This window comes from Opisthocomus hoazin, chromosome 3 (assembly GCF_030867145.1).
Source record: "Opisthocomus hoazin isolate bOpiHoa1 chromosome 3, bOpiHoa1.hap1, whole genome shotgun sequence".
In the NCBI taxonomy this organism is placed as follows: domain Eukaryota; kingdom Metazoa; phylum Chordata; class Aves; order Opisthocomiformes; family Opisthocomidae; genus Opisthocomus; species Opisthocomus hoazin.
Genome location: NC_134416.1, coordinates 88,346,140 through 88,634,497, shown reverse-complemented (window position 1 = coordinate 88,634,497; position 288,358 = coordinate 88,346,140). Strand labels below are relative to the sequence as shown.

Below are 288,358 nucleotides of genomic sequence, written 5' to 3'. Positions count from 1 at the left end.
GAGGTAAAACAATCACAAAAGGGGATTCTGTTAGGAAAAACGCCACTCCAGTTTCCAGCAGCCAGCTCTCCAGACCAGGCAGACAGTTTGACCTTGATTCCGATCCTATGGAGGGGACCTCCAAGTCATTTTTACAGCAAGTGAGTAACAAATTCTCTGACCAGGATTAGAGGGGCCCTGCCTCCAGCCAGGTGGAGGAAAGGGACAACCGGGTTTATTGGACCGTGTGGATTCGGTGGCCTGGCACGTCAGATCCACAAAAGTATAAAGCTCTAGTGGACACTGGTGCACAGTGTACCTTAATGCCATCAGATTTCCAAGGGTCAGAGTCCATTTGCATTTCGGGAGTGACAGGGGGGTCCCAAGAGCTGAGTGTACTGGAGGCTGAAGTGAGCATCACTGGGCAGGAGTGGCAGAAGCAACCCATTGTAACTGGCCCCGAGGCTCCGTGCATCCTTGGTATAGGCTATCTTAGGAGAGGGTATTTCAAGGACCCAAGGGGGTATCGGTGGGCTTTTGGCATAGCTGCTGTGGAGACGGAAGAAATTAAACAGCTGTCCATTTTGCCTGGTCTCTCGGAGGATCCTTCCGTTGTGATGTTGCTGAAGGATGAAGAACAACAGGTACCCATCACAACCGCAACGGTGCACTGGCGACAGTATCGTACCAACCGAGACTCCCTTCTCCCCATTCATCAGCTGGTCCACCAGCTGGAGAGTCAAGGAGTGATTAGCAAAACTCGCTCACCCTTTAGTAGTCCCATATGGCCAGTGAGAAAATCTACTGGAGAGTGGAGACTGACAGTAGACTACCGTGGCCTGAATGAAGTCACACCACCGCTGAGTGCTGCCGTGCCAGACATGCTAGAACTTCAATATCAGCTGGAGTCAAAGGCAGCCAAGTGGTATGCGACAATTGACATTGCTAATGCATTCTTCTGCATCCCTTTGGCAGCAGAGTGCAGGCCACAGTTTGCTTTCACCTGGAGGGGCATCCAGTACACCTGGAATCGACTGCCCCAGGGGTGGAAACACAGTCCCGTCATTTGCCATGGACTAATCCAGACTGCACTGGAAAAGGGTGAAGCTCCATAAGATCTGCAGTACATCGATGACATCATTGTATGGGGTGACACCGCGGAGGAAGTTTTTGAGAAAGGGGAGAAAATAGTTCTGATCCTTCTGAAAGCCAGTTTCGCCATTAAGCGAAATAAAGTCAAGGGACCTGCGCAAGAGATCCAGTTTTTGGGGATAAAATGGCAGGATGGGCGCCGTCAAATCCCAATGGATATCATCAACAAAATAGCAGCTATGTCTCCACCAACCAGCAAAAAGGAAGCACAGGCCTTCTTAGGTGTTGTGGGTTTTTGGAGGATGCACATCCCAAATTACAGCCAGATTGTAAGTCCTCTGTATCATGTGACCTGGAAGAAGAATGATTTTGAATGGGGCCCTGAGCAACGACAGGCATTTGAACAGATTAAATGGGAGATAGTTCATGCCGTAGCCCTTGGTCCAGTCTGGTAAGGGCAAGATGTTAAAAACGTGCTCTACACCGCAGCCGGGGAGAACGGCCCAACTTGGAGTCTCTGACAGAAACCACCAGGGGAGACTCGAGGTCGACCCCTGGGGTTTTGGAGCTGGGGATACAAAGGATCCGAGGCCCGCTATACTCCCACTGAAAAAGAGATTCTGGCAGCATATGAAGGCGTTCGAGCTGCTTCAGAAGTGGTCGGCACTGAAGCACAGCTCCTCCTAGCACCACGATTGCCCGTCCTGTGCTGGATGTTCAAAGAGAGGGTCCCCTCTACGCATCGTGCCACCGATGCTACGTGGAGTAAGTGGGTCGCGCTGATCACACATTGCGCCCAAATGGGAAATCCCAGTCACCCAGGAATTCTGGAGGTAATCATGGACTGGCCAGAAGGCAAAGATTTTGGAGCATCGCCAGAGGAGGAGGTGACACGTGCTGAAGAGGCCCCACTGTATAACCAGCTGCCAGAAGATAAGAAACAGTATGCCCTGTTCACGGATGGGTCCTGTCGCATTGTGGGGAAGCAGCAGAGGTGGAAGGCTGCTGTATGGAGCCCTACACGACAAGTCGCAGAAACTGCTGAGGGAGAAGGTGAGTCCAGCCAGTTTGCAGAGGTGAAAGCCATCCAGCTGGCTTTAGACATTGCCAGTCAAGAGAAGTGGCCAGTGCTCTATCTTTACACCGACTCTTGGATGGTGGCCAATGCCTTGTGGGGGTGGCTGCAGCAATGGAAGAAGAACAACTGGCAGCGCAGAGGCAAACCCATCTGGGCTGCCCCATTGTGGCAAGATATTGCTGCCCGGCTGGAGCAGTTGGTTGTAAAAGTGCGTCACGTGGACGCCCACATCCCTAAGAGTTGAGCCACTGAGGTACATCAAAACAACCACCAGGTGGATCAGGCTGCTAAGATTGAAATTGCTCAGGTGGATCTGGACTGGCAACATAAGGGTGAACTGTTTATAGCTTGGTGGGCCCATGACACCTTGGGCCACCAAGGAAGAGATGCGACATACAGATGGGCTCGTGACTGAGGGGTGGACTTGACCATGGATATAATCACACAGGTCATCCATGAATGTGAAACATGCACTGCAATCAAGCAAGCCAAGCGGGTAAAGCCTCAGTGGTATGGAGGACGATGGCTAAAGTATAAATATGGGGAGGCTTGGCAGATTGACTACATCACACTGCCACAAACCCGCCAAGGCAAGTGCTATATGCTCACAATGGTGGAGGCCACCACTGGATGGCTGGAAACCTACCCTGTGCCCCATGCCCGGAATACCATCCTGGGCCTTGAAAAACAAGTCCTGTGGTGACATGGCACTCCCGAAAGAATTGAGTCGGACAACAGGACTCATTTTCTTAACAGCCTCATAGACACCTGGGCCAAAGAACATGGTATCAAGTCGGTGTATCACATCCCCTACCATGCACCAGCCTTTGGAAAGATGGAACGGTACAGTGGGCTGCTAAAAACCACTCTGAGAGCAATGGGGGATGGGACTTTCAAAAACTGGGATACTCATTTAGCAAAGGCCACCTGGTTGGTTAACACCAGAGGATCCACCAACCGGGCTGGTCCTGCCCAATCAAAACCTCAGCGCCCTGTAGAAGGGGATAAAGTCCCCTTGGTGCACATGCGGAACATGTTAGGGAAGACAGTTTGGTTAGTCCTGCCTCAGGCAAAGGCAAGCCCGTCCGCGGGATTGCTTTTGCTCAAGGACCTGGGTGTACCTAGTGGGTAATGCGAAAGGATGGGGAAGTCCGATGTGTACCTCATGGGAATTTGATTTTGGGTGAGAATAGTCCATGAATAAACTATATAAAGTTAATTGTTAAATAACCTTATCATTGTCTGTTATCACTGTTATAATTGTTATATGTTATATCAGTAGTAGCATAGTAAGAATCGTCCAGATTAAAAAAGGATGGACTTTTTGATGAAACCTAGCAGAGCACAGAGATGTTGGGACTGGACCTAGTTTTCAACAACTGGCACCCAGCAGCTTCATCCAGATCAACATTTCCTGCAGACTGTGGGCACGGGCCACACCAGATACATCAGCCGTGAGCTCCGGATGCAGCAAGTGACCGCCCATCACCACACATCACCTTTCCTGCCACGGAAGACCATTACGACAGATGGAGCCTGAAGTCATGGATTAAATGAACTCAACGGACACTTTAGAGTGATGATCCATAGAGTAAAGGGATGATATCTGGAGACAGGAGAAGTGGTGGTGATCAGCTGGACAATGGGGGACCTGGGCATGACATAGATGGTATGGAATAAGGGATGGATAGTGTCCTGGGTTTGGCCAGGACAGGGTTAATTTTCACCGGAATCCAGGAAGGGACACAGCCAGGCGGGCTGACCCCACCTGGCCAAACAGAGCAGGGTATTCCATACCATGTGCTGTCATGCTGGGTTCCGGTAGGGAGGAACTGGGCAGCGGGAACTCACTCGCGGCTCGGGAGCGTGTGGCGGCGGGAGCGGCTCTCTGGGTTGTACGGTTTGTGTTGTGTTTTCCCCTTCTCTGTATTGCTGTTGTTACTGTTCCATTTGTTTGCTGTTCTGTTAAACTGCCCTTATCCCGACCCACCAGTTTCTGCCTGTTTCTTTCCATTCTCCTCCACACCCTGGCGGGGGGAGGGGCGGCCGCGTGGCTCTTTTGTTGCCAGCCACAGCCAAACCATAACACACATCGTACTTGCTTCCATGTGTTAATACAATTATCTGTCAACTCTTTCTGCTTATGAATTTTTGGTTTGTAATACAAAAAAGTTTGTATTGGTTTTATTTTTTTGTTCTCTTCTTATTTTGCAGAATTGCTTTGCTTTCTATGAGACTGATTCAGTTGTTTCTTTAAAAAAGAAACAAGCTTTTATGGAGAGAGGGGATAATGGTAACAGAACCACACTAATCCTACAGTGTAGTAGTACAGATGTGCTTAAGGAATCTCAACACTCTAAACATCCTTTGCTGGTTGCATTATCATGTTATAGTTATAAAGCCGTAGTTCACCCCTTAGAGTGTCATTTTCCACCCTCAAACCTGAAATGTGGCAACTTTTGTGCCACCTAGTGGCCCCTCCTCTCTAAAGAAGAATGGAATTCCCTTGTCTAGAATTCTGTGTGCCTCTGGTCTTTAAGCATGTAGGAAGCCTTCAGTAATAGTAAATTGTGAACTAAAGAGTCAGAAACCTCTACTTTAACTATGAAGAGTCTCCTTTGCTGTCTTTTCTTGCAGTTTTTATTTGGCCGTTTACCCCTTATGTCTCAAGGCACTTGTCCCATGCTTGGCCTCTGCTGTGCAGAGAGGATTATCATAAACATTAACGTTTTTATTACTGCAGTTTATTTCTGTGGTGAGATCTTGTAATTTCTAGTCACTTTTCACTTAGGTATTTTGATGCTCTCAACAGGTGAGTCCCTTATTCTGTTGTAGAAAATGGAACAAATTGCCACCAGTCCGTCACTCAGTAGAGATAAGTCAGTATATAGTAGGAAAGCTGATGAACCTTTCCAAATAATTATACTGTTAGCTGTACTAGCCATTTTGACCCTTGCTGTCTGAAATCAGTCACCTCCATCTATATGTGGGCACCAGAACAGCAGCAGAGTTAAGAAGTTCCCAGAGGCTGCAAAGATGGACAGACCCCATTAGCTTCAGAAGGAATTTGAGATGATGAAAATCCCAACCCATCCCACATCTGTTCTCAAGATGACTGTTGTGATGGTCCTAGAAACATGTGGTGTCTCTGTGGTCCCACTCATGCACTTCAGACACCAAACCCCAGTATTCAGTCTAGCCAGGCTGGCTCCTAATCGGGCACACTCTTTAGGTGAGGGACATCAAACATAAGCCTAAGGCTAAGTGCAGAGTTTTTTCATAAACAGCAATGGATAATGAACAGGGGCTGCCAAGCAGTGAGAAAATCTGTCTTGAGCTGTGTGTAGAAGGTTGTGCACTTCAGTTATACCATCCCAAAATGACACTGAGTTTCACAGACCTACTGAGGACCAACATATATGAGGCAACTACTGCCGGTCATGGGCAATTTGACACATACCTACTTGCATCACTAGCCACATTTTCTCCTGCAGTCTGTATCGCAGTGCCATCTGGACACCACTCAAAAAGTCAACATCTAAACACTGCTTTAGTTGGGAAGAGCTGGGTCATGGGGTTTTTTTGGTAGCTGTCCTTCTGGCATTCACCTGACAGAGTCCAATGGGTACTCCCACCAGAGTGTGACTGCAATGTTTACTTGAATTAGAAGATCCAACCCCTTCTTCCTCAAGTCTCCACTGTACCCTAGGATACTCTATTTGAAAAGTGACTTTATTACCATGATATTGATTTACAAAGACCACTGATTTGAGAAACGGCCCAAATAATAAGTGCTGTCAGAATAATTACAAGACTAGGAGGCTGGCAGTAGTGATGTTTGCTCTGCTAATTGTACTTAATTTACTGTGAAGTTTTTCAGTGGCTCCTGTAGCTTTGAGTGCACTGAGTTGTGGTGTTGCTGTATATACGAGGGGTAGAAGATTATCAGTTATGTAGCCCAGCAAGAACTGTTACTGAAATGATCCTACATGGCAGGCTTTCCAGTGCCTTTTAGACACAGCCGACGGTGTGGGTGGCTGTGCTGCTTCAGGCTGGCACATCAAGTAGGGTCTCTGTCTGGAGCTCTTGGGAATACAGCTGCTACTCGTAAGGTGCAATGGGGAAGCCAGCAAGCTCCAAACTGCTATGGAGTGCAAGTGTGAAGACTTTGTTCTGTTTCCTTCCTTGAGTAAGGCCTTAAACTGGCCTTTCTGATTATGGTAATTTACATATGTGTTTGCCAGGGTCAGAACTGAATGTCTGTTTGCAATGCATGTTGACAGACAACAATGCTAGGACAGTCACTTATCTATAGCCCACCATGAGGCCATGAATACATCCTCCGTTTGTAACTGGGTCATATGTTCACCTGTTACATGGCTGTCCTGGGTTCAGCTAGGATAGGGTTAATTTTCAGAAGAAGCCAGGAGGGGACACAGCCTCAACAGCTGACCCAAACTGGCCAAACAACAGGGGTATTCGATACCATGTGTTGTTACGCTCGGTGCTGAGTGGGGGAGCTCGCTGGGGTGAGGTTAATCACAGCTCAGGAGCGCGCTGGGCATCAGACAGTGAGAGTTGCTCTGTGTATTCCTTTGTTTCTTTGTGTATTCTTCCTATCAGTATTATTGTTGTTACTGTTCGCTTCCTTTGCTGCTCTGTTAAACTGTCCTTATCCTGACCCACGAGCTTGGCCTTTTTCATCCCATTCTCCTCCCCAACCCAGCAGGGCAGGGGTGATAGAGCAGCCACGTGGTCCTTTGTTGCCGGCTGGGGCAAAATCATGACAATGGGAAATTCTCTCAGGGGAGCTCATGGGAGTTCTTCAAAAGGGAAGTACCCATCATGAGGGAAAGAAAAGAAAATTATTGGGGGGAGGGGGGAAGAAAAGGAGAGTGATGAAAGAAAACTTAGAAAGAAACAATAAGAAAAAATGGGCAACACATGGAACCACAAGCCCAGCTGCCACTGACTGATTTTCAGGTTGCTTCCTAAGAAATAATCTCATGGAATCATTTTCTATCTTTTTGTGTGCATGTGTGTATATCTCTCCCTCCTTGGTAAATTTTGAGTCTATTGACCAATATCAGCAGAATTTCATGGAACAGTAGAGATCTCTGAGAGATTAAGCACCTTTTATGAGGGAAGGCTGGAGGAGAAAGATCCTACTGATATTCCAGTCCAGGAAAATACTTAAATCAGAGCTTACACCTTCTCAGATAGCAAAGCTAAAAGATACAAATCTGTAAACAGTCAATTGTACTGCTCATGGCTTTATTAAAAATTTTTAATTTGGGAGGTATCCTTTTGTCCTTTGAAAGCAGGGTAGGACCATGGTGAGTGTGGCCAGACTCCACTCCCTGAAATCACCATCACTATTCTGATTTAGATCAGCAGAACTGACAGTAGCTGAACTGTGTTTACCTTCCCCCTTCTCCTTCAGGTATTACGATGGACCCAAGATATCCAGGAGGTCAGCAATGCTAAAAGCTTCTAATGGATGGACTCATGACCATCAAGCTCATCCAACATCCAGTGTTGTGACATGTGCCAGATTGAAGGCAGTTGTTAAAGAAGCTCCTCTCAAATCGCAAGCCAGATGACAGGAGCTGTTGCACTGGTTAAACGCTCTCCTCTTTGTCTCTTCTGCCTGTTACCTGTTTTGCGTTAGTGAGGCTGACAAGACCCATAATAAGACCACCTGCCTGCTTTTCTTCCCCTTCCTCTCCCCACTAGATAGACATCAGTGCAGGCAAGGGGAAGAAAGAGGATTGATTTAGATGGACCTAAGAAAGGCGTTCTCATCTGAAACCAGGTGTTCCTAATGCCTGCCATAAGATTTATTACAGTCTGCATCAGGCAGCCCAGGCTACGCATTCCTGAGTAATTGGCATTCAGCATCCTACTGTCGGATGGGCACTGACCTCTTCTTCCAAGCTCTCTTAAGTGTCTGAGCCTCTTTATTCCAGCTTCCTTCCCCCAACCTACCTCTTCTGTCATTTCCCAGCAGATACTTTATGACATGTTGCGATGCCAGGAAGCCGGCATGAACAATATTACACTGCACCCAGCCTAGGGCTACAGTGAGAAATGGTCAAGTATCTGAAGTTTAAACTAAATAATATGGTCTTAATGAGATCATGCAGGCTACAGATCAAAAGCATAACCAAAAGGTAAAAAGTTCAATCATCTTTGTCTGTGTGCAGTAAGAGTGACCACAGCAACTTTCCACAGTCCTTCTCCAAGGTTATGAGAGAAAAAGTGGCTGAAAGGGACTGGGCGGAAGAAAATATTTCACTTGAGCAGTTTCAGCCTCAAATTAATGCAGGGAAAGTATTATCCACTGCTATATGAAGTGAACCCAATGCGGTGCAAGTACCGACCATGCTTTTGACTAGACCAGGAGTCAAACATTTCTATACTCACTGTGTTTTTCATCAGAAAATTTACTGTTATTTTAGGAACTTTTTTGGCTCTTTTATGCACTTGTTGATTTTGCTAAGCTGCTGGTTCAAATGAAACTAAGACCCTCTGTGTGTCCAAAATACTGATTACTGGCTTTCGACACTGTCTCCCATAATATCCTCCTAGGGAAGCTCAGGAAGTGTAGGCTAGATGAATGGACAGTGAGGTGGATTGAGAACTGGCTGAATGGCCAAACTCAGAGGGCTGTTATCAGAGGCACTGAGTCTAGTTGGAGGCTGGTAACTAGTGGTGTCCCTCAGGGGTCAGTACTGGGCCCAGTCTTGTTTAACTTCTTCATCAATGACCTGGATGAAGAGTTTAAAATGTACCCTCAGCAAGTTTGCTGATGACACAAAACTGGAAGGAGTGGTAGATACACCAGAAGGCTGTGCTGCCATTCAGCATGACCTGGATAGGCTGTAAAGTTGGGCAGAGAGGAACCTGATGAGGTTCAACAGGGGCAAGTGCAGGGTCCTGCACCTGGGGAGGACCATGCATCAGTACAGGCTTGGGGTGGACCTGCTGGAGAGCAGCTCTGTGGAGAGGGACCTGGGCGTCCTGGTGGACCACAGGTTAACCATGAGCCAGCAGTGTGCACCTGGGATCCTGGGGTGCATTAGGCATAGTGTGGCCAGTAGATTGAGGGAGGTTCTCCTCCCCCTCTACACTGCCCTACTGGGGACCCATCTGGAGTACTGTGTCCAGTTCTGGACTCTCCACTTCAAGAAAGACGAGGAGCTACTGGAGAGAGTCAAGCAGAGGGCTACAAGGATGATGAGGGGACTGGAGCATCTGTCCTATGAGGAAAGGCTGAGCGAGCTGGGCTTGTTCAGCCTGAAGAAGAGAAGGCTGAGAGGGGACCTAATATATACTTACACATATCTGAAGGGTGGGTGTCAGGAGGATGGGGCCAAGCTCTTTTCAGTGGTGCCCTGTGACAGGACAAGGGGCAACGGGCACAAACTGAAGCATAGGAAGTTCTGTCTGAACATGAGGAAGGACTTCTTCCCTCTGAGCGTGACGGAGCCCTAGAACAGGCTGCCCAGACAGGTTGTGGAGTCTCCTTCTCTGGAGATATTCAAGACCCACCTGGACAAGGTCCTGTGCAGCCTGCTGTAGGTGACCCTGCTTCGGCAGGAGGGTTGGACTAGATGATCCACAGAGGTCTCTTCCAACCCCGAACATTCTGTGATTCTGTGTGATTCTGTGATTCTGTGATTGTGATGATAATAGCATAATTCGGTTCAACTGGTGCTCTGGTAGAGTCCTACTGATCACTGGCTCTTACTGCTTATCTTTTCAAGAATTTCTGTTCCGGTCCTGCAGGTCTAGGACCATTCCAGTAGATACCAGTTATTCCTTGCATTCTAGAAATCAAGGCAAGGCAGAGTGGCTAGGACTTCTCCAACTTCAGCTCACCAGTTTTCCAAACTGTTTAGAAAATCCAGAATCAGTTCACAAGGTATCTGTATACACCTGTCTTTTCCTGACAGACTTGAAGAGTAAAAGAATTTGCACAGAGATGTAAAGCAGTTAGCTTTAGTACTGCTGTCTTTCAGTTTTCATAATGCTCTATTCCTCATAATAAAGTCATTTAGTTAGGCTAAACAAGGCTAAAAAGTCAGAATTTAAAATTTTGGTATTTAACATGATATGGAAAAGCATTACAGTTTTTGTTCTATTGCAAACAGCTTTCGTTTAAGTAATCAGTGAATACTGGAGAAAATCAGGTTTGAACAATAGAGTTTGTGCAGTATTTTCCTTTTTGCTATGTTTTTTAACTGTTGGAGAAATGATGCACTGCTTTTTTGTACTTTAGTAGTTTAGTATCCATTAAATGCCAAAGTTCATCTAAAATGTGCCTGGTCAAATATTATCCACCTAAAGACTAATGTATACAGAAGTCAAAGAATGCTGAAATTTGTGAGCTATTTTCCTTTTTCTTCCCACCATGCCTTTTGTTAAACTAGAAATCACAGAAGAATAATAGTAAGTGCAATGACAAAACCTGCATGATCAAATTCCACAGTTAAAAGCTTTGCAATCAATTGTTAGTGAATCTTAGGTACATTCAATAATTTTTCTGTTGTTTAATTGCATATTATTTTTCAAATGCTAATGTAGCCTAAGGGCAGATATTTTATTACTGCAACTTTACAAACATGTTTGCAGAATCTCCCTGTGCTCTGCACTATGCTGTATTTGCCCATGAAAACCATTTCCACAGCAGCCCTGAGAAACAGAACATATGAAAAAATGAAAGCATAAAAAGGATGAAAAAATATTGGCTTAATTAAATGTTTAGAATTAATACCGAAATTTAGTTCTTCCAGTGAACAGAAGTCTATCAGAATATTGCAGAATCTGGGAATAACCCCTAGCGTAATGATCAAAATCAAGGACTGATTTAAGAGAAATAGATTCTTTTAAGGGTTTTCTGTGGGATTTTTTGATACAGGTGATATGCAGTGGGTATGATGCAATTGCCCCTTCTGAATGGGGAAAAAAAAGGCACCTTTCCCTCTTTGTAAAGTCACGTGAGTTTCTAACATGTTGTCCTGGGTTTGGCCAGGACAGGGTTAATTTTCACCAGAATCCAGGAAGGGGCACAGCTGGGGGGGCTGACCCCACCTGGCCAAACAGAGCCGGGTATTCCATACCATGTGCCGTCATGCTGGGTTCCGGTGGGGGGGGCTGGGTGGTGGGAACTCACTCTCGAGGCTCGGGAGCACGCGGCGCCGGTCCTGTCAAGGAGAGCGGGTCTGTGGGGTCGTGCGGTTCGTGTCGTCTTTGCTCCTTATCTGTATTGTTGTTGTTCCTGTTCCCTCTGTTTGCTGTTCTGTTAAACTGCCCTTATCCCGACCCACCAGCTTTCTGCCTGTTTCTTTCCATTCTCCTCCGCACCGTGGCGGGGGGAGGGGCGGCCACGTGGCGCTTTTGTTACTGGCTGCAGCCAAAACCAGAACACATGTCACTAGTAACAATATTCTGCTGCTGTGTATCAGTACCCAGTCTGGGAAAACATTTTATCCTCCTTCTTCAGGATAAGAAGGGAGTAAAATGTAGCACTCCTCTGAGAGATCACCTGAAAACTACTTTTGTAATGATCAGTCAGCATCTGTGAACACATAAAATTGGTTTAACTCACTAGGAAAAGTGAAGATATATCTAAGGATACTTGCCTGTGATACTTCCCAACTTCTCAGGTTTGAACTTCACCATCATGGTAAACTGACATCTGCAGAGCCAAATAATCTGCAGAATCTTGTAGGAATTTATCACTGAGACTAAAAAGGAAGTATACCACTCTAGAAGCTACTGGAACTGAAATCTGGGCTTAACATAGCAAGAGTTCATGGCATCATTGATCACCATTTAAAGACACAACTGTATGTTTAGACATATATATGCCATAGGTTTCCACTGGTCTTTCTCTGTCCAAGCTGGAAATGTACTTGGGCTTTGTATTAGAAGTCACATTTTGCTAATACTAATCTACCTACACAAGTAAAAGAATGGTTTTGCTGACATGTTTTACACAGGACATCTAGATGAAAGAAGCAGCAGGAAAGCTATGCTTGTTGTAAAACTACATTTACACTAACACTTCTACACACTTAGCTGTGCCACTTTCATACTGTTAACATTGAAAGTCACAATTTCACAAAACCTTTTAAGTGTAAGCCAATTTTGGATTCATTGAAAGTATTTGGCCATCTTTGGTATGAATGAATGCCAAAAGCAGTTAACTTTGAGGGCTAATAGATATTTAATACCCCATCTTGGTGTAGCGACAGAGCCTGACATGTTGATTTACCTGTTACAACTGGTTAACATTTTGATGTACAGGAAGATATCAGAAGGCTAAACTCAATTAGCCAAAAGGAATTCCATTAAGGCTGATCTTTAGTTCACGGCAAACATCCTGCTGATCTTATTTAAAATCAACAATAAGATCGAACAACTGTGCAAATCCCTAAGTTCTCTGCATACGGCCATTAAATGTTATCAAACAAAAGGTATCCCTAGACACAGTGTGTGCAGACATTTAAATTTTTATACAAGTGGAGCTGGTTCCGGGACACTATTAGTAATGTCTATGACATTGATTATCACAGTTTCTAAATGGATTTTCTGGGTTAAATGTATTTTCAGCAAGTGTGCAGATGATGCAAAACTGTGAGTGGCTGATACATGAGATACATGTGTTGCCATCTAGAAGGTACAGGACAGGACCAGCAGGAACTTTATGAAGTTCAACAAAGAGAAGTGAAAAGTCCTGCACCTGGGAAGGAATAATCCCAGGCACCAGTACACAGTGGAGGCTAACCAGCTGGAAAGCATCTTTGCAGAAAAGGACCTATCGATCCTGGCGGACACTGAGTTGACCATGAGTCAGCAGTGTACTCTTGTGGCAAAGAAGACAAAAAGCCTTGGGGGCTGCATTAAGCAGAGCATTGCCAGAAGGTTGAGGAACATGATTCTTCCCCTCTTCTCAGCGCTGGTTGCACACGTTTGGAGTTTTAGGTGCAGTTCTGGGCTTCTCAGTACAAGAAACACTGGAGCAAGTCTAGCATTGGGCCACCAGGATGATTCAGGGATTAGAGAATCTGTCACATGTGGACAGACTTGAGAGAGCTGGGACTGTTCAACCTCAAAAATAGCAGATGCAAGGGAATCTTATCCAGGGGGGCTTGGACTGGACGATCTCCAGAAGCCGTTTCCAACCTCAATGATTCTATTATGCTGTGAAGAGCTTCAATACAAATACTTCTGTTGCCAAGTAGTATCAGTGAAAGAAGATTAAAACACACTAGGGAAGGTCTAGAGAACTATTTAAAGTAACACTATAAATAAAAAAACCCCAAAAACTCTTCTTATTATGCCCCACATTTAACATTAAATTTAACCATAACTGATTTTTGTGAGAGGAGAATACTGACTTTTGTTTTACATTAATTATTTTTTGTTCACTGAGAACCATGCGGGTATTTACATTAGCACAGATAAAATAGGAGCCTCCCAACTTACATTGAAGCTAGGAAAGGCACTAATTCATGAGACCATTTATCATTTTTGTTGATGATTATTTGGGAATAAAACACAGATTTCCTGGCTCCAGCACTAGGATTCCTCTCCAGTAGTCAACATTTGGCTACTCTCATGTACAAGGATTCTGATACCTGACAGAGAAGCCCACTCTTGTTCCATGGCCTTTATTTAAGTTTAAAAGAAGTGTTGACTTTTTCCTGTATTTCATGCTGAGGATGGAAGAAACAAACTTCTCTCTGAGCTGACCTTTAGGAGATGTTGTGTTGCCTCAAGCTCTGTCATTAAACATAGCAGTGAGCACTAATATTTATGATAGAATCTTAAAAAAAGATCTAGACAACAGGAGCCCCTCTTTATTTGTCTGCTGCACCCTGCTGTCCTAAAAATATATAAATGTTTTCGAGGGTCACTTAGTATTTTGCATGTATGTATAGATTTTATGCATATATAAGAATCACGTGAATTATTTGAAAACATTTATGGATGTTCTCAAAATCTGAAGCATCTCATCAGTACAGGTATCAAGAAGAACATGTCCCTGTGGTTTCAGTACTGATTTGCTGGTCTGTTTAGATCGGTAAAACTTCAGACCCTGGTTTCCCTTTTACCCTCTATGCATTATGATCGACAACATGGGGTAGAAAAGGAGAGAAAAAAATACTTTCTTCTGCCAAATATCTGCTGCCTTCGTAAGATCACATCTTCTGATTTTTTCTTAACTATTTTTTTTTGGTGCATTTAAGGCCTGAAAGCAGTGACCCTGTTGCTAAGCAACTGAGATGCTTAGGCCTCAGCCCTTGTGGCTGAGATGAAAAAAGGTCAATTAATGTGGCAGGCCTGTCCTTATCAATATGCTACTGTGGCACCAACTTTTATTTCTTTACAGTAATAAATCATAATAAGTTTTGTAGGTCTTTATACTGTGGTTCTCCTTTTGAATAAAAGCATAACTAAGACTTGAGGGTATGTCTGATATAACAGAAAATGTAACCATAAAAAAACGAAACCCAGAATAGAAATCATCTGACTGCTGACTATCCTGCTGTGCTGCCTGAGGCAGTTACACATTTCCATTGAGTTATTTTATGATCAGGCCAGTATGTTATTGAAATATTATCTCTTTAGCCTTTCTCATTCTGATAAGAAATGACAGGCTCTCAGAACAGTAATGCACATGGAGAACAAAATATGGAGCTGTGGAGAAAATTCAGTTGGGGTAAGGAACAGCAGCTTGAGCATATTCCTATTAAAACTTCCTCACCACTCTTGTGTTGGATTTCAAATAACTGTCCTTTTTTTATTCCGAAATGGGTATCAGAAACCTTTACTGCTAGTGCTTCTGCTACTACTATCATTACTACTGCTGCTGCTACTACTACTATAAAATTTTGTCAAATAATTTGGCAGTATGAACTACTTGCTGTACGGAAAGTCTCCGTCATTTGGAAACACTGTTCTTTTAAAAGGCAGTCAACTGGATTTTTAAAGCATTTGGAGATGTAACCAAAAATCCATGGACGGTTCCTACTGTCCTCATCTGCCTGTTGATCAGGCTCCTGGCCACCCCTCAGGAAATTATCAAAGGTAAACAGCTGCACAGGCTTCTAAGGAAGAGTTTGCTGGCAGTGACTCTGGTCATTTTGGGATCAATGAGTGATAAAGCCAAGCCACCTGCCCCTCTTCCAGGGTGCATGGTGTCTGGGCTAGTGTCAGCAGGGGTCTCCTTCTTTCCCACACACTTAGGATGGGATTGAAGAAGCATGCTGGCTACCCCTGGAACAGGTGGTCTATAATTTGGCAGCACCCTCTGCATGATGAAGGCACTGCCAGCAGGGTAAAGTGTGTGGGATCATGCTGCCAGTTGTTAGCTGGTGCTGGGACGATCAGCGTTCAGATGAACTGCTGTGAGGAGAAACCAATTTTTACATGGCAATTTGAAAACACAGAGTGCTTTGCCTGCGTTAATGATCATTCTTCTTTTCCAAGTGCTATTGAGGTCACAAGAAGGCTTAATCTTCCTTCTTTCTGACAGTCTTGTCTACCCAAACACTGTGCTATCCAGAGTGATGCTCAGTGCAGATGTTGATAGACTGGGAGTGCCATTTCTTGCCTGCTCTTTGCCCTTCCTTCAAGCTTATTCTGTGCCCATGGTGGGAAAAAAAGGTTTCAGCAAGGCCCAAATACTTAATTATGTATTCATTCCAGCAGTAAACAAGAATTGCATCCAGTTCATGATGGTGGTTTCCAAGAGTGGTCCTTATGAGTGAGATAGTGGTGGAGAGCCTTGGTGAGGTTCTTTCTAACAGCTGTTAGCATCCCTTCAGGCTATGCTGTTCTGCAGAAAATAGGAGTTAAAAGCGAGAAAAGGCACCCTGCTCCTAATCATGTAACTACTCCAGAGAGACAGCCTCTAGAAGACCATTTTGTTGCTGTCAGATGAAAGAAATTCAAACTGCAGCCTTTTATATCTTATTTGCAGTCACTTCATGCTTTCAGGTACATAAATGTTACCTTGTTAATTACTGTTTATAGGTAAGAATAAAACTAAAGGTCTCACTCCCTCTTTTGAAAGCATGACTATCCCTTCTCTTCCTACACCTCCTACCCAAGTTAAATAATTTGCTTTCATGAAATTCCTCCTGACTTTACATCAATGTGAGACTACACTCAAGGTGTGCAGTTGTCATGCTGCTTCAGGGAGTGGGATTTTGTATTCCCTCTGTTCTTACACCCTGTGTACATAATGGCATAAACTGACCTCCAACTAATATGGAGCGAGGACTCTCAGCTGTTCAGCCCAGTTCCCCTGCAGTTACGATGCTCATGTGTGTTTTACTTCCTTGTTTTATAGCATTAATGGAGAAGCAGATGTTGCCTTCCTCCCTGCAAATGCTATACAGTGAATCATCTCAGCTTCTCTGTAAAATTTTCACTTAATGGAGTCCTGGCATTTGTGATGAGCTGAGGAACTTAATTTTATAGAACAACCTATTGAACAAGCTGTTCTTGGACATTCCCATCTCAACTAAATGTTAAAAGTATTAAAATTCACATTAGCACAAGAGGAAATTTTGCATGGGTAATCCTTTAATACAGTGTTTTATGGCTCTATTAGCTGCACAGCAGCTGGTGACATGATGAATTTAATCCATTAAAAAATTCAGTAAGAGGTTTAAAAGTCAGCTTTTTAAAACATAATTTTGCTGCAAGGAAAGAGAACTTCTCCTCAGGGCCAGAGACATGGTGAGTTCAGAGTGTGGCAGGTATACGAAATATACCTGCATGACAAGATTTCATATGCTTATGGTTTCACACCTAGCAGAGGGCTTATGCTGATGAAAAAGAATTCAGAAGCACATGAGAGTTCTTAAGGCGTGTGTTTAAGTAACACATCTGTCCAGCTTTCTTCCCATCTCTGTCTTTTTTCTGTTAAAGGTCGCCTTTCTGCTTCTTCTATATGTATTCCATACAAAGACTGCAGCACAGGAATTATTTACTTATTTCTTGAAGATTTACTACCTGCCAAAGCCTGGTAGATCTAGAAAATTCCTGTGTTTGCTACACAAAGAAAAAATACAGATTTCTGAAAGCCTTTTCTTTTTGTTGCTTTCGGTACAAAGACAGAAGTTAACATGTTTTTATGTCACGTATGTTTTATAAATGTGTATGAGTACACAGTCTTGTCAAGTTGTTACCATGATATTTAATAGCCTGCTTGAGCAAGCTCCTGCAACCACACAGATCTAGTAAAAATCTGAGCTTCCATTCAATAGCTTTTCTTAAAAGTTTCTTTGCAGCTGCAAAAAACCCCCTGAAAACACGACTTAAATTTCTACAGGCTTGTAACCTAAGAAGCTATTAAAAATTATCTAAAAACTAATTATTATCATTTTAAGCTGCATGACTTTTGGTACATTTTAGTTATTTTAGTTGCGCTCTTCCAACACTGTTGGCGGTGTTATTATTATATATCCTTGCTCCCTGCCAGTTCTCTGGAATTAGCCCTTTATGAAATTAGAGTGCTTAAAATAAATTTACCTTGACTGTGCAGTTGTTTCAATCATGTTTTCCCCATAGAAATATTTCACCAATATCTACACTCTCCTGGATGACTTATTTTGCCAGGTGCAAATACATTCTAGCTTCCCTTCCCAAACATTCACCTTTGGTAGGTTTCCCTGGGGAAACAATAAATGTGCTTTAAATCAGGGTAAGCACGTTTCTTTGTGTAACCTCACTGGTAAATTTTATTTATTGTACATCTGATTATGATCTATGATGTACTGTTGCAGATCATAAAACAATAAAGGACGCTTTAAGTAAATAATTAATCTGGTCTTTCGCTAATCCAACTATGTTAAGAAAGACCCCACAGAAGTTCAATAACGTTGCCCCTTAAATTCTTTATCAAGTTTAAGAAAAAGTCCAATGACATAAATAACTTGTCTTCTATATATCCTGCTCCCTCTTCCCTCTGCCTTCAGAAATGGTTGAGTTGTAAGGAAGAAAGAGCTGTACAGAGACAACGTACTCAGATTGAATCAAAGCAAAACTGAGGGAAACATTTGTTGTTTGTTGTATTTGATATTATGTGACACAATTTTATTTGATTTTTCTCTAATTGACTTTGTGCTTCTTATATTTCATCTGGGTGCATATAAAGGTAAGCTTCATTACAAAATGAAGTTGATAGAAGGAAACTCCTGAAGAACTAGCATTCACTAAAAAATCCCAACAGGAATATGTGTTGTAATTTGAGCTAAATAAAGGCATATCTACATATTGAAGCGCCTGCTGTTGTGTGTTAGCTATGCCCATACTCAGAACAAATTCATGACTTACAGTCTAGGAACATCCAGAGATAAAATGTAACTGTTATGTGTAGATATGCACTACCTAAAGGATACAGAGATTCATCCATGGAAAGCAAGTGCAGTATTCCACCTCCTTTTACCTAGTTTCTGGGGGATCTTTCATCATGTACTTTCTGATCACTTGGAGACTGTATTTCACTAAATAAAGCTCATGTAGATATTCTGTTTTGCAACTGCTGCGCATGTCCACTGTACTAGGACAGGTACTATGACAGTGTCTTTCTAGTGTTTTGGGAGAACCTTTCTATATGAAGGTATGTATAATGCTGCATTACAGCACCCTACTTCCCTTCTGCTTCACGAAGTCTGAATCAGGGGGTGTGTGTGCATGGTGGGGTTATGTGTGCGTTAGACTCCATCCTGGCTACACACTTGTTTGGCATATGTATTTATGGCTATGCTTGACATTATTTCTCCATTGCTATTGGCTGTCTTTTACTTACTTTGTCACATCTTTTGACAAGCTGCCTGCAGTGCAGTGAATTGGGAGGGCCAGCATGGAGGAGAATCTCTTGTATTAAACTGACTGTTGTCTTGATGTATAGATCTAACCTCCAGAGTGTACTATCAGGGTGGTATATTTAATAATCACAAACCACCTACTTGGCTGTCCTTAACAAAATCCTGACATTTTGCAAAGGACAGACATAATCTAAAAAAAAGAGAGAGATCAAAATAGAAAGCAAAAACTGTTTAGAAGCACACATGCTCTTCAAGATCTCTGCTATGCTTTTCCTTAAAACCTATTTCCAGATAAATTAGTGTGAAGGTTACAACACTAGCTGAAAGAACGCATTGTCCTCTGTCCCCTCAAGTGCTCTGGCTTTTTTGAATGTATCGATATGCATGGATTTTTGGTTTGTTGATTACAGTCTTGTGCAAAGCAATTAACATCTCCAAAAGCCCAGAGTGCCCTTCTTTGAGGTGAATGTAATTACCACAGAAGTCAAAATCCAAATTCAGACTATACTAAACCACCACATATAGTGCAATTAGTAAAGTGAGAAATATCTTATTTCCCCTTTTAGAGTCACGAAACTTGTTATGACACACCCTTAGCCATACCTTATATTTAAAATTGGATTTGTCAGAGTAGCACTTACTGGCAAACTTGATTCCTTTTTCCTTGTTGCAGTGTGTAGCAGAGATGGATGATTTACAGATATTCAAATAATTGACTGTATTATTTCACACTTTCAGTAACAATGATTTTTAAAATAAGATTTTCATGCAGTGGAGCAAAGATTGAAGAAAGATTTAGAACAGCCAGAATAATACACTCACACAATGCTTTGAGTATATATGTGTGTGTGTATATACAAACAGACATATGCATACATACATACATACATAAATGCTTTGCATTTAAGAACAGTGAAAATTTGATAAAACGTCAATTAATAAATGCCCACATCAGTTCTCTGAAGTAGGCGTTGTTATGACACTCAACATACGTAAATAACAGGGAAGAGCTTATCAAATGTAAATAGGAGGTTCTTCATGTTTTTATTCGTGAGACACACAGTTGAAAGTGTTTACAGCATAAAAGCATATGCCTATAGGCAATTGCTGAAAGCATGCATTTTATTTATTACAATAATAAAATACTACAACCTTTATTTTATTACTGGAAACTGTCTGATATGGAGAAGAGCATTTTAAAGACGTCTTATACTTCTTCTTTCCTAATGTCATTTAACATTCTTTTAAGTTTAGGTTGTACATTTTCTGCATTTTTCATTTGAACCATGTTCTAATTCAGTGTGACAGTTTTCCCTGTTTGGCAACTCCATTTTGTGGAAGAAAACAGTAAGAATATTGTGATATAAGTTAATGCTACAATTTCAGATATCTCATTTGCCATTTAGCCAGTCATTGAAAAACCTTCCTAACTTTAAGAACACAAATTATCCTTATAAACTTCATGTAAAATCAAAGTAATGGATTTGATTTGACAAAAGTTGTTAACTGAATCATCTCTGTGGAGTGCATTAAATGAACTCTAAAAGGCAAGACAAACATGACTATTCACACTGCTTTGTGCTAGCAACTTCCCAAGTGGACCAGAAACAAAAAAATTACTACATTTGTAAGAAAAATCCTAAACTTTCTAAAAAAGACAATTTTATTAGTATATGTTCCAACATAGTCTAGTCTTATATAGGAAGACACCTCACCAATGGGATGTCTTTATTAGGTGTAATTAATTATGCTAGTGATTGTAGACGTAACATGTGGTTTTAAAAAAGCCTCAAAATTAATCAAAATAGATGTATTTTTATAAAAGCTACTTAGATTAGATCAGAGCATCTTGGTATTTTCAAAGTATACATTTATTGTAAGTATCTGCTTCTCATTTATGATGCCATTTTGACACCAAATTAAGGTAAGTTACCTTCACAAAGGTAAAGTAGTGCAAAAAGCCACATGAAAGGACAAACAAGGCTTAAGAGTTATCTAAATTACTATGATTCTTTCTTAATTTCAACACTTCCGGTAAGTAGCTAAGCATGTGCAGCCATCCAATGCAGTTTGAACAGTACCTGCCCATTGTCGCGGCTCATAATAAACTCCTTGCTGCAAGTGTCCAAACATGCGAGTAACAGGGTCAGGAATATTTTTTTTTCTTTCAGCCTTCAGGACCACTTGCCTGGGAACAGTTATTCCTTTTAAGTTAGTCCTTTAGGTTGTTTTCCCTAAAAAAAGACCACTGAGCAGCTACCAGGGGCACAGTCAGAGGCTCCCTGCCTTTATGAAGGACAGACTGACAAGAATATGTTTCTATAGCCTCTGCTTCCTGCTGTCTCACTTCCAGATGAGAGGCAGTGATCAATGATTTGCATAGCCTTCTTTTCAATGCCCCATCACAAATAACCCTACTGCAGTCAAAGAGCCTAAGCTAAAGCATGTGGGAGGTAGGTGCTAGTTTTGCCATCTGTAAAATTAGGATGTTAATATATAGCAATAACACAATTTTATAATGATGAACAAACAGTACTTGGAATGATTTTAGAAGAGATTAAGAGGCTATAAAAGTATTCACTGCTGTTACTAAACAAGCATTCCGAGGTGAGCAACTTCCATATGCATTATGTCAAAACCGTTTAGCAACAACTTAACTACAATAGCTGCAAGAGTATCATTTGTAAAGAAGGCACAGCAATAGTTTACTATGGATAGCTAATGAAGCCTCTAAAAAGCTGGGGGTTTTTTGTGAAGAACCGCAGACTGTCAGTGACAAAAAGGATCTTGTAAGTTGTCAAGAAAGACCAGAAAGGTATCACGGGAAAATAAGAAGCACCTTGGAAATGGCTCAAAAAACAGGATGTGGAATTTCTCACCTATTAAGGGGCAAAAAAAGCAAGCAGTGAAAAAATGAGAGCTGACATGTGTGTCATATGTCAAGAAGACAGAGTGGATAACAAGAACTAACATGGAGGAAGATGCCTTTCTCAAATTGCCGGAAGTTCCAGAGCTAGGGACACCCTGCTGAAGGCAGATGAGGTTGGGAAGGATGGATGCACCATCCCACCTTTCAAAGGTCAAGCCTATGCAATGGCATCTGTGAAACACTGCCACAACTGCTGCACAATCTAGGTAGAGAAAGAAAACTTTCATTCCTCCCTGCAACACAAAAAATTGAAGGGAAATCTAATAATTAGCCTATTACAGGATAGTCAATCATTTAACTACTGAAAATCAGGGGAGACATATTCTAATCATATTTCACTTGAGAAATCCAGTTGCCTTTATTGGCAGAATTTGTGCCACTGATGGGAAATCTCTCATTCTGACTTCAAGAGCAGTTGTTCTCTTGCGGCCTGATTCATTAAGTTAATGGGACACTTTCTCTTGAGTCCTCTGAGAATAAGATTTGTGCACTGATAAATCTCAGTAGTTTCAGAAGTTCATCTAATCAAAGGTGATCTGAATGTCTTCCATCCAATTACTGCACCAAAGACAATCAGTTTCGTAATACTTCTAGATACTGCTTTTTCAGCTGGGCCCATCAAGCCAGGAAAAACAGTTCCTTGCACTTAATTTTACATCTGTATCCTTGCCTATAGCTCCTGCCAACCCAGAAAGAAAAAGGGCAGGCTGGGAAAAAGGAGAAGAGTAGAACATTATGTTTTATGCCGGCACAAAGAAGTGGATTTAGAGTTTAGGAAAGATTCAGGGTTTGATGTAATTTTGTCTAAATCACTACAACCTTTCCTGGATTTTGAACCCCAATGTGCAAAATCCCTTTCTGTGAAAACTCAGTGTTTTCTGCTTTTCCCTGGTATGTTCATCCCAGATATTGGTCTAGTATTTTCTTGCCACTCTTCCCTCACAGTGTTCACCTTTCTACCCTTCACACCCCGCTGTTTCTCCTAAATAACTAATACATGTGGCAGTTTCTTCTATTTGTTAATTTGTTTCCATTACCTGGGATGCTGTCTTCTGTACACTTACACTACCCATGACTGCCAGATTTAGATAGCTACACATATATGAGGCAACCTCTCTTGACTGGAAAAAGGTCAAAGTGATCTTTGCTTGTGATACACAATAATACATTGTCCTTACATTCCAAACTATGACCAAGACTCTACGTATTTTATGATGTTTAATGTACCCACGTGATATTCAGGAAAGGTCTTGCAATAAAAGCAGTAATCCCCATTTTACCAATGGAATTTAAATCAGGAAAACCCACCTGCTTTATACTTTCCTAGCATCGGTGCTTAGATTATATTATGTACACAGCAGTGTAGGGAAAAATAGGCTAGCTGAAAATGATATATAAGCAGTCGCACTGCTTGTAGGAACTCAATGCAGACTTCACGGTTCTTTGTCATGCTGTCTCGGATTGCTTGTCTTTATCTGCAGCACTGGGCATCTCTGATTTTCTTGCAAAGCCCTGGAAACTAGGCATTGCACACAAACAAAGGGAGGGTGTCTTGCTTGTTGAATTTGTCTGTTCTGATGCAAAGTGTTGGCGGGGGCAAAGAGTGTCGTAAATAAGGTAATATATAAAACCATCATACAGCGTTGGTCTCCTTCCGCACTGACTGCTAATCTTTCACATTTCAGTGCACGTAGTGGAGATGAGAGATGGAACAGCTAAGCTAGTCTCAATTACAATAGGTAACCTCACTGGGGTCATGTGTTTGGTCTGAGTAATTGCCAATGTGTTAACAAGGCCCTCATTTAAAGGAACAGAGAACAAAAAGGGGTAAAAGCCAAAATTTACCTGCCTGTACTATCTATTCTTACTAGGGACCAACTAAAACAAATGTTCCTATTTCCATCAAGGGCATTTCTTCCATTTAATGAGCACATAGGAGAGAGAGATATTGTTCAAGTACAAGGGTTCAGTTTGCAGCAAGCCACGAATCACATTTCATTTATCAGGCCTACAGATGACAGGATATCATCAAATCCCTGGAGAGTCATATTCATTAAAAAGAAATCTTAAGTAATTACAACAATTAATTGACTTGAAACAGTTTCGGGTGGAGGAGGTTTACATAATTCATTTGCCAGACAAAACAAGCCTTATGAAGTAAGGGCAACATATTATTTAGAAGAATCCTCCCCTTCCTGTCATCTTGAAACGCACAGAATAACACAAAACACCTGGAGACAACCAACATGGGCAAAAAAACAAAAGACAAAAAAGCATCTCAACTTTTGTAACTTTATAAAATGGATAATGCTTTCCTGACCTGCTTGTATTATTACTTAAAAACCTGAGAATAAAACATTATCCCATCTCTCCTTCTGTTTATTCTAAATAGGCAGAGGATTTCTAAGGGTTAATTGTATAGTAGCAAGTTTGGGAAAAAAAGGCAAACTAAAACCCTTCACACAGCCTCTGTACAATGCAAACAACATGTACACCTAGTTGCAAATTCAGCCTGAAGTTTCCTCCAGGTTGCAAAGGGTGGAGATGTATTTTGCTGCTTCCTATTGACTGATCCTGGATTTACAGATATCAGAATGCCATTCTCACATCCGTACCAGCAGTGAACAGAAAGTTTCCTCAGATGACTCCCATTATGCTATCCAATATTTCCTTGTGATCTCTAATCTGTCCATTTCTCCATTTTACTTCTTGCTTTGTACTCATTTTACAAATTGAGGCAGAGGTTTTTTTGTTGTGTGTGTGTTTGGTTTCTAATACAGTATGGTATTAATCCATGAGTAGGACTTCTAGGTATTATTAGGAAACAGGTACAGTACTGAGATTTCTGCAGGAATTCCAAGGTTTTCAGTTGAGAGAGTTCTCTAAGTGCTACGACTTTTTTAATGTTATAGTTTCCATTGGTAGCCCCAGTTGAACTTCCACTTCTCTGCACATACAAATCAGTATCTTTGGGGAAGTGAAGGAAGAGAGTAGTCATGCTTCACAAAATGTATTTGCCAGAATATCAGCCACAGAAAAGTAAGTGCTAGAAATGCTCTGGGATGCTTATAAAAGCGTTTAAATTCGATGTGTAGGTATGTAATTCATTTATCATATAGTTTCCCTTGAAGAACAAGACAAATATTATTGTGTGACTTAAAATATTTTCCTACATCATTAACTAAGACAAATCTGCAACTCTGTCCAATTTACATGATTAACGATACACAGTGTTAGTTAACAGGCTGACAAGAATCACTGCCCATATTTGACAAGGAACAATGCTATTTTTTTTAACTTGACTGGTAAAGACCATCTCAGTTCATGAGTTTCTGGCCTCTACTATCTGCCTGCTATGGCCTGTCACTGACAGAGATCCTTGCCTCGTTTCAAAGCTCTTCCCATGATGTCTGTAGAAAAAGAAAAATCTTATTTCTGGTAGTGGCACACACTTGAGAGGATGAATCAAGAATTTCTCAGGTTTTCTGGCTATCCACAATTTCAGAAGACGAATTTCAGATATTTTCTGTCTAATTTCCAGATATTCTGAATACCATTGCCTTCCTTTGAAGTAGGCAGTTTGAGCTGCCTGTCACTTTGGAAAAGCCCACATATTCATGAGTTTTAATATGGCATATTTTCCATATGTACAAATTCATATTTTTAAAAAACTTGGCTTATGTGAGTTCCAGCCCTCTGATAAAATGCAAGTAGTGCAAGTAATTTTGTTTTTCTTAGCTGGTTAACCAGTTGGTCTCTATCCATCAAAATAAGGTAAAATAGACGAGTCACATTTCCCTTCAATTTTTATATCCTTTGTAGGTTTAATCTACAATTCACGCAGATAGAGTGCAACTTTCCTGCTGTGTACTGGTAGGACAAAGGGAGTGTTTCAAATACAAGCATTGTGTTTCCCTCTGATTCTGACCATAGTAGGCAGTGTAAAAGAAGAACAGAATATATAAAAGCACTATACATGTTATTTCTGAACATTTCATACAAGACTGATGCAACAAACCCCCCACAAATAAGACATCATGACCGCAGCAAAGATTAATGAGATGCTAAGTGCAAGTAGAAAATCTTATTTTCTGCCAAAGCATACAATCACAATATCTGCAAATTTTTTTCACTATTGCCCACAGTTCACATGTTCCGGAGCCTACACAGCAGATGAGATGCATTTAAGTAGCATAGATAATCCACGTTCTAAGTTTCAGACCATTACAAATGCAGAAACCAAGAAAGAAAACCTACTAAACCTTTGATTAGGCGAGCAAACAAAGTAAAAATCTTACCAACACGAGAAAACTGGAGTGAGATGGGTGATTGCAGATCACAGCCCCCCGGGAGACACCTCTCCCCTCAGGCACCTGCAGGGAGCAGGGGTGCTGCTCAGGGAGATGTGGCTACACTCAGCGTATTTCTTCTTACAGGTTTATTTTCCCCAAGGCATCCTCAGTGCCTGCATCTCTACTCTGCAGGCCACAGTTAGCCCCAAGCACCGATCATGTTGTGCCTCCACATCTCTAAGGGGGCTGTTGTGGAGATAGAGCCCTGCTAGCACTAGTACCAAAAGCAGGCTACTGCACCACTGCGCAACCCTCCTGCCATAATAGTTATTGCCTTTGTAGTTAGGAAACTATTTAAGCAGGGTGGGCTTCAAGCCCCAAGCCTCCAGCTACTGCCATCTCGGGCCCTTTCCTCACTCCCCTGAGCTGCCCTCTCACTGCTGCTACTTCCTCTGCAGGCCTCTCCCACCAGCGGGTGTTAGCTAGATTCATGGCAGCAGCCACTGAGGCTGGCTCAGGAGGTGGGACAGGGCTCTTCCTCCCAGCTGCCACCATGCCTTCCCCCTCACAAAGTGCTGCGGGAGGCCGAGGGGCCTGGGCAGGCTGCGGCCCTCTGATGGCGGGAGCAGCTTGCGCTGCAGGGCAGTAGGAGACTTGTCGCTAAATGGGCAATGCTGAAGCTCAAGGTCTTACCGTCCCTTTGCTACATTCTGCCTTTATTCACATTTCCGCTTTTTTCTCTCGTATTTCTCTGCAATACCCATGAGGTAGAAGGGACATTATTATTTTTAAAGAGCGGCATCTTTTTAAAAAGATATTTGGCTTTGTGTTACAAACTAAGGACAAAGTGTCCTAACCAGTGTGATCCAGTCTCTGCAGTCACACAGGTGCAAACCGAAATGAAATCCAGAGCAGCAGAGGCCTTTGCTTTGTCTAATTAGGTATCACTGGGCGATGCTGGTGAGAAGTGTTTCTCTACTGTCTGTGAAACAGACAAAATCCATTTTGTGTCTGAATAACTGCGATTATCACGTACGGTTTGACCTCAGCAGGCACTGCCTCACTAGCCTTCTCTACTACTTTTTCTTCTCAGTCACATTTAGAATTTTCCTGCTTTCTGCACAACAAGAAAAACTGGAGTAACGGGACTGAGGAGGTTATATGGAAGGTAAAATACCCATGGCAAGTGAAACCTTTCCTTTGCTCTTTATGCTAGTTTCTTACAAATGTTTATGTCTTGCAACACAAAAAGGAATGTAAAATAACAAGGTTTTAATAAAAAATATTAATTTAGGTATTCAGAGTTAGAAATGCAGAAATATAAAAATGGCATTGTCATGACATCTGCATGCCTAACACTTGTGTGCTGAGCAGGTATCAGCACTAGGAGACGAGTTAGATGTGGGCTATGCATGTTGTGGACTAGATCCTCAGCTGCAATAAATCAGTTAACCGTGCCAAGGTCAATGGACCTGTGCTGATTTCCACTGTCTAAGAATCTAGCAATGTATAGGTGCATGCATATGGCAGAGAAAATGCTGGTAATTCTCAGCTTCGAAATGTAACCAAACCCATTCACATATGCACACCTGGTAAGACTACAGATTGTGCCTTGTAGATAAACTACATCAACACTTTTAGTGGGTTTTTTGTAGAAAGGAAAATTCTCAGTTTGAGCTGTTAAGACATTCACAGATTAGAATGAAGGAAACCAGAACAGAACTTTTCGTTGGAGGCTTCAGCTTTAAAGCAAAACAAAATAGAACAAAGGCCTGGACCAGAAAGGATCTCTTTGTAGAGAAAACCCTATGCCAGGAGCCATTTCAGAAGGCTTATGGGAAAACACAGCAACACAAATTCTAGACTGCAGGTTCAGAAATATTTTAACTCCCATTGAAAGCATGTGGGACATACTCTTCGCTCCATCAGATTTCACCTCTACCCTTGTTAAGGGAACAAAGAGGTTTTAGAAATGTATGTGTGCCATATAACACAGCAAGTCAAAGTAATACAGAAAGAGAAGAAGAACTCCTTGGCGTGTATCACCTTTGCTAAGCGTATAACCCTGATAGAAGGGGTACCTTTTCAGGTAGTGTAAATCCTTGTAACTCTGTTGACTTCAGCAAAGTGGCACTATCGGGGGATATGACCCTCTTCGTATTTCTTCCCAAGGCACAGAAATAGTGACTAAAAATGTAGAAAATTACCTAGAGATCTTCACATTTTTGAGATTGTGCTGCATTAATCCAAAATCCATTGAACTCAATAGGAGATTTTAATTGAATCTATAGTTTTTGGATTGCCATGTTCAAGCTAAGCATGAATCTACAGCCATGTTACAAACCCTAAAAAAAATGGTGTCTATAGTGGAATTGCTGACAGATCCTTAACTGTAGTGGTGCTAGCGGGAGTCACTATAATATTGTAAATAAGGTGAATAGGCTCTTCTTATCTCATTTCACAGCTGAGCAGTGTATTGCCAGATAAATCAAATCAGAGTAAACGGCTTCATCTAATAAACTGGGTCAACATATAATGTATTTGTTCAGGTTTGCACTTTCATTGATTCTCATTTGATTTAAGAAGAGATATTTCAGTTTGTGTTTACAGCATTTTTAAATATCTCTCCTCCCCCTTCTCTAGGGAGCAAGCAAGCAAGAGAGAGCGTATGTAAGCTGGTAGCTTCACAAAAATGTCAGATCTTCTGTTGTCTGTAAGTTCTTCTGCTTTCCATTTTTATGCATCTGGGAGAGAGTGGGGGTGGGGAATGAGGGAGTTACTATCTCTTATCTGCATTTTCTCAATAATGTTTTAGTGATGTTTGCTAATGTATCATTCATTAACCATCAGCCACTATAAAAAACATAATCTATCTCACAAAGTGGACATTATTATCGCATTAAATCATTTCACAATATACCTGAACGGTTCCACATGAGGGGCCTGGCCTGACTGAGCTCAAATGCCTTGGGGGCAAACTCTTCAGTAGTAATGAGATATGAGGTCTGTCTGTGATGAATACGATATTACTTGTGTCAGTGGCTGTGGACTGCACCCAGAATATTTCTTCTTACAGGTTTTTTTTTTTTTTCCTGTTGCAAAGGAACTCAGGCAAAGCACTATTAACCCAGTAAATGAAGCTCTAAAGATCACAGAGTGTGCCCATTAGTTGACAAGATTGTGACTAATCCAATTTTTCTTGCAGGGAGCAATTCTAATGCATCTGTAACTTCTGGGGATAGCAGGGCCTGCATTACTGATGAACTTGGGTATTTTTTCTTCTATATTTTTCTTTATTGAATAACAATTATTACACTCACTTATTTCACTGCTTCTCCTCCCTCCCCCACATTTTGCCTCTGCCTCCTTCTGCCATGGTGACCTCTTTGAAGATGCTTAAAATAATATCCCAGGCTGACAGAAGAAGCAGAAAGGGTGAGAATGGTGAAGGAGGCTAAGAAAGAAATCGATTGTGTTTGCAGGAGTGTGGACAGAAAACGTGCTTGTTCACTGCAGGAAAAGGAATAGGTTGTCCCCAAGCAAGCATGAAAAGGGCCTAGAACCTATTATTATCAGTCACCATTAAAGGCATGCTGTATTAAATTGTCTCAGGAATGGAAGAGAATGTCATCTTGCTTCTACGTACTCTGGTAAAAGCATTATGTCTTATTCTTTGTCTGGCAGTGTTACAAATAAGGAACAGTAAAATCCTGCTTTTCTGATTTATTTATTGTCAATTACGGAATTTCAGTCTAATATAAACTGCCACTTAGGACAGGCTTGGGCGATTTCATTTAAATGGAACCTCAAAAATATTTTGCAATAGTAAAAAGTCTAGCAAATGCTGATGGCTAACATATGTAGATATGACAGGTAGATTTTTCTGTGTTCAGAAGCAAATCTTACCTTCACCTGTTCAAATATGCAAAAGATGCTAAATATCGATAGAGTTCTGTTCTTACGGATAGGGAAGAATGCAATAAGGAAGAGGAAGAATGGATTAAGTTCAGTTTACTGTAATTTCATTTGCAATATGGGAAGAAGCTTAGGGATAGAAAATAAGTCAGGGAATTCTGCATATAGTTGCTTAAATAGTTGCATAAAGGAAGTTATTGTTTTTCTCATAAATCAGCTGCAAGCCTATGAATTTTAGTAGTGGTTATATTGGATATTCATGTTTAATCTTTCTTGTATATCTCTCATGCAACACTACTTTATTGGGTTCCACACTAAGAATTAAAGTTTCTGCAACATTCAGAATGTCTGATCTAGAACTCTACCTCCCTCAACAGCTGTTATTTCATTTTTATTATTTTATTACAGCTCTTGCAGTGTGGCAGTATCTCTGCAACAAATAGTGGCTGTTTAACATATCCCAGGTAGTCTGGCTTCTGGAAGCACAAACACCTTTTTCACAACATATTTGCATTTCTGTTTCTAACTGAAACCGCAAAACACAGTTGTACATAAACAAGAAATCAAGCAATATGGTTTTAGACTAGAACTTTTCTTTTCTTTCCTGGAGTCTGAGAATATGATGAGGATTCTGTTAGCTGTCAGTAACAATTCTGCAGTGGCCCATGAGTTTGTTATGAAATAAATCTGGAGAATGTCACTAGCTGACTTCAGCAAGAGTCCTTGAAGAGCTGGTGCTATTCAATATGAGGCAGAGTGATAAAAGAAGTAATAGACTGAGACCAACATTTGCTAATGATTGTAACAGTGTAAATGTAGCAAGTAGGAAGGAAAAAGGTAACAGATTAGAAGGTATTTTAACCACCTAGCTGCCTGGGCCATTAAATAGAAACACATGTTAATTTAGAGAAATAGAATAAAGTCAGAGGTGCTGTGAACCAGACATGGGACTATTTAATGCGTAGAACAGTCATGTGAGGTAGTGACAAAAGAAAGGATCAAGGGAAGAAATATCTTTGATGCTATCAGTCTAGCTGAAATACTGAAACCTGGCAATCCAGACAGTGGCTTTCATCAGCAGGAAATGGAGAGAAAAGCAACACAAAGAGGAAATGCCATTACTGTCTTATGGAAGCTGTAGTTTAGTTTCTCAGAGAACAATCATGTTTAATTTGAGGCACTATTTATCATTCAACAAGAAAGCAAACGATGAACTATAAAGTGGTTTGTCATGCAGTTAAGAAAGAATGTAGCAAAAATACGCATTTTGGTACAAATCCTTCTGTCAGAGCTTAGCCTAAGTAAATTAGATATATCTTGAACTCTTCTTTAATTACCCATGTAGACTAGAAAATCTCTGTTTCTCTGGTTTGAGAGGTTTAAGCTAGTTACTACTAAGATGCATATATTATGTATAACAAATGCTAATAGTTGGAGTTTTTGAATGAAATCCTGTCCACTCCAATTCTGCAACAAAACCACTACTGGACCCACTGAGCCAAGATTTTATACACAGATTCATTCCAGCATTTGTAAATATGTTCACCTAATTCTGTTGCTCTCTGGATTTTCACCAAAGTAACTAAATGAAAATTCAGCTGGTGATGCCAGGCAATGATATGTAGTGTCAGAATATTGCCATGCCACTCTCCAGACCAGATTAGCTAGGAACTTGGCCAAATATGTCTTATATGCCTTTCCTGACAGCAATATGCACATGGTATTGAAAACGATTCTGCAAGACACAAAACACTTATGCTTGTGACTGAAGTGATTAAGTATGCAGGTGTTTGTTGGATTAGGCCTTTAAAGCGGATCTTGCCTAACGGCCATAACAATTGTGGATGTAAGTCATGAATCAAATGGAATTAGTTGATGTATGATAATGTTGCAGTGCTGGGTAAATAGAGGTACTTATTTTTGCCTTCCAATCAATAACAAACACCATAAATTTTAATGTCAAATTTTGCTATTATTGTCTCAGCAATTTAGTTTTATTTAAATTGTTTCTTCTTTCTTGTTATTTGTCAGGAGCCACCTTTGACTTTCTTTCAAATAGCGGAAATTGGTAAGCTGTCAGCTGGCCCATGTGAAACTGCAGCAAAACTGCTGTTGACTTCGATGGTATCAGGTTTTCACTCACAGTTTCCAGCATGGCTTGAACTGACATGCAAATCCAAATTCAGCTGTAAGATGACAGCGAAAGGATTTTTTCAGCCTACAGGTTGCTAAGCTGACTGAAGGGTCCTGCTTTCTTACATACAACACGTCTGTGGAGATGTTTGAGGACACTTGCACTTCATTGTGCTTGGGTAACACCACCTGTGACAGAATGTGAGAATAGTCCTTGCACAAAGTGTTTGTTATGATATTTATAACTGCAAAGCACAGCCTTGAATGGTATTTTTGTAGTGGACTGTGAAAAATGGTACAACTCAGTAACTGAAATGAATTTTTTCCTGTTATGTTTGTTGTCATATTTGATCATTGATACCTGATACATTTTTGTATCAAAAACAATTGAGTTTTCTCTCTTAAATTCCAAAAGAACTGTTGCAACTCACCTTAATAGTGACTCCAAGGTCTAATTTTACATTTTACATGTCGAAGTCTTGAGTTATTTTTCTGATAGTTAACTTAACAGTGAAATCCAGCCACTGCAGGGTCCTGAACAGAACCTAAGGAATCGCTGAACTACCAATTCAGTTTAGATACTGAACTAGTAGACACTGAACCCTACTTGTAGTCAATTTATTACTGAAGAAAGTTATTTTACTGCTTCTGAAAACGCCTCAGATATTTGGGCATAAACTGTGTCCTAGCTATTTAGATACAAGAGTATTCCTAAAGACAGTTGTTAGGCAAACTTGGTAGCACGTAGCTGGGAATAAAAGCTGGGCAGCACTAAGGCTGCCTAGCTCCATCTGCCACCTTATATCTCATCTCCCTTTTCAGTTATGCTAACATTTGTCAGGTGACTTTGTTAGGGTGTCCATCTTGAAAATAGAGTGCTGCATGGGCAATCTGCATTTTTTAGTCTATTTTGAATTGGCCTGATAACAGTGTAGCTACAGTTATTGCTACAGGTAAGTGGATGTGCAAAATTTCTGTACTTTAGCCTCAGCAGCATTAAGCGATTCATTTCAGAAGACACGCTGGAGCAAAGCACTGAACTTGTGTATTTCCCACTTGAATCTAATAGGGCTTTTTTTTCCTGAAAGAAAGACACACTCTATTTTGATGCCTTATATTAAAAAAGGCACTTCACTTTTGTTAGAGGCATTGAAAGTTGGAATAGAAGTCACAGGACAACAGGCAGAAGGGAACATTTATGAAGGGTGTTATCCTGATTTACAGGCAAGTGGATTTTCAGGTGTTATATCCATCAGAGTAAAGCAACAACCCATTTGAAAATGATCATAAAGGAAGAGACGACAGGTATGTAAGAGGAAAGCAGTCTAACGTATGGGGTGCAGTTGTGCTAAACTAAAGGGACCTTCATCCTTTTGTTCAGGAGTAACTACAGTTCTCTCACTGTCATCTCAGAAGATGATTGAATGAAGTTTGTGCCTGATTCTGACAGGACTAATGGGAAAAGAGGCGAGCAACATATTTTTAAATGACAGTATAGTAAGCGGAAGTGGACCTGCTCATGTAGTAATGCTCTATTAATTAAGATCATCAGAAGGCATTAGGAAGGAGAAGTGGAAGAGCCGGAAATGTTTAAAAAAATTAATCAAGATATTATTTATGAGCTCTATTTCTAGGACTGCAGCCAGTCTGGTACCTCTCTCAAAAATAAATGATGGTGACTGATGCTGCATAATGGGACAATTTACAAATAGAAATGAAAGAAATGTTTATAATTTTGACCTTAGTGACTCCAGTAAGATGATCCTTTACTGGTTTAATATTGTTTCACAGTTTGTGCTGTTAAATCAAAAGGTTATCTATAATACATCTGGCACTATTAATGCAAAGGATCAGGGGTATTCAACAGACATTTATTCATTATTAATATAGATAATAAAGGATCATTTATGAGGCTACAGATGAGATTTTTATCATCAAAAGCTTAAAAAGGGAAATTTATTTTTGCTTCAGGACAGAGATGGAAAGAGTCAGTAATGGGAAATCTAAGAGTCAACACAAAACTGTCAAATTCATTCTTTTCCTGAAGACAGCTAACATTTGATAGCAACAGATTAAAAACAAAATAAAATTAAATGTTTTTACTGAAAAACCTCTTTATTGACAGGGAGGGGTTTTCAGTGCTAGAGTGGTTTGCTCTGGTTTTGTTCTTTAGCAAGACAGTTGTCAATGATTTTTGCTCATGCAGCTGTGCTTTCCAATGCCTTATAAGAAGACCTAGAGTGGAAGAATGTATCATTGTCTTAAAACAAGTACCAATTTCTGGGACTTGTCTGAAATTGAACTTGACAAGAGTGAAAGTCAGCTCTAGGGACTCTTCAGTGTTGGATGCAGGCATCACACTCGTATGTTTAGTGTTTTAGGAATGTAACTCTGTGCTGTATAATGGTATAACTGCAAATAGTAGTAGAAGGATGTGGACAAGTGAAACAGAAGTAACAACAAGACTAAAATAGTGAATTTTTTTCTGTCTCATAATTGCAGGTATTTACAGCAGGAGAACAAACCCCTAGTGCTACTGAGGATGCTTATAAAGTGGCAGACCTTGATTCATTGAAGCCGGTGGAGATTTGTTAATATTACAGGACCCATAACATTTTCTGAGACTAACCCCTGCATTCCCAAGACTGCAGCCACCTTGTAAAGTATCGCCTGTATGAATGGTGAACGCCAGGATATGCAGAGTTAAGGCTAAAACTCTCTCCTTGTTTCACCTACCAGTCTTATCTAGGGCAGTTGCTTGAATCAGCTTCTAGGGTTCTCAGAACATTAAATTATCTTATTTCCCATATGATCTGCAATACCCAAGGGTGGATTTGGAATCTGATGAAGTTGTTTCTGATCTGAGGGTATGGACTGACCAGTCTGCTTGAGATGACCTCAAATCCTCACTAGGAACAGCAGTAGTAGTAAAATAGAAATAGATACGTTGGAAAATTAATTTCATTACTTAGATACTGTCCTTGCATTGTCTAGAGTTTGGGTACAATTCTGAAAGTCCTGATTTATAGTCCCCTTTTCCCTTATTTTCTTTGGCTTTTTTCGTGTCAGAAAAAGAGTCCAGATTCCCCTCGCTATTTGTGGGATCTTAAAGAAATGGTGTAGCTTTTTCTCAATCAAGCAGATGAAACCTGTCAGGCAATATAGAAATAAGCCAAGAGCAAATCTGAGTTGTATGATCTCAAAGGCTTTTTCTGAAAAATTTCAGCCTTTTTGGCCATAATCCTGTTAAAAAAAAAAATATTCTAAGGACCTGGAAAAAGAAGCCCTTTCTGAAACTTGATCCAATAGAGAAAAACTGCCAGGGTCATACCTGGATGTGAAAAATTCAATCCCTTTTCCCTTCCCTCCAAACAGAATAGGGTTTGAATGTTTTGGATTTGCAACTGTGAATAACACTTGAATATAAAATAAATATTTTATAAGCAAACAAATTAATTTTCCCTGAAGGTGGAGAATGGGGAATGGTCCCTGCGTGGGCTTGAGAACTCAGATTCTTCATCACATATCAGAATTTGTTCTAAAACGATGAATCACAGGGGGTCAATGAGAAACAGAGCAGAGCACAATGAGAATTCATGTCTCAAACTTTCTTTCTTTTAGTTGCCATTCCAGCTTCTAACTTAATCGTGACGACAGGTAAGCCCTCACTAATCTAGCTGAGCCTAAAAAGTTACCTTCCCAGCTGTCCATTTCAACCTTCTACAGATATTACTGTTATCACAAAAAGCAGGATTTAATGTGCATGCACCTCACTCATCTGCTTACCTGCAAAGTCCGCTGAACTAAACTATTGGTCTTTGTGGGAAAGCACCTGTAGGGTGATCATTCTTCTGGCTGAGCTGTGGGACCAGTCAACTCTGGTGTAATAAACAGCTGGGAGTAGCAGCATCTTAAATCCCCCTAGCTCTCTGCTAAGCGAAGTTATGTAAAATCCCATCGAGTAAATCCCAGGTAACATTAGCCTATGTGCCATCACTCAGGTAGACCACAACACCTGCACAGATGTCTCTTGAAATCAGTGGGAAGACCAGTCTACATAGAACCACATATGGGTTTTGGATCATAGTAATAAAAGTAAAAAAAAAACTACAACCAAGTGACATTGCAGAGACTAGGTTTGCTCATTACATGAATTTTTCACAGAATCACAGAATCACAGAACAGTAGGGGTTGGAAGGGACCTCTGTGGGTCATCTAGTCCAACCCCCCTGGCAAAGCAGGGTCACCTACAGTAGGCTGCACAGGATCTTGTCCAGGCGGGTCTTGAGTATCTCCAGAGAAGGAGACTCCACAGCCTCCCTGGGCAGCCTGTTCCAGTGCTCCGTCACCCTCAGAGGGAAGAAGTTCTTCCTCATGTTCAGACGGAACTTCCTGTGCCTCAGTTTGTGCGCAAATTTTTGATCCTTACATAACTTCCTTGTAAAACCTTGTTAGTCTGAACTTCCTTCAACATATGACACAGGATAAAAAGACTGTGAATAAACTTTTGGCTGCAGGACAGCTCCTGTACTGCAGATGAGTTTTAACTTTTGATTATCCATCAGAGTTTATATTGAAAAGGGAGCATTTTGAATAAAAAGTTAATTTAGACAATTTGTCAAATTTTATAAGTCCCTTCTCCTTTCCTTGTGTCTCTAACAGGAATAGGTTAATGCATTACATAAAGTCATTGTTAGTCCCAGGTGCAGAATATTCTGCCAATGAACAGCTACATATCTAACCAAAGAAATCACCTTAACAACATCTGTAGTCACTCCTGGATGCTGATGGAGACCCGTGAACATGCACTGATGACATTCAAGCTGCAGAAGACTTGAGAGGGCATCAGAAAGACAAGGAACCAAGGCAGCTGGTAAGTCTGAAAACAACAGGGGCTATTTTTTCAGCGGGTCAATGCTCTTTATTTCAGTCACAAAAGATTAAATCCTATGTGACATGCAATACATAAGCCAAAGTTTTCTCTGTCAGAGAAGCTTCTTAAAATTCATGAGAAGCAATCAGAAAGACTTCAAATATTTAGACAGTGAGGAGAAAGTGATACATTAGACAAATACGTACTTGCCCAAGTCATTAACATGAGGGAGGGAGGAAGGGTACCATGGTTAATGCACAGAGAAAACTCAGTATATAGAAATACCTCTGAAAGCATTCAGCTAATTAAAGGTCTGAAACAGGAAAGTATTACTCACATGAGTAGTCAAAATGGTAATCAAACCACCACTGTAAGGACAACTCATGAGTAAAGGATTGCTATCAAGGCCTGAATGAAGTAAGTGCGTGAAAAGCCTGCACTGATGATTAAATCCTGTGCTTGTTGAAATGTAATAACTCCAGTGACAGGGAAGAGACAGGAAGGGATTATTATGGAGGAGTGATTTATGGTATAGAGTGGCACAAAATTTTCAGATCTTTTTGTAAGTATTCAAACAGAATCCAAGGGTATCTTTTCACAGAGTATGGCCATGTGCAATTAAAAGCATTAATTAATTTTACTGAAGTGGATAGGTACTTGTACTGGTGTTATTAAAAAAACCCACTTTTTTCACTTGTAAATATTTGGTTGGTGGTTTGGTGGTGTTTCTTTAACATGTTAAACAAAGAGCGAAAAAGCTTTGCTCTTGAATAACGGAGAGATTCCATACAGACAGGTGTCGTAAGATCTGTGTTTGATTTATTCCTTGTGCTGCGGATTGTAAAGAATAATAGTACCTGTTAACTGAGTGTACATTTCATGAAATACCAAATATAGTCTACTGAAATCACTGGGAGTCTTCCTGGTGGTGGACTTTAGACTAAGCCAACAGAGCTGTTAGCTCTTCACAGAATACTTTTCTTCTAGATTTAAAAGCAAATTAATAAGAATTTACTCTGTTCTGAGATGACTGAGAATAAGCAACAGAGCTAGACTACAAGCCTTCTGTGACTGCCTATATGGTGTTCTTGTGGTTTGTGCAGCAAGGCATCTTCTCAGCTAATATAAATTTGTATACTTCCATAGCCTTGAATGCAGCTGTGATGAGGATCTAGGTCCAATGTGTCCCTGAAAACTAGCGTCCACTGTTGCTTCTACCAATGAGCCACTCACTTTTGCCCAGTGCTCTTATTCGATGCCCGTTTGCTAACAACAAGCACAAAACCTTTGCCTAAGGGTCTAGGGGTCTCGCGACACTACGTTGAAGTATAAATAATGAACAAGCCCCAGGTAATTATGCATGAAACTGCATCTTAAGCACTGTGTCCCACTACATGGGAGACATTGACATACTGACACAAGTCCAATGGAGGGCTAACAAGATGGTCAGAGGTAGAAACACATGATGTATGAGTGGCTGAGGAAAGTGGGTCACTTCACTTGGAAGAGGAGGTTTGGGGGGAGATGTTATTGCTGTGTTCTACCATCCAAGAGACCACAAAGATGGTAGGAGCCAGCTTCTTTTCAAAGGTTCATAGTGAAGGACGATGGGCAATGGGCCCAAGCTGCAATAAAAAAAAATATGATTAGGTATTAGGAAACAAATTTTCACAATGAGAGCAGTCAAATATTGGAACACTTTGCCAGAGAGGCTGCGTACTCTCCATCCTTGGAGATATTCCAAACTTGCCAGGTCAAGGCTCTGAGCAACTAGTTGGACATGCTTTGAGCTGGGGTTGATCCGTCTTACCTCAGAGGTCCCTTCCAATCTAAATTATTCTGCAGTTCTGTGTAAGTACTTTTCATCTCAAAAGCAGAGATTTGCTACAACTGAAATTTTCACACCACTTCCATATATTATTATGCACTGAAATAACAACAGATTTTCATCTGGTGGGTTTTCACTAGATTCAAGTTCTGCTTAACTATTTTTTACCGTATTTTCTTCTCAACAGTAGCTGGTGTTGTAATTAAGTGTTTCTATTCATTTTGTACTCTGCCATAAGCAATAAAGTTTTCAAAGAATAAATTACTGAGAGTATAAGATGTGCATTGCTAGCTGATGTGTATTTTTCTTATGCAGAACAAAAGTGATTGAAACAAAGCATGTAGTGTACAAACAAGGCTGAGCTATGTATTGTGCAAAGCAAAGCAATTTTAGAAGTTAAGACTGTGGAATGAAGTGCTCTAGAGTTAAAAATGTTAGAATCAATATGGCTTGTGTAGAATGAAAATTAAGACCATAGTCAGGTTCATGTGAAAGGGAGATGAAATTCAGTACGTGTCACTGGCACATGGGGAGAAGAAATGATCCCAGATTTCGGGGGTTGGACTAGAAGACCCACAGAGGTCCCTTCCAACCTCTAACATTCTGTGATTCTGTGATTCTGTGATTTGTATATAAAATGATGTGCTCTAGGCTGCTCAATACCTCTCAAGAACCAGATATTATGACAACAAAATCGGTATTTACATAAAAACACCTAAAAAGTTCCCAAATGGTCAAGGAAAGAAATCAAATATTATTAGAACAAAAGCAGTCATGAACCCAGAAAATGTCAATAGATTTCTGCAGGTTTGTATCTTGAATATTGTGTCCAAATCTGGTCTCTACCGTCTTCACTTTCTAAACTTTCCAACAGAGCTGGAGGGTTTCCAGAGAAGGACAACAAGGATGATCAGTTATGGGATAGAAAGGCCATACAAAGAACATTAAAGGCCTCATTCATTTGCCTGCACATAAGAATCCAGGAGTGGATGAGGTATCTTTGAAAATCCAACATATTCACAAATTGCTGTTAGATACAATAAGGAACTTGATGTGTATGCTCTTTTGATCTGGTACCTAGGGTATGTATACCAGGATGTCTCAGGTTCCATTAGAAGCCAATGTGAGGGTAACTGAGTCAAGCCCAAGATAATTGGTCCAGGAGCTCCATTTAAGCTCAGAACAGTCCGCTCATGAAGTACATCATAGATGTACCTCTCTCCAGTCCTGTCTTTGGGCTTTTCTTCTGCATAAACCTTGGACCTGCATTCATAGCATTATCTCCAGTCCCACATCTGGCCCCATATGCTACTTCTGACTGGAATCCCCTAGCAGGACCCTTGGCTGGACCCTGGACCTGATTCATTCCCTTGGGCTTGTCTGTGACTGTCAATGGAATGTGTCATTGCCACCCTGGTCTACACATCCCACTCTCCAGCCCTGTGGGACTGCAACCCTGGTTGTTGAGAGCATTGTCTGGGCTGTGGTCACCCTCACCTCCCAGCTCATTCCTTGTTGTGAAGCAGCCCTGTTCTTGCTTCTTCCTGACAAATTTTTTTTTCCCACAAGGATAGCCAAGGAGTAGAGCAGGTTGCTCAGAGAGCTTGTGCAGTCTTCTTCCTCAAAGCTTTTCCAGAACAGACAGAATGAATCCGACCAGCCTGCCCTAACCCTGCTTTCAGAAAGAGGCTGGTCTAGATGGCATCCTGAGGATACCTCAGATCTGAATTCTCCTTTTAATACAGATTGGATAGAGGTTGATTGTTCACTTCATCTTCCAGTACAAGAATTACTTGGGTATCAAAGGAATTGGAACAAGTTTAAAACAAAGGAAAGAAAGTTTTTCATAGAACTTCGTGCCATGGGATAGCATGGAAGCTTGAGGATTACATAGAGTTAAGGACTGGACCAGCTCATGGAGGAGAAATCCGGTGAAGGATTTCATAAACAGAAACCACCTCTGCCTCTGGAAGTCCAAGTGTTCCAAATTTTCAGAAATTTGAAGGATATACAAGGCTATTATTTTTTTATACTTGCTTTATTCTTATAATTCTCCTTAAGCATCTACTATTTGTTGGCAACAGAAACAAGCAATTAGGGTAGATGAACTTTTGATCTGACTTAATAAAACTGTTCTTTTGTTTTTTTTTCCTTTTATGGTATGTTGAGAGAATTTTTTTCTTGTCCCTCGAAGCTCTTGGCTAGAGAATGCCCAGCCTTCTGGGAGTGCTGCTCGTGCACCTTGGTCAGTGCGTAGAGCTGCTTAATGCAGTCAGGCTCTTCAGAGACTTCAGCTGTCAAAATCTTTCCAATTTATGACAGCAGACTTTGCAGAGGGTTTATAGAGATTTGAGATTTGAACAAATTTGTGCTAAAGGCATATATCTAGAATCTCCTTCCCACTTTCAAAACTTTGCACTAGACCATGAAATGTGGGGCATATTATCAAGGAATACCTGAAAGATTCTTTTATTAGAACCAGGAAAACACATTACCTCTAAAAAATGTCTAGTCCTTTTTGCTTTAAAACAACCAGTGAGACACAGATGCTTGCCCTGAAAAATTATTTCACTCCAATTAGTTAATTAATTAATTTAAAAGGTGAAGAGCAAATAGAAAAAAAGGTCTCATACAGGAAGGTGTTGGACAGGTTTGATGTTAGGTGAAACTTATACACACCACCACTCTGAGCTCTGATGGCTTCTAAACCAGGCAAGATAGTGTGGACTTCCAGGGCTCACAGACTGTAAAACAATGCAGTTTCAATGACATTCAGGGATCTGTATCCCCCCAAGATACAAAAATTCATCAAGGCACTGGAGTGAACAAGCTATGGAGGAAGGAAGAAGAAAAATAACGAACACAAGCTTGTAAGCTCGTGCTGCTGGTGACTTTCCAATATCTTGAATCATGGTCAGTTTCAGGTATGCCTGGCAGAGGTGCACACAGAGATACACTCATGTTAGTTCTACGTAAGAACTGCCTGGGAGCTGGCATTGAGGAGGAAAAGAGACTTCATGAACCCTCTGAAGCCATTTTCGGGGACTTGCTGTTGAGAGGCTGCACACTTTGTAGGCTAGCCCAAAGCCAGCAAATGCTAACCAATGTGCCACTCAGCATACCTGAAGGGGGCCTGCAAAAGAGCTGGAAATGGACCTTTTACAAGGGCATGTAGTCATAACACAAGGGGTAATGGCTTCAAACTGAAAGAGGGTAGGTTTAGACTAGATATAAGGAAGAAATTCTTCACTATGAGGGTGGTGAGGCACTGAACAGGTTGCCCGGAGAAGTTGTGGATGCCCCCTCCCTGGCAGCATTCAAGGCCAGGCTGGATGGGGCTCTGAGCAACCTGGTCTAGTGGAAGATGTCCCTGCGCACTAGATGATCTGTAGGGTTCCTTCTGACCCAAAACATTCTATGATTCTATGACTCCACACTTGGGCTGACCAGCCAGTCCTCACTCCACAGGTTCACACTCTCTGCAGAAAAATCGGTTATTTTCTGGCCTACCAGCCAAGGAATGGGAGGTGGTGAAACAGGCAAGGGCCACAGTTCTTGCGGCCACATGACGTGACACAGCATCATAGGAAGCCAGGCTTCGTTACAGCTGTAAATTGTGAAACTGCTTGCTGCTGGTACACCTCAGTGGTGTCCTGGATTCTAGGGTTAAATCTCCAGCTGTTAGAGAGAGTTCCTGCACTTCTATAATGAAAGAATGATAATAGTGAATTTCTTAGTCCTTCTCTTTGTATTGCCAACTTAGCTTTTGGTGGGAACTGTTTCTCAATGGATATTGATGTAGTGTATATCACATTAGGATTATGATTTGACATAAGGCCTTTATATAAAACAAGTAAACTTGCAACTCTGTGATGCAGGTAATATGTTTTAAGTAGGTAAGAAAGCAGTGAATAGAATGTTCAGATCTGGTATTATTTATTCTAACATTTTCTGCTGGGAGACATCTCTTGATGTGCAGTCACTGTTGCCTAACCTAGCCTGTTCCCTGTGAAATGCTGTTAAAACTAATGTCGGTCCAATCAAGTTCATGTAGGCAAACAGGTTGCGGAACCCATACCAGTTATAAACTAACTGTTTAGAACACAGGAGAAAATCAGCCTTGCTGGGAAACAAATATTCTCTTACTTCTATTTCGGTTTTTGATTCTGATAACACGAGAACTGATTTTTTAAACTGCAGTAGTGCCCTACCTCAGTATATATAAGATTAACAAGAAAAATGGTCATTCTGTTAGTTCAGTTCTCTTTTCTCTCTACCTCTGGATCCCAGTTTCTGTTTTCAAAGAAGGAACCTCCTTTTGGTCCACAAACCAAAAAGAAACTGGACAAATCACACAATGTTGGAATAAATGTTTGTCACAAAGAGGTGTTCAAAGCATAATGAAGTGACAAATACACTAAAGTGGTAAATCCAACATGTCCTTGTGCATTCCTGAGATACATATCTACATATTTTTTATTATTAATACTAATAAAGGCAGGGCATGGGTGCAGCAGGCCTTAGTTTCTGTCTTTGGGGACTCTCATCTTTAATATAGTCTCTTAAAAATACATGCATTTCTACATTTTTCATTACCCTTAATTTTTTCATCAATCACGTTAATTTATACAGGGGGCACTTAATAATAGCTAATTAACACTTATGACTTTTTAAATTAAAAGACCTTTGGAGAGATTACTGCTGATTGCGAAAAGTTTTTTGTTCCTCCCATTAAAAAGAGAAAGAAAGAGAGTCTGAAGATCTGGCTCAGGCAGATGAGGAGAACTTCTCTCTTGCTTCACCAATCACACAACAAATGAAAACAGCAAAGGCCTGCACAAAGGCAATACTGCTATTAGCCTACACTCCTGAAAGGTGCCATTATTTTAACTGATTATTAAGCAGCATATATATTATTCAGAGTGACCTTTAAATAGCTGAAAATTAAATTATAATTTACTGGGGAGATATCTAAAGCCATGTAGCTATTATTACCAAAAAAAGGACGATGAGCTCATACAATCTCCTGAAAATTTATTTTTATTATTACCAAATACAGTGAAGAGAAAAAAAGCATTGAGTTCTGACAGTGTGAGGTCTTTCATTGATATAAATAATATTTTTTTAATAAAGTCCCCGTCCTTACAGTGAGAACTTGCCCTTGTTTAATTTTTTACTGTGTTTACTTTTGGATGTATCAGGGAGCTGACAGGATTCACACCACTTTCTCTAGTAATGACAGTATGATTCCTTCCTTTAAAAAAGATGCATTTCTCATTAAGTGTATGTGCTAAACACTTCCAGTGTTCTCTAATCCACATAACTCTGTTGTAAAGCAGTGGTGAGGTTTTTTCCTTGTTTTCGTGGCTGTCACTATCAGTATTATAACAATTATTACTCTAATAAAAAATATTTTAATAAGAACTATGTTGTTGTTCTTGTTGTTCTTATCACCATCATCATCATCATCATATCCTACCAGCAGATGTCTCCATTTCCTGACAGACCCTACAGAAACACTCAGCATCCGTAACACCTGTAAGGTCTTGCATCAGTCTGGTGAGAAGAGGGAATCCTGTCTAGAAGGACAATATTCCACACCTGAAGTAACCTCTAGCTGCCTCCTTTGCAAGTGGCCTCCCTTCAGCTGCTCAAGAATTTGAGGGAAGGCTGTCTAACGTGTCCAGTGGTTCATCCCACATTCACCCAAGGCCAAGATTCTTCTGCTCTTTAGCAATGAGAATGTATGGCTGCCAGTAGCAAATGCTGTTCATGGATATCTTTTTTAGCTGATATGAAGGCAGGCTCATGCAGTGTAAAAAGACTAACATAATTCCTGCTTATTTGCTGCTCACTTTAAGCCCTGTGTTTCACAGTTTGCCTATCATTAATTTAAATCATACGGGGTAGCTTTCTGCTACACATCAGACTCAATAAAAATCAAATCCACAAACATACTCATAGGAAGGATTGAAAAATCCAAATGCGTTAAAGAAGTTGACTGGACATAAAAGTCTTCACTTCATAATCTTCTACGAATTGTTTTTGGGCTTGTGGGTACCACTTCAGTAGGTAAATACAGCTGCACTAAACCATATACTATCAGAGATATCAAAGTCCATGTGCAGAGTCAGTCTACAGCATTGATAATCATAAATTAGCAGGAACAATTCAGAAAATAAAAAATGCAGCCATCCTGATGTACATGTCCTGCTCAACAAAATTAGTAAAATTGTGATCTTTTTAACTGGAAATGTGAGAACAACTGTATTTCAAACTGAAATTGCTTTTTCACTCAGGATATGTCTACTTTTACTTTCAAATGAGGCCATTGTTTCCACATAAGAGACTTGTCTTCTGAAAAAGCACAGTGGAATTGATAAAAATCAGAATCTCCTCTGTTTAAAAAGTTCTTAGAAAATAGTTTAAGTATTTAATATTGAATCTTAGAGTAATTTCCACTGCATTCTATTAAATTATCTAGCAAATTCTGTAACAAAAATCTGAAAAACACATGGGATAACAGAGTTGTTTCTTTTTCTTTATCAGAACAATCTTCATCATAATCTTCCAATCCACAGGCATCTTATCATTAAACATGGAAATGATCTCACTGATTCTGTTTGTGGTTTTAAACTAAAAGTACAACCAGGGCTAATCTTATCTCTAATTCTTGAAGAACACATCGCCTTTAAAAGTCAAGTTGTCTCATAAAAAAAAAGGGCTGAAACAAGCAGTGATGTATTTTATTGATTAAATACAATTTATAATTACAGTATAAATGTGAGATATACATGCACATTCTGAGAGAATGAGTAGATACAACATTTAAAATAAATTAGGTTTTTAATCAGTTATTTACCCATTTAGAACAGAAAGGTTGACTTTAAAAGCACAATGAACAGGATTCACCTCAAGAGACACATTCAAACAGTATTAGAAAAAAGGCTTTAGACTGACTAGTATTGCTGTATGGTTTCCCCTTTTTCTGAAGCTCACAGAACTCCGCTTGCGCATGGTGATCACTTTCCTGCCACAAGATTAATGGCTCTTCCCAATGCCTGTGATGTTGCTCAAGGAAGCAAAGTGATATGAAAAAGATGTTAATCTTTGTAATCATCTGAATAGTCAAAATGAAACAGCATGTCACATTGCATGAGAATCATACAGATGAAGCTGAGTAGGTTTACAGTGACTGAACAATGAAGAACTTGGTAGGTTTTTGTTCTACCATTGTTTTCCTGTTGGCTCCAGAGAACTTTGGATGAGATCCTACGCACTGACCACCCTGGCTAATCATGCCAGGTGTGATAATCACTGCTTACCTGGAACAACAAACAATTGTACTTTCAAACCCTTTGTGAGGACTCTTTTCTGTGGCTCTCAATTTTTTGCTATTTGAGGTGACTTCTCAGTGCTGACAGCTCCAAACTGGAGAACGAAGCCAGCCCACAGGGGTGCCAGTCCTTCTGAACATTGCATGCCTGTTCTGCCCTTCCAATTAAGATTTTCTGCAGTCAAGAAATACTGAGCCACCAGACCACATACGGGAAAATTGTTCTCAGATGTCAAGAGAGTCTTAGAGCTGGGGAAGCAGGAGTTAGCAGCAGTGTTATCAGAGGCAAAGTTTGCCAGCACGGCAGTCTGGTGGGACTTGAAATGTAGTGAGGGCATTTGCTCACCTCTCATCAGAGGAAGCAGGCCAGCTCACGCCAGGAATCAAAGCAGTGTAATAGAAGAAACTCCTTCAGGTGGATAGCAAGGCAGTGCAGTATGGCTTTGAAATCGCTTAACATCCTGACGAACTGGAGCAGGATTTACATATAAATGATGTCACTCAAGCATATTCTCCATAATGCTTTGCCAGTAACCACCTCCATGTTACTTATTTTGATATCGTCCCACACTGTGAAAACATGCATGAACCAAGAGAGTTTTACTGTGTTCTACAGGGTAGAACAAAAATAAAAAGCAAATACTTATTATTATATATTGGCAATTTACTTGATAATGGCCCACACAGTCAAAGCCAACATCCCTCATGTTAGAATTTCATGTTACAAGCACCTTCACAGTTTAAAATAAAACTGCTGTAGTATACTTGGTATACTGTGTTGAATCACCAAATATCTGAATAATAATAATGAAAAGGGATTTGAAAAAGCTAAGCTTTTCATTTACAATGATTTAAAAATATCTCTTACTCTGTAATCCACATTTCGAGAAAGTTCCTGATTTCTTTCTCTCCCAACCAGCAGACAAACTTTTTTGCATCATTATCAGTAACAGCACCAGTGACTAATACTTACTTTACTCTCTCAGAAGACCTTAAATGCTCTGCAGATTGTAGTGCATGAAATCCTGATCCTGCAAATAACAACAGGCAGTGGAAACATGATCCCTAAAGATCAAGAAAAGGGACAAATTATTAATCCTTTGATTTTCGACTATGAGAAAGGTAATAGCAATACCTCACATAACTCAAGACAACAAAAATGCACGGGAAGTTGGAATTTGTGGGAAGAGGTAGCGTGCTCTCAGAGAAGGGATTTTTTCCCCATAGTATTTTTATAAGTAAACAGCAGAATCACTTTACCAGCTAATTCATCTCCCTACATTCAACAAATTTAAATATCATCCATCGTTTTTCATATGACAGCAAAAGAAATGGCGAAACCAGAGGCAGATTTCATTAAGTCTTTGGCAAGTCTTCCCTTTCTGGGCTTAAATATCTTCTTTTGTTCTCTTTGGGAAGCGGGTGGAGAGTTAAGGTTCAAAGTGAGTAGACAGTTAAGGTTCAGGGGGTTAAACTGCATGTATGACCCAAACTGGAGTTTCTCGGAAGGCTTGACTCTTTTAACATGTTTGATCTCTTTTGGAAGACTGCCCCACTGTGAGATCCCCTTAACTGCAGATGTCTCCAGCATTTATATGCTACTTCTGGGACTTTGTGAACTGCCTTGTCCCCAGGGAGCACTACTACCATGGCAGTGCATAAATCGGAACTGGAACTTTGGTGTAAATGGGGCTGAATCCATTAATTGTTTTAAAAGTCTTTGTGATTTGCATTGTCCCAGAGGACACGCAGTTATAGTGGTTCAAAGATCACACCATGCTTTGATGTTGCCAGGGCTGGATTCATTATTGCTTGAAATTGCAAGAACAAAGCTTTACATGGACACTGGGAAATAGCTGGAAGCCAGCTCAGGGATGTGATCCATGATGTTTCTTTCTCCAAGCTTAATGAGCCTCAGAAGACTCCAGCACTTCCATGGTATACAGGAGTTTGGTTTTGGCAGGTGGAGACACAACGCTTTGGCCAGTTCTATGAGTGTTGCTTGAGCTCAGCTGCAGCCAGCTGCTTCATCCTGGAGCTAGCTCCTTGGAGATGTTTGGACATTTTATAAATGCTGGGCTTGGGTATTGCTAGCAGTTTGTCTCTGGAAAAATGGCATGTGACTCGTCTACCAGAGTGTGTGGCTGCTGTTGCGGTCAAATGGGCTCCCAAACTTAACAGGCACTGCTAGATATTGCAAATTATAGAGGTTTATATTATACTGTCAAACACTATGTCCCACAGTAAAATGTATGGGGCATAGGTCTTGCACTGTTTTGGTTATGATTATCTGTTGCTTTTCTGGATCGTTTTCAGCCTGGTTTGCATTGTATCAGGATAACAGCCACTGCGTGAGTCTGACTTACTGCACACATGGGGTAGCCTCTGTGCACATCCATCTGTCTGGAACTGTCAAAGTCTCCATTCAGCTCTGCGATTAGGGTCTCCAAAATCTTTTAAGATATATTTGGTCATGGACAGATTCTTGCAACTTCAGAGCTCAAGCTCCATTGTTCAGAAATTGTACTCAGAGCCTGAAGCTGTAGCTTATGTGCAAATTTTAGTCTAGCTCTGTGGATGAGGAAAAGAAGTCTATTACTTTTCTAGGATGAAGTCCATTCATTTTACTGCTAACAGAGCTCACCTACATATAAAGAAGAAATCAGATTCATTTTGTAGCCTGCACAGAAATAATTTTAAAATACACACATAGGATGGATAATTGGGCAACATAATAACAGTAATGAAACCAATAATAATAATAATAATAATAGTAATTAACAATTCCTTTCTGTTTTCCAGACCAAGCAAGGAAGAGTTAAAGCAGTTTGTACCAATTATTGACTACAAGATCTGCAAATGAATGCGTAAAATTTCCAAAATATGCCTGCAAGCTTCTATTATTGATGTTGTGCTCTGGGACATGCACATATGGATTTAATTGTCTAAAGTGTTTTATTAATTAAATTGCTATGATTTACCTCTCCCATGTTAGCATTTACAGTTTATGAAACAGCTCATAATTAGGAAATTACTATACTGATGTTGCTTATTTACTTTGCAAGCAATACATAATAGTGCCACATTCCTCTTTTAAGCCCACCCTCCCACGCTACCTTTTTTCTAGCCTGATTAATAGGCAACTGCTGCTGGTGCGTTAAATTGCTTTTTGGATATGTGTAGGGGGGAAGACAACTGCTATGGTTTCTGCTGCTGTTGAAGTGCAGAGCAGCATCCTTCTTCCTAGACTGGAAGCTTCATCCAGAACTCACTGAAGTTAATGGACATCTTACTCACATTGGTGTGTTTTGCATCTGTCCCAACAAGCCAAAACGAGGATTTTTTTTTTTTTCCCTAAATACAGTATCATGTTGATTATGGAACCCCCAAAATACTCTAGCCATGCGAATACTACTTTATTCTCATAGACAAGTGTTTTGGTTTCGGCTGCCGCCGGCAACAAGAGCGCCACGCGGCCGCCCCTCCCCCCGCCACGGTGTGGAGGAGAATGGAAAGAAACGGACAGAAAACTGGTGGGTCGGGATAAGGGTAGTTTAACAGAACAGCAAACAGAGGGAACAGTAACAACAACGATACAGAAAAGGAGGATTACACAGAACAAACCGCACGACCCCACAGAGCCGCTCTCCCGGACAGGACCTGCGCCGCACGCTCCCGAGCCGCGAGAGCGTTCCCGCCGCACCGCCCCCCACACCGGAACCCAGCGTGACGTCACATGGTATGGAATACTGGGCTCTGTTTGGCCAGGTGGGGTCAGCCCCCACCCCCCGCTGTGCCCCTTCCTGGAGTCCGGTGAAAATTAACCCTGTCCTGGCCAAACCCAGGACAACAAGAGTTTGAGTTTTCTTTACTGACTCTCAGAAAGATTTTCTAGAATACTTACAAGTAAATGTCCTGAAGCTGTGCTTCACTGGAACTGGATTTGTTCAAAGGAAAGAAAGTGTGTAAGTTTTATGCAGAAGAATATTCGCTAATGAGTAGATAGATATTACTGCATCAAAAGGTTACTTAGTCAATCTAAATCATAATTCATCTCTGTCTGATAGTATTATTAAACCTATAATTAAATTCTATACCCTCAGATTTTGTATGTTTTTTTGCTTATTTGGGGAATTCAGACAGCATGTAAGTGAACCATATGTACACATGGAGGAAGAGAGAGAAGAAATAAGTGTTATTCTAGCAGGCAGTTGGACTACATGATAGTTGTAGGTCCCTTCTAAATGAAATTATCCTACTCTATTCTATTCTATGATATATTTTAAGACCAGAATGGAAGAGAATGATATCTTGAGCAAAATAGGACACAAAATGTCACTCAGTTATTCCTATAAATATTCTTCCTTTGCTTCCGTTCTGCTGCTTTTCACAATGGGATAAGATCTTATATAGGCATGGCCTCTTGCACTCCCGTAAATTCCAAAGAGCTTTACAATCTTCGCTGATGCCCATCAGCTCCATACTCTGCTCTCCCCAGCTTCTTACTGAGTTCTGTGAGAGCAGGGATGGGCACAATGCAGTTGGTGGCATTGACTCACTCAACTACCATATGTGCTGGCTTCTCTGTGATGCAAGCTAAAACCTACCCACATCCTTGGTTGAAAGCTGCATTTTCAAAAACCCAAGGCACCATAATTTTGCAAAGGAAAGAAGATGATATGTGGGATGAGAACCAGGACTTAAGATGTTTACATGGTAACCGGCATTTTCTTCTGAAAGACTGAATTTACTTCTTCCAATGAAACAAAAATCTTGCCCAGCTTAAGACTTCATTTTGTTAGTCTAGCAATGTAAGATATGTCTGGATAGTGCCACATGACACTGTGGCTGCCCCTGCCAATGTAACGCTTAACAGAGGTCTTTCACTAGACGACAGAGGCTAAAGAGATCTTTGGGATAGCTACTATAATTGGTCTTAGCAGTCCTGGACTTTTTTAGTGGGCTTGGTAAAACATAAAGTTTTCTTACAAATGATTCCTGCCCCTGTGGCTTATTGAGCATTTGGTGTGTAGTGAATTATATTTCAAAGAGGTAAATTAATAATGGATCTCTCTACATGTAAAAGTTCTTTGGGGAGAGATCATTAAATGGGATTTACTGACACTGTTGCATTGACTTTGATTCTATTTGATGAATGAGTGAGGTCATGCCCATCTTCAGTCTGGTTGATACGTTGGTTTCTTCCTCCTTTGCTCTCTGTGTAATGGGAATGGAAAATCGCTGCAATGAAGCAGTGTACTATAAGACAGCTAAAATCAGATCAGTAGAGAGCTTTATTTAATGTTTTTGAACAAATCTCTAGTTTTCCAAAATGTTCATTAGCAGTTCTGCTTAGCCCTATGAAACCTGCTAGGCAGGCAGCATCTTTGAAAACCAGATCCTTGCTGTATGTGCAAAAAAATTGAGAATGCTGACCAAAATACCACTGCTCCCTCAGAGGCAGACTCTCATGTGACACAGATGTTCCTTATTCCAGGCCAAACTTTTAAAATGTTAATATCTTAGGCTGATGCTGTTTTACTATTGTAAATACACTAGTACTCTTACTAGTACATTCACAGTTATGGAAATATAGAGTAATTTCATAGGAGTCAGGATAGTTCCTAGTGCATAAAACCAGTGAAAGTGATAAAAAAATAAATCTATACTTTTTCTGCCTGTTTCAAAGTTGTTGTGGTCTAAGAATATGGACATACTCTAGACTTGTCTATCCTTAGGAAATGTAACATGGCGGCTACTATCATTCCAATACTCTTTCAGGAGTACCCAAGCCACACTGATTAACTGTTATCTATTGAGACCTTTCTTCCTCTTTGGTTGATGGAGAGTGACAAGAAGGTGATTTGGAGAAGCCCAATCTGGGTATTGGTCTTTGCTGTGGAGCCCAGGAAAGCTCCCCTGAATCCTGAGCTGGGCACAGGCCATGCTCCATGCCAGCTCTTCGCTTTATTATGGGTGAAAATCAGCTGTGCACCTCTACTTGGTGCTCTGGTTTTCCAAGGGGGAAAGACATGAATGAAGGTCAGAGAGTCCTGTCACATCTCACAGAGGTCCTCACGCATAGCCACCACTGCCCCTCGGAGGAATCCCTCTCTCCCCATCGGCTGCAGCAGGAGCCTGGAAAGATATATTGGAAAGCTCAGATTCCCACTCCTGGAGTGGCAAAATTCACTTCCCCGCAGCTGAGAAGCTTTGAGTGGACGCTGTCTAAACCAGGCTGTACTCTTTCTGAATGCTAATGCACAAAGTCACCTTCTTTGCCATCATGTGCATGCTTCAGGCATCCCCCACCTTCGCAAGGTGATTTCATTAGGATTCCGATTAAAAGCCTGTGAAGAAATATCTCTGTTGTTCTTTTTCTTGTAAATATTGTAACTTGGGTTTGCTACTGGAATTTTGAAGCTGGCATCTGTGCAATTAAAATACCAGTTATACTGCTTTTCAGTTTCATTTTGTCATTCATTTCTCTATAAAATCCTTCACTATACCTAATAAAAAAAAGAACTAAAAAAAAAAACTAATCAGAAAAAAAAAAGAAAGGCATGAATTACTCAAAGATACAATCTGACCTTTATAGGGCTCAGAAAACCACTTAGTACCAGCACTTGGTAAAATGTTTAGCTCCATGAGGGCAGCAGCAGTATATCTACTATCATAATGGTTTTGCCTCTTCAAAACATTAATTGATTGAAATTAAATTGGCAACATCAGTGTCAGCATGCCATCTTCAAATCCCTGCCACGATTTTCCGTGTGTGTACAGAGCATTTCTGGCTGGAGCAGCAGGTGGACAGCCTCTGGCTGGCACAGAGCTCTGCTTGATCGCTGCACTTGGCTGCTGTAAGCCCTGAAGTATTTTCGCCTCACGGAACAACTCACCTTTGCTCCTGCGTGTATCACAGACCAGGCAACAAGCAGCCAGTACTGAATACAGGTAATACCGCTGTGCACTCCTGTGCCTTGTTGCAGCTGTTGGCTTCTAAACTAAAAATGACAGAGGAAAATTAATGAAGTATGTATAAAAAGAAGACTGTTTTTAAAGGCATGCACACAAATCTTGCCACCAAACAATGTTCTCCAAGAATAAAATGGCATTTCTTAACTGAGGGAAGGCCCCAGAGAATCAAATATAATGGTTTCTGTTGACTTCTTCAGGCTACGGATAAAGTTCTTTGAGCAAAATTATCTTCTGTCATCTACAACACATGTAAGTGGCCTGTAGAATCCCTGATTAGAAAAATGTTCCTTAAACTGTGCTTTGCAAGAAATAAGGAGCACAAGACTTTCATGTGCCTTTTCACATCTAAAATACACCCAAAGCTGCGAAGCGCTGCATGGTGCAGTGGCCGTAAGTGTAAACAGAGCTCATCTGTTTATACACAGGACCACATTTTCAGAAATGCTCATCTTGCACAGAAGGACGAAACTGAGTAGCTGGAGCCGTGAGATGAATCCTCAGACGACATCGATTGCAGCAGTCTTCTGGTGGCATTAGGACAGGTTATGGTGGTTGTGAGTCCCTCCCCAGGCTTCTAGTGGCCATCACCACATTCACCCGAATTAACTTTGGGCTCTTTTCTGAGTCATAACAAAAGCTAGTCATCTGAGGTACCCAGAAACAAAAGCTGAGCCTTCACTTGAAAATTTGGCCCCATAGATGCCTCTGCCAAGTAGCTGTGAATGAATGCTACATTAATAGAGAGACTGCAGTACATGTGGAAGACACACTTGGCACCCATGAAAAGATAAATTTATGTCATTTTCCTCTTCCATTTTATCTCTTGCGACAGTATTAATCAGCCCCAAGTGACATATTTTATGATGGCCGTTTTTTATTAAGCGCTAAGCAAAACCTGTATTTCTCCAGAGCACTCAGGAGCCACTAGTGTGAATTGGTTATTAACATGCTAAAGAGTTCTGCTCCAAGAATAGTGTGACCTGTTCGTTTGTATGTTAATAGAGCTCGTGTCTAGAAAGATTGGAAAGCAGTCTTCTACCAGGCAGAGGCTGCTCCCATGAACAATGCGAAGGGCTCCTGCGAAATAATAATGATGCTGATAATAATAATAATAATAATAATAAAATACCTTTCCACTTCTGTAGCACCTTTCATTCTAACAACTCAAAGCACCCTACAAATAAATTAGGCCTCACAGCAACTCTGGGAAGGAGTATCACCTACCGATCTGTTGTAGGAACTGAGAGGGTGTAGATGAGGAAAGCGCGAGATTTGCCCTAGACTTCATGTGAAGTCAATGGGAGAGCTCTGGGTAGAAGCTGGAGCCCGACTCACACTCCCGTGCAGCTGGACTATAAAGCAACATTGCTCTATACAGTGCAAAGAAGCACAGTGGGTTTAGAAGATCAAGAAAGAAATTTTTCAGTAATAAAATATCAGTATCAGTTACTATTTTTCAGTCTGCATTCCTGAAATCAGCTTCTGTATAAACACAGAAATAAGTGTCCTGCTTTTCAGTGACACTGAGCACACACAGCTAAATCTCAACTTAAATCTAGACATCTCAGTAAGAATTTAGATGTCTGACTGAAAGCATCTGGGTTTCCAGCTGCTGGCAATTCAGCATCACAGGTAATGGAAGCTGTGTACCTGGCCATTACTTAGTGTACAGTTGAACTGTTTGTGAGATATTTGTGTTATGGTTCAGGTGTAACCTATCTATGGTAGAATAACCTCATAGGACCATGTTACGCTGCAAAGACATACTGCTGACAGAGAGACAGACTGTCAAGAGGACCTCCTAATCCCGTGCGGCTGGAGAACATGGAAGTGCTGGGATGTTTTCCTCACACCGACCCAGGACCCCGAGTCCATCTGTAAGCACAAGCTTAGGAACATCTCTCTTATCTAGCTTAGCTGCTACAGGATTTAAATGGATATTTATGTTCACTCCTATCAGTGCTATTAAATACTGTTGAAATAAATTAAAAAGGCTCAGTGGAGAGAATGGAAAACATTGTGTCCGCATCTTACCCTCCATGTCCTTACCATCTAGGTAGACTTACAGGGAAGGAAGCAAAAAAAAAAATGCTTTTTCTCACTAGGTCCAGATTTAAAACACACCTGCCCAGGAAAGCTGTGAATTGCATGTTCCCGGCTCAGTACTTGTTCTAGGCAGCTTGTCATGTCATGCAAACAATGTAAATGGGATGAATTAAATTTAGTAGGACAGCGCAGCGTAGCAAAGTTCAGCTTGTAGTTTTGCTCTGTCCCCAGATTTGCAGGTTTTGCAGATCTAGCTATCTTTAATTCCCCTTGTCAGTTATTCATATGAACCGATAAATAGAGCAAAGCAGTTGCACGTGCAGAGTAGGAACAGTTACACCTGTACCTGGAGGGAGAGTATGTGGCTCAGCTCTGTACCTGTGTGTATCTGTGCACTTGCTGTTGTGCTCACAGTGGGTGTAGAGCAGACCACGAAACCAACAGTATCTTTGCCCTGAAGAGCATAAAGTCTGAGGGGCAAGAAGAAACAACAAACCATATTTATAATTACTTTGCCATAGGAATAAGACAGTTTCATCCGGCCAATTAGAAGGATACAAATTTAAAGAAAGAATTAGGGGAAAAAAGTAATTGCTTTACTGAAATAAAGGCAGGTACCTGGGAAGAGATGCATAAAAAGACTAAAAATGATTCATTAGGCAGGAATCAGAAGAGACTTTGAACACACAGCAAGGATCCTCTCACTGCATTCAGACGAACCCAGAAGTTAGCACTTTATAGTTACAAGATGGGGTTTTTTAAAATTCAGATGAAACGAAGGTAATTGTCTAAAACTGTTGCACACTCCTCATCTCTGGCTCTCATCCAAGCCACGGTTTAGCCTTGCTGTGTAGAAATTCTCCCTGTTTTTCTTCAAGGATTCCCTATTTTATGCTGAGGATTAATGTTGTCTGCCACTCAACAATACATCGAACGACATAATTTATCCAGCAAGGTAAATGTCAGACAATGCACAGAACATCACCTGATAAATTATCAGTGAGTCAAATAACAGGGGGTTTTATCCTAAAAAAATAAAAAAGGAGAAGAATAGAAGGAACACTGGGCCATTTCCACTTGGTTCCTTTTGTGGTTCAAGGAATGGGTTGGAGTTTACTTGAATTCAAGGGGGTAAAATTAACCAAGTCATACTCTGTGTAGACTGGAAGCCATGATGCCTAGCAACAGGGGGAAAGTGTTGAAAACCCAAGAAATGTGAAAGAGAAAAGAGGCATAACATTTAGAAAAAAAAAGCCGAAACGAGGAGACCCCACAAAAAGAAAACCAGGAAAGAACACAACATTTTGGAGAGGGTTTTGTATAAATGAATGGCTTTTCTTGGCATCTTCTGTAGATATTCACTTGATATAGACTTCATTCAGACCAAGAACCACAGCTCATGCACCCACTGTTGCACCCCAGCTGTAGATAATTGCAGCCCAGAATATTTTTAAAGGTCATTTTACTAATTACAATAGTCAGAGTTTCCCATCAGCCGCACAAGACTATGCCAATTTAGGCCATTTGATGTATCTTAGCCTAGTGGTAAAACTAGAAATAAAATTTACTTAACTGATAGAGTCATGTCAAAATCAGCAATACACTGCTAATTTCAATAACCCAATTTAGAAGTGACAGTTCAGCTAAAGAAAAGTTAGTATTAGCTCACAAAAGCACTTATGACCTGCTTCCAAAAGGCACAGACAGAGTATTTTGGTAAAAGAATTAATATGAGCTAGATTACGGTTACAAGTTGCTCTGGGAGTTACCTGTCAGCTAGAAGTAAAAGGCATGATGTCTATCTCACTGAAGTCCAGAGATGTAAATTTTGTTGCAGGTTGCGTGAAACTGTTTCCCTAGACTTTTTTTCCTGAAAAACAAATACTTTTTTACATTATTTAAATAGCACATAATTAGGTAGCCAGGTTCTCATCTTGTTTAAAAGGGCGAAAAACCCTCCAAAAACTTCTGCCTGTCACATGCTCCAGGCTCGGAGGGTGACACAGGAGCACAGTAAGTGGGAAAAAAACAAGGGAGAAACAGAGAATGTTTAACATTCAGAATTTGTCCTCAGCCGATAATTTATTGGAACTCATCTGTAACAAGGCCTGGCACTGATTTATAAGTTGATTTGAAAAATAAATAAAAGTAATAGAAACCTGTATTTGGTTTTAACGATAGACTGTTGCAGCGTGAAAAGTAAGGGTATGAAACATTGCAAGGAAATTAGATATTATGCCCTGAAGACAACTGCAGCTACCAGCCCATTAATTGTTAGATATTTATTATTAAAAATTTCTTTTCATGAGTGACTGCAGAATATTTGTGCTCTTAAAGTTGTTGAGTTCTGACACGAATGAAGCGTATGAAGCTCATTTTTTTCTTCCCTCTGTGTGTGCGTGTGTATGTGTTTGTGGAGCTGACAAGGTGGCCGACCCAAAAGTATGATGAATCTTTCCTGCACAAACACAAACACACAAGTGCTGCCTCTGAATTGATATTGAATAGGATAACGAATGCTGGGAAGTTTGTTACCGTTCTGAATTTCAACAGCAAGGGGCTTGACAGTGCTTGGAAACAAGTTTCTCTGGAAGCGGAGAGGGCCCTACTGCTTCCAGGGAGATCAACAGCATCGCCAAAGAGCTCTGACAATTTGCATGGATAGTGTTATCACCTCCTGTGCGCTCCCAGAGCTTAACCAATTATACACCAAGTGCTACAGAAAGGAGGAGACACATAAGGAGTAAAAACCAGTAGTGTGTATGTGTCAAAGCAAAAAGAAGGCAAGTAAAGTATCATTTTCAAAAGCGTTCTAAAACTCTCAGCAAACTGAGGCATTATATCATGCCTTAAAAATACAGAGGAAATTTGATCAAATAAATTCTAGACCAAAAAGAGTTCCCAGAAAGGCAAGACCACCTAACACATCCTCCTACTTCTCCACCCTCAACTTACAAAATAGCCAGCATTGCTGATCTTTTGAGGAAGCAATGTCTAAGGGAAAGAGTATCCACAGGATTGGTGCACACGAGGCATGGCATGGAGAGCTCTGTGTCTGTGTGCTGATTGCCACGTTGACCTGCTGAGTGACTCTGGGTGCTGACCTGCCTGTAGAAATACAGACAATAATATGCCCTTTCTTTTAAAAGCACTTCGAGGACAACTAATGATAATGGGAAAGAGACAGGGAGAGAAAAACGTAATGGTTTATTATTACACAGTCATTATATAGCAAGTAGCTAGAGTTACAAGACATTGCACAAACACATAAAGAGAAATGGTCCCTGTCTCAATTGGCCTATGATTTACCTGTCTCAGATTTTGCTATGAATTATTAATAGCAGTTATAGCAATTAAGTATGATAATAATGTGGCTACAGGAACTTAATGGAGGAAGAACAGATTCTAAATGCTTGCTACTTGGATTGTCCGAGGCAAACCTTATCATCATGAGCTTGTACAGTGTTCAGATCATAAGGGACAACTCTTGCCTATATTACAGGTAAAACAATATATGCATCCTTGCTCCTCTTTTCCCTTCCAAGTGGTCTAAGGCAGTTTATCCCCATTTCTCCATCCTCATTTCACTTGGAAAACTGTATCTCTGAGGCCACATGCACTACACAAATGAGGTTTTCAAAAGCAGGGATGTATTCAGCTAACAGTGAAAGGTATCTGGTACTTCATCTGTCCTTGGGATCTGCACATTTCTTTCTCCATAACGAAATATAACTTACAGTCTATTTTACTGCTGTTTCTTCATAGGTACTTCTTTGGTGTTTCTAACGAAGATAAAATCTGGGAGGCCACATCCTTTTCAGAGCACAGAGTTAAAAAGGAAGAACATTTATGCACTGCAAAGACAGGCAGCTATTAAAGAAGATTCACAGTTATAGGCAAATATATTAATGGTGGGGTTAGCTCTTGAAATGAGAATTTATAACATGCCTTAACCTAATCCCTCATTAAGATAATTTATTCTCACCCTCAAGGTCTCACATCACAGCCAGCACTAGGCAAATAATTAGTAACAAACAATTCATTTGATCAGTTCCAGCTCCTCTTTTTAAATGAACTGTCAGCCAACACAGGACAATTTTCTCAAATATATTTATAATTCAACATTAGTTGCCAGTTTTTGTGATGAATTTGTAGCCTGTTTTTTATCCGGGAGGCGTTGGCTGCTGGATGGTAGCTAGTCAAGGCATTTTGAGTGGATGCACAAGTCACATGGCACAACTGTGTTCTCTGGAGAGTGGGATGTATGGATCAATTTTACTTTGTGAATACTCAGGCTTTCAAGATTCGAACATTATTTCCCCCAAATAAAGTTTATATTTTTAATGGAAGTTCTTCACTTCGGGGTGGCGTTGCCCAAGAGACTCACAGCTCCCTTTGCAGCTAGGAGGGAAAGGGACCTACTTCTATCTTGCTGCTGTGAGAGAGCATCTTGGCATAGAGGAGGCTGCAAGACCGTGTGTTAATTAAGGCAGCCTTGGGAAGTTACTGCATCATAAGCCCTTCCTAACGAATCTCCAGCAAGTATCCAAACCCTAGCTGAAGTACTGACTAAGCTCTTTGCTCTTCTGTCCTTCTGCCCGCCGTGGAGAAACGTGTGGGAGTCTACTTGGCGAATGTGGCATCCAGAGGACTGAAAGGCTATGAAATGAACTGGGGTCTCTGACATGGCCCTATCCATGCCCTTGCAGCAGCCCTGGTAGGTATTTTTCATGTTATATTGGCCAGAATGAGAGCAGTTCTCAAGCTAATGAAATTCTTACACCTCTGTCAGCTGATGGGAATAAAGCCATGCAATACCATTTCCTAAATCTTCAGCATGAAGCCACCGACCAGCAGTGCAACCTGTAACACAAAGCAAGAGAAACACAGCAGCTAATGGTATAAAGGCACCAGGCTGGGATGCAGCAGGCCCGTGTTAGAGCTACCCTGCACAGCACTCCTGTGTCCGCCACCCTCTCTCTAGCTGCAAAATGGGGAGAAACATTTTGTCATCTCTCCCTTGCGTCAGACGGCCTGTTGATTCTCTTCGCTTTCCATGATGAGGACAACTTTGTACTGCAGGGCTGTTTGGGAACTAGTGAGGCAGAGCTGGGTACGTGTTACCCCAATGCAAACAGTGACAGCTAGGCCGTTCAAATACTCTCTCTAAACCAAGTACTGTAGATCTATAAAATTCAGTTCAGGTTACACGTACAAGATGCCAGAGAGCAAAGTAGAGAGCATAACTATAGCTCCCAGCCTCACTTCAGACCTGTAGAGACATAAAGCTGTAACTATTAAATGACAGAGAGGCATTTCAGCTCCTCAAATTAAGCACTTTTAAAACAAGGCCACACATTTGCCTCCAATGTTTTGTCCTTTGCACGCCTGGATGCAAGGCAGAAAGAAGGTGTGTAAGATTTTTTCGGGAAGGGTGAAGTGGCAAACCATAATCTTCTAGCTGGGGATAGTTACAACTTCCCTATAAAATTTATGTTCTGTGCATTACATTATCAAAACCTGAACTTAATTTTAATTTAGCTCAAGACTTTCCTTAGGATAAACTATTAAAAAATCTGTTATGTGAATGCCAATTAAGAAACTCAAACAAAGTACTAGCACACAATATTCCTAATGAAGACACCATTAAAAAGAATCACCATACCCACATAGTCCTCTGCTCCAAAGAAGTCTAGAGGGAGAGCAAAGAAAAACGAGTCAGTATTTAGACATTTTTTCCCTTTTACCTTCTGCCCCAGCACTTCCATCAATCTAGCTCTTTGTTTCTTTTGGCTTTTTAATGGTATCTTTAACTAGAAATGTAACATCCCATCTCAGATGAAATGGTATTTTCCATGAAGTGTAAACAGTTCTTCCTCGAGTTTTCCTTTCATGGAGAAACCTCTGCCTTTCCTGCGTCCAAAACATTCCCTACACCTTCCCTAAGGATTAAATCTGCCCTCAGCCCAAGCCAAATATTGTACACATAGTTGTTCGAGTTTGACTGTTGAGTTTGAATGAATTTAAACTGCTAAAACTCGGCCCCAGGCCGGAGCTGCTTGATCTACTTTTGTAGTAATCTGTATATTTTTGCTTTTTAAGAATTTCTACAAACCCCTATTTGTATTCACAGTTTCTTAAAAAATTATTAATTGTTGTTAGTTATTCTGCATAAAAACTGATTTCATGTGTATTAAATATGAGCTCATAGTAGTGCCCTGTCCTTCATCTACAAGGAAAGGTCTCTTAACATACTTTATTTTTCTTTAGGAAAGATGTTTTTTTTGGCAGAACAGAAGCACTAGCTCCTCTGTTTCAACAAGAAATCCCCTAGATATGAGATTCGGTTACTCTGAGATTTCTGTTCTCTGAAATGTAAGCAGCAGTTACAGTCTCCTTGCAGTGAAATAACAACAGATCTGCAGTCCATGCTGCTCATATATGTCAACAGGCTTTATGGTATATCGTGCAATGCACTACATTCAATAGAATTTGTATGAATTTGTAGTTATTGTACTTCTTGCAAACTAACAATACAGATTTTTTGCTGTGGAGAAACAGGGAGTCATGGCTGAAAAGGACTTTATGAATCCATTGTTTAAAAAATAATCTGCAGTAGTGTCAGCCACTGACTTCTGAGTAACAAATCCAAGTAAATCACTTGGTTTGCTTTTGGATGCCAACATTCCAGAGGCAAAGAGACTAAATTAAGTTAGAGTCATAAGAATCAGTTATTCCCCACAGTCAAAATAAATCAGCAATTGACTACACACATTCACCAAGAGTTAGTCAGGATGTAGCTGACACATTAACCAAGACGAAAGTACACCTGTTAGAAAAATATGTTGCTTTTATTTCTCAGTAGGATAATGTAACAAATATAAATTCATGATTAACTGGTTTAGCAGAGAGAGGATATGTTCCTCCCTACAGCAGTGTGTAACTCACAGGCTGCTGGTACTGCTGGTTTGATAGTTGGATATTAATAGACTCTACAAGCAATGGGACTTTTCTATGATGTTTCTCCTTCATCTTTTCTTGCAAAGACAGTTCTGAGGTTATGAAGCTACACATGTATTCACTGAAGTACGGCTGTATCTTTCTGCTCAATCCTAGATTTACTCCAGCTTCTTGCAAAATGTTCAGACCTAAACCTGTTCAGATCACACACACGTGAATGTTACTGCAAGATAGGAAAGAATGCGATCTTACACTGTCAGCTATTCCACAGTAACAACCTATGGGCTCAATAAAGATGAGATAATTTAAGTATTTTCAGTGAGAAGTGTGAGCACATGGGCGGTTTTGACGGAATTCACTGTGTGGCAGCTGAGTTTCACATCACAAATATTTGTGGATACAAACTCTTAGGTGTCTATTCTCCATATAAGGAGCAAAATGTTTGCATATTTTGGGGGATCTGGTCCTTATTTTTTCAATAATTCAAGATTGTCTTTGCATAAAGAAACAATACACATACCCCTGGCTCAGAAGACTAACAAAAGAATAAGCCTATGAACACTCCATAAGGTCACAGTTGTCATGGTGAAAGGAATGCAAAACGATAAATTTTAGGAGGGCAAACTTCCAGCTCTTCAAGGAGATAGTCAGAAGGACTCCCTGGGAAATGGTCCTCAGGGACAGGGGGACCGAACAGAGCTGGCAGGTCTTTAAGGATGTATTCCACAGAGCGCAAGAGGTCTCGATCGCCAAGTGTAAGAAGTCAGGCAGAGAAGGGAAGAGACCGGCATGGCTGAGGCAAGAGATGCTGGTCAAACTAAGGAAGAAGAGGGAACTGCACAGGCAGTGGAAGCAGCGACTGGCTTCCTGGGAAGAGTATAGGGAAGCTGCCCGGTTGTGTAGGGATGGGGTCAGGAAGGCCAAGGCACAGCTGGAGCTGAAATTGGCAAGGGATGGGAAAAATAACAAGAAGGGCTTCTACAGGTATGTCAGCCGAAAAAAGATGGTCAAGAAAGCGTACCCCCGCTCATGAGCGAGACCGGCGAACTGGTAACAGCAGATGAGGAGAAAGCTGAGGTACTCAACAACTTTTTTGCCTCAGTCTTCACTGGCAACCTCTCTCCTCACCCCTCCCGAGTTGATGGATGGCATGAAGGAGACCAAGAGGGTAAAATCCCTCCAGCTGTAAGTGAAGACCAAGTTTGGGACCTCCTGCAGAACCTAAATGTAGAGAAGTCCATGGGACCCGATGAGATGCATCCCAGAGTCCTGAGGGAACTGGCTGATGTAGTTGCCAAGCCACTCTCCACGATATTTGAAAAGTCATGGCAGTCAGGGGAAGTCCCCAGTGACTGGAAAAAGGGAAACATTGTGCCCCTTTTCAAAAAGGGTAGAAAGGAAGACCCCGGGAACTACCGACCTGTCAGCCTCACCTCTGTGCCTGGGAAGATCATGGAACAGAACCTCCTAGAAGATAAGCTAAGGCACATGGAAGCCAGGGAGGTGATTCGGGACAGCCAGCATGGCTTCACCAAGGGCAAGTCCTGCCTGACCAACCTAGTGGCTTTCTATGATGGTGTAACAACAAGGGTGGACAAGGGAAAACCTATGGATGTCATCTATCTGGATTTTTGTAAAGCCTTTGACACGGTCCCCCACAACATCCTTCTCTCTAAATTGGAGAGCCATGGATTTGATGGGTGGACCGTTCGGTGGATAAGGAATTGGTTGGATGGTCGCAGCCAAAGGGTAGTGGTCAACGGCTCAAGTGTCCAGATGGAGACCAGTGACGAGTGGAGTCCCTCAGGTGTCCGTACTGGGACTGGTGCTGTTCAATATATTTATCAATGACATGGACAGCGACATCGAGTGTACCCTCAGCAAGTTTGCAGATGACACCAAGCTGAGTGGTACGGTCGAGACACCAGAAGGACGGGATGCCATCCAGAGGGACCTGGACAAGCTGGAGATGTGGGCCTGTGTGAACCTCATGAGGTTCAACACGGCCAAGTGCAAGGTCCTACATCTGGGTCAGGGTAATCCCCAGTATCAATACAGGCTGGGGGATGAAAGGATCGAGAGCAGCTCTGCTGAGAGGGACTTGGGGGTACTGATAGACGAAAGGCTGGACATGAGCCAGCAATGTGCGCTGGCAGCCCAGAGGGCCAACCGTGTCCTGGGCTGCATCAGGAGAAGCGTGGCCAGCAGGTCGAGAGAGGTGATTCTGCCCCTCTACTCTGCTCTGGTGAGACCTCACCTGGAGTACTGTGTTCAGCTCTGGAGCCCTCAGCACAGGAAGGACATGGAACAGTTGGAGCGGGTCCAAAGGAGGGCTACAAAAATGATCCGAGGGCTGGAGCACCTCTCCTATGAGGACAGGCTGAGAGAGTTGGGCTTGTTCAGCCTGGAGAAGAGAAGGCTGCGGGGAGACCTAATTGCAGCCTTTCAGTACTTAAAGGGAGCCTATAGGAAAGATGGGGACAATCTTTTTAGTAGAGACAGCAGTGACAGGACAAGGGGTAATGGTTTTAAACTAAAACAGGGTAGGTTTAGGCTGGATATAAGGAAGAAATTCTTTACAATGAGGGTTGTGAAACACTGGAACGGGTTACCCAGAGAGGCAGTGGAGGCCCCATCCCTGGAAACATTCAAGACCAGGTTGGACAGGGCTCTGAGCAACCTGATCTAGTTAGCGGTGTCCCTGCTCGCTGTGGGGGGGTTGGACTAGGTGACCTCTAGGGGTCCCTTTTGACCCAAAACTTTCTATGATTCTATGATTCTATGATAGAAAAATTACTTGCATAGCATAAAACTAGTAACTAGGACGCCAGGCTTTTTTTAACTGGTATTCTTCACTTAGACTACAGGAATGAAAAACCAGAAAAGGTGAGGGCAGAGGAGAAAATATGGAGATAAAACCATAAGCGATCCAGTGTGGGTTGCTCCTCGGACTGAAAGGAACAATGTTCTCCCAAAGGCACGTGTCCTCATGTAGCTACCTCAGCTCTTTTTCTGTTGCTGCCCTACAACATCCACAGGCAGAAAAATTAATCTTTTTGCAAGAAATAACAGAGTTAATGGATGTACTGCCAGCCCTCCCTGCTGTGGCAATTTGGAGAGGATGATGCTTTATGCACCATCTTATTTGCTGTTGTAATAATCTTCAGACATGTACCATTATTTACTACATGAGGCTGAGAAAATAACACAGGTTACCAATTCTGTTGAAGAGAGATGACAATAACAGAAATGAACACAGGGAAGAAGAGATGCAGACAGCTCTTACTGTGAGTCTCCATAACTAAACTAAAAACAGAGGATAAAACATCTATATTGAAAATTACTTATGAAGAATCTCAGGTGCCACAGAATATTAATTAGGAAATATACAAAGGCAAAAAAAAATAATCAATGTGAACCCCCCCCCCCAAACTGTGCAAAATGCAAGTATCCACACTTTCAAAGATACACATTTTAACTCTGTAAGTTATTACCAGAAAGAGAACAGTTAAACTGATCCAACAGTTATAGCTCTGGCAGAAGAAATCTAGCAGACGGCACAAATTGCACACTAAATCACATACAGCTCCCTCCAGCCACCCGCCTATCTACCAGACATGATTCACTCATTTTCAGCTTGGCACAGCTATTCTCAACTTTGAAGGACCTGCAATACAGATGACTGACAGGAGCCATCCTATTTGTGACTATGAAGTCTCAGCATACCTAAAAAGAATGTCTTTGCCCATCGACTAAGTCATACATTTAAGATGAACCTGTCTTCACAGTGGATCTCCACAGACAGCAAGGGAAGCTTTGCACAGAGTGGCAGTCTAGTCCTCTTCTGTGGTGACTGGATTTCGTATTTTCAGAACAATAAAGCAGCTAAGGCTCAACAGGATTTAGATTGTCTTTGATTGCTTTGAAAAATCCCTGTCCCGATTCTTCGCCCAATTACCGAAACCTGCTTTTCATCCAACATTGCGCACTGGAAAAATAGGATAGCCAAGAATTAACCCACTTGCTGTCCAATGCATCTTGATTTTCATTTTTTTTTCTTTGTTGATGTTCTTTCCTCATCCTATGACAGTGCACAGTGCAGAAATATAATCTGGTAGGAGATGCCACATTGCTCCTTTCCGATACACAGCTATACCCACTCTTCATACAAATTTAGCTTTCAGTAGGAAAACGCTAGCTCCCCCGACTAGCCACATTTCTACTTAGAAGCCAAAGCATGTGTCATCTGTACATAGTCTATGCTTCAACTTCTCAGAAAAAAATGAGCTCTTCTCTGAGAAAGAATAGATTGTATTGAAGCTGTCTTGCAATGCAGAATTCACCAAGTCTGAGACGGTCAATTAAAGCTGCCTTAACTATGCGCCTAGGGATCCAAAAGCTTTAGGCAATAACTGGTCTCATCCTAGGCAGGCATGCAAACCTCATTGCTTAATCTCAGGCTGCCTTAATCCCAGGAAAGACAGAGTTTGCAAACCAAGCTTTTACAGCTGGGCATGAGTCATTTATTAAGGATAAGGAGTCTGGGGAAATCAGGTGTGACTCATGGTAAGGATTATCTACTTTTAAATCAATTCTTACATATGTAGTTATGTAGAATTTATTTTCTTTTGTTAAAATCAAGGATGCTGATATTACCTAAAAGCAAGAATAGAGTCTTCATTTGAAGACGCCAAGCACTCACCTTCAGATTTTACTATTAGCCGCACTGCACAGGATGGTGTAAACTCAGGATAGAATACTACCAGCTGTTACCTTGAACTGCTTATTAAGGGCAATTTTTAGTGTATTTCTCACTAAAATGATTTTCCAGTACCAAAATTTGGATAGTACACAAAATACATAATCCTAACTTTAGGCTAGAGCAACAAAAGATTAAAGGCATGTTAAAGCCTAAAGAGCTTAAATTCTGCTTAGTCACTGCCTGAAGCCTATATAAACTCTGCTTTATGCACTAAAGCCTTTCAGGAGCCCCAAATCCTCTTTATGGACATGCCCATGATTGTCCAAACCCTGTGGCTGCAATGTCTATCTCCAACTGAAACAGCCACCAAGTTCAAAATAAATAGGTAACCTTTACCTGTTTGTGAAAATAAGCAGATTTACTGGATTAGGCATGAGAGTATTAACATAGCAGGCTACATTTAAAGACAGTGAGCAGAGAAGCCGTTTTTATCTTTAAACCACACTGTTCATCATTCGATGATGTGGCTTTTCTCTCCTCAGCCACAGCAGTCAGAGTCTTCCCCCTCAACTCTGTTCTGAAGGGGTATTTTTCACTTTTAAACTACAGGTCATTCTGAAAGCTGAGATGGGGCACTTCCAATTTGTATTGCTATCACTGCTTCACTCACGAGGGACAATTATTTAGCTGGACCTGGTCATTCAAATACTTGAACACATCTGAGCCTGCAACTCACCTATCTGCAAATTTGGGTTGCTCTACCTTCTATAGACAGCCTATAACATAACCTACTTCCTAAGCATAGCCTGTAGAGCCCTTAATTTTTTGTGCTGATGGCTCTTTACCCATAACGCACAACTGCAATAGTTCTCATGTGACAGAAGGGATCGTAAGAAACATGAAACTATAACATAGTAGCTTTAATGATATTTTCTAGTTGTTAGGAGTTTTTATTATTACAGTTTGTATGCTTGCATATACAATGATCCAATGCTTTAACTGTTGTACTAACCTCTGCTTCAAAATATGTAAACTACAGTCCTCGAAAGAAAAGGAGGGATTGATACCTGTGAACGTAGTGAATGTAGTAGATGTAGCTGATGTAGATATAAGTTATCACTTTATGTCATCAGAACCATTGTACAACAGATTAATTAAAACCAAAGCACGTCTTGGTTCTCAGTGGATAATTGGGATAGCTGTAGGATAAGAGATTCCCAAATAATTCCACTCCAGGCAGCTCGGCCTTGGGAGAGCAGAAGCACTGAGCTACAGAGATAAAGAGGCACCAAGAGGACAAGACGACCGGAACAAAACAACCTAGAAGGACATGGCATACGAGATCTTAGGACTGAGTTTGAGCAGAAACAAAGGTCAGCCAGCAGACGCTGTGATGAAGAGTGCGAGCCTTCATCTGAAGACCCCCAACGACCACCTGGAGGTGCCAACAGACATGCATGAAAGACATTAACATATGCTAATTATTCTGGAAAAACCATGAATATGCTAAGCATTTCAGAGAAATATAATGAATATGTATATTGTGATTGTATTTAGCCTGAAATGAAAGGGTGTTTGGCATGCATGTTAGGAGGAGAGATCCCCCGTGTGCCCAGCACCATAATAAAGGATACCTGCTTAACAGTATGCATTGTACTGTTAGGTTATTACTGGATCTTCGCATCACATGTAACAAAAATAGCATGAGGGCTTGCAGTTTTTGAAATCATGGAGAAGCATGCAGCGAGGAAGCACTTCTGTAGTACGCAGCTGACATCATGTCATGCGCGAGACCGGGCTGCAGAGCTTTCACAGCGCTTCGTTACCCAGATGTCTCTGCTACCTCATTCCTGTTCCCCAGTTGTGGACAAGTGTGAAAAAGACTCTTCTCTTCAGAGGTTTGATTATATCCATATTTATGTTAGCACTGAGTGGCAATAGGTACTGCAGTGGTTGTGGAACCACGCAGGAGTTCAGGAACTCAGCATGAGGCAACAGCGGAAAAACAGGAACTGTAGCCTGTCAAGAAAGATTCATTCTTCTGCAAATGGTACAGTAAAAGGATCCTACAGGTGTGTCTGAATTCCCAGAGATTATTTTAGTGGCCTACTGAACCCCTCGCCAATTGCTTCACAGACTATAACTGAAGCTATAACCTGTCTCGTGTAACAGCGCTGTGTTTGCCCTTCCTAGGGAGAACAGGGAGGGCACCCTGCTCCACCTCGATCCAAAAAACCACTTTGCATTTTCTTACGAATGGTAGACACTTCTGGGATGTCTACATTCCCTCAAGACGTAGACTTTACAAGAAGCACAACCACTCTTCTTAAACTGTGTGTAAGACTTTGCTTGGTAAATCCAATTTACTGCCAGTCCTACTCAGAAAATTCAGGAAGATGAGGACACATAGGCTTGCTGCATAGGCTTGCTGCATTAACAGAGAGCAAAGCAGAGAAGCTGGCAGCACAGAATCAACCAGACTCCACGCATACCCAAATCCTGCTGTCTTACAGCCCCCTCCCACACCTGACAGGGTGTTTCACCCAGAACATGGCACCAAGTCTATTCCAGGAGACAGGCTGCAGCAGAAGCCAAACTTAACAACCCCCTGCATTCAGATACACCACACTAACAGAAGCCCAGGGGATCTTTAATTGATTATTTTTTCCTTTACTGCTGCAGTTTCAGGTAAATAGCAGTTTACCATGTGACAGAGAGATTGTACAGCAGTATTTAGTGTGTGTGCTCCAGTGCTGGTGGGGCTCAAGTGCTCAACCTGACATAGCAAGTTAATTTTATATGGAATTAGGACTGCTATAAGATATACCTTTTGCATAGATATGCTCATGCAAATACCCAATACTACAGAATATTTAAGTGGAATTTATACCTGGGCTTTGAACATGCAGGAAGGCATCTATCACAGCTGACCACGTTCATGCAATATACTGACAACTAACAGGCAGCAAACGGTGCAGTACACTTGTAACAGGCACCTGCAGATCAGATGCTGCACTAAAACACCCAATAGCATGGTAAGAGCTACATGGAGAAAAAACAAAAGAAACTTTGAACTCCTTGACGAACACATTCAAGTAGTTCTGTGTTGACAGCATCTATTTCATCTACTAGTTTTCATTTGCTCTAAGAGATTCACATCCTGCCATCTTGCATTGAGCAGCAGTTACCAACTGAAGGTCTCTCTCTCGAGGGGATTGTGCTCTGGCTTCTTCAGCTTCAGCTGAGCAGCCAACCCAGACAGACATGCTTGTTTTAAGTATGTTAACTCTTCAAAAACAGGAGAAAAAGTGGAAGTACTGGAATCAGGACAAAGATGGTAACATTTACCATTACAGAATGGTTGAGGTGGGAAGGGACCTCTGGAGGCCATCTGGTCTAACCCCCTCTGCTCCAGCAGGGCCACCTGCAGACAGCTGCCCAGGACTGTGCATCCAGACAGCTTTTGAGTATCGCCAAGCATGGAGACCCCGCAACCTCTCTGGGCAACCTGCACCTGTGCTCGGTCACCCTCACAGTGGAAAAGTGTTTCCTGATCTTGAGAGGGAATCTCTGGTTTGTACCCGTTCCCTCTGGTCCTGTCACTGGGCACCATCAAGAAAAGCCTGGCTCTGCGTTCTTTGCACTCTCCATTCAGGTATTTATACACAGTGATGAGATTCCCCTGAGCCTTTTCTTCTCCAGTCCGAACAGTCCTAACACTCTTAGCCTTTCTTCTCAGAGAAGTGCTCCAGTCCCTTCATCATCTTTGTGTCCCTTTGCTGAATTCTGTCCCATAGCCCCGTATCTCTCTCATCCTGGGGAGCCCAGAACTGGACGCAGTACTACAGGTAAAATAACAATTACAAGGTAAAACTTTACACTCAAAAAAACAAGAGAAGAACAAGCATAAAACTGAGAACTCTAACAAAGAAAAAAAAACATTAAAATATCCGTAAGTGTAGAGAAGCAATATATTACTATCACACCTCACGAAAAAACAGCAGAACAGCAGAAATTGATCCAGGTATAGAAAAGAAGCATTAAGTCAGCATTATATTCTGAGTATTTGTGCACCAATGTTCTTTATTGCATTACTGTCTTTGCTTCTCTACAAGTCAATGGCAAAAAGATACAGATCCAGCACAACACCGTTATGCTCAATCCCTCATATAGTGACACAACTCCTCACAGTTTTCCAGTGGCAGCAGCTTTTGACCAGCAGCAAGGTGGACTAAATTCGGACCAGTCACCTGAACATGAAGGGTATTATGCTTCTGCTGTGCCTGCTACTCTCTCTGGCTTGTTTCCGTAGCAGTGTTCACAGAAAACAGATCAATGAGATGACAACAATGCAAACAACGCAAAGATGCTTCAAACAAAATGCAGCAAGCCTATTTTATGTCTGTCTTCGCTTTAAATTATACTAGTACAGAACACGAAACAGGAACAATTTAAAAACTTTAATACTGGGGTAAAAGAAAACCGAGCTTACATTGGTACTGTTCCATTTCAGGTACAGAATGGCTCTGTTGGATCTGGGGCACAGAATAACTGAGGGAATTAACATCTATTCATTGCTCATCACAGACTTACTAAGGCAACTATGGGCTAGTCACCATCTCTGCTTCATCAGTGAAACGGAGATAGGATTTTTCTGCCTCATAGGCAAGACTAAAATTAATCTCTATAAACTGCCTGAATAGTCAGGAATTTTATATTAAATATTAAAATTAATACAGATTTTTAAACAGGTAAAATGTACAAGAAAAAAACCCCTTCCACTAACAAATTCTGAGCTATTACTTCAACCATATATAAAACCCCTCCAGAAAAAAAAGTAAGAATCCATTTAATTACTTCCCTAACTTGTGAAGTTTACTTATTATTTCCTGCCCTCCAGAGCATACATGCAATTCTATACCTCTTTTCAGAACACCAAACAACTCAGAAAGTTTCCATGACTGAACAAGCAGTGGTCAAACATGAGAGAAGGGCTTATTTATGCCTGAGAGCATGGCAGGCAGAGAAAAAAGAAACAATTAAGGCAAACCAGGTTAGTAAGGAAGACACTTATTAAAGAAAAAAGAGCACTTGCAATAATTTATTTCCTCTTCCTGTAGTTCTCAAAGGCAAGCAAGAGAGAAGAGATATTTTCCTGGAAGATGGAACAAGGTCAAGGAGTTAACTCATATATGTACTCATCAAGACCTTCCCAAAAATAACGGAAAGTATAAAAGGAAAGATTTTTTTTCATGGATAAAAAAGGAATGTGACCAATCTGCAATAGTCTGATGTGAGTCCTTAAATGCAGAATAGAAGCCTGAAACAATCCATAGTGCATCAGCAGAGCATGTTGAAAAGGGAGTTATCATCCAAAGTAAGACAAGTAAGGACGACAAGAAGGAAGACAATTAGGAATGCCTAAGTTACAGGCTAAAATGTTTGGTAAATTCAAAGCACATGAGTGGCAAAACAAGATTAAGAAAAACAGTTTAATGCAGTTATCAGGAAACACTGTAGGTTTGGGAGGGGGGTATTGGTTAGTTCAGAGTATTAGTTCTTCCACACTTGTATTGACATGTAGGTATCTGAATAATTAGCAGTTTGATGATACTGACATACTAAAATACTGAAGAAATCCACTGCGCAATTACTTTGGTATTCAAGTGTGCCAAATAAATGCAAAAATGTAATGTGAAAGCAACTGAAAACAGAGCTCCTTCAGTCCTCCCAAGGTCAGGGTGTCACAGAGGTAGATTGCATAGATCCACATTAGTGGAGACCTTGGGCAGCCTTAAATTTTAGTGTGAACTTCAATCCCATTATAACTAATTCTTATATCAGAGTTTTTCTGCAGAGAGGAGAAAGTTGTGTAGCATAAGAATAAGAAGCGACTGATCCACATTATATTTAGACAACATCTTTTATGGTGACAGAATAAATGTTTTTTTCTGTAGTTTCACAATGCCTACTGTAAAGAGTCCAGGAGCCAATGACTATAAAATGCAAAAGTTATTATGATCAGCCTACGTGGCAACATTAGGAAGGGTTAACCAACATCCCAATATAAGTGCTCTTATATGAAAAAAACCACAGAATTTACAGCTACTTTGTCGACAAGCCCTTATTCATATTTCATAGACAACATAAAAAGCTACATATACAGTGCAGAAGATTCTACACCAAAAGTTTATAATAAGAACACTTGGAGGTTTGTACAGTTATCTTACTTGCATGTGCTATAAAGCTTATTAAAAAACAGACAAGAAAATCACTGAAATGAAGGTTTTCTTAACCTCTCAATGAAAGCATGAAACTGCACAGGTGGCAAATTACGAACTGCTCTCACTTATGTATGCATTTTCATTAACAAGCTTACGTATTGTTGATTAGCAAGTACTAGACTCATGCTTATGAAAATAAAAATCTGATTCTTAAATTTACACTATTAACACTAAACCTACAATATTTGTCTACAAAAATCATTTTTAAAGTACACCTGTAAAACAAAACACACTTTTATATAGTTAATAAAAAATAAATCAAAACTTCCCTTAACATGTGCTCCACTAACTCAAGTCTTGTATACAAGAGAGAATAAATTAAAAGGTGAAATATTGTGAACACTACACTCTCCAAGGAGAGAAAATAGAGACAAAATTGGATTACATAAACAGTGCCTACATATTACATCATAAACAGCAACCTACACATTACATCTGAATTCTAGGCGGAAACTTTGGGAGTGACTTCTCATCTCTTTATATGAAACAGGTGCCAAACGAATGATACTTACTATGACTTTCTGCATGTATGGTAGCTTTCGCATAATTTGGTTTCCTGAAGTTCAATACAGTTTAGTAAGAGACAGAGTTTACAGATAGCAAAACAGACTGAAAAATTGTCAACACAATGCTCAAATTCTAATTACCAAGTTCCACCAAGCTACTGAACAGAGCAGTAAATGTTCTGCAATTACTCTCTTCTCAATGATTCAGAAACTGTCCCTTTTTTTAAGCCTGATAGGTAACTTAACCTCACTGGGAAGAGGAACTTCATTTAGTCAAAAGAATACAAGGGAATATAAGAGTCAATAAATAATATGGGGAAGGACATGTATCAATCCCCTTGACTTGGTCAAATGCACTCTTGCATCAAATTTGAAACTGTAACCCTTTTTCACATCTTCTCATAAAACTCTGACTGCAACATGAAAACAGATAGTCAGGGCAGGCCATACTTCTCTTTCAGGGTGTATCTGTTTGTCAAATTCACACCTCTCTACCTTGCCCAGGACACAATCAATCATGCAGCAGCTGGGAATTTAAAAAACAAAATTTTCACACGCAATAAATTCCCCTAACTGGGCAACACTGGATGCATATGGGTTGAAAGGCTTTGCTGACATACCAGAGCAGCTTGAGTGCTGGAAACAGTGCAGTTAGCACAGCTTCCCACTCCACTCATTTGTCCCATCGTGTTAAGATGTCTATTTTATTCCATGTTCTATTTCATAACATACTTAATATGCAATATGCTAGCTACCAACTCAATAAGCAAAATTTAAGGCACATTTTGTGTCTGTGCTTTGATTAGAAGCTCCCTGGAACAGCAATTCTTCCCAAATGTCTGAAAAACATTTTGTATTTTGAATACTTTCATAAACTAATATTTTTGGCAGAAGGCAATCCTCTGCAATATTTCAATTCTTTGTACATTCTTCCTGATTACACAATTCTGTTCTCCAATTCTGTCTAAGTTGAAAGAATACACATCAAGATGCATCTAAGGGACACAACAACAACAACAAAATCATGACCCCATGAGAACAATGAACTGTAAGGTGATTATTATTTTTAAAGTGCTATTGTTAAATATATCAAATGAAAGAGATGGCAAACGATTCAAAAGCGAGTTAAATATGAAAGTAAGGAAGACTAAGTCCATTTATCTCTCTAAATTCATGATGAAAAAGAGACTGGCAGTACATTGTCTCCTCCTGTCATTAAATAAAGAAAATTGTAATCTGTACCCTAATCCTCTTAAGTTCATCACAGGACCACACAAAGACTGACACAATACATATCCCAAATGTATTAGCAGATGCTGTTATTCTTTACTCCAATACGGAAAATTAAGAGTTTTGGTTTGATGATACCAATTTAGAGAGCTCCCACATCTTTTTACACCGTTATGGCATGGAGGGCCACAAGACACTAAAAATCTTGTTTCCATCATGTCTTTTCCATTCTGTATTCTCACCCTGTTTACGTCTAAAAGCCCACTGTCCTCTACTAAAAGCATAGGTGTTGACTGCACAGACTCAATCTCATTTTTGTTAGTTGCAAGCAATAATCAAAGAGTAACACCTTAAGATTCCCATAAAAATTTCAATTACGACAATAAATACCAAGTTCTGGGATGATCTAATCAAGAACTTAAAAAACCTGAAACATTTTTATTTAAGATGAAAAAGAGTGACAACATAACACACTCTAAACATTCCACCTTGTAAAATCGCATTTGGTGAACCAGTTGCTGATTAGGCTCCATTAAATGTTAATACAGTATTACATTTAAATTACCCCGCCTAGACAAATTAACAAAGAACCACTAATCTCAGATCAGCCACATGGCCAATATTATTAAAATGCCCAAATTAGTCTTCTGCTCTGTTCCACTTGCAGTGCAACTTCTCAGCAGTTTGCCAGTAGCTGCTGTCCTTCATTGCTTGATGATGCCATCAACGGCCTACAAAACCTTCTGTGATGAATTCAAGTGCTCTGAAGAAAAGGCTCACAAAAAAATCTGCAAGCAGACAATGCGCCTTCAGATCCTTTGGTTTTAATAATGTTCCCGTTGGAAAGTGAATCAGTTGAAGACTGTTCCAATAAAATAATAACAGTTCAAATAAAATAATAACAGTAAGTCATAGTCTAGACAAGGCACAAACCACTGTCTATACAGTTTGTGACAACGTCCTTGTTTTTCTTTCTTCCACATTTCTTTTCAAAAGACCACGTAGTGAAAGCAGTTTGATTTTATCCATATTTTTACTGTAAACATTAAGAAATATACCAAGGACAACCAGTAAGCCTGACCACACGTACCTAAAGGGGAGGAAGAGAAGGGTGGAAAAGTTACCATTAGCACTTTATCTGTAGTGATTACATACTAATATGTGTGGATTAAATAAAAATGAAGTGCCTACATTAAGGAGAGGAGTTGAAGGAAAAAAAAACCCACAAATTAGTGGACTGAGAAAGATTTTTCTTGAATCTTTATTACTACTGTCCTTCTACCCTTCCTTTTCACATTCTGGCTGGAGAGTCTAAGGTGTATTTATAGTTAAATAATAACTAAACAGTAGCTGTTCTTTCTCACATGAATAAAGTAGTCCTCAGGGGTTTTGGTATGTTTTTCCTTCCTATGGTTATGAGAGCTAGACCCTCTATTACTGGACCAAAATGTGTTCTCAGTGCCTTCTATCCATACTTCCCAATATAGGCGCATTTTTCTTTCAGCTCTCCATTATTTTTAGCCTGAAAAATTTTAGTTGGAGTAAATTCCATTTGGGTATTTGGCTGTAAGCTTTGTTCTTAAATTTCAAATAAATTTATACATAGAAATAAAATTGAATACTATTTTTTTTCAAAACAGAAGCAATTAGGATCAATACAGCAACTCAGCTGGATTTTTCAAAGTAAGCTCGTCCTTGAAATTAAAAAAAGGGAAGAAACCCAAGCACAAAAATCTTGCAATCTAATATATGAAGACAATACCAGCTTGCAGTTATTTAAAAGGAAAAGCTAAGAACTCAAACGTGAGCTCATAAAAGGAGAAGCAATACTGTCATGGAGAAAATGCCTTCCTTTAGCCAGACCTTCCTCCACAGAGAAAGTACCCCAATAATTTATTATTATAAACACTAGGTATTATGTAAGATTTTTCTTAAAAAATCAACAAAAAATGCCAACACATGGAATAGCTTGTCTTCTAGACCTTCAGAAAAATGGAAACTATTTTCTCTAACATGAGTAGCAACAACAAGCCAGTCAGTATTACAGCAGATTGCCAACATTTGTAGAAGATATGAAATGAAAAGCATTAATGCCTGAATATGATTAATTACTGTGGTTACATTTCCATGATGAAGAACATAATTTTTTATAAAATATATAAAAACCCATTTAAAACTATAAATACTTACTGGAATGTGAATGGCTTTGCAAAAAACAAAAAAGAAAGCACAATGGTCATTGCTTTTCTTCCTGTCGTTACTGCAGAAGAAAACAAATGTTACTACTTTAAGAACTCAGTTACAGCAAAAGAACATAATATAGTCTTCAATATTAATAGATAACATCATTACATAATTGTCTGGCTAAAACGATGATCGCCCGTGGTGCAAACACAGACTTGCAGGTGCCCCGGTCCAGCGCAAAACAGTGCTAGTATTATCTGCTGTCTGAAACCAGTACCAGCTCCAGGCACAGTATCTGCAGCAGAGAAACTTCCACAACAAGACTTGTTATTTAGTAACTTCATGCTAATCAAACCGCGGTATCTGAAAGCAACAGACAATCCTTGCAAGCAACTGATGGTATAAAGTAATCTGCTAAAGCAGAAAGAAGTGGTATCACTATTTGGATACACCAAATCTTTTGCCACTTCCACCTCATTCCAGTTCAGAGGTGTTTTGGGCTTTACTTTTTAAGTGCAATTGGATCACCATCTTGTCATTCTTTTGAAGTGACTGTAAGTTTACCTAATAGTGAAGAGAAATAAAATTACGGTTAGAAACCTAAGAGACCAAGAATGTCTGACTTCTATGATTATGCATCAGGAAGATTTCATCAAAATTATTAAGAGACCTTCCTCTACATGTGATCTTATCACTAGAAACAATCAAGGTATCAAGAAGAGCTGAGAAATCAAATCCTGCTACCAAAATGGAAGTAAACTATCTGTTTGGGTTACTCTCAAATTAACTATAGCTTCAACAATTACTTGAACAATTTCAGTGCTATCTGCTATGAACAAGAATACAGCGTTGCTAGCAAGTTGTGGACTGGGACACCTATATAGTTTATCATTGAAATAAATTCAATAAAATGAGTAAAATTTATAGAAAATGTTTTAAAAAAAATAATTAAAAAGGCAGCCAGGTGTACGAGTTTAGCTACAGAGGTTAAGGGCCTGAGAAGGTGTTCTATACTATAGTGCAGGCTTCCTGCTCAAGAAAGACCCCAGTACAATTGCCTGCACCTAAAGAAAACTATGTTATTCAGTAACAGAAAATATTTTGCTTATTATGAAGTACTTCTTACTACATCATACTGGAAAGCCTTACTTGTGTAACTACGCCCACACTAGTTTTACTGTAACACACTGACAAAAGGAGCCAATGCCTACTGATGTATATTCATGCTGGTATGGCTAGGTAAAGCAAGTTTCATTCTTCCTAACCCTTCGCCACAAACAAATATTTACTTAAAAGCATGTTTTCTAGTGGAAGAAACAGCCTTCACCTTTGCTTTATCTGCTCCAATCTCGACTTTTTAGTAACAATTTTGTTTACATTTTAAGAAATTTATGCGCATCAAATGATTTTCTATTACATGAAAAATTAAAGGAGAATGCAAAAGAAAACAGAGTTTTAATGAGAAAACAGTTTACAGATGAATAATTTAAAAAATGGTTAAATTACTTCAGTTTTTCTAATTAGGATTATTTCTGCTCTTTCAAATCAGTTATTAATTAAAATATTTATGTAACCAATTCCTTCTAAATTAAGTGCCTTTTCTTCTTTTTCCCAATTAAGTCTGATAATTTCTCATTCTGTTAATAGAAACACAATTTTCATTAAACTCTTTCACCCCACTCCCCCTAAGAAGGGGGAGGGTGGATGCGGGGTGGGAGGGCTAGTAATGAATGTGGTCTTCTTCCAAGGCACAATAAATATTTTCACATTGCTACAGGCAAGACTGGAAGGGCTTGAGTGTTAGGATTGTCAAGGTCAGGAATAAGAAAACCTGGGAAGGGTTTGCTATTCCACAGCATTTTAAAACATTTTTTTTTAGCAGAATAAGACTTTTTTTTTTTTTTTTTTTTTTTTTTTTTAAAGAGCTATTTTAATACGTGAACCAACCCTCTTATCTGGGCCAATTTCCAGTCAGGAGATGTAGTGAACTTTGTTAAAAAAAATGTGAAATGGAAATGTTGCAGAGGCAATAATAGGAAAGCAGAGGATGCAATCCTCAGGTCAAAAAAACAACTGCCTGTATTTTCCTCTGCACTACCGTGAATGAAATAGAGCATCACCTGACAGAAACCAGCTTTTAAGAGCAGAGGGAAGAGAGGAAAACAGCTCCATGGCATCTTGCTACACCTTCCCCTCACCCGCTCCAGGCCCTTGTGACTGATATTTGTAGTTTTAAGAAAAAGTAACCTGAGGAAGGAACAAGCCCGGTTTAACTGTTCTTGGCAGACTACTGTACTGACTATATAAATGACAGAAGCTAGACAGGCAACGACTGATTTTTGAAAAATACACTCAAGTCACATTTAAAGTTTGGAAGCAACAATGTTCTACAGACAAACAATTTTATTTTGCAACATAATTAACTGCTGCTAAAATGAACAGCACCTTATTCCAACAGTTGAGAATATTCTGATATGTAAACGCTTCAGTCACTTGATTGTTTTACAAACTCATAATAATACAGGTTAAAAGCATTCACGTGTAATACAGTTATGTTGTGTGGCTGTAGGTAGCTTTCCCACTCAAGTAATGCCACATAATAAAATCTGCCACGGACTCACAAATACAGATGTAAGCCGTTATAAACTAGTACAAAATATCTGTGCCAGGATTTCTGTTGCACCTGTCTTACTAGTGATTCCTTTGATTTAATAATTTTCTACACTGCTTCTTCCATTAAGAATCTCAGGCAAAGTATCAGCAAGCTCTGAACAGACTTCCTTCTCTGAAGCCATACAGTTGTCCCTCCAAACAGAACATGTTTAGTCTTAATACTTTTCATTGTTTTCTAAGGCACATATCAGCCAATGCATTAGTAAAGACCAAGCATAACCAGATGACATTACTTTCCAGTGCAGTGCTGAGACTCATTGTGCTCAGTGGTTTCCTCATTCACAAAGAGCCAGTCTCAGCCAGGATTTCGATCTCTCCATGTGATTTTTCCAGATGAATGATTACTCAACATGAAGAATATGTCCAGTTGCATATAGGATAAGAGTCAAGTCTGAATATCTATAAAGGTTGAAAATCTATAACAGTTGTGACTGCCTCTTGCTTCACACCCTCCTTTTCTTCATCAGTCTTGACACGTACATGGAGCATGTCAGCATAGACAGGTCTGATTTGCATTTATTGCTAGGAAATTATTATATTATTAGGTGAGAACACCACACCACAGAAACTTTTTATTTGTTCATGAACTATCACAGGAGCAGACAAGATGGCACTTGGTGACTTTCTTAGCCTGGAGAGGATTCCAGCAACTGTTGACACACTTCAGGGACTTAATAGTTCCACATTCACGTGTGGCTGGCATACACCCCAGTGAGTGCCCCAAATCTTTTCAACACATTATCGATCAGAGTTCTTTACATTTGTTTCTTCTGACAGGGTTGATTCAGTCATATGCTGTACTAAACATTTAACAGAAAACATGACTGCTTCCATTTTTGTGGGACAATTACATCAGAAGTCTAGAAGAGGAACTGAAAGACCACAGAGGCTGCTTCTGTCATTAACAACAGGCTTGTACCTGTCCCGTGAATACACAAGCTGCAATTTAGAAATAATCCAGCAGCTGTTACACAGCCCACCAGAAATTTGTTTACTTTAAATCCTGACTTCCAAAACTAATACACACCCTTTATTCCCTTCAGTCTAACAAAAGAACTGAGGAGACTATCATAGAAGTCAGAATTTGTTCCACTTGAGTTTATTCTGAACCGAGTCTGGAGTGTACATTTAATGTTACTTCAGCATTCCACTGAGATTGTATGGACATTAAGAAGCTTTAGGGGAGTTCTTCACAGTTTTTCCACCATTTATTGGAAATCTACAGAAATTCTGTGCTTAGAGACTACAACACTGCCTACTACGCCTTACTGGAACATCCTTACTTTTCCTTCTATGTTTCAAGCAACACCTGTCTTTTCCTTACACCTTGCTACACATTCACCATTGCAATTCACTGTTTAGAACACTGTTGTCTATGCACTAAAAGACAGCACAGGCTATATGCACAAGGTTACTTAACAGACTCTTCGAGGTTGAAACTGTGGCACAGAAAGAACCAGGAAGCTCTCAAACACATACTGCTACAGAAGATCCAAGCTACACAAACCACGGTCAGTCAGCACAAAGAACAAAAAAAAAATCCAGAGTGAGAACAATTCTTAAAAGCTCTGTCCTAAATAATAGAATAGGATTACTTCATGTTTTTATACCAAAAGCAGTGAAGATATAATTTGTTCATACCTGTTACAGCCAGAAGGGCACCAAAGATTTTAATCAAAGCTAGAACAAAGGATATGCCAAAATACCCAGTCAGGGAGAAAAGGAATGCATAACCGTAAGTCTGAACTGGATGCTGCAACAACAACAAAAAAAGCCTGTTAGGAAAATGTAAAACAAACAGATTTACATTGAGGTATTGCAAAATGACATAAAATTACAGACTTTAATCAACTGCTTGAGCAATAATAAGCTGTTCAACAATGCATTCATGCAAAGATCCTTATTTAATTTTAGTTAAATAATGGAAAAATAATAATGACATTATAAGCTCATACATCTGGTCCTAAGATTTTGTTTTTTAAAACATTATCCTATCTTGTACACCAAAGACTGTAACAACTTCCTTAACGTATGAATTATACAAATCAACCAGTTTACTTGAAGAAATTAAAACTTTAGAGAAGTGGTGATACTTTCTAAGTCATACAGAGCAATGTTTTCCAATGAGGTTGTGCATAGAAAAAGGGAAATCTTTATACCTACCTTTGAGCAAAATGTTACTGCAGGGCTTAATCCACTAGTGCATGTTAATCCAAACAAAATATACACAAAACCTATTGAATAGGAATACAAAACCTAGAATAGTTTAAGAGAATTTAATTACCAGGTGATACTACACAAAAACACAAAATTAAATGTTTTCAAATTTTTGGCCCTACTAATTTGTTCAGCTTCTCAGAGCTGACTTTGCAGTGTTTGAAGATGTTTTTCCTAGGATTTCTATCATAGCTGATGTACAATGAAAAGTGAATGGTAACTGTTAGAGACATTCTGACTACCCACAACTACATAAAAAAAAGTTTTGTAAGCTAGTCAGTTGTTAACATCCTGACGTCAATGTTGACTGTGGTAAATCCTTCAAATTCAGGATTTCACAGCCTAAACAAAACTTTACAGTTTGAATAAGTTAAACGTATTTCATTTTCTGCTGCTCTTCCTGCACAGTAAAGATCCATATTACACTAAATGTGCAAAATGCAGCACATAATCACCATGAACTGCCAGAAGTGTCACGTAAGTTTCATCTGTGCCACTTCAGTTCACATACATGGCACACCTGCATTATGGTTATAGGATACAAGATTTTCATATATGACCAGCTCTGGCCTAGTTCAGTACTCAGAACACACTATACTCAGCAAACAGGTAACCACTTTGTTTTGTCTGTACACATATTTCACTCATAGCTTCATACAAAAGCAACCAAAGAATCTTCGTCCTATCTTTTCCTATCTAGAGGCAACAACAGAAGCAGGAAGCGCCCATTCACACGTCCCCCCACTTCACAAAAAGCCTCCCACAAAAGCCTACTTCTTTTGACACAGGTTTCATCAATTTTTCTTTTTATACTATCTCAATTATTTGCAAAAATAAATCTGTTAACAATCAATAGCAATGCCATGAGACAATAGCACACTTATCACTGGTCGACAATGAAGGAAGATGAAATTACCTTTCAAGAGCAGAACTGCTTTCAACCTCTTAAAAAACAATGACCTGATCTTCAGAGCTCTTTACAGTGTTTATACACACAAAAGTTAGTCTCTAGTTCTTCATTTGCCTCTGCACCCAGCTTTTTTCACAAACTACCCAAAGACCTCACTTTTCACAACCAGCAATGAGTACCACATCGCTAGTTCCTTGTTAGGCAGTGTGATGTGAGTCACTTCCTTAGAACCACACACAAGCCTAACTCAGGTATAACTTTCCAGAGCAGTAATTACTGTTTCAGTCACATGAAACCTTTTCTCTTTTCATAATTGCTTAATCCAGGGCAAGTTCCAAGTTAAGCAACAAAACAGAGATCCTGTAGATGACAGGTTCTTTCAGTACTCAACTTTACTGCAGATGGCTGTCCATTGAACACGCTATCTGATACAGAAGACCTCTTAAATTTTCACCCACAAACTCAAGTCTAGAAAAATTATTTCTGAAATTCTGCTTCTACATCTGCACTGAATTCTCTGAATAAAATCCTGGAGTGTAATCTCTATGCCTCAAACAAACAAAACCTTTATATCCTTAATCACTACACTGAATTTCTACAAGTAGTATGAGTATACAATAGAAAGACCAACATTTGCCAGACTAACGCAGACAAAAAGCAAAGTTCTGGAGATAACAGGAGCATCCTAGGTAAGGCAGTTATCAACTCTCAGACGACCGTTGGCAAGATGGAAAGTGGACAAGAAAACAGTCACAGATTGTACTGTTTTGGATTTCAGAGATTACAGCTATAGAAGGCTGCGCTGGGTCAGGTGAGGTCCATCTAGCTGCCTTTGGCAGCAGTCAACAGTGAATACTAAGAGAAAGTATAAAAATAATAATAATAATAAAAAAAAAAGAATACAGTGACAGTTTTCAGGTATATTCTTCCACTACCCAGAAACTTGCAGCTCAAACTTCTTGAGGCAACCTAAGTAATTTTCAGCCATAAATGAAGCTTCCTTCTAACCATTTTTTTCTCTGTTTATGAAGCTACTCTCATGAGAAACTAGATTTTCTAGTTAAATGTCAAATACATGCAAAATAAGCAAACTAGACTTCAATAATTTTTTACTTGTGGCATATTCAAATAATACCTGTTATAATAGAAGATTTTCTTGTATTTAAAATATTTTAGAGAAAAAGATACCAAATTCAAACAAAAGTTTTGCCCAAAAAGAAAAAAGTCAGGCCATATGAACAGATAAACCATGTTCCAAATAAGTATATAAAAAATACTGAGCAAGACTTTTTCAAAATCACGTATTTCACTGAATCAGGAACACACATATTTGCCCATTCCAAAAGTCAGGGTTCTACTGATTTCAAAAGCTTCAAACAAGGCTGCCTCTCAATTGCTAGCACATTCTAGAATTGGAAGTCTAGCAAAGTAAGAAAAGCAACATGTCCCATGTAACACATGCTTATCTATACCAGAAGAACAATATATATTTTTCAGAGATTAAGTGCAGGATCATACAGAAAACACTGTTGATTTCAGGCCTGCAGGGTATACAAAGAAATTCTTGCTAGAAATAATAAATGCTTCTGTAGCTGCAATATACATTTGAAGTTGCACACAGAAAGCAGCACCCCTGAAAGGTTAAAAACCAAGACAAACAAAAAACCACCAAAAGCCCCCAAACAAACAAAGAGAAAACCCCAAGAACAGTACACCAAGAGCCCTTCTTTATATACACAAGAGAAAAGCACATTAAATTTCATGTTTTGTCATTATATGCCTTGTCTATGATAGAATGTGTTCTTTTAAAATTGCAAATCTGGTATTTACCATTTCTGAATTTGAACCATTGTGCAACTTCATAGCTTTTTCCTGTACATTTCCTATAACTGCATCTGCGCAGAGGGCAAGGGATATTAGGACCACACCTAATATAAGAAAAAAACAAACAAAAACCTGTTCAGAATATTTATCAGCAGAGTAGTGACGAAAACCACTCTGTACTCATTCTGAAAAAAAACCTAAAAGCTCAGGAATAAAGCCCCCTCTGTATCACATTCTAAATGTCAGCAAAACTATTTCTTTATACTAGTATAAAGCAGTGTCCACCCCAACTCAATCCACCAGTTAAGCCCCAAGCCCTGTGTGTCTCTAAACTTGATCGGAACATCTGGACATTGCTATAAGGAAGTCAGCTGTAGCTTTTGTAGTAACAAGAGTGAAAGAATGTCAATTGCATTTATTTAGGTATTTTTAAATGAAGATAAATAACCACAGAAGATACTCTTAAGTAGTTACTCCTAGATTATATTTCCTGACAAAAGCAAACAGAAATGTTAGATGTAATGATAAAACAAATGCAAGAGGATTCATAGTGGAAATCTTTCATTGTTGAAATATTACGTTTAAGAAACTATAGTTCAGGTACAAACCCCCTGGTTTTAGGTTACCATATTTGTTCACAACAAAGTCACTACACAGTCAATAACGTAATCAGCTTTCCAATAACAAAAATTTATAACTCTTTATCCATGCCAGTCACAATTCATTTCCCAACCTCCACATGTCAATTCTTTCATGACTGTAGCAACTATTGTATTTAATGTTGTGAGTGTTGGAAATTAATGATGCATACAGGTTGAAATACCACTTTTCCTGAGTATACATTACAGAAGACATCAGTCATCAAAATCGTATTTGCTGTCTGCTCTAGTCTTGGCTCCTTAAAACATCTGAAGTATCAGGGAAGAATGAGGAGCGGAAGACTAGAAACAAGTAGCGTTATATTTTCTTAACAGTAAAAACATACTATCAGAGGTCTCAAAATAGGCATTCTGATGGACCAAACGGAGTATAAGCTCCTGCCTGACAGAGGAAGAAAAACCCATCTCCTAGGATTTTCAGAATTCAAAGATCTAACATTAAGACAAATTGGCAAACTTCTGGATATATGGGAGCTTCACAGAATCACAGAATGTTAGGGGTTGGAGGGGACCTCTGTGGGTCATCTAGTCGAACCCTCCTGCCGAAGAAGGGTCACCTACAGCAGGCTGCACAGGACCTTGTCCAGGCGGCTCTTGAATATCTCCAGAGAAGGAGACTCCACAACCTCCCTGGGCAGCCTGTTCCAGTGCTCTGTCACCCTCAGAGGGAAGAAGTTCTTCCTCATGTTCAGACAGAACTTCCTATGCTTCAGTTTGTGTCCATTGCCCCTTGTCCTGTTGCTGGGCACCACTGAAAAGAGTTTGGCCCCACCCTCCTGACACCCACCCTTAAGATATTTATAAGCACCCTTAAGATATTTATAAACTTCCAAACCAGCGTTTTTAGTTTGGGAACCATTTCTGCTCCCAGGCTAGACTTATGCAACTGAAGCAACACAGACTCTTCGTTATTCAAAGTTATCAGGCATTGGGAAAGGTATGAGTCAATGGAAATGACATGATAACCTGAAAAATGCTGGTTATGCTGAAGACCTCAGTACAGAGGTATTAGCTACATGGATTCAGCTCTGGTCCAAAGGTGTAACAACTCCTCTAGCTCAGCAGTAGCCTTGCTGCAGATCACTTCTGTAAAGTGACTGAGTGTATCTTCATCTGTGTTCTCCATCACGCTGGTTCCAGCGGTGCTTAATGGCCTAGGCACACCACTGGACAAATAAATGGGTTTATACTGGATTGAGATTAAAAGGTTACCTGGAATCTGAAGTGCAAGTGCGCACAGAAAGGAGAAATGTAGTGACAAGACACATGTTAATATTATGTTCATACACAATTTGGAGTATGAAGAGAAGAACTGTTCCACTCGTAGCACTGCACCTGCTCAGCAGCGGAAGCAGCAAAACCACGAATGAGACCAGTAATGCTATGTAGTAGTAAACATGAGTAAAAATGATTGGAAGAACTGGTTCTAAATTAGTTCTGAAAGAAATTAAACATGTAGGTCTCGCACCACAAGACTTGATTGAAACACATTATGCTGTATTTTACACTATTAATGTGATGCTTGAAGTCATTAAAACTATTAACACTGCTTATACATTCATAAGCTATTGGGTATTTACAGAAGCTCCTCAGCAATACGTTCTCACCTTCACAATCCCCCCTGTAAATGTGTTAGACTAGTGAGCTGTCTGTGGAGTTTACCTGCCCATTAAGACCTCTTTGATACTCCACATTTTAGAAGCCCGCCATACGCAAGATTAGAAGACAAAGCAGAGCTACCTAACCAAGCAATATCATCTTAACAACAGTGAAGCTAAGGACAAAACACCTTAGTCTGCAAAAGACTAAACTGCACCTTTTCAAACAGTCTAGGGTGGAGGAATTTACATGCAATTGATATTTTATTGTGTCTTCACTGAAATGTGAATTTCCACTTACACCTTGCAATGTCAGAACAGTGGAAGTTCCTGCAGAAGCAATGTTTTGACTATCTCTTGCACACCCTTCTCTTCTGGTTTCTCTTTTGGAAGTCCTGTACCTACTATTCACAGCTATTTAGGATATCTGCCACTACCTCTCCAATTTGATAATGCCAGGAGATGCTTTCAGCTCTTCACATCAACTCTATCTTGAAAGCATACCTTCCTTAGTTACAAATATGTACCTGTTCTGGCAGAAGAGAGTTTCTGTTTTCTTGGCTGACCTCTTTCGTGTGTAAATAAATATGTGTAGATTCCTTTTTTGGTCCAGCAATACTGAGATTAGATTTCAATAGCAGCGGAAAAAAAAGAAAGAAAAAGTCTTGTAAAATTGTTCATCCAGATAATATTTCACATGCGCTTATGCTCCAGTTTTAGTATTTGCAGACAAAGATCATGTGTTTTGTTTAACTTCACAGCACAGTTTTGCTCTCCTAGAACTGTGAAATGCTAACAGCTTTGTTTTTAACAAGTTAGAAGAAGTTCTATGAACTCATGCTAGAATCATACTAGTTTGCATGGAAACAGTTCTACACAAATGTGCATAAATCATTGGAACAAACTCAGGAAATTACGGGGGAGTAAGTAGGCAGTAACATAAAACTGCAACTTTAGAAAACAGTAATTCTGAAGTTTAACATTTAATTTGCTGTGGATGTTTTTGAAAGTTTTAATATCCTTAAATACTTTCCTGTTCCTTTGAAAATACTCTGTGAAGACACAAAATTAAATTCTGCCTCTCCACTTTCAGTTCTCATTCCGTGATTTGCATCAAGCAAAGTATAATTATTCAAAAGAGTATGTCATTTTGCAGAGTGAGCAAAGTTTTTAATCATTCTTATCACTAGTTTTACACTTAGTCAGTTACATATTTCTGCAATACCAAAAATCAGTACATTGCTCGATGGAAGGGACAATCTATCTCCGTAATTCACCCCAGAAATGGAAAAACTCCACCTTTCCTAATATGAAGAGTTTCTTCGGCTTCAGTTGACATGGGAATAAACCAAAACAGGCAAGACGGAGCAGAGAAATACAGAAAAGAACCTTCTCAGAAGGTGAGCAGAAGAATTTTGAATCACCTTCCTAAGCGAAGATCCAGACTTTCGAATTCTAGTTCTATATTCTATTTTCACAGCACTAACTTCCTCCAAATGGTAGTGCTCTAAGCTTCAATATATACAGACTTGTCTGAAGTGTTCAAAATCAATTAATCAATTAATAATGAAAGACAGTCCTATTTATTCTCTGCAGACATTTAAAGTTTATCTTGTGTTTTGCAGATCTTCGAGGTCACCAAGACTTTGCTACATTTGCTGCACTTTACCCTATCCCATTCAATTGAAGAATCAACTTGCCAAATCTATTCAGGATCAAGCCATGGTACATATCTAAAACAATTCAAATTTTACAAAAGAAATATATTAACATGTAAAGGCACTTAGAGGCTAGAGTCAAAAATCGCTGTAATAGTAACACATACCTGTACATCAGAAACACCAGAATATAATTACATGCATACCAATGTCATACTGTACTCAAAATATTATTTTTTTCAAGTAGCCACCCAGTCACACCACATAAACACATTAAATGCATTGTTGGTTATATAATTCACAGATTTTTTTTAATTTCTTCCACTATCAGTAGCACTAAAATTACATTAAAAGGCATGACAATTTATTTATGAGCAAGGCAAAAGATATACACAGTTTAGACAACACCACAAATTGATTATTACTAACACTAGATTAAATAATAATTTGTGAAAACAAGAAGTCTTTTCCCTACCACTAAGAATTATTATTATTTTTAGGAACAAAACTTCTAAATAATTGCCTCCATTGTTAAGAAATAAAGGCTTCACAATGTACGTCTGTCCTAACAGATGTTGCAACTCATCTCAGAATTTCAAAATAATACACCAGAAGTTGAATGTTGAAAAGGTTTTTAAGGTTCAGTATTAATCCAAACACCAGTGAAGTAAACAACATGGATTTTATGAAAAACCAGTTCTCTCTTGTCATTTGAGAAAGAAATTCAGTTAAGTTTTTAAACCCAAGCAGGCTAAAATCTTTTCCTTGCTTGTGATTTTACACAGTATAAAAAAGTTGGAACGTGGACACTCGAACTAAGAACTACAGCAAATCTGAGTAAGACCATCAATTAATATAAAGCAAATGTTTCTGAAATAGAAAAAGACTTAAAAGGTTTAACTAGAAAAGACAATGTATCTTTTGAATTTTTAAAATGGTCAAATTGAATTATATCATCTTTGTTTTAAATGTATCTGCTGGGATGTAAGTATTTCTTAAGAACAACCATGAGACATTTCAACCTAATGGGTGGAATTTCCAGAAATTTTAAGAACCTAAAAAATAACACCTAGAATAAAGGCCTCTTCTGCCACAAATATAGTTCTGCTAGTGCAAAGCTATGATGAAACCTGCATTTTCCATATGATACCTGAAGACACTCCATTAAGAACACTATGGAACATTTATTGTAGGAAAAAACAAAGCATTTTGTCAAACTAAAATATAATATATCTTTACCTGTCAAGTTGAAGTTTGGTGCAACTGTGCTGTCAGCTAAAGTAAACCATATTAATCCAAGACTCATACATAGCGCCGCAGACACATCTGCAATATTATAACGTTTTCCTACAAAAGCAATACAAACAACATGAACGGACTGTTAGCACTCTTGGAATTTCTTGTTTATCCTGTTTAGCAGACTAGAAGTCAAAGGAAAAACTGTTCCCATGTAATTCATTTACTTAATCAGAACACTTCATACTGTGGCCTTTCATGACTGGAACTAGTTTCTCCTACAATGGCAGTTCCTAACATGGAGGAGGATCTTAACAGACAATACCCGATTCTTGTGGTCAGTTGTAATTTTACTCCTAATGACACCAAGCACATCTTCCCTGACAAAACAGCATCTTAGCAACTTCGGGACAGCTTGCATATTTTCTTGAGATTTTTCCCTCGTGCAAGACATTTTAGCAGACTTTATTGATTAGAGAGAAGTAATTCCCAAACACTAACAGATGATTTGGGTACCTTTAGAACCCTACATTGTCCTCTAGTTTGGAAGAGATGGTATGTGGAGGTGGGTGAAGGAAGAGAGAGAGTAAGGAAATGAAAAGGCAGGAATTAGTATATCTTGTTTGAAATAACATATTTCTTTCCCAGAAGCTGTACTTTGAATCTAAGCTTCCAATGGACCTTTTCTGAACTGAACATTTTAACCAAAAAATTTTTTAAATAATAATTAAAAAAAAAAAAAATCACAGTTTCTGAGAATACAATACAACACAATGTAAAGTTTCACAAAGCTTTAAGGGAATACCAGTCTCTCTGCATTAAAATGATACAAAATATCTTCTAATCAAAGGTAAATACTGTGTGCCCATGTGCATATTTAAACTTGTAACCTCCTCTGAAACTTCAGTTTTCTATCGCAACTAGAAGGCCAGAATTAACTACAGAAACAGAAATGTATCATTCCAGATTCTGTTCCACAGCACTTGTCTGTGCAGAGTTTTACTGACTTAAAGAATACTTGTGTATTGAACAAATAGAAACTTTTCTAACATACTTAAGTCTTCTAAACCCACAAATACTTAAGTATGTTTTATTCATGTAAGTATAGTCTTTTATCTGTTGTTCTCCAGATCCCTTTTTCTGTTCTTAGAATATGAACTATGACTTTAGGACTAGCCAAAGACATATAAAGTCCAGTGTATTTCTGATTAAACGTTTAATCAAAATTTAGGAATCAAGCTGTTCAAAAAAGAAGAGTAGGGGATTTCTTCACAAGTCACGGCTGGATTTTTTTTCTTCCATTTCAAGTTTTCCATTTCAGTATTGAAAACATTTCATTTATGAAGTGATTTGGTTTAGAAAACAAAGTTACATTATTTAAAAATTAAGAAAGCCTGCAAGTGACCTGTACAACTTCTTTTTCCTTGCATTTTCTGTTCATCTAATTGTATTTGTACATTTTCTAAGAAGATGCTTCAGAAATTCACGGTTTTCCTCCTATAGGAAAAATGCTACCTGCCCCTCTCTATCCATGAACCTCACTGGAATTTAACAAAGTACAAGATTCCATACATGACTGCCTCTCAAAGTAACAACAAAAAAATCATCTAATAGCAAGACTAATACTTACCTTGTATAAAAACCCCACCTATCATAACTGGAATCAGCTTACAGCACTTGAAGATGACTTGAGTAGGGTAATTCAGATATCCTAAAGAGGTATTTGACAAACCCATAGTTCCCACTGTTAAAAACGCTATTATCATGTAGGTTTTGCCAGGAATTCTACAAAATATAAACATACGAATCCTGGTATTACAGACTTATCCAGAGTAGATTTAGCTTGGAAAATTTAGATAAAGAAATTGACCATCTTTCTCATTGAATTTCACTCTGTAATAGAAATTTAAAAACACACTTAAAGGACTGATTTCAAATTTCATTTCTTTCAATTACTGCTAATAAACAGCATTCTAATATAAGACAATAAAAACTTCATGGCTCATGAAGTACTCAAGCAGTAATCCTTAAATCTCCTTCTGAGAAGCTATACTATTTACAGAAGAATCAAGACAGACGCTTCAGGTTATTTGTCAAAGGAAACACAGAAGATTGGTGTGCCAAGACATCCTGAATCTTAGTCCTGTCATGGTTACTGTGTCAATTTTTTTGGTGAAGTTTTCACACGAACATTGAAACTTTTCAACTTCCTTCGTTGTAAAAAATGTGAAACAAGTACTTGTGTTTTATAAAACTCAACAGAAACAAGAGAGAAGTGATTCAGATATCGGGAACGGAAGAGCTTGTTGAACATTTTCAGATGTATTGTTTGCAATCTGATGAAATTATCACCTCACAAGAGATGATCCAACAGTAATTTTTAGTAATCACTGTGCTCAATTAGTAAAGTGATTTTTTTACAGTTACTGCTGTGCATATGTTCAGCAATATTTATGCATACTCAGAGCCACATCAAGCAACATAAGGACATGTCTTGCTGTAACCCTGTCTTATCCATAACTCATGTGCTGTAGGCATACTCTGAGACATGCAAGAAAAATTTAAAATTCAAGAAACAGACAATTGAGCCTAAAAATTAGGAAACACATTTTTTTAATGTCTACAAGAAGATGCCTAGGTTATAGAAAATAAAATGTAAAACATATTTAAGATCTACATTTCCAACCTAACCTACTTACAGGGTCATGCTCTGTAAGAATTAGCAACTATTTGGTAAACAAAATGTAAATACTAATTACAGAACACCCAAAAGGTAGCTATGCAGTATTACCTGACGCATCTCAAAAAGTCAGGTAACTTGAAATATAAGCTGTCAGTGTTTAAAATAAAAATTTATCAAAGTTGCATTGTTTGGCTATAAAAGAATTCTAGTACTTAAAGCCAGCATCTGCAAAATCAGCCAAGGCTGACTACAGGTAAGGAAAACTAGTTTGCTCAACTAGGACATAATGGATATAATGCTTTAAAGCAATTTTAAAATTCACGTACACCATGATAGCCTCTATCCAAGCTTCCAGAGGGCCTCAATATACAGTTTGCAGAGGCTGTAGTTCGGCAGGAAGCCGTAGAATGGCCCCACTGAGTCATATCAAACTACTCCATACTCACAGGATTCAACACAGCAAGAATCTCCTTAGTCAACTGCACTGAAAACATAGAATAATTTTTGTGGCAGGGTGTTACAAGCGTGATCTTAAATGAAAAACGCAAAACCTAAGCACATCCTCTAAAGTAAACCTACACAGCCACATGGCAGAGACAGCATGCCTCTGACACTCTCCAAGATGCACAACACGTTAGAGGAACCTCTTGGTGAGGAGGTTGCAAGGTTTGAGGAAAACATATTCAGTGGCATATGGCTTCGAGTGCTGTGAAATGCATTCTAGATGTCATAATCCCATGCCACGCTTACGTGTGTCAGCCTAAACCAGCTACCTTAAGGACGGAATATGGTCTGTAAGTGGGACAAAGTGACACTGGAGTCAACAAGACTACTTACAGGTCTGAAATCTAAGCGGATGCTTATAAAACATTTTCTAACATTGTTCAGTAAATTCACATTATCTAACTACAAACCCACTAACAACGCCTCATAGTATTCCCACTCAAATAACACAAGTTAAATTTACCATAAATATAAAAATCCCTGTAATTCGATAGACAGTGGGTAAAATGCTTGGAAAAACACATACCTTCTCCTTTTGTCCTGAATCAACTGCAATTCTATTAGTCCAAAAATGGAATAAAATCCAAATTGCACTAAAGTGAGGTACCAACCAAAAGGTTTAAAACCTTCCACTGAAAATATCAATTCCTATAAAAACAAAAACACAAAGTCACATACATACACCAAAATATTAAATCAAATCAAAATCAACAGATTTTTTTTTTCTTCATGTACATGTAAATCTAGCCTTTGCAGCTGCTGGTTATTACCTAGAATTTACCTGCAACTAGCAAACTATTGAAAAAGACAATTTAGGTTCTCCAAAATGCAATGAGAAAATTTACTGCTGATGTAAATCCACTGAAATTAATGGATCAGTTCATCAGGAAATATATTTGATCTATTAATATTTATCTCACATTACAGATGGTTTGCTGTCTGCTTTTCAGCTGGTTTTCAGTTCATTTGCTTCAGTAGACTGTGCTCAGCCAGAACTTATAAATAGCTCACAAAAAATTAAATACAAACTTTCTCTAACAGACATATTTACTGGTAACGCACACCTGCTAATTTGAGTGCCTACATTCAATAGCACTTGTGAGCTTATAAATTTGCAGACTGTAGGAGCATTTAAAACCAGAGCAACTTCTTACGGGAAAATACATGCACTGCATAAAGAATTATGTAAATATGTCAGTTATAGAAACAAAAGGCTACCTAATATTTTCCTTTTTGAGGTGCTCCTTTCAATTACCGAAAACTTTGTCTAACTCTTTGGAAGTAACTTAAACACACTTCTCAGCTGTTTTTCAAAACAGCACTGGAAACACAGTGACTTTTAATCAACTTTTTAAATCATTGCTTTATTGAGAAGACTCACTGAACTTAGAAAAAAAATAAAAAAGGAACAGAAATGTAGCTGCTTCATATAAATAGAGAAAAGGTTAGCAGGAAGAGAAATGTTTAACTAAAATGGCATAAACATGATGCTTCTGCTTAACAGCCAACCATAGTACGTGTTTCAGCTCTGTCCTAAAGGGAGAGCAGAGAGAACAATAGACTACTATTACTGCACGGCATTCATGGAACTCAAAGATCTAAAGGTTTCAACACCAATGAAGACTTATACATCAGTCTGTATAGTTCTACAGCTTGTTTGTTTTCAGAAGACTATAAAATTGCATTCATATTATTGCAATTTAAAAAATACACATTGCAATTTAAAAAATACACATTCAAAACAACATTGAAAGGTATATCTTGCACACAGAAGTAAAGTCCAACTGAACCAAACCTTGAAGGCATGTGAACATGTGAATCTTACATTATACAACTGCCTACTGCTCTTGAATTCTGAAAGCTTGACTTTACAATCAGTATCCATTTTAAATGTCTATATATATCAAAATACTTACTATATTATTATGCTACTGATAAAGAAAAGGGTAGGAGGAATTGGCCTAAGGCACAAGTTCATAGCATTTACCTGTAAATATCCATAGATTAGATAGAACATAAAAACTCCAAAAACACAGATGAAAAATTGAGTAGGTTTGTTAAATTTGCTGAGATTCATGCCAAGAACTACAACATCATCTACTGATTTAATATGTGGAGACATAGTTTGAGATTTGGATGGTACACTGATGGAAATGTATTTTCTTGATGAAGTGAATTTCAGATCCATGATTCCTAGTTTGCTGCATTCGGTGCTACCGTTTTCTTCTTTCTGCTTTTCTCCTTCTGTGTGTCCTCTGTCTGAAAGCTGAAAGAAATGGTAAAGTCAGATTAAAACATAACATTTAGCCTTGCAACAATAACAGTAAACAAATGTGACATTTATATGGAAAACATAAATGTCTAAGAGTTTTGTTGGATTGTTTTTATTCACAAATTTTATTTATCTGTTCTGATGTCCAAAGTTAACATCAGTTAGTATCAGAGGCCAACAACACTTCATGTGGGAAGTAGTATTCCTACACTCTGCAAAACAAACAAACCCCAAAACACCACCGATAGACTACCAGCTTCAGTTTCACAATACCTCAGACTGGCCCTTTTACAGCAGTACTCACAGGAGTGACTGCTTGGGAGACAAATGATCCCCATGATCAAATCACAGTGAAAGAACTGGTACTGAACCACTGTGTTTCTGTGTACTTTACTTCATTTTCACAGCACAATATACCAGACTAGTCCATTACACGGGAAGCCTTGCTAAAAACTACAGATTTGAGACTATGATTGGTTACTAGTGTTAACTGGAAGAAGTCATCCCCTCATTCTCACTTTTATTCACTACTTCTCACACACTTCTGAGGAAAAGAACATGAAGATGGAAACACAAAGATTAAGAAGCCAGTGTCAGAAATTAGATTGGTTATCTGATGAGGTCTATGATATGGCAAACCCTTTAATATTAACCCCATGCAGCCATTTCCACATGTAATAGAAAACAAAACTGAATAACTGAAGCCTGGAAAAGGAATTTAGCAGTTTAATAGACTGACAGGAAAATAATTCTTTTCTAGAGCTCAGCAGAGAGTATGATGTTTGAGGCTTTTTGTTTGTTTCTTTTCAGCCTTGAGATAAACACACTGGTCAGTCAGTTGTCCCAAGATTTTTAAGTGTAAGTCAGCATCTAATTCAGTGAGCAGTCAGTAACTAAATTCTGTTTGTCTCAACTATTTAGTGATTTGTTTTCCTCAGCTCAAAAATACTTGTCCTCATCATACATGTATGAAAAATACTTTTCCCATGGTTTTTGAATTGAAAATGTGCTAATATATAAAAGCTAGATCATGCAATAAATGTAGTAAATGTAACCTGCACAAACACTGTTAATTTTTTATATAAGAAGTGACAAGTTTAGCTGAAAAATGAAGGATAAGTATAAAACTTGCAGAGTGGTTATGCTTCCTCTCTTGACACAACCTACTATCAGGTTGGAACAAGATTCCTATTAAAGTTCTGAAAGAATAGTTTGGGAATTATAATAGGAGTTTAGAGACTATAATACCTACATGCGTTTAAATTCAGAGCTCTTCAGTTGAAAACCAAAAGTGAGAGGTAGAAGTTTACCCTTGTGGATTGTCAGTTAATTCCCAAATTAGGTGGCCATAAAAAATGGAAAACATTTCAGTAGACTCTTTTCAGTAAAAACAGCAAAGTACCAATGTCATGCAATTAGGCACTAGTGAGCCTTCACATACAATATCATTCAGAGTTCTGACCACCCCCAGACAGATGCAAAGAACAACTGCAACAAAGGTTGTCAGGATGGAGGAACATATCGCCCATTTTATGAACTAAAACATGATGAAAGTGTAACTTGTCTAGCCTAGCAAAACCCTGATGAAAAGAAAATTGACTTCCTTTCAATAAAAGTATCACAGGGATTACCACTAAGGGGGGAAAATAATTCTGATTTTAAGGTCAGTAGCATGAGAGCAAATGGGCATGAAGTGATCACAAACAAACTTTACCAGAAATTACCTTTTAATCCCTGGACTATCTGTATTCTAGAGCAGCCTAAAAATGAAAGAAGGAACAACTGAACTGTTTTTAAGGTGGAGTTTAGGAAAACAAATTACGCACAGCTGTTAAGATCGGGCATGATGCCTGAGCACTCTCCCACTAAGGAAAGCAGCGTAAATGTGTCAGCAGAAGATACTCAGTGATCCATGCTTGGTCACTAAACCAGGATATGCATTACTACTTTCTCCAGAAGAACTGCATGCAAAGTTAGAACTCCTCAGTTCAAGCCCCAGGAGCAAATCATCACGAAGGAAAGACAACGTATTGAGATATCTATCCATTGCTGACATCTTAGCTGAACTTGTATTTTCACTGGTGCCTGTTCAGATCTTTCCTGTCCAGTGTACACTTGCTCTTGATAGGCACACAGCATTTGTTAACGTCATACTTTCTCAGCAGGAACAAGAGCTGCAGAAGCAATGTGAGCCTCATTTTTCACCTAAGCTGAAACACAGAGAATGACGTATGACCAGCAGAAGACACAGCCATGCACCGTCATGTGTGCTTCAAGAGTCCAAAAATAAGAGTGAAATGTATAATGCATAGCTTCATACCTACATTTTCCACCCTGGTCACTAATTTAGGTATTTGTATAATACCTGTGTTAGGATCAGAAGAACTAGAAGTAGAGGGAAGAAGAAACAGTAACAAGTGTATTCAGGAGTAGAGGGAAGAAGAAACAGTAACAAGTGTATTCATGTATTTGGTCTGGCTAGGATGGAGTTAGTTTTCTTCATAGCAGCGTGTATGGTGTTGTGTTTTAGGTTTGTGACCAAAGTCATGCTGATAACACACTACTGTCTTAGCTACAGCTAAGCAGAGCTTACATAGCATGAAGGACTTTTCTGTTTCTCCCTCTGCTCTCGACCAGTGGACAGACCGGGGTGTGTGCAAGAGGGTGGGAGGCAACCAGGCAGATGACCTGAACTAACCAGAGGTATTCCATGCTATAAAGCATCACGCTCAGCAATAAAACGCAAGAGGAGGGTGTTTTTATGGAGGTTAGCCACCTGTTGCTCAGGAACTGGCTGGACATCGGTCTATCTGTGGGAGGAGTGATTGCCTTTACATCATCACCTGTTTTGTTTTCTGTCTCTCTTTTTCCACTTATCCTCCACTTCTTAACAATTTTTATCTCAACCCATAAGTTTTCTTGCTTTTACTGTTCCTCCCCTCTTCCCCCATCCCCCTGGGGATGGGGGCAAAGTGAGCAAGTAGCTGTGCAATGCTTAGCTGCCTACTGGCATTAACCCACACGAGAATTAACACAACTTTTCCGATTTTTGACTATTTATATCCAAAATATTTTATCAGGAACACCATCAGTTTTTAAAATCTGTCCGTTTAACTTCTTGCAGTCTACCACTACAGTAGTAAGGAACAACACGTCCAAGGCTATCCATAAGAAGATGATGCATAATCATTGTTTTTTCTCTATTATGTTCTAAAGGACACAAAATAAATGCCATGTTCAGGAAACATTTCAAGGAGTGTTATTTAACAACTGAAGAAACTGTAAATGTACATATCCATTTGAAACACTCTTCACCACGTCATTTCATTACCCACAGTGACAGAACTCTTCTGACATCCACTGTGACTCCTCAAACTGTTATTTTTCTAAATATCAAAAACACTATTCATCCTCCTCTCACCAAAATCCCTCAGGCAACTGATTCACATTTTGAACAAACATGCAGCAAAAATCTGTTTTATGAAGAGTGGCTTAAGAGCTGTACTGCTGTGTGTAAAACAGCATAATTCCCTCCTTTTTTTCTCCTGCATGTAAAAATGTAAACACCACATTCTTTAGAGCAAAGACTTTTTGTTCCTGCACCTTTAAAAAAAAGTCCCATGGAGTGCAAGATTTTAACCCAGCACACAAGTAAAATAGTGTGATTATTACATGAAAAAGAAGCAAATGAACAAGTAACTAGAAAAGCAAAATTTCTTCGGCCTCCAAAAAGTAAATGACTTGCAGCAAGCATGGAAAAACCACTGTGAAGGAGCTGGGGCTTTTTTAGTTAACCGTGAACAACATCCATTAAAAACGTCAGTTTGGCAGAAACGAGCATCTTGATACCCTAGGAAAAATCGCCCGCATGAGCCGTGCAAGGCAAGTTCCACGCTGGCCCTGGCCGAGATCCGCTTGCTTCGGAGCCAATTCTGCGAATGCCTGGCGGCAGGACAGCAGCCGGCATCGTAACAGGGACGCTCCGGGTTAGAGGGACGCTAACGCACATCTGCGGGAAACACCAGCAGATCCCAGAGGCCAAGGAGGGAAGGGGGACAGGGCCCAGCACGACCCGCGAAGCTTCCTTCCCGCCCACCCACGCTGCGCGGGGCTGGCCCACGCCACACCCCGAGGCCAGAGCAGGCGTGGCTGTGCCCGAGCAGCTGCCAGCCGCCCGGGGTAGGCCTGGGACCGAGGTACCCGAGCACCCACAGGCCGCCATTCCTCGCCACTCCCCCCGAAGAAGGAAACGCCTCGCTGCCCACGGGTCCCCAGGGCCCAGCGCCGCAGGACACCGCCTCCTCGGGCAAGTCAAAGCCCTCCCGCCAGTCAGACCAGCCTCCTCCCGCCCCTACTCCCGCTACTGCCTCGGGCCCGGGCCCCGCGCTCCTCACCGTCGCGCCCATGGCCCCCCGTCGCCGGGTGACGCTCCCAAGGAGGAGACCCCGCCTCCTCCCCGCTCGCCCCCGGTGCGTGGGGTGGGAGCAGCCCCGCCCCCGTACCTGTCTGTCGGGGGAGGAGGGAAGGGCACGGCGGCGGTGGCGGCCGACCGCCCGCGCTCCTCCGCCAACCGCCGCTACTCCCTCTCGCCTACCGCGCCGCCGGAAGTGGCCGTGGGGATGCCAGGGGTCGGCGCGATCATCGAGCGCATCGAGAGAGCGCCGCTCCCTCGCTCGGCGTTTCGCCGCGCGGCCTGAGGCTGACGGTGGCGCCCCGCAGCTCCCCCCTCACCCCCGCTGGGGGCGGGGGCTCTTCATTAAGAACCGCCCACAGCGGCGGCAGAGGGAGGGGCTGGGCTGCCCGCTGCGGCTGACAAAGGGATTCCCCGCGGGTCCCTGGAGGCGGGCGGGTGAGCGCCGAGGGTGACACCGCTGCTCTGGTCTCCCGGCGTGGGGAGGGAGGTCCCGGGCGGCAGAAGCCAGGGGTGCGCCGCTGAGGGGATCCCCCTGCAGGGGGGTGGTGGGAGCGGCCGGCTGGCGAGGGCGGGCGGGGCCGCAGCGGCGCGGGGACGGGGCCAATGACTGCCCTTCCTGCAGCGGCCGCCGTCTGGTCGCGCGGTGCCTCAGGTCGTGTTCAGCGCTCTGGAGAACGCGGCCGTGTTTCACAGCGCGGTGAAATCGAGATAGTTCGGTGGTCGTCGGCGAGAGGTGGCGTTCCAGGGTTTGGGCGATGCGCTGCTCTCCTGACGTGAGGGGTCCATCGCCCGCCTGGAGCTGCTGCCTGCATAAAAACGACAGAAATGCGTTTGGCTCCGCGGGAAGGCCGCCTTGAGGCCTTTCCACGCGAGAGTGCAGGAAGAAAATAATAAAAATACTTGACAAGCGAAAAGGTAAATGAGAGCTATAACAGCAAAATGCATAGAGAACATAACAGCCAAAAGAATCAGGTAAAAAGCTCCACAAGAAAAGTAGCTAAAGGCATTTTTGCAAAAATACATGGACTAGATGTAAGTTGAAAACACATAAGATCTAGTTATTAATCATATCAGGCCACAAAATAGAAATGCTGTGTTGCTAGTAACAATGCGCAGAAGTATTTAACATTATACATAAACATATATCACTTGTCCTGTAGTGTTTAGGAAATGTAAGCTTTTATGTCTGCAGCATTTTAAAAGTTTTCTTTTACCTTTTCCAATGCTACCATAGTAAATCAGTCTGTATTATAGATAGTAGCAACAAATGCACCAGCATTTAAAATCACGTTTTTAAGGATATTTATGAAGTGACAAACACCAAGAAGAAAATAGTGCTTGAGGTTATCTTTAAAAAAAAAAAAAATAATAATTTTGAACCCATCTTCTTGAGAGGTTCCAGTGCTGCTTGGTTTGGATTTCCTCTGTTGAGGGATTTCACATTTAGCAAACAGTAGTGCTGTTTGCAACAACACGGACGGTGCTTTTCGTTGGCTCCATGATAGATCTACCTACCCCAATAACTTAAATAATAACTAAACAAACAAACAAACAAATAAATAAATAAATCCAAGCTTGCATATGGTCAGCTGGGATTTTCTAGTTTCCCATAAGTAAACTCTCTAGATACATCGTCTGTAATGAACTTTACTATTACAGATATAAGTGAAGTGATTACTTGTCCACAATGTTATTTTTTTCCAGCTACCTTTAGGTGGGAAATAGGTATCAAGAGGGAGTGCAGAGGTCTCAACTGTGTGAACTTTGAAGGCAAGTTAAAATACATAGGAGGCAAGATTTGGAGTAGAGTGTGCCTGAAGTGGAAGCAGGGAGATAGGAGGAAAAATCAAACCGCATCACAAAATGGGATTGGCTAAATAACCTGTAACTGGAACGAGGAACATGAGAGTGTGGGGCTCTTGGCTAGGAAGAGCGTTGAGAAGAGACACACTGGCACATGGGATTCTGATATTCCCTAATATCTGAGACTTTGTAATGTTGTTGCTGTCTTACTGTAATTTTTTTTTTTTTTCAGAAATCTACAAATTAGACTGCTTGATTTTGTCTTGGAAGGTGTCCTGTGTACTGGTAAAGAACATGCATTTTGCCATTTGCAATGCATTTTTGTATTTCTGTTATCCATATTCCATCATTCAAACTGGAGAAAGTGTAGAGTGGGGTGTATGTTGGGGAATGTTCTCTTTAAATAAAGCAGAAGAATGAATGACGAGTAGGATGTTTGTTATTAATCTCACAGATGTTTTTGCAGTCTGCAATATGAACACGTATGGATTACTGGTAAAGCTGGAAAGCAAATTACATTTTCTTTTATCATTCTTAAAAATGAAGTTAGGGTTTATGAAAAGTACTGGATTGAAACTCTGGGGACTTCACTTCTCTGTTTATCCAGGAAATAGATGTTGTACATCACAAGCAGAGGCAGTGGAAGTATTAAAGATCTCACAAGTTCTTGTGCTGTCTGTACTTCTCCTTCTTGAGCAACTCGAGTTACCAATAGGGAAACTTACTCTCTGTGCACAAACTTAATCCCATGTCTTTCTTCTGGAATACTTAAGTAGATACACAATAATGCTGCTGGCTGTAGTTTTATTGACAAGAACTTTTGTTCACTACAATCCAACTTAGGAATGCCAGCTTTGTATTGGGTTTTGTTTTCATTGTTGTCTAGCCTAGATTGTTGTCCAGCTCTTTGAATATGAGCATTTCTATTTTTTCAGCTGTAAAATAGTATGCCTGTACCCATGCCCTACATAGTAGGTTGGGAATTAACCAGAACAAAGGTGTTAGGCATTTCTTGTTTGTGTAGGGGAACACAAATAGGAAATATTTTTGACAGATGCACATCTTGCTTTTTGCTAGTGGGTTATGGACAATAATATCTTTGTGGCATAGTGTGTGTTCCTATTAAGAGTTTAAAGGAGTAAAAAATATTTCCTATTTATGCAAAAATTACCCAATACAGATATGTTTCCCCATGAAACATGTACATAGGTATCCATTAGTGACACAAGTATCCACAAACGTTTCCACCTGACTGATAAAATGAAGTTAATGAAGCAAAACAATGAGGTGTTCTTGTTATATTTCAGCATGAAAGGCAAATTAATAACACTTTCAAAAGCTCGAACTAATTTTTCAGAGCTGTGTGGTTTTTAGTTTTGTATAAATAATTTTAGAATCTGCTATGTCGACTAAAACATGATATATGCAAATGAGGATGCAGTTTGTAAGTCTTGATGCAGCTAAAACCAATGTAATTTACTGTATTATTGTCTTTACCAAAAATGGTGGTGAAATACGTGCAAAGCCTCCTATTTTTCTATGAATTGTGCTTTAGGGTTTGCACTCAAGACAACTAAGTATTATGCAAAAGTAAGTATTTTGGTTAGATGAAGTTGCATTTTTGCTGTCGTAACTTGTCATCCGCTGAGTTTGTGAGAGTTAGGTGAACCTAGAAACTTGACTGACAAGAAGAAGAGAGGCTGTTTATCTCCGTAGCATGTGGAAGGGGGGGGGGGGAAGAGCAATAGTTCTCCTGTTGACAAATGTAATTGTGTTACTGATAATTTAATACTGTATGTTTCACAGTGAGATTTTCCTGCCAGCTTTGTACAGGTTTTTGTTGCTTCTCTAATAAATGTTTTCTGAATCCTTTCCTGTAATTTTCTGTACTTAAATTCCAGCTGCAATGATTTTTTTTAACCTAATTTTTAAAACCTTTTCTAATGTATTCCTTGTACTACTGCATTTTACTACCTCAGAAACTAAATTGCAGTTTTAACAGTAACAAAAAGCTCTATGATTATAGAATACCCATTTTGAAATGTGTGATACATCACTTCAAGGGAAAGCTATTGTATCTAGAATTATAAAGTTAAATTAAGGTTCTGCTTTTGACATTACAAAGTACTGTAATACTGATTTTTAAATTTTTAAATTGCACTTAAACCATGAAACATATTACCAGACAGATAATCTATCAAGTGTTGATAACTGTCTAGATACAACTTCATTATTTCTGTCTTGTCACTGATGCATATACATGCTAGTGCTTGGAAATGCAAACAATAAGTAATTTTTTTCAGAGTGGGTATGCAGATGTATATTCTGCCACTCGGTTGGAATAACATTATAGGGAATTTTGCAGTCATAACTGGTTGATATCAGAAAAATTGTGCTTAAGCAAGGATGTATTGAAATTATTTTGTATCTTGTGATCTGAGGGGGTTAAAGTAACTTTACCAGTCAGTTTAGGTCATAAGCAACATTCTTTAGAATAACTTCTTTTTATTCATAAAGAGTTCTGAACAGGCATATGACCTGAAATTGACAGCGTTACACTGATGACATGGGAGTAAAAGCTGTCTCACTTGTGCCTGCAGGTGTTTTGTTACACTGGAGACAATGGCAGAGTAAGTACTAGTGAGGCAGGTTGATTGATAGCGTGTTTTCTGTATAAAAATTTCTCACTGTCCTGTCGCATGATTTTTGTGATAGTTTAGGGCCTTCTAGACGGTAAGTAATAGGGTGTGTCATAGCTGTGCAGAGTTTGAATTCAGGCCCTGCTTCTGAGAAGTGAAGATGTGATGGATGTTGTTTCTTCAAGCATAAGATTTGCGAGGTTTGCTGAGTAAGGATGTGGCTTCTTATACGTCCGGAAAATGTGATGTGTGGTTTGGTGAATTATTGAAGGATATCTGGGCTTGAGACCTAACCTAAGAACAAATATTGGGTCAGAACAAAGGTCTGTTCAGTCACTCTCTGATGGAGTCTAGGGGACCTGAGGATACTTTAAGCAGTCCTCCTCATAGCATAGCCCCCTGGCTTGTGGTAGTAACTTGTGCGGAGGTTGTGTCTAGATTGTTTAATGGCCACTAGCAGACATCTCATTACTCTTGCTTTGAAGCCATTTAAGTTCTTGGCCTCTGTAATGTTCAGTTAAGAAGCTGCTGTAGGGAGCTTTTACAGATTCTCAACTTGAATAAATCTGGGACTGAAGAGTGCTGTAAATAAAGGTCATAGTGTGGGTAAGTGGAGACATTGTACAGTATTTTGAGGCTTGGGAACTTAGAAGGTAGGTGTTTGACAAGCAAGGTATGCTCCTGGAAGACAAACAGGTTTTTGGTGTGAAGTGGGTACTGGAAAGGAAGGAGTGATACCTCTCAGAAAAAGGAAAGGAAAATACAAGGTCTATTTTATGCTTCTGATTGGTGGCTTTAGGAGGAGAACAGGTTTGGACAGGTTTGGCTGGAGAATGATAATTTTAGATAGGCATCAAAATATTTTGTGTTGAAATAAATTTGAACAAAAATTCCTGCATTTCTAAAATTCATTCATTATTTCATCTTAATTCCTCTTAAGAGAGTGTTGAAGTAATTTTTACACTTCAGTGATTTCTCCTGCTGAATTAGTTCATAATATTAGTTAATAACTTGAGTCAAAGAACTCTGTATACTTTGCTGATGTGCTAGAAAAATAAAGTCGGCTGGGAATTAGCCACAATTGCAGTTAAAAGCACTATACTGTATTCATTACTAAAGACTTGGTATCATAAATAATGTCTTTTATATGTATTCTTTAATTTTCTGAAGGCAAGAGGGATTGTGAAAAACTCAATGACATAATGTCATCTGAAATAACTAACATGTTACGCATGGGAAGCTATTGAAATAAATTCTCACATCACTTGTTTTGTACTCATGGGTGTTTTTATGATATTTTATAGTGTCTTATGAGTATCTTTCAAACATGGATTGACAAAACAGCACTCCTGTGAAGTAGTTTTGTCACTGCTTTATGGGCATCAGAACTGGTATGCTACAAGATACAATGACGTGTCCAGGTTTATATGGACTTCCGTGGCTGATGTAAGAATGCAAGTATCCCTCTTATGTTAACTCTTCCTCGTGTTTTACAGGGCTTGAGAACTTGTCATCTGTGTGCCAAACCATTTTTATGGAAAGTTCTATTAAGTTGTCCTAATCTCTACCTTGCAGTTACCTGAGAGTGGATCCGTATGGCACACTATAGCAAAGAGTATCCACTGAAAATGTTTAGGATTGAGTCTATTTTTCCCCACCTGAAATCAACATAAAGGTATATCTTCCATGCATGAAAATATGTTTTGGAGACTGCAGAGGATTTACTAGAGTAGCCAGAGAGTCGTTGTCAAAAGTACTCTCTACTTGTCATTGGATGGAGTCTTTTGAACTGACACGTGCCAGGTTCAGCTTTCTCTGGTCCTGCTGGTGAGAAATGTAGTTTAATTTCTGCAACAGGCAGGTGATCAAAGCGGTCAAAGCCAGAGGCTTCTGTAACTGCCAGCTTCACCTTCTGGCATCTTCTTTCCATTCTGATTTGGTTTGTAGTGTTCGGTGTCATCAGTACTGTTTTCTGTTATGGGAGATATCTCATCTCTGGTTTCCCACAGTGTGGAACTGTGGAAACGGACGAGATAGGAGGGATGCAGTGAGCATATCCTTTCTTCTATACAATCTCATTATTGTTTGCCATATGTTAACAGGCCACAGGAAAAATTTGTGTAGGGTGATGATTATTTTGTAATGTCCAGATGTCGAGACCAGTGGTGCTGGGCCTGCAAGAGCATTGCTTTGCTTTGTAGTCATTTGTCGTACTCTGAGACCCTAGTGTTCAAGATCTTACCTGCTCTTTTGTACTAAAATGACATGAAGACAATGAAAAAGGACTAAAACACCTTTAGAAATGTGAATTGTTCAAGTTTCGGAGCTGTAGAGAAGAGGAGTAGGGGCAAGTGCAGAGCAGACATTTGTGTCCCCCCCCAAGAAAAGTATCATTATTTCCCTCGAGGAGGTTGTGCTTAATCTCCCAAATACTGTATTGGCTTTTGGTTTTGTCTGTGTGATTTCAGTGTTATTGTGATGTACAGAGACAGCAAACAGAGTTAGTTGGTGCTTTTCAGTGTTACATTGTCAGTGCACATTTACTGGCATGGCCTACTTTCCACTACAGTGAGCGGGACCGCTGATTCCTGGTGGTAATGATCTGGTCAAGCCAGCTGACAAAGGATGCTCTTGTAAGGCAGCAGGGTGCTGCATGCTTCCAGACATGCTCATGATCGTTGTGCAGCTACTGACTACTGTCGACTCCAGAGGAACCATCTCTTTCCCATCTAATAGCAAACAGATGGCTGTGTTTTCTGACTAGGTGAAACCCTGTGCATTGGAATAAATAATCAGCAATACTGTTGGAGATTACTACCTTAAGAAAGTTGTGAGTGGAGGGACAGGAGATGATTTTAAAAAAACAACAAACACCCCCCTCAAACTCCAAGACCCCGTCACCACTTTTTGCAAGCTTAATTGTAGCACCGATAGAAGCATAGAATGTTTATTATGTAGATATTTCAATGTATAAAGAATGTATGTCAGAAAAGAGCTCTAAGTATTTTATTTCCATACTATTGTCCTTTTATAGCAATATTTTTTTGGAAATTGTGCACATTTGCGTAGCAAGTATCTTCTTTTTCCTGTTAGTAAGAAAGTCTCCAAATTATGCTTGAAACTTCTTTGTTATTACTACTATAGCATCAAGATTTTTCAAGCAAGACAGGGCTTGAGTTCTGCTCAAGTTTGAAGAAACTTACAGTAAATGTAAACTCCCCTGATCAGAAAGCTTTAATGTGGAATAACTTAGGGAAAAATAGAAATAAATACTAATTCATATGATATACAGTCCATTTCATATAATACATCTTCTGTGGGGTCACTTTTTGTTTGGGCATCTTCTACTGTGCGTGGAGAGAGTGCAAGCATATCATACATAACTTTCCCCATATACAGCAATTATCAGCTGATAACATGCTGATAACATGCATGGTGGATAGCTAGGGCTAACATACCATAAGGTGAAGCATTAATATCTCACCAGTTTTAAAGCGGACATCTGATGAGCTTTCCGAAAGGTACGGAAGTGCTGATCTCCATTGCTCCTCTAAATAGGATGATCCTTAGTCTGTCAAGTGTCTCTTCTGACTCTTGGGGTTTTTTGTTAGGCTTTTGTACCATGTCGTGTTGAGCTCCTGAGTAATTACTATTTCAACAATTTCACTTTAGTTTGTGTTTTACCTTTTCCTTTCCTGCCTGGCTTTAATTTACATAGTCTTTCACTACTTAGTAAACCTGAATAAATATTACGAAGTGTGCTGCTTAAAACCTGGCCTTGACTCACAGATATCTGAGCCCTTGGGCTGTGGATTACACTGGAAATTTTATTGCTTCAAGAAATACCCAATTAAGAAGTATGTTAGATCCTTCAGTGTGCTGACAAACATTGCAGCTCTTAGCTTGTGAATGTGTGATTTTAAAAAACAACCACACAGAAATCAACATTTCCGCATGCTTTGTTAAATAACTGGAAGGATGAAATTTGTGTGTATATCGTAAGGCAAAGAGCACAGTTGTGTCTTTGAAGGTTGAGCTTTATCAGCATTATTGGTGCTATGTTGATTTCTTATTGTTAGGATGAAGTGTATTGGTAAACTTCCTTTTCCTAAAACATTGTGTATTGGCTTTTTGAAGTAGGGTAAGATACAATGTATCCAGAGTCTATTGAAAATGCTTGAACAGGAAAAAAATTTGTGGCATAATTAATGCAGCTGACAGAGATAAATTGATATCTCAAAAGTTATCTTCAATGTCCTAAAAATTACCTCAAGTCATATGTGACTTCATTGGCTTCATTGGAGATCCCTATGGATGCATCCAACATCTAACTACACAGGGATGGTGCCCAACTTTGGGATCAACTCATTACATAAACATTCAGGAGAGGACAGTATATAAACTGTTTTAAGTTCTAGAAAATAGCAAGAAATTGGAAAAAACGTAGTAGAGTCATAGAAACATTTGGATATTATTTATGTTAAATTCTGAATGTTCTATTTTGTGATTTTGTTTGCATCATTTTTATAGCAACTGAGTTACTCCTGTAGGCAGTAGTAACTAAAAAAGCATTACATTTCTTGGAGTGCTTATTGAGTCATCATAGGTACTTCATTTTTTATTTCATTTTCATTAACAACTCATGCACTAAATAGATCGGGAAAGTTTACTGATTTTGCATGAAATTGCTAATTCCACAGTCTGTGAGTACCCATTATACCATGAAGCAAAGAATACAATTCTTTCCAACCTTCTACAAAAATGAATACATTATTTTTTTGAAAAATCACCACAATTTTTCCCCCTTAATTTTTCGTTGGAAATAGTAATTGCAGTAAAATAGCATACTGTCTCCAAATGTGCTGAAATGTCAGACTATTTACTGCCATGGTAGAGATGTATAGAGAAGCTAGTTTTGCTTTACTGAGTAAACAACCAAGAACATTCTGATTATGAATATGTAAGCATCATTTCTATGTGGGGTGAGTGACTTTTTTCTATATGTCAAATCTATACAGATTAAGAGTCTGATGTAAATGTCAATATGAATCCAGGTATGACAGCTCTATTTATTTCTAAACATGATGTACAGTGCAGGGCCTGTTTCTGTAACCAAGGGTGGCTGAAAATTCAGTGTCTTATGTGTTCATTTAAAGAAACAGCCTACAGTCTGCTAAAGACATCATATAAAGAAAAATATCCTTTTCAAGAAGGGAATTTGTTACTTGACTATTTTAATGTGAATTGTTTCTTCTTTGCAGCATGTCTACTATGTGTTTGGTAGCCAGCCTGATTACACCATATCATAAAAATTTAGTACCTTTCTACTGCAGTAGTTACTGGGTTATTGTTCATTTTGAAGGTATAATCAAGTCCATAAATTGCTAACTCTGCTGCTGAACTTAGGCCAATAATCTAAAGTCTTTTTTTTCCCCATGGTCCATCTTGCAAGCTTTTTTCCCTTTGCTAAGCAGTTTAAACTGATATTTACAAATAAGTTAAGTAGCATTATAACATGCTCATTATTCTCAGTTTATTACAGTTGTATTCCAATTTCTTGGTTATGTCGAAGGTGATGTATTTTTGGGGGGTTTTTGGAGGTTTTTTTTCTTTTTGTGGACCCATGCAGTATTATTATTTGGGGTAATCTGGCCAGTTCTGCCAAGGCCTTCAGCATGTTCTTTATAGACCCTAATCACACTGCAGCATGGCTAGGTTGCAGTGTAGTTGGGATCTATTAATTACATTGTTTAGTGATACCTAAAGCAGTAGCGTTATTAATGGTGTGTGAGAAAGATGAAAATTTCTTCAGGCACAAAAGCTGGCAGCAGAAAGTCCTTCCATGAGCCAGAACCAGCAGGGTTGACTGTAAAAAATTAAAAGTAGTATGCAACAAATTTTGTTTAGATAGAGTCTAGAGGCCTCTAGTTCCCATGTACCCAATGCATTTAATTTTGAAGACTAATCAATTCTTTTTTTCATATTTACTGCAGGAGAGAAAAAGAAATGAAAGGGAAAAATAAATTTTGTAGATTTACTAAAATGAGTAACTGTTCTTCCTATGGTATTCGCTGTGACAAACGTCTTGACTGGTAAGCATGGTTAGTAGTATTCTGTTTGTTTGTGTGAGCATTAATCGCAATTGGCCATTCTGAAAACATGCTATACTACAGTTGTATTAGAAGAGCACATGGTTGTATGAAAATATTCATGTCATGGTCCTTTGCTTTTAAGGTACTATGCTACAGCTCTCTTAAAGGCCATTCCTTATGGGAATTAGGTAGAACTCTGCTAGTTTTGAACCTCCCTATTAGGAACTTCTTGATAGGTCGCTCACCAGCATAATTGTTCTAGGGCTTACTGACTAGAATCATTGCTTTTGGCTGAGGTATCTGGACATATTTCAGTGACTCTTCCAAAACCACTATTTTTTTTTTTTAGATTGAAACAATGTTCCTTTGTGTAATTTTCCCTGGGATTCTTCAGTATCTGGATGTTCAGTGTTTTACGTGCTGGAGTGTCTGTGTAGAGGTTTAAATTCCATGACTACAAAACTGAACTAAGTAGTTCAGCTTAAAGTGATTGAGTGTGGTGGTAGACATCACCTTAAGCAATGAGCAGTGATATTTCATGACTTACACCATCCATTTATAACATTTTCCATTACGAAAGAATGAAAACCATTCTGTTTGCTTGTTTCCTGAAGTGAAAAGTCATCTGCATAGAAATGTGGTCTTTTAGTCCAGCAATTTATCTGTAATACTTTGAACTGGTACAGTGTTTGATAATTTATGAAGATGATGTAACCTCTCACAAGTAGTCTTTCAACACCATGCTGGGGTTTTATTCTAGCTCCTGTTTATAGGTGAGAAAACTGAAGGAGTGAAGCGTTTATAACACAGTGGGCAGCAGTACTGTACTGTTAGAGCTCATTAATTCCTTTCACAGCCCGGTGATTGTTGTCCCAGAATCCTTCAGCTTTGAGGAGAGTTTGACTTCGTTTTGCAATCAAAAATGTAGGTGGATTCCTTTTTTTTCTTTTTTTTTTGGAAGACAGGCAGATTTGTCTTTATTCTTCAAAATTTTGCTGTCTCAGTGCAATGCATCTGTCACTTATTTACTCACATATGTATGTTTCCGTTCTGCAAAAATTTTTTTAGCAATCTTTAGGCATGTAGGGTAGTCATGGAAAAAGTTTCATCCAACCTGATTTTAGCTGGATGAAACTCAAGAGTTAATCAGGATTAGGAGAGCTTCTCTAATCATGAACGTGAACGTGAACAGTACTAGGGGTTAAGTAAATTCCCCTCCTAGTAGTTTGTAGACTGAAGTACCCATTTCATAAACGGAAGATGAGGCCCGTGGATTAAGTCACAAGTTTTAAGGAACAAAGATGCAGCCAAACTACTAAACAAGCTTTTCATACAGGTGTCAATTTTTGTAGTGTTTGTTGAGGAGCGAAGTGTCTGTTTCCCACCAAACTGAAAGAGAGTCTGAAAAATTGATCTTTGGTCTTGCTCTTTTTGTGGCCATGTGCTCAAATACTATTAGGCTCAGCAAATATCGCCTGAATGTAATATGCTTTGGCAAAACTATTTTTCATTTCAAGCAATTGGATTATCAACATGAGGTTACTAAAAATGATGAGGTGTTTTCACCCGATACTGAACTGGGAGCAGGACGAATGGTTTCTGTATCCCTGCTGCACACAATGCTTGGCAGTCTGTGCCTGGGCTTCTGCTAGATTTAATTTTGCTATACTTGAGCCTTGCTTGGCACTCACTGCTGCTCTGCAGACCCCTGGAGAAAGACTTTTTCATTCAGCTGTTTTGCTGCAAATACTTATCTTTTTTTTTTTTTTTCTTTTTTAGGTGCAAGTGCTTTTTAAATCTGCTCAGTGCCGCACAGTTTGATTCCATGTTTTCTTTGGTAATAGATTTGGATACATTATTTGTTGTTCTTCAGAGTCGGGAAGTGACTAACCTAATTTCAGCTTTGAATGTATTCTCCATTATTGCTTGTTCACTTAGGTGCTTGGAATATTTGACTGGTTGAACAAAAGGGACAGAAAGATTAGGGATGCATTTTTCCATGCCCTGGAGAGATGCTTCTAGAGGCAGTTTTGTATATTTTCTGGTGGTAACTAAAAGTGGATATAATGCTAAGAGACACAAGGTGTTTTGCTGTATGTTTGTCATGAACGTATAAGAGAACGTGGACAGTCTTGAAGGAGCGAAGAAGGGTAATTCAACAGTTATATTCATAATGTAATGTCTTTGTTATATAAGCATGTCCAAAGCTTTCCAAACAGCTCCTGCTATTGACCTGCTGAACAGAATTTGAGCAAGAGAACATGTTCAACGTGTAGTAAATACATCCTGTTTGTGAAATTAATTGTTTATTTTTATATCTTTTTCTACTCTTAGTAAGTCCTCTGCATAAATATAAACACACTGTTTCACAAAAGCTTGTCTAAGAAGTAGTATTTACAGAAATGTCAGTTGCAATTTTTTTTTTTAAGTGTCAATTTGTTAGAGGTGGACTGCGTGAGCTGCAATAGTACTTTCTCTAGGCCCTCTGAAATTTAGATCCAACAGTAGTTCTTAATAAAACTTCTTAGTTAAACTAAGACTGTGTTCAGATTCTGAGATTCAGAAGTGCTAGGGGCTGGACTGGGGAGATTTGTAAGCCAAGGGTAAGTGATATTCCCAGGATGGTGGCTGAACATAACTATTAAGAGAGATGACTTATGCCAGAAATCCTGTGCCCTTTCTCTCAGGTCAATGGCTGGCAAATTCTGTTGGCAGAAACAAGGAGACCTTGCATGTTTGCATTTCTCAAACTGATTTTGATTTCTAGATGGACAAAAGTATGCTGGAATGGAAGATAACTAAATTCTCCTCACTAAGGTAAGAATCCTTGGACAGCCGTAGTACATTTTATAATCTTTGTTAAACTTGCGTGTTGATTTTGTAATTCTAGTTATTTCTAATAGTCAAGATAAGGATTTGTTGGAACTTCTTTAAAGGGTGCTTTTCTTGTGCTCAGCTCATATAGTGATGCAGCCAGTTGCTTAGATGGTCTTTAGCTGTCATTGCACTGTTCTGCTTTGAGGTAATAGTGAGCAAATTTTTTATGAGGAAGGCAGCCTTGATTAATAATAGAAAATACTTTTAAACATACAGAAGTAAAGTGTGAGCCCACTCTGCATCTAATTTATCTGTGTCTTTGTGGGTGACTTGAAGCTTGCATGTCCATGCACGATTTTTTTTTATACTAGATCTCACTGGTGTCAGATCTGTTTGTGAATGATGTATACGTAAGAGGCTTGTGCCCAGTAGACATCATCTACTCCTAGACTGTGCCCATCACTTCCATGAAGAGTGATCCAAGGAAAATTTTTGTCTTGTGTAAGGAGAAAAAAACCAAATTGCATACTCCTATGTGACAGAAGTATACTGTATGACTTTTACTGCCTCTTGCTTGACTAGCGTGTTACTAAAGACATTTAGGTCAAAGCAACCTTGTTAGACTGGTATGGATTATTTCCTCCTTCGTATAGTCCTCCCATATGGTTGTGTCAATTCCAGCAGTGAAAATTTCTGCAGCTTGTTATTTACTAGAAATGCCAGCATAGCTTCATAGGGAATTGACACCAAGGAAACCAGATTAAGCAGTATGGTGTGATATAGGCATTCATATAAATGTAACATGGTATATAAGTCTTCCATCCCTTTTTGAGTATTAATTGCCCCAGAAGACTGTCCATGTTCTATCACAAGGATGGAAACAGAGAACATTTATAGAAATTAATGCTGTGTGGTTAGCCAGCACCAGGATCCTAAGAACTTAAAAAGTGTGTATAAATGTATTCCAATTACAGACTAATGCAGGTAATGGGTTTATGGTACTTAGAGGGCTGGATCTGTTCCCTGACAGCCTGCAGACATTAGGGGCCCCTCATGACCAGCCTGCAATGTAGGCATTATGGAGTGATTTTTACTTTACTGCCTTTTCCATCAGATCATCCCCTTTCTTTCACACACAAGGTTAATTCACTTCTTGATCACATTATTTCCTCGCCGCTCTTTGACAATATAAAAATTCTGAGTGGACAGCTCAATCCCTCTTCCATCTCAGATTTGATTGTTATGGTATTGCCTGGCGTCCCTCAGAGGCCTCCAGCAGCCTTTGCTGCACTTTATGACACTTAAATGGCTGGGCTACAATTTCTCCATCTATTCACGAAATGCTGTTAATAACTCATTTCCAAAGAGGCCCTTCTTTATGCCTTGGCATTAAAGGATTTTTTATTAGGTGCCAGGATAGGTGACACACAGCCCCAGTAACCAAAGAGTTAATTAATCTGTTGAAATTTATCGCCTTTTATACTGCACTCAGTGTGACAGTCCCTAAGAGAAACAGATACTGTATTTACAACCGAGCTGAAATATTCAGTAATATAGTCTGCATACTGACCCACTCCATCAGTGTATGCCTTTTGCTGGAGTACACATTAATCAACTAAGATGGATTTGTGTAATCTGTCTTCTTTCTTATTCTGAGATTCCAATAAATATTGAAATAATAATTTATTGATTACTCTGCAATGTAAATGTGTAGTAAAGGCACCCAAGATATTTGCGTAGTAATGCATTTCAAAGCTCCTGGCGTTCTGTAGGTATGAGGAGGAGAGAGATTGTAACAGTGGTTAAGAGTGATGGAATTCCTTTGGAATGCAGAACACCAAGTTCAGTCTTAGCAGGATGTGGTGATCCTCTAAGGTCGTTTATGAGACTGGTAAAGTATAAGCTGTAATAGCGTTATAGTTGTTCTCTAAAATCTGTATATTAAGGGTAAGCCTATGTTATGTTACTGGCCTCTCATTTGGGTAACAATCAATACAGGGGCATTTGACTCTTGTTTTTCCAACAGAAGTGTTTCAATTCTTTTAAGTGAGGTGTTTATCAGAAATGCTGGCTTTGTTCTTTCCAAAAATAACAGCGTGGGCTGCCCACTAGATTGAAGTCCTGCTGTAAAAGATGTGTATTCCTATAATGTACATGACCCAGTGGCGCAGATTATTTGACACAACTCTCCTGAGAGGTGAAATACAAAAGGCTGTGTCAAGAGAGGGATTATGACAGTTTCTGGCATAAATCAGAGAATTTCTGGGGACTGCTATAATTCATAGCAGCCTTTCTTTAGCCAATGGAATGCAGTATACCATGTATTTTCCATAGCACTGAGATCCAAGGTCTCCACATGCCTAACCATGCTCTGTGCTAGGGGCTAGCATGGAGTGTAGAGGAAGTTTTTGTTGACTCTGTGCTGCCTTCCTGTGGTAATTTCTCCCCACCTGCTCAAGATTTGCTCATTTGTCTTATTTATCACTTTAGTGGTGGATGAAGGCTGTGGCAAATACCCAAAGCAGCTCTGCATAACTATTGAAATGTCATGTACAAGTAGAATAGTTTGCATTCATTTACAGAGTAAATGGCTTTGTTGGTTATGACCTGGTATGGTACATGGGACTAAATAGGACTACAATTGTGATCAGTTTTAATTCTGGTTTTAAAAAATGCTGCATTGAGAAGGTAAGGATGGACAATCTGCTTGGAATATTACCTGCTGAATATTGAATGACCCTGGTGAGGTAGTCACTGTTTGCCTCTTTATACTTTCTTGTCTCATGTTCTTTGTTTTTTTCTGATAATAAGAGCTAGAAGCAGCCTTACAATAGACAGTAAGACTGTGGTATTTCTGCCAGAGAAAGTTGCAAGAGAAAAGCTGAGCAAGGTATTTGGATCACTTTTGAAGACACATTCTTTTACTAACCTCAGTTAGAGTTTTTGCCCTTACTTTATAAAGTCTTCTGCCTTTGGAGACAGGGGAGCAATAGTAAGAGGATTTCCTGGCTGCTGTTTAGGAAAAACATATCATTGCTCTTTCTTTGAGAATGCCTACAAGAAAAAAAAAAATCTGCTCTGCCAAATCTTTGTCCATAAGGAATTAGAAGAACCAGTTAGTATGGCTTATGGCTTGCACTTCACTTTCTGGCATGGCCTAAATTTGTTTTAAAGTTTCAGTGGCCTGCTTAGGAGACTCTAGTGTCTCAAAAACTGAGAAGGATCAATTTTCATATAATTAACACAGAAATACATCCCTCTAATAAAATAGCTTTCTTATTAAGAGATTGCTTACGGTTATCAGTGTGACTCTGTCATGTAGTGTATGAGATGTTTAGCTGTGCATATTTCCTGTGCTATAAATACAAGGTTTTTCTCTCATATGTATATGGATAACCACTGTGTAAGACTTTCAATGTATCTGTTATTCGGTAGGATAAATGTCTATTTTGCCCTGAAGATTGAAATGTGAAATTTCATTACTGCTTCCGTCCCCCTCGCCCTAGATACCAAAGAAGTTACCAAGACTGGAATATTTTGGGTTTTTTGCTTATGAAAAACAGTAACCTGCTTCTGGGTGCTCTGAGCTCTGCTCTCCCAACACCTTGGTACCACCCAGTATTATCTATTTGTCTAGCATCTAACGTAGCGTGTTCTCACTCATGAAAACCATGATCATGAGTAGAGTTTGGGGGGATAATTTTTTTCCTTGAAAAGTGCAGGAGCTGTTAGTTGAGTTCAGTCACAAGTGGTTTATGCAGCACATTTCAAGCCTCCATAACAATTTTTCATAGTTTTGGGTAACTGTTTGTGATCAGAATAACTGAAATATAGATAAAACTGTACTGCACAGGATTTGTTTTCTAGTGTCTTGCTGATAAGGTTAACCAGATGGCAAAGTATAATCATCTAGGCAGTACCATAAATCATCACCAAAAAAAAAGGGGAAAAATAGAGGAGGATGATGAATTTTCTGTTAGTTTTCTTTGTACATGAAAAGAAAAAGACTCAAAACCTACGGAAAGGCAGCCTTTTAAAACTCAACAAAACCAGTGCCATTCTTTTCTATATTTCTGTCTCTAGCACAATATCCCAAGGAAGTCTAAACCAGTTGGCTGCACTTTTTTCTTTAATGAAATTTCACCTACTGTGAATTTTATATCAATTTTCAGGAGTGCATATTCTGTTCCATAATTCATGATGTTAAATATCTTAAGATTAAACATAGGTGTTTAAAATATAAGCTACTTAATATGATTTTTTTTTTATACCATGTTGCTTTGAGTAATCTGAGGTAAACTACTGGAGGAAGATCACAGAATTAAGCTGCTTTGCAGCATGATCTGACTGTTAACCTACATTTGTATAATGTTATAAATATACAATGTTGTGGGTTTTTTTTTAATTATTTGATCCCTGTCCTCAGGAGCAGGGACTTCAGTGACAGAGATACTAGTGATAACAAAAATGCCAGCATGGTCCTAGGGTATCTAGTGAGATCTCTCATTTTGAATATTAAGTTATCAGTTGTTTCTTTAGTCAATAGCGTTCCCCAGGGCTGTCTAGTGATTACACAGGTTTGATATAGGAATCGATTGCACCACACAGCATTGCAAGGTGCATATCACTCAGTAAGTGTGCTTCTTCAGTCACAAATAAAGTTGTATATCACTTGACTGTACTGATTGGATATGATAGACTTTGGATGTTATGAGACATGTTGCTAATTCCACTCATTGTAGTGGGAGTTTTGGTTCAGTGAAACACTTTTTGGAATGCAAGATCAGGTCTGTGTGGTGGTTTTGGCTGGGATAGAGTTAATTTTCTTTGTAGTAGCTGGTATGGGGCTGTGCTTTGGATCTTCGCTGAAAACAATGTTGATATCACAGGGATGTTTTAGCTATTGCTTAGCAGTGCTTACACAGAGTCAAGGCCTTTTCTGTTTCTCACACCACTCCACCAGCGAGCAGGCTTGGAGTGTGCAAGAGGTTGGGAGGGGACACAGCCTGGACAGTTGACCCTAACTGACCAGAGGGATATTCCATACATATAATGTCTTGCTTAGCATATAAAACTGGGGGAAGAAGAAGGAAGGGGGGGGGGGACGACGACATTCAAACTGATGGTATTTTGTCTTCTCAAGTCACTGTTACATGTGATGGAGCCCTGCTTTCCTGGAGGTGGCCAAACACCTGCCTGCTGATGGGAAGTAGTTGTTTTGCTTTGCTTGCATATGTTAAACTGTCTTTATCTCAACCCACAAGTTTTCTCACTTTTACTCTTCTCATTCTCTCCCCATTCCCACTGGGGGGGAGTGCACAAGCAGCTGTGTGGGGCTTAGTTGCCAGCTGGAGTTAAACCACAACAGTCTGATACCACATATTTGTAATTATGTTAGATATTGTGAGACTAGGATTTGCAAGCTTTTCAGGAGTATGAACTTGTTTTTTACTGTGAATTTGTAGAGGAATTGAAACACTCTGTCTGACTGCTGTTTTAGTGCAAATGATAAACAAAATGAATGGAAACAAACTATAACAAAGTATTGCCTGTACAAGAAGTTACACAAGTTGGCTGTTAGGAATGTGCTAGGATTTGACTAGAGAAGAGGAGTCAGAACAGAGGAGTGCTGCAGGGGTAGGTGTGAGAATCATGCAGCTGCGGATTGTTTTCCATTAGCATATTGATGATTTAGATTCTCAAAGAATTTATACAGGTTTTGGATTTGATGACTTTGAGGCTGTTAGTGTTGTTGAGGGGTTACTTATGCTTCTAGTCTCTTTTTGTGTTTGATTTGCTGTTGGTCAGAATCATAGCTGTTAGAATGACTGAAAAGTACATTCTTTCAGCATTATTAGGACATTGTAGGCAAGCCATTACAATGAACAAACTGATGATCTGAACGGAACTTCAGCCTCTTTTATCAGGTATGTTAGACAAGTCATTTAGTTGAGCCCTCTGTATGTTGCAGATACTCATAAGTTGAATAAGAATGCAAGTGTAACCAGGTACCCATGGGAAAACAGGAGGAAGAACTGATCAATATAGAACTGTTTCGTGATAATTTCTGGGAGGAGACCTATTATTTAAATGTCATAGATGGTTGTATTTCTGGAAATATTTCTCCAGTTTTATGCAGAACTTTTTTTGTTGTCATCTGAGGTTAAAAATATTATCTGTTATAACTTCAGAATTTTGTACATCTTCTAGTATTCTCAGCAGTTTCTGTCTATTGTTCAACTTGTGGCTGAAGAATCATTTTCTAACCAACTATTTTTGCAGAAAACTTAATATTTGTATTTCCAGATGTGTCTCTACGTATGACATTTTAATTTTTATTTACTTTTAGAGAAATTGCAGTGTGGCAAGAACTGTTGTGGGTGATTGAACTGAAATAGCGTATATGTTCTGAGTGAAGATATTCAGGAAAAAGACATTCAATGGCTTAAAGGTGGTTACTGCTTCATTCTACTTAATGCTTTCATAATAACCCTGAAAGAAGTGAAGGTTATCTATATACACATCTTTACTGTTATGTCTGTGATTAATTGAAACATGAAGTTTTTTTTTAAATGATAGTCATTTGGGACCGTGTACAGCTATGGTGTAAGGAAGTGTTACACCATCCAAAGTCAATGGCTGTTGTGCCCTTATATGCCAGGCCTGACTACAGCCTCTGTCTGTTTAGCCATACTATATTAATATCATTTGGATATTCCCAGAGGTTATGTTTTCTTACAAGCTACTTATTATGGTTGGCAACTTGTGACAGGTGTGTTCTGGTTCCCATATGTCTTATGCAAAAACTGCAGGAAAATACATCTGTGCTTTTCACATCAATATGCCAAAATGTCAAGAGTCACCTCTCAGCATGAAGACCCTTAGAAATACAAAAGAAAAAAGCTTGGCATCATCCCTTGTAAATGCAGGCCTATCTGAGAAGCTGTCTGTAGAAATACATCTGTCAGTCATTGCAGAGTACTGTGCGAGGGAACGCCATGCAGTGCTGTTGCAGCTTAAACACTGCACTTTCCTTCCATGTAATGGTGCATCTGACATGAATGCCAGTTGACCGCAAAACTGAACGACACTCAAGGTGAGTCTATCATTTGCTGTTGGCTTTTATTAAGCCACCTTCTAAAGGTGTAGAATTAAAGCTGGGCAAATTCTATGAGCCTATAGATGATACCTCAACAGATCTTCACCTTTCTTAGGTTTACCTCTTTTAATTTTTGTAAATTTTGAAGTATACTTTTTCTGGTCTTTGTTCAAGATACATCCTTAGAAACTGGTGCTATGTAGGGTTACATTAGACCTCCTTTGGAAAAAAGAAAAAAAAAGAAGCTGTGTGATAGTTAATCTCTGTATTATACCCAACTCTGAGTTTTCTTTTTTTTGTTATGTTTCTCCATGGTTGCTACTAATTAAGAATACTTTGTATTACATTAAGTTTAGAAAGCAAAGCTGAAAGGTAATATGGTAATATCCATTATATTTAATGTACATGTGTGTCTAAAGAAATTAAACTAGTGGAATCAAATTATAGTTTACATTGATATCATCAGGAATTAGAAGTTGAGTTATCCTAAACTATAACATCCACGAACTTGACAGAAAGGTGACCTGCTGTCATTAAAAGTCAGGGTCAAACTCCTTAATATTATCTGTAGATCTGTTTGGGGTTTTTTTTAAGCTATGTTTTAATTTTTTCTTGAAACTATGAGAGACTGATGTATGGAACATCTAAGGAACAAGTAGTGTCATGGCTGTTTAACAGAATTATTAGTAACATATTTCAGAGTAAATATGGATTGATAGAGCCTTTTATTAGAAGCTGCTTTTTTAGGTTAGAGAGGTGGATCTAAATAACAAGTTCTTGTTTCTCAGAAATTTGCTACTCGTGTGACATAAGTTTTGAGTCTTCTGCTCATGACATCTTTCTCAAACAGTGCAAAAATCCTCACATACTAAGAACTGTTAATTGTTTTTAAAAAAATAAATTGGAAATATTGCTGGAGGGTAGCATGTGAAAATTTCAGATTGCTCAATTGTGAAGTTTTATCTTTTGGACTTATGGTTCTTATTTTAGTTATGGTAATAAAATTCTTTATTTATTTGGGGAAATGGCAATGTCAACATTAATACATTATGGCTGACTATTTTTCCTGCACCAAGAAAATCCTAGAAACTAGGTATGGAAGGGTATAAAACATCTGATAGTAATTTGTATAGTGTTCCTCATACAGTTAGAAATTTGGGGTTCAGTTAGACCATGCTTAATTTTGCTAACTATCACTTACTTGCCTTTGTTTCTGTCAAGTAAATGCCTTACTTTGACATACTGCTTGTCATCGTTTAAGTTGGCAGGATTTTTCTCTTAATTCCTCTTTATTCAGCTGGACTCCGTGTGTGGGGAAAGATTGTATGTCATCTAGTAATGTTAGCGTTATTAATGTGAGCATTGTTGCAGAAGTTAAGATTCAGTAAGCAAATCATCTGAGACAAAGAAAATTTAAGAAGCTTGTTTTAATATTGAAAACATTCTGATTCTCTGTGCTCTGTAAAAACTTTCTCTGTCATTCTTTTATATAACAAGTGATGAAGTCAAGCTTACAGAAAGTGTAAAGTAGTATTTTATTTATAGGTTTATTCCAAAAAGTCATATTTTGAAAAGCTTGCCATTATAAGAAAATCTTGGTGCTGTATAAATAGCATATGTTTAAGGAAAACCTTTTAGTGTTAGATCATTCTAACATTAAAATTCACTGTAATTCAGTTCAAGAGAAATATAAAACTAAGTATTATTTAAGTCCCATTTTGGACTGTAACATAAATGTTACCTGCAAAATATGTTTTCTTTCTAATACTTCTGAATATTTCATAACTTCTTCAATGGAAAATGTTTTTACTTTTGTTAAATTACTGATTGTCTTGAGCTTCCAGGACAAAATTTTTATGGGAAGCCAAGTGGAGTGTTTTTTTGTGCTCCTGACTTGATTTTTTTCCAAGGAAAACACAGTGATGTGTAAGTTACTGTTCATATTGAGAGTGACAGTACTTTAATATTCCAGAAACAGTTCTAGCTAAATAATAATTTGCTGATATAAACATTAATAAATTAGCATTCAAAGCACCTCTGTGGGTGCTGTGGCAGAACTGCTTAGCAAAACTGCAGCTGAACACTTTCATGTCTGAAAATTAATCTCTTTTAAGATCAGTCTGCTTCATGAAATTATTTCTTTCCCTGAAAACTTATATTGAAAAACAAGATAGTTGGATAGTGGCAACATCCTGCTGTGGGAGGATGTTTGTGGTTTATTTTATTTTATTTATTGTGTAGACAGACACAGCCTGCACTAGAGGGTATAGATTCAAGGCAAGGAAGTTTTGTTCTTATACAAGTGAATTTGGACTTGTCCCTCTATGATGTTGTAGGAGATGGTGCCTGTGGCCTCCACTCCATACCAAGGTATACTGATTCCAGATTTCAAATAAACAGTACTCAGAGTTCATTTGCTGTGTTTGTATTTGCCAATAAATTGGAAAAAAGCCCATTCTGTTGACCTGAAGGTATAACCCTCCTCTCCGGGATTACCTTCCTCCAAGGTTCGGCATTGATAACTTTGGCTCAGACTCTAGAGAAAATTTGAGTTGTGAGAAAGTGCAAAACTAGAGCTGCATAAGACAGGAAAGGTAAAATTGCAGGGAGAGAAAAGATAGCTGAACTGGGTTTAATTAAATGTTCTCAGGGGGTTGAAGAGGAAAACCACTAACATGCCAAAATAGAAAGAAAAAAATGGAGTTGGCAAATGGGAACTCAGCAACATCAAGGAGTAGCCATTTCGAGAAGCAACAGAGACCAAGCTTTCCCTACCTGGCTGATGCTTGCCTACGTGGAAAATACTTGTTATTATTGAGGTTTATTATTAAGGGTGTTGACCATATTAATGCTTAGTGTAGTAGCTCATCTGTCCTAGCTGTCTTTTGTGTGTTAGCCAATAAATATGTATTTTATACTTCGGAGTTGCATGTAAAAGGTGCCTGAGAAAAGTGATGCAGAGAAGAGAGAGTTACAAAGGCAAATTAATAGTTTGTGTCCATAAAGCTAAACTCCTTATCCCTTCCTTGCCTGCCCTCTCCCAGAGGAGGCTGCCCTTATCCACACTGTGTATTGAGAACAGGCCCTGTCCTGTGCTGGCCCTCAGACCAAGTCGAGGCACTGTCAGAGAGAGGGCTACTTGGCATGGAGCCATAGTGGACAACATGCAGCAGCTAGTGGACAACATGCAGCAGGTAGTTATTGTAGATGATTATAGGTTAGTACTCAGTCCTGTGCCTTGACAGTGCTTTGTTTGCTACTGTAGATGTAGCTCTTCAGTCTAAGCAAGACTTGCTCTTTTTTACCACATTTTTGTGAATATATTTCAGTGTCAACTTAATTTTTTCCTGCTGTGTGCACACAACATTGTACCTTGTTCAAAATCTTCTTTCCTCCATCCAAGTTCTTGCTTCCCAGTTCTCTGTGGGCTGCTGCAGAGCCAAAATGGTATGTTCTGTTTGCTTTGAACTCTGTTGTTGTTGTTACTGTTTTAACACTAAGCTTTGATTGAGTTGCTATGATTTTCACTGAACAAAAAAAAAGTGGGATATGAACCAGAGGTAGTAGACTCAGTGTCTGAATAATAAATGAAGCGAGGAAAGTGAAGGAAAAAGGAGAGGTAATAAAGCAATTCAGAATTATTTGGCCACATCATTTTGGGGGAAGCGGAAAGGATCCTTTTATGAAGGACTTGGTGCTGTGAGTTCATGTTGAATGTAACAGAGCGTAAGTCCTAAAGCACGAGAGAACAGAATAAATATTTTATCACGTTCTTCCCCAATTTGTCGTCATTAACCAGGTAACTCTTTGACTTGAGTGATGTGTGCTGCACAGTGAAATTTCTCTATTGTTTTTTACTGTAGCAGATAGGTCTGATAGGATTTTCAGCAAATGAGCAACTGCAAGTCTCCTAGGAGAGGCAATATAATGTCCCAGAAAAGTATCAGTTTGGAAAGCACATTGTTTCAGCTCCAAAACTTAATGTTGGCTTTTGTCAGGAATGTATTACAGTAATTGGGATTGCAAAAAAAATTGGATTTCAGGGAATTTCTCCAGGGTGCAATTCAACAAGAGGGATGAATGTGGGAGAAGTTGTGCCCAGAGACAAGTAGATGGTGTTCAAACTAGGTAAATGGCTGAACATCGTCTCCTTGTAACAGACTCACATCAAGCATCATATACACAGTTGCATGTCTAGCCTTTCTTCTGTGTGCATTTCAATAGAAGAACCTGACTGTTAGCATCCACCTCAAATTCTTCATTATCTGTTAGAGCTTTAGCATCAGAATAAAACTTTGGGTCCTGTGGAAGTCCTGTCATTTCCACTTTCCCTTAACTTGATGTGAGTTAACTAGAAAGCGTTCTGTGGCAGCTTTTCAGCCATTTCTTTGTTGTTTCTTTGTCCGCTCTTCTGCTAGATGTGTGTGGATGTCCTTGTGCATTGTGTTCCTGTGGTTAACTGTTACCAGTTGTGCTGGGAATGATCTCTCAAGCAGCTTTAACGCTTTTGTGAGAAATCGTGGTGATTCTTAAGATGAGTTTCTTTCTTTGGTATTTTGTAGCAAATGACTATCAATAGTTACTGCGTTTTCTCTGGTTTCTACATTGTTTATTTTGCTGACCTTACTTCCTTGGATGAGGTCCAAAATAGCCTCTGACCATATAAAATCAGACAATTATGTATTCAACTCTAAAATTGTATTATTAATTTAAATATTTTTTACTGGTGGCCCTAGGAATTGCTCTTTCAGTTCAGCTTGGTATTTCCTGGCTTCTCAGTACAAATCAATATGTTAAATTATTTTTGTATTTACCTTCTGGTAAAAAGATTAGATATGCTCTTGAAGGAGCACTGGCACTGTTAGTGGTGTAGTTAGGTTGTCAGGTGAAATATGTAGAAAGATATTCTGGTCTGGGACATCTTTATTTTCTTTTTCTATTTTTCTTTTAAATTTGTCATTATTGAGCTTGCATTGCTATAGATACAAGTAGGTGTTTGGATTGGAGCGTTGTTGGAAATTACAGGGTTAGTCAGGGTCAACAAGGGAATGACTTTTTTTTTTTTGAAATATGCTGTTAAATAATCTTTTAGTTTAGCTTTAACTGGTTTTTACAGTTTCTTTCTTTTGAAGAATGCATATTTATTATGAGAACAGTGAGTTGGCCACATGTTTCTGAGACCTGTGCTAATGTTTGCTTATCAGTATGTAATCTAAATATAAAGTTCCATGGACTAGATATATGATCTTCACTAAAGAGTTTTCTGAAAATCGCCTCATCTCTGGACTAATTTCTGAAGATAAATTGTAAAAATGTTTAGATGAATTCTTTGTAAAGTAAAATTAGGCTGACATTTTTATTCTTAATTCTATAGACTATCCAATTTCAATTAAAAAATGTAAAATCACAGTTTAGTCTTCTCAAGCTTTGGCCAGAAGAGGGAACCATCTCACTGTATCAGCCACTTCTGTAACTGCACTTAAAAACTTTTTATGCTTTTGTTTTAATTCCTGCATTGCAACTAGCTATGAATCTAATACTCACTAGCCATCTCGTCTCAGGACTCCTTCAGAATCATAAATATGTGTATTTACCTTAGGGTTTATTAACACCTTGTAAATCATGTTGAGCTTATTGTGTTCTGCATTTACGACCAGAAAAAAAGAAAAAAAGTTGCTTAATATTGGCTTGTTAACTTGATTGCTTTGCATGTTAAGAGCTTACATCTGCATTGATTATGCACCACTGAAATAATACCATTTTCAGTAGCAATGTCTTTGAGAAGTGCAAGTGAATGAAAAAAAAAAAAGTGTCTGATAGGTTGAGTCATCCAGGGTGTGTATTCATGCAGTTTTTGTTACACAACTAGTGCAGGCATCCAGATGGTTTCCATATTGCAGAGAATGGAAAGTACTCAGGAATGGCTGATACAGTTAGGGGCTTTAAGCATGGGAATCTTTCTGCCAGAAACAAGTAATTCCTCTTCACTGCCTAGAAACCTCCTTGTAAGCTGCTGATACTGGGTTTCATTGATTGGAAAGGGTCAAGAATTGTGTTTTCCCTCAGCACACAAACATTATCTTTAAAAGATGCTGGATTCTCATTTACTTTGCTTGGTTTTCGTCCCAGGGAACCTCCATCCCATTCACAGAATCACAGAATGGTCGGGGTTGGAAGGGACAGCTGTGGATCATCTAGTCCAACCCCCCTGGCAAAGCAGGGTCTCCTACAGCGGGCTGCACAGGACCTTGTCCAGGAGGGTCTTGAATATCTCCAGAGAAGGAGACTCCACAACCTCCCTGGGCAGCCTGTTCCAGGGCTCCGTCACCCTCAGAGGGAAGAAGTTCTTCCTCATGTTCAGACGGAACTTCCTGTGCTTCAGTTTGTGCCCATTGCCCCTTGTCCTGTCACTGGGCACCACTGAAAAGAGCTTGGCCCCATCCTCCTGACACCCACCCTTCAGATATTTGTAAGTATATATTAGGTCCCCTCACAGCCTTCTCTTCTTCAGGCTGAACAAGCCCACCTCCCTCAGCCTTTCCTCATAGGACAGATGCTCCAGTCAGGGGAGCATCATCCTCGTAGCCCTCCGCTGGACTCTCTCCAGTAGCTCTTCATCTTTCTTGAACTGGGGAGCCCAGAACTGGACAGAGTACTCTAGATGAGGCCTCACTAGGGCACTGTAGAGGGGAAGGAGAACCTCCTTCAACCTGTTGGCCATACTCCTCTTAATGCATCCCAGGATCCCATTGGCCTTCTGGGCAGCCAGGGCACACTGGTGGCTCATGGTCAACTTGTCGTCCACCAGGACACCCAGGTCCCTCTCCGCAGAGCTGCTCTCCAGCAGGTCCACCCCAAGCCTGTACTGATGCATGAGGTTGTTCCTCCCCAGGTGCAGTACCCTGCACTTGCCCATGTTAAACTTCATCAGGTTCCTCTCTGCCCAGCTCTCCAGCCTGTTCAGGTCTCACTGAATGGCAGCACAGCCTTCTGGTGTATCCACCACACCTCCCAGTTTGATGTCATCAGCAAACTTGCTGAGGGTACATTCTAACTGTTCATCCAGGTCGTTGATGAAGAAGTGGAACAAGACTGGGCCCAGTACTGACCCCTGGGGGACACCACTAGTTACAGGCTTCCAACTAGACTCAGCGCCGCTAATGACAGCCCTCTGAGTTTGGCCATTCAGCCAGTTCTCAATCCACCTCACTGACCACTCATCCAGCCCACACTTCCTGAGCTTCCCTGCATTTGTTATGAGGCTGGCAGGCCAAATGACACCAGGTATGATTCGCAGGCTTCCATCAGCTGCCTGAGATTGTTACAGCCCCTTCTGTGCAAGTAGATGGGTGGAGGGAGAATGAATTCACAGGTCAGTTTTTCCCATATCGGGGGAGGACATGACGTGCAGATAGGCAGAGGAATACAGTACTGTTTTCTTACTCTTTTTCCCAATACCCCAAGACTCTCTGCAAAGTGGTGCTGGCACCTAGGAAGTGAAACATGCCATGGTGGAGTATTTTGCAAGCTTTCTAGCTTTAATCCACAGCTTAAGTAATGCTAGTGCCTAAATACCAAGGTAACTGTTAAAAAAAAAAATCAGCTTTGAACTGGTCTTTACTTGTTGAGTTTCATTGTGTTGCTGAGATTATTCACTTGTCAGGATGCTACTTTGGTCTGAGATGAGTTGCAGAAGCCCTTGTACATTGTGCCCTCAGGACAGTAAGGCTTTATGTTTTGGATGACACTGGAATGCATTAGTGTGTTATGTCAAGGTGTCTCTTGTTCTTAGTTTTGTTTTCGGGCTACTATTTACTAGTTTGCCTCAGCTAATTTAAACCTGCTGGTAATGATAAGAGGTGATCAACACTCAACTGCATAATTTGACTGATCTACTGTTTTGTAGGGTCAATGGCTCTGAACTGAAAGCAGATAGAGCAGGTTGTTGGCTGGTAAAATTCTGCCCTTGCATTCATTGCATTTAAAACATCCCAAATTCCATGAATAAGTAGTCTTTGGACTGAGGTTTTGTCATTTGATGTCAGATACTATTCGTAGTATGCTGTTTTGGTTTGGCCTGGATAAATGTCGGGTGCCCACCAAAACCGCTCCATCACTCCACCTCCTCAGCTGGACAGGGGAGAGGAAATATGATGAAAGGCTTGAGGGTAGAGATAAGGACTGGGAGAGATCACTCACCAATTACCATCACGGACAAAACAGACTGAACTTGGGGAGCAAAGGGAGTTTAATTCATCACTAATCAAATCAGAGTAGGATATTGAGAAATAAAACCAGATCTTAAAACACCTTCTCCCCACCCCTGCCTTCTTCACAGGCTCAACTTCACTCCCGTTTCTCTCCCTCCTCCCCCTGAGCGGCACAGGGGGATGAGGAATGGGGGTTACGGTCAGTTTATCACACGTCTCTGCTGCTCCTTCCTCCTCAGAGGGAGGACTCCTCACACTCTGCCCCTGCTCCAGTGTGAAGTCCCTCTCACGGGAGACAGTCCCCCACGAACTGCTCCAACGTGAGTCCTTCCCACGGGCTGCAGCTCTTCACGAACTGCCCCAGCATGGGTCCGTTCCACGGGGCACAGTCCTTCAGGAACAGGCTGCTCCAGTGTGGGTCCCCACGGGGTCACAAGCCTGGCCAGCTAACCTACTCCGGTGTGGGCTCCTCTCTCCACGGGTCTGCAGGTCCTGCCAGGAGCCTGCTCCAGTGCAGGCTCCCCGCAGGGTCACAGCTTCCTTCAGGCATCCACCTGCTCCAGTGTGGGGTCCCTTCCACAGACCACAGTTGGATATCTGCTCCACTGTGGACCTGCCTGGACTGCAGGGGGCAACCTGCCTCACAATGGTCTTCAGCACCAGTTGCAAGGGAAGGCTCTCTGCTCTGGCATCTTGAGCACCTCCTCCCCCCCTCCTTTCTTCACTGATCTTGATGTCTTCAGAGTTGTTTCTCTCACTTCATCTCACTCCTCTCTCTAACTGCTGTCTCACCACAGTTTTTTTTCTTCCCCTTCTTATATATGTTATGCTAGAGGTGCGACCACCATTGCTGGTTGGCTTGGCCTTGGGCAGCAGTGGGTCCATCTTGGAGCTGGCTGGCACTGGCTTTATCAGACATGGGGGAAACTTCTCGCAGCTTCTCACAGAAGCCACCGCTATAGCCCCCCTGCTACCAAAACCTTGCCACACAAACCCATAACATATACCAAAATCATAAAACTTATTAAGAGAAATCTATTTTTTTTAGTTTTACTGACTAGATCTCCTGTGTACATTTACTGAGGCCAACTGGAGCTGTAATGCCTGGCATTCAGGGGAATAAAATTACTCTTAGGCCCTTAAACATGGCTGTGGAAGTGTAGCTTTAAGCACCTAGTTGTAAAAATGTTAAACATACTGACAGACATAACATTATGAAGTGACATAGAAACACTCTTAGGAGAACCATCCACTTTAAGAAAATGGAGTCAAGTAAAGGTTATGACCAATTGAAAATGCTGTACTGAGCATAAGCAGGAGAAAATTTAATTGTCTGAGATGTACTTTTCCTAGGGCACACGATTAATTGTAGTGGAAATGTTCAATTGCTTGTAATTTTGCAGAAAATTCCCTCCTGGGCTCTGAAACTTTACATCATAGCCTAATGGAGCATTTTCTTAGAAAGTTCAGCTGAATTTTTTTAGTTATACATATGGGAATAAAAAGGTTTTGGGGGACTGAGTTAAAAATGGCTCAAACTGACAATAAAAACTTTGGATTTACATGGGACTAGTGGAGACCAGAATTAGTTTTTAGGTTTGGGTGGGTTTTGTTTTTTGGATTTTTTTTTTTTTAGATTTGATGTGTGATGTGTTCTGATGCAGGTATATAATTTTGGGGAAAAAATTTAAGCAAGAAGTAATAAATATATTTGTCTAAATAAACACATAGTATATACTGTAACATTTAGTTCATAGCTACAGCGACTTCTCACAGTGTTAATATGGCATATGTTCAGCTGTATGCTGAAATACATACTCAGTGTCTCCTAGAACAACTTAAAATATTTAGAATATTTGAGTATTAGCAGTATCAGCATGTAGCCCTCACTCAATGTTCCTTTCTGTAAGAAAATCCTGGGAAGTTTTGCTTGAATTAAGGCACTGGCTAGAACAGCACGCCTTGTGGGCAATAGGTGGCTTGCTGGACTCTTCAAATGATGGTACTTCTTTATAAGAATACCCAGAATGATGACCGTGGGTTGAAATATGGTCTCTGTCTGTCTCTTCACTAATGTATGTTCCATTTTCAGTTCATACCACATTGGAATTAAAGTTGTGGTTATTTCATGATTAATCTTGTTTTGTATTTATTTTCTTTTCCTGGAGATTTACATATTTAACAAACATTCATTTCTAGCATTTCTTTGTCACAGAACTATGCATTGTTGTCCTAAAAAGTATGAAGATTGTGTAAGTGATTGAGAAAAAACTGATTGACTTGCGGTGTACTTGTTTGCATGTTTAATTTGGATTTTGCAGGGTATTTTCAGCATCTAAATTGAATGTCTTCTAATGCTATATTTAATACACATTTTAACTCTTCTATTACAAATTGTGACCAGCAGAGCTAGGGAGGTGATTCTGCCCCTCTACTCCACTCTGGTGAGACCTCACTTGGAGTTGTGCATCCAGCTCTGGAGACTTCAGCACGGGAAAGACATGGACCTGTTGGAAAGGGTCCAGGGGAGGGAAACAAAAATGATCAGAGAGCTGGAGAACCTCTCCTGTGAGGAAAGGCTGAAAAAGTTGGGGCTGTTCAGCCTGGAGAAGAGAAGGCTCTGGGGAGATCTTATTGCAGCCTTCCAGTACTTGAAGGGGCCTACAAGAAAGCTGTAGAGGGTCTTTTTACAAGGGCATGTAGTGATAGGACAGGGGAAGTGGCTTTAAACTGAAAGAGTGTAGGTTTAGATTAGATATAAGGCAGAAATACTTTACAGAATCACAGAATAGTAGGGGTTGGAAGGGACCTCTGTGGGTCATCTAGTCGAACCCTCCTGCCAAAGCAGGGTCACCTACAGCAGGCTGCACAGAATCACAGAATCACAGAATAATAGGGGTTGGAAGGGACCTCTGTGGGTCATCTAGTCGAACCCTCCTGCCGAAGCAGGGTCACCTACAGCAAGCTGCACAAGACCTTGTCCAGGCGGGTCTTGAATATCTCCAGAGAAGGAGACTCCACAACCTCCCTGGGCAGCCTGTTCCAGTGCTCCGTCACCCTCAGAGGGAAGAAGTTCTTCCTCATGTTCAGACGGAACTTCCTGTACCTCAGTTTGTGCCTGTTGCCCCTTGTCCTGTCACTGGGCACCACTGAAAAGAGCTTGGCCCCATCCTCCTGATACCCACCCTTCAGATATTTGTAAGCATTTATAAGGTCCCCTCACAGCCTTCTCTTCTTCAGGCTGAACAAGCCCAGTTCCCTCAACCTCTCCTCGTAGGGGAGATGTTCCAGTCCCCTCATCATCCTTCTAGCCCTCCGCTGGACTCTCTCCAGTAGCTCTTCATCTTTCTTGAACTGGGGAGCCCAGAACTGGACAAAGTACTCCAGATGAGGCCTCACCAGGGCAGTGTAGAGGGGAAGGAGAATCTCCCTCGTCCTGCTGGCCACACTCTTCTTGATGCACCCCAGGATCCCATTGGCTTTCTTGGCAGGCAGGCCACACTGCTGGCTCATGGTTAACCTGTCGTCCACCAGGACACCCAGGTCCCTCTCCGCAGAGCTGCTCTCCAGCAGGTCCACCCTGAGCCTGTACTGATGCATGAGGTTGTTCCTCCCCAGGTGCAGGACCCTCCATTTGCCCATGTTGAACCTCATCAGGTTCCTCTCTGCCCAACTTTCCAGCCTATCCAGGTCACGCTGAATGGCAGCACAGCCTTCCGGTGTGTCTACCACACCTCCCAGTTTGGTGTCATCAGCAAACTTGCTGAGGGTACATTCTAACTCTTCATCCAGGTCGTTGATGAAGAAGTGGAACAAGACTGGGCCCAGTACTGACCCCTGGGGGACACCACTAGTTACCAGCCTCCAACTAGACTCAGCGCCGCTGATGACAGCCCTCTGAGTTCTGCCATTCAGCCAGTTCTCAATCCACTTCACCGACTACTCATCCAGCCCACACTTCCTCAGCTTCCCTAGGAGGATATCATGGGAGACTGTGTCGAAAGCCTTGCTGAAGTCAAGGTAGACAACATCCACGTCTCTCCCTTCGTCTACCCAGCCAGTCATGTCATCGTAGAAAGCTATTAGATTGGTCAGGCATGATTTCCCCTTGGTGAATCCATGCTGACTACTCCTGATAACCTTCTTTTCTTCCACTTGCTTGATGATGGCCTCCAGGATAAGCTGCTCCATCACCTTTCCCGGGATGGAGGTGAGGCTGAGTGGCCTGTAGTTCCCTGAGTCTTCCTTCTTGCCCTTTTTGAAGATGGGAGTGACACTGGCCTTTCTCCAGTCCTCGGGCACCTCTCCTGTCCTCCAGGACCTCTCAAAGATGATGGAGAGTGGCTCAGCAATGACATCCGCCAGCTCCCTCAGCACTCGTGGGTGCATTCCATCGGGGCCCATGGATTTGTGGACATCCAGATCACCCAAGCGATCCCTCACACAGTCCTCCTCGACCAAGGGAAAGTCGTCCTCTTTGTAGGCTTCTTCTCTTACCTCCGGGGCCTGGGATTCCTGAGGGCCAGTCTTAGCACTGAAGACTGAAGCAAAGGCGGCATTCAGTAGCTCTGCCTTCTCCGCATCCTCCGTCACCAGGACACCCGCCTCATTCAGCAGCGGCCCCACATTGTCCCTAGCCTTCCTTTTGCTGCTGATGTAGTTGAAGAAGCCCTTGTTGTTGTTTTTGACATCCCTTGCCAGCTTCAGTTCCAGGTGAGCCTTGGCCTTCCTCGTCGCATCCCTGCATGCTCTCACCACGTTTCTGTACTCTTCCCAAGTGGCCTGCCCCTCTTTCCACATTCCATGGACCTTTCTCTTCTGCCTGATCTCTGCTAGAAGCTCCTTGTTTAACCATGCAGGTCTCCTGCCTCCTTTGCTAGATTTCTTTCTCAGGGGGATGCATTGCTCCTGTGAATGGAAGAAGTGTTGTTTAAAGAGCGACCAGCACTCATGGACCCCCGTGCCTTCGAGAGCCCTGGCCCACAGGATTCCTCCCAGTAGCTCCTTGAAGAGGGCAAAGTCAGCCCTCCTGAGCTCCAGGGTTTTGATCCTGCTTATCGCCCTGCTTCCTCCACGCACGATCCTGAACTCGACGATTTCATGGTCACTGCAGCCGAGTCTACCTCCAACCTTCACATCCTCCACCAGTCCCTCCTTGTTTGTTAACATAAGGTCCAGCAGCACGCCTTTCCTTGTTGGTTCCTCCACCACTTGCATCAGAAAGTTATCATCGATGCTCTGTAGGAACCTCCTGGATTGCGGCTGCCTAGCTGTATGGTCTTCCCAGCTGATGTCAGGGTGGTTGAAGTCGCCCATGAGAACCAGGGCCTGTGACTGTGAGGCTGCTTGCAGCTGCCTGTAGAAGGCCTCATAAACCTCCTCCTCCTGGTCAGGTGGCCTGTAGTACACACCCACCGTAATGTCACCCTTATGAGCCTGTCCCTTAATTCTAACCCACAAGCTTTCAACTCGTTCCTCATTTGCCGCCAGGCCAAGCTCAATGCATTCTACTTGCTCCCTCACATATAGAGCAACTCCCCCACCTCTCCTTGTTGGTCTGTCTTTCCTAAAGAGTCTGTAGCCATCTATGACAGCATGCCAGTCATGCGAGTTGTCCCACCACGTTTCTGTGATGGCGACCAAGTCGTAACCGTCCTGCTGTATAATGGCTTCCAGCTCCTCCTGTTTATTGCCCATGCTACGTGCATTGGTGTAAACACACTTGAGCTGGGCAGTCAATCTCACCCCTGGCTTTGGCACTCCAAGCCTAGGCTCATCCCTAGTGAGCCGGGCAATATCCCCTTCCCCCTTTGAACCTAGTTTAAAGCCCTCTCAATGAGTCCCGCCAGCTCGTGGCCAAGAATTCTTTTCCCCCTTTGAGACAGCTGAGTTCCACCTGTCACCAGCAGGCCCGGTGTTGTGTACACCTCCCCATGAGGTCCCACAGGACCTTGTCCAGGCGGGTCTTGAATATCTCCAGAGAAGGAGACTCCACAACCTCCCTGGGCAGCCTGTTCCAGGGCTCCGTCACCCTCAGAGGGAAGAAGTTCTTCCTCATATTCAGACGGAACTTCCTATGCTTCAGTTTGTACCCATTGCCCCTTGTCCTGTCACTGGGCAGCACTGAAAAGAGCTTGGCCCCATCCTCCTGACACCCACCCTTCAGATATTTGTAAGAATTTATTAGTTCCCCTCGCAGCCTTCTCTTCTTCAGGCTGAACAAGCCCAGCTCCCTCAGCCTCTCCTCGTAGGGAAGATGTTCCAGTCCCCTCATCATCCTTGTAGCCCTCCGCTGGACTCTCTCCAGTAGCTCTTCATCTTTCTTGAACTGGGGAGCCCAGAACTGGACAGAGTACTCTAGATGAGGCCTCACCAGGGCAGTGTAGAGGGGAAGGAGAATCTCCCTCGTCCTGCTGGCCACACTCTTCTTGATGCACCCCAGGATTCCATTGGCTTTCTTGGCAGGCAGGACACACTGCTGGCTCATTGTTAACCTGTCGTCCACCAGGACACCCAGGTCCCTCTCCGCAGAGCTGCTCTCCAGCAGGTCCGCCCTGAGCCTGTACTGATGCATGGGGTTGTTCCTCCCCAGGTGCAGGACCCTGCATTTGCCCATGTTGAACCTCATCAGGTTCCTCTCTGCCCAACTTTCCAGCCTATCCAGGTCACGCTGAATGGCAGCACAGCCTTCCGTTGTGTCTACCACACCTCCCAGTTTGGTGTCATCAGCAAACTTGCTGAGGGTACATTCTAAATCTTCATCCAGGTCGTTGATGAAGAAGTGGAACAAGACTGGGCCCAGTACTGACCCCTGGGGGACACCACTAGTTACCAGCCTCCAACTAGACTCAGCGCCGCTGACGACAACCCTCTGAGTTCTGCCATTCAGCAGAATTCTCAATCCACTTCACCGACCACTCATCCAGCCCACACTTCCTGAGCTTCCCTAGGAGGATATCATGGGAGACTGTGTCGAAAGCCTTGCTGAAGTTGAGGTAGACAACATCCACGTCTCTCCCTTCGTCTACCCAGCCAGTCATGTCATCGTAGAAAGCTATTAGATTGGTCAGGCATGATTTCCCCTTGGTGAATCCATGCTGACTACTCCTGATAACCTTCTTTTCTTCCACTTGCTTGATGATGGCCTCCAGGATAAGCTGCTCCATCACCTTTCCCGGGATGGAGGTGAGGCTGAGTGGCCTGTAGTTCCCTGGGTCCTCCTTCTTGCCCTTTTTGAAGATGGGAGTGACATTGGCCTTTCTCCAGTCCTCGGGCACCTCTCGTGTCCTCCAGGACCTCTCAAAGATGATGGAGAGTGGCTCAGCAATGACATCTGCCAGCTCCCTCAGCACTCGTGGGTGCATTCCATCGGGGCCCATGGATTTGTGGACATCCAGATCGCTTAAGCGATCCCTCGCACAGTCCTCCTTGACCAAGGGAAAGTTGTCCTCTTTGTAGGCTTCTTCTCTTACCTCCGGGGCCTGGGATTCCTGAGGGCCAGTCTTAGCACTGAAGACTGAAGCAACGGCGGCATTCAGTAGCTGTGCCTTCTCTGCATCCTCCATCACCAGGACACCCGCCTCATTCAGCAGCGGCCCCACATTGTCCCTAGCCTTTACTGTGAAGGTGGTGAGGCACTGGACCAGGTTGCCCAGAGAAGCTGTGGCTGCCCACTCCCTGGAAGTGTTCAAGGCCAGGTTGGACGGGGGTGTCCCTGTCCACGTCAGGGGAGTTGGAACCAGATGATCTTTAAGGTCCCTTCCAACCCAAACCATTTATAGTATTTAACAATGTTTTTTGTTGCTCAACAAAGAGCGTCCACAGTAGACTTGCAGACAAGTTTTGTACTTTTTATGATGAACTAATCTTTTATTTTATTAGCTGGATATTGTGAAAGTAGAGTGCGTGATATGATGTCCCTCTATTAGTGGTGTATTATATCAGAGTTTATTATTTGGTATTATATAATTCCTCTCTTCCTCAGAGAGTATGCCCATATGGAATATTTTTTATTATCTACTTTGGAAGTTTTCATAGTAATTTTGCTGCAACTTAGTTAAAAATGACCTTGGATGAAGCTATTGGATTTTTTTAGTCCTCCTGTGGTTACCTAAGGCAAGTTTCATTGTGTATCCTGTATCAAATCTTGGTGGCAATTCTCTAGTTAATGGAAGAGAGAATTTTGCTCTAAATGCCTGTAATTGTAGTTGTTAAATACACATTTATTAATATATAGTTAGTTTTATAGTTCTCCTTGCTTCTCCTTGCTGGTTTTAGAACTCTAGTTGCAACTCTTTTATCTGACATTCTTGCAAATTTAGGTAATGGAGGATTTAGAGTCAAAGTTGTCAGTATTTATTGGAGAAGTTCAAAGTGGCTGGATTTGCACGGCAATAAAGGATGGAGAGTGTAGCTATGTTCACAGTGTAGGTTACTTTGCCTCTCCTTGTCAACTTGCTTTTTTCCCAGGTGGGGAGTTGTAGAATAAATTTCGACCTGATGGTACACCATGATTCATGAAGCCTCTGTAATAATCACCTCCCTTCAACCATCTTGTTTGTGCCTTTGCAGCACATAGAGCAATAAATACTCAGTACCACACTGGCTTAAAATAATATTTGCTCAGGTTCTGAAAATGTAGGAAACATTCTTCAGCTGTAGCTAACATTTGTGGAAGTAAAATATTATATAGTTTGATTTTAATTTCTTTCTAAACTTTGCAAAAGCAGTTTTACTGGTTAGAAAGAAGGCTCAACACCTAGTTGTATATAAAACGGCACTCTACTTCATCTGGGTTTAAATGGCTATTAAAAGTGTCATTACACAAAATACACAAAACAAACTTCTTTCCTCATAAAATGTTTGTTATATGCTAACCGCTGTTGGGATAAATAAATACAGAAGGAAAAAAGAGCAAGTAAACCAGAGTATTTACGGTCATGTGAGTTTTGCTTTTCTGTTTAAATAAGGAACTGTGATTAATAAAGGAATCGGAAACTAACATGCATAAGTAGTTATTCAACATGCAGATATATGATTTACATGCTCAAACACAGTATTTGTTTCTCTTTCTGTGCTGTTAATTACTAGCTAGCAAATGCTTGGGGTTTTTTTTATATGCCAGTAATTCAGGAAAACATGTTCAAAAGGGCCCACTATTTTAAGTGCTCTGCTTGCATACCTGCATTGAAAGTCTTCAGAGTGAGTTTCGCAGGAGGTGAATGATCTCAGCTCCTGTTGAGCTCAGAGCAGTGGGTACTGATTAGCTTTCAAAGTTATGCTTTGGGAGTCCCAAAATGAGAATCCAGATACTGAATTCCTCAGATTTAGTGAATTGTTTTAAATGCTTAGACTGTGATATCTGTCTTTCAGTTCCTTCATTTACAAGGAGGCAGAACAGCAATTCCCCTGTCTCATTAGGGTGTTAAAAGGTTTAGTTGGAAGTCTCTAGGATGCTTTGAAAATGTAGAACATCATCAAAGAACGATTTAATATAAGCCAGAATCAATTGTGTCCTGCTTGCTGGTGCCAGAGAACAGAGAGGCTCTTCTTCCTCTTTCCTGTAGGAGGCAGCAGTTTTGCAGGCTTGGAGGAGAATGATAGTGTGTAATATTGTGCCTCAATTCACATGACTGGTATAGCCACTGTCTGTGGAAAAACAGAGACCTTGGAGGCACTATTATCTCCAATTGTTCTGTATAACAAACTCCTTGTGTAGCTTCTATATACTTTATTAATTCACATTAAGATTGAATGAAAGAAAGTACTGACCAAAGTCTAAACCCTTTGTCTTAAGAGCTCAGGGAGGAATTCATCTTGTCTTTAGAGTACAGTGTAGAACTCTGAACCTGACTCTGCAGTTTCTGCTCTTAGTCAATGTAAAGAAATGGACATCTCTAGAATATGATTCATCTTGACCTTCATCTAAAATATGAGATAGGTCGAACCTAGAACTACCATTGGCTGGCTCATCAGCAGATGTCTCGGTTGTGAGAGTTTAAAATTAGGGAAGATGCATCCTAGTCTTACGTTCTGGAAATCCCCTGAAGTTGATAACTGGAGAGCTGCCTGATTCATGCATCTCAGCTGGGCTCAGGTATAACATGAATGTTGCCTTGTTCAGACTGACCTGGCCATCTGCAGGAGAACTACAATTGTCTGGGGAACTTCAAAGCCAAACAGGATGGCTTTACTGGGTTTAGATAATGAACTAGTTGAGTGGGAAGGTATTTCAACTTGATTTTATACTGGAGAGCCTTTGTTCTGTCTGGGTTTTGTGCTAGCTGCTTACATCTTGTACTGAATTTGGATCAGTTTGCTTTTTCTTCCTGTTTATAAGCCAGTAGTTGCATATCAAAACCTGGAGTCACTTGGACACTTTCAGTGTGGGCTCTGAGCTCTCTCATGGCCTAGGAGTATAAAACAGGGGCAGGATTCAATCTGTGGTAATCTTGGCAAAATATACACAAAGAAAAATGCAGTCATTTTTGTGTCTACTAACTAAAATTGCCCATCAAGTATGCTTGCACTCCGTCTTTTTTTTCATTGATGGACTTAAGCAGAATCACACACTTGAATAACTAAAAACTCAGCAGAATGAGTAAGGTCTCTATGACTTGGTCTGAGTCTTACCGGTGAATGGTTCATGAGAAATCCACACACTAAAATTCTGAAAATGTGAGCCCAGCATCTTTGAATAGTATACAGATTCTTGAAAAAATGAATGTAGTCAAGAAAAATTTATAAGCAGGACTAAGACTGAAGGGGAAAAAAAAAGAAAACCTTAGGAAGAATTGTTTGTTGTTGGATTCCAATGTGAATTTCTTTCCAAAGATAGAGTCCTATTCAAGATATCCATGAAAACACCCTTATACTGTGAAAGTTGCCTAATAGAGCCTTTTATTTAAAATCCTTTTTTTTAGTACTGAATTAAAAAACAAACAGATAAACAGACTACAAACTCTTCTGAGAAAAAGTAATGTGAACAGGGGAGGATATTATGTGTAGGGCCCGTGGGTGCTGCTCCCAGTATATGAGTATGTGAGAGGATACCTGCCATTGAATTAGTAATACAAGTTTTTAAATATGTGATACTAAGTCTTTGTTTTTCATATTGTCTTTTACAAGTAGGCCAGCTAGTGTCATAGAATCATAGAATCATTAAGGTTGGAAAAGGCCTCTAATATCATCAAATCCAACCATCAACCCAACACCACCATGTCTGCTAAACCACGTCCTGAAGTGCCATGTTTACACGTTTTTTTGAACACCTTCAGGGATAGTGACTCACCACTTCCCTGGGCAGCCTGTTCCAATGCCTGACCACTCTTTCAGTAAAGAAATTTTTCCTAATATCCAATCTAAACCTCCCCTGATGAAACTTCAGGCCATTTCCTCTCATCCTATCGCTAGTTACTTGGAAGAAGAGACCAACACCTGCCTCACTACAACCTCCTTTCAGGTAGCTGTAGAGAGTGATAATGTCTCCCCTCAGCCTCCTCTTCTCCAGATGAGACAACCCCAGTTCCCTCAGCTGCTCCTCATAAGACTTGTTCTCCAGACCCTTCACCAGCTTTGTTGCCCTTCTCTGGACATGCTCCAGCACCTCAATGTCCTTCTCGTAGTGAGAGGCCCAAAACTGAACACAGTCAATATTGTGAGTCCCTGTGCAATACTGCGTGCTGCTTGTCTACTTAAGGGCTAGATCCTGCTACCTTTGCATGCCTTGCCAGGAATATGTAGCTGATGGAAGCCACCTCTCACAACAAAATCATAGTGGTAGTTCCTACCTCAGCAGAAGTCTGTTCCTGCAAGAGGCACCATGTTCCAAATAACGTCCTTTTCATTTCAATGAGAAAATCATTGAATGTGTTGTTATTCATTGTCAGAGAGAAAGACAGCATCTCAGCCTTGGAGGGTGAAACAAAAGCAATTTTGATAAATCAGGTGAGAGTTGATGACAGTGAGGTGTGAAATGCAAAGATAGCAGTTAAATGTTTAAATTAAATCAAAAAAGAGGAGTAAAAAGTTTGAAATCATAAAGAATTTTTTTTCACTCCTCTGATACCTTATGTTGAATAGCCAGATCATTTTATTATTGCAAATACTGTGGCAGTAATCTTTTACTGCTTGCAGTATAGGCCTACAGCATGAGGTTAGTATAAAATTACATATAGTTTAATATATCTGTACAACACCTTTAAACAAGCTTCTCTAGGTAGGAAGGTTATCTGTCTTATAAATCTATTATTTCATTGTACATCTTGATAGCCTAGCATTGCTCCTAGCCATGTTTAAGCATTAAATAGTGCATTATTATTTCACATAAATCAACCAGAGATGTGTGAATTCATAAATTTTGCATTTGCACAGACAGTATTTTAAACGTTTTACGGCTTCGTGGGAACTTGGTATAAGAGCCTGTACACAAATCAGTGCCCAGGAAATTTCAGTAAAATTTAACATAACAATTACTGCTTTTCAAAGTCATTGCTTGCATATTTTAGAAATGTTTTAACAGGGTCTGAAAATAAAAACAGGACTTGGAAACAAGGTCTTTGGTCAGATTTTGCTGGATAGATCCTTTGAGGCAGTGGAGTGGATGACTGTTTTTTCTGATGCTCCCTCTGTTGTCATCTGTGTTGTTTTTTTCTGCTTTATTTGTACTTTTTTTTAATGCTCCAACTTTTTTGTTGCTTCTTGTCTTTCATCTCAATTCTTCTAGGCCACTAAACTGTAAAGAATTATCCGCAAGCCTGATTGTATTCATTTAAGAAACTCCACTGATGGAAACTTAAGGTTTGGATTCTTTTGATCAAAAACCTTGAAAATACCTTCTCAAGAGATTTTATTTTCATACGATATATTATATATTTATTAAATACAATGTAAATATTTTGGTATTAAAAATGTTTCAAAATTTGACCGTTGCTTTATTTATCTGTAGTTAAGCTTAATTTTGTGAATTCTCCATTGCAGTACAATTGCAAGGTAATTCAGTGTTGCCTCCTTAACAGGTGAGGAACAGGGACAGAGAAGTTAGAAGCTTTGTTGTCCCATGCCCGTTATGGTCAGGAATAACTTTTACTCTTTCAGATAACCCAAAGAGCAGTAGGAAGTACTTTGTAGGGAATGAAGCGCAGCTGTGTTGGATCTCCAAATGACTGGAGGTCGGAGGAAGATGGGAAATCACTTGCAGTTCTTATGCACTTTGCAGAGAAATATGGATCTCTGGTCTTTCCACAATTCAGCTTCTTCCTCCTGACCCTTGTATGTACGTAGAAAGGGAACCTCTTACAAACTTCAACTCCAGATTGTACATCAGTAGGCTAAATCAGGCTCTGAGTGTTTTACTTACAGATTGCACAGATAATTTGTTGCAGAGACAGCAGTGGAATCTGCGTTTAGAAAGACTGAATTCTATTTTCCCTTTTCTCTTCATGGGTCTATGTTCTTTTTCTTCCTTAATGCCATCTCATGTTAAAGTGAATAGGAATTTTGCCATAAAATTTAATGGGAGTAGAATAAGTTCCCATTATTATCCGTTGTGTCTATACAGAAATTGTGTGTAATTATTTATCTGGAGAACTAGAGCAATTTTGACTTTTTTGTTGGTTTGTTTTGTTTGTTTTTCTTTTGCACTCTTCCATATGGCTTGGAATTCTTTGTGTTCCTCACAAATTCTTGTAATTGAGGTGTAAATACCTATGCATATGTAAATTCTACATGCAGTTCATTTAAACATTCTCAGCTTCAATCATTTTAGCTGTGGTCAAAAATAGAGTTAGATTTTCTCATCAATTTGGAACGCTTTTTATCTTACTTTCCCACAATAAGTATTTGAAGGGATTTTAATCAAATGTTAAAATATTTCAACTTTGGGTAAAGAGTGAGAATGGAAACTTTTACCCCAAAAGACAGAAGATTTAGAGAGCACGGGAAACTGTTTTTTGGTATTCATTAGACCATATGGTAGACTATTGGCTTGTCTTGGTGCTGCACATACAGTACAGAATTAACTTTCTACAGGATGGAGACTGTGGGGCAAATTTGGTACAGATTCTGCTCTTGGGTAACTCTGGGTAACTCTTGTATGTTCTACTGATAAAATGGCCAATAAGAGTGACAAGAGAAGACTTTGCTCCAAGATTTTATCCAGTCTGCCTAATCTGGCAAGCAGGAGTCTTCATTTACAATACTTGGGAAAAGTCAAGTGTGACTCCTCTAAGTGTTTTCTTCTGAGCACATTGGCCTTTCCTTTTCGCTTTTCCACAGCAGGTGTGTAGTTGCTGGTGAGGAGAGAGAGAAAAAAATAATATGCATGCATTTATTTGAATGGGATTGACTTTACTCGTAAGAATAAGCATGTAATATCTGTGTGGGTGGCACAGTATGAGAACGTATCTGAATATGAAAGATTGGATCCAACCAGAAAGTTGTAAAGGGAAATTCACACTGGGGAGAGGGGTTGCAAAGGGTCTTCTGAAATTGAATAGTGAAAATGGTAATACTTTCCCCAACCGTAAGTTTTGAAAGTCTTGTTTGCTGCCATTAAAGTTTCATTACCTTAGTATCTTTTTTTTTTTTTTTTTAATTTGTATTGTATTGAATGCGCTGAAGATGAGCTGTGCCTATCTGACATACAGATTATTGAATTCAGCTCTCCATTGCCTGGAACTCTAAGGAGCCAAGATATACTGAATAGAAGAAAACCACAGTTAATAGTTTTGCCATGCACCAGCTTAAATGTATTAATATTGCATCGTCAGCAGTTCTGAGGAGGATCACTACACTAGTTCATGGAAAAAGATTGCATTTGGAAGCAATATAGTTGTTTTTATCTGAGTGAATAGTCCCCTGCTAGCCCTGGGCTAACCAGGGTGGAACAGTGTTCCTGTCTGGAGAACTGGATTTTCCTCTGAATTTTGTTTTCAATGAAATATGTTCTATATGAAAAAAAAACAAAAACATTTGTGCTTGAAAATTAAACTTTTACATTTTTAGTGAGTTTAAATTTCTGCTAAAAGTAAGATTTTTTTTTTTTTCTGGAAGATGCGGATGAAAATTACTTGTCAATGTGAGGAAGACTTTTTTCTTATTTCTAGCAAAGATTATTTTAAAACAAGGGAAGTGAAATGGTAGGAGTGACAGAAGTTTCACAGAGAGGTGAGTTCTGGAGTTTTTACTGAGAGGGAAATACATGAGCAGCTGAATATTTGAGTAGTGAGTTTGGAAAAACTTACTATCCGTTGTCAGAGAAAGATTCTCTCCTTTTCTATAATACAAAGAAGGTGAAAACTTCGGTACTGTTTTCTGATACGCTATTTACCTGCACAGCCATCTGTGTCATGGAGTGCATATGAAACCCTGACAGTGTAGTTTTCTACTGTGGCAGCAGCTATAGTTTTGTTAACATAAATGGAGATGGCTTGGTATACAAGTGGGGCAGTGATGTATAGGATAACCTAGGTGTCTCATCTATGTTGCCATTTTATGTCTATATTGTGCTGCAGTGAAGAATTACTCAAAGTGGAGAGTCCCAACAAATCAGGTCCCTGTTGTTTTTGAAGACAAATCATATTTTTTGGTACTGTTCATTACTGGGCAAGAACAACAAAGAAGTTCAAGACTAAGATTAATGGTATCAGCAGATTATTGTCTAAAGTTTAATCTTTTTCAAATGATGAGAAAGGGATAGACACACTAAGCCTTTAGCTGCCTACAGCTACAAAGAGTAATAATAAACATTACTATGGCAGGGCTGGCTCTAGAATAGTAACAGAAGCATATCTAGTTGTCATCAGTAAACACTAATGTTGGTTTGTGGGTTTTTTTGGCTACTGATGACTACTGAAAATGGTGTAGCTTTCCCCGCCCCCCTCCTAAAGCAACAATTGTGTGGTTTCTTTTGATGTCTGACTATTTAATATTCATTTGTTTGGGATTGTTTCTGTCAGTCATGGTATTGCCACTGTATTACTTTCTCTTACAAAAATTTCTACATTATTTCTTGGGTCTAAAACTATGAGGGATTGAAAGAAGGTTCATTATAGAAATAACATTAGTTCAGTAAACCCAGGAGGCATTGTCTTCCTCTTAGCTCCCCTATAACTAATCTTTGGTGCATGTGTATTTTTGTGCATGAACGCTGTTTTTACGTTTAGCAGAATATGTATTTATACTGCACAGGACGTCCATGTGGCAGTTGCATAAATCTGTTTATTTTTCCAAGGCTGTATGTCAGCAACTGATAGTATGGGAATAGTATGTAGAAGCTAAACCAGTATTATTTCTTTTGAATCTCAGCACTATTTATGCATCTCTTGTCAATATTGCAAACTTTGTGGTTTGAAAAGGAATTGGAGATTTGTGTTCAGAATGAATGGAGCTGAAAAGTCTGAATATTTTTGAAGTCATTTATACCAAATGCTCCTTATTTCTCATCAGCTTAAAAAGGCAATCAGTGATAGAAGCAGTCCACTTTCATATCTGACAACAGCAATGAAAGTGATGCTGTGAATGTCAGTGAGGATCAGATTCTGCCAGCCTCACTCAGGCTGAGTAGTATATTACTGCAGGAGCAGCTCCACTAACTTCAATCAAGCTCCTGGATTAGTAAAATGTTAGTATGATTTAACAGCAGTTGCAGTGGTTTCCTATATAATACTATGACACAACCAAGCGTAGAGATTGTTTTGCTAATTTGCTTCCATGAAAGCAGGCTTCTGTTCTTGCATTAAGAGACAATTTTGACTTGGGTTTAAAATCTGAGCTTGATATAACCAGATGTTTATGTATTATGAAGTTTGAGTGTTGTCTACTTGAAGTCCTGGGGGCTGAATAGTGCTCACTGTCTTTCAGAGTTAGGCATAATGTTAGACTACACAAAGTTGTAGTATGATGATCAACTTCAAGCCAAGTATGGGAATATGTGAACAAATATGGTCAGGTGAAAGTAACTAATATGGTACCTCTGTACATATAATGTATCATGATATATTATTTATCAGGGCTTGCAGTGTTTCTCAAATACAGGAGTGCTGCTGATAAGGATGGCAAAGTAGGAAAACTTCAATACTTGGTCCAGAGGGGCAGTGTTGCAAAGGCATCTCCTTTCTTCAGGGCTGGATGCAGGCTGTTTCTCCCTTTGAAATAACCTGAAGGCTAATTGCTCTGGTTTTGAACAAGGAAAGCTTAAATTTGAATGGTTACAGCAGGCTGAATGCTTAGCTATACATGACTAACTGGAAGGAGATACCTGATAGTTAACTTTCTTTATTTCATTTAAAAAGTCTGTAAACTTAATTAGTATGGAGATTGTGCAATGTCTTTCTCTTGTGGCTAAGATTTGATTCAGCATTTCATTGTGGGTATGTGTGATAGTGCATTCAGTATAGGGCATTGCTTCAACGAGGAGGGAGTAAAATTGTCTTGGGAGTCTTACCTAGCTCTATTGCAGGTAGTCCTAAAACTGAAATGTGTATTTTATTTTGTTGTCGTTGATGTGGAGTTAGGCAAATTAGGTATGCAGCTTATGTCCTGTGAAGACCTAGAATTTGTTTTAAAAGCCATCAGGGTGGCAACACTAGCTGGAATAAAGGTAATATTAGGAAGATATGTCCAGATCATTCCAAAGCTACTATTGTGGTCCCTTTGATTAGTAGATCAATTCTTCATTCTTCAATTCTTCAATTGAAAATTCACATTTAACATTCTTTTGGTGATTTCAGTAAAATTGCATGATATAAAAGAAGGAAAGTTGCAGTCCCTAGGCAGGTCTTCTGTTTAAGAAACCTTTTCTAACTAGAAGAAAAAACCAAAAATCTTTACAAGCAGCACACAAGAGTGTTTGAAGAGCTTGTTTCAGTTTTGCTTGCCTTCTGTTGAACTTGGTTTATAACCTTTGACTGTTACCCTGCTTCAAATTCATATAGTCCTCTACAGCTTAGTGCAGAGCTGTTAAAATATAGTGTTGGCTTCATGGCAACAGTGTAATGTTCCATAATTTTTGTCCTGTGCTGAGAAATGGACAGATTGGGTTGGACAATCTTAAACTGTACAGCAGTGTCCTTGTCCTAATGAGGAAGCAAAACCTTGTCAAAATCTGGGATTAGGAGTTACTCATTGGGTTAGAAATTGTTTGGATGATCCCGCTATCAACTGTGAAAGTCACTTCAGTGTGAAAGTGTTCATTGTCTGTGACATTATGTATCACTTTTTGAAATACTGAGCATTTATATTTGGAAAATATCTTCCTAATTGTATATATTGTTGTGGGTCATTATTTTCTCATTGTTTAAATTACAGCTCATTTATTTAAAAGAATACTTGTCAAAGGAAAGCTTTAAGTACTGATTTAAGAAAGCAGTGTTAAATAATTGAAATGACTGTGATAAAATTGCCTTAGTTTAAACAGACCAGTTTTATCAGTCTGTTTAATGAATTGTGCTTTTATAGGGTGAGATAAATCTAATGTGAATTCAAGTGGTTGTGCTAGAAATATAGCTCTAGGTGGGATCTCTTGGTGGATTTAGCTAGCAGAATTAAGAAAAAAAGGCAGCTGTAGTTTAAAGTACAATAAACAATGCTGGTATCTTAGAGTGTTGTGATACCTATGTATCTGTAGTGTCTGCATATTTGCATATGGATTGTACAGAGCATCTGAGTTGTTGTTTGGAAAATATTTATTCCTCTGCATGTAGAAAGTAACTTTGAGATGCATCCAGTCCTGGAATTGTTAATTTTCACGCACTAGAATAGTGATACAATGAATTTCTTTGTAGGCTGAGGAGACATGGCAGGTTGGCCTTGCTACTTACTGATAATTTAGAAGGACTTCTCTCTCATTGCAAGAACAGCCCGTCTGCTTTGGAGCCAGACTGGAGACAACTATTGGTCAGTGGCTGACAGAGGACAATCCTGAGATATTTTGGATTCTGTTGTTTATGCTTCTACGTATTGTTAGAACACAGCTTGCATACAAGAAGAGAAAGAGTCATTAAAAATAGATTCTAAATCTGTTGTCATTAGAATGAAGGGACAAAGTGCATCATCAGCTCTTCTCTTGGCTGATCCACTTAAATAACCTACATAGCAGGGCTAATACCTAATTTGAGGGGATAAATAAGGGTTTCCTGTAAGACCTAGTCTCATTGCAGTTTAAGAGAAGTCCTTATATGCCTCTTCATATTAACTGGTAAGCATGGTGCCATGAATTTCAGTGGCAGTTGTAGGAAGGTAGTATTCAATGTGTAAGACAGTGACACATTCTGATCTCAAAATAGAAGAACAGGTGAAATTCTTGTTGTCTGTTTAGTGGGAGAATATGTACTTGGTGTTGTATGTCTCTGAGGAGATCACTGAGCCAATAACTATCATTTTTTTATATAGCTGGACACACCCATATTAAGTGTTTCTTAAATGCTGTCAAGCTGATTTTGGGAAGAGTTTGCCCTGTCAGCAATCACAGCGCATGAAAGTGATATTTCATGATATAGGTTAGTGCTCTGAGTGGGGGCATATACATGTGCCTTCAACAGCTTTCAGTCCTTCATGGTCAGTTTAAGGAAAGAAATACGAACTTCCAGTGTGAGCAGAATTTGTCAGACAGTATGTGACTGGCTCCCCAGGAAGTTGTACTCCAGGTGCAGCTGAATTCATGCAAATTTTTCTTGTTCCCAACAAGGCCTTCAACACTAGTCTTCTGTAACCAGTCTCTACTGTCAGCTCTGCAACCTCACTTGCAGCACTGGAAATTATAGTGATTACTTAAAAAGAAAAAAAATTGAACTGGAGTCTCATTGGCTTATACAAAACACTTTTAGGGGAAGGAAGTGGCACAAGACGTTTCTATATGATGTCACTTTGCTCTAATCAAACAGGCATGTAGATTTCGAAAATGATGCTTCTCTTCATGCCTTATATTTTTAGTTTATTATCCTTAGGTTAGCCATTCCTATTCAGCTTGTTTAGTGTAGCATGGCGGTGTTTACTGATTGGTACCAATGTGTTGGCAAAACCCTCAGTGCACCTGAAGGAAATGTCTTGAGATTTCAATTGTTTTGTTGTTCTGAAAGGGGGAGGGTTGAATTCTTTGTCTTTCAGAAGTTGTGAAAGAGAATATTTCATAATTTAAGCTGGCTATTGCTCCTCCTTTTCTTCCTCCCCAAAACAGTCCATCTCGAAGATTTATACTTTCCTTTTCTGTATCTGCTGCTGGCTGGAAGTGCCCTTGCAGTTTTTACTACAAACTATCAGCTTGTCCATCTGTAGTAAAACTGACAAGGTTCTTTTTTCACTTAGCAGGTGTCTAGGGAAGTAAGTCTAAGTTTTTTTAAGTTTGTTGAAATCTAGCTGCTTTGAAGAACAACTTGATTCTGATGGATTCAAATAACGGAAAAATTGAGGTCTACATATCTGTCTTTCACAGTGGTTTTATGATATGACAGTGAATCAGAAAACAAGAGAAAGTGAAAAATCTGAAAAATGAGGGACGTATTTGAGGTAGAAGAGGTTAACATTTTCACTGTTCAGAAAGTACTTATATTTTTATTAGACAATAGGCTTTTCGGTCTTTATTTTCCAGCCATTTCATCTTTCTACTACAAACTTTTAAATAGTGGAAGGATATATTAAATACCAAGGAAAATTATTTTTAAAAGCTATTTTAAAAATTCATTTAAATGTAGAGAACCATAGTATTATGGCATTAAAAGACCCCAGGGTCTTTTTTACTGGTCCATTAATACTTGCCTCAAGTGGTAGAACACACCTGAGGCAAGATTTAATGAACCAATAAAACATGCCCTAGAGTGCCCTAATGCTATATTGCTAACCATTCCTATTACATAAATGCACTGTTTGCGTACTTCCTTCATACATTTCAGAAAAATCTTCAATTAAGTGAAGACCATATGACAATTCTTACCCAGAGTTTCCATCAGCATATTTTGGAGTGATTAAAATGATTATATGAGATATTCTCAATCAACCAATACAATATATTGTGCCTAGAACTTTATGGACTATCCAGATGGTGAATCCTTTAAGTCTGGTTATGTGTTAAGTCAGTGTACTTCCTCTCAGTTACAGAGAATTTTCTAACATCTTCCTAAATAATTTGAATGTAATGCTGTTTTATTTCTGTTCTTCTCTTGAAACTACCCCACTTGTTGTTTGCCTAGAATCCACCCCAAAGCAGAAATCTGGCAGAGGAACTAGTGATAACTTCAGTCCCATTAAAATGCTCGAAGATGTTACTAACATGACATTGTCCAAAATCTTTGACATGATTTAGTCCAAGAATGATTTTAGTCCTTTTTAAGGGGGTAGACTTTTAGACGTGTGAATCAACTTTAGTGCAGCTAAGCTGATTTACGTCAGCTGATAGTCCAGTTGTTTGCTTTCCAGCACATTCAGGAGGATCAGAAATGTCATACTTGTATTAAATCAGACAGCTCAGATGGAAGAAAGCACGAAGGATGCTTAATGTATTTTACAATTGTTAATTCAAAGCCTTTGACTGGAGTTAGCTTTTGCGCTAATGATTTAGAATGTTTGTAACCATGAGCAAAAATTGATTAACATACCTAAGTTGATCTGTACTTAGTAACAGGAAAAAGAAGCAGAAGATTGGTTTTAAATGTCATTGCATACAGAATAATAACCTTTCATCAGAGAATGAGAATGAGCTTTGTACATTATTAGTTTTGCTTTCCAGCATTGTTGTGAGGCGGGATGATATTCTCTTAAAGAAAGAAGACAAAGATTTATAGACATAAGTTGTAAAAATGGCTTATGACTTTTACAGATTTGAGACTCTAACGTGAAATAATTTTTGCATTAATGTGACTTCGTGATAGTCGGAGCAAAACTAAATATGACTGAAGAGTATGAATTTGGCAGAATTGTTACTTGAAAGCTTAGGAGAGGAGAAAGAGAATCCCATATTGTTAAATTGATACATAAGAACCAAAGAAATTACTACTTGGACTTTTTTGGGGAGGAAGGCTTGTAGGCCAGGCTTGATCTTTGCAAGAATATTTGACAAGTTGAACATATATGAGGATATGAGCCACATGTACTTGTTAGGGCAAAAGTAACTTTTCTTACTTGTAAGTCTAGATCCTCAGCTGTTGTGAGTTGGCATAGTTCCGTGGAAGCCAATGAAACTGTAACAGCTTATAGCAGAGGAGGATCTGGCCCCTAATCTTTCAAGTAACAGGCTCATTAAATGCTTAGGACCAAATTCTTTCCTGGCATAACTCCATTGAACTTAATGGAATTAAGCCAGCAGAGCATTTGGTCATTATTCAATACAGATAACAATCTAAGGGGAACCAGGTTTCTGTATTTGTTTTTCTTTTGATAGGTAACATTAGCAAACCATATGTGATTTTTATAAGACATAATATTGAAGTACTGGCTAAAAGAGTCTGCACAGATATCTCACAGGCAGAGCACCAGACCTTCTTGATGTGCTGCCTTATTTGGAACAAACAATACTGACTTGATCACAGGTTTAAACATTTTACTGTCTTCTGGAAAGGTATTGCCCAACCTGTCGTCTCTTTTCCCTGTTTCTTCTTTTCTTGACATTTCAGAGTACAGTCCTCTCTGAAATTTAAGCAGGGTTTAGCTTATTGTTGAAGTTATGACTGTCTGAAAAATTATGCTCTGTTCATCCTATGGCTGGTGTAAGTTTTCCAGAGTCATTACTGGCATAATTTTTTTCCTTTCAAAGAGCATGGTGGGCACATTCTGTTTAAGAATTTTCACTGCGTCATCTAGCAGCTAAAAGGCTCAAATGAGTAAGCATAGCATTGCTGTTATCAGAGATTGTTTCCTGGAGCCATTTTCATTTTTTAAAAGCCTGAGGTCTTTGTCTAAATTTTGCCTGAATTTCATTTCTGCAGCCTTGTTGATGTTAGCTGGGCTGTATTCTTTTGGCTTAGTGTGTGGAAGATTTACCTGAGCTGATGTGAAACATGGCTTAGATTCTGCCATGACCGCTCAAAAGTAGTCTGGTTTGGTTTTGTTGTTTTTTTTTTGTTGTGGTTCTTTTTTTTTTTTTTTAGTTAAATCAGACAAAACTTGACTCTATTTACCTGCCTTATTATTGTGATGTCTTTTTTCCGTGTTGCTCTGAGATGTTAGGTACTGCTCTCAGCAGCATTTAGGCCTAGGCTTTTGGAAGAAAAAAGCTTTCTTTACTGTATTTTTGGAGCACAGCACAAGTGTGGAATGGTGAAGGCATGTGGCTGCACTCTCTATTGCATAATTGGTATTTGCTACAGAAACAAACCTTTTTTTTAAATAAATATTTACCAGTGAAGGGCTTGAGGCCTTGATAGAGTGCTTTGCAGCTGAGTTCAGGCATAGCAGGAATCATGTCTCGGTGAAGACTGACTTTCCACATAAAGGTTATAAATCTAGTTCAACAGTCATTTTGTGACCCATATGCAATTTTATAGAAACATGAGTAACCCAAACACTAAAATCCAACACAGAATCACCAGCCCCTTCTACAGCATTCTTATTAAAGTTGGGCCAAGAGAGATCACTGCAAATTATTTGCAGTTGTGAGTGATGCAACACAGCTCAAGGGCATTCAGTACCTGGCAAGTGGAACTGTCTTTGAATGGACTTAGATGAAGGACCACCAAGAAAACACAGAATGAAAAGCAATGGAAGGGAAATTCATTGCCAATTAGCACCCGAAACATTTGGATGAACAAGAAGAGCTCCATAAGCAAACAAAGTGAGGGATGAAGAGTCTGGAAACCAGGTGGTAGGATGAAATGAATCATTTGAAGTTGCACATGAAAACATAATCGAATCTCAAGGAGTCAGTATAATTTCTGGCTTGCATAAGCAGGGCTAATGTTTTCATATTTCTTTTATGTTTTGGACTTGACCTAGGGCGTGTGAAAGAAGCAGGTGTATTTCCATGTAAGGTGAAGGGGCACTCTTGCTGTTCCAAATAATAACTTAGCAGCCTTGTTTAGTGGAAGCCACTGTCTTGTCTCTCTGCTCCCCTGTCCCAGTTTGGATTTCTCTAAATCAAAATGTAGCTGAATAATTCATGATAAATAAATGTGGTAGAAGGAGGTGAAGTTGTATAACTGTTCTGATAGCACCAGCCTGCCGAGTTGTTTGCTTGTAGAAATGAGAGTTCCCCACATCTCTGAGGATGCGATACAGGGGAACCCACAGAGCGTAACAGCACCAGGAGTTCTTGCTGGGGCTGGTGAGCGCCTTAACGGCTGAGTCTGAATCTGTTTATTTGATTTTCTTCCCCGCCCCCCCCCCCAAAGAATGCATCTGCACATGAGCATGTTTTCAGTCATATTGAGCAGCTGAGTTGCAATCTTGCATTAACTGTCTGTGCATGTGCAGGGATGTGTGTTTACAATGAATCTCTCTTTCCTCTGAAAAAAAGCAAGTGTAGAGTTTTGTATCAAGTTTAAATTAATGGCTGTGCTTTAACACTGTTTTTTTCTCTCCATTCCTGAGCTGATGGTTACTTTTTCTATGCCTAAACATAATTTATGGGAAAAATATTTGTGTGAGATTGCCCAAGTAATTAGCCAGTTTTTTCATGCAAATGACTATTTTCTTATTCAACTTGAAACATCTTTTTGGTAGCATTGCCTTTAATTACAGAAACATTTAAAGGAAAACAAGGATGTAGTGCATACTAAAAATGTTCTGTGCAAATAGTGAGAGGATTTAGGTGAGCAGCAGCTCTGTAATTACCTTGCAGCCAGAAAGACCCTCACATTGTTTGAAGGCTGTTAAAAAGAAGGAAATAAATAATTTTCTTCTCATGGGAAAGGAATTAATTAGCAATATACTGAGGGCCTTGGGATTGTTTCTCATCCCAAGTAGATAAATAAACCAAACATTGCTTCAGACTGCTCGATACGAGCAAAAGATACACTGGGAGAGCTTCTTTGTAGGGCTGAACAGCAAATCTGCCCCATGAGGAGGAGGGCTAAGAGAATATTAAACCACCTTTGTGCCTTTCCAGCATGGCTTATTCCAGAGGTTGCTGAGGCTCTTTACCAAATAGGGGCAGTCCTGAAGCCCTGTCTAAGTAACTCCAGCCCCTTGGCTGACCGGCTAACTGAGGCAGCTTTGCAAGGCTTGCAGTGCTGCGGGGCTCGATTAGCTTTATTGGTGTTCTGTTGGCTTGGGCTTACTCTGAGGTCTGTGGAGGGCATCTTAGCAAGCAAGTTTGTGAGACATCTGTGCTGAAGGAGATAGTTCTTAGCCACATCGCTAGATCTAGAATTTGATTATGTTCTAGTGTTTCCAGCTGGCTTCAGAGGTCTAGGTTCTAGGATCATAGGGCTGTTCCTAAATACCAGCATAAGTACTTCTCTTTGTAAATGATCTGAGATTTAGTAATGGAAGAAAACAGCAAAACCTTTGCCTACTATAGCTTAGCATGGCTTCAGAAGGAAATAAAATCACCTTTTGCTTTCCCTGCAGATATCTGTTCTCCAGTATTAACATTTTAACTATTTGCCTGATTTCAGCTATATTATTTGACAAAAAAGCTAGAGGCGTCAAAGACGATAATTTTGTGCACATTTCTACCCAAGCACCTGCATAGAGGGGAAAAAAACTATTAAAGCCCCTGCTGCAAAGAGTTTATAGTGGGAGCATGTTCAATACCAAGAGTAAGAGAATCTGTGCAGAAGGGAGACATTGCAAATGGCCTAACTATTAGAAAAACTTCAGCTGGAAGTCACACCTTGTTAGGCACTAGAAAATCCCAGTCATAAAACACAGACCACTGTGAGACAAGGCTGTCTTGGTTCCTTTGCTCACAGAACTTTGTGGGTATTTTCTCTTTTCATTTTTTTTCTTTTTTTCTCCATATACTAGAGCCTTACCTTTAGGCCTGCTTGCCTCTGTTAATATAAAAGAAATTTATCAGTGTCGTCTTCTTCTGCTTTTGCTGGCAAGTTGTTTTATCTGGTGTTGGAGTTCTCAGGGGACCAGATCACAGATAAAATTTCATGTGTAAGCAGTGATAGGTGTCCTCCTAAAATTTAGAGTGTTTTCCATTTCTTACCATTCACTGCTATTTCATTCTGGTACTGTAATAGCAGCTACTAGAGGAAATTATAGTGCCATTATGTTACATCCTGTGAAAACACAACACAAAAGTGTCAGACATTCTGTCTTTAAGCCTGCAACTGATCTCACAGGTTTATTTTTTGGGAAGTAACTTCAGGATTATAATTTACTAGCAGGTCTCCAACAGTCCCTTTTAGCAGTAAGATTACTAAGACAGCCATTTAAATAAAGCCTTGTACTTATTGTAGCTCTTTAGTAAGCAAGTTAGGAATCTGAAAAATTCTCAGTTCTACAGAACGAAGAAGAGAAAGTTGGTGACAAGATTTGGGATTTATAAGATTTATAAAAGCATTAAAGACTGTTAGTTTTAAAGGAAGAACCCAATTCACGAAACTATTTTTGATTATTTGCTTTTCTCTTCAGCAGCGGTTGTATTTTTAGAAACTTTTATCTAGATCTGTGCTACTTTCATTGCTGCCTAATTTGTGTAAATTGGGTTCACTTTGTGTTTTGTTTAATGCAGAAGAAACATCCTGTATGTGTAACAGCAAACAGGAACCCATGGTTTTCAGTGTCAGTTCATAGAAGAGGAGTATCTGGAATTCTTAGAAACGCGAAGTACTGCCAACTTCCATGAAATATGGATGCTAAGATGCTGAACTACTGATATCATGCTCCATGACAATATGGAGTCTCTATAATGTGTATTCCTTGAGGATTTTTACTAATAGGAACAGAAGATCCGTTTAATGTTCCTGCTACTTCAATATGCTGAAAAGTATTTTTCAAAATGACCGTATAATTAACTTTGCTTATATTTTCCTGCTATCTTCATTTAAATTGCTTATATGTGGAAATTTAAGTGTCTGATATCTATGTCTACTCAAGATTTAAGTTTACATTATAGTTGAGAAAACACCAAGAAAAAGGGAAAATTCTGAGTATAATTTAGTTTCCTTTTGTTGAGAAACAATATGGTTACGTCATAATTTTGTCCATTGGAAAAAAAGGAAGATATTTCTGCATGAATATATGGAAATACAGGAAAATTTCTGAAAATATTAGCTATGAAGCAGAGATGATAAAGTTTAATAGTGATGTTTGCAGAAGAAGAGATTTGTGTAAGTGCATTATGATGGATTTCAGAAGATTTCTCAACCATTAAGGCAATTTAGTTTTGGAGCAGCAGGGACAAGAAGCTTACTTATTTCTTTATAAAATCCACAAACAGAAGTATAGGAGTGAGTTACTTAACCCAAGGGGGCTGGATTTTGGTGACGAAAGAGACCAGTGTCATTCATTTGTTCGTAATAAATAGTGTAAAATAAACAATGTTTCCAACAGTATTTTGGTCAAAATAGGTGATTGCAAATATTTGCCCAATGCTTTTTACTGGTTTTACTTCTGTTATAACAGTTTATCATAGAATCATAGAAAGTTTTGGGTTGGAAGGGACCCCTAGAGGTCATCTAGTCCAACCCCCCCGCAGCGAGCAGGGACACCGCTAACTAGATCAGGTTGCTCAGAGCCCTGTCCAACCTGGTCTTGAATGTTTCCAGGGATGGGGCCTCCACTACCTCTCTGGGCAACCCGTGCTGGTGTTTCACCACCCTCATTGTAAAGAATTTCTTCCTTATATCCAGCCTAAACCTACCCTGTTTTAGTTTAAAACCATTACCCCTTGTCCTGTCACTGCCGTCTCTACTAAAAAGATTGTCCCCATCTTTCCTATAGGCTCCCTTTAAGTACTGAAAGGCTGCAATTAGGTCTCCCCGCAGCCTTCTCTTCTCCAGGCTGAACAAGCCCAACTCTCTCAGCCTGTCCTCATAGGAGAGGTGCTCCAGCCCTCGGATCATTTTTGTAGCCCTCCTTTGGACCCGCTCCAACAGTTCCATGTCCTTCTTGTGCTGAGGGCTCCAGAGCTGAATGCAGTACTCCAGGTGAGGTCTCACCAGAGCAGAGTAGAGGGGCAGAATCACCTCTCTCGACCTGCTGGCCACGCTTCTCCTGATGCAGCCCAGGACACGGTTGGCCCTCTGGGCTGCCAGCGCACATTGCCGGCTCATGTCCAGCCTTTTGTCTATCAGTACCCCCAAGTCCCTCTCAGCAGAGCTGCTCTCGATCCTTTCATCCCCCAGCCTGTATTGATAGCAGGGATTACCCCGACCCAGGTGTAGGACCTTGCACTTGGCCTTGTTGAACCTCATGAGGTTCACACAGGCCCACCTCTCCAGCTTGTCCAGGTCCCTCTGGATGGCATCCCGTCCTTCTGGTGTCTCAACCGTACCACTCAGCTTGGTGTCATCTGCAAACTTGCTGAGGGTACACTCGATGTCGCTGTCCATGTCATTGATAAATATATTGAAGAGCACCGGTCCCAGTACGGACCCCTGAGGGACTCCACTAGTCACTGGTCTCCATCTGGACATTGAGCCGTTGAGCACTACCCTTTGGCTGCGACCATCCAACCAATTCCTTATCCACCGAACGGTCCACCCATCAAATCCATGGCTCTCCAATTTAGAGAGAAGGATGTTGTGGGGGACCGTGTCAAAGGCTTTACAAAAATCCAGATAGATGACTTCCATAGGTTTTCTCTTGTCCACCCTTGTTGTTACACCATCATAGAAAGCCACTAGGTTGGTCAGGCAGGACTTGCCCTTGGTGAAGCCATGCTGGCTGTCTCGAATCACCTCCCTGGCCTCCATGTGCCTTAGCATATCTTCTAGGAGGATCTGTTCCATGATCTTCCCAGGCACAGAGTTGAGGCTGACAGGTCGGTAGTTCCCGGGGTCTTCCTTTCTACCCTTTTTGAAAAGGGGCACAATGTTTCCCTTTTTCCAGTCACTGGGAACTTCCCCTGACTGCCATGACTTTTCAAATATCATGGAGAGTGGCTTGGCAACTACATCAGCCAGTTCCCTCAGGACTCTGGGATGCATCTCATCAGGTCCCATGGACTTTTGTACATTTAGGTTCCTCAGGAGGTCCCGAACCTGATCTTCACTTACAGCCGGAGGGATTTTACCCTCCTGGTCTCCTTCATGCCATCCATCGACTCGGGAGGGACGAGGAGAGAGGTTGCCAGTGAAGACTGAGGCAAAAAAGTTGTTGAGTACCTCAGCTTTCTCCTCATCTGCTGTTGGCAGTTCGCCTGTCTCACTCATGAGCGGGGGTACGCTTTCTTTGACCATCTTTTTCCGGCTGACATACCTGTAGAAGCCCTTCTTGTTATTTTTTGCGTCCCTTGCCAAGTTCAGCTCCAGCTGTGCCTTGGCCTTCCTGACCCCATCCCTACACAACCGGGCAGCTTCCCTATACTCTTCCCAGGAAGCCAGTCCCTGCTTCCACTGCCTGTTCAGTTCCCTCTTCTTCCTTAGTTTGACCAGCATCTCTTGCCTCAGCCATGCCGGTCTCTTCCCTTCTCTGCCTGACTTCTTACATTTGGGGATCGAGAGCTCTTGCGCTCTGTGGAATACATCCTTAAAGACCTGCCAGCTCTTTTCTGTTCCCCTGTCCCTGAGGACCATTTCCCAGGGAGTCCTTCTGACTATCTCCTTGAAGAGCTGGAATTTTGCCCTCCTAAAATTTAGGGTCCTGACTATGCTCTTCGTTATTCCCATTTCCCTCAGTAGTGTTAGTTCCACCAGCGTGTGGTCACTGCAGCCCACGCTACCTCCAATCTTGACATCCCCAATGAGCTCACTCGCATTGGTGACTACCAGGTCTAGTATCGCATCCCCTCGGGTAGGGGTGCTTATTACCTGGCTTAAGAAGTTGTCCTCAATGCATTCTAGGAACCTGCTGGATTGCCTACAGCTTGCCGTGTTGCTTTTCCAGCAGATGTCGGGATGGTTGAAGTCCCCCAGTAGGACGAGAGCCTGCGAGCACGAAGCCTCCTGGAGTTGGAGGAAGAACGCTTCGTCTGTCAGCTCCTCTTGATCTGGCAGCCTGTAGTAGACACCAACCACTAGGTTCCCTTTGTTGCCTCTCTCTCCAATTCTTACCCATAAGCTTTCGACCTGCTCGTGTTTATTCTTCAGGGACAGCTCTTCGCTCTGTAGTGTTTTCTTGATGTAAAGGGCAATGCCCCCACCCCTCCTTCCTCGCCTGTCCCTTCTGAACAGCCTGTAGCCATCAAGAGCCACATTCCAGTCATGGGATTCATCCCACCAAGTTTCCGTGATGGCAATCAGGTCGCAGCTTTCCAGCAGCACGACTGCTTCCAGCTCCTCCTGTTTGTTTCCCATGCTGCGTGTGTTTGTATAGAGGCATTTCATCTGAGCTGTCGGCCTTGTTACCTTCATAGCAGAGCACTCCTTTTTTCCCTTGAGGTGCTTCATGGGTATTTTCTTGTTGGCACCTTATACCTCAGGCGCCTCCAGCTCCCCTCGGCAAGACTTCCACATTGCTGCAGTGTCCCTCACGTGTTTGCACGTACTCTGTTTCCTGTTAAGGCACTTACTCTCTGAAGTGTTTAGGGTGGAATATACTGAAAATGTCCTAGTTATTTTGATGGGGCCAGAAGTTTTCAATACGGTACATGTTTTTTCTTTCATATACTATTCTCTGAACCTTTCAAAATGAAAATTATTTTCATTTTCTCACGTGATCATGAACACATTCCTATCCAACCTGATCCAAAGCCCACTGATGTTAGGACTTCTGATTGAGTTTTGGACTGTGTCAAACAAAAGAAATTGGTTTTTTACCGTCTTTGTTCATATATATTCCTGCTATTATAAACTAAACGCTTGCTTGAAACAAAAATTACTAATTTTCATAATTTATTGTACTTTCAGGCTATAACTAGTGTGTACACTAGAACTGATACAGAACTATGAATCCAAAAGTATCTATCACAGTGATATGATTTTGGATGCGTCTTTGCACAAAATTATTTGGTATACATTTTCAGAGCCCAGGAACCAAAGATTCTTTCAGACTTCAATTTATTGGGTGAAACTTCAACATATGAAAATAAAAGATATTTACTCTGTGGGTATACATACATAAATATTCAAGTCCAGTTTCATTGAAAACAATGGTGTTTTACCACTGACTTCAGTGAGACCAAAGTTTCATTCATATGCTTATACTATGTGATAGCAAAAAATACAATCAGACTAGTATCTCTAAATATATAAATAGATGATTTCTTTCAGTTATTCATTATATTCACCATATTAAAAGAACAATTGCAAATCCGTGTGCCCATGACTATATACTTAATTATTTTCTGTAACCACAAGTCTGTGGTGTGTAGTATAATTACCAGGTATTTGCAATCTTCTTTTCTCTGTCTAAAAGGAGAAGCAAGAACCTGTTAAATGTTTTTAAATTGTTTCTCCAATTGATATTAGTAACATCTTGCATTTTTAAGGCTTTTGTTTTTCCAGGACTTAAATTTTTAACACAATATTGCTCACAGTATTTTCTTTGCTTTGAAGATGACATTAAAAAATGTTTTTTCCTTGCCTCTGTTTTCCTAAGATGCGCACAGTATCTAATTTCACTTGAAACTAATTTTTTAACCTTAAGTTAAAAAATGATTGTGCCCTGGCTGGGGGTTCCAGAATGAGGAATGTAGCATTTAATAGTAGCAGAAATTGTGCTGAGATTGGATGGAGAAGGCAGACTTAGGTAACTCTCTTGTGGAAGGTATTTCCACAACTTAAAATGACCGTGTTATGTGCAGCCTGGTTAAAGGCAGAATGCTCCCTTGTTGACAAAAATGGGAAGGAGCATCCATCCTCCATATGTTGTAGATAGTCAAACAGGATCATTTTTTGATACTTTGAATGGATGAGATTTAACCATACATTTCTGCACTATGGCCTGTTGTTCAGGGTCTATTTTCCCTTCTCTGTGCTTTTCACAGTGCAGTCTTACCATTGGAAGGGATATATGCATCTTCTGCAAGAACAGTGAAAACACTTTCAGAATTTCTTCCAAGCCCTCTGGAGCCTTTTAGCTTTCACATGGAGAGGAAGTGCTCTCTTCTTGCTTCTTTGGTCAGGACGGTTTTTAATCCTGGTGTTCTTAGCTTAAGTGACGTTCACACGCAGGTTACTGAAACTGAATGGTCCCTGCCACTCAGAGAAGTCTGTACTGACATTAACAGCACACTTAGAATCTAGAATGACAGATCTGCATTTGAGATACTGCAAATGCCAGTGATGATAAACTAAATAGGATCTCCCATTGTTCTGGACGTGAAAGGAAAATAAGAGTAAAAGGGTCAGTTAACCAAATGTATTGGTTGGATTGGAAAATTAATACAGGAGATTTGTGTATATTGAGTATATTTGGGTATATTACATACATCTGTAATTCAGATTCATGACTCTCCTGTGGGATATGATAACTAAATAACTGGGAATTTCACCTAGATAATCCAGTAACTAAAACCACTTAGGATTTATCAATTTAGTTCTTCTGTCTTTTTGCCAGTTAGCCTCTTGCAGAGAACGGTCCCTAAACGTGACTAATAGTGTGATTCCAGTTCTCCTTTTTGATTCTTCCCAGGGCCGAATTACAATTAGGAATTTATAAAATTGCATTCTTTTTTTCTGGAATCTATATTGACATCCTTTCAAACACAGAGTGAGCCCTTCAGGGCTTAGTTTTCTCCTTTTACTTTCAGTGCTCCCTCTTCTGGCAATCAGGCTGTGGCTCTCACCTTCCTCTGAGCAGGGCGAAAATCTTCCGTTTTTGTTTTCTCCCTGGTCTTTCTGGATAGTCTTTTGTGCAGAGGGAGATGGATACCTTGCTCACTTGGTGCAAGGTGTCTGCCTGTCTCCAGGAGAGAGCTGTCTGTTCTTACGGCAGGTCTGGTCTTCCTCTCCTCCCAGGGCAGGTGTCAGGCAGAGCCTGGAGCTGAGGGTGATGGCATGGTGAACACGGCAGTGCCCTCGCTGCCCAGTGATGCAGTCCCTCAGGACTTTGGCAAGTAGTGCAGAGGAGGACTGCTGATGGTAACTGGGATCATCTACCAGTGCTGTGATTCTCAGGCATGTCCTTAGTGATGAGCTAGGGCTGAGGCCAAGCTGGGAAATCATGTCAGCCAGTTGGGACTGCAAGGTAGAAGGCTAGGCACAGGCATACCTACCGCGTAGCTCAGGTGAGGACCGAAGTCAAAGCCCTGAGCTTGAATGCAGCTCTCAAGTCTCAAGGTGGGAAACCCCAGCGAGGCTTCTCACAGCTCTGACCCAAGGTAGACCCAAGGCTACACCATATCAGAGCAGACCTTGAGCACAGACAGCCAGAGCCCTTGGGGGTGGGCTGTGGGTGCTCTCCAGACCCTGGCAGGCAGGGGTGCAGACTGGATTTGTTACTCCATGCCCTGCTTTGCTTCAAGGAGGAGACCATTCAGCTGCTTGTTAAGATCAGTTCTGCCGAAGTGTTGTGTCTGCTAATTAGTAGCCAGTGCTTAGCTTTACATACTCAGTATGAAGCTTAATTCAAAGATCAACCTAATGCGTAAATGATTTTTTGTGCTTCCTTTGTTGCTGAAGTTTGCAGTACCCAAACCTCTGTTTGTGACATTGCTTTATTTTAAAGGCCACACAGCAGAGATTCAGTGAAAGTTAAGTTTTGTATCAAATCATCAGAAAGTCTTGCCAGAGCTTTAGGAGTGAGTGCTGTGCCATTTGCTTGTCTTTGTCACAATCCTGGAGAGCTAAGATATTTGTATATACCCGAATAGATTGCCAGAATCAATCCACTTTCCGGAGATGAACGTGGACATGTCCTCTTTTCCACTGTAATGTGAATACTCAAATCTTTCCACATAAGAAACTCATATATTTGAGTTTCACAGCACTCCCTAATAAGGTTTTATAGCCATTAGTGTCAGTGCCATATATCACTGAGGCATTGAAAAAGTGGAGTTTCTTTCCCAAACCACCTTTCTAAGCATCCAAGATGAAGTGATTTTATAGCTTACACTTCCACAGATCTTTCAAATCCCACAGCACAACTTGTTTCACCTGAGCCTCAAAGATTTTTGTAAATGATTTCCCAGAAGCTCTTGAGGGGGTCTTTTCTCCCTTTCTTTATTTAAATTTAAGCTTAAAATAAGATTAGATTCTGTTCAACACAAAATTGTTCTAGAATACATTGCAAGCAATGTGTGTACAAAAGGTAATCTACATTATCTAATAAATAAAATTGTGTAACAGTTTGAAATTTCAAATGTGACCATTTGCTTTAATATTGCGAAGTGTTTGTTAAACCTTTAAGCCTGTGACATTTTTCCACACTGACAGCTAAGTAATGAATTAATGGCTTTAAAGTCCATGGCAGCCTGAGGGTTTCAAATACATGCTTAGTCAAAATAATTGGTGCTTTAATCATTCTTTATGAACCAAAATTGTTCCTTAGTTATACAGGAGCAGTGCTAAAGCAAATATCTATGCTGTGAATGTTCTTTTGTATTTCTGAAATTATCTGCTAAACTGGAAAATGGTGTCTGGACTCATTTTCTTCTTTAAAGTTAAAGAGGCTATGTTTTAATTTCATAATGACCAGCTACATGGCTACTAACCATACTGTCCCTTCACTGACAGTGAGCAGTTTATTGTAGTTTTAGTACATGTGTACATAGACTGCCAGGTTTTGAGAACAGATTGGAGGGTATGTGGGGGGGAATCTCAGACCCTGCACTGTCAGATACAGTGTGTAGGACCCATGCGTAACTCACTGTAGTAGGGGATCTGTTCACAGCAAAGCTGACTCTCAACTAAGTATGACACAGTTAAGAGCTGCATCCATAACATCTTCTGTTAATAGTGGGAATAAAAATCTTTGGTTAAACAACAGAGGAAACTGTGGTCCTAATTTTATGGTTGGTATCATGTGAGTCCTACTGTGCCTGCACAATATTCTGCTGAGGTGCTTGTATTAACTTCAGTAACGCATCTGTGCCATAGGAACAGGAGATGGTAACCCAGCTAACATTGCTCAGAACTTGCTACAGGCCATCAGGGGTCTAAGGAGACTTCTGTGCCTGATACTGTTGTAACATTCATAACACCTACTTTGTAGCATGGAGGTAATTTTACTTCTGTCTCAGAGAAGTTTGTAAGACCACAGATTACTAAAAGGTGCAAAGGTATACTGGAAAATGTGTTAGTCTAGGTTTGCCCTTTCTTACATTTCTTTCACTAAACAGCCACTAGTAACCTGTGTTGGACTAGGCAGAGGCTCAGATGAACTGTTGCTGTGACCTGGTTCCTGTGTTACATGACTAACTTCAAGGAAACAGAGCTCATCATGTAGCTAAAATGATTTTGTTGGAATTTTTGTGGTGCTTTTTTTGTAGAGTTTAATAACAACAGTGTAGGCAGATTGCAAATGGAAGTGAATTCTCTTCAGCACATGCCTCAGTATCTAGAATAAACTCAGAGCACGCTCTGAGAATTCCTGCCGCCTGGTGTGGTTTTGAGGACAAGGTAATGTCTTTTAGAAATAGCTTTCTGAGTATCAGAGAAGATACTTCTGGCAGCAGTTATTCAGCTTTTGCCTACAACCAATGAATCCCCTCAGCATCTTGTCTTCTGTTGTCACAGCTCTACATGAATTTGAAATAGCCTTTCTACAGCAGCCATGTTGGGCTTCCTCTCTGAACTCCCTATGCATTTTTGTAATAGCCTAAGCACAAAACGCTTTGATAGAGGAATGAGCAACTGTCCACTCCTGTCTTCCTCTCAGTGCTTGTTAGGATTGTCTGGATATGCTATAGCTGGAGTGTAATTCTCTGAGACAAGTCTCCAAGCTGGAAAAAACAAAAGCAATAGTGTGAATGAGTGCAAAATACAATTCTTTTTCTCTGACTATTAATGCAGGAGGAAAGTGGCTAATCTGTAGCACATTGCTTCCTATTTTGGATAGCGTGACTGTATCCAATTAAAACAGAACACCCTGCAGAAGTTTTACTTCCTGACTTCCAGCTCAGGATACAGCATGTGCTGGCACATCAGGTGGTTTCCTTTCTGCATGTAAAAGGGGAAGTGTGGAATGATGTTGGGGGGAAATCAGTCAGTGTGCATTCTGAGGGGTAAAGTGTCTTGGAAGGGGAGAAAAATATCCTAGCAAGATTCAGCTGGCTCTTATAAATGTTAGCTATTTTTGACTTGCTGCCAAAATGTTTCTGTATTTCTTTGAAGCTTTTCTTTAGCTTAATACTGCGTGGTAATTAAAGTGTAGAATTTCACCTGTGCTTATATATCCTTGCTTAGACAAACCTTTTATTCCCCCTTGTTTGCTTCCTCCCCTCCCCCTTTCCCCCCCTTGTTTTTGGAGGGGATTTTTTGTTTGTTTGGGGTTTGTTTGTTTATTTTTACTTCCCTCCTCCCATTGAGTGATAGACAGAAAGGTAGAAAGGGATGAACTTCTCATAGAAACTACTTTTATTTTAGGAGGTTAGGACGGATCATCACTGATGATTATCTATCTCTCTGAATGATTATTTGTTTATTTGGCTGCACAGGAGAGCTTCACAATTCATTATACTGTTCAGAACTGGGAATTAAAAGTAGAGTATGAGGCAATCCAGGCCTGGTACCTGTGTTTGGCTTTGCTTGCGCTGATGCAAATATTTTAGTTTAGGGAAGGATTATATGAAGGGGTACCAGCCTCAGTAAGGGTATACTCAAAGTCCCTTGCACTGTTATAACTGTAACACATAAAGGCTTGTCACAGCTTCAAAACGATACAATGAAGATTTGCTTACAGATATGTAACTCTTGATTCGTTATCTCTGTGGCTAGAGATATCCATGTTATCCCAGCTACTAGCTGCTTGTCAGGGTAATTTAATTTGGTCTGCCTGATTTGTTTTGTATTGCTGGTGGAATTTTTTTAATGCTTATAAATAGGTTTGTGTTTTGCAGGTGTATCTGCATTTTCAACTTTAGATAGTTTTTTGTCATGTTAGGGGACACAGTCAAAAGAGAAAGAATGAAACTAAAGTGATCATATCAAAGCACAGTTCCACGTCCTTTGTATCACCAAACAGACTCTTTGGAAAAAGAGCAATAGTATGGAATAAGAAAGTTGTGAAAGTACCTTAAGAATTTTGCTATCAAGCTAACTATCAAGCCTTGAAAGCAGATGTCACCTTCCAAGTCGCTTTCCAAATATGCATGGAGTCTTCCTTCATTCCCCAGTGCTGTCTCAGTTGTCTCATCTTTCCCTCTTAGAATTTAACAAAACATGTGTTCTTACACAAGAACTCCTAGAAAAATTTAAGTTTTTGAAGCTTTCAGCCTTGAGTGCATCATGACCTGAAGGTGTAATAAGCTGCTAAAAGCTGTTATTGTTTTACTACTAGGTGTGCCAGTTATTCTTTGAGTAAACATTCATGAAAATGTGAACTAGGGGAAAAGTAGTGAACTTACTCCATTTCTTGAGAAGGTGGTGCTGCAGTTTACTATATTGGTTGAAAAATATACAAGTGGATGTTTTAATTTCTAGCATAGTTAACAATCTTTAAATATTTTAACTACTGAATTAGAACAGTATTTTTATTAATTACTGAAGGTTGTAGGTAAGATTTTCTGCTGATACCATGATTATATTTTCTTTCTTTCTTTGCTGTTTGGCTATTAACTGTATCTTTAGTAACTCAATTTCTGTTCCCAGTGCTTTACACAGAGATGAAATTGGGATGAGTGTGTTTAACTATGCAAGATTCATTAGAAGTTGTGCTGGTTTTCGCTGGGATAGAGTTATTTTTTTCATAGTAGCTGATAAGGGGCTATGTTTTGGATTCGTGCTGAAAACAGTGTTGATAATACAGAGATGTCTTCATTATTGCTGAGCAGCACTTACACAGAGTCGAGGCCCTTTGTTTGTCACACCACACCACCAGTGAGCAGACTGGGAGTTCACCAGAAGCTGGGAGGGGACACAGCTGGGACAGCTGACCCCAATTAACTAAATTGATATTCCATACCATATGACTTCATGCTTAGCATATAAAGCTGGGGGAAGAAGAAGGAAGGGGAGGATGTTTGGAGTGATGGCACTTGTCTTTCTAACTAACTGTTAAAATTGATGGAGCCCGGCTTTCCTGGAGATGGCTGAACATCTGCCTGCTGATGGGAAGTAGCGAATGAATTCTATGTTTTGCTTTGCTTGCTTACGTGGCTTTTGCTTTACCTGTTAAACTGCCTTTATCTCAACCCATGGGTTTTTTGACTTTTAGCCTGCTGATTCTCTCCCCAATCCTGCTGTGGGGCAAGTAAATAAGTGGCTGTGTGGGACTTAGTTGCCTGCTGGGCTTAAATGCCAACACAAGTTTATGAAAAAGAGTAAAAAATGGGTGGAGTTCTTCAGGATGATATGAAATTTCTTAGTAATGTGAACAAACACATGAATAGCATAATAAGGGTTCTTTATCTGGCCTTGAAAGAATCATGTGGGAAAGGCAATCCTCATCCATTGTAAAGTGAGTGCAGAGGTTTCCCTCTGCCCGCAGCATGTCTGAAGAATTGGGATTGTTGCATCTTGGATTTGGGTCTTGGACAAACCAGAAACATCTTAAGCCCTAAGTACTCATGTAGACATAGTTTGTCTTGTTATTGGAGATGCAGCTCTAGGAGTAGGAAGATGCAAAAGATAATTTTTTTTCTCTATTTACTTTTCCTCATCCTATTTTGCTTTGTGAGCTCTGTATGTACTTACATATACATACAAAAATCTGGCTGTCTATATAGCCCACAATGCATGGAATTGAGTGTTGAATGTGAAATTTTGAAGACATTTCAATAGCCAAATCATAACGAACTGTGGGTGGTCAGAACCACATACTAAGGTTTTATATCCTGATTCAACAAAGTGTGCTCTTAAGTTTTCTGGGTCCTAAACAATCTCATTATTGTTGCTTTGCTGTTGTATCTGCTACTTAATTTTTTTTTTTTTTTTTCAAATTACCTTCAGTATTGATGAAAACATTAACAAGTTGCCCGTAAGACCCTGGAAAAATTTTTACATCTTCATTTTTTCTTTTTTTTTTTTGAGCTGTTATCATAACCTGCCAAGTACATTCTCCACAATTTTCTCAACAGAAATTATATGTGTATGTGTGGTTGTGTGTTTTGTTCTTTAACTGGAATTTGTTTCTAATGCAATCTATACATTACAGCTGCTGAAACCCTGAAAAAATACTGTGTGTGGTAATATGTGAGATAAATCTGAGACTTGGCAAAACCGAGCCTTCCATTTTTTTGTCTGGACATATGCTGAAGTTGGATTCCACTTTAATAGTAGGCATAACAAATAAATGAATATTACAACTTGTCATTGAATGCACATAAAACTCATAAAAATGCTGTCTGTTTTGATTGTGTCTTCAGTTTCAATATTGGGGGTCTACTTAAACGTAAAACTCACAGTGGAACCTAACTGAAAAGGTGACATGTGGATTGAAATGGGAGAAAATATTTCTACTGAAATCTCTTAAGCTTCGTCACTGTGTTTTCCCTAACAGAAAAACTGTATTGTACCTTTTGAGGACCGTAGTATGAGTGTTCTAATAGAATCTGACTCCTTTGTCATAATCTCTTAATCTAATAATTCCTGTGTAGCATTTTTTTCTCTTATCATTCACTGTATGTTAATTTATGTTTTGATTTCTGCGTCCTTGACCCAAAACTGTCACGCCAGCATGATGCTATCGTCTACAGCAGACTGTGTACTATTAATTCTCTCCTCCTTTATGTACAGTAGTGTGCCGTATGCAGATGGGGCTCCTCCCTGGAAGGAGGAGGGTCTTTGAGGGTCCTCAATTCTGCCACAGATGTTCTGAAATAGGATCTCCAGTGAATGGAGCGGATTTGTCTGAAGTACAGCCTCAGTGTCAGGAACATACAGCATCTCCATGCTGCCTCTCACCGATGATGTGTCTGGTCCGGTATCTCCTTTTCCACAGTGATTGTTACCACGCATTCCAGAGGAAAATGCGAGAAATTTCAAGTGACTGTTTGGAAATGATCTGTCCACAGAGGAATTTTCTTTTTAGCCACCATAATTTGCCAGGCTGTTTATTTGCAGAATCACACATCTTTTCTAGTGTCTGCTGAGCCACTCTCCATCATCTTTGAGAGGTCCTGGAGGACACGAGAGGTGCCCGAGGACTGGAGAAAGGCCAATGTCACTCCCATCTTCAAAAAGGGCAAGAAGGAGGACCCAGGGAACTACAGGCCACTCAGCCTCACCTCCATCCCGGGAAAGGTGATGGAGCAGCTTATCCTGGAGGCCATCATCAAGCAAGTGGAAGAAAAGAAGGTTATCAGGAGTAGTCAGCATGGATTCACCAAGGGGAAATCATGCCTGACCAATCTAATAGCTTTCTACGATGACATGACTGGCTGGGTAGACGAAGGGAGAGCCGTGGATGTTGTCTACCTTGACTTCAGCAAGGCTTTCGACACAGTCTCCCATGATATCCTCCTAGGGAAGCTGAGGAAGTGTGGACTGGATGAGTGGTCAGTGAAGTGGATTGAGAACTGGCTGAATGGCAGAACTCGGAGGGTTGTCATCAGTGGCCCTGAGTCTAGTTGGAGGCTGGTAACAAGTGGTGTCCCCCAGGGGTCAGTACTGGGCCCAGTCTTGTTCCACTTCTTCATCAACGACCTGGATGAAGAGTTAGAATGTACCCTCAGCAAGTTTGCTGATGACACCAAACTGGGAGGTGTGGTAGACACACCAGAAGGCTGTGCTGCCATTCAGTGTGACCTGGATAGGCTGGAAAGCTGGGCAGAGAGGAACCTGATGAGGTTCAACATGGGCAAATGCAGGGTCCTGCACCTGGGGAGGAACAACCTCATGCATCAGTACAGGCTCAGGGTGGACCTGCTGGAGAGCAGCTCTGCGGAGAGGGACCTGGGTGTCCTGGTGGACGACAGGTTAACCATGAGCCAGCAGTGTGGCCTGGCTGCCAAGAAAGCCAATGGGATCCTGGGGTGCATCAAGAAGAGTGTGGCCAGCAGGACGAGGGAGGTTCTCCTTCCCCTCTACACTGCCCTAGTGAGGCCTCATCTGGAGTACTGTGTCCAGTTCTGGGCTCCCCAGTTCAAGAAAGATGAGGAGCTACTGGAGAGTGTCCAGCAGAGGGCTACAAGGATGATGAGGGGACTGGAGCATCTCCCCTACGAGGAGAGGTTGAGGGAACTGGGCTTGTTCAGCCTGAAGAAGAGAAGGCTGCGAGGGGACCTTATAAATGCCTACAAATATCTGAAGGGTGGGTGTCAGGAGGATGGGGCCAAGCTCTTTTCCGTGGTGCCCAGTGACAGGACAAGGGGCAACGGGCACAAACTGAAGCACAGGAAGTTCCGTCTGAACATGAGGAAGAACTTCTTCCCTCTGAGGGTGACGGAGCACTGGAACAGGCTGCCCAGGGAGGTTATGGAGTCTCCTTTTCTGGAGATATTCAAGACCCGCCTGGACAAGGTCCTGTGCAGCCTGCTGTAGGTGACCCTGCTTCGGCAGGGGGGTTGGACTAGATGACCCACAGAGGTCCCTTCCAACCCCTACTATTCTGTGATTCTGTGATTCTGTCTTGGCATTTAATCATCTTTGTGACACATTTCTTACTATTCTGAGTGAGTTTTTCTTGTTTGTCTGAACCCCTGTTCTATTTTTTTAAAAAATTCCTTCCAGTGAAAGGTAAGCCTAATTAGAGTTTGATAAAGGAATTTGGAGTGTTAGAGGAAGAGCAGGTTGCCTTTGAGGTGGTCTGATTGTTCGCACCTCAATATCGTCGTGCTGGTTGTGTCCTGAATAAATTAAGGAAATGGAGTTTCTTGATTAAGTAAAAGAGCAATTTTAAGATGCCTCCATCTGTGAGCATGTGTATGTTTGTGCAGATGTCTGGGTGTGTATGTAAGTATTCATATATATCTTTTGTGCCCATGCCTACATGTATGTATAAATTAATTTACTGTCTGAAGGACTGAAACTCAAATATGTGGATGGGGGAAAGGTGCCTACATGTATGTTTGAAGTAATTTACGGTCTGAAGGACTGAAACTCAAGTATGTGGGTGGGGGAAAGGGAGGGGTTGAGTTTGGAATTTCAGTGGAAATCAAGTTCTGATTTATGACTGCAGAGATTATGCTGTAATTCTTCCCTCTCCCTTAGCAATTAAAATATTTCCAAAAGATCAGACTAAAACACAGTAACACTTAGTAGGAATACAAGATAGTGTAAAAGAGCAGACAGGCCAGAAAAATATCTTTACATGGGGTCTGTACATGCTCCGCTCTTTGAGTTGTCTTTACTGTGGTATCTACCCATTCACTCAGCCAAGGCTGCATCCGTTTCTGGTCAGTGTTGGAGAGGTCTGAAGAGACAATCAAAGCGGGTGTGGAGGTATGATGTGGACATTGGTAGCTAGCTGTCTTTACTGTTCAGTGCTTTAACTAGTGTCACCCATGGGGCTAAACTCAGTATTGTCTTAATTCCTATGAGGCTGCTTGAACTCACTTGCCAAGTCTCTTTCCCCCGCAGCTGTTCCAACCACACAGTTGCTTCAGTATGTAGTTCTGAGTAATAGGTACCATGTTACCTTTTGGAAATGGCTTATTCAGATCTCACACCATCATGGCCTCAAGAGGATCTACTTCAGCAATGCTACCTTTCATTTGATAATGTAAAACCCGAAAACGTTGTTGTGTAGCCCTGCTGCTTGAAAACATGCATTATTAATAGCAAATGCCAGATAGATTAACTGGTCACACTGTTGTACAAGAACATGGGTCCTCCCCCTCTTTTTTTCCATTTAAAGGGTAGGATAATGAAGTGGTGCCATTAGAGTGTAGCCATTAGTTGCTGCATTCCAAATAACCCCTTTTCCACTGATCTGCTAGGAGAGAAACTACCCACCTCCAAATCCAGTGCTAAGGGCACTGTTTCGTATGAGATGGAAAAACACCCAGATTCACCATCATTTTCAGGTAGCTGTTTTCTTTCTTCTGATCTCAGCTATCTTGTTGCTCAAGTCATAAAATGGAATGGTTATATTCACACCTGTGTATATCAGGGGTAGATGTCTGTGTACAACACATCCTCGAGCTGCTGATAGATGGTGGTGGAAACTGATCTAAAGAGTTCAGACTCATAATACTAGTAAGAGACTGCATTTCTTTTCAGCATCCAGCATCATAATTTCATGAATTTCTAGAACCTTTTGTAATCTCCTTGATGATACTGAATGAAGAGGTGATAGTAGCTCTGACCAGTTCTAATTAATCATTTTTGCAGAAGTGTTTTTCTCATTAAATATGAATGCTCAGTTTCCAACTGACTGGAAGTTTGTATTGCCTATAACTCTTCAGTGGCAAATGTTTTGACTGAGATTGCAGATAATGGATTTCCACTACGCTTCTAAAATGGTGGCCATGGCAGAGATAACACAAGAGCATCAACAGCTTCTGAAAACAAAATTGACCCTATCTGTCATGAGACTGCAGCCTTCCTGCTATTTGAGAAAATCACATTCCCCTTAACCTATCAGATATTCAGTGGTATTGATGATCTCTTGAATAACAAAGCATAGCAAGTACAGATTTTTTTATACCTATTGAAAAGAAACCAAACCCTCTTTTATGTTATAATATATGTGTTCTTTCACGTGTCCTGTTTGTGTAAAAATGGAACCACTTACATGGTTGATCGGTATAGGAGAGGAGGACCATATGTCCATTAATTTATTGCTGGAAACTTGTATCTGACAGTAAAAATAAAAGGAGCTGCAAAACTTCATGCTAGCTTTTCACTGGCTACCTTAAAGTTTAAATAAGTACTTAGAAGTAGTTTTTTACAGGGTTTGTGAAATCAGTTGTATTATTTCTTAACTTCCATACTTCAATGATAAAATTCAGCTTTACTGGAAGAAAGTCTTATAATCATTTTCACATTTGCTATGCATTACTCTCCTCTCCCCCTCTTTCCTTCCTTTAAATAAATAGTACTTTGCAACAAATTGATTTTGCTAGATAGTGCATTGATCATGCACCTTGCCTGGGGACAGAATATAGCTTCAAAAACAATAATAACTAAGACAATCATCTAATTTTACTGAAATAAAACTGAAAATGTACACCCAATGAAATAATCTCAGAGACTACTTTAGGTGCATTTGTGCTTGTACTTTATCCTCAGTGACACAGTAATCTACTAAAGTTCTTCTCTCGATTTTTCTCTTTGCAATCTGGAAGAACAGATTCACCAGTGATTGTGCTCATTTATAAAAGCATCCAAAACAAAATTGAACCCCAAGGCTGATAAACTATAAAGATGCTGATCAGATCTGAGCAGAATGGACGGGATGCTTTGGGGCTTGCTGAGCTAAAGACAGCTCTACAAGACTGATGGCTTTATATACACAATTACAAACACCATAGCTTTGTTGAATGAATGGGAAATCATAAAATATGTTGCTTGACCTTTATTAAGTAAAGAATGGTATTTTGTAAAATACTTGCAAAGATTTACTAAATTTCTATAATTTAATTCCTGTCACTGTATTTTCTTTTCATTGTAGAAAACTTAATCAAACAATCATTTGGAAAAAACAATCCAATAGAGTAAACCTTCCAGTCCTGAAGAACAAGTGGCTAATTGATTTTGCTTATCAATATATATCAAGTGGGTGCATGGTGTCTGCTTCATATGAAATTCGTTCATTTACACTAGCTGTGTCATGATCAATAACGGTTTAAGAATTCATTTGTTCTCATTCTAAAATTCTTCTCTAAAGGAGATGCTGAATTTAAGAGTCCCCTACAAATTAGGTACTTTTTTGAAATCATAAGAAGACAAAAGCAACAGGACAAAGATTAAAAACCCTGGTGGTTCTTCTAAGCAATATTTTCTGATATCATAAACAAGCTTTGGCTTTGTGATGACATGAAACAAAGCTATGATGTGGTAACTCATCTGGGCTCTCTAGTGACTTTTGAAATAAAATCATGTAAGGCAGAACAACTTAAACATTTTAGCAGTAGTTTTTCAAGCTCGTGGATTTCTGAAAGACTGTTCAATTTTCTTTCATTTTGCAAGTGTACTAGTCAATGGATGTCTGAGTCTCTGGAAAGTCACTGATGTTTAGGGAAGAACCACATGCTACTGTGAAGTCATGCTGTTTTAATCTTGAAATATACACTTGGGGAGGGCAGAGAAAAAAAATGAAAATAGGAAGAAGCCATTGAAAGTTATTTACATAGACTTTAAAAAGAAAGAGCATCTCCCTAGGTGAGTGGAAAGTGTAGCCATGATAGTGAGAGGTATTTGTTGGTGAGAGGACATACCTGTTAGGTCAAATAAAAATTTGTTTTCACATTAGGATGAATATTGTGTTACCCTTGAAATTTAGTGCTTTTAATTACTTGTCATTTTGAAATTAAAATCTGTAATGTATCAGAAGTCAAGTTTCAAAATTTCTGTTGCCTTGCAATAGGTAGTTTGAAGGAAGTGTGACCAAATACTAATTTTTTTTTTTTTAACTGGCATTCTTGGGATCATATTGCTGAGTTATAAACCCTAGTCTGTTTGTGCCCATCTTCTATTCAAGGTCTGACTATGCTACCGTCATAGGTGTGATTATGACAGTCAAGCAATAAGGCTGAGAAGTAGGCTAAATTGCATGCAGCTGCCACAGCTGCTTGGGTGTAGTTGTTCCATAATTCTGTGATGACACGTGCAATTGAAGAGGATCCATCTTCTTACTTCAGCTCTGTGGTTTCCCAAAGGCCAAGCCGTGGTGCAAGGCTGCAATAGGGATTCCTGTGTACCATGTAAGCATGTACTGCTGTGGTTAGTAATAATAAGGACCTCATGTTATGGGAGAGTGTTCATTCTTTATTTTGCTCATGTGCCTGCATCAGATTTAGGCAACAGAGGAAGAAGAGCCCTCAGGTGATTCGGAGCAACCAGGCTGGTCTGAATAATGAATACTCCTTTCCTTCACCTCCGTGTCCTGGGTAAACTTTTAAGTTTTGCCTTCCATCTTCTGGTTGCGACAGTGGTGGGCCTGTTGCTGCTAGTGATATCCAACTAACAGGTCTGTCAGGAGAGTGATTTTTTTTGTTTGTTTATTTTGGTTTGGGTTTTGTTGGTGTGTTTTGGTTTTTTTTTTTTTTGGTTTGGTGGACAACTTTTGCCTGGTAGGAAAAAAGAGGATCTTTTTAGAGTGGTTTAGCTTAGATTTTGTATAAAAAATGTTCTCCTCATTCTTTTCTTCCATGAAACCTTACTTTAAATGCACTGTTAATGACTTCTTTTAGGGTAAGAATTTTGAGAATTTTGGAGTATAAGCCAGTAACAGTAGCTACGCTATGTACATGAGGAAAAAAATGGAGTAGATTAACATTTTTGTCAATGACAGATGTAGTTCTGTCCTTCAGATTGACTTACATCTATTGTGTATAGTGACAGCACGTTGAGTAAAAGGAGTAACAGACTGGCCAACAGTATACTTAATGCGATGAAACAGATTATTTGACTCTGATTTTTTTTTCTGCTTTTCCAGCTCTGTGATATCATCTGTAAGGATAATATACTTACTTGCCATGCAAAGCTAAATCTCTCTTTACAGTAGACGGTGGTATTTTTTTTATGGTCTGCTATGAAATTCCGCTGATCTAAAATTGTGATACCTTTGTTTTTAAAAACATGAGCTAAAAGAAGCTGGTGGTTGCTGATTTTGCTCAAACACTTTTTTCTGAATGTGATAGGAGCAATCCCTTCCCTTCCCCTCCATATTTTAATGGAGAGAACTGGTTTTAAATGGTATGAGCTAAAGAGTATATTCATAATGTGTTTGTAATTTTTTTTTTTTTTTACTGTTCTAGCTTTAATTCATAATTAGAAGCTTATTCCAATCTCTGCGTTATGGAACCACATTTTAGACCAACAGCTGTTATCTGCTTTCACTTGTAGCCTTGGGGTATGCATATTTTAATATTCATTTACTATGTGCTGATAAACTAAATACTTCTTACTGGAAGTCTATGAAATTAATCACAGTATCTTAGTTGCTGTTCTGTCTTCCATGTAGCTCATATTTTCTAAACTTACTATGTTGTATAAATTTCTCTCCTCCTCCTCACTGGAAAAAAAAGATAAGAGGAAAGGTTATTGCAAAATATACAAACAGAACAAGTTGATTAAATCTGTGATAATTAGAAAATAGAGAGGAATACATTGCAGTCATTCAAATGACACAACTTTCTCTCCTGTTCCTGTGTCTTGCATAAAACCAGTATAAACCTTGCCGCATTGCCTCCAGCAACATTTTAATAGCTGGCTTTGTATTTGAAGGTTGCGGTTTTAACTGTTATTTAAATAGTATTAGGTCCTCATATGCATATAATGTAGCCTAAGGGTAGATATTTTCCGATCTTCCAGGCACAGTCACACTCTAAGAACCTTTGTATTAAAAGTATAAAACACATGGCAACTTTGGAGATTAAATTCAGTGAATAGGGAGGAAATAAAAGTCATGCAACCCATTAAAGTTTAAGGCTGTTTGTTGTGCAGCAATGGACAAAGAATAGGTGAAAAGCTGTAGAAGAGCATGTAAACACGTTACTTCAAAGATGAGTTTGGTGATAGAAAGTAATAAAGTCAAGGCTGGAGATGTTTAGATGCAGTTCTCATACATTTATATTTATGGAGTGATGTCCTTTTCCCACAAATTACAACTCAAGTGTAGCACTTTGAGACAACAAGAAACAGTAGGTGCCTGCTTCTACATATTTTAGAATCAATGGAGAATTTTGCTACAGAATTTGGTGAAAGCAGTGTTATCCAAAATCCCTATGGGACATAACATCTCTATTGTGAATGACTGAGGTCTGGGATGTGCTGTTGCCCATCCTAGTACCTGAATATCTCCCAGGAGTGAGTACTAGCACACTTCAGGCTGCATTCAGTCGTTAATTTTAGGAGCATGAATAAGACACAGCTATCTGAAGTCACAAAATGTGTTCCAGAAAGTCCATGTTCAGCTGTTGGCTAGGACTGCAGACTCGTAAGTTATCTCCTCACTGTTGTTCTAGTGTCCCAAGTGCACTAGTAATCATCTTCCGTACTTGCTGAGAACTAGGGACGGTTTGTTAAGGTCAGTGTATATCCCTTAAATTAAGTCTATTTGGAATACAGAAACTGTTTTTTCCTTCACATAGGTGTCTGGAAGAGAAATTCCATTAGGCATATTGCGAGCTGGATGCACTGATATTTTGCATTAAACAAAGTTTGAAAGAATACCTAGAATTCCAAGTCCCCTCACCCTCACTTAGATGCTCTAGCCAGTTCCTGTCTCTGAGCCAGTGAATCTGGATTTCTACCAGTCCAGTTTTATAGCCTTCAAAATGAAAGATGGAAAAAAGTCCTTGCTCTAGAGCAGGACATATTTGGTGTTGAGAGTGCTCTCTGGAGATGTGGGTTTGAACTCCTGCAAGCTGAGGAGAGTGTTTTTGAAAAAGGCTCTTCCATTTCCCAAGGGAGCCTGCTGACCACAAGGTTGCTAATCAAAAGGTGATTGCCAGCACTGCCATATTCCACTTGCTTCGCTGAAAGAATGGGGATAGGATCCTATCTTCTACAGGATGCCCCTGCTGGGAGAGCCAGATGGGCCAAGATGCCTATGCTTTGAAAAGCAGTGGAAGAAGAAATCAGGTACACCGTTATTCTCAGAGTATCTTAAGTACTATCTAGTTCCTTACTGAGTGTGGAGGTTCTCTTCAGTTTCATCCTTAAGTACCTTAACATGGATTTATTGTTATTTTTCTGGCCCGTGAAACCTTCTGAGATATAGGGCTGGCTGCATTTTACTTTCTGTGATCGAGCAAATTAAACTAGAATGAAAAACAGTGCTTTATTATGTTGATATTAAAATAGCTTGAGGAGGAGCACATCATTATATTTGTACTGAAATTAAGATATAAAATTAATCTGAAATTTGTACCTCTCCTTAAATGACCTCATAAAATACATAATAGCCTACAGACTGCCGTTCACCTTCACAAGATCACTGATGTCTTTCATACTTCCTATGAAAGGCCTAGCACACCTCTGCAGGCTAAAAAAATAGTAAAGAAACTTGAATATCAATTGCACCTTTTTTTGGTGGTGAAAGAAAATTCTCCTGAGTCATAAAAACATAAAATTATGTCCCAGACATAAGAAGCTTGCAATGAAAAAGATGTAAACTAAGTCCTAACCTGGATCAAACTTTACTCCTGCGTCAGGAAACTGAACAGACAACTGGCCATTGAAGCTTTGTCTTAGCAGAATCCTGAGGCTTTATAAAGCACAAATGTAATTTGCAAATGAATTGAAAGTTGTTTTTCTTCCCTTGCACAAATTGATACAAAACACTTTTTTTGGCTGAAATGTATTGAACCTCTCTTTTTAGCCCCATGCGGAGGTAAAAAAGTGGAACACCAGTCCTGTGGGACAATACATAGAAGTCTGGTTTTGTTCTGAACTGGTACAAAAGTAGCAAAATACTTGGAATCGGAAAGGTGCACAGGATTTTGCTTCAGTGCTACACTACATCTGTTCCAAATGCCATAATGCTGCATGGGAGCTGTCGTTTAGCTGCCATGGTTTATATTGGCTTTTGCTCATCATCGCTGTTAGGTTTCCCATGATGGCTCATACTGTGTGACCAAAGCATAGGATGGGAGATGTAGTCCCTGCTGAAGGGAATGGGGACAGGAGCTTGTATGTTAGACTGTGGGCTATGGCAGGTGCAGATTGGTACCTAACAAAACGGGAACAGAATGCTGTGGTTCAGTTCAGCCAACCAAAATGTTTTAGTTCACAATAACACTAACTTGAAATACAATTCTTTGTTTTGCTTCAGGATTGAAAATATCTGTGATAAAATTAAGATATTTCTATACTAAATTGCAGCCTCTTGAGACAATCCTCATTGCTAAAAAATGTCTGAGATGTGCAAGGAGCTTTGTTTTGTATAATTGCATGCCTTGCTTTTTGCTGTAGTTCTCTGAACGTTAGAGCCTACTGAAGTGAATATTTGTGTGATTGTTACGTGATTTAAGTTGAAGACAGAAATCAGATTGATAATGAAGACTTAATTTGCATTGGGCTGAGATGTCATTGTCAGCTGTGTAGCATTACACACTCCTCAAAGAGGAGTCTTTCATCTGTTTTGAGGTATATTGATAATGTTGCACAGTTGTTTTCCGAGTTCTTTGATTTTCAGATCTCTGAACATTTCCAAGTGAATGTCCAAAGCCTTTTGTAATTAATTTATTGTTACTAATGCTAAGATCTTTTCTTAGCCACCTTAGAACTTGCCTGTGGACCATGTGTAAAACCATTGAACTGTTCCACTTCTATTAATGGAAAAAAAAAATAGGTGGACATCTTAGGAGAAATGGTAGTGGAACATAAGAAACACATCAACTGTTTTGTGCTTTTACATGTGTGTATTAAAGGAATTGTCACTTAGACTATTTGGCCGAAGAAAGCAAGCATAAAATACAAAGCTTCAGGTAAGTGTGTAAGCTTAACAAAGAAAAGTGAGAGAGTTCTATGAAACAAAACAGATCACTAGAAATACCCATAGTTACCAAAAAAATTCTCATCAGCTGTATTAAATGTACATAACTGTAAAATTTTGTTAGTTTCCATATTTACTTCCAGACTGTAGGTTCTAGTGTGCTGCAGTAAGTGAACTATTTTAAGACTGGTGTGTGTTTTAAGATAAGAGTGAAAGAAGTGGTACACATTACAGCTGTTGCAAAAATGACTCTGTGAAGGGCAGGTAAAGCCTTCATGTGTTAGTGTTTAGAGAATGCTTTGTTATGATGGCAGAACAATGTCCTCATGCTCTAAGTACCTTGACTTCTTTTAATTGCAAAATATAATATACAATTTTCATATAAAACCATGTTTTTAAATCATAAATGTGTTTATGTATCCTATACCTGATAATCTCTCAGATTGCTGCCTTATTTTCTTATTCTTCCACTCAGTGGTTCATAAATGCTGTTTGAACTCTGTCAATTTTCCAGTGTTTTCTGTTGTTTTTACAGTATTTCACCCTTCTCCACTCTACCAAAGCTCTTTTAATCAAAAATATTGACCATCATTTCTAGTTAAGCCAAAAAGGCTTTTTTGGCTCCCCAGCTGGCATTCCTGCTTTACTGGCTGTCTTTCAGCATCTTACACTTCAACTCCATGCCAGAGAGGCTAGATGATTCTGGAAGTCAATGTTAGTTTATTATAAGATTGATGGTTCAGTGGACTCTTTAATTTATTTAGGCAATTGTTTGTGTCATCAAACCTTAACCATACTGATTGCTTGACAAATGGTATTTGTCATTTGGTTTTCGTGATTTTTCTCAGGAGCTGGGTCATCAAAATTACAGTCTGTTTTTTTTATTTCTTCAGTAGAGCATAGTCAGTTTTACAAAAGAAAACTTTTTTTATCTTTTCAAACTTTGAAATACAGTTGTTCATCTCTTCCAGTGTATGAATGATAATAATAAAAAAATATCTCTTCAGCTGTGAGACCATATCTGGTGGGAATGCCTTCATAAATATTTATTTGGGCAAGCCTTCGCTATTCTTAAGGTTTCTGAAAACATTTGTGTGAATGAAATCATGGTCAGCTGAATTAGTCTAACTGAGAAAATGAGAATAATAAAAACAAAAGCAATGTAACAAACCAGAAAGCTTTATGTATGAGATTTGTTTGCTGTTTTGAGGTTTGTAATAGGATAATTTTAGTCTTCATAATCTGCATCTTTCTGACTTCCTAGCTGCTTTTCTGGCTTTTTTCCGCTCCTTCCCTTGTTTTATGATGAAAAACAAGGAAGGTAAAGATAACAAAGAAGGAGGAACAAATTTATCTCAGTGAAATACATTATTAATTATATCTTGAGATCATATTTCAAGATAATGTGGGAGGACAGAAGGAATGATGTTTTCCAGTTTCACAAATATGGAGCATGCTTACTATAAGTTAACCATACGCAGATCTCATTCCTGATGAAGGACAAAACAATTAAGGGGTCTGATCTTTTTTATTTCAAAGATCTGCAGGAAAACTGGGGAAATCCACACCTCTATGTTCCTTCTGCAGCATGATGGCTTCAGTATGAACAGTAGTCCTTGTCTGGAAGTTCTGAACTCTCGCACTTCTTGAACTTGGCAGGTTCAGATCCTCAGCAGTCTTTATTCTCTGGTGCATGTTCTCATTTCTGAGACTTAGGTTTCAACTGAAAAGCATTCCTGCAGGAAAACAGTATGAGTAGCACGTTACTGAAAAAAATTTTGTAGATTCTTTTGTCTATCTGAAGTGATATGGCTCTAAATTTTCTGTCTAGATTTCATTAGCAATATAGTGTAAAGATGCAGAACAGCATGTGCGGAAATATAATAAATATTTATACTTTTAAGGAATCTCTCCTAGGAAGAAATGGAAAATCAGAGAGAAGAAATGTATACAGAATAACATAAGTGAAATTGTCACATTAAGTGAAGTTTAAGAGATCATACAGACAATTTTCATGTTATTATAGTGGATTAAAAAAAAACACCCAAAAAACATAGTAGATCAATAAGCATTCAAAATTAATTTTGTTGTCATTGTGGATATGGCCACAACAGATTCCAGCAGTGTTCATAGACAACACATGCAAAAATAGGAGACAGAAAAAGTAAAATCATTAAAAAGCTCAGTTCTCCTTCCAGAAGGTCAGAATAAGGACTCTAGCTTTGGTGCTGTGAGAATTGTCTGGAGTCTCTAGAAAGAGCCTTCTGAAGGAATCTGCTTTCTTTCAGGTATATAGGAAACGTGAGAAGACAAACATGGGTGCTATGACTGTCTCCCTACTCTCGTTGTTGGAACTAAAATGTAGTTCAAATGAACCTGACACTGATTCAGGAATATACTGGGGTTTTTTCTATTTAAATTCTTAATTCTGCTCAGCTAGTATAGATCTATTTCTCTTTTCTGACTAAATACAGTAAGAAATAGTAATCTTATAACCAGAAAACTTTCATGCATTTAATATGTTCTTCATGCACATAAGGACTTTTCAACAGCTTAAAATTGTATATATGCTCAAGCCTCTTTCTGATTCCAAATTCAACATTAGCTAAGTTTTCACAGCAAACTTCTTTATTTTTTGTCAGTTTCCAGTTTTAGATATTTGTGCTTTCCTAGGTTAGAATATTGTTTCTTTCCACAAAGGCATAAGTTTCTATTTGTGACATAGCAATAATTTCCATGGCAACAAATCATAGTATTATGAAAGTGAGCAAAATCCAGCTACAGAAGGCTGCCAGTCGTGGGGATGAATGCCTGGAAAAAAAGCCCTCAATAATAATAGGGCTAATAGAAATTGATAGGCAAAGTAAAAAGTATTTTGTTTAAATGTTCTGTATTTTCATGTTTGCTGAAGGATAAAACTTGGATCCAAGGGGTGTTCGATAGTTGACTGAATTGACTTTGCAGGGATTTGGACTAGTTCCTGACAGAACTCTGATAAATCTAGCTCCTGCATATCTCTGGGGGGTTCTGAATACCTTATTCAGGCAAAAAAACAAATTTACTGAATTCTCTAGGAGATTTTCATTAATACAGATTCCTATATTCTAAGTAGGATATAGTTACGTAAGTTTAACCTATAATGTAAGTGTATAACTTGTATAAATATACCAAATGCTTGCTCAAGATTTTCAGGATGTTTCATCAAGCATATCTTATGCCCAGGATTGGTGTTCGTTATCTTGCCTGTGATGTTTTAAATAAGTTTTGCAAAAACTGGTTTAAGTATAATAATGAGGTGTTTCATTTGTACAATGGCACCTTATGCACATAAGCTCCAATAGAAACAACTATTTTATGGTATTTTAAAGATTATTATATCTGCATTAAGTACTGCAGCACTGTTTATTTTCTTCTGTATTGATTTTTAATTATGCTAACACTGTACATTATTTAAGAGAGGGGAAAGGAAGTTAAATCCTAATCTTATTAGTACTGATGAAATGCATCGAGTTCAATGGCATTTCAGTTTGTCTGGGGTCTGATGTGACTGAGAACAGATGTGGGCTTTCTTGGATAAGTTTTTGGTTCTTATGACTAAGTAATTTCTTTCTGGAGTAGATTTTTCATTCATATGACATGGGTTTGGCACATGTTGAATTGATCAAAGAGTAGACAAGGCCAGGTCTATCTGATTCTGTAGTTGCTTCATCTTTTGTTACCCTAGTTGCATAAGGCCACAACCTGAGATCTCTAGTCTTTTTGAGTCAATTCTTTTTAAAACAGGCCTCAGCTGTCTTCTAGGTTTGTTAATGTAATAGCATTGAAAACAGTGCAAATTTGTCTAGTAAATAAGGGTGGTTTAACTAGGGAGGTGTAAATCTGCTAGTTGAGTTCAGCTGGTAGATTTATTCGCAGGTAATTAAAAGCAGAGGCTGACCATTACCAGAAGAAGCAGATTTCAGATATTTGGCTCAATTTTAAGCTTTTCCAAGGATTTCTGTGTAATTTTCGGTAAGGTATGTTGTTATTTTGTGCCAATTTTCCACATAAATCTCTTCTTTAGTTTCTAATCTTTGCTGTAACCTTTTGTGGAAAAAAACAACAACAACAACAAAAAACCAAACCAACAAACAAAAAAAAACAAAACAGGAAATAACCAAACAAAAAATAAACTGTTTTTTACTCCTGTTAGGAAGTGCTCAATAGAACAGGAACATAGTCTTAGGGGATACCACGGGATTTGACCTCAGTTCAACCATGATACCCTAATAGTAGTGTATGGCAAATCAGTTTTCAGTGTATGTATATGCGTACTTGTACTTTAGGGGGAAAAAGTCATACTGTGGCCTTCTATGCCTCCATTTCACTAATGGAATGTAAGTATATTGCTTTGGTAGATGAGGTTTATATGACCTTTAGATGGCATAAAGCAGTTTCTTAAAGTCAAAATAGTCTCCTTGCGCTAAAAACTGAGTGTTTGACTCGGTTGCCAATTTTCTAAGACTTTCTGAAATTGTTCTAGTGAACTAGCTGCTTTCTTGTTGGTGCATAAAATAACTACAGAGTCACCACAGATGCTATTGTGCATGTTGCTTGAGAAAATGTCTGTCATTCTTCATTTGTTCTGGAAAAACCAACAGCACTAGAGAGCCCTCGTCCCTGTATGTAATAATCACATTGTTTTGCTCATTCGTAGCTGGTGATTTTTCTAAATATTTTTGATCAATAGAAAGTAATGTGAAAAATCAGTAGATTGCAGCTTGTAGCTGGAATTGATAGATAGTTTAGGTGGCAGGCTTTGAACTCCCTTGGCAATCAGCAGTTGAAACAAACTACCTTACTTCCATAGCTAGGATCTTCTGCCAAATTTACCCTGTTCACATCTAAATCTCTTTACATATTTTAAAGGATTAAAGTTAAAGATGAGATTAAAAACTTTCCTCTTGGCTTCAAAAAGAGAACAGAATTCTCTGTACAAGCATAACCGACAACCTTCCATGGGAAAAAAAAAAAAGCAAAACACTAAAGATGTTTCCCCATCTCCTTAACTATTTATTTTCCTTTTGTTTCACCTAGATGTCTCTCTGAGATGGCTCTTTACAATATGGTGTTGTTAGACCTTATAGAAAAGTTATACTTTATGATTTGACATACAGTATTTTTCTTCCTTTGAACTCTTCTTTGAGTCCTTAATTTTTAACAGTGTAGTTAATTCTACATGTTGTGGCAGAATTAATTGTGTTGCCATAACATCACTTTCCCCTAATAAATTTTCCACTGTGGGGATTTCAGCACTTCAAAGAGGATACAACATACCTTTTGCGAACTAGATGATAAGGTTTCATCTATGCAATGGAGCCAATGATTATTTTTGAACCAACATATAATTATGAAGACACAGTGAGAGAACGTTCAACGTGCTCACAAGTGGCAGAACTAAACTCAAGCAGAAATGTCATGTTGGGATGGAGGTTCAAAGTTAGCATCCAGTCTTTGACTCTGCAGCTGCTATAATTACACAACCCTGTAAAGTGTTTTTTAAACTTAAAGTTAAAAAAATCATTTATCCTCTGCCAGCTGCAGTAATTAATTTTCTCTTCAGTCAGTGGAGGGGGGATTGATCTTTCCTTTATGAAAATCTTTCTCACGCAAATACCACTTTGCTCTTCTATGTTTCCAGTTCTGGAAATTTTTCCATCTATACAACAGGTATTAAAGAATGGAGTTGCAGCTTCCTTGCCTGTGAGTTCTTGTCGGTGTGACAGTGATGAAAATGAAGATCCCAAGTGTGGGGTTTTGTCATGGTACTTAATTACTACCTGATTGTGGAATTAGGGTGGCTTGTCTAGTAGAAAATGGTGGCTGGTGTTGTTTACATGCAGACCTTTGGCTGGTTGTATTGGTCACTAGAAGACTGATACTTCTTCTGTCTAAAGGCCTCTTGAAAATCTATGAAAATGGTTCATGATTTGCATCTCTTACATAGTGTGTGTCTCCATTCTCACACTGCCTTTGTTCTCTAAGCACTTTAGGAAGAAATCTTGGAGTAAAAAGCCATACTCTGAAAGTCAGGAACTTTATCCTTAGAGGTCAATTTTCATTTGGGCTGTAGTTTCTTTGTACTCTCTGCTTGCTGCAAAAGAGCTGTTGCCACGTAATTATTGCCTCACAGATATTGTGTAGCAGACTACACAGACTTTGTGTAGTATTACTATGCTGACTGCTTTGTAGTTAAATATAGAGGCTATATGTAGTTGTGAATGAAAACACGCTATGGCTCCGCTGGATGTTCAGTGTTCCTGGTGGCCTGAGTGAACCTCTAGTCAGTGACAGTAAATGTGTGATAGATATTTCTGTTGCTTGTAACTGAACTGGTCCCTTTAAGTGCACAGAATTAAATCAGCAAGAATAGTCACCTTTCTTCTCCAAAGGGCTGCTGGCTCCAAATGTGTGACTGAGCAGGAGTCAGGACCTCCAGCTAGGGAAGGCAGGACCTGACTTTTCCAGATCCCTTACTGTTGTCCTAGTTCAAGGAAAGGCATTTTAGTGATGCAGTGTGGGAGAAGATTTTGTTATCATTACCCGTGCTATGATTGTCCACAGAGAATATGGAAGACTTTCATCTCATGGCTGTGCACAGAACCCTTCTTCTAAGCAAGGATTTTCTCAAGTTTTGTCTAGTATTAAATACTGTGTTCATTTGGCCTTCTCACATACTACCTCATACTTTCTGAGCCAGATCTTCCATTGCAGTAAAGCTGTTAGTAATTTTCTGATGACCTGTTGGGTCCTGGTGAATGCTGAGATGTAAGCTATTCATAACTACTCTGAAGCTACTTCATCATCCCTGGTAACTTATGCGAGTGGACTACCAGCTTCTAGCTGCCACAGATTGCCCACCTGAGATGGAAGGTGAAAAGCCAAGGGAAAGATTTTATCCACTCCTGGTATGTAAATTTGTATTTTGTATAGGCCAGTGACCCCCCAGTTCTCTATGACCTGATTTGCTTTTGTTGTTTAATGTGATTCTGAGTGAAGATATAGGGCAGGAAGGATCAGGGGTGAATGTTTTGTGTCAGTATGAGGAGGGGTCATTTAAAAGACTTGTCTTTCTGCCTTTGCCAGTGCCTGGTTGAACCTTTTCTATAATCTTCTACAAATGATCCAGTGCTTCTGAAAGACTGTTTCCTGGCAAGTAAGAGTAAATAAAACTTTAGGAACTAGAACACTTGTAAGAAGTAAAAGAAACATCCCTTTTGCTTTCTCTCTTTCAGCCTAAATATATGAAATATTTATATGTTAGTAGAACTACTGTATATACAGTAAAAATGATGGCCATTTAAGTAGAAATACAATTTTGTTTACCTTTTGATCATAAAGGAGAAGTGAGGGATTTCTCTCCAAAAAGAAACTCACTATATTCCTGTCTGAGATATTTGATAATCCTTCTTTGTATCAGAGTTTAACACAGTTAAAACACATCAAACATGATCAAGCTACAGTTATCAGCAGAAAACAGCTCAAATAAAATTATTAAAAATCCTTTGAATTTCAAAGGCAGGAATACAGCGTGCTGCTTTGGTGTTTAACTTCATATGGTGATTCAGAATGATCTGCTTCCAGGCCTTGATCTTTGCATATTTATACTTGCTTTATTGGTGTTGGAGGTTTCGTTTGCATTTAATAATTAGGCAGCTCAGAGTGGTTGTTGAATGCATTTCTGGAAGTTTTGTAAAAATCACTAGTGGTTTGGACAGGCAAAGCCTGCATATTGACAGTAGACATGCATTTGAAATCAATACATTACTTGTATTTGGGAAGCCTGGAGCAAAATCCTCAGGTGGGGTAAATCACCATAACTCCTTTGACTTCCATGAGATAAAGTTGATTTTCACCAGCTGGGAATCTAGACTTTGTTTTGGTTTCCCGTTTGACTAAACTGTGCCAAAAGCAAAGGAAACGTTTTATAGATATATATTTTTCCTGAAAAAAGGAATTTGAAGAGGAAAAAAAAGATTCTGAGCTGCGATCGTAGTAAACGAGCATTTCTGAGTGGAACAAAGGAATAGAAGAAGGGGCTAATTGTTTAATTAGTAAATGTCTGCTTGGTTAATGACATATTAATGAGTTTTTAAGACAGTCATATCATTTACCATAAAAGACCCATGTGCGTATCCCTGGATGTACTGTATAATTAAGTAATGTGACCCATAGGAGTTCATAATTTAAAAACCTGTCAGCTGTCATGTTTGGCAGCAGATGAGTAAGCTCAGGAGAGGCTCACCAGGAGGACTCAGTTAGGTGTTTAGGTCCAAAATATCTCCCTGTATAAAATCTGTTAATCTGCCAGCAGTGTAGTATCTGCGCATAAAGACAGCATGGATTAGGATTTCTTCAGCAATCCATCAAGTTCTTTGTTAACAGAAAAGTTGTTTTTGTGAGGTGGTGGATCCCAGAGGTTTCTGCCTCTCAGCTCAATTCCGTCATCTAGTGGAACTGAACAACTGAAGTGCTTGTTCAAGGTGTTGGCCCTGGGCTGAGTCATGAGATTTACCCAGCACTGATGGACATGCCATTCTTCAGATACTTTATCTCTGCCACTAAGAGCGTATTCCTGATCATAGATACACTAACAAAGTGTACTGTCCTCCTTCTAAGGAATTCTTCTGGCTATGCTGACAATGTGCATATGTTTAAAAATTTTCCTCCCTCCTTCTCCCCCACCCACTTTAGGGCAGCAGTAGGCCTAGGGTTTTTTTAATTACAAAATGTATTCTTTACCCTTTTCGTATTTGAATACTGCTTTGTGGAGTGTTGCGGTAAGCTCCTTCCTGCTTATATTCCTTTGGCCTTTAAAAACAGTGTATGCATTAGGAAAGGTGTGGATACTGGAAACTGCTTGCCTTCACCTTCAAAGAGGGCTGCATATGTCAGGATAACTCATCCTTTCTGTTTCAACATGTGTCTATATATATAGACATATAATCTCATACAATCTCCCATTTCATAGCTGGAATCCAGATTTGAAGATTATCAAAGTTTAGGGTGAGCTTCAGGTGCAAGGTGTGTGGATCTAAAATTTGTGCTGTCTCTCAGAGCTCTCTTAAGCCATTGAAAGACCATGGACAAAGTACCTGCATGATATGCAGAGAACTCTAATTTCATACCCAGTCACTCTGAATGTGCAGACCCAATGCGAATCAATTATGCAGCATGTGCAGTGAATCTGATGCATCTGGTGTTAGACTTCTAGGCACACGTGATGAAAACCCTCTTAAATCTTGGATTTCAGGGCCTGGCCTTTGTGGGTGCATGATATAGTGGCAGAGCACTCCCATCATTTCTGCTTCCTTTCCTCAGCCATTTTTGGAGGGATTACAGGAGCACTGTCTCCAGACTTCCAGGCTTTTAAAGCAGAGAATACAAATACAGCATGCAGAGTTGGATAGATAGGTCTAACTCTACTGTGCTGTTCTGTTAGTCGTTTGGAGTCTGGCCCTAAAGAGAGCATGCTCATGCTGAGAAAGGTCTTTGGGTACCATAATACATGCTTAATGATTAACAAAAATGTCTGTGTGTGGAAAAGTATTAAGGAAGATTGAGAGTATTTTTCATTTTCTTGTGTTAAATTTTCATGATTATTTTCCAGTTCATTTTTTCCAACTATTTTAGTTCACAGGACACCTGTGGCAAAATATTGTAGGTATAGTCTAAGAAGATATTCTAGTTCTAGAAGCAGTGTTTGGTCAAAATTGCTAAAAGCTTTTTTTGTGGTTTCCATAAAAATGGATACACTTGCATGACAGAAAAGCAATTCCAGGAGTGGTAAAATGAGAAATGTGGCTTGTTATGAGTCTCCAGGTAATTGGGAATCGGATGTGTTTTGAGATTCCCCTTTCTAGGGGAGCCCTTCTGGTCTGTTCAGGATTGGTAATGAAACAGATAAGAGCTAAGCTGTCTGGATCAGATGGAAGCAGGCTAAAAAAGGGATTATGCTGCCTTCATAATACTAATCAACAAAAACTGAAAACGGTGCTATCTGAGCAGTAGGAATGCCTGACAAGACAGGAGAAGCAGCTACATGGATCGTTTATCTGAGTTGCTACTGACTCAGAGTCATTCTTATATTCTAACATTGCCTTCTGGATTGTACTTTTAGAAAGACATTGCTTTTTTTTTTTTTTTTTTTTAAATCTTTTGCAAGCAGATAGCAGGCTGTTTGAGAGCGAGTAGTATTCAAAGTGTGGGCCCTTCCCCAAAGATGGACATTGAGCACCATATATAACTCTTGGGTTAAATCTATGTAAAAGCAGAAATAGGAGACCACTCAGTGTAATACCTGTCCCAAGCACGTGATGTAGAGGCCACAGAAAAAAATCATATAGACCTTATAAATTTTTAATTTTTTTTTTTCCAATTTGTTTTTTGGCAATGGTAAGCGAAGTACCGTTTCTCCTGATAGATGAAGTTTAAGAGCAAATATTACACACCGACTAAGGGCTTAATTCTGATCTCCCCTCTGCGGATGCGTATCATTAATGATTCATTGCATATTTTGAATAATAAGCTGTCTGTATAGTGGAGGGCAGAACATACTCCTAGGAGACTATTGCGTGTATGATGCATTAAGAATTATATTGAGAATCTGTAACTTATTAAAGTAGCTGTCTTGGGTTAAGTCACTGTTGGCGTGTACGCATATATATTTATCTGAAAATTAGGGGAAATTAAAAAGTGATCTTAGAGAAGGCACAGAGACTGTAGAAATACAAATTTAAGAGAAAGCTATTTTTTTTTTAAAGGACATGAAACATGACCTTCAACTCCTGAGTTAATAACATGCAAGCAAAACTGACAAAATGTATTTGTTTGCCTGTTGTAGTTAGCTCAGATTCTTTTACCTGTTTAAAGTTTAATCTCCACCTTGTAAAATGAATGTGAGAATTAAGAGACTCTGGCAACTGTCTGCTTTCCTGAAATGATAAGTATAATGAAAAATGAACAATATTTTATTTTCTATAAAGTATACTCTTTTTGTAAGAGAGCAAGCAGAACTTTGAAATGTTGCTACGTGCATGATCTGTACACAAACATGTACGTACTCAGTATTCTGTGTATATATATGTGTAATTTGCACACACATCAGACTGTCAAAATGTGTTTGTCCTCTTGTTCTCAGGTAGGCATGGTTATAGTAGAGTGAAACTGAAACAGAATACCACAAATTCTCATTCCTTCTTTTTTTTTTTTTTTTTTCTCTTTCCCTCTCTCAACATATGTAAGTATAGCTGGCTTCTTAGCTTTGGGTTAAGAGTTATAACAGTGTGCCCCAGCTGAGGATCTGCCTCATTGTATGTACTGTGTAGGCTGTTGAAAGAGCATGCTAATGCAAGGTTATTCTACATTCTAATTTATATTTAATGCATTTCATCATACTCTGATTATGCATGTTATGATATTCTGACTAACTATTATGATTATGCAATACAAAGCTTCAGAATGAAATCCTAGCGCGACTGAAGCCAATTCACACTCTCAAGTCAGGAAATTAAAAAATTACAGCTCTAACAACAGTATTTATTTCTTTTAGTCTACACATACAGAAGAAAATTATATTTCTAAGAAATATCTTTAATTTTTCAACTCTTTCCATAAGAAAACCTTGTCAGCCTACTTTAGGAATGTAGCAGGATTGCCATATCCAGTTTAAAAGGTGAAGGATTTTCTGCTTTCTCCATGCTCATGACTGACACTGAGAATGAAGGAAAACAGAAGGGAGAATGAGAGAGAAGTGCAAAATACAATGACTGTTGGCCTTTTATCCCAAAATCCATGGCCGCCATTCTCTAACCTCTTTTCAAGCACTGGCAGGCATATATTATTTAAAAATAAAACTTCACCATATGGGAAATTGGGTTTGGTCCAACAAAGCACATGTACCTTGAAGACGGTGGCTAGCCAGAGGTAATGATATTGTAGTTGCATTGTACAATTCTAGTAACTGCTTGAAGAATACATGTGAGGAAATGCTTTGCTTGAGGAATGACATGGAGCCATGCTTTGGTATTCTTACCAACAGGATGAAACCTTGACAGATGTAATTTGTCTGTAGTAAAGCAGGGATATTTTGTTGCTCTATTGATGCTCCCCTTTTCTAGTTCAGTTTCTGTATTGATAATATTGGGGGTAAATAGTAGCTACACACTGGTATGTGTGGATGTATCATCTTTACTTCTAGTGTATCTTATTGTCTGTTATGTGTACAATATACATGGATAATAATAGAAGAGTAAAAAAACATACAATTATGTATATACTGTGGTAGATACAGTGTTGTCTGTACTGAGAGGAAGGAAGGAGGGTTATTTGATCTGTGTTTTAAGAGAAAGTGATACTGTGAAGTTGTCTAACTTTGTAGGCTTTTCCTTTGAGGGAGATATGTGTGCAATCTGCATGCCTGGCTAGCTCTTTGATGATAAATTTGGACTCCGTTTTTAGTCAACTACAAGAAGGTGCCAAAAGCATTGGCATCTGTTTTAGAAAATTGGCAGAGTTTCCTTGGCTGCAAATTTCTTTATCCTGCCTTATTACTTTACTCCTATCAGCTTTTACCTGCATGAAGAAAGACCAAAAGAAAAAGGCAAGAAAACCCTTTAAAACTTAAGTAGCTATTACAACAACAGAGCCTAAACCACTCAGGGTGAAGATTCTATAATTTCCACTCTTTACACATACTAGGTGCAATCAAACAACTTGAAGCAATAACACAGGGGGAAATATGTTTTACATAACTTGACTTCCAAATAGCGATTATCCCTTCAAGGCTATTTGTTTTCCCAAGAATCCTGCTGATTATAGGCTCTATGTTAAACCTGTTTCAGATGATAACCTAGCTAAACCCTAGCTTCCATTACATTAACAAAATTATGGATGCTATGAATGAGCGGGAATTACGGGTTTCTTCTGCATGTAGATATATTGTATTAAACAGACCAGTGCTCTGATACCAGGCACTAGTTCCATGAGATTGCAAAAGATGAGGTGAAAGCTCAGTACCAGAAACCTTGCTGACTACAGGTTACTGTCACCTCTGCTATTTGCAAGTGATTCTGCTACTTGGCTGTATGTGACCTAAGATCCTAAGAACTACACTGGTTTTGTTCCATGGTGAACAGGTTTGTGGTTGTTATGGTTTTGGGTTTTTTCAGCCAAGATTTCATTTGATTGTTTTGAAAATATGAGGTAAATTCATGTTCTATTCTGAATTAAGTGACAAAATAAATGGGAGATACTGTTAATAATCTATAATTCATCACCTGGGGAGATCGGAAACAATCCCAGTAGGTCTGAAGTCATGAGATCCTAGAAAGCCGTCGAGAGTCTAGCCTCTGTCTCTTGTAATAATGTGTAGTCCCAATGGAAATCTCATTCACACCTCATGCTCGTTGCTGCTGTCTTTGGGCTGGCAGAGACTAGATTCTTCTGTGAGAAGGAAGATCTCAGTTTTACTTGTAAACTGTTTGCTTTGCTTGTAGGGCTGTCACTGCAAAGCAGCTTGGGTTCTTAGTGCAAGTATTAACAACCCTTACTGAGCCTAAATGAAAGATGGTGCTTGACTGGCTCTCCTTTTTAACTCTTTAACTGGGTTTACTAAGCCTGTCTTGCATTGAATTTGTGGCATTTGAAGGAAATTGGTTTGGAAGGAAACTCACAGTGCTTATTAGTTCCTGGAAGCTGCAGGTCTCTCTGGCAGCTCTGTGTTAGGTACGAGGGGTTTTTTTGTTGTCCCTCTTCATTCTGCCCTCTCCTTCTTGCTGTTCCTACAATGGAAACTGATTCAACCCTATCTCCAGCTCACACTGCCTCTGTAAAATACATGAACCCACAGATGGATGACGTTAACTTTGTGGTAGACATAGAGCAAGCTTGGTTTACCACATTGCCATATACAGAGATTTTTTTTTGCTGTATGTGATTTTGATGGTATTTTAACATGAAGAAATAGCCATTCTTCTTACAGTCATAGCAGATGCATGGTGAGGGTGTAAGTCTTGCTTCTGTGAGGCATCTAGTTGTTATGATTCTTTTCTTTTTGTTTCTTATCCCCGGTGTGATAACATTTTATCAGCTGGCCATTTTTTTATGTGGCAAGTTTTAGAAACAACATGGAGAGAGGAACCAAAGAATTACAGATCTGTTACTAAGACAGCAGAACAGTAAATAAATGGTTTACAAATGTTGTCACAATAAAGGTCCAAATGAGAAGCTGTTAATTGCTAGATTTTGATATTTGGGCATTGTGTGAGGATCTAAAAAAGGTAATGGATTTTGTTACAAATGTTGTAGGGTTTTGTGTGTTTATGTAATCAGAGAAGATAAATAAACGGCATGTGATTCAATGCAACGAACAAATATTACAACCTTTACTGTAGACAGTTCAAGGAATATGTTATTTGAAGATTGTGCCAATTATTTGAGTATTTACAAGGGTGACAACTATATATAAAGAAAACCATGAATGTTTCATAAATATATTGTTAATGTAAACAAGGGCTTTGTGTCATGCTGTGTCAGTACTAAGAGGCCTCTGTAGTTTTCACTTTTGATACTGACAATTTATGCCCTTTTATTAAAATAATTTTGTGTTTCATAATAGGGAATGCTGGAAAAAATCAAAAGTTTTTAAAGAGATATGTTCCATGTTTGCTTCCTCACACTTTGAAACCCAAAAGGTTCTTCTTGCTGTCATTTAAGAATCATGACTAGATTCACTTCCCACTGCAATTGCTGTAGAACATCCATCTTGTGGTAGTGTCCTAGATAATAACACGTTAGAGCAGCTCTGCAGTAAGGAGAAAACCTTAAGGAGTCAAAGAATCATAATTGACATCTTCTGCACTACAAATGGCCTGCCAGGTGATTTAGGGACTCGGAACTGTATAGTTCAACTTGGTCAGGGTAGTAAGGTAAAAACCACACTTGTGCACATTTGCTGGCATTTGCTGTCACTGACTTCAGAAGTGGTATTGGAAATGCTTAATATTTTTTGACAAGTAGTGTATACACCTTTGTTGCACCAAAATGTCATTGGCTTCCCCAACAGTTTGGCTTCATAAAGGATTGAATAAATTGGTCTCCTATGCCACTTTGCCTGTTAGTAAAACTGGTAACAGTATTTGTGTCCTTCATGGGTGAATTTATGAACTTGTAAGCTAAGCACTTAAACATTTTGAAATACACATGTGGGAAACACTAATGTCTAAGTATAATTGATAGTCACTTTAGTGACTTTACTCCTCATTCAGCTTCTATAAGAGGTATAGCCAAGGGACTAGAATAAGAAGGAAAAGCAATTTGTGGTCAGATATATGTATGGTGGTTAAAAGGTTCATTCTACTTACTGAATTTTATTTCTTGGTTGAAATTTGTTTATGCTTAGAATATATAATAATTAGTAATAGCTTGATACTAGGTACCTATTGGGACTGTACTCATGAAAGTGAAACAGCCTCCTATCAATTTTATCCTGTTGTGTATGCAGACATCCACTTGTGAGTGGGGCATTGACATGGATGCCCCTTAGATGGGCATAAGAATCCTTTTTATAAATACCTGGAACAGTTAGGAGGAGAATTTTCCAATGCCTCAGTTTGTGGGGCATTGTCAGTATGTCAGTCTATTAGTTTTATGGTTTTTTGACTTGTTATTCTCTTTTCTGCAAATATAATATGTATTTCTGTATCCCTTTTAAGTATTACTGAAAGTTTTTCAGTGGGATTAATGATCTGCAGAGGTGTTCAGAGAGATTTTGTACAATCTTTTCAAAGCCAGAAATACATGCACAGCTCTGTATTGTAGAATAAAGTAATAATATATATTTGTTGGTAGTTTGTTTTATTTTGTTGTGGGAGTTTGTTTGTTTGTTTAGGAAAGTACACCGAAGTAGATTGAGTACTGCCTTTCCAGGCGATATTGGCACTCAGCACCCAAGTACCAAGTGCTTAAGAAAGTTGTGGGTCTTCATTTTTGTTCATTCCAGCTACAATGCAGACTTTAGAAAGAGGTGGAAACTTTACACTCTTTCCCCAGATTCCATAAAGTGACGTTTGATGCTTAGTGCACAATTCCCTCCTCCTTCCGCCCCCCCCCCCCCAATGTTTTTTTTTCCCTTGATCTCTTTCATCTGTCTGTTTCTTAAGATGGAATTACTAAGAAGAGAGTTTTGTGTCAGGAAGGTCAAGGTATTGAACTTTAAAGGGTGTCAATTGCAATTGGATGGCAGGCCAGTAGGAGGATCTCTTAATGGGGTGGAATAAGAAACTTACTTTTTAGTCTACTTAAAGGTAATACTTTAAAATGTGTGCTCCAAGGAATCAGTCTTTGATTTAGAATATTTTGTCTCCTGCTTTTCTGAACATGCAAGCCTTGGATCTTTCTATGATTAAACTGTTTTTAGCAGATGAGAATTCCTCTGAATTTGATTACAGTTTCTTCTGCGTTTAACCCTACCTCAGCTGAAGAGGGGTACAACTGCAGATTTTTCTTCTGTTATTTTTTTGATGTTTCCTGGATCTGTGTCATTTTTCTCCTGTGTTCATCTTTATTTCATACTACTGATAGCCAGACATTATCTCTGAAAGACAGAAGCATGGAAACAGTCCTCGTTCACTTGATTAGCCAGGCTGGGTAGCTTTTGAAGCAGGAACTCCTCAGCCACAGCAGAACTGACCGATAGAGCAAAAAGTGGAACGGTTGGTCTCTGGAAAGAAAAAAAGCAAGTTCTCTTATGAAAACTTTCTCCATTGTCATCTTCTCCCATATATTCATGGTCCATATTTTAGTTGCATCTTTAATTGTTCTATGATTGTAGGGACATTTGGTGAAAGGAATTGAATTTGTACAAGATGCAAGTGTAGATAAAAATAACTACTCAGAAACCACTAAAAATTATTTTAAAAATATCTGAAGGCTAATACTCTCTTACAGATGTTTTTCTGTCATTGCCCCTAAAAAATGCCAAAGCTCCCAAATAAAAAGAAGCTTAGGTCAAGTGAAGCAGGTAAATTTTAAAGGAATATACTCAATATCAAATGTAATATCTTTAGACAAGGACTGATTTGTATTTTGTATATAACCACGTTGGTTAATTGAAGCTGGCATTTCACCATCTCAGGGAAAGATGGACTGCTCAGTAGTGGATACGTCCTCTGCTGCTCAGCTCTAGGCTTTACTGCACAATCACCCTTTTATGCCTAAAGCTCTCCGGGGAAGATATCATTCGTGTCTTTCTATGTCAGGAAATAAAAAACAGGAAGAAAAAAAGAGCAACATTGGCATAAGAATACATGTTCTGTTTGAGAAATGAGGTTCTGGAACAACTCTCTGATGGGAAGAGTAGAGGTGGAAAAAAAAGCCAAACCCAAAACCCTCTGACTCCTCTAATGATTGAACATTGAAAATTTATGATAGCGTTAATGTAGTGCCCATGCCTGGGCTTCAGTTGTCTGGCTTAGCAGCTGGGGTTGATGTTGGTGGCCTAGAAGATGCCATCCAGTCCAGTGCTCCTAGAACTCATTCTGGTGAAATCACTGAAAATGTTCACTGGATCTCCATGTTGTAAGCAAAAGATAAGCAATGTACAGCATCTAGAAGCTGCTCTATTGAAAATAGTTATGTAGATTGAATGATACAAATAAATGAAAGAAATTTTTTAATTTCAAGCCTTACAAATCACAGGGTGTTTTTCTGACTTTTCTCTCCAGAACTTACAGTGGGGAGGGAAGAGGGGGAACCCAAACCCTGAAGCTGTGTCCTGCATATGTGTGTGAATGTTAATACAATACTAAGATAGCAGACATGAAATGGTAATTATCGACTTAACATCTATTCATTTAAAGGAATACAAAATGCTGTGATTTGAGTGGCAGCTCTTATCCATGAAGCATTATTTTCTCTCTTAAGCTTTGATTAGATACTTCATGTGCCATTAGATTTCACTACATTACATTTAATTTCTCTTCCACAAAGTAATAATGCCATACATTAAAGTTAAACCTTGAAAACATTAAAGAGAAGATACTTTAACCTGCACTAAGAGTGTATTTAGCTAGCCATAAAGCTTTTCTCTCCCCTTAAGATAAATATTCAAACACTTAAACAGGCACAATAGTTATACTAAAACAAATAGATTCCTATAATGAACTGCATCTTCCTATTTTTATTTTTATTTTTTTATCGAATGCCAGGCTTGATGTAATTATGCTGTAAAGAAAGTCTCTTGCTATAGGAAAACAGAAGTTTTAAGTACATCGCTGTCATCTGACCAATGCCCAGGAACCCCTCTGCTGCGCTTAAGTCTTTCTCTTTTGGCCAACTGCCAAAATCCACTTTAATCCAAAATAGTTTAAAGACTAGGGTTTGATCCAAAGTCCATTGAAGTCAATGGAGATTTTCAGTGCCTTCAGTGGGTTGAACAGGCTGTTGAAACAAGCTGGAGGCTGACATCCCATTTACTTCGGGGGGATACTGTTATCTTATTTATGTAGGTTAAGAGTAATTACAGGTGGCATAGTGGGACAAACCCTGCAATCCTTAGATAATTCCTATTTAGGCTGAACTCCCATTCAAGTCATGGATAAAGAGGAAATATTCTACTTTGTGCTTTAATTAGTGACAATAACCAAAGACATAGATCTTTAATTTCTCATTAGCTATTGGTGTGTTAGGCCAGGTAGGAAGCATATATGGGGGAGATGTGTTTTGGTTTTAAATGTTTGTCCCCAAGAAGCAGTGTTCAGAGGATTATGGCATTCATTTCCTTGCCCAATAAGGTTTTATGCCACACCCTTAAGCACATTTCTGAAATATCTTTAGGAACGGTTCATAACAATGACAACAACAACAGCCAATAGCTCAATTTTCCTTTCTTTCCCCCTTAAGGCAGTTGGTACTATTTGGTTTTCTTATATTTGTTTTCCCGCTTACTCAGTTTTCTCTTCTTCCAGCAGGTTGGCACACTGAAGCCAGTGTTGAGCCTGTTGTTGCCCTCGCTGTACTTTTGACAACCAGGAAGTTAGGAAGAGGATGGCCAATGGTCCTGGGTGAGGATGGACAGGAAGGGCTGTCCTTAACTTTCACTCATGAAGCCTGAAGTAGAGCTCTTTTCCTAACTTTCCAGGTCACTCCAGTTCTCCACCCCTTTCAGTCCCTCACTGTGAATGGAAAATTCACAGAATGCTTATTTAAAAGGGGAAGAAAGAAGAAAAAAAAAAAAAAGGGAAAAAGAAAATCTGTAAAGGAAATACCCTGAAAACCTTCCCTTCAAACAAGCTTGTGTTTTGACAATTTGCCTTTTTGCTAAGAAGTTAAAAAAAAAAAAAGAAAAAAGTTTGTACTGGAAAACTTCTGATCAGGTTCTAGTTGAAATCCTAGTCTCTCCTAAATCATTCTTTCAACTGCTCTACTTGTGACAGTGTCCACCTTAACAGCTTTGGATTGATAGTCTGACTAAACTATGCCGTGTGTCTGCTGTAACTTGTCAGTAAGTGAAATCAGGTTTATGTGATTTCGTTGTATTTTAAAAAGTACATATTTGAACCTGTCCTACCAGCAGCTCAGTACCTTTCCAAAACCCCTCAGAGACTTGTCTAATATCAACTGATTCTGTTCTTCTATTTAGAAACATCATCCTTTAATTGCACAGAAGTATCTGAAATGAGAAGAGATGCTCAATTTGATGATGACTTTCTGACTGTGGCATACAAGAAAGTCTTCAACAGTTTCTTGTAGTTTAAAATATAACCTTTTAGTCTTTCATGTTTATTCATTCTCTGCTGTAGATGGTAACATCAATACCACTGTTCTTGTCACTAAAATCTATATCAAAGACATAAATTGTGAGGATACAACTAAAGGCAGCTTTCCAGGGGGATTCCTAATTCTATTTGCTTCTGAAACTGACAATAACAATGTTGATGCATGTGTATATACAATAAGAAAAAAAAAAAAGAAAAGGCTGCCATTTTTTAAACTGTAGTTCTTCATATTCAGTGGCCATGGTTAAAATGACATTTTCCAATATTTTTCAGACAGAGTTATTTACAGTTTAGCCAGGCTAAAAAGGGCAATCATTACTGTCATGGCCACCAAGTATTTTTCAAATAAGGCCCTGAGCAAAAGGGTATGGGTTCTTGATGGGTAAAAGCATTTAATATTTTGTGAATTGCTTTTGCATTGTGTCTACTGGTGACTTTGTGGTATTTTTAGACAAGTGTTAACTCTTTTATGATAGCCACTGCTGCAGTAATGTCCATAGGAGAGAATTACTTAAAGCCGGTGTCAGTAGCAGCTGGGAAAATCTTGCTTAGATAGATAATCATCATATCACTTCTGCTGCATCATGACAGCATGCAGTATTGTGCAATGTAGTGCTAGGGGTGATTTGTGGAGTTGGAGTGGTGAATGGAGCAATCATGTTTTCCCTGTCTTCTAGCATACTAACGGAATACTGTTTGGTGATGTTTGTTCAGCATATGTTCCCCAAGAGGATATATGCCTCCAGACAGCTCATTAGGGTACTTTATTACAGTACATGTAACAAAACTGAAAAAAAAAAAAAAAGAAAACTAACCCAAAACCAAAACAAAAAACCCCAAAACCTTAAAAAAAATATTGTTGATGCTAGTTTATTTCTAGCGTCCATCAATGTGTTGCTGCTACAGTTTTAGGAAATTTTCCATTGTTGAACAATTACCAGGATGACTCCTCTTCATTTAAAAAATGAAGCTAATGTTGCTGTTCTTATTTTAAATGTGCCAGAAGGCTCTTTGATAATCCAAAATATTCTGGGGATCTTGACTGTATCTTAAAATTGTAGGAATCTCTCTTCAGTGAGAATAATTTCTGTAGAGATCAGTGGGACTGACTGAATATAGATAAGGCTTATTGGCCTATGACATCTGTGCCAGTACTGTAGGAGGTTACTTTGCCTCTTTATAGCTTCCCAGATAATTCAAATCAGCAAGTGCTGAATTGGAGATATTTTATTTGCAGCAAGGCAATGTTCCTAAAATGGCTAAGTACTGATTCACTTCAGTTGTGAGAGAAAGAAATCGGCACAAAGTAATATAGCTATGGTTTTGGTGAGTTAATAGGGAAGGTTCTGGTGTTTGCTGGGCTGTGGATTAAAATGAGGGGTTAGAGTTCCCCAGGACCCAGCCTGCACTTGGTGTACAGTGATATCAGTAGTAAAAGACAAAAAGCTGTAAGAGAGAAAAAAACCTGTCATGACCTGTAATAAAAAATGAATCCCACAAGAATTTTGGAGTATTCACTTAATACATTCCATGTGTTGTAACTATGGCAAAACTTTGAGCCATGAGCTAGCATTCCAAAGTAATTCCCCAAATTGGACTAACTGGCAGGGATAATTTTTTTTAAGTCAACATAACTGTATTTATGATGTTTGACAAACTAACTGTAGTTTACTTTAGGCTGTTGTATCTGGTTTCTTATGGTATGTTTCACCAGTTCACTTGATAGCTCTGTTGCACAGAACTAGCCAAATCTAATTTATGTACTGGAGGCTCTGTGATCAACTGGAATTATGTCTTCGCCTTGTAATTCTGTGAACCTGGATTCACATGTGATGGGAGTTCAACAGAATAATGTGTTTGGTGGTCTCAGTTACCAGCATGTCACCAGTAGAAATTTGTCCGTATTAGACAAACTACCCAGATTTGATGGAGTCCAGGCCAATACGCATCCTCTGATCCAGGCCAGTTCGCATCCTCTCACCCAGAGAAATCAGGTAGTGAAAGAAAATGGCATGAGTTCAAACTAGTTTAGCTCTGCTCTGGGTATCTAATGTTCACAATTGGTACTTGTATAGTAGACACTGCAAGCTTCGTTGACCTTGACAATACTGTGAGGGTAACATTTTCATAAGAAAGGACAGTCGTTGAAATGGTTTCATATGCATATCACATAGATTCTTTTTCCATCTTCTAGATTTACTGAAAGTCCATCTCCGTAGCTCCTTTGATTGTGTTTTCTAAGGTATTTAGAGAGCAATATCCTGTCCAAGGCCAATGTAGATTTCTCCTAGTTCTGCATCAACAGATAATTGCTGTACACCAGACAGTAGAAATAATTTACTTTCTTGAAGGTCCATCATTTGGTCTTTTTGGCTGATTTTCTGCAATTTTCTCAGTGACAGTAGAGCTTGTACCTTGTACCAGTGACTGCAGAGCCTGTAACCATGTACCCCTACTATCACCATTCCTCTGAGAGTGTGTAGACATGGAATATAAGAATCGTAGAAAAATTTACTTTGGAGGGAATCTCAGGAGGTCATCTAGTCTTGCTTCCTGCTCAAGGTTGCTCAGCTTGCCCTGTTTGAAGTTGGATAAGGATGTCCAGGCACTTACACAAGGATCTGGTAATCCTCAAAGGCGGAAAATTGTTTGCTTTTCTAGGCAAGTGTTCCAGTGCTTAGCCATGCTTATTGTGAGGAAATTTTTTCTTATGCCCAGTTGGAATTTCTCTTGATGCTATTTGCAGCTGTTGCTTTTTGTCCTTTCATCGTGCTTTTCTTGAAGGAGTTTGCTTCTGTCAGCACATTTCTGGAAAGCCACAACCAGTTAGTCTCTGCTCCTTTTCTTTATCTCCTTGCACCTCCCGTTCTTTTATAAACCAGTGCTACAGGGATGCTTAGCAAGTCTTCTAGGTTTAGCCTGAGACTTTTCTACTGTCAAATTTTCTTCTGAAGGGCAAAAAACCAGCAGACTCAAAATTGTCTTTTTTTTTTTTTCACTCTTTTCAGGGTATTTCTTAAGGTAAGGGATGCAAAATTCACTATCTTGTGCCAGTCCCTCATCAAAATTATTCAAGAGATGGAGGATTGCACTAGACAAATGGTTTTAGGAAACCTTCAAAGGCAAATGAAACTGTGAGCCAAATATCATCTGCTTGAAGCTCAAGGTAAAGGAAGCAGCTGTACTTTGTGAGGGTGAGAGGGAATATGGAGCCAGTATCTCTTTGGTACTAGTGCTAATCTGACACTAAAGTTTGTGAAAGTCTTCCACTTAAGAAAAATTTTTGAAATAACACAAAAATTGGTTGGATGTTCTTTTATATATTCAGGGTAAATCTTGATTTGTAATGCAATTAAAATGCTTTTGTATGTAAATGTAATCCTAAAAAACCTGTAGAAAGTTGATACATGTTTTTGAATACTCCTCTGTAAGCTGAAGGGGAGTCTTTTCATCTATGGGATTGTTAATATACTCAGATACAAGATCATATTATAAAATCAGCAGCAGATTATCAAGTGCAGAGATTCTATTAAATGCCCTGGAAGAAGTCCTCTCTTCTGTCAAAATGTCATGGTTTAAGACCAAATTACAATGTAGAGGCTAAGTGGATTTGGATACCAAGACATTTTGATCACAGATGCATGAAATTTTACAATTTACAGAACTTCCCTGGATTTTCGGGGGAGAGATGCTGTAATCCAGGAGAGAAGCTGGATGTGTCAGCGTAGAGGCTCTTTACGGGACCTCGCTGTCCTGAGGGAGGGAGGCCGTGGCCTGGGAGTGAGGTTGGGCAGTTGAGTATAGTGGTTCCAGCCCTGCTATGTGTGGCCCTCCTGCAGGACTATGGGGACTCCTGGGTTGTCCTCCCTCCCCAGAGGCTGGCAGGATGGTGCTGGTGCAAGGCTGTAGGGTTCCTTCCTCAGAGGCGTTCTGGGGAGTACTGGGGAACTCTGGGTTACTATGGTGCTCCTAGGTGCCCTTAGTTAAAGGACTGTGTAGAGAATACCTCACTGCTGACTAGTTGTGTAAACCGTGCTCTCATTTTCTGAGTTACTGTTGCCATTGGTGGCACTTACAGTCTGCTTGTTCCAGACACTTCTGGACACTTTTGCACTTCTTGATGATCAACAGTCTGCATAGTTTGGCCATCTATTTCCTTGAGTACACCAGAAATGTTTGGTTGTTTGGGACAGGTGGGTGGTTGTCTTTCATCTACTTCTGTTACAGCAAAAAGTAGGTTAAAAATCACGGACTTATGCAAAGAGGCTTGATAGCTGTGCCTAACTCATGCTAGCTGCTACATAAAGTTCCCATGTTCGCTAGCTGACAGAGTCCATGTGCGATCTCAGAACTCTGACATGGCTGGCCTTTTCTGTAGAATGTTGTGGATACTTGTCCTAGTAATATTTCTCGTATTAGTATTTCTATATGCAGCAGAGTTGGCAAATGTTTCTGACTCGTGCTGGACAAAACTGATTCCCGGTTTTGATGAAAATATGCGGACATTACATGTCCGCAAAATGCATGTTATCTGGACCAGTTCTCATCTTAAGAATATATCCGGAGGGCAAAGAATGCACATAACTGAAGTTCTATGAGTTAAAAGGAAGCAAAGTAAAAAACCCACAGAGAATACAACAAATAAAACAACCCCAAACCAGTAAACACCCCAAAAAACAACAGCAAGTACTCCCACGCCAAACTGGGAACACTGAAAATTACAGAAGACTCCCCAAACAGAGACTAGAGCCCTGCAGTAGTGGCCTCACTATGGTAAACTAAATCATCTGTGCAAGCTGGTTCCAATAAACCATTCAATGTGATAAAGGGGTGCTATTATATTACAAAGCCCAGAAGGCTCTGGTACTTCCAGTATCACAAAGTGAATAGGTTAAAAATATTTTAATGCAACTGGCATAGCTTTCTACAGTGAAAACAGAGCTACAGGCAGAAAAAATATCCCTTTATTAACGTATACAGTAGGTTACCAGGACAAATTAGAAAGAAGTAATCTGGTTTGTTCCGATCATTCAATACTGTGAAAACAGTTTAAGAAACTATGTAAAAGCAGCTGGGAAGCAGATAAGTTTTATAAGAAGTCTTCTAATAAAAAGTTTCTCTTGAAACATGAATTGCATGTTGTAGTTAAGGGGGCCTCTCAAGATGCACTCACGTTTTCTACTGGAGGGAAAGTTAGCCCAGAATCAGCCTCTGAAAGCAAGACTCCTTGCCACCTTGCAGTTATTGTTTTATTCTTTCCTTCATGGCTTCAGTACTAGTGGTGTGATAGAAGAGAGGCAGTTGCCTGAGAACAATAAATCTCATTTTGAAACATCCGCTGTTCTTGGAGTTCTGTATTGCCTCTGTGGTCATTTGACATTCAGCAGAATAGGATAAAGACAAAACAAAGTCTGTGAGCCAAATAACAGAATCCTTAGTCAGGCTCCGTTCCCTGCTTATTGATGAAAAATGTGCGAGAATGAGCTGCAAGGGAGAGGAAATCACTGTGAATTTCAATTCCTTGCAGTTTCCTCTTGAATTCCCTGGTTGGGATGGTTTCTGCATCCCAGGAACCTCAGGTCTTAAAATTTGAAATGCATATTTTAGGGGATCTGAAGGCATCAAACAATCAAATATGTATGGTATAGCGTTTGATGATAGCTCTGCAGCAGCACAGTTCTGCTGAATTTGCCTGAAAGTGTTTGTGTATGGTGTATGCACATGGGGACTGCTGGGCTAGGCAAGCTTCTTGGGAGTGCAGCTTCAGTGGATGGGGGCACATAAGTTCTTTGAATAAGGATCAGCAGGAAAAGATTTGTCCCCCAGTCTACATGGGCAAAAATCCCAGTGGGCCAAAAACTTTGAACCCTTCATTATTTTCTCATGACAGTAATTTCTGCAAACTAGATGGACTGAGAGAAGGAAGGAATTGATTAGACGGGCTGTTTCAGCTGTATCAGGTGATCTGCTCCCCTTACTAGTAAAGCCTTTCAAATTTTTGGTGTGTCAGTCATTGAAGTCACAGGATGCTTGGAAGGAAAGGCTGTGAAGACAAGTGAGGGAAACACTCTGTCGAGTTGATACTTTCCATGCAAAGGGGAGCCCTGAGTTTCTGTGGCTCTGTTGTCAGTGCAGCCTTTTTTGTGTGGTGGTCTAGATTCTCAGCAGGTATAAATAGGTACAACTCCAAAAGCCCACCCAGCCTTCCATGGCTACCTTGGTCGAGGATCTGGCCTTTAAACACCCTGAGGCTTTGTGGAATGCCTGTGGTTTGGCTCAGATTGTAAGGAGATTAAAATTGGCATAGGTCAACACATCTCCAGGGAGTTGTTTTGACACACATAGGCTGCACATTTAGCTCTCAGATTTTACTCTGATTCACAGTGTCAGAGCCATGAATAGAGCCTAAAGTGCATCATTGTGTCAGTTATATATACCCCCATTCAGACATCATCGTCCTCCACCACAAATCTCCAAATGCTATCATGGCAATTAGTTATTTCATGATTAACATGAGAAAATATGACATACTGAGAGCTAGCTCCCCTATGCCTCCTTTTCTCAAACCCTTGATCCAGCAGTATTTGAGAAAGAAAACCAAATTCAAATATTAAGCAAAACTTCTTGTCATAACAAATATGGAATAAAAAAATGATTTGAAATACTTAGTATCATTTATGATGTAATCTCCTGGCAATAGAAAGCTGGCAATGTGCTACAGTCATGCTTTCAATTACATTACTAAGTAATCACACATTAAAGTCTAATGGCAAATGATTCTTTATTCCCAGGGTGCCCTGTCCAATTGTTTTCTAAATTGGTTTCAGGAATAAGGATGCAAGCATGACTGCAAAAATATTATTTATGGTTTGGAAGTCATCTTTTGTATCCTTTTTTTTCCCTATGTGCTTTCTGGCAGATATTTCAGAACGTAGTTTATTATTTCTAGGTTCATGTTTTAGTTTGACAGTTAAGAAATGCTTAAACCTCATGATAAACTTGGTTGGTTTGATAGATAGAGTTGTCAGATTTCCACTGCCACCAAATATGTTGCTTGTCCTGTAGGAAATTAATATTCTCCGAGGAAAGACCTGTGCCAGAATGCAGTATTTTTGCCTTTCTCATGCACTTGCATCTCCCCTTCTCAATGCCTGCAGCAACTGGTATACAGTAAAAAGAATGTACAGGCTTTGTGTCTTGACAATACTAAAGCCTTCAAATATGACAAAATGTAGGACTTACAGTCCTTCTCTTTCTAAAACAAAAAAGAATATAAAGAAATTAAATTAACTCCCTGAGAGCAGAGAACCTCGAAGTGTAAGATAATTATTGAAGCTTTAGGAAGGTAAGAATTCAAATTGTGGGGGAAATTCATAGTAAATGTTTGAAGTTTGCCTTTATATTGCACTTTGCATGTCGGAAAGGTATATGTATACAACTGACGCTTTCCTGTCTTCAGTATTGCTGTGTTTGAACATCTTGGATTTCTAATCTCATGTTAGTGCTTATATGAACAGGGTTTATACATTCAACTGCATTTTAACATAGTGTGGAGAAAATAAACACTTCATAAAGTCTTATTAATCAAGCCATCACACATTAAGTTCATCAAAAGGATAATGTACCTCTGGTGGTTGCTTGAGTACTACTTGGGCACCAGTCAGGTAAAAAGAAGGAAGACATGCCAAGCAAGCTTGTGTGAGGAGTATATGCTATGAAAAAATAATGGGGGGGGGGGGGGAAGAGGGTATAGATGCATATGTCTGCACCAGATCCAGCTGAAGCAGCCAACACCATGAGCAGCGGCTGTCTGTCCGTCACAGCATTCTGTGCTCCGTTCTTGAGCATAGAACTTAGGTCATGAAAAATATAGATACTTTGGATGGGCCAGATCTAAGTCGCTCTGTTTCCATATTGACACCACTCGTAATTATGGGAAACTTTTCCATGGTCTGTTGTACCTTCAGAGAAACAAAGCTTTATGCTGCTATTAATATTATTATTAATATTAAAGTGTGTATATATAGAAAGAAAAATAAATTCAGAACTTACTTGTATTACGCAGAAAGGTATTTAACAAAGACGCAACTACTGTTGGGTTAGAATTTATGGAGCAAACTTACAAGGGCAATGTACATTTCTGTTGGCTCCTGCTGCTCTGAGGATTTCTGCCTCCTGTCCTCCTTGTACTCCCTGTGCTGTGTGGTTTGTTGCGTGATGTAGAGATATTGTGAAAGTGGTTTTTTTTGTTGTTTTTTTTTTTTTGTTGTTTGTTTTTTGTTTCGTTCTTCCTTTGCTTTCACAACAAGTGTGTCGTCTGGTGGAATAATGCTGCTACCGGATACACAGACCCAGCAGGAGCCCAATGTGAGCACCGCCAAGCTGCCCCAGAGCCCAGTATGAGCCCTGCAAGGTTTGATGAATTCTAAATGTTAATTAAGTCAGATGGCTAGTTTTAGTTAAGACCATAAGTGGGTCTGATCCCTGTGAGATTTTGCTATACTGAAAAGGCAAGTACTAGAAATTACATTACCGTAATGACTTTTACAGGGTCTATATGGTAACTGAGCTAGTGAAAGAGGTTGCTTGTTGTGTAGGAGGTGTATTATGAAGACAGCACTAGACCGTAGTAAAGGTTACGTTTAACACAGAAGTAGAATTCAAATTAGTGGCATTGTGGTAGATGAATCTGGTTGTTTGATTTGACAGCCTCAGTCTCTGCTTTGTACTGCAGCACTTGATGTTGTTGCGGATGTCAGTGCAGACCACCTCTGAGTTTTATGGAGGCGGCCACCAAAACCACGCTGCCATGTTTGGGACCCTCACCAGGCCAACACTGGCCTTACTCCCTGCACCGCTGTGCAAGGAGATGTCTTGCCTCCATGTTGTGAGTTGCACAACATGCACTTTGAATCAGACAACCGAGATCTTTGACCTAAGTCCTGAATTTAAACTTGACAGAGCTAAGTAGGATTGTGACTCAGTGTGAGCAGATATACTGAAATAGTCTTTATTTGATTGGTTAGCTTTCAATGTAAAATTTTATAGGTACCATGGATTTTTTTTTATGTGCTGAAGTGCTCATTTTGAGAATAATGCCGTAAATACGAAAATAAACAAGTATATGAATAATGTCTTTAGGTGTTCCCCTCTCCATATCTCATTGGTGCTCTTGAGAGACTTTAGCATTAAAATGCCTTGTATGCAACTATACTTAGGAAGTCTAGAGTATCTGCTTCTTTCATTTATCGGGTCACTTCTTGAACTGAAACAAGATCAGCTGAGGACAAAACCTAAGCATGGAAGAATAAAGTTTATAAAAATGGAAACTGCTGCAAGTGTTCTTTAAAGACATATTTTTGTTGTGAGATTTTAGCGATATCTGCCTTTTCTAGTAAAAGAAAAGGGAGCAGAGAACAAAATGAGGTTGGAAGTGTTCCAAATACTCTAAGCATAATTTGCTGATGTTTGGTTTGTGCTACAAATGTTCAGAAATTAATTAGAAAACTGTCCAAATTCCCTGAGAGTACACTGACATGTTGTCTTTTACCAAGGGTTATTGCTAACAGTCAGAGATGGTTCTGGTATAGAGTGTATGCAGTGTGTGCTAAGTACATACTGTTATATCTCTTTAAAGGTCTCCAGGCCTTATAATAATCTATCTTTTTAGTGCTAAGTGATATACAAAGAAAGTGGGGGACAATGGAATAAGGCTCTGAAATGTGGGCAATCCAAAGAGGAAAAGATGTATACAGGATGCCTTTATTCCCATTTTATGCTGTAGGGTTGGAGAGAGAGTAAGGTTTGCCCTGAGTGAGGTGCTTTTTAAGCACCTGCCTAACATAAGCATCTAATTAATCTTTTGTGAATATGTATGTTAGTATCTATCTGAACTAAGATTTTGGTGGCTCATCTAAAATCACATTTTGTGTCTGACACAGGCAGCAATGAATCCCTATCCTGTGGTTTAGCAGCAGCATCAGCCTAACTTTAAATACGAATCCACTACCACTTATTAAAGATTGTAAAGCATCTGTATCTTCCTCTCTCTCTCTCTCTCTCTCCCTCTCTCTTGAGAGTTCAACAAGTTTTAGCTTTCTTGTGGTTAACATCAGGGGTTTTTTTAAACCTTTTTATTTTCAGTTATTTTCTGTGGTGGTGTGAGCAAGGTATGATCTAGGTCCAGTACAAAAAGCAGTGTGATTAGTCAACCTGCACAGGTGGCTGTGTTTTGCAACTCAGTTCAAGTTAATCATTTAACCTCATTACTCCAGAAAGGCTTTAAGTTGCAGAACTTTGAGTCAGTTTGGACTACAGGGATGTTTTCATGGGTGTTTGGGAGGTAGAGGAGTTTGCAAGTTACGCATTAAAACACCTGTCAAAATTTTAGTCAATGTTTTTTCTTCGAGCCTAACCAGGTCCTAATTGGTCCTTTTGGTATTTATTTGAAGGATCAAGATTTTATTTTGGATTGCATTCAGTGATGTTAAAACTTTGATTTGGCTTCATTATATATACTTTTACTGATTTTGCGCTATTATGACTTCTAAAATAAAGAAATATCAATACAACAAGTTAAGATGGAATATGTTTGAGATTTAAAATTATTTTTTTGCTGTTATTATTGAAATAGTTGTTGGTTTTTTTTTTCTTTCCATGGAGGAATTTTGAGAGGAAAGTCATAGCAAGTGAATGAACTCTTCATCTTGGCAGAATACAACTTTATGATGGGCCTTGGCCTCCATAGACTGTGGACTAGTCTCTACATGCATCTTGTATTTGGGATTATAGGATTCTTCTTGTGATTATTGTGTACTGTACTTGAAGTAAGTGAGATATTCTGTGTTCAGTAATTTTGAATTTCAGCTCCATAAAGGTTAACATCTATGACACTGAGAAATGATAAAAGCCTCCAGGGATATTTCAGATGTAAGAAAGTGCAGTGAGCCTGTCTATAGAACTGATCACACCTTGACTTCGAAGCTTGTTCTGAAATCGATGCCACACAACTACACGCACAACATCAGGGGAATTCTTCAGATGAGAATATAAGTATAAGCAATGTTCAAAATCATAAATGCATGATCCTTTCTTCAACTGAAAACCCAGTTATGGAATAATAAAATTTTTTGGTTTCTTTTAATTTAAGGAACATGACCAAAGATAACTAGAAGTTGTTTCAGTTTAATTTTTTCTAAGGAATCAAATAACTTCCATGGACTTGCAATTTAAGCCTATCAATAGGGGAGATAGCTTTTAGTCCTGTTTTAGAGAAAATTCTGAAACCTTGAAAGGAGACTGAAATTTATAGATGTCTGTTCCAGTTTTGGAGCTCAGACACTGAGGATATGCATTCAGAGTTCTGAGCTGAATTTTCTTGAAGTTTACCTTTTACAGCTGCAGACAACAATAAATTTTTTCATATAATGTGCATATATATATACTAAAATTCTGATGAAGCCATAACCTAGAATTGTGTGCTGGAAGTGGAAAGGATGGCAAGCAATAATAACACATGGAATGGTTCATCAGAAGGTCTGAAAGTGCTTCCCTAGTAGTAGTAAAGTTAATTATTCTGAAAATGCCCTTTATCATAAAGCTTTTAATTAAAAAAGTATTAAAAGCTAAAAAGTGTTTGTGACCATTTTAACTTATTCCTAAATTCAGCGGAACTTAATTTTTAAGAGCACTTGCTAATAGGTTTGCTTTTCTGATTCAGGCTCTGACTGTGGAAACCCGTGATGCATTTTCATTCCACAATGAATATCAAAGTCTCTTAAGTTCACAGAAACCATTACCTTGTTTTTATTGATGTGGACTAGCTCTTTCATTTAGGTTCTGATTCTACTTTCTGCTTATGTATTGCTGTAAATCTGGAGCAACTTGAGTGAGTTACAACATTAGATCATTCATAAAACTATAAAAAAGGATTATGATGACTTAAGCATATATACTGTATCTTTTCCTTGATGTATGTGAGCTACATTAATTGATTAATTAATGTATATTTATACCTAGGTATTGAAGTAGTTGTCGTGGTTTTGTAATAATCAGTTCCTCTTCTTGATGATTTTTTTACTGTATAAAACAAAAGAAATTCAAAGTAAAAGCCAATGACTGTATATCCTGTGCATTAAGGTTGCCATTTGGTGTTCTAATTAAAAAATTCTGCCAATCAGTAACATAATTTCAACTAAAGTTTGTATGGAGACCACTAAAAAGGCATTGTCCTAAAGCCTGAAGGCAGATTTTGTGTTCAGAAACAGTCCCTTCTGTCCATGAATGAGTATATTGTTCATTCTTTGGAAAGCTGACACAGGTACTTGTTGCTGACGTTTATATTTCTGTTGAGCTGTATGAAAATATTCAGCATAATTGCATCCAACACAGGCAGACCTCTCGGCATCCTGGAGTCCCAACTTGTTCAATAGCCTGTCTTGGATAATATGAGGGGATGAAAGGGGTGCAGGCACCCAGTGGACTACTGATATGCATCATGGGATGACAAGAGAGACACCCTCCCTTTGGATGTACCCAGGTGATAGGACAGAGGAGGAGCTGTGCTGGTGCTGGTTGGGAATCTTGGGATGCAGGAGTGTTCTTGAGGGCAAGTGTCTGCTGTAAGGGATGGGCCACCTAACTGCTATGTAGCACCTCTATAGCTCTTGCATGTGGGACTCTGGGCAGCTGGTGAAGGTGACTGGCAGATGTCTGATCATCAATGTCTCATGTTATGGTATCTGGGGAGAGGTAGAGATGCTGTTCTACCACCATGTGAAATACTGTCATCGTGGCAAGGTGAAATGAGTAAGAAGAGTACTTGAGATGTGATGCTCTGTGTGCGTGTTTTTTAAGCCTGGGAGTGCCCTACATTCCTTTCAGTGTTTCTTCGAAAGCATGACATTCTGTCCTTTTGCAGAAGTAGCCTAGGACCCATTTGTACTTTGTCAAGGTCCTAGTTGCACTAGCAGGTCTTAATGGCAGTGATCAGCCTCACCTGGGGTTTCAAGCTATACCCTCTACGCATGGTCACTGGGGGCCTATTTAATCTCACCCCTGGATCTCTGTTTCTGCATGAGCTATGTTGTAGCTATTCCTGTCTCCAGCTCAGCTACAGTTATGCCCGTGCCTGGCCAAGGGCCCCATTGATCTGGACCATGGCCCATGGACTGACTTCCTGGCTTGCCCGTGGGCCTACCTTGTCACCATGGACCTTCCTAGTGACCACTGGGCTGTGTCTAACCCTGGCTACTGCCACTGGACCCAATCCTGTCCTGTAGATTGACTTCTTGGCTTGACCTCAGACCTGCCTCATCACCTTGAACTTGCCTGATGATCTCTTCATTGAAGCTAGCCACCAACCCTGGGCCTGCCCTGTCTGCCTTGCTTTGAGGATAATAGGACATGTCAACTGTTTGGTGAAGCCAAAACCCCTCTGCTAGCTATGTTATCACCCTCAGCTCTTGGCCCTTCGTGCCTCAGGGCCAGGAGCTTGCAGCTTCCTGGTATATTGTTTGCTTCTGCTCTTCATCAAGTTCGTCTTGTGTGGATGCAATGATCTGGAAAGGTGCTATATTACACCAGGCTGAAGTTTAGTTGCCTTCTTGAAATGTTTTTGTCAGGTTGGAGGAGTTGAACCAGGAGAAGTAGGAAAAGACATACTACTGGGAATGCTACTGGCAAATCTTATCTGTGCATTCATACCTCTACTTGAAGTACAATTATGTCTTTTATTGCATGCAACATATGCAGCTGTTGTTCATTTCTATCACAGCAAGGGCTTCTGCCATTTTATTTTTATACGTGGTCTCTAAATTGACATGTGGAAGTGCATGAGTCCCTTCAGTGACCTTTGAGAAAGTGGAGGTGCTTCAGCTAGGTTCCCCAAGTTAGACTTGAGTCTGGGTTTGAGTACTTGGTGTCATCATCCATTGCATGTTTGAAACGTCACATGAAATGGATAGGCAGATTTTAAAAATCCATTTATTAGTCATTTTGGTTCTGTCCACATGTTTTTGTGCACAAAAATCCCCATCTGTATTTAAGAGTTGGCTGAAAACCTGGCATAAATGGGTTGGCTTAGAGTGACTGCTGCTTCTATTTCATGTTTTGAGAGGATGTTTGCAACACAGGAAAATCAGGCTGCAGCTGTCTGAGTTCCTGTGGGTGCTCATGACAGCAGAAACCAGATGTTTAAAGTGTAAGACGTTTAAACTGTAAGATACAGACACAGCAGAGTTTTTAACCGCTGGTTAAAAGCCTTGCCTAGAGTTGTCCCTAGTTGTGATATAGTGACAAATAGCTATTAATAGCTTTTCATCTGTACATCCCGTAAAACACTGTAATGCCTCTTTATATGATTGAACTGGAAGGTTATCCAAAATTCATCTTTGCACTGTTCTTACTAAACAACAGAGATATAAACTTTGTATCAAGATTTCAGATTGCATAGGGCATGTTTGGCATTTCTCTCCTAAATCATGAATTTTTTTCTGTTTGTATTGTAACTTATCTGAAAATTTCTTTCAAAATAGTCTACCCAAATAGCCGATCAAAATCATACCTTTAGGTATTTAGTCTATAGTGAAACTCCATGTTAGATCTTAAAATCACTGTATGAGAAGTAACCATACTCGTGGTAGTAGCTTTTTCATTAGAAGTCTACAGAAGTAGAACAATGTATTGGACATTGCACTTAACAGAGTTAATTACTGCACAATAGTTATTCAATATGTTAATCAAGTTTTAATCATGATAAAAAAGACTAATCTTGCCATTATTCTGCCATTATAAAAGTGTAATTGAAAGACATTGGGAAAAAATACAGTACATTCTTCTCAGTCTCTTAAAAACTCTGGACTCAGAAGCACTCCAGTGCTCAGACACCCATTTCAAAATAAGTTGTATTTTGTCAAAGTAGATTTGATTACGTTGGTGTTTTATGTTAAAAACAAGAGCCATTCACTTGACAGAAACAAGTCCAGGACATAGTTCTGCAAACATATTATCTTTTTTAGGTTGATTTTCTAGGGAAGAGGCTAATGAAGTCATGGTGTCTTTCTCTCACTGTGTTTATCCACCTTTTTGGACATGCTCATGAAATCCAAACTTGTGGAAAACTTCAGCCAAATTTGTCAGAGGAGTAGCAGTTCTGAAGGAATGAAGTGTCCACAAGGTTCAGAAAAGTATGGAAGAGCAGAGAGTTTTTACTAGTGGCTATGCTAACGAAGTGGCTGCAAGCTGAGCTTGCTCATTAGACTTTTGGGAATCTGTGCGAGAGAGCACCATCATGAATGCGCTACAGAGTTCTTTCGGGTTTCATTGGACATTAGAAAATCCAGCCACAAGTGCAGGTTCATAGGAATCCAGGCCCTATTAGTTTTACTCAGTTACTTACAGAAAAAGTTGTCTAAAATTTGCAAGCAGAGATAGTTGGTGGTATGGCTTTAATCTTGACATCTTGATTATGCAGGCCAGCAGAATTAGCACAGCTTGCAACGGTCTGTCTTCAGCTACCATTTGGGTTCTCTTCTAAAAGGAATCCATGCAAGGGTGTCTCACACTTGAGGTCCAGTTAGAGTACACCAAGGATGCATACCTGGGAACCAGGCCATGGGGAACGAAGGGAGAGGATCTGCAGTTTAGGCACAGCCACAGGGCATCACATTTCACTAGGAGGGAGAGGATGCCTTCTCTAGTCAGGTGTGGTAGCCCAATTGTGCCAGCAGCCACAGTCTATAAGTAACAGTAACATTTATAAATTTATGATTAAAATCAATTATTTTCATTTCCCTCTAGCTTTTGGGGCAGTCTTCAGAGTTCACGGTTTTGGTCCATCCTCTGCAGCCAAAGGTTTATCAATATTTTAACTATCTTTAAAATAATTAAGTCTGATGCATTGATGACTTCAGGGTTGAATCGCTAAGAAATCTGTAAAAAATGTACCTGGTCTTGTGATGCTCCAGATAACATTGTGAGATTTGGAAGCAAAGGTAACTATTGATTTCAGATCTTTCCCTAGTGTAAATGAGTAAATTAGATTGGTTACAGCTATTTAGAGGCCTGACTTTGTATTTCGTGCGTAAGTCAAAATCTTGTTTATTTCCAGGGTGTGCCAGTCTTTCATATATCTGTGAATGTTATTAGTGTCTGCGTGCTGTGAATTTGGGGCCTTATTATGTCTGCAAAAATATTGTTCTTCAAGATCATGAAACTCACTGTTCTTTTTTTTCTGTTGACTATTTCTACAAGTTATAGGCTTGATTTTTTTTTTGATCTACTGCTAAAAACAACAGTGTGGATAAAATCATACCCCTTTAAATTTTAGTACTGGAGAATAATTTCATGCAGACCTTTCTGTCAGCAGGCTCTCGGAAGTAGTATGTTGTAGGGAAGTTTGCAGTGCTGTATCTCTTGGCAAAGAGATGTCAGATTTGGTGAGGCAGTATACACTGTCTTCCTGTTTCCTGAGTGCTCATTATTTCTATGAGTTGTGGTTTGAGTTATTTTCTATATTCACTTTTGTTAAGAATCAGTAAAACAAACAGAATCATTCATAGCGATGAGGTTAAAATAATTGCTGCTAAGTTTTACAATGCCCTTTTTATAGGAGGATCAACAAAGAGCAATTAAAGATTTCTGATGTGCAGTCCAATTTGACCTAACAGTGACCAAAATAAGAACCTGAGCCAAATCAAGTTCTGACACAAGTAGTGGTGCAAATGATGTGAACGCCTTTCTTTTAGTAATCAGGAGCCTTTTCTTGGGACGCTTTTAGTCATAACGCTGGAGAGCCCTGATTTCTTTTTTCCTTCATCTCTGCAGTTCTGGCAGTCTGGGAAGGTAAGCTGAAGAGCAGAGAACTCTCCAGATGACCTCCCTTCCCCTCCAATGGTGCTGAGCCACCGGAGCAGGAGCTCTGCCCCAAACAGGCTGCATCAGCCGCTGATTAGGCATGCACCACAGTGATGTTGTCTGGGTAAGTTACAGGCAAGCTTTGGCCTTGAAAAGTGACTGACATGCAGTGTTCCCTTTATACCAACTATTTTGAGCCTATTGTCTACGGGGATTAAGGATTAATTCTGGGGACCCCCGTTTCCCATGCAGGAATCGCCGCTGCCTGTCTAACGCTTTAGTATTCTGCAACTTGAAAATGTTTGATTTCTGCAGTGTGAAGAACTTGGTGGAATTTTAAGTGAACAGTGTAGGAATGCATATTGCCCAAACATTTTCTGGAACCTTAAGTGCAATGGTTTTGTTCCATGAACTGAAATATGGGGTCATTTCAGATGATCAGGGAAATTAACAGGATATAGGAATATCCAGTTAAATGTTGGCAAAACACTACTCACATTTTCTGATGTGTAATTTTTCCTCCACTGAAGCTGCCTGAAGAAAAAACCTAATTGGTAAATTTAGTTGATAAACTCATTGTTCCCTTTTTTTTTTTGATGATTTTATTTTTGTTCTCCAGGTTTCAAAAATGACCCATATTCTTTTTTCATTAAAATAGTCACTGATCATTTTCACTTAGAATTTAATGAAGAATGAATGTAGATCAGTTGCTGAATAGTCCATTTTCCAAAATACTACAGTCTTGGAAGGGGCAGAATAGCTCTGGTAAATTTAAAATGTTGCTAACCTTTTTTTTCCCTAAAACATATGGCATGGAAATGAAATTTTTGGTTTCAAACAGTCTAGACAGTTTTGTAGAAAGGAAAAAAATTGCACTGTTAAAAACAGTGTGTGAAAATCTCATATTGGAAAAAAAAAATCCATGTGGTTTTATTGTTGTTGTTAAGCCAGCTCAAGAAATGAATAATTTGTAATATTTTGTGACTGAAATTGATTTGACATTCAGAGCATGCACACGACTGAGAGCAAAGTATTTGCCTACCATTTATTATGTTCTGTTTGCACATCCACCCGCTTTCAAGATGGTGAAATTCCCAGAACATTGCTATTGTAAATACAAGAAATTACTTATCTTCTCTACTGTAGTTATTTCTTCTCCTATCAGTGGTTCAAAATCACAGACGACAGCCCCCGAAATTGAGTAGCAGCATGTTAAATAGCTAGTAAGAAACACTGATTACCGCCTAGGGATTTAACCAGTGGAACTCATGGTGGTAATTTTGAAGTGAGAGTTTATGGTGGTGGTGATAACTTTGAGTTGCATTTTAGGGTGTTTTTAAATGACTTTGAAGGGACAGAAGTTCACATGATCACAGTAAGGAGATACTTCGTTTGGTCTTCTTGCTTGGCTCCAGAGGCTGTTCAACGACTGTGAGGGCAGTAAATGCTACCTTAATAACTGTGTCCCCTGTGGTCTGCTGTAAATGCTACCTTAATAACTATGTCCCACTGTGGTCAGTTGTAGGAGCTGCTGTGGCCGAGGCTGCTACTTTGATGTGACTGTACGGGAGTTCCAAAGCTTGCGAGGATGCAGAGAGGACCACCCTACCTAAGTACATCACCGCTCAGCAAGCAGGACAAGTAAGAAATTGCTGACTTTTTTTTTTTTTTTTTTTTTTTGTATCTTATTGAGCTGCTGGGCTGCCGTCACTCAGAAACAAGATAAAACCAGGCTAGGTGGACCACTGCAGTGAATCTAACAGGGATTTCCAGACTGGGTTGGGGCTGAAATTCCTCTAACTTAATATCCTCGGAGTCCAGTTCTGCAGGTGTTGAGTTCAGGGAGCAGTGTAAAAAAAAATACGGAGATGAGAAAGACAGAGCAGTCTGTCTTTGTGCATGGGTAGTTCTGGTGTCACTGTGACTAGGACGATGGACTGATGCCAGCAAGTGTTTCACTGACGGAGGTGTTTTAACTTCATACAAATTAGCTGAAGAACCACTAGCATTGCTCTGCATCATAGGAACAGCCACAGACATCACAACTAAGGCTGGCTGAAGAATGTTTTTCCTGCAGTTTTTTTTTGTTGTTTTTTTTTTTTTTTTTTTTTTGGTGCTGCTTAAAGTCTTCATAGAACGAGCCTGTGAATTCACATTCACAGCCTGTGAATCATTGTTCAGTTCTTCCCTGTTGTCATTCTATTAAATGCTAAGATACTTAGGCTGCATGAGTGGTCACCTAAATTACATGGTATTGGTGCTATTTTATATCTGACATCTTAAATTTAATGAGTTATATATTCTGTGAGCCTTGAAGTTCTACTGGACCTGTCAGAATAGTTTGATCTGTGTTTTTTTGGGGAGGTCTGTTTGTTGTGGTTTTTTTGACCAGAAACATAGTATTATTCTGTGGTATTCACTCCAAAAGGAAGGCAGAATGTTAAAGCTTCCTTCTCCCTACAAAGATAATTTAATTCATTGTGGAATATATTTCTGTCTTGTGATCAGCCAAACAGAGTAGTGGGCCCCAAGTTTGCTTCCTGTAAACACTTGCGTGAGGGAAACTTTCCTCACACAAATGCTCACAAAAAGCAAGGTCTGTTAAAATGTTTAAGACCAAATTCTATTCAGAAGTCAAGGCTACTTTTTCAGTGCTGATTCAAATGCTCGGTTTAAATGACGGTTCTTCAACTCTGTGCAAAAGTCTTGAACGTGAGCGTGGCAATGGCATGGTGAAAGATGTTCGGGTTTTTTTTTTTGTTACGCCTCATGGCTTGATTCATGTATTATTGTTCCGAGATCAGGAGCTAAGGAACATTTACCTCTGAACTTCTGCTGTCTGAGCACACACTGCTGGCTTGAGAAGAGTGCTGAGCTCAGGCAGGTTTTGCAGGACTATCAGTGAGTCACGGCAAGCGGAAGGGACATGTGGCAGCAGACGAGTGAAGGTAACTCGCGTGGAACTGGCAATTGCCCGAATGACCTAATTCCATTAAACTGGGAACTTGTGACACCGTTCTTAGGGGCGTTGGGGATAAATGAAATGGATGGCCACTGTGCTACAGCAGATCAGTAATTGTCTTTAAAAAATAAATACGGTCTCCAACCTTGTTTGGCAGTAACTGGAAATGGTTCTTCAGCAACCACCTATTTAACTAAACCCAGTGAGAACTGTCAGAACTTATTAGTGCTGGGTACAAGGCGGGGTGCTGCGCTGGCTCCATTCCATACAGTCAGCAAGTGTTTGCTGTTGGTCCGCCGTTGGCACCTGCTAGCAAAACCGCGGCCAGCTGCGCAGGGTAGTGGTCTCTGCTGGCTACTATGATGAGGTGTTTATCCTTTCACAACAACAGTGGTAACTTTGGTTCTCCCCCTAGGTTTTTTTGAGGATTTTTGTTTGTTTGTTTTCTTTTTTGTTTATTGCTTTTTTTGGTGGTTTTTTGTATTTTTTTGTTGGTGTTTTTTTTGTTTTTGTTTTTTTTTTTTTTTGGTTTTTTTTTGTTTCTTGGTGTTTTTTGTTTTTGTTAGTTTTTTTTTGTGGTTTCTTGGGGTTGTTTTGTTGTTGTATTTTTGTGGATATTTCTTTTTTTTTTTTTTTTTTGCTTTTTGGTTTGGTTTTATGGTGGTGTTTTTTTTTAACTCTCGAAGGAGGTCAAACAACGGGATTTATTTATTTATGGACCGCGTAGCAGGCGGCAGAGAAAGCCGGCTCGGGCCTGCCCGGCTCGGTGGAACGGGCAGCCTCTAGCCCTCGCTCCGGCCCGGGCCTCGCGCCCCGCTGTGGCTGCCGGGGCCGCTAGGGGGCAGTGCGCGCGCGCGCCGACGTCTCCCCCGCAGCCGGCGCGGGCGGAACGAGGCGGGTGAAAGGGGGGCGTTGGGCCGCGGGGAGCCGGGGCTGCGGGGCCTGCCCGGAGGGTGCCGCTCCGCAAGTGCGTGCTCGGGAACAAGGCTGGCAGCCTCTCCGGAGGGGTGGAGGGGGAAAAAAAAAAGGGGAAAAGGAGAGCAAAAAGAAGGCGTGCACGCTGTTCATTTATTCGGAGCCACGCAGTCTGCCAATCACCCTTTGCATCGCTCGGTGCCCGGGGAAAAGCTGCTCAGAAGCGATCTTTGTTACTCGAGAGCAGCAGCCTTCTGCTTCTGTGCCACTTGGAGAACGCGCAAAACATTTTTGTGAAACATTTTTTCCCTGATGAAACTCGGCCCGTGTAAGTCGGCTGGGAGAAGGTCTGACACCTCTGGCCCTTGCAGGTTCAGACCCACTCAGGCTGAACCCTCCCCTCACTTCCTCGCTCTTCCCCGCTCAAGAAGTCAAAATAAAACGAGGACGGAAAGGAAAGAAGCCCTAAATGACAGCCTGGGTGCTGGACAAGCATGGTTTGTCTCGGCTGTACAGTTACGCTGTCTGGCCTTAGAGGTGCCACGGGTGTAACATGCCTCAAACAGAATCGGAACAGGAGAAAGAATTTTTATTTTATTTTTTTTTTACCTAGCAGAAATTACATTGTGAACAGTAGTAACAGGCAGGGGGTGCAAGATCCTCCCAGAAAAGAACAAGAGTCCCGTACCGTGGGATGCCAGCAGGCACTTGGGTTTGCAACAAGACCCATGCCTTGGGACAACAGGGCAGTGCTGAATGCCACTTTGACAGAGTGAATCACGAACACCAGTCAATTTGGATTTTTTTTTTTATTAGTAAGGAGGCCAGCTGAAGTTTGTTAAATGATGGTGTAGAGACCCATACAAAGGAAGCAATTTACAACACTGCTAGAAGAAGGAGATATATTGATCCTGCAAAACCCAAGAGCTATGCTACATATTTTTGGTTATCATCTATTGACATGTGTTAATTTACTTAAAAAATGCCATTGCTTATAATTGGGGTGGGGTATATTTTCATCCAATTACTCAAGTAATTAGATAGCTACTCTTATGTTATGCCTTTCATGCTTCAGTGATCTTTATTCTCCAGTTCAATACATATTGAGCTGGGACAACTGCCTTTCGAGTTGGTTTGCCTAAAAGCCACACTAGCCTTTATCTCCAGATAACCTAATCTTAGGATAAAATGTAGGTTTTATTTAATTAGTTGAGATAGAAGATTTTTTTCGTTGTGTATTTCTGAGAGACCAAACCTTTTACCTTTGCTAGCAGGCATCCATGTGAAGCTTTGCACTCCTTCTAGCTCCAATTGATTGCTGTCTTTGTGGAGGTGTAAAAACATGAATGGACCTTCAGAGATCACCTAGAACTTTCCTCTGGCACAGCCCAGGATCCTATACCAAAACTGCTCACACCAGAAAACAGTGTCTGTTGGACCTCTTGACACTTTTATCAGCCCTTGTCCAGAGGGAAAGGATTTGCTCCTTGCAGGAGAATTGTCTCTGCCGTGTCCCTGTTGTGGACTTGTTTTTTTGTGAAGCCTGTCAGTGAAGCTCACCTGTCAGTGAGCTTGTGATGAGGGTAGGGTAGGCCAGGATTTATCCTGTGGTGCTTTGCATACAGGTCCATAATAAACTCTTTTTTGCTTGCTCTTTTTTTTTTTTTTTAATTTAATCTTTTACAGGTCTTCCCAGTTTACAATTTTTGAAATGTCAGATTTCCACGGAGCAGCTATTGCAGGAATCAAAATTAAAAAATGTCTTTGGCTAGATTCAGTTACGTGTATGATCTGGGAGTCATTGAGAGTAGCCCAGAAAGTCTAATGGATTGTGGAAAAATAATCTTAGGCTTGAATCTTAGCAGCGTTCTCCATTTAAAATGAAAAAGGCTGTTGGGAATGAGGAGGGGTGCTAGAGGAAAAACAATTACTATTCAATGCTGGATACCCTTAAAATCAATAGCCTTCACTATCCACGTGTACTTAGAGAATCAGAATCAGTTAATAAGTTTTGCGTGTATGCTTCTGAATCTTTTTTTTTTTTGCCTGGAGTATCTTACTTCTGCCTTTAATAGGTATAGACTGCACAGGAGGTTCTGAAGCAGCAGCCAAAATACGGGCTCACATGTTTTTTTAAGGTTAGTTATACATCTGTTTTGGGTCAAATTGTTGCAGGAATGGAATTTGACCTGTAGTGTTAGGCTCTTTGTGTGATTTGTTTGGGCAGTACTTTTAAATAGTTTGGTTTTGTTTATGTTCATCTGTGTAAATTCTTAAAGGGAAAGTCACCTGAACCAAACCCTGTACTTGTCTGCTTTTCTGTCTGCTGGATGTAATCTGAAAATAAGAGAGGAAAACAAAGCTATTTGGTCATGGCCGTGAAGGAGACAAAAGCTCTCCGATTCTGGGTATGGAAAGTTTTTCTTATTCCTTCTAGTGAAGGGCTAATCTCCAAAAACCTGTGAAGTGTTCAGTTTGAACAAACAATCAAAGATCTGGATGTTTATCTGAGGCTTTTCTTATAGCCCTTTGGGGTGGAAATGGTTTGGGAGGCTTGAGAAAATGAGCTCTTTGTACTCTTTGTATTTGGTGTGGTCAGGAGTACCACAAGCATAGCCTTTCTTCCAGTGATTTGGCATTTCAGCTTCCTGTTCTGGTCCCACATCAAGGTGTATGATATAGAAACAAAAGAATGGGTCTTAAAGGCACACTGTAAAAGAGAAACTGTAAATATATATACAATTTCTGTTTCTACTTTCCTTAAACCAAAAGATCCATCTTCAAAATCATGTATATTGAGGGACTCTTTATGCACAAGTGGATTTTCCTTGTCTTGGAATAAGTGGGCAGTTACTCTGGCACAGGGGACAAGCTAACCGGGTCAGGACTTCAGTGGTAGATGCATCTGTGATTTTAATCTCTTTTTTTATTTCTTTTATTTTTTTCTGTTAGTGCAATGTGGCTACATTCCAACTTTTACTCAGTTCCATCTTTACTGATATCTTTAAAGATAAACAGGGATTTGAGTCTTTAAAAAAAACATTGGCATGTCCATGTCAAGCTGGATGGGCTATATGGGAAGATTCTTGTTTTACCCCGGATGGTTTGCTGAATCACACTTCTGTTTGCTCATTTTAAACTACAGTAAAAACTATGTGAAAAAAATCCCTTCTAAATCCCCCAGCTTCCTTATGGGTTGGATCATCTAAGCTGCGGAATATTGTAGGGCAATCTCTACAGCACCTGACTGCTGGTTTGAATACTCAAAAGATGTGCTGCTGCTCTGAATGTCCGAGCTCCAGCTCTGAGTAGAGAGGTGCTTGGTTCAGAGAGCTTGGCTGGCTGGCTGTGAAAAGCTGGCTGATGGGAGTCATCTTTCACTGGCAGGTGGAGAGCATCTTCCAGGTGTACAGGAAGGACTGCTGGCTGCGGCACTACTGAACGATTGTAGAGCTTGCTTAAGCAGAGTGAGCACCTTACAGGGCAGGTCAGAAGTCTCTAGCTGCAGAAAGCTTTGGAGGAGTTCCACAAGCCACCCCTGTGCACACAAGCCTCTCGAAATAGCTTCTTATTAAAGCAGTCCATGCTGGCATAGATATTTTTGACGTGAAGGGCAGCTTCTAGGTATTAGGGGATGGTCCATAATTTAAATCTACAGCAGTGAATTCCAGACTACCAGTACAGGCCGGAGTACAGCCAGCCTGTTTCAAATCAGTTTGCAGTATCAGTGAAAATCTATTTGGCACTTGTTCATTACCCTTTTTAAGCCAAAGGAGATTATTCATTGTTTCCTTTAATGTCATTTGTTTGGTTTATGAGGAATGACTGAAGGAAGTTTTTCTCTAATTCAAAACAAACAGTCTGCTTACACACTGATTGTCTGACCTTCAGCTGTCCTGGGGAGTCTGCACACGTCAGGTGTTACATGAGTGGAAATGATTTTCATAGTCAAGCGGAAGGAGAGAGAGAGAGAGAAATGTCATCTAGGAAGCCATGGCTGTTGATAGGTTTTTATCTCTAACCCGTTGTAAAGATCTATCTGAAAATTAGACCCCTTGTGCAGTATACTGAGGTAGTACATTAATAGTTACCCCTGGATTACTTTCTAGTTGGTAGAAAAAGACACATTACCCTAGAGGACAGTTCAGAGGATCTTGGGCAGGATCCTGCTTCATGGCACTATGAAGGGAATGATTTCTCTCTGCTGACAGCTGGCCTGGCTGACTAACCGTGCTGTCTAAAGTCAGGCAGAACATACTCCCCTCACGTCTCCCTGTTGTATGCAGTAAACAGCAGTCCAAGCTTGTTTTTGTACTGCATTGCACCTTCTCTTCATCACAAATTTCAGTTGTGGCTAGACCATGCTTATAAAATGCAACATATGAGTTTTCCAACTCTTACTGGCATGTAAAAATTATAAATAAATGCATATTTGGTAAGAAAATGTGTAGCTTAGGTGTGAGGAGGGTAGGAACAGCCATTATAATAATGATGCCAACCAGCTAAAATTCAGTCTGGCTTAGTCATACCTGTAAGGTCCGTGGGGTGTTTGTTGGCCTACATGAAGGGTGTTGAATATAACTGGTAAAGATTGTATGTTAAGCATTAATCATAGAATCATCGAATGGTTTGGGTTGGAAGGGACCTTAAAGATCATTAAGTTCCGAGTCCCCTGCCATGGGCAAGGACACCTTTTACTAGACCAGGTTTCAGACCTGACTCTTTTAGTTTAAAGCCATTACCCCGTGTCATATAATTGATATTATAGTTGATGCTCTATCAGATACAAAATGCACCTAATCTCTGTAAAATTTACATACCATGATATGAGATACCATGCTCTAGGAAACCCAGGAAAAAAAAATTCAAATAGGTTACAAAATATTATGAATAGTTATTGAGAAACTTCAGCCATTTTCAGATGCACAGACCGATGGGACCTAGGTAAAAGTTTATCAGAGATTTTGTTAAATTAGGAGGTCTTTGCAACCTGGGGATAATAAGGACACATCTAGTTTGAAATAAACAGCTGTACTACTGGATGCAGCATGGTGGATTGGAAGGATAAAGAAAACCAACATCAAATCTGAGGCAAGCTTTTATATGGACTGGACAGGTCAGGGAGAGGACAGGGCTCCTGCTGTTAGGAGTGTTGTAAGTGGGGAGAGACGGGTGGATAGGAGCTTCTACAGTGTTGTTGCAGTGTGCCTGCTGCACGTGTGTAATGCAGAGGGATAGATCTATATGCACACTGTACAGCTCACACGCGCTTCTAAAATCTTGTATCAGTGACAAGATCAACTCCCAGTAAACTCAGACTATTACAGTACGGAGGCTGGTTGATGGGCTTAAAAAAAGTAGAAACGTTTTTTACTGTGTGTGTCAATGTATGCTGCTGTCCATGCCCAGCCAGAGGTCTGTGACACCACTAGCACTGAAGGAGTGACTTGTTGCCATGTGTGATGTTCTCTTGTGTGACTCAACTCAGCTTTCAAGAATCTTTAATGTGCTTTTTCTCTGTCTCTCTGTTGTGTCATTCCTCCACTCTTTCTGAAAGGAAAAAGTTACTGTGTAGTTGTGATCTTTGTGCTGACCAATACTGCAATGAAAACCAGTGGATTAGATTCTCTTCTGCTATAGTATTTTAACTCCTAGCAGTGGAGTTATCCTAGATTTTGGCAGTTGTAACTAACCAGATCACTAAAAGATATATATATAGAGTCAAATTTATCAATGGTTCTGGAGTGAAATAATACCATATCTGAAGGCACCATGAAAGATATTCCTGAGAAGCAGTCACTGTCTGACCCTCTTGATATTAAAAATATTTGGTCTTTTTATCAGGCCTGTGGTATTTAGGATATCATAAATTACCTGTTCCACAATTCACAGATTAAAGTCTTCTGCACATGAGGGTTATGTCCTATAATCAATAAGTTTACCGCTTCTAGATTTCTGAATTGCCTGGTTTTAGAAGCAGTTAAAAATGTATAAAAGGAAATCAGTGAAATCCAAATTGTTTTCATACTGCAGAATTAAAGTTTTTGTATGTTATTTTTAGATGTAAAATATAATTCTAATGATGATTTTAGAAAGCAGTTCATGGATATTTCATAGAATAATGGAAAATAAGGCTGAGAAGAAGTATCAAGAAGTAGAATCAACTTTATCTGTATTGTTCTTGACAGATATTTGTCTAATATCCCAATGAAAACCTCCAAATGGAAATTCCACAATCTAAGCAATCTATTTTAAGGCTTAACTGTTACTACTGTGAGAAAGTTTTCACTGTCATCTAAATCTCCCTTGCTGAAATGTAAGTATCTTACTACTTACCCTGCCAAAGTGCATGAATAGATTATTCCCCTCCTCTTTGCAAAAGTCTGTCTGTCTTTTGCTCTCCTTTAAAAGTACAAAACACTTTTTTTTCTTTTATAAATTCTAGGTGCTTCATGTGCATGTTGCTGTTGAATATGTTTGCTACAAGAACTGCAGTGAATTTGGTACAGTTATCACAACTGCTTAGTTACACCCACTTTGTATTTTTTGTGTTGTTGCTTTTTTCACTCTATGCACAGACTGATCCACGGTAGGCTTCTGCAGTTATTTTGCTCATGGTTCCATACTAAACTGTCGTAATGCCATATTCCCAGGACATCAATAAATCTGATGTATTTTGACTATTTATCTTGCAGGCAATAAATATCTGTTTACAAAGTGCATTTCATGAATTCACTCAAATTACATTTGGGCTGCTGCAATCATGGAAAAAAGAGATGCTAAAGGTTTGATGAGGGAGAACATTGCATTTAACTTCAGGGGAGAACTAAACTTGTGATTCTGTCATCAAAGGTGAAACAGCAAAGCCCTATTTCTTACTAACATTAAACCATTTATTCTTATTTAGCTGTCACTTTTATTACAGACATTCAGTCTGATGCTCATGACAAAAAAGTTCAGACATGCTTCAAAATGAATTTGTTACATACCTAGTGTAGAACTGCACTTTATGGATAGTAGCTGGAGGTGGCTTGTGGTTTACCACTGATTATAAATTATTAAAAAAAAAAAAGTGATATTCAGAGCTGATGGCATCAATTTTTATTGGAGCATACTCTCATCTCTGTTTTATTTGTGGTTATAGGCATGTAGACAAATCCAGGCATATGGCACTTAGAATCTTGGTGGGTCCAACAGCTCTTCATTTACACTTGATCTGACAAACTGCTATTTATGTGACTATTTTTAGAAAAAATATTAAGCTATAATTGGGAGTACACATTTGTGAAGATGGTGTAATGAACAGCAAGTTCTTACTGTCTGATAATGTAGTATTTCCTGTAAGGAAAAAGGTAGTCCCTTAAACAATTCATGTAACTAGGACTTAGTCAAGTGAACGACACATGTAGATAAGAAGCCAAACTTCTGCACCTGTTTGAAGTCTCAGCATAAATTCCACCCTCTCTTGTATTCATCTACAGCAGCGAAGATCATTGCTACTCACAGGTATTCCTAAACCTAACCTGCTTTGATCCTTTTGAATCTAATTTCTTAGATTCTTTTGGTAGTTATCACACTTAGCTTTCTTATTAGTCTGCCTATGACAGTCCTTCGATTTCCTCAGCTGAGCAAGTGCAGCAACTTGCAGTTGTATACCTTGCCAAAGCTGTGAAAAGAAAAGACGGCATTTGCGATATGGGCTTGAGCTGTGACCCTCGTTCACACTCTGGGAGGCAGTGGCGGAAGGTCCCATCTTCTTGTATTCGCCTGATTTCTGTGGTCATGGGTTTTTTTTCTACTGTACAAGTTACATTAATGATAAATGTTAGATGTTAAACTTCCCTTAGACTTCATGCCAATAAGCAAATAAATGAAAAGTAATTTTACTGTATAGCAATGATTGTCCAGTGGGCTTTTGAACACTGTACCTCCTATGCAGCTTTGCCAACCATCAGGCCTATGAAGTTCAATGACTAAGCTCAGATTATTCTTAAACCATAGACTTACACTTTGAGCACCCAGTGGCACTTTATTATTTCAAACTTTGAATTTATAGGCAAAATCGTTGGGATCAAAGTGGGAAGATGTGCTTCAGCCACAGTTCAAAATGCCTCTGTTAGCTCAGAAATAAGCAAAGAGTTGGTATTTGCAGCCTGTATTATTTTTATATTTGAAAGCTAAAGTGAAATGGTGCGATCAAAGACTGCATAGTGGTGATTGAAACTTGTGTTTAGTACATAAATCAACATTCCTTCTGTTTAAATGTGAAATATGAATTTCAAGAAGAAACTAAAGCAAAACTCTTAGGAGGTGCCGAATAGTTCATGCAGTGTGGTGCTTCATCCAGCTCATCAACTCCTCTTTTGAGGATATGGGGAATGGCAGTTTAGGCAGCACATGCTATCTGAATAGGCAAATGCTTCCTTCTCTGCGTGGTGTTTAAGGTCCATGCTGTTGCCTATGTGTCTGCAAGATAAGACAAAGTGGGTCTGGATGGTTTGGTCTGGTACATTTTATGGTTGCCTGGTCTGGATTTGGAAGAGAAGAGAGGATTTTGCTCTGATGATTAAGGCTTGCGTGTCTGTGATAGAATAAACATATCTGGCATTTTTTTCTTTCCTTTGCACATTCCCCTTCTTTAAAACTATATATTTCCTGAAAATAAAGGCTGGAAAGGTGGACTGCAGAGTTTCTAGTGGAAGATGGATGCTCAAGTGCAGAGGAGGAGAGTTGTGTGGAGAGGGACCTTTCCTTTCTGTTTTTGGCTCACATACTGGTCATCTTTCTGAGCAGGTTTTCTGTCCCATTCTCAGGATGAGCAGCTGAGGACGGACCTCTTCCAAAACCCTTTGGAGCAAGTGAGAGGTTTACCAGTGATTTCAGTCGAAGATCAATCGTTCCTTCCAGTTTAATTAACTGTTTGCAATGCCAGAGTGGTGGGCGTCAACTGAGCATGTGGCTTCTCTCTGGATACACGTGGAAAGTGACAGATGCTGCCCAACCAGCTTGATACCCGAGTGGGTGAGCCTGATACAGCTCAGACAACGAAGCTGGGAGGTGAAATGGCACACGTCGGGTTACAGAGCAGAATGATAGGGCTGAGGAAAGTATGATGTCCAACACATGCTCAGGATACTGCTTAACAGATAATATCCTTATGACTTGTCACTGTTGCCCTGTTGCTGCCAGAAAACATGCATGACACTTTATCTGGCAACCTGATTGATTTATGTATCTAGCTAACATACTAACAAAAGAAGCAAGAGGTGCACTTGCTTGCAGTGCTGATTTTAAGTGCTTTAGATTTTGGCACTGCAGTGTGACACACTTATAAACCACCTGGCTTTTGTAACCTGATTATCAGAGTCACTGAAAGTGATTGTAATGAGCCACGGAGTGTCACTAGTCACTATGGAAAGTTTTGTGAATGTGTACGAAGCAGGGATCTGGACAAATAATTTTGGAACAAAGTACTTGTGACCTCTAAATCCACTTAAGTGTTCAATCTGAATAAGCAACTGCTAGGTTGGTTGCTGCAGTTCTGGCACTGACTTTGGGAGGTTTAACGTGCAACTACATCTCAAATATGTAGGATATAAATTAGTCTGCTCTGTGTTTTCCAAGTTCCAGCACAATAATGGGATCCCATTACTTCAGAAATTCTAATGTAATAACAATAAAAAGTAATCAATAACATAAGGATATCTGCTTAATAAATAAAATAGAGAACATCAGTGAATATCCAGACAACTTTCTGGCCACGTATGTTCTCAAAAATTAATTATAACTGTTAGAGAAAATATCTGCTAAGAAAAAAGGAAAAAAAAAAAAAGAGGGGAGTGGGTTAAAGAAAATGGATGTGTGCTGAGAGCTGTTCCGAGTTCTGTAATGGGGTTCAAAACATTCCTGGCAAGCCATGGTATTTCCCAGTCAGGTACTCGACAGTCACAGGCCACATGGCGTCTTTTGGGGCATATTTTTAGAAAAGTAAGTGGAGTCTTCTTAACTATTGCTTGAAGTATTAAAAAATTAGATTTTCACATTTTTTCCACCACTTCAGACCTTCCTACTTTGTAAGGGCTAGGTGCCTTCCCGTGAGATGCAGATGTAACCGGGATGCAGATGTGACCAGGTAGAGATTCTCACTCACATCATCGTGGACTATACCTTACCCAGACTGACTGATATGTCACTGTTACTGAGAATGCTGTGATATATCATGCTCAGATGTCAATGTGCCAATAGCAGTAGAACAGCTGGTAACAGGGTCTCTTGCCACATATCACGATATAGATGAAAACCTAGCAATCAGTCAATATAGTGTCAGTATTGCTGTGCCTTACAGTATGCTTTTATTTTATTTTTTGGAGCAAGAAGAAGAGTGAAAGTAATACAAAATTTGAACAGTCTCATGTTATTTGGGTGAAGGAGAAATGTGACAGTATCTGAGGGTCTCTGCGAGCTGCCTCTGTTTGGGGGCCTTTCACTGAGGGCATATTCAGGAAAAACTGCCTCATAAAACTCTTAGGCAAATCATAGCTATAAATCATAGGCAGCAAAACAATTTCCCCCAAGCCAATGGCAAATGGTTGCTATATCTTGAGTGTAAATTACTAACAATCAGCAACACACCTAGGAAATGGAGCAAGCCTACAGTATATTTACGATTTATCAGAGGTGAATATACTTTTGACAGAATTTAAGATCTCCAGAAAAACATAAAGAAATAGGTTTGTTCCTCAGGTTGTACTTACCTCCCTTTCCTGGGGACCTTACAGCTGGTGCAGAAGCTGCTCAGTGGTACCTTTTTTATTACCCATTCCCAAGTCTGAGATAGTTTGGCATGTGATTTTTCTTATTTATTTTTTTTCCCTTTCATCAAGGGACATAATCCGTTAGACAAGACAATTAAATGCGTATGGGCTAGATTCTGATCTTATTTACAGAGTCTGCAGTAAATCTGAACTTGCTCCAGTGACAGTAAGGGAGTCATTCTAGATACATGTTGTGATAAATGGGATCAGAATTTGACTTGTATAAATGAATACTAAAGAGCAAAAAGAACTGTTCCATTTTCACACTTTCAGCCCTTGGCAAAGGCTAACTTAACTTCCGTAGAATTTTTCAATGAGCATGGAAAGGTTCAGTCACCATTGGTCTTTAGGAAGGATTGAACCTGGTTTTTAGAGCTTTCAGAGAACCAATCATAATTATTAATTAATAGTAGTATTAATTATAATTGCTGGAAGTGTTACTGCCAAAGGAAGTCTAAAGTAATTCTGATCATATATCTGTTTGTTTCTGTGTTCACCTTTGGTAAAACTGAGGATCACTTTTGTGCTTCAAACACCTTTTCTTCTTCAATTATGCTTTCTTTTCCCATCAATACTCTTGTGAGAGGCACACTACCAACTAGGTGATATGGGTACATCTTACTATGCAAGAAGTCTGTATTTTTTGATAAAAATGATGAGCTAAGTATGCTGCTCAAGGTTTCATACCACTCTTGCCTTGGTGTCTCCAAAATGTCCTGACCTGACTCTTAAACATGAAGCTTCCATGGGGATTGGCCAATGGTTGGATATACAACATTGGAAGCATGCTGAATTGTTCTGTACTTAAGGTTATGTCTTCCCCATAGGCAATATATTTTTGTTTTCTTTCCTCTAGTATGTTGGAGAGCTGGAAGAAGAAGTTTAACATGCATTTTTGGTAAACATTTTTCTGAAGAGTAATTTTCTTCTAGATTGTGGTAAGTTAGTCTCTGCAACCACTGAAGTATAACGTGCAAATGATTTATTCTGAAGACTGGGAACTGTGGTTGAAGACTTTTTTTTCCACTATCCTGTGACTGCAGGAACATACATCAAAAACTTTTTTTTTTTTCCTTCCTAGTAAACAAATCCTAGCTGTTAGAAAGCAGGGAAGCCAGATTTATCTCAGCTTACATAGAATTATGGAGAAAGATGGGTGTTTCAACAGAACTCAGATCCAAGTATCTTCATTATTTTTGAAGACAATTCTTGTTCTCCCCTGACAAAGACAAGATCCTGCAGTAGATACAGTCGTTGCCTTGTTAAAGTGTCAGTTGTTATGTGCAGTGTCTCCTAAGTCAATTATTTCCATCCCTTTCCAATTTGTAAATGTAAAATAACAGAACAAGTGTGTAATATTGGATTTTTTTTTCCACTGTTTCCTTTTTTTTTTTTTCTCAGAAGACTGCAGTATGTCTCCTTTGTAATAGTATGTGAAGATACAAATCAGGTGCCTGCCAAGTAACATCCTATTCTAAACAGTGAATTGGTAGTTGGTTTGTTCAGAAGAAGACCCGAGGTGCTGCACCAGAATTCTGGCATTGTCTCAGGTAGGGAACCGTCAGAACTTACATTTGTAAGTGGTAGTTTCTCCCTTGGGTTTTCAACAACAAGCATGATTTCCCTCTTTGTTTTTCTCTCTTGAAAGAGTTTGATTAGTGCATTTGTAACATGGAAGATGCTAAGCATGACAGAAGCCAAACCATGAATAAAAACTGTAGATTGACAGAATAACTTATTTTTGTAGAAAACAAATTCTAGCTAATTGCAAGTGGTCACTGAATTTTTTCCCCCTTTCTTCCTGGTATGGTGTCCTCGGTCCATTCTCATGCCAGAGACTTCTCATACCACTTACCTCATGTAGAACTCCAAGACTGTTTAAAGGGCTGCTCTTCATCTGCCTCCAGGACTTTTATCTAGGATTCCAAAACAACCTGGGACATGGTAAACTGTTAAGGAAAATTGCAAAACTGAAAATATTAAAATGCAGGGGAGAATGTCCCTACCATGTTGGAGGTGTCTTTACTTACAGCCAAACAGGTACTCTTTCATATTCTTGCAATAAGAGTAAGAAAGAAATCAATTTTTAAATTAAACCAGTAACAGGAAGACTGGCACTGTGTTGAAAGCCAAGTGGCTTAGAAAATAAATTCACCAATCCAAAAAACCTTTTTAGAGTTTAAATTTGATTATTTTACTTGTCACTATCACTTAATGTGTTTCCTTATAGAGGCAGTTCATTCAACCTCTGATGTCAAGTAAAGCAGTAAGATGGCCAGTAGCTGTTCTGTGTTTTTAAGTACTGCGTGAACATCAGAGAGTTTTCATGTATTTCTTTTTTTAACCACACAATAATTTTCTGGTCAAGTAATAAACATGGTATATTTTATTGTGGCGATTTGACCCTGGCTGGAAGCCAGGTGCCCACCAAAGCCCTTCTATCACTCCCCTCCTCAACGGGACAGGGGAGAGAAAATACAGCAAAAGGATTGTGGGTCAAGATAAGGTGACGGAGAGATCATTCAGAATCACCATCACAGGCAAAACCGACTTGACTTAGGGAAATCAGTTTAATTTATTGCAAATCAAATCAGAGTAGGGTAATGAGAAATAAAATAAATCTTAAAACACCTTCCCCCCACCCTTCCCTTCTTCCCAGGCTCAACTTCACTCCTGATTTTCTCTCCCTTCTCCCCCCGAGTGGTGCAGGGGGACGGAGAATGGGGGTTACAGTAAATTCATCACATGTTGTCTCTGCCACTCCTTCCTCCTCAGGGGGAGGACTCCTCACCCTCTGCCCCTGCTCCAGCGTGCGGTCCCTCCCACGGGAGACAGTTCTCCATCAACTGCTCCAGTGTGAGTCTTTCCCACAGGCTGCAGTTCTTTACAAACTTCTCCAGTGTGGGTCCCTTCCACGGGGTGCAGTGTTTCCGGAGCAGACTGCTCCAGCGTGGGTCCCCCACAGGGTCAAAAGTCTTGCCAGCAAACCTGCTCCAGCATGGGCTCTCCTCTCCGTGGGGCTACAGGTCCTGCCAGGAGCCTGCTCCAGTGTGGGTTATCCACAGGGTCACAGCATCCTTCGGGCACATCCACTTGCTCCGGCATGGGGTCCTCCCTGGGCTGCAGGTGGGTATCTGCTTCACTGTGGACCTCCCTGGGCTGCAGGGGCACAACCTGTCTCACCATGATCTTCTCCGTGGGCTGCAGGGCAATCTCTGCTCCGGCACCTGGAGCACCTCCTCCCCCTCCTTCTTCACTGGCCTTGGTGTCTGCAGAGTTATTTCTCTCACATATTCTCACTCCTCCCCTGGCTGATGTAGTTCCACCGCAAGTTTTTTTTCCCCCTTCTTGAATGAATTATCCCAGAGGTACTACCACTGTCGCTAATGGGCTCAGCCTTGGCAGTGTTGGGTCCGTCTTGGAGCTGGCTGGCGTTGGCTCTAACAGACTTGGGGGAAGCTTCCCACAGCTTCTCACAGAAGCCCCTCCTGACCCCCCCCTGCTACCAAAACATTGCCACATAAACCCAATGCTTTTATATGAGTAAATAAATTGAGTAATTGGCAGGGAAAAAAAATAATCTGTAAGTCTAATGTACTTCTAAAATATAACTTTAAATTTGATTCTTGTCTGTACTGGATTCTTCAAACTCTTTGGTATCAATGTAATTTTGGGGTAACTGACTCTGAAGGATCACTTTCAGCATATCAGTGCACACAAAAAGATGGTATTAGACACATAACTTTAGTTCTGATCTTGGTGGCTTGAGTCAATCCAGTGCTATATTCTGGTTCCTCTGGGTTCATTCGTTATTTATTGGTCTTGCTTTCAAATTGATATGCAGCTTTTTGGTGTTTCACATATGCATTTTCAAGGTAGCTGGTATTTCTTTTAAAGCTCCCCTTACATAAAGGACAACTAGTACTAGTTTTCTTCAGAGAAAAACTTTATGGAGTCCTGTAAGTGTGATTCTTTCATCTCGGAGACCATGAAATCAGTGCATCTTTTTGTCAGTGATTTTAAGTCTGGGCTATTTCTCATACTTGATGTTTATGGAAATTCTATTCACATAAATGTGGAAGACCAGCAAATCTAAGTGGTGATGTACTAAACATTTACCTGACACCTTATATTTGGAGATGCCAGAAAATTTTTCAAGAAATAAATACTAAAATCATGTAGCACTCCTCAGAAGTGCAGTTAGTTGCAAAACCCATTACACATCTGACTTGGTGATACTACACTTATTAAGAAAAATACATAGTGTTAAGTTGTTTCTTGGACTTTGCTCATAGCTGCCTGTTGGGGTCGATGTAGTTTGAGAGTTAGCATGACTAGGCCGCTTAAGCAAAACAGTTAGCATAACTGAACAGGCCGCAGGAATGGACAGCCAAGAATAACAATTGAGAAAGTTCTGATAGTGTACATGATGTGGGTTAGCAAAACCAAGATGTGTTCAAGGACATGGAGGCAGTCTGTTGCTATTGGCGTTAGTGCATAGTTACCAATCATAAGGGAATATGGGGTGCGCGAACAGCGCGTGATTTATGTCTGTAGCCTATCCGAATAAGCATGATTGCGTGTGTAGATATGAAAAATGTATATAATCACGCAAGCAGACCAATAAATGGGATCGACTGTGCGTTGTATCAATGTGTGAGAGTCATTCCTGTCCCTGCATGGATGCTGAAACTCGGCATTGTGGTGACCCCGACGTGATACCGCAGCCGAAGAAGGCAGGGGACTGCCGGCTGGCCAGGTAAGCCAGGCTGCCTGAGAGAGGCAGGAGCGGATCCGTGGCATGCTGGGGGGGCGTGAATATCGGCAGTATGGGTTCCACTGTATCAGTGTTGGAAAAGGCGGCGCAGAAAAGCCTGCCGGAATTGGCGGATTGAGCCAACGTGAAGTTAACTGAAGGAATCAGTGTTGGAAAAGGCGGCGCAGAAAAGCCTGCCGGAATTGGCGGATCGAACCAATGTGAAGTTAACTGAAGGAGAGATATTGGGTCTGTTGTTGTGGTACCGCAGATGAAAGCTGATAGCAACGACAGATCAGTTGTTCGACTTGGATGTGTGACAGAGAATCGGGGACTCTGTGCAGGTCGGCAACAAAGAGAAAAGATTATTAGCCCCTGTTTTTCGAGCTGTCAAAAGCATGATCAGCTGAAAGGAACGAAAGCTCAATTGAAAGATTTTACACAGAATTTTGAAAGAACAAAGTCTTGCAGTTTAAAATCCCTAAGGAAATCATTACTTGGAAATCAGTGCATACAGCTTTAAATGCTCTAAAACTCGTAGAAACTATCTTACAAGCGGCTGCTACTCCTCCACCGTTATCTCCAAAGCAAGGACAGAGCTGCAGTGTTTTGAAATTTAACCCTACATACGACGAAATTCCTAACCCAACACGAGAAATGTGGGAGGTAAATCCACCAGAACCTGACGATCCTTTAAATCCAGAGAAATGGGAAGTGGGGTGCAAAATCCGGCACCCCGAAAGTGTACAACAGGGTCCCTCTACAGAAATTGGTGTATGCGACCTGAGATCAAAGCAGGGTGAATTCCAGCATAAAACCGCACAGTTCCTCCGACAGAGCACAGCCCTCAGTGCCAGCGACCACCACACCAGACGGATCAGCGAACCTTACACGTGGTGGGGCACACCGCCCCCCCCCGTGCAATCAGCGGCATGGCCCGAGGAGAGAGACAAGAGCTGCCTGTTGTAACTGCAGTTCAGGAGGCACTCTGAACAAAATAGCATCTTTGGAACTTGCTTTCACAATACAAACCCTCCATTTGTGATGCCAGACACAGGTTACATAATCAAACTGCTGCATAGTCTCCCAGAATTTCTCCAGTGTCTATGTCCTAAATATCAGTCGCTGAGGTGAGAAGTTGGACAACTTCTTCCAGGTGGAAGACCAGGGGCAGCAAGTGTTACTCTCAAGGGCAAGGTTGTTTGGTGAAACTGTTGGGAAGGATACATGCTGATCTGTAACAAAGATTTTGCCATCAGAAGTTCTTCTGTCTTCTCAGATGCAGACAGAAGGAATATTATACTGATTTGCATGATTCATGTTATCCATCAGCTCTAATGGAGCTAGAGTTAAAATCACTATCACAGTTTTGGGTTTTTTGACAATAGGATGGCCTACATGGCACCAGGCTTGCTGGTGTCAAATGGGAGCCACCTTTCTCAAAGGGGAAAGAGGCTCTTTGCTCAGGAGCTTGCGGGGCTCATTGACAGGGCTTTAAACTAGATATGAAGGGGGAGGGGGAACGTATCAGGCTTGCCTGTGACAAGCTGTGGGATGATACACAATTGTTAGAGGAATGGGATGCTAGTACGGACCCTCAACCTGTTGCCCAGAGCCGTGCTGGAGACACTGCAGCACAGTCGAAGTCTTGCGGAGATGAGCTGGGGGCTCCTGAGGTAGTAGGAGCCAACAAAGAAACCTCCATGAAACACCTCAAGGGAAATAAGGGGTATTCCACTAAGAAATTGAGATGGCTGACAGCCCAGATGAAATGCCTCTACACTGACACACACAGCACGGGCAGCAAACAGGAGCAGCTGGAAGCTACCATGCTGCTAGAAAGCTGTGACCTGATTGCCATTACTGAAACTTGGTGGGACAAATCCCATGACTGGAGTGTGGCTCTTGATGGCTACAGGCTGTTCAGAAGGAACAGACGGGGAAGGGAGGAAGGGGCAGAGGCGTTGCCCTCTACATCAAGAAATGGATGGAGTGTGAAAAGCTGTCCCTGAAGAATAGCCATGAGCAGGTTGAAAGCTTATGGGTAAGAATTAGAGACTGAGGCAAAAAAGGAAACCTTGTGGTTGATGTCTACTATAGGCCACTTGATCAAGGGCAGCCTACTGATGAAGCCTTCTTATTCCAGCTGCAGGAGGCTTCACACTCGCAGGCCCTTGTCCTGCTAGGGGACTTCAACCACCCTGACTTCTGCTGGAACAGTAGCATGGCAAGCTGTAGGTTATACGGGAGACTCCTAGAGTGCATTGAGGATAACTTCTTAAATCAGGTAAGAGACACCCCTACCTGAGGGGATGCAATACTGGACCCGATAGTCACCAATGCAAGTCATCTAATCAGTGAAGTCAAGATTGGAGGCAGCCTGGGCTGCAGTGATCATGCATTGGCAGAGTTCACAGTCCTGAGGGATGGGAAAGGCAAGGAGTATAGTCAGAACCCTAAATTTTAGGAAAGCAGACTTCTGGCTCTTCAAGGAGTTAGTCAGTAGGAACCCCCTGGGAAAGGGTCCTCAGGGACAGGGGAGCAGAACAGAGCTGGCTGATCTTTAAGGATGATTTCCATAGAGCACAAGAGCTCTCAGTCCCTAGGTGCAGTAAATCAGGCAAGGAAGGGAAGAGATCAGCATGATTGAGTTGAGACCTGCTGGTCAAACTAAAGAGCAAGAGGGAACTGCACAGGCAGTGGAATCAGGGACACTGCCTGGTTGTGTAGTGATGGGGTCGGGAGGGCCAAGACACGGCTGGAGCTGAACTTGGCAAGACGTGCAAAGAATAACAAGAAGGGCTTCTACAGGTATGTCAACGAGAAAAAGAAGGTTAAGGAGAGCGTACCCCTCCTGACGAACAAGAATGGAGACCTAGTATCAACAGATGAGGTACTCAACAACTTTTTTGCCTCAGTCTTCACTGGCAACCTCCCTCCTCACCTGTCCCTAGTCAATGGACTGCAAGATGGGGACCAGGGGGGTAAAGCCCCTCCCACTCTAAGTGAACATCAGATTCATGACCACCTGAGGAACCTGAACAGACCAAAGTCTGTGGGACCTGATGAGATGCATCCCAGAGTCCTGAGGGAACTGGCTAATGTAGTTGCCAAGCCACTCTCCATGATATTTGATAAGTCATGGCAGCTAGGTGAAGTCCCTGGTGACTGGAAAAAGGGAAACATCGTTCCCATTTTTAAAAAGGGTAGAAAGGAGGACTGTGGGAACTACTGACTTGTCAGCCTCACCTTTGTGCCTGGGAAGATCATGGAACAGATCCTCCTAGAAGCTATGCTAAAGCACGTGGAGGACGGGGAGGTGATAGGAGACAGCCAGCATGGCTTTACAAAGGGCAAGTCATACCTGGCCAACCTAGTGGCCTTCTATGATGGAGTGACTGCATCAGTGGACAAGGGAAGAGCTAGAGATGTCATCTGTCTGGAATTCTGTAAAACATTTGACATGGCCCTCCACAACGTCCTTCTCTCTAAATGGGAGAGATACGGATTTGATGGGTGGACTGTTTGGTGGATAAGGAATTGGTTGGAAGGTCACAACCAGAGTGTAGTGGTCAATGACTAAATGTTCAGCTGGACGCCGGTGACAAGTGGTGTCCTTCAGGGGTCCATACTGGGACCAGCACCATTTAATATTTTCATCAGTGACATAGACAGCAAGATCAAGTGCACCCTCAGCACATTTGCAAATGACGCCAAGCTGAGTGGTGAGGTTGACACACCAGAAAGACGGGATGCCATCCAAAGATACCTGGACAAGCTGGAGAAGTGGGCCTGTGTGAACATCATGAGGTACAATTAGGCCAAGTGCAAGGTCCTACACCTGGGCTGGGGCAATTCTCAGTATCAATACAGTCTGGGGGATGAAGGGGTTGAGAGCAGCCCTGCCGAGAAAGACTTGGGGGTACTGATGGATGAAAAGCTGGAGATGAGCCACCAATGTGCACTTGTAGCCCTGAAGGCCAACTGTATGCTGTACTGCGTCAAGAGAAGCATGGCCAGAAGGTCAAGGGAGGTGATTCTGCCCCTCTACTCTGCTCTGGTGAGACCTCACCTGGAGTCGTGCATCCAGCTCTGGAGCCCTCAGCACAAGGACACAGAACTGTTGGAGTGGGTCCAGAGAAGGGCCACAAAAATGATCTGAGGGCTGAAACACCTCTCCTATGAGGAAAGATTGAGAGAGTTGAGGCTGTTCAGCCTGGAGAAAAGGAGGTTCTGGGGAGACGTTATTGTGGCCTTTCAGTACTTAAAGGGGGCTTATAGGAAAGATGGGGATGAACTTTTTGGCGGGGTCTGTTGCAATAGGATAAGGGGTAATGGTTTTAAACTTAAAGAGGGTAGATTCAGACTAGATATAAGGAAGAAATTTTTTTACAATGAGGGTGGTGAAATACTGGAACAGGTTGGACATAGAGGTAGTAGATGCCCCTTCACTGCAAGTGTTCAAGGTGAGGTTGGACGGGGCTCTGAGCAACCTGGTCTAGTTGAAGATGTACCTGCTTACTGCAGGGGGGTTGGACTAGATGACCTCTAAAGGTCCCTTCCAACCCAAAGTATTCTATGATTCTATGAATATATTTACTTTAAGGCTATATAGTTATCAGGGCCATGTACATTGACCTTACAAGCATTTTTCTACATTTTTTTATAGCAGGTATTGGAAATCAAGGATGAAAGGTGATGATTCCAGATGACAGTTTGAATTACCAACTTTTGGAAGGAAATCAAATGCAAGACAACCTCCCCTCCTTGCCCCTGCCCACCCCTCACCTCCCCCCCATCCCCATTTTAATTAGCTTAGCTGTTTTTCCTTAGCTTTTGGGGGGGGGTTGTTTGTTTGTTTGTTTTTGTGAGTGTTAGTGAGTTGCCAGTGGGGTTAATTCCTTGGCTGTTCTGTCAAATGCTTGGTTCTAGTACAGATATTTGTGTATATATGAACAACTGTTTTTTAATAACCTGCCAAGAAGCTATAATCTTCCATTGCAGTCCCCCGGGATTTAATTAGAATGGTTTTCCACAGCCTGACATGTTTATGGGGCATAGGTAAAGAGACAGTTCATAAAGCTGTCAATTTTCTGAGAAATTAAAGAAAAATTGGACTGCTTAGTGCCTTGGCAATTCCATGCTGCTGATAGTAGCATTGCAAACAATGAAATCAAAGGCAATGTAACAAGATACTGATGCATTACAGATGGGGAGGGTTTAAAATTATATACAAAGGCATTTGTCAATTTGAATTTGAATGCATAAGAGGAGAAATATGGAAAACAAAATATGAACTCCAGTAGCTGCACATTAAGCTGCTCAGGTTTAACAGTGCAAAGCTGAACAGTAGTCTTTTCATTGCTTTAACAGTAGCTGTAACTTTCTCTCCTAGGTCAAGTGGGAAGGGAGGAAAACTGTGAGAGGCAAGAAGGCTGGACTACAAAAACACTTGCTACTGATTTCTGTCTTCCTTGCTGCCTGGAGTCTCGGGATGCGTGGTCATATAAAGAAAGGGTATGAGTAATTCTTAGAGGTACAGTGCACAGTATTTTCTCATAGTTGTTACAGTCCAGGTCTCTTCGAGCCAGGTTTATACTGGTGGGTGAAAATGATGCAACTGCAAAATTCTGTCCATTTTCTGTTTGGTAACTTTTCAGTTGAGCAATTTGGGTGTATCCCAGTTTGGCTACCTTCTTTAATATAAAATAGCAGGTATTTCCCTTTCTTTATGACTCTCGTGTGATTGTTTTTTATAAAGGAATTAGAGTTGCCATCTCTGCCCCTCATGAAAATCGTCTGTAACTTTATAGTAGAGTTAAATTGGTATTGAGAACAGTGAGCAGTGGGATTCTGGGACATGGTTTCAATAGCAAGTGAACTGTTGTTGAGGAAGCTGTGGGGTGGGTTTGATATGTAAACAGGATTTAATAGGGATGGTCAAGCGTACACTTCTGTAACACATTTTACATTAATATTACTGAATATAAAATCAGAGACCTGTATCATCTTTGTCATTCAGTTTGAGTGGCTTTTGTCCAGTTCTAGGAATAACATTTTAGGAAGAAATATGGACAGGCTGGGAAGCATTCAAGAGAATATTAAGAGGTAACACAAATATAAAGCGTTCATGATGCACAGCCTACCAAGGAGAACCTGCAAATAAATTGTATTTCTGTTGTTTTCCAGAAGAGAGACGTTTGTAGAGGCACAAAGCAGTTTTCTGATGTATCAAGGGCTCATCTCTAGATTCAGTATAGTCATGCCAGGAAGCAGTTCACTTAATAGTCAACAAAAGTGACTGACATTAGGGGGAACGTTCTAGCTGTAACTAAATTAATCCCTGGAAAAGCAGTATATGGAGTCTTTGCCAGTGGAGATGTTTAAGAAGGATAGACAAATTCTTGCTTGTATTTTCTGTCTGCTGTAGTAGAAAACAGAGGACCATTCTAGTTCTGATGTTTTGCATTGTACTGTGCTGAGAATTGGAGAAATAAGAGGATACGTTCTAAACCAATAAATTTTCACAGCTTCAGCTAATCAAGGGAAAACCGCATTAGGGTGTATACTGCATAGCACTGACTGTACTCCGCTACCACAGATGAGGCAGTTGAAAACACAGGTGTTATAGAATTGTGTTTAGGAACTGATAAGAGAAGTACATTTGCTTTATATGTATCTTGGGCTGCATGTTAAGCTGCTGAGGTGTAAAGAGAGCAAAGCTGAACAGTAGTCTATTCCAGGTGTATGGACTAGACTCCATATTTCTCCTCAAAATAAACAGAAGAGTGTGATATTTCAGGCTGATGGTGTCATGGCGTACAGACAAGACTGTGTTCTTTTTGTCTCTGCTTGTCCACATATTCACCTATGACACACTGTCAAGACAGTTGAATGTCTTCTGTGTCTGGTGTTTGTTCATACAATGCAATGTAGTCTGTACTGCAATGGTACCTTGCACTGGAGTCCCTAGGCACTATTGCAGTAGCAATCACAATTAATACTGTCAGCATTTACCGTGGATTCATTTTTTATTTTCCCTATGTCGTTTCTTAATCCTCGTCAATTTCTTTTTCTTTTGTCTTACTCTGTGGCTGTATCACCTCCTCTTTCACTCTCATTTATTTATCTTCATTAATATTTCTATTCCTTTTTTTTCTTTTGCTGTTTGAGTCTCCTCTCTGACCAGCTTTTTAAGTTATAGTTGTTACTCCTATAAAATATATTGTAGAAGCCATCAGATACAGAGTTTATGTGATGTGTCGCTTATCCATAAAACACCTTAGGGAGAATACTTTCTCAGCTCAAAACATCGTATTTTTGCTGCTTGCAAGATTATTTAATTTCCTGTCTTTTTCTCATTACTTTTTAGGTTTCTACCATCCTTACTAAGTTGGTGGAGATTTTTCAAGCAACTATAAAATAAAAGACACCAAGCCATTGGATCTGGAGGTTTTTTTATATTCCTGCATGTACATGATAAAAAGAGAAAATAAAAGTTTATGAGCAGAGAGACTGAAAAAGAAAGGAGTGGAAGTCAAGGAGAGTCTGTGCTATAGGTCAGCAAAGAACACAGAGATTGAGTGCAGATCAGAGAAAGTTAAAAATTATTTGACAGTATTTGGTTTAGAACAGCCGTGCTGAGAAGTCTCGTGTAATAATTTATCCTACCTTTCACTTGTAGATTGCTGAGCTGTCTTGAAAGAATTCAGAGACTGTTCAATACAGCCACTATTTTCATTTATGATTTGAGAAGATGGGATGCAATGTAAAGTGTCAACGTGCGATCAAGTTGTCACCCTCTATCAGGACAGCTCTAGATGATTTTCTACAAAAGGCTGTGAACTAAATATTCATGGAAAAGAATCAGTTTCTCCTATGCTTTATGAGGCTGATGGGAGAAAGCTTAGAGTAGAATACCACCGTGTAGAATTGTGCTTCCTCTTGAGCTTGTTTCATTTTGTAGATGCTTTCTTCCATTATGAGTGATTCTGCCTTGGTGGGGAGGTATAGTAAAAATGAAAGTCAGTAGGTTGTGCTTAAGGTTAGTATGATTCAGTATCTGGTATATCCTGTCTCTTAGAGATTTGCCTCTCATTTCGTATGTGTGTTAGAACAGTGATAATCCATTGAATGCATTCATGTTCTTCCTGAACTGGACTCCATGATTCACTGCAGAAGCAAAGAATGCTTAATTAATGCATATGAAAAGACAAACTAAAATGACACTCATCAAGACTGAACTGTACTTTCTCAACTACAAAAATGTTTCAGAAGGATTTTCATAGGATCCTAAAAACTTCTTACATGGACTTCTCCCACTATTAGTTATTCAGGGCTGCCTTGACATATGTAGTGTCTACTGCAGTGCAGTGTCCATGCCAGCACTACACATTCTGAATTCACATCAGCCCATATCCTCCAAACCATGAGACTGGCTTAAAAATGAGAAAGTTTCATACAGCGCTCCAAGATTTGGGGCTTTTAGAACTATACTAAATGGTAAGCAGCAAAACAATGTAAAGGTGTGTCATCAAAAATAGTATAGAATGTCCCAACATGCCTGAACTATTCATGCTCTCACCATCATTGGTAGTGGCCATCTGCGAAATGACAATGAATACATATAGAATGCACTGGGGAGTGTATTTTGGTTGCAGTAAATACCTAATAATAATAAATGCTCTGAAGTATTCTGTGACAGCTCCATTTTGATAATGGATAATGACCTGTAAGAATTAATTTCATGAGCACAAATTAGATGCCAACAATATCACTGAAGGGATGCAATTTAGTTTTTAGCCAGAACTCATTGAAGCTTCATCTAGAAAGAACAACATGTTTAAAAAAAACACAACCAAATAACAAAATGATCATGAGTTCTCATGTCTGACCAGCAGATTTCATATGGGAGAAAGAAGTCCGAGTAAGAAATTTTCAGAAGAGGGTGCTTAACATCGACTTCTAGTCTTTTATTCAGTGTTGATGGTGTTTAGCATGTCTTGAAGAAGATAAGATATGAAAGCCACTTTTGAACACATTTTTTTGTCACAACTGTGTGCTGTGTGCTTCTTTTCTAGTATATTGTGTAAGGGGCAGAAATTACATTAAGAACCATGAAAGGGCATGCTTTCCTGGAATTGTGCGGCTGTTTCATGGCTAGATGCCCACTGTCTGTAAGAGGATGCTTGGATGATGAGCTCGGATGTACAGGTCTACATCATCCACATCTACTTTTATTCACGTGTGTCTGATCCTTAATGTCTGGTTTGCGTTTAAGTTTTCATATGACTTCACTAGCAAATCTCTTACATTCTTATTTCATTCTGTTTGGAGACCATATGTAATTTATTAATACCACACATAGCTGCTAAATCTGCTTTACTTTTTATCAGGGTGTTTTGTCTATTTGCTTCCCCACCACATCCTGTGTCTTACTTTTGAGGCTTCCTCTGTTGCAAGCATCCATCTGTGTATAGTGGTTTCAATGACCTTCCACTTTAAAGCTGTACTAAATTTTGTGAAATTGAAGTGGTAAATATGTTGGAGTTGCTCACTGTTTTACTGTATATACGATCCAATCCCACTTACTCTAATTAGCTGTTTACTTCACAGGTGGGATTCATCTCTTACTTTAACACAATATCTGAAATTATTGGCCACCAGTCATGGTGGTTCTAAGGCTGGCTGACAAAGAACTTTGTCAGGGTAACCAACAATAACTGTCTAAAACATGTGGGTTTAGTCATTCTTTGAAGGGAGTAGCAATCTTGAATGATGTCAGGCCATGAAAACTGAGACTTCTGTCAGAAAAATGTAGAATCTAAAACTTAGTTTTTTAATCTAAGTGTCCTGGATATCAGTGGGACTAGTCAAAGTATGTTAGTTTAAGCAGAGATGCAGGCTTTTCTGTAGGCTTGTGTAAGCCTGTCTGACCAATCCTCACTTTTGCTGCTTTGAATTAAGACTTCTTTGATTAAAAAGTTCATATTAAATTCAGCACCCCACTGAATTTTTCCTAGCTTTGCGGAAAAGTCTTATGTGGCTTTTAATATCACATGTTCCTACTATTCCTAAATGAAATCAGGGTATATGCAAAGCATGTATTTCCAAGATTATTAGAGTAAATGCTGTAACATTAGAGCAGTAGATCAGAAGTCACCAGTTACGACACAGATTTTACCAAATGCAATATCCATTGATAGTATTTTTGCTGATTTCTAGATTGCAATCTTGAAAGATCTGCTTAATGTCCTACTTACTAATTATTTTCATTGAAGTTTGTAGCACAGAACCAAGGCCTAACTTTTGGCCTTGCTTTAGCCTGTTAATGCAGAGTTCATTTTGGTTCATTAACTTCTGTATACCTGTTGTTAGGTGATGTTCTTTTGACCACCTTTTGTTGTACAGTGAAGAATGTGGATGCATCTTCCCATTCTGCAGAGCAATATTTGAGCGCGCTTCAGGGAAGTTGTTCAAATTTCTAATTGTATGTGTGAGACAGACTTCTGATTACGTGTTTTGGTATGGGTTCAGGCCATGCACTAAAGACAGAGTCCCATGGTTTCCTGTATTTAGTGCAATTTTCCAAACACTACATTTTGATATGTGACCTATGATCCCTGGTTTATATGTTTTTTTAACATAGATTCACTGTCTATTTCACAAGCAGTTAGTGAAGCGGGAATTCCAGTTTCCCAGATAATCAGAAATTGTATTAGGATATGTCTGTATCTGTCTTTATATCTGTATTTAGAACCCTGTGTCTAAAGTTAGAATAAAGTTATCCTCTTGAATGATATATACAATGGACCCCCTCCTTATAATCTGTTTTCCTCAGCCTTCTAGAGTTGCTGCAACTACAAGTAGATTTCCATGTATTAGTCATCTGGATTATTTAAGCTGAGATCTGCTGTGCTTCTTAGAGAATATTTTCCTAACTGAAGGATTTTGATTTAGTGGTGGTATTATTTATTATTGTTGGGTTTATTTTTCCGTACTGTGGTTACCTTGACTTTCCTAGGCAGTGTTTCTCTGTAATGTACTTCCTCAAAACTCTGGTGGTGAGCTAACTAAAGTGATCTGCAAGTGTGTTTTCTTGTGTCAGACACTACATGCGAAATCCAGAAGGTACTAAATTCAGAAGTGTGCTGCAGTCACAGGCACTGTGATGTGCTGCCTTGCACAGAGTGCTTGCTCATTGACTTGTTCCCATAAATCCCAGTGAGAAGGAGAAGATGAAGAAGTCACAGCCACAAGGACAGTTACCTATGTACTATGAGCAAGATGGGAAGCCAGCCCTCACAGTCACCCTTCTCTTCCTTTGCCATCTTTTTCAATTGGGGGTTTATACTATGACTTTCGACAGCACAGGTGTTCACCTGTGCTGTGCAGCTTCTAATTTCACCGTTGTATGCTTGAATCAGTTTAATAATAAACTCTTTCTAAAGATGTAATTGCTTCAAGCAAGCTACAAATCGCCTTAAGATTGTAGGTCATGTTTTGACTTGCATTGTCACTGTGGATCCCCTGAAGTCTCAGGTTCTGCGCCTGTGTGTACTCCTAAAGTCATCTTTTGGCAGCTGTAGATCAATGTATCTGGCAGTCTTGAACGTGTAAATACAGACAGCTTCCGTATAATTTTTTTCCCCATGGTCCCCTGCATAACACCTTACTTATGAATTCAGCACTTGAGAAAAAGCTGGTGACTAAGCAAACCTGGAAAGGAGAGAGTTGGTGTTTTCCTAAAAATTGGATCATATTCCCTGTGTTCTGTGCAGCAGGATGTGCAGGCAGTATTCAGTGTGAGCAGTCACCCTGTCTTTGATTAAGGCATAGGGGTTGAGATAATTGTGTGATTTTTAAATGTACTGTTCTGGTAAATGCAGCAGGGAAGTGTGTTTTTTCATCTACTGTACATAAATGTAGCTATCACTGGCTCAAATGAATGAGATCAATTTTATGCTTGACACTTGACTGCGGCTGGAATGGTGGTGGCATGTCAGCTACAACAGATCATGTGACTCTCAGATCAGGAAAGGATTTTAAGATCTAAAGCTGAAGATTAGGTGTATTTGTGAAGGAGAATGCAATAAAAGAATACATTTTTTCAGTGCTTCAGAGGAAGGGGCTTTAAACACCCTCTCCTGAGGAATTCAGCTGCATATCAGTGAAGGTAAAGTGGATATAAGAAAAATGCTGTGTGTATGGAGAGCATTAGGAAAGGTCATATATTTCAAGAAAGAATATTGTTTACAAGGAGTGTTAATAGGTTTCAAGGGAAATGTTAATTTTTTTTTCCTGGCTGAAATAGCTTCTGTAAGTTTTTAATGGTTAATCATTCATTCTTGAATTTTTATATTAAGCATTTCATATTACTTTATTGACTTAACTTTTATGCTCTTCTTCATTTTGACAGTAAAGAATGACCAGGCAATACTCTTTGAAAATTGGAGACCATTTGCAGCTGCTCTCTGCTGAGGAAAGTGAATAATAGGGTGCCCTCAAGGAATTTCAAAGGTATCACTCAACAGAAACTTTTGTGTCTGAAGAAAACTAGATCATTTTATCATGGTAGGCATACTGATATGTTTGCTTTAATAAAATACCATATTTCTGCTTTTAATCTCTTGTCAACCAGCTATTAAAACCCCAAAGTGTATGCGTGCAGCACATGTAAACACCTGTGGTTTCAAGTTTGCCACACAACATACAAACAAAGCATGTAATTTTTATTTTGTGAACAGTCTGTAATAAACCTACTAAGTAATGACAACAGGGTTCTTTTTCTCACCCTCTCCCAAGCCAAAAAATCAATTTGATTTAATTCAGTAATCCATGCAAATTTTTAAAAGCATTATCTAAATCCTACAGAGTTCTCTGTATTGTCCAGATGAGGAAATCATGACAACTGTTTTCTGTGTAAACAGTGATGAGCACCTGAAATAATAGCAGTGTTAGAAGATGATTACTTATGAGAACTGACATTATGTGCCTCAAGCCCCTGGAATCTTGCACCTGCACTGAACAGTTCCCCTTGTCTTTCAGCAAGGCAATTCTGTGCTGTTAACTCACTCGTCATTTCTTGCCTGTAAAAGCAAGGCTTGAATCGGTGCCTGCAGTAATAGAGGCTTGCTTTGAAAGTAAAAGTCGTTTCTTGTGACCCAGCTCTTGTGGTCCTTGCATCATATTCGTTCAGAAATTCCTGTAGCTTTGAGTAGATAAAGATACCTTAATGACTTTGGGAATTGCTTCAAATAATAATAGAAGGCTAAAAGATAATATATTCTGAACAATAGTCAATAAATATGTTCTGAACAACAGCTGTACTGTTTATGAAATAGATAATAAAATAATGACATTAACAGATAATATCCGCACTCTTTCTATCAATCCCCATGTGCTCAGGTATTTTACAAGATGGTATAAATGAAAGAAACCTGTCTGTTCATAAACCACTGCCCCAAAACCGCAATGATAAAGAGGCAGGACTATACATTTAAGATTGTCAGCAGCCGTACAGCATATCAGTGAACCACAAATATTCAGAAGCATGGGTGGTCAAGAGGGAGGAACGGCGCTTCACCCACTGCGGCCTGCTGCAGGATAGACACAGCCATTTCTTGTGTGTGAACATGTTGGAAGTGAAGATTGCATTTCCCCTGGAGTCCAAAGGAAGGGGAGCCATAGCTATGCTAAGCCAATAGCTACACTGTCAGTCGCCTGTCTGTACCCATTGTCAGTGTTTCTCTCAAAGGAATAGTGTTAAACTTGCTCATTCCTACTTCTAGGGAAGTTTTTCAGTACCACTACTAATTTCTGTGCCCTTTCTCTACCTGCTCTGTTTTGTTTCAAATGGAGTTCATTGTTACAAAGTTTGTGTTAGAAATAAAGAAACATAATAAATTTAAACAATTACTATTATTTCATTGTTGATATTATTCTCCATCATCTTCGAGAGGTCCTGGAGGACAGGAGAGGTGCCCGAGGACTGGAGAAAGGCCACTGTCACTCCAATCTTCAAAAAGGGCAAGGAGGAGGACCCAGGGAACTACAGGCCAGTCAGCCTCACCTCCATCCCGGGAAAGGTGATGGAGCAGCTTATCCTGGAGGTCATCAACAAGCAAGTGGAAGAAAAGAAGGTTGTCAGGGGTAGTCAGCATGGATTCACCAAGGGGAAATCATGCCTGACCAATCTGATAGCTTTCTACGATGACATGACGGGCTGGGTAGACGAAGGGAGAGCCGTGGATGTTGTCTACCTGGACTTCAGCAAGGCTTTCGACACAGTCTCCCATGATATCCTCCTAGGGAAGCTGAGGAAGCGTGGGCTGGATGAGTGGTCGGTGAAGTGGATTGAGAACTGGCTGAATGGCAGAACTCAGAAGGTTGTTGTCAGCGGCACTGAGTCTAGTTGGAGGCTGGTAACTAGTGGTGTCCCCCAGGGGTCAGTACTGGGCCCAGTCTTGTTCAACTTCTTTATCAACGACCTGAATGAAGAGTTGGAATGTACCCTCAGCAAGTTTGCTGATGACACCAAACTGGGAGGTGTGGTAGACACACCAGAAGGCTGTGCTGCCATTCAGCGTGACCTGGACAGGCTGGAAAGTTGGGCAGAGAGGAACCTGATGAGGTTCAACAGGGGCAAGTGCAGGGTCCTGCACCTGGGGAGGAATAACCCCATGCATCAGTACAGGCTCAGGGTGGACCTGCTGGAGAGCAGCTCTGCGGAGATGGACCTGGGAGTGCTGGTGGACGACAGGTTAACCATGAGCCAGCAGTGTGCCCTGACTGCCAAAAAGGCCAATGGCATTCTGGGGTGCATTAGGAGGAGTGTGGAGGGAGGCTCTCCTTCCTCTCTACACCGCCCTAGTGAGACCTCATCTGGAGTACTGTGTCCAGTTCTGGGCTCCCCAGTTCAAGAAAGATGAGGAGCTACTGGAGAGAGTCCAGCGGAGGGCTAGAAGGATGGTGAGGGGACTAGAACATCTCTCCTACAAGGAGAGGCTGAGGAAGCTGGGCTTGTTTAGCCTGAAGAAGAGAAGGCTGCAAGGCGACCTAATATATACTTCCAGATATCTGAAGGGTGGGTGTCAGGAGGATGGGGCCAAGCTCTTTTCAGTGGTGCCCAGTGACAGGACAAGGGGAAATGGGCACAAACTGAAGCACAGGAAGTTCCGTCTGAACATGAGGAAGAACTTCTTCCCTCTGAGGGTGACGGAGCACTGGAACAGGCTGCCCAGGGAGGTTGTGGAGTCTCCTTCTCTGGAGATATTCAAGACCCTCCTGGACAAGGTCCTACGCAGCCTACTGTAGGTGACCCTGCTTCGGCAGGGGGGTTGGACTAGATGACCCACAGCAGTCCCTTCCAACCCCTACCATTCTGTGATTCTATAAATGGAACCTATTTTCAGTTTTCATGTATGTAGGTGGTCAATAAGAAGATATCTTCATATAGCTGTCCAATTTTTTTCCTTCTGTTGTTACAGTGTTCTAGGTTTGCTTTTATTTTTCACTGAACTGGCGTAGCTGTTTAAACACGTGTGGCATCAACTGTTTTTGGTTGTTTTTTTTTTTTACTTTCAGAGAAAGTTAATGATCCTTTTCTGTCCTGGATTTCGAATACGTGGTGCTCTAGGTTTTCTGGGTCCGTTTAAATGTCCTATTAATTTTCTTCAGTTTTCAGTAGCTCACATAAATTAGCACATTTTCCCACCTCACTGTTACCATAATTTCCTCTATCGTATATTTTCTTTAATTAGTTTGTTGAACCCATGTTCTATTTGTTCTGAAACTGAAAACTGGAAACTAATTTCCATATCATGGGAAGACATTCCTGTAATCTATTACTTTGTTTACCTCTTGAGTTTTATCAGAACTCTTTCTTTGATATATTGGTTATCCAAATGTCTTTTTTCTTTTTTTATTTCTTTTTTAAATGAATTTTTTGACCCTGCTGGGCAATCCTAATGAATTGGAAGCTCATAAGTTTACATGACAGAATTTATGTTCAACTGCCTGTTTTATAGATCTTCCTTGGATTTTTGTGTCAGCCTGTTAACTGAGTTATGCTCATATCTAGGATTGCCACTAGCACTTTTTTTCACATTTCACATAAAAAATATATTGATAAAATGATTAGTATAAGCTAATCATTGCCCAATAAGGACTAATAAATTGTTGAATAGGTCGGTACTGTTCTATATACTACTTATAATCATAGCTTGTTATCGTGTGAGTACATTCAACTGATTTTTCTTATTGTCTATGAACAGGCTGCTTATTTTTACCATGCTATCAACTAAATCTTTGTTAATCTTTTGTAAGGTGTTAGTGTCCTCTGACCACATTTTTACTAGTAACTTGGGCAATTACGGTACATTTTTCAATAACTTTTCAGTCACCTAAGAGCCTTTGCTTTGATTTAGAGCTGGGTGTGTGGACACCTTGTGTCCTTCTAACCCTTCAGTTGAAACATCTCTCTCAACTTTTGGTTAAATGTTGTCTGCCTCTGACTTCTAATTTAAATGATTTCTTTTTTTTCAGTATTTCCTGTTGCAACATGGTCTTTGACAACTTTTCCATATTGGTAAATTGCAGATCACCCACTGTTAGCGTCCTGTGATATGTCTGCAAGAGACATGGCTCTGGAAACCTAGTAGATCTCTTCAGTCAGACCATTCCTGTGGTCTCCAACATTAAATGTTCTCACCTGAGGCTGCAGGCCTTGCGTGGGCATAACTCGGATGGGAATTTTCTTCAGACTGTGGCTGTAAAGTTTACGCTGTTCTTCAGCTCACATGTGAAGTTATGACGTGTTTTTTTTTTCTTTCCACTAACATGATTTCTGGAAAAGGCTTTTTTATAGTAAAAGGAGGCTCGTCTTGCATTCTCAAATCAGAGAAATACTTCTAATTATATATTGGAACAGGATGGGTTGGTGGCCTCTTGTTTTCCTGTGATCTCTTATGCTTAGTCTTTATGGCTACATCTCAACCAGTAGACCTGGAGGTATTTCTGGGTCCTGAGACGAAAGGAGTGTCTCATGCAATATTCTAACCCTGTATCTTTCCAAAGTCTGGCACACAGCTGCTTTCTTCTTGCACCTGTGGACAGCCTGCTGATTTTCATGATAAGGAAACTGAGGGATACAGGCAAAAAGAAGCACTTATTAAGGGGTCCTGCCAGATCTTTGTTCTGGATGACTGAAGTATGCCCACTGCTAGAGATGGCTTTTGTTTGTGCTCACTCACGTTAAATATGATTCAGTATGTAGTTACTAGGTTTCTTTCACTGATGTATAATGTGTATGGATAGGGTTACTACTTAACCAAAAAGTGAAAAAGGAAAATAGAGGTACACAATTATGAATTAATTAGGAAATTATTATTCTATTATAACATTTTACCACAACTGTAATCTATTACAACCATTATGTGTCTCTATTGAATTTCTTGCTGACAAATGGCTTTGTGTAGTCTGGATTTAATACTTACAAAATGTGATCGCAGGAAGAAACTGCTTTTCTGCATCTTGTAATGGGACTTTTTTGTCAATTCATTTGAATGTGACAGGAGGTCTGACAGACAACTGATGAACCATAACAGTTTTCAGAAAAAGTGTAGGATTCAGCCTGTAAAAACTGACATAATGTACGTGAACATAATTTTTCAACATTCTCAAAACATGCATCAAATACGTCTTGAATATTCTTTGCTGCATAGAGTCAGACAAAAAGCAGACAGGCAATAATTAAGAAGGAGCTACAACAAAAACTGACCCGGGAGACAATCTTGTTTCATGGCTATTGTTAGACGTTCTTTTTCATTACTTGTAATGAAAAGTAAACGATTTAAAGCTGCCTCGTGTGCACGTGTCTGGTTTAGAGTAGCTCAGCCCAGATCAGCGAAAATGGAAACATGCAACATGACTTTGCAAGGAGTTTTGCAGTGTGCATTTTGCAAAGTATTCTGAGCGGCTGCACTCACCTCATGCATTTCACCCGTGGTGTTTTACACCTCGTGCAGCTCTGTGCAGAGGTGCTGACCAAGCCAGTGCTGCTCAGCCTCTTTCGCCCTGCTGGCTACCATGCCTGAAGTAGCTTCATTAGCAGTAGTTTGGGTCTTGATCTTCAACATGGACCTCCACAGTATGCAGGGGTACACAATATCATCCTCCTGACACATCAGTTGTGTTTGGGGCAGGTATCATTCATGTTTGCTTTCTGGGACATGTGAAAGACCACTCTCCTGCTTCTGCACAAGAGAGCTCTTGCTAAAAAAGTGATTCTGACATAAATCCAGGGCAGTACCTATAGTACAAGAGTTGTGTGGGAGGCTTTTCGTTTGAGGGTTTTTTATGGTAATCTTTGGCAGTGCAAATGTTGGTATTTTCTCCAGGGATGCTCTCCCACTGGAAAAAGCATGTTTTTTAGCCTTTGCTCATTTTGAGTCACCTGCACAGCACAGCTAAAATATTTATGCAAATAAAAATGCACAAAATATTCTGTGCTAATCTGTACAGAGCACAGGCAGAACAGGGTCAGCTCCTCAGTCTGCTGTCATCTTTTCATGCTTATTTAGACAACCGGCATGTTTGTTTCTTCTGCAGCCTGTAAACATTTTAGAACAGAGGCTGTCTCCCAATTTCTATCTGCACGACAAAGGGCAGTGAAGCCCAGATTTTAGCTTTGTCCCCTGGAAACATTCAAGACCAGGTCAGACAGGGCTCTGAGCAACCTGATCTAGTTAGCAGTGTCCCTGCTTGCTGCAGGGGGGTTGGACTAGATGACCTCTAGGGGTCCCTTCCGACCCCAAACTTTCTATGATTTCTATGATTTCTACGAAAGTATTTTCAAAATGGCTTTGTGGCAACTCTATAGACCTGCATTTTGATGCCAAAAGTCTAAGATAAAAAAGAATGTTGTGGTCTCTTTTTAGTCCTGTTTCTGTCCAGGCTTTGCTAGCACGTGCCTGTAGTGGAAAGCAGGGGGTTCCGTGGTCATGATAGAACTGGAATGTTTCTAGGGGGTATGTATGGAATTTCAAAAACTGAAATCATTATTTTCCTCTTGCTCAAACTGAAAACTTAAAAAGAAAAGATGCAAACTACTTGTGAGGCATCACGGGCATGATTTTTTCTGGAGAATAAGGGATATCCTCTTTTGATAAGATAGTCTTTGTTCTTCCTCCTTGCTGAAACTGTAGTGGAATGCAGAAGTCCAGAAAAAGGCTAAAATCTTGGGGTGGTAGATAGTGCACGAGTGTGCAATTAAGATGGGATTTGTACATCTCAGATGCCTACAATCCTAGTGCACAAGGGGTAGCAACAAAGCTGTGCTGTTTAGCAGCAAAAGCAGAGATCACGGCAAATCAGCTATATAAGCTTTGTTTCACCCGGTAGTATGGTTTCCAGTTTTTGCTAGACAGAGGCTGAAATAGTTCAGAGGCCTCCTTCTGTCAATATCCTTCTGGTATTCCTGCAGGGCAGAGACTTGACACACAGCATGAACTAGAGCAGAGACAGAGCTGTGTGTCATCTGTACATTGGGTGAAACTCCTCTCTATGCATACGTGTGATCGTTCCAAGGAGCTCTTCATCAATACCCTGGACTTCCTGCTCTGCTGAGAACTGTTATTACAGGACCTGTTGGGACCTGCCATCAAAGGGTAGAGTTATTGAGTTATTTTCTTTGATATTGGTGGTTTGCATGTCAAGTCAACAAGTGTAAAATCTCATGTAGGTGGAAGTATTTATTTTCAACAGAATATGATTTGGAAAACTTGGAAGGGACAATCAAAGTCTGGGTAAAAAGAAGTCTGCCATCTGATGTGAAGTATTGCTGGATGTTCTGATGTTAGGTCTATACTCAATGCTTTGACAGTTTTAAGAAGTCAACAGCAACAAAAAACCCCACTCTCAGAACAAAAAATTAGAAGTGTGGTGCATGCAAGATGGCTCTGATAGGGTGTACCTCCAATTTCTGTTTCACTTGGGCTTTTTCTTTCTGTTTGCAGAGACTGGCCGGATGAGATGACAGCTTTTTCTGGTGGCCCTGTTAGTAGTTTTTGCTAACAAGGAAAGGAGAAGGGAATAATTCTCTGCAATAATGTTGACTTCTTATGTGATACCGGGTAAGTCACCTGACTATTGTGTGCTTAGCTTCCTCAAAAAGAGAACAATACTGTTTCTGTGCTTTACACAGGTGTTATGACTGTTGGTGTGTGAATAAAGAATATTTTGTTTTTCATGGGCTGAACCAGCACAGAATGTTTTTAGTTCTCTTTTATTTTTTTAAAGAAAAGAATGTTTCCGATCAATCAGTGTGCTTTGTCCAGCATATACTGAGTTGTCCCATTATGCTTTATAAGTTATCTTTTTCTTTTCTTTTTTAAAAATTTAGGTCAATTTTTAAATGAAAACTGCCTTTCTGGGAAGAGCACTTTTCTTTAGACAATGTTAAAGCAAAATGATTTTTACATTTCAGATGGTGAAACTCATAGCATTTCTGAAATAGCTTTGTCAGAAAAAAAACTCAACTAGTCTGACATGTTTAATTACCTCCTGCTCCACCCCCCCCTATATTTTTTTCAGCTGAACCTCTGTGTGTGAGTTTATTATAACAGTAAAATTGTTTGAAAGGTGTAGTGTCCAACTTACAGACCAAGGTGCATAAAAGAAAGCTGCGGTGACTTTAAAATACCTTTGCAGCCTTTAGACTCCAGTCTGATTTATAGATATTTGTATTATGTGTCTCCTTTCCTGGGGCTTCCCAAGGAGTCACAGGAGTGACCGAATTTCTTCTGTGTTAAATGTCAGTGCTGAAACTTTTTTCTGGAGTCCTGGCCTCAGTGCATGTTTTTATCCCAATGCATATACAGGGCACCTCAGAAAGCAACTGTTGAGTACTTTACTGTAATTTTTGGCTGTGGCCTTGTAGAGACTGCCTGTGCTGTCCCTCAGTGCAGATCATCATGTGCCACAGCCCCAACCACCAGCAGTACCTGCACCACTGGCTTTTCTAAAAGTCTGTGGATAACTTGATTCAGAGTTATGGTTAGGATGCAGTCAGATATTTGGACAAAAATACCTATCTTCTTGATCAAGGCACGAATGCTAATAAAGGCTGGTGGTTTGCCTGATAAGAATTACTTAGTGCTTGCATGATTTTCTGAATGCCTTGAAAACAGCTTTTCCAAATTGTAAATGCAAATTTTTATGGAGGATTAAGTGCACTTACTTCATCTGGTCTGTGAGAAAGCCAAAACCTCATTCACAGATTCATCACTTGTCTACCCTCTTTCTTCCTGAAAAGAGACTGAAGAAATATTTTTATGGTAATTAGCTACCTACTGAAACTTGTTATAACAGGACAGAAAGCAAACTTCCTTTTTGATGAGCCGTTCTGTGATTGCACACTTAATACTGAACTAAAGCTTATAAATACGGAAAAAAACCTCAGACTGCTTAAAACATAATTATTAACGTAAGAAAGCACAGCAAGAACAGCATCCAAAGAATTCCTGTTTGAAGTAACAGATAATCCTGTAATTGCTACTTTTTGGTAAAATTCAGCGTAAGTGAGAGTGAGCCTTGATTTTTAAATGGTACATACACATCAAAGATGCTTTCCTTGTCCTTTATACAGTAACTTTCTTTCAAGTAGAGAAACACCCACACAGAAAGGGAAGAAATGGTTCTATTGTGCTTTAAAGTCAGTTCATTTCTGCTTGAAAGTAAATGCTGGTTTTTGGCAGCCCGCAGATGGAAATGTGTTTAACGCTGTGAAGGTGAATTGCCGCTACAGTGAGGACTGGAAGTGGATGTCAGCACGAGGGAATTATTGTCTGTTTTTATGTGAGTAGTTCTTTGCTGAAGGATTTTGCACTAGCCGTTGCCAAAGCTGAAAGCAACGTTTGTTTCCTTCAGTTGCTGATCTTCATAAAAGCGTCATGCAAAGAAAATTTGCCTTCATGCAGATGTGGGCATATTGCAGGTTTCAGCATTCAAACTGGAATCCTGACTGCCACACACATGGAGGCTGTTAGCAGAGCAGTCTGTTTAGCTTTCCTAAGAGTAGTGGCTGTGCTGACTGAGCTAATCAGAGAGGTAGAAGATGTCAAGAAGAAGCAGCTGCTGTGAGGATTTTTCTTCCACTATGTTTAGCCAAGACTTGAACATCACCTCTACTGCAGCTAATGTCTTAGAGGTTAAGCAACCATGTTTTAATAGAAATTAATCTACCAAGACATGCAATACAATAGAAGATAGCCTATCTATATGTTTTTGAGTTCTATATAATTGCACTGCAGGGTATGGAACTGCCTTTTCATGTCTTCAGAATTTTACAAATGTACGTAAGTATTCTCTTCCTCTGAATTTCCATAGGACTTTTCTTTAAAGTGATTGGCAGGAGCTGGTGAAGATTTGGTGAAGCCCTGATTCAGAACCATGCTTACTTTTAACACAAATTACATTGTTGTCTCTGCTAAAGAGCCTTTTCTGAATTCCTGAGAAAGGTCTGGCAGAACTGTGGTAGTGACCTCCCTTCTTGCAGCTGAGGTTGATTATAAATCTCTTGTATACCAAAGTTTGTTTCCTCTACTACCCACCTTCTTTTGTCTCGCGACTTTAAGATTGTCACGGTGTGGATTGTCTCTTGTTTGCTGTGTTTCACCACAAGGCCTGGTTGATGTGCCTGCATGTTACTACAGTACAGACGGCAGTAAATGACATGTTTTAATCCCAATAATAGGGCTGATTTCACTTTAAAAGGTGGCTGGTTTTCTCGTGCTGGGCATGAATCCCAGCAGTTCATGGCTTTGGAGGAGTTATTCTCTGTTTTTCCAACAGGTGCTAAAAACAATGCAGCTGACATGGAGCACTGGCATGTGAGTGAAGTATGTGGTCAGTTGTCTCCATGACTGGCTAAAATATATTTCCGGACTATCCTTTTCACTAGTTGTTTCCAGAAAAGGAGGAAGAATGAGCTACCCATGGCCAGACCGGGAGGGGCCCCTTCTGCTTCTCCTGAAGCACCACCAAGTGATTAGATCAGGAGCCACTCAGAGGTGATGGAGACGCTGGAGCTGAACACAAGACTCTTCCAGCAAACCACAGGCCACAGTGAGCTGCAAAATCCTGAAAGGACAGTAACTAACTAAATAAACCCAGTCGACTGCGTATATCTGATCTGGATATAAGGACACTCCGGGAGGAGATTTAAAAGAAAGCAGTGTAAATGGCAGAACTCATCCTGTTAGAAACAAGAGGAGTTTTATCATGGGTTTATAATGGCAGATGAGCTCAGCCAGAGCTGGGGGCTGTGGAACACGATCCTATTAAACAGCAAATCAAAAGACCAGTATTTCTTAGTGATGGTTTGCTTGTGGTTATATACCTTGTTACCAGCAAGTGAGGCTCTCCCCAAACTGGAGTTTCTCCTTTGAGCCAGATTTCTGAGATTCTTTCTTCCCAAGCTGTTCACACTGTGACGTGCCATCAGAGTGCACTGCTGGGTAGCTAGCAAAAAACTTTTTCAGGGAAAGGTGTATGCTTGTGAATATTTGAGTGTGACCCCACACTTCAAACACACAGTCCTGCTGTCATAGGTATCAGCGTGAGGGAAACACAGGGATTTAGAAAGGGAATGGAGAGAAATATTTATTTCACTGTAAAAAGTGACCTTGGAAATGTGCATGTCAATTAACCAGCATCTTGCCAAGAAGTTATTCTACAGACAGAAAACCAAAGAGCTTGCAGAAAAGTACTTTTTTCTTTCTGAAAGGGATGGCTGGATGTCCACATGAATACTGTATCTCCACCAAAAATGTGTATTTTTTTAAATCTCTTATCAGATGCACCAAGATGAAATTAGTCTTGAGTAAAAATGCTGTTGAGAGCCAAGGAGAATTGGGAATAAGAAATTCCACAGTTGCAGATGCTAGTTTAGTTCATTTCACGTGAGCCTACTGAGAAAGAGCAGAACCCTTGTCCCTCTGAAATGTTTTCGTAAACCTTCCAATATCCAGCTCTGAGTGAGAGAGGACTGTGGACATTCACTGCACATCAAATATAAGAGACGAAAGGTCTGAAGGATCAGAGCTCATCCTGGAGCAACTAAACCAGGGCTTTGGGTGAGAAGAACACTGCCCCTAGACCGAATGAGCCTGTATGCCCTGAATAATTAGGTGTGCTTATCTTCAGTGGTTTGGTTCTGCTTGTCTTTTTGTTAACAGCTTAGTTGAGTTTTACAATAGTAATGAATTTGAGGAATTTGGTACACCAGAGGAGAAACACCAGAGGGAGAGGGGTCAGTCCTGAGAGTGATGGCTGCCCCCAGGAAGCGGAAAAGGGAGGGAGAGACATTAAAGTGAATCGCGATCTTTCAGTTGGCTTACGCAATTTTTGGTCTGTCTATTTTAAGCAAAGCCAATGATTCCTAAGGACCAAACTGTATTGTTACTTACACGACCAAAAGGGCTTAATTTATGTGCATATCTTACTGTTTTCCCTTCAAACATTATACGTTGTCCTTAATCTGTTTCTCAGGAAAGGGAGGAGGAAACCTCCAGCGGTTATTTGATCCCTAAATGGGATAATATTGTCTCCATTCTGAAGGATGCTAACTACTTATCCATGTTTGCTGAGCACAGGTTGATGGCTTGTGACCACAGGACACAATTTAATAGATTGAACTGTGTCAGTAACCACGGTAACTAGGCCAAGCACAACTTCCACCTTATTTTCACACGTAAGAGTTCTTCCTTAATTTCTTTTTATGTGAAGGACCACAAAAGCTGGAAAACGTGTTGGACTCTGTTGATTTTACTTGTATTTCTCTTTTAACCTCAATAACCTGCAAAACAACTGTATGTTGCCAACTTCAGGCCATTCACATTTTTAACCCTGAAGCATACTTTGCCAAGCAGCATTGCTCATAAGCTGGCTTGTGTTGTAGTTGATAACTAATTCTGTCACATTCTCCTAATATTTGCCTGATCAGGTTAAAGATTTGGCAAAAAAAAAAAAAATTGTCTGATCAATTTAAAGGGAAAAAACCAAACAGCGCTCTTAAATAAATCCAAGTCTTGCCTGAATCCTCATCTATAAAGCCCATACATCATTAGCTTGGTGCAGTTTGCGGTGTGCACCTACCTATGTATTTGGGGGCTTAGTGTGAAATATATTGAGCTGGAAATGTTAAGGTTAAACCAGCTGTTGAAATTGCAGCAGAAAAGTGGTAGAAGGCAGGAACTTATCATAGGCATGACATTTTACATTGGCCATTTTCATTATTTCAAATCAAACTGCATGTCATATTGCTGATTTTAATGTTTATTGTTTACAAACCCCCTCAGCTAAACTTATAAAATTATTATCTCTACTGTGCTGACAAAGACACTGAGGCACAGGGAGATGTAGGAAGATTGTCCACAGTCTTGCAGGAGGTATTTAGCAAGAACTTTGAGGGGTATGATGCGGCCCCTTCTTTTCTCCCTGTGAAGAGAGAGACCATAAGGGCTTGGCCTTATGCTCCTCAATGCAGAGCTGTTTCATTTCTAAGGTGAATGATTACCTTAGGATTAGAGTGTAATACTGGTAGCCTTATTTACGCTGGTTAGTACCTAATTTCATATACCGTCATACTGAATATAGAAAGATAGCCTGCAAAACACGGGGTATCCAACAGACTGTGAGATTCTGATCCTTACCCTTTCCTAGCCTGTAATCCTGTTTGGGGAAGTGTATGCTTGTGCTTGAGATTTGAATGCGAATACAGAAAGCAAGTTATGGACTGCTTACATACAGATTTTGCTTTTGGTCCATCCAAAATCACTGACAGGGTGATCTTAGAGTTCTGTATTACCAGTATGGTGGATACCAGTTTGATTGTCTCTGAGCATACAGTATTAGAGCTATAGGTAATGCTCACATTGCCTATAATGCAGTTTGCATTTGATAACTCTAATCTCTCTGTTGCCACAGCCTATGGGAGACTTTGCTGGGGTAACCCAGGCTCTGCAGAGCTCTCGTTGGACCTGACAGCAACATGGTAGAAAATGAAGAAAATCTTGATTTGCCTCATTCCCGAAAAGGGAAAACTACAGTGAAAGGCTAAAAACCTGCACTTACTTTATGATGTCAACATCTGCATAATTTTACAGAGAACTTATTACAGATGGAACAAAAATATCTTTTCCGTAAAAGAAAAGGAGTGGGATGAGATGAAGATTTCCTTGAAGATTTCCGAGCCATGGAAAGTTAGTGCCACTCTACAGGAATGGCTTATGCACCATTCAAGCACTGTTCTGCTGCTATGATTAATGCTACCTGGCTTCATCTGCCAGATTAAGTAACCTCCTGGCCTGCAAATTACACGTGTTGAATTACCACTGTTTGGTTTTGCCTTGCTTAATTTTTCAGGTGGAGCTTTGAGTTTGCAAACAAACAAACAGAAACCTCTATGTTTTTTTGCTCCTTTTTTCATGCTGGACAGCTTTCTGTCTGGTGTCCTAGCTGGGTGATAATAAAGGCAGTAAGAATACTAAGCATTTAGCTGCATACTAGCCAGGCATGAGAAAGCACATAGGAAGAGCTTTAGCTGACTTTTGTATACAGTACACAGTTAAATATGCATGTCACTTTCTCAGAAACAAAGAAAACAACCAAAGCAAAGTATTTCTGGCCTTGAATCCTAGTCATTAGTACAAAACACAAGAGTGCAGCTCTGAAAACTGAGATGAACTTCGTGGAGACTTTTGACGGAAGCCAATATTCTTTGTCAGGAGTGGGGAGGCTCTTTGTGACCTTGTCATTCTTTCCTAGCTCACGTGTCTTGTTAGGATTAGGGAATTCATTTGAATTCAAGTTAGTTATGGAATGGTTAATGGTGTTTTAAGATATGGAGTAAACTTGGCTTGCGATCCTAAATTCATTGTAAAGCTGGTAGCAAGAACTGCTTTTCTAAGAACACCTTGTGTTCTCATTTTTAAACAAATTCTGTCCATGCAACTGATTTATTTAGAGTTATGTAATAAAACTGGGAAGACTCTTGGATCTTGGTCCTGTGAGCAAAACTTGTTTTGTGCCTGCACAACAGGTTCTTTTATTTCAAAGTCCATGTTCTTACAGGCTTCACTTCCTCATTACTCAGTTTAGAAATGGATGTAAGTGTCTGCTTATGTAATATTGTAGAGTGTGTTTGCCAGAAAACTTAGTAGCTAAATTTCTGGCCATTTTCAGTATTCGTCTTCCAAGACAGGGTGATTTCTCACTGCAGAACACTGCTGTGTCTTCTTGTGGTGCCGAGCTTCAGCATCCATGCAGGGACAGGAATGACTCTCACACATTGATACAATGCACAGTCGATCCCATTTATTGGTCTACTTGCGTGGTTATATACATTTTTCATATCTGCACACGCAATCATGCTTATTCGGATAGGCTACAGACATAAATCACGCGCTGTTCACGCACCCCATATTCCCTTATGATTGGTAACTATGCACTAACGCCAATAGCAGCAGACTGCCTCCATGTCCTTGAACACATCTTGTTTTTGCTAACCCACATCATGTACACTATCAGAACTTTCTCAATGGCTATTCTTGGCTGTCCATTCCTGCGGCCTGTTCAGTTACGCTAACTGTTTTGCTTAAGCGGCCTAGTCATGCTAACTCTCAAGCTACATCAACCCCAACATTTGTGGTTTGGATAGTGACCCATATGGTAGCACAAATATCTCTAGTGTAGCTCAACCAGCTGGTTTATGTACTAATAAAAGTTTGGTTACGCGAACATAGACTACATGGTCTGAGCAATGCATGTTTACCACTTCTCTGGGATATTTTTCTGCTAGTACTGCCATACCACGGCCATTCAGGTACATCTCCATCGTAGTCCTGCAGTCACAGCAGTAACCACAGCTTAGATCTATGCTTGAATCTGTCTCTATCTCTTGTCTCCCTGTTTCCATTTCTATGTGTTTAAATATGTGAGGTTAAAATAAAAATCTTTCCAGAATAGATGGCAAAGAATTGGCTTCAGCTTCTTTCCTCTTTCTTTCCCCAACTCAACCCACCTGGGTCTATGTTTATTGAACTCCATACATTGTCAAGACAGTATTTGTAAATGGAATTTAACTGCAGGTGAGCGGTACAAATGTAATTATATTACACAACTCTTGTTTAATTTTGAAGGCTCCATTCTCAACAACAGCGCTTATAATGGACAGTTCAAGCTGAATTATCTATTATTGCTCCCAAAGTTTACAATTAAACTATCGATCAAACCTGGCAGAAAATTCTGAAGCAGGCTGGGTATACACAAGGCTTGTTTTAGATGCAGACTGAGGGAGAGAAACCCAGAAGCAGCCTTCAGCTAATCCTCTTAGTGCTAACTGTCCTGAATGCAGCAGTGATTATGTATCATGCTTATACAGTTTTAATAGTGCAGGTCCTATGCAATTTGCGACCTCTATTTCTGCCCAGAAAGATTGGAGCTTAACAGGTTTGGATCCACAGGGAACCAGCTTCGGCTTTTAGGCTTCTTCAGACACTGCAGAATGCATCTTTTCTGGGGAATTCCACAATAAAATGACTGTTATTTATCATTACAAACCTCTTTATCATTTAGTCAATAAAAGGCCTCTCTCTCTCACTTTTTTTTTTCTGTGGTGTGCTCAGAGTCAGAAATCTGTATTAGTCTCCCCTGGCCTGAAGGCAAGAGATGTCAAATGCTAAATCATGATCTGCCCTGGCTTTCTGGCTAAATTGTGTATGAAGGCCTGAGGCAAAAAGGTGCACATGCTCATTATTTGAAACAGAATGATTTTTTCCCCTTTCTTTCCTTTTTTTAAAAATACATATTGAGACATATATGGTAACACACATACAGTAAGCTTCTGAAAAGTATCAAACCTGAAACAAACCAGCCAGAGCTAAATATGTCAAATATATATGCTTGCAGATTGGGAAATAGAAAAGGGATTGTCAAGAAAAATCAGATGATCTTCCCCTTTTGAACTTTTTGTTAGCAGTGGGGAAAAAAGTGTGAGGAGTTGACAGCAAGGTGACAGATGTGGTAAATAATGCATCTGGTGAATTCATCCCAGCTTTTTGTCAGGGGGAAGAAACATTTGAAATGAATACTGGTTTGAAATTGGTCAGAAAACCTGCATGGAAACATACATTAAAGCCTGTGATTGCTTTGCAAACTGTTTTGAGTGTGTCTTCATGTACTTATTTGTTTGCAGTTTGTGATAGATCACCTCCCTCACTGGGCATTGTTGCTACCCCAGGTTGGCTAACAGACATTTGCAAAGGGGTTTTAGGACAGTCATCCCTTGGGCAAATTTTTCTGTGAACATATTTGCATAGAAATGTCAAAGTCTCTCACTTTTGTAAGTATTCTTGCGAGAGAGGTATCATGCGTACCAAAATATTGGTGGAAAACTTATCAAAAGGGTCATGCTTGCCTTTGAAGCAATTTTTTTTTTTTTTTTTATTTTGACACTAGGGAAGTGTTCAAGAATGTTGTTCTATGGTATTTGTTCAGCAGAAGGTGACAAGGATCTTCTATAAAAGCGTATTAAACTGCACTATTTTCACACTGTGGATGAGAGTTTCGAAAGCTGCAATGAAACCTGGAGAGGTACTCTGGAGAATCTAAACAATGCATGTATTATTTTTAGTGCTCAACATTTTTTCTGTTTAGTGGCAAAACATTCTACATATTTATGCTGACCATCTGCTTTCTCAATGTAAGCAAGAAAAGGACCACAGCTTGGAGAAGAAAAAGGGCCCGTGTAACAGGCATTATGTTCAGCCGGCCAAATTTTTGACACTGCGATTTTGATGTTGATTCCTTACAACTGGATTTATTCAAATGCTTCATTGCTGGTTACAAATGTTGGGACTGAGCTGAGGCTGCTTGAATTCAGATATTTTATTTCTGAAGATTTCAAGGAAATGATCTGATTGGATCAAACTTTTCAGGGAAGGCTCCTCAATGGGGGGATATGTCACTGGCTGATACCTTCACCTAAAAAGCAAACTCTGTGAGCTCAACATCTTTTGAGCAGTTAAATTTCCACTTCTTAATGGAGAGTTTTATTTTTATATATATGTTAGATATCAATTTGTTTAGTTTAAAATGTCGCTGATTTATTAGAGCTGTGCTAATATGTAATTTTTAGTTATGACTGAAACAGCCTGCATTGTCAGTGGGATTTTTTCAAATTTAAAATAATGAGCTTTGAGAATCCTTATATCCTGGTCTTTGTAGTCCGATAAAAAATGAGGCTGCTCTGTACATGTCGCTAGTTCTGTATTTCTCCCACAGAAAATGATGTCCTATTGAAATTACTTGAGGTCTTTCCCTAGCTGTCACAAACATGAGAGTGAAATTAAGAAAAAGACTACGGTTTTTGAAACCTAACATGGTCCCTGATTGTTTGTAATGTTCCATTAAAACTTTTTTAATTTAACATGCAAAAATGGTGCACGAGATTGATCAGACCAAAAATGAGTGAAATAAGTTGGTATTTTCATGTTTGACATATAAAAAAACCCAACAGAAAACAACTTTTCTGCAATTTAACTTTTCACTTCACATTATGATAGAGCTTACTAGAAAATCAAAGCCTTTGTCTCTCTACTGCTTATGGTTAAATTAAATTCTCTTCAGCAAAGAAGCTGACTTTACAGGGGCACAGCTTGATATATTACAGTGCTATGGTTTCTTCGTAAACGCGGAGGCTGGTGCTACATCCCGTCTCATTCATCTGTGGATTTTGTCCTGAGTTCAGGTGTGTATGTATGACCAGCCATTCCCAAATAAATGTATAGATGGACTGGTGAGCGCTGCTGTGCTCTGTTTCTGCGCTCTCTCTTCTGATGCACGCAAGAAAAACCTCTGCCATGGCTGAGGGTAACGGTAGGTTTATTCACTGAAGCTTCCAAGTACAGTATTCCTGCATTTCCCTTGACAGTCTGCTGTCGTTCAGGGCTGGGGAGCATGAGGCTTGTGGAAGACTGAGGGATCACAAGTACCATAGTGGAGCACTGCACTTACTTGGTCAGGTTTTTGGCATCCCACTGTTGGCAATGAATTTAGAGAACTGAAGTCCCAAGGCAAAGATCCTTCTCTCAGTTGAGTTCAGCAGGTCATACGCGCTCTTAGCAGGTGTGGTGTAAATCTGGACCTGTTCCTCTTAAAACAAAGAAGGTGCACAAGGGTGACCTGGAGCGAGTACAGCTTTGCTTGTGTTAAGACTTGTACACAGGACTTCTTGCCATGAAGATCAGTAGTCCCACTGAGCCAAAGCAATAGAAAATGTTAAGCCTAATAAGCCTGTATAGTAACATGCATTCTTCTGAGGTCTGTGCAATACCAGTGCTTGGTGTAACAGAAGAGTGTCAACAATGAGACCATCACAATTTAAAAGCAGTTTAATGTTAATCTTATTACTTCTGCTGAGGAAAAGAAGTCCTATGAAACCTGTTCATGTAAGCACAAAACTTCAGAAGTGTTAACTGGAATCCTACAAGGTTTAACATGATCTGCTTACTTCTACAGTTCAAGCACAAGATGTTTCTGTGTTCTTTCATTCTGTGCACAATCTCCCATATTTTGCAAAGTTTGACTTCTCTGCTACCTTTATGCTTTTAAGATACCACAGGTCCTTCTTCTGCTCTGAGTTGTTCAGTAGAGTTCTTCGTGAATGTCAAGGAAATGCAGAGTTTTGGAATAACATTTGTTTGCTAAATGTTATTGCAGAACTCTCATGCCTGTTCACTTTGCTTCTTTTTTTTTCTTTTCTTTTTTTTCTTTTGTGTTATTTTTCTCTAAAACTGAATCTAGTGGGACTGTATACTGTGTATTAAGTTTATTTAGTGCAGAAGGTCCTGATTCTCCTTTCACTGTGGCTGTAATTCAAAATAACTCTACTGAAATCATTGCAGTTTCACTAACATAAAGCTGAGAATCAGACCCATAAATTCTTTATTCGTTACACAAGAGCAGAAAGCACCTGGGCCTGACAGACTTTTAATTTTTGCTTCTCTCCCACTTAATCGTGGCCTAACTTTCTTTAAAAGCATTTTAAAATCTAGAAACAGAGAAAAAAATCCTAGTAGTGTACTTCCAAGATGAGACCTTACATTGACAGCCTTTTTCATACTGTGAAATTTTATGTCTAGTTAGAAACTGTAAAAATAAGTATAAGTTTTGTAATGGAAAATCTAACCAACACATAGGTGTACCTGTAAGAAATGCAAATCACATTCATTTAGTCTGAACTCCCTACATGATTCTGAAATAATATATTTCCTTAAACAATAGATTAATAGCTGTTTTCTCTTTTTTTTGTCTTTAGCTTGCAAAGTGCAGGAAGATAATATCACTGTCTGTGTCCTCCAGACTGAAGGTGCCTTCAAGAGAAGATGTACTTTAATGAAATAGACTGTTTTCATAGTTTTAATGATGTGTTTGTTTTAATTTAGTTGTATGATCGTGCTTCTTTAGGATACATCTGAATCTTATCCCTCAGCTATATGTGTAACTCAGGCTTCCTGTTTTAAGATCATTCCTAACTCAGAAAATTGTCGTTACATTGGATATAAATATAAGGTGGAATTTAAAAATGTTCATGAGCTTAGTATAGTTTTTATTTAAAAAGTCAGCTTCTGTGTACTTGCCATGTGGGATCTCTGAGTAAAATTTGTGTTAATGTCTTTATACAACTTACAGCGATAGCCTGAGCCAAACACAGTATGCCAACCATTCCTTCTTTTTCTCATGGATTTTCTTTGCTCATCTGAATAAAATACGTATTTTAACTTATTAATTTATAGTTCCTATAGCATGTGCACTTGAAAGTACCATAGATGGAATTAATTAATAAATTACACCCAAACTTTTAGCTCAGCAAAACTCCGTCATCTGTAAGTAGAAGCAGTATTTGGGTGGCAATTTTTTGAAATTTTATTGTTTAACTGTAGTCTCCGCAGAATTTGAAATGACCTAGCCAATTCCACAGGTGGGCTCCTGAATCAGTCAGGTGCCAAATGTCCCTCACTGCTGTCATGTAAGATGTTGGCTGCATTTACATGGCTAATCATGGTCCAGACACATCTACCATCTGCATACTTGACGTGTAGGAGCATGCTGAAGTCTTGATTTAAGCTGAACTTTAGAGCAGCGACGATGGGAAATGGGACAAGCCACAAAGCTTATGGTGCTCAGAGTCACCTTTAAACCCACTCATCACCTTGTACCACTGAAGTGGCCGTGGTATTGAGCATGCCGTGTAACATGCGCAGATGAAACGTCAGTAGTCAATCTGTTGTTAGTTACTAAGATGTAACTAGAATTTAAGGCCATTTGCCCTGGTGGACTTCTGCTTGTCTTCACTTGTGCCACCTACTCTAAAACTGAAATCGATAATGACAAAGACTTAGCTTGTTCTAAGGGCAGCAGAGCTGGCTTGCAGGGTGGGCACCAGGCTCAGTTTTCCTGGAAAAGGTGTGTGGAAACTTCTTGGTCTCAGCCTGAGAAGAGGAGAGGACAGGCAGGTGGGAAGAAGGGGGAGGGCAAAGCTGGTTTGGGAACCAGGACAGGAGGCAGCAGGGAGGCATTTTTCAAAAGCTGATCCACTGGTACCATTGAAAATATCTCTGGCATATTTTTTTTTGCAGTGGAGGAGCAGTCTGTCCTATTAACTCCTCACCTTTTGTCTTTTTCTTCCATAATCTTAGATTATGAGTTGTCTGAGGCTGGGACTCTCTCTTTCCTTTATTTGGAAAGCACACAGCTGACGGGGCTATTCTCCCTGTTGTAGCCTGCGAAGTACTGCTGGGTTACAAACAGGGAGCAGCAGAAAGAAGAAAGGGTGGTTACCGACACTGTGCTTGCAGGGCCACTGGCAGACTCGCATACTGCCATTTGGGTAATGGAATTGCAGTTTCAAAATCAAGTATTATTTTCTGTAAGGAAACATTTCTTTTCAGAATCCTTGGCACACAGTGGCCTGAATACTGCCGTCCTAATTCTGGCAAAACACTAACAGACAGCAAAGTTACTTTTTCCTTGATTCAGGTCTGCACAATTGTGCTTTTAAGTACAAACACGTCGTATATATGTGGCCTAATTCCCAGAACTGCTGAGCAGACCCATAGTCTGTTGCCAAGAAAGGGAGTGGAGAGAACTAGACAGCTTGAAATATAGTAGTTAATGAAATTATTCATGTTGCTTTCATGATTACATTTATAACTGCATCATCATGATGTGAAGTGTTGATTAGTATCCTGAGCAGTTCATATAATTAAACAGAGCATAGCGAATTAGCAGACTTACAGTGATATCGTGCTACTGGTTTTGGCACATTTCTGTTCACTTCTGTTTGATGGACTGGGAGATGGCCACAGTGTGAGAACTGATGACGAGGCAACAGCTTCCTTCCTTTGCATGCTGGCCTGATGCTGTGTCTGCAAAGTGAATTTGCCATTGCAGCATAGGTACTGCCGAGCATTACCAAAAGGGTGCCGGATCTTCTCGATGTGAAAACTCCCATACATCTGTTTCTTCTTTCTGTAGATGTCTGCAAAGTTTCTAACGACTCACTGCCACATTTTTCTATTCAGCAGCAGACTATGTCTGGAATGCACTGTAACACTTGGTCTGTCAAAGTATTAAATGTGAGCAAATGCCCTGTGTTGCTCAAAAGGAGGAACTTGTGCATTGTCTCTGCTCCAGAAGACTTCAGCTGTCTGATCATAAGCAAATGGCTTACCTTCTCTTTTGCCACATGCCAAATTACAATTGTATTGGGAAATATTTGCAGGACTATGTAGCATATATAAAGTACATTGAACACAGAGCTTAAGTATTACAGTCATTGGAAAGTATTGACAAATGCTGTCTCTGGGCAACATGCATTTCCAGTTAATTTCTATGACAAACAGACAACAGTCACATAAGTCTCTGCTAGTTCAACCAAAAAACAGTTGCTGTTAGGGAAAAGGAGTTGCAACTTCTTTTTAGGTTGAAGATTAGAAGAAGAGGACTAGTTTTGAGATGGTCTAGCATACACAAACAAGGCAATCTCACAAGTAGGTCAGACCTGAAGACCATTGACTCCGTAGCCTATATTCACTAATGGCTAGTACCAGATGATTCAAAGGTGTAAGAACTCTGCTCCAATGGCATGTAGTTCAGCAAACAAAAAAATAAATTACATGATCCAAAGGCTTAGTTTTACCTTCGTAGTACTTTCCACCTTGCCGTTTTATATGTAATCTCCTTTCAGCTCTGTCATAAGGTGTATGCCATCTACAAGATGTTCTTAGAGTTTTGGAGAGAGTTCAGAGAACTGTGGCAAGTTAATCAAGTGTCTAATCTGCATTTTATGTGAGCACTTAAAAAAGGGTTCACAAATATAATAACTGTCTTGTAATAATCCTTACAGTTTTTGATAAAAACATCTGTTTTAAAGGAGTTCATATATGCCTGTTACATGTTTCCTGGTTGTATTCTTCTGAACCACATTGAAATATAAAGTGTTGATGCCTCCCTGATTCAGGTTCTACTTTTTATGCTCATGGGTTTTTGAACTCGTGCGGCTGTTTCAATTTTCTGATGTTTTCCTTCATGGTAAATTTGCATTCCTTTTCTGGAATATTCCTTCACATTCTCAGTCCTGAAATGTCTGCTATTTAATATTTATAACACAAGCACAGACACTTGTGCTAGTCTGCCAGCTTTATTGAGCTGACTTGACCCTCTCACTGCGAGGTGTCAGTGTAAAAGTACACTTACTATTACACTTTATTACACCAACAAAGACAAAGATAATAAATTAATATTTCAGACTGAATTGTCTCTACAAAGATCTACTTTACAGTTTGTATTCTTTACCTCAAAGAATACATACATATGAGTCAGTGGTAATGGTACAGAATAAAATTTAATCTGTGATTTTGAGAAATTATGGTTTAATTAAATTGATCTACTGAATGATTGAAGGTAACTTGTAAGAAATTTGTTTATAGAATACACAATAAGATTCAGTTGTCATCATTAAAATAATATTATTTCATAGGATAAACGTGATCCACTAATTTCTTTGATTTCTTCTTGCATCGTTATTCTTTAAAAAGTTAAATATCTTATTCTGAGGGAATCTTTTCTACTGTTTAGCACATTAATGATCTTTATCGTTCATGACATTGTCAGTTCTGCATGCAACAGATAACATTTTTATAGATTCCCATGCTAATATATGTACATCACTGGTGACTGACAGTACAACTCGTCCACTTAATTTTTTTGCAGATTTATTCACAGATATCTTATCTGACAGCATTCTAATTTAGAAGTGCTCATTTTTCATCTAAAGTCTTTTTCTCCCATACTGTTCTCTGCAAAAGAATGCCAACAACACAATCTCTGCCACTTACAGGACATGATCTCTGATATTTTTACCATTTTCTATGTTTTGCCTGGACTACTTGTGACAGAGGCGGTTTTTCACATTAGCTGAGATAGTTTCACAGAGGGTGGTATACAGCTGAGAAAAAACACTATGCTAATCTGAATTTCAGCGACAAGCACAAGTAAAGGTTCTTTTTGTTTCGCTGTTCTTTTGGGTGTTTTGGGATTTTTTGAGGGTATGTTTGTGCAGGTGGACCAGAAGTTTCTTGAAATGCTTTAAGATGAAGTTATGGTGTAGAATTGCTAGGCAAGTTCACTACAGCTTTTTTTTTTTTTTAAGAAATGAAGTTTAGTGCTACATAAAGCACACAGTGCTCTGTATGCATGTGTAGTTATATCACCTTTAACTGTTGTTTTAATACTGTTGAACTTGTATGAGACACCTCCAGAGTGAAAACAAGTCTTGCAGAGAATGCTCTCACTGGCTGAAGACCTGACATGCTTCCTTCTGATGGGTAAAATCCTAGGTCTGCAGTGGCCCTGCTCGTTGAAGTAAATGGGAAGTTTATTTCAAAGCCTCCCTGGCCTGCAGAAGATTGTTGGTCTTTCATTAGTCCAGTTTCTGCTGAGGGTAAAGACAGCAAGTCCCATCTAGGACCATGGTCCAAGAGGGTGAGCTGTGCCTGTCTCCTCAGTCATACTGGCAATAAAACTGTTGTAAAAACTCTATGTTCAGACGAAAATCAAATAGGCTGCATTCCAAGTAATTAGTTATTAGAAAACATTTAGAAGATTCTTTGGACTGAATCAGTTAAATTGGTTTTTGGCTTTTTTCTTCAACTTGGAATCATAATAAAAAAAAAATTTATATGGTTTATTTTGTGGTGTGTCATGGTAACCATGAACAGGTTTCTGCTTCTTCTCTGTGGTGCTGCCTCTGGATATCCAGATTTCCTGCAATGATGCTTTATTTTTTTATTTTTCTAACATCTACTTATCATGCACTTCACTAACATGTTGAATCTCTGCCTGTTTTTAAAGTCCTTTTACTTCCTTTGTTAATTTGTCTATTTGTTCATGTGCCTTCTGGAGTTATTTCCCTCCACTGTCCCTTTTTTACTATGCAGTTGCCTCATGTCTTGATTCTGCTTTGTTACCGTCTTCTAGCTTCAGTTTACCTTCCATTTTTTTCCTTCACTATGTCATTGTTTCGCATGTGTTCCAGATTTTGTTACTAGTAAGTTCTTAGAGATCTTTTTCTTCTCTGATCTAAGTGATAAGATCAGTTGAGTCTTACACAAGTCTTGTCTTCCTGCATGGCTGTTGCTCATGAGTGGTTCTAACTGAGGTTTTTCTTATGTCTTGCTTGCAAATCTGTTTTGTCTGCAGGGATGACCTCTGTTTTTCTGATTCTAGGATACTGGAGATAAACGTAGTACTTTATAATAACAAAAGAAGAAAGAAAAAGGATAAAAGATAGTCCTTATACTCTTTTCGTATTACCAGAGGTAAATGGGGCCTAATTTTAAATCTTCAGACTTGTCCTGTTCAGCCTGCAGTTTTGGGCATACTCTTCGCATCTGCATACTTTCTACATTTTTTCCATGCCTAGGAAACTTCTAAACATGCAATTTCTGTAATTTGCCCAGTATCCAATATAGCTGCGAGCTATAATGCAAAGCTTTCTTCATACCTGCTACTGCAGAATTTAAATTTGGATCCTATATCTGTAGGGGTAATTTGTGGCTTTGCCATTAGCTTTTCTTTTTTATAGACAGTGAATCCTAAATGCCATGTGCCTCCCTAATTGCGTGATGCAAAAGAGTGTGTTGCCATTGTAGTTCTAGTCTTAAATCCATTCAGCTTCTGAGTCTTTGTGAACAGCTTCATGGAGGTAAAGACTGGGGTTATGAGTCATAAAAGTGCCATTTTATTTTCTGTATATATTGTGGTCAAGGAAGAACCAAAGCAATGTTTATAAAAGAACACCCTGGGAAAAGTTATATTGATTTTATCTAGCCTACCCGTACTTTTTCATTTTTAATCTTAGTTCTTTCTCTGGTAGACATGAATTTTTCCTCTTTTAGTGTTTTCAGTAGCTTAAATTTACTCACCTTTGGTTGCATCAAAGATGGTTGCCACAACTGCTCTCTTAGGTTGCTGGACCTCCATGAAGATACTCGGTGTCATTCCTATAAAGGGGAAGAATAGAAAAACCAATTTTACTCTGATGGCAAGTGGAAAAAATACATTTTTCACCCACATTCTACTCTCAGGATTCAGCTTGCTTTTTTTAGAGGTAGTGCTGTCTGACTGCTGAGTTTTGTGATTCTCTTTAGAACTTACTTCATGATTGCAGCGCTCTTAATCTCTTTTCCTTAAGGTTTTGTTCATATTTTCTCAGAAAAGAACTAAAAGCAATGATGGGTATGTGCCATGACAGTAAATGTTGGCTGAGGCATAAGTATAAATCATATTTATTTCAACAGCTTCATTAGAAATTTTATTTCAACTTCTCCATGATTAAGGCGTACACATCATCATGATGATCCTGGATTTTCATGGCTTCATATCTTAAGACTGTTTAAGACTGCAGTGTGAAATGGAGTTAATCCATTCCCAACATGCAAGAGCCACCTCTTATTTTCCTCTCCTAATGTGCAGACAGAACATATATTCAGGAAAAGTAAAGGAAGTTAGTGCCTATGTGGATAAAGCCGATGAAGTTAGTCCATCAGTTTCTCCAGTGAGGGGCTATGCCACTGTCACCAGTGAGGCTTGAAGGGGGCTTCTGTAGCTGGGATAACAGAATTTCGTTTTCCTTTTTTTCCCTATAACGTCCTTTCTTTACCTATGTACAATGTGCTAATGAAAGAAAGAGGAAGGCAGAAGAAAAATTTTTTAAATGTCAACTACCAGGAAAGGCAAAGGAACATGTCATTTATGTGTGTTTGGGAAATGGAGTTTTACGGTATGTAATGCATGGTATGTATATGTTTATATAATTATATAAATAAAGTTAGGTGTTAGCAATAATCATTGTTTACATACAAGACTGTATTTCTTTAACACAGGATCAGTCATGATTGAAAATGTCCTGTTGCTTTTTCTACAAGCATAAAAATCTGGAATAAAAAAACATGACCTTTTCAGAATAAACTGACTGTATTTAAAGTTATTTTGATTTCTGACCACAATTTTTCTAAACTCTTTTTTCTAGCTTTCAGGGGTGCGTGTGTGTCTAGGGAAAGCATAAACTTCTTTTAAGTTTTTAATCTGAGTCTGAGACAGTTTCTGCACTAGTATGTGGATGGGTATTTTGCAATTACCTTTCTCATGCAAAGTGACTGCTACTCTAATGCACTGGGATTCCCCTAGTAGCAATTCTCCACTTTCAAGTTCCAGCTAGTGGGCCCTCTGAAAATGTGCACGTAGCAATGTGTGTGAGAGAACAGGCCGGGGTGTTAATGATTTTAGCTGAACATATTGTGATAAAATCACTGTGTTACCCCAGTATTCAGACATGTTCTGGTCCGCTAGCAGCTTGGGAATATAGGGTTGAAGCTCAGGTCTCTAATTAGTAGAAAGACATTTTTGCATGAGCCACTTTGTAACTTAAACATGATCTCTCAAGCTTTTTTGACATTACAAGGTTCCAGCCTATCAGCGTTTTGTGATGTTACCCTGGAACATAAAACAAAAGCTGGGGCCAACTAGCATGCCTCGTCAATCTATTGTTGCTGTTGTTTTGCTGTTTATATAGAACACCAGGTCTCTGGATAATGAGGATGATGGAGAGATGATAGCTTGATTATCCTGCTGCTGTGCTTTTGCTGGGAACTGATGAATCCTTCACACTTTTTACTATCTCAGACCAGTGTTGCTGGGAGGATGAGGAAAAGTCATAAAGATGACATCTTTGCTGTCCTGTTCCCTGATGGGGCTCCAATGTATTACCTGGATCTAATTATCTCATCTCCAGTTGACAGAGAGGCTTCCATGGCATGCTTTCCATCACTGGGAGCCTCCGCCAAGCTTCCAGTGGGCTGTCTAATAGCTTGATATATTTTTGGACCTCCTGCTCATTGGATGAACAAGCCGAAGTAAATCATGTGTTGACCTCAAAGCATTTATAAACTGTAGAACATTATATTCTCATCAGAGCCATAGGGGCAATAAACTATAGTTTCTCTGCTGTGAAACATGGTTTTGGTTATGCACTGTGTTACTAGGGTTGTACTTAAACAATAATATATCATTTGTGGCACATGTCGCCTTCTTTATTGAAAGGCAAAACAAAGAGTTGAGGACAAAAATCATTACTACTTTAGCAATTTTTCACAAAATGGTTTTGTTTTGTACTTGACACACAGATGGGACATTCTACTGCAGTGCAAATGATGTATAGCACCATGACAAATTTTGTTTCCTTTATAAAACAAGAATCAGAATAGCGGATGAATTTGGGGAAATGGTGTTAACTTTTTTTGTTAGTGTTAAAAATAAAATAAATAGGGGAATAAGTACAAAATAAAATAAAAAATCGAGATCAACTCTGAGGGAAAAATTCCTCTCGGAAACTATTTGAGCCCTTTAATTGTCTTGGCAGATATTGATTGAAGTGCTTAAATGAAAATATTGAAAACAATAAACTCACTTGTGTTAGAGCTTTTATATCACCTTGATAGTGATAATCCATGACTGAGGAAGAAATTAACATAAAGTGTTACACAGAAGCTGGACTAAGCAAACAATAGAAGATCAGTTCTGAGGAAAGCAAACTGTATTCTTAGACAGTCTATCACAGACTCTTTGGTGCTTCAGCTGTGTTAAAGAAAAATAAATATTACTTCTCAGCTTCTTGTTTAAGTCTATAACAATGTGGTATATTACTGTCTGTTCCGTCACACTGTGAAAAACGTCTGGTTCCTGGGGAAGTGTTTTGGACTTTGTTTTGTTAGTGTGGTGTAACTTTACCTCTTTCTTTTATTGCGGATTTGAAGGAAACATGCCCAAAATGTTTACTCTGTATCCAACCACTGAATTTTACCTAACATTTCCCTGTTATAAATATTTAATAAGAAAAGAAGAATTGAATAGCTGTAACATGAGAGAATCCCAACCCATGCACAAGCAGAAGAATCCCATGTCGTGAAGTGTTGTACATGCATGAAAGAGAGCTTACATGAATGAGAAAATTTCCACTCTTTTCCCAAAACTTTGTGTAAAAGTGTTTCATCTCAGTCTTGTTTCAGGTACAGCTGCAATTCAGTCCAATGGTCCTACAACACATCAAAATTATTTTTCTTTTTGTTTAAGCAGGTGCTGAGATTTGCCATTTTCAAAATAGCAAAAGCTAAGGAACTGTTTAAATCTTTGGCTTTGTTACTGCAGAAACCCTCGGTCTGGACTGCTGTATCTAGATTTTAAACAATTAAAAGTTAGAAGCTGTTCACACCTACCAGTCTGGGGATGGTGCGTTAGAAAGATAAGGTCTGTCTGCAGAGTATGACTCTGAACACGAGCTGGGCTTTGAAGTCGTCTTTTCTCTCTGCTACCAAAATTTTGAAATATTACAAATTTCTGTGAAGCAGGCAAGGAAAAGATATCCATGCTAGATAAGAGGACAAAAAATAGGAAATTTTTCAGTGAGCAACGAACTTGTGAACTCTGTGGTTAGCTCCTGTGTGGACTCTCTGGTATCTAACAGTACAATTGCTAATGCTGCTGTCTTTACCTTAGTCAAGGCTCTTATTTGGTCTATTTCCTCTATCCATTTACCCCTTTCCATGAAATTTTTTTTAATTCATTACATGTGGTCCTTTAATACACTCAAGTCTCTATTCTTTTTGGTAAATTTGGTTGGAATTATCCTGCAGTATCCAAAATTTTAGAGACTCACACACACACAAAATAAGATTTGTGTACATGTGATTTCCTCAGTCTAAAAGAATGTACTGTGTTTGTACAACTAGAACCAGGAGCTGCAGAAAGGTGTGTTGTAATAACTAAAGAGTGAAGAAATATTAATTACATAAACCTTAGGTTCCATCAGTGTCTTCCTCCATCTTTCCCCCAGTGTTGCTGTGTTATAAACTGTGGGCACAAAGCTGGAATAGAATGATGGTGCCTGCTTCCCTGCAAATTCACTTCACAAATCCAGTATGATGCCATTTAATTTGGCTACAAGCTTAGATATGAACTGTAACGGTTTGCAGTATTTTTGTTGTTTTGTGATAAAGGGTATTTCCTTATATTATCACCTGCTGTTTGTCTCTAGTTACGTCATACAGAGCTTGAATCTTATTCTCAGCTGGTCTAAGTTGACGCAGCTTTGGTGACATCAACAGAGCTACAGTTATTTAGATAAATCAAGGATATGGCCATATATATGGGAGCAGGATGAGTCTAGGGAATGACAACCTACTTGCAGGGAAGCATCCAGGCCAGAGGACTTGTCTTGAAGTTAATAATTTCTGCCTTGTTCTGTAGCCCTGATAATATAATTTTTTGCTCCATATGGTCTCCTTGTGAGTATGTTGGATAAAGCTGCTGAATTCACATTTACCAAGGTCTTGAGATGTTTTACCCTAATGTCCTTGTAAGCCAGGGTGTTGTCTCCAGGTTCTCCCAGGGCAGCAAGGTACACACTACCCCTGCAGCCTGGCCTTGTACTATATTCGTTCCCTGAAAGTCTAGAGAAAGGTGAGATATAAGAAAGAAGAATGTAGGGGTCATCACACATCTGGGACTTAAGCATAGTCTGGGCAGACTGTGTTTGCAACCCAGATCTCACCTGGATCCAATACTTACATAACCCTTATGCAGAATATACATTTAGAAATCCTTCCTTACATATTAGGCAATGATAGCTAAAATACAGAAGATTTACTTGCCTGGATTGTAGGAAACAGGGTTTTTCCACATTTGCCTAACTGGATGCTGCTTAATCTTTTCTTTGTCAAAACCAGCTTCCTGGATGTCCTCTGTGTCTATCTGTAGCACCTTCCCCTCCATCAAGATGGAAGATGTCTGACAAAAAGAAATCCCAGATGGAGAAAGCTTGGTCCCTCTGCTGTTGCTGGTAGAAACTATGAAAATGTGCCATTACAACATCCTAAAAATCTAGAGAGACTGCTGGGATATTGTTTCTTCTGTCTTCTGTTCGTTTTCTGTGGGTAGTGGCTTTTGTTCTCCTTATGCAAACTTCTAAACTAAATGAGATCAGCCTTTTCATGGACTGGGCTTCAGGATTTGTCCCCCAATTGCTATTATCTCCTTGACTTTAAAATTTTACTTACATAGATATTTGATTTTTTTTTTTTATTTTAGTATTTGTAACTCAGATTATTACATTGAAGTATTTTGTTAAGGCACTGGGTGTTTTTGTTATTGGTGGTGCTCATCGATTCCTATCAGGGAACTTCAGATAACAGAACTACAGCGCAGTGAACCTCGAGCTGGCCCAGCTTCAAAATAAGCGGTATGTCAAGAGAAAGGTATATCTTTCCTTTAAATTACATGAAAATGTGACTGGAAATTTAATTTTCTGGGCATTTGTGCCATGCCCTCCCCCTCTCCCTCGTTAATCAGTCACAATATATGTTTATGCATGTGACAGTGAAGCAATCTGAAGGCAGGGAACTTGGAAACATGCTTAACACATCAAATCTCCTGAAAGTCTTTCAGAGTTGCTTCACCCATCTGTATCGATTATTGTGTAATACTTGGAGTCATTGTGTGAATGACACGTTGTAAAATGCTACAGAAAGGATATTGCAAGAGCTGTTAGGATTTTACATGTGCTGACTACCTTGGGCACACTCAAGTCAGATGTTGAGTGAGTGCTCCATAGCAGTGAATCCGTAGCATGGCACTGTCATTGTTTTCACAGAACATAAGATGTGGGTGATACAGACACTGCTGAGTTTACATGCCATCCCTTCCAAAAGTCTGTCTGTCTACCCTGCAGTTCTGTGGCTTGCAGCCCCACTAGAGCAGGTCCTTGAGGAAGATTGGTGGCACCTAGAGTTATTGTGCTGGAGAGGCTTGAAGGCTGGAACTCTCTGAGAACAGGATGACAAGGGAGGATCCCAAGGGACAATGAAAAGACGGCTTATTTGACTCTTCAAGGCCATCTCCTTTCTGGACAAGGGATGCCAATGTCAGGCACTGGGCGGTCTTCCTAAAGGCCACACACACACTGTTGTGTGTGTGCTGCCTGCTTCGGTTTTACCTTAAAGAGAAAGGAGCAACACAATGGGAAATTACAAATGCCCTCACATAGGCTTGCAAGGGAGGCCTGTAAGCCTGATTCTAGCACCTTTTGTTCCTCCACTCCACACCAGGCCTGGTGGTTCGATCGTTATGTGAGCTTCTACCATTGGGCCTACTTAACCTTCCAGCCCTTGTGGGCATCTTCTGTAATGTATGTCCCCTTCAGTCTTCTTCTGAATTGCTTTCACTACCCTCATGCTTGTTTCACATCATTTTCTTGATGCTGCTTGAGGTTTTCCTTTACAAATGGGCTGGTGTGTTATGGAAGGCAGGGTGAGAGGGAGATGAAAACTCAGTTCTTGGCTTTTTTTTTTTTTTTTAAGTCAAGTAATAATCATTTTCCACTGATAAGCTCTACCAGGCAGTGAATTCTCAAGCTAAGTACCTAATGTGATAGCCCGATACTAATTTGTAGGCAACAGTTAGTTATTGTGTGCTCATTGTGAAAGTATCTTGTGTACTATTTCACCAAAACACTGCCATCCCCACGGCCAGCCGTTTGTGACATCCTGATCTGGCGTGCAACGATGAAAATCAGTTACTACCATTGTGCAATGAAAAGGTGGTTTAACTAGAGAAATAATTTGAAAGTCAGGTGAAGGGAGATTTGGATTCTACAGGTCAAAAGGATTTTGAATGTCTTTTTATTATTCTGTGTGCAGTATTGCAAATGCTCTTGAATGGAGATGCAAATAGTATGTAAAGCTCGTGGTGCGCTTCCTGGTTTTCCAACAAAAGCGATGAGTACACTTGAAAATGCAGTAATTTAACCTCTAGATTACTTCATCTGTGTTTGCTCATTGCTTTATGAATACAGATGTTGTCAAAGATACGGTGCGAAGAAAAGAACCCTTTGTCACTACCTGCTGTACATGGTACAATTTAAACAACATAGCCGGAAAAACATATCAGGTTTCACTGTAGAAAGGTTGGGACAGTGCCACTCTTCTTCAGGTGGGAGAATTAGATCATGGTCATCTTAAATTCAGTAGCAGTTTTACTTAGTTAAGTCATTCTAGGACTGGGCCTGAAGTGACCTGTTTCTCTAGTTCCTTTGAAGTGTGTAACAGTGAACAGTCTGCCCAACATTATGCTATTATGGGAGCTTATTGCAAAAATCAGAGCATAATGAAACATACCCTCATATCTTCCACCTGCACCTCAGGTAAAATTAATTTGGATTTTAAGCCAAAGTAAACAGACATGTTTCACAATGTCATAAAAACCATCATGCATTAAGACCTTTTTTAACTGCTTTTAAGTTTTATCTCATATGTAACTTCCCTCCCCACTCCTTGACTTTCATTTGCAACGTCTGTTTAGGCTACCAACATTTGGGGCAATTTATGTCTACTGTCTACATAAAAGGCATAATGTGATCTACAGAAACACACTACGTACAACAGTATCTATAAATGCCTGCTGAGGTGATGTCTCTGGCTGGAATTAGGGTTCATTTATATTGAACTGAGAATAGCCGGCCTCTGCCCTGTGGAGCTGGTACTGAAGGATTTTGATGAAGGCAGGAGGGAGGGAAGGGGAGAAGATTCAGAGAACAAGGGAGCAACATCAGGGAGAGTGGCAGCACGTGCCGGGAAGCGAAGCCATTGTGCCAGTCCAGCCCTGTGGATGCATGGGAGGGAATGGCCGGGTGTGCCCACAACCTGGTGTTTTAGCCCTTAGGGGAGACAGCAGGAGTATTCTGGTCAATCTTAACTGCCTAGTCACAGTCCATCAGTTAGCTGTAAAAACTTCTGTTTCAATAAAATAAAAGCTCATTCTATTTTCAGACAACAGTTAATAAAATAAAACTCATTAGGAATATAGCATTTAGACTAGAGCAAGTGATATTTTTTTAAATGTCACTCTGAAAACCACATTTCCTTTAATCAGCATCTGCTCTGTGTTAGGCTGCCTATAAAATCTGGTGCACTGTTGACAATAGGGGAGGATTAAAACAAACAAACAGGAAAACTACAAAAGACACGGTATTAACATCAAAGTGCAGTAATCCTTCTCTTTCCGTGGCATTTGAAAAATGTCTTTATTTTTGACCCTAAATGACTGAACTTTCTCTCCAGCAATTTTGAATTTGGACAACAAGGGTTGGGGGTGATGGAAAAAAAGTAGGGCATTGCATGTGAATTGAAACATGAGACTAAGAGACAAAAAAAAGGAGAGGATAATAAGCCAGTTCGAATAAATTAAAGATTTTTGAGAAAGCAAATCAGGTCCATCTTTTTGGAACATTAATTGCACACAAATTCTTGCAGGGACAGTAGTGACATCTTCATGCAGTTTGTACTTGCACAAATAGCATCGTTGTTTCTGTAGGAACTTAAAGATGAGCATTTAATATGAAGAAATGTGTGAGAAAATTGTGAGAGTATTCTGTGAAGAAAGAAAAGAATAGGTTCTGTGTGTTTTTTTTCTTATCTAAATATGTAACTATAGTTTATTATTCAGTAAATATTAAATGTTGGGATAAAATGTATAGGTGACCGAGTGTTACAGTGAGCTAAATGCAAAGTCAGGAGTCTTTTGTATTTAGGCAGTAAACTGCTAAATACCTGGGGAGAAAGAAGGGAGGAGGCTTCCTTAATCATTAAACTAGTCCTTGAATATGGAGGATATTCACATCATGTCTAATCCCATTCATAAACACATCACACTCCAGAGTTAAAATCATTGTGGTTTTGTACCTCCCATATCCCTATTAGCAAATATTTCACTGCTCTGGTCAGAAATCCTCTTGTAATTTCCAGTGTAATTGTGGCTGGTTTATACCTATTTGTTTTGTCAGCCCTGTCCTTCAATGTGAATAGCTTTTTTTTTTCCCCTGCTGTTTACCCCCGGTACATTCACAGGTATCAGTCATGGCACCTCTTAGCCTTTGTTCTGCTCTGTTAAACATGCAGTCCTCTGTTGGTCTCCTCTAATAAAATAGGTGCTCCTTTCCTTCACCTGTTTTTGTTGAGCACCTACTCTTTAAGTTCATGTATCTTAAACATGTTTGACCAAAATGGGGCTTCATGGTCCGTATGAGGTCCCCTGCACAAATGCTTAAACAAGGGCTGTTTTTTTTTCTCTACTTCTGGAAATACTGAACATAATGCACCCTGGGATAATACTCACTGCTTTGAAGGACTCAGTGGCGACTAGTAGTCCTGCTGAAAGCGGCTACTGCAGCTGTTTCTTTCTCCTTCTTCATCTTCTCCACCTCATGATCCAATAGTTTATGGGAAGAATCATCACCAGTATTTCCTAAAGGACAGCAAACACATCTCTTCTGATGTAAGTTCAGAATCTAAGTGGTAGGCAACAGGTCCCCGCCTGGTGTCCAGGCCTCTATCTTTGGATGGGATGAGTTGTCCTCTGGAGGTGCCCATTGCATTGCTTGCTCTGTTGGCTGAGTTACCAAACTTTTAGAAGTCCATCAGTGAGGTGGGAGGAATGCTGTGAAGGTGCACACCACTGCCATTTGAGCTGGTATCACATTTATGCTGGTCATCAGTATATCCTTTTGTGTGACCACCTCTTCTGTGACAACCACTGCCTCCTGACTGGGCTTATCAGCAGATTCATTAATGTTCTCCTAATCACTGATCACTAGAGTTATTCCAGCTGGTGAAGGCCCTGCATGAAATACAGGTCCTATATAATAATATGTACAATTTCCATCCTGAGCTAAAGCCTATGGACCTGAGAAAAAGCTCCCAGTGGCAAAAGACGCTAGTTTTGGTTTTCTAGGCAGCACTATCAAACACTAGACTTAACCGAAAAGAGGCTTTCTATTGTTAATTTTTGATTGTGACTATTCACCTGTTAGTGTTTTAACATGAAATTACCTCAAAAAGCTCATACGTACCATAGGTGAAAAGCCTTTCTGAGAGCAAGAATTAAGGACAAGTGCAGCTATCTATTTGTTTTCTGTTTTAAACACAAATGGACAATATCAGATTTTTCAGATTATACCTATGGGAATAGCAGAGGCCTCAAGACCTGGCAAACAAATCTGTATGTACCAAGTACATTTGTTGGAAATGTTTATGCAAGTTTTCTCTAATGTAAATGTTGCCTATTGGTACTAGGATGTTCAAATTGTCTAATGTGAAGTAGGAGGTAAGAACAAAAGCTTTCAAGTAGGCCATAGGAGGAAAAAATCCTTTAATTCCCCATTATTTGATTCTATTATATTTATTGCAAACTATTAAAATGCTGTTACTAAGGGAGAAGTCATTGCTAGCTAGTAGATATTTACAATGGATACTAATCAGGTAGCAGAGGATGTCGCTGCTTTTCTGATGACCCCTTGCGGCAGCGCGTACCAGAGGATTGTGCCTGTGTTAGCACCTTGCTAATGTCCACTAACACTGCTGTCCAGGTGATGATGCTTTGACTGGACATTTTATTTTATTTACTATAAGGAACATAGAAAAATGGTGGAGAGCTCTTAAAAGCAGTCTCAGAAGTGGCTGCAAATGCTGTATGAACACTGCCCTGCGTAGTTAACACATCCTTGTGCGTATGAGGGGTATGAATGCTTACAGACCTACGCATACCACTTGTCTTGGTGTGCCTGGTGGCATGCTGAACTGGACACAGGAACGCCAGAGTGCTACCTGCATGTTCTCTGTACAAACAGAAAATCTGACCTGAAAGAGGGTGTTGCTTTGAGTTGCTTTGAGTGACGCCAGATGACCTCCAGAAGTCCCTTCCAACCTGAATTATAGTTCTATACATCTACTTATTGCTAGATTTCTTTTACCTTCCTCTAAAGCACCTTGATGTTATTTACAAAGGCAGAATATTGGAATAAATAGGTCTGAAATATCATCCATCCTGTCAAGTCCTGTATTTCCATGTGCAAACAGGATTTATTAGAAGCCCAATACATATTGAATGTGGGTCTTTAGGGATCTCTTATTTACTTTGGGCAGGTAATTACTGAATTGTCACGAAAGGTATTTGACTCCATTTTGGCACACAAAACAGAGAAGGTTAACAGAACAAAGAGAAGAAATGAACACCAATGGTAAATGGTAACACACTTTACTGTATATCCCCTTCTGATTTTGCAAGTGGTGCATGTTTTGCATAGTTTTACAAAGCAAACTTTGTAGTATCACAAGCCTCAAAGAAGTGAACAGGAACTGGGAGGGTGCTTTTGTAATCCTGTCAAACTTGTTTGTGAGTTCTTTTTCCTACCAGTTATTTCAGTTATTTTGCTTTTCTTTTTGGAAAAAGTCTGCTAGTTTAGCCTCCTTTTTTATTCATCAGTTATACTCCAGATGAGATCCTGACTGTTGCAACTTTCATTGCCAATGTAAAATATCATGGGGAAGCTGATGCGCTTTGCAGGGTTTCCCACAAACTACTCCAATGTAAGTAACAGGAGGAACAGGATTGTAAGGGGTGACATAGAGTAGAGCAGTCCTACACAATGTCTGGAGCTGGTGGAACCAAGGCTTTATCCCGATGCTGCAGTGAATCATCTTTTTCACCCACTAGAGACACATTAATGACATGTTCATGGGAATATCAAGGTTTATGTGTGTGAATGATTGGCTAAAGCAGCATCTGTAAGAAAGCTGTTTTCAAAATGGGATGATTTCTTGGTGATTGTTTTTCTTAAAACCTTATCCATGAGCTTTGGGGCTTTTTTAAGGAAAAAAAAAAAAAGATTTCACCCCTCCACCTCTCCCAAGTCTTAGTAAGTATCCCAGTGTCCTATGTCATATAATGTCTTTCTGAGAATACCTATCCTCATTGGTAATATCATTAGAGGACTAGAACAGCCTCTTACAAACTTTTTTCAGTGAATACTTACATTTTATTTCAAGATAATGCATGATGCAACTGCTAAAGATTTTAAATTTTTTGCATCTGAAGTAGATAAAGAGATATGCAAATTTTGGACACAGTGAGAAATGCTTTTTCTACAAGTCTGTAAGTCAGCAGAAACTGATGTAGGAAGAATTCCAACTCACACTTTTCTTTCAGACCTTGAGATTTGCAAGCAAGTTTATACAATTAGTACCACCCCGTGCAATAAGTAAGCTTACTTTTTAAGGTAGAAGCTAAAGGTACTATCATTGACAAGATAAATAATGCTCCGTGTGAAAATGTACATATCAGTTGCCTTGTGGTCTTTGTTTTTTATGTAAACCTTTTTTTCTTCTTTAATTTAAGTGAACACTGTTCATTTAAAAATATACACAGGAAGGAAATACTTGGTTTTACAGATTAAAAACTATAGACTGTCTTTTTAGTCTCCCTGGCAGTGCCATTCTTTGCGCTCTCATCATAGCACAAGGAAACACTGTTATTTACCCTCGGAAACAGGTGACTGAACTTATAAAAATCACTACAGGACAAGATGTATTGAGGCCTGGCACAGAATGACAAATTCTGACGGGGTTTGCCAAGAAGAGACATATTGATTTTTAAATGATTAATAAGGAGAATATAATTGTATTTCATTAAGATGGATGGGATTTCATTTAGTCTGTCTTCTCCTTTTCCACTTCAGATGCGAAAGGAAATCAAGTCATCGTCAATGGCACCTTGTGTTAGCCTGCCATGGAAACAAGGTCATTGATTGAGTAAAAGAAGTTTCTGAGAGGCTAGCCTGCTCTTTAATGGAGTTGCTAGCACAGATAACACGGCAAAGATAACAGCACTAAGTTTATTTCACTATTTTGAGAACAACCGGGACTAGGAAGGTGTTGAAAACATCTTTGTTCTGGACTTTGATGCTTTTCAAAACGCAGATTATCCCAAGTAAATTGAGCTGGGCATACAAATACACAGAATTTCTCATTTGTTTCTATAAAGTCATTTGAAGCCTTTCCACTGTCTAAGCCTGAGGGACCGATAGGCTGAAAAAAAGGAGGAGTTCGAAATCCTATAATCTGAGTGTGTTCTTGTTATCCTTATCAAGAAAATCAGTGTATTCTCAAGAATAATTATGTAATTAACTTTTCTGTGGATTTCTATGGATTTTAGGATTGTGATCAAATTAAACATGTACTTCCACTGACTCCTGAAAATGAGTGCTTTGTGAAGAAAGATGTGCTATTTTAGATCATCTTTTCAAGCACTAGATTAACAAATAGAAGATGAGGGACTTTCTTGCTTTGCAGCACTTGTGCCCAGGATGCTAACTCACATTACTTCTGACTGGCTGTTGCTTTTACTTTTCCTGTATACATCCAGCTTCTTTCCAGAAGTTTTTACTCTACTTGTAGGGATTATTCAACTGCTTACACAGTAGTGGTTAAACTGCTTGAGTATGGCATATAAAGTAAACTGATTTTCGTTACATTGCCAGTTTCTATTTCCCAGCATTTCAGTAGCTCTGGTGGCATCAGTTGCATTGTTCCTGCAGTAGGGGAGTTTTCAGTCAAAGCCTCCAGATAAAATATTGAGAAGATGTTAGCGATGGGTGAGCCTAAATGAGAGATGTTGGCTATTAATTAGCAAAATGTGAGAGAATATATTAGTTAAGGAATTACTAGGGAAAGGAAGGAATATAGAACAAAGGATAAAGAACAATTAAAGCTGATAATTAGATTCATACAGGACATGCGTCTTCCTACTAAGTTAACAAATACATTACAGTGCAACACTGAATTTTCATATTATTTTGTATTTGGTTAAAGACACGAAAGACATCACACTACTTCTGCAGACAGAGGAAGTTGGAATTTTCATTTCAGCCAACATGATGATGGACATGGAGGAGTACAATCATGGATGGTTAATTAAAAACTGATCAAACAAAAAATTAGCTTTGGATTGAACAGGTAGAGAAGAGATCTTCAGGTATCATAGATAAGTTAATTATATTATCTCGGAGCCACTACTCATGCGTTCAGGCATTGTAAACTACAGTTCAAAACTACAGCTGAAAACATGCAGCATGTTATCAAGCCCATTTTTCAGGGAAGAAAACTGAGACGATGAGGTGGAGTGAATTATGTTCTGAGGCAGGTCAGGAAGGATCCATGAGTTTGTTCCTTGAGCTAGACATTCATTTACTGTAAGACTCTGAACAAATCACTTAGAAGTCATGCTAAAATGGAGATATTGATATTAATTTACATGCTTCCTGTGAGAATTAAACAAGTCTGTTCATACAGTTTCCTGTAAGAGTCAATTACTCTGTCCTCACTGCAATGTGGAGACACAGAAGTATGCATATATATATAGCTGGTAATGGAGAACGAGAGGAACTTCTGTTTTGCATATGCTAGGTTTCCACAGAGGCTGAGGAGAGCAAGATATTCTCAGGATATGCAAATAAGGGGGAACAAGAGGAATCTGGGGTGTAAAATGCAGACCACAAGTTTTTTCTATATCTATGGAGATACTGGTTTTGAAAGAAAGTGAGAAAAC

The 288,358-nt window shown here is 39.8% G+C and overlaps 1 protein-coding gene and 1 long non-coding RNA gene across 8 annotated transcripts; one reads left to right on the top strand and one right to left on the bottom strand.

Moving 5' to 3' along the window:
• Positions 1-71,067: 71,067 nt before the first annotated feature.
• Positions 71,068-100,138, bottom strand: SLC35B3 (solute carrier family 35 member B3). Of its 4 annotated transcripts, none has more exons than XM_075416959.1 (10): positions 99,935-100,138; positions 95,148-95,426; positions 93,687-93,808; positions 91,604-91,758; positions 89,977-90,084; positions 84,829-84,926; positions 82,035-82,127; positions 81,513-81,624; positions 77,205-77,274; positions 71,068-76,104 (listed from the first exon to the last, which is right to left on the bottom strand). In XM_075416959.1, exons 2-10 carry the CDS (start codon positions 95,346-95,348, stop codon positions 75,954-75,956), a joined length of 1,110 nt encoding a protein of 369 aa, XP_075273074.1. In that variant the 5' UTR covers positions 95,349-95,426; positions 99,935-100,138; the 3' UTR covers positions 71,068-75,953. The 4 variants fall into 4 exon arrangements, with proteins under 4 accessions (XP_075273074.1, XP_075273071.1, XP_075273072.1 ...); XM_075416956.1 differs by lacking the exon at positions 99,935-100,138 and adding an exon at positions 99,827-99,906; XM_075416957.1 differs by lacking the exons at positions 82,035-82,127; positions 99,935-100,138 and adding an exon at positions 99,827-99,906.
• Positions 100,139-100,223: 85 nt separating this feature from the next.
• On the top strand, positions 100,224-249,084 carry LOC142360887 (uncharacterized). Of its 4 annotated transcripts, none has more exons than XR_012763519.1 (11): positions 100,224-100,281; positions 101,882-101,934; positions 217,322-217,443; positions 225,868-225,995; positions 228,493-228,700; positions 231,350-231,431; positions 231,895-232,043; positions 240,645-240,766; positions 242,622-242,808; positions 247,668-247,822; positions 248,657-249,084. It is a non-coding gene; the product is annotated as an uncharacterized LOC142360887 (long non-coding RNA). The 4 variants fall into 4 exon arrangements; XR_012763518.1 differs by lacking the exon at positions 100,224-100,281 and adding an exon at positions 100,487-100,761; XR_012763517.1 differs by lacking the exons at positions 100,224-100,281; positions 101,882-101,934 and adding an exon at positions 215,786-215,926 and having other exon boundaries at positions 247,668-247,768.
• Positions 249,085-288,358: the final 39,274 nt, after the last annotated feature.

Coding starts and splice junctions, on each gene's coding strand:
- SLC35B3 (XM_075416956.1), bottom strand. Junction 93,809..95,147: donor TAATCTATGGATATTTACAG/GTAAATGCTATG, acceptor TTGTTTTTATAG/GAATTGATATTTTCAGTGGA. Junction 90,085..91,603: donor AGGTGGGGTTTTTATACAAG/GTAAGTATTAGT, acceptor TTGCTTTTGTAG/GAAAACGTTATAATATTGCA.